General features: G+C 40.8%; 4 protein-coding genes and 2 pseudogenes across 9 annotated transcripts; 2 read left to right on the forward strand and 4 right to left on the reverse strand.

The window, feature by feature from the left end:
- Positions 1-1,923: 1,923 nt before the first annotated feature.
- BBS4 (Bardet-Biedl syndrome 4) lies at positions 1,924-35,169 on the reverse strand. 3 transcript variants are annotated; one of them, XM_045192926.3, is made up of 17 exons: positions 35,130-35,148; positions 33,279-33,460; positions 32,461-32,512; positions 21,249-21,328; positions 18,972-19,035; positions 16,668-16,779; positions 15,662-15,734; positions 14,217-14,270; positions 12,194-12,321; positions 10,078-10,132; positions 9,176-9,244; positions 7,501-7,653; positions 7,232-7,403; positions 5,242-5,311; positions 4,325-4,466; positions 3,574-3,775; positions 1,924-2,281 (listed from the first exon to the last, which is right to left on the reverse strand). In XM_045192926.3, exons 2-17 carry the CDS (start codon positions 33,318-33,320, stop codon positions 2,235-2,237), a joined length of 1,515 nt encoding a protein of 504 aa, XP_045048861.2. In that variant the 5' UTR covers positions 33,321-33,460; positions 35,130-35,148; the 3' UTR covers positions 1,924-2,234. The 3 variants fall into 3 exon arrangements, with proteins under 3 accessions (XP_045048861.2, XP_053783842.1, XP_053783843.1); XM_053927867.1 differs by lacking the exon at positions 33,279-33,460 and having other exon boundaries at positions 35,130-35,169; XM_053927868.2 differs by lacking the exons at positions 18,972-19,035; positions 21,249-21,328; positions 32,461-32,512; positions 33,279-33,460; positions 35,130-35,148 and adding an exon at positions 17,253-18,572.
- Positions 35,170-51,844: 16,675 nt separating this feature from the next.
- ARIH1 (ariadne RBR E3 ubiquitin protein ligase 1) lies at positions 51,845-182,230 on the reverse strand. The gene is made up of 14 exons (XM_053927869.1): positions 181,533-182,230; positions 120,771-120,838; positions 89,768-89,912; positions 82,077-82,169; positions 81,521-81,576; positions 73,366-73,432; positions 71,123-71,229; positions 69,174-69,216; positions 68,586-68,657; positions 65,466-65,596; positions 61,465-61,522; positions 58,054-58,314; positions 56,885-56,997; positions 51,845-55,178 (listed from the first exon to the last, which is right to left on the reverse strand). Exons 1-14 carry the CDS (start codon positions 181,896-181,898, stop codon positions 55,094-55,096), a joined length of 1,665 nt encoding a protein of 554 aa, XP_053783844.1. The 5' UTR covers positions 181,899-182,230; the 3' UTR covers positions 51,845-55,093.
- On the reverse strand, positions 167,803-181,306 carry LOC112301664 (uncharacterized; annotated as a pseudogene).
- A 32,597-nt stretch (positions 182,231-214,827) lies between the features above and the next one.
- On the reverse strand, positions 214,828-250,901 carry TMEM202 (transmembrane protein 202). 4 transcript variants are annotated; one of them, XM_024557489.3, is made up of 5 exons: positions 229,753-229,833; positions 229,260-229,515; positions 216,300-216,449; positions 215,832-215,963; positions 214,828-215,371 (listed from the first exon to the last, which is right to left on the reverse strand). In XM_024557489.3, exons 1-5 carry the CDS (start codon positions 229,831-229,833, stop codon positions 215,160-215,162), a joined length of 831 nt encoding a protein of 276 aa, XP_024413257.2. In that variant the 3' UTR covers positions 214,828-215,159. The 4 variants fall into 4 exon arrangements, 1 of the variants encoding a protein (XP_024413257.2); XR_006655041.2 differs by lacking the exons at positions 229,260-229,515; positions 229,753-229,833 and adding exons at positions 241,550-241,759; positions 250,706-250,901 and having other exon boundaries at positions 215,332-215,371; positions 215,832-215,922; XR_011651422.1 differs by lacking the exons at positions 215,832-215,963; positions 229,260-229,515; positions 229,753-229,833 and adding exons at positions 241,550-241,759; positions 250,706-250,901 and having other exon boundaries at positions 215,236-215,371.
- LOC128781337 (large ribosomal subunit protein eL31-like) lies at positions 216,552-217,738 on the forward strand (annotated as a pseudogene).
- Positions 250,902-250,937: 36 nt separating the features above from the next.
- HEXA (hexosaminidase subunit alpha) lies at positions 250,938-286,663 on the forward strand. Its single transcript, XM_024557272.4, has 14 exons — positions 250,938-251,243; positions 273,725-273,817; positions 274,715-274,780; positions 276,349-276,395; positions 276,927-277,037; positions 277,884-277,985; positions 278,438-278,570; positions 279,796-279,976; positions 280,908-280,994; positions 281,242-281,314; positions 282,019-282,202; positions 282,371-282,461; positions 283,041-283,145; positions 284,120-286,663. The coding sequence occupies exons 1-14, from the start codon at positions 250,991-250,993 to the stop codon at positions 284,181-284,183; spliced, it is 1,590 nt and encodes a 529-aa protein (XP_024413040.2). The 5' UTR covers positions 250,938-250,990; the 3' UTR covers positions 284,184-286,663.
- Positions 286,664-288,358: the final 1,695 nt, after the last annotated feature.

A 288,358-nucleotide genomic window follows, 5' to 3' on the forward strand; every position in this document is an offset into this window, starting at 1 on the left:
TTCTAAAAAAGTAACCAACCCAAGATAGCATTTTATATTTATTCGCTTGTTTGTATTTGTTAATTATGGGAGGATTGGCCCAACATGAGCTCTTCTGCTATTATCAGTGATTCTTCCTTAAGAACACGATCATTTCAATCATACGCTTCAAAGTTTCACTGTGTTTGAAATGCATAGTTTTGTACTAACATTATTCAGTAAGAAGGGCATTCTTTCCTTTACTAGTCCATCGTTCCCGTTTCCTGCCTGTAGTTTAAGCTATCTAAAATCACATTTTTATCTGCAGGTACGTACTTGGCCTCCCTTTACTTTCCACTACAAATTGTGATGACTTGAGCACCTCCCATACTAGAAATTAAAATAGCTCCTTTCTCACCAAAGTGAAAGAAATGGCAAATCCCCATGCCCAAATGACAGGACAGGTACAACCTAGTTTTATTTTTTAGAAAATCTAAGCCCAAATTAATGTAGACAGTGCATGTTTCTTGATTGCTGTCCCTGAAATGCAAGGTACCATTGTGTTCTTGCCCCAAGGGGGCTAGAAAAACTGAAGAGTCCCGCGCTCTGCATTCTCTGTCTCCACCATGCTTCACTTAAAGGAAGGCCTTTTTGCCCTTGTCTCCCCAAACACTAAACTTCTTTCAGATTAAGGTAATGCATTCAGTTCTGCTCTCTAAAAACCTCTCTTCACTATACTTGGACAGAACAGCAGTTCAGCCTCCACTTCTTCAGTCTTCAAGCCCTTGGGTCTCTGTTGCGGCCCCTAGTTCACCAGAAGTGCATCACTGCGTGGTGGTTAATGGTGAAGAACAGGTGCTGTGCATCTGGGCCTGGGTTTAACTTCCGATCCTGTCACGTACCTTGGAACATTCATTCTGCCTCTCCCAGCTTCAGCTTCACCCTTTGTAAAATGAGGGTAACAGCCCCTCCCTGTTGGAAGGGTTCAGTGAAATTGGTTGTTCCCTTCCTGAACTTCTCTCCCTTCCCCTTCCTGACACCACTCTCCTGGCCATCCGCTTCTCCCGTCTCTTTTGTGGGCTCTTCTTCTCCCTTTCAGTACTGGGGTTTCCATATTTGGTCTCCCATTCTTATTCCTAGCTTTCCTTGGGTGACTCCTTTCAAATCTATGGTTTCAGCTATCACCCAAATTCAAATTACTCCTGAACCTTTACCTTCACGCCAGATTTCACACCTGGAATCTAGCTGTACCAGTGTCTCATGGCTGTGAGCATCTGGGTGCCTCGAAGATAAACATGTAGAACTAGACTCCACAACACTCGACCCCAGTCCCCCCGTGTCCCTTTTCTCTGGTTTGTGTAACTCTCCCCAGCGATGGGTGTCCATCCTAGTCTGGTCTTATCTGCCACTCTCAGTCGGGCCCCAGTTTGTGCTGATTTTACCTCCTAAATCTCTCTCACACCTCCTTCCTCCTCTCCATCTGTCTTATTTTACACCCTAAATGTTTATCACCAAGACCTTTTCAGTCACAAGCACACCAGACTCCACAGTGATACAGAAATGAGTTTTCTCAGTTGCTCAGGGTACAAATCCCAGTTCTGCCATGTACCAGCTCCATGGACAAGGGTATTGCTTCTGTTACTTTACTGTTTATTTCTGATATGAGAACTACCGAGTTTTCTGCTCAGGCAGCTGCTACTTCAATGTTAAAACAGACCCAGTCATAATATTAAGAACTCCAAACACAGTTTGATGTAGCAACAGGTCAGTCCACCCTCAAATTATGGTGATTAAAGGGCACTTTACGTACAAGATGGGGACTGGCCCTGAAGCACAGTGCTGGCGTACCATCCATCAGGGTTGCAGCAGGGACTGTGCTGGCACCAAGCAGGAACTTGGCATGGGGTTCCTTCTCTAGTTTCAAACTCTGTTTCAAAATAGGTAAGGGAAAACTATGATCACAGCTTCTTTTAAAAAGCTTTTATTGTGATCTCTTATTTTTATACCTGAATAACAACTTTCCCAAAGGGACGATGATACATAATCTTTATTCTAAATAAGACATACGGATAGTATATTGATAGCATTTCATCAGTGGTATCATTGATTGTCTTAGAATTCCTTGGTTAAGCCCTGACTGGTGTGGCTCTGTTGGCTGGGCTTCATCCCACAAAGCAGATGGTTGCCAGTTCGATTCCTGGTCAGGACACATGCTTGGGTTGTGGGTTCGGTCCTTGGTCACGGCGTATGCAGGAGGCAACCGATCAATGTTTCTCTCACACATCGATGTTTCTCTCCTCTTTCTCCCTCCCTTCCCCTCTCTCTAAAAAAAAAAGAAAAAAATTATTGGTTAAGAAGTTCTTCCTTTTACTTTTTAATCCTTGGTGCTGATACGGGAGCAGTCCTTCCCTTCCACTTCTTGTCATCCTGAAATCTGGCGCTATACTCCGATCTCTCTCAAGAATGAGATACAGGGACTTGTTCTGGATTCCCTTGGACAAGTGCAACCAGGATACTCAACAAGCTAGGCTTCCATTTACAGAGCTTTTTTCATCACCATTTTTTAAGTTAAGACTAGTAGAGCTAAATTGTAAGTGCGAGACTTGTGTTTGTCTTGGGGACGGACATGCCCCACAGCCTGAGGATCGCCTCGGCTAAGCCACGGCTTCATTGTGGCGAGGCTGCTGAGCAAAGATCTGCCTCCAACTGTCCCCCCACAAAGGCAGGGCTCAGTCAGCCAGAGGGAAAAAGTCCTTTCAAAAGCAAAGAGCATCAGGCGCCCTGCTGGCTCCTGAAGCCACACACACAGAGCCCAGAATCTTGCTCTCAATCCTCAAAGGACCTGTCTGGGGCGGTTTCTCTCCATTTCCTGGGTGACAGGGCCAGTGGGGGCTGTCAGGCTTCAGGCTCCTCACGATAATCACCACACACCCCGCGCTCTGCGGTGCCCAGGAACTGTGCCAGCCTCCACTCTATTTGTGCCTTGGGACCTTTCTTAACCTGGGATACCCTCGCCAGAGAGGCCCTTACTCTGGGGTTCTCCTCCTTTTCCTCTTATTTGTGCTGGTGCTCCAGTCGGATGTGCTCCTCCAGTGGGCTCTGGCTCCAGAGGAGGTGGTGGCTAGAGTTCTCCATTTCACAATTCCAAAAGAAATCATTATTTTCACTGTTAAATTTCAAGAAACCCCATAAATTCTGGGACCAGTGGGACTGCGGTATATCTTTGCAGCTGTGAGTTACGCCATAACTGAAGAAATAAAGCAACAGTTGAGTCTGCTGTCAATGACTCACTAACAAATCTTTAATTCCCTGCCCCATGCCAACTCACAGGAAGTCCGTGAGGGTTACGGCAAGACTGCATAACCGAAAGTACAGTGATACGTCTCTAAACCTGAAAAATGGAGCATCCCAGTGTATGACCCACCAACTGAGCCAGTCCCTATTAGCTAATACACAGCATGCCTTACAGAAGGGCCGACTTGGCCACCCTGTGGCTTCCCCCCTTGCAGGCAACATCACACTGGACGTGCTCCGAGTCTGAGCTCAATTCAGTACCCTCTGCCGGCACACGTGGCTGTGCCCAGGAGGTCGTCGTGCTGCTGTGTGGCCTCCTACCTGAGGGGAGCTTTCTGTACGCAGCCGCTGAAGACATGGCCTGTCCTAGAGCTTGATTAGAGCCCAGGGGCTGCTGGGAACAGGCAGCTTTGCTGGCTGAAGTGGTCCGGTGCTGTGATTTGGGATCTTTAGCTGGTTTAGTCCAAACCAGCGCCTCCCCAACATGGAGAGCAGCTCCCAACTTCTGAGCCACCTCCACCATCTTGCACCCACATGGGAAGAGAGAAAGAATCAAGGTGTGACCAGCAGAGACAAGCCCACCCACCTCTTCCTAGACCTTCCTCCCAGGGGGGTTTTGACTAAAATACTGACTACTGGTACTAGCATTTGAGGGAAGAAGTACTTATTGCAAGGAAATCTTTTTCAAACAGCAGAAAACACAGGCTGCCCTTAGGAGATGGCAAAGAGGTCCATCTAGGATCTCAAACAACAATTCAAGTTTGGTGTGTTACTGGGCTCAACTCCACCTTTCCTATAGGACAAGTGGGAGGAAGCTGCAATAAGACATAGGCTTCAACTCAGAGGAGTTGTATTATCAATAACAGATTCAGTAAGCCTGAATTTTCCCTTACTGTTTTCCTCCAGGGGCGGTTTTCTCTGGCTGTTACTAGCTGAATAACTCACGCTGCCAGGAACACCAAAGCCAAAACAAGCATGAGCTTATAATAGGTTATATGTGGATTATTTGGGCTTGATTCAAAAGTTTCCTGGCAGCTTGCTTATAACTCCTGGGAGCTAATAAAAGACACACCTCAGAGTCAAATTCCAGAGAGCTGCTGTCCTTGAGCAGGTTGACCTTCTTCTCCATCTCCTGGTACTGGGCCAGGGCGTCCCTCTTCTTGCCCTGGTTGTACAGCAGCACAGCGTAGTTGAGGTTCACTAACGGGTTATACCTGAGGCAACCGGACGGGAATTCTATGGAGCTTAGGGTTTGCAACCAATGGTCATCTGGAGATCCTCATGACCCAGAACAAAACAAAACTGGTTATAAGTAGAGATTTGTCCAGTGTGCAGCAAGGTAGAAACACCCATGCTGTGTGGACTTGTGGGGACAAATCAAGGAATAATTGCCCAACAAGCAAAGCAGGTATTTAATTACCATGCCAACTCACGATAAGGCAGTCAAGGAGAATTAAAGCAAGACTACATAACAGAAAGTACTGTTAGTATACTTCTAAACGTGGTTATTGTAAAGTCCCAGTGTACTAACCATCCAATCAAACCAGTAACTCTTACCTAATATACCACTTGCCCTAAAGAAACAAGAGCCAACTGGGCCACCCTTAGCAGAGACCACCCACATGGGTTGAAGAAGGGATCCCTACCCTGCTGCCTGGCCAATGCCAGTGGAATAAATCCCAAGAGTCTCAAAGAGTTAACTAAGCCCAGAGTCGCATCTCGTATTCTAGCTAGCCCACGGGTATGCATCAGCAGTCCAAGTCCACTGCCAGCTCTGACTTTCTCTGGCCTCCTGACTACTGGACTTGAGGCTGGAAGCACTTTCTCAGAAAGCGCCAGTGTCAGTTCCTGCTGAGCCACTGCACACTTAGCATCACATCCACACTTAGGCCTTGCGCACAGAGGCCATGGAGAGCAAGCATCTGGCGCCACCTCGTGGCCTTGGAGACTCTAGCCCTCCCCAATACCATCTCCTACGGAGCAGCTTACTCATCCAGGCGCACTGCTTCTGCGTAGGCTCTCTTGGCATTCTCAGTATCTTCGAGATTGGTCAGAGCCACTGCAACAAAAAAACAGAACTGCAGCTGGAAAGCCCAGCTTAGAAAGCAAAAGGAACGTTTGAAGACCACGGTTCATTCAGGCCCCAGACTTAACCGCTCCTTTGCCCTCTCAGCTCAACACCACCTTCTACTCAATCACTCAGTTGCCAAGTTCTCTGAATCCCATTTGTTTTTTGCAGTTTCTTTTTCTGACATTGCACAAATTGTTTCAGGCTGTGGCAGCGTCCCCCTCTGCCTCCATCCACCTGCCACGATACTGCCAGCTTTCTCACTGACTTACGAACAAACCCGAACATGTTACTATCCCACTTGAGAGCCCTCACCAATCCTCGATCATCTACAACCATGACATTTAAACTTGGATTAGCACCAGGACACTCCCACCTTTTTAACAAGCATTTGCTGGAAGCCTCGCCTATGAAACAGTAGGAGCCCCTGTGCACACCGCCTCCCCACCGATGTGCCTGCGCTTCTGGAGACTCCGAAGAGGAGATCTAGGAACACAGCTGGAAAAGCACAGCCTCGAGGACAAAGTCTAAAGTCCTTGCACTATACTGTGGCCTCCAAACTTTCCTGACTCACCCCCCACTCCCTCCTGTCACACTGCCGCCTGCTAATAGCAGGGAACTCACGAGACTAAATTCCAGCTTATCCTCCAGAACAGTGTGAAAGCCCTCTCTCTGCTCTGGGACGCTGCTAGTGCTCACGGAGCGGCGATTTGTGTACACTCCTATCCCTATTTCAACTACGCTAGTTTCGTATTCAGACGACCCCCAAATAAACACCACTCAACGTGCTTTGGCAATCAATCTTTCTCTATAAATAAGAACCCCACAATAATGACCCAAGAAAGCACCTGAAGACCAACGTCAATGAAAACATGCAAACTGCTTTGGGCTTACATTTAGTAAGTTCGGCATATGGAAAACTATCCCCTAGAAAGGATATTCAGTCAATACTTTTGTATTATAGTAGCTAACAATAAAACCAATAGTTAATATTCACTGGTTATTTAATCCCCTCATTAACCCTGTAACATATATGGCTTACATTTGATGAAATCTGGAACTTATATATATAAAATGAATTGGCAAGCCAAGGGAAAACATTTGGTAAGAGATAAACTAAGGGTGATCTTGATTTAACCTGGTGGTCTCTGAGTGAAATTCCCCCAAATTAGAAGCAACCAAGCACTTTGTCATCATTCTCTTCACTGTTTTTCAAGCTCTAGCACTGTAATCCAGATTCCTATTGATGGGGGACTCAAGAGTTGGACAAGTTGAGTTGAAGGTAAGAGTTACTAAGCCTAGTAGTTAGTGCATGTGGAAAGCTATTGTTTCAGGAACTGCAGGTTCAGCCCACCCTGACTCCAGGAGACCACAAGCGATTGGCCTTTGTGCTCCAGGAGGGACCATAAGCAGCCGAGGTGGTATCCCAGCCACTGTGTTCCCAGGAGAGACAGTCTGCAGCCCAGGACACAGATAAAGAAAATTGCCCAGGACACAGATACAGAAAATGATGGGTCAGCAGGTGAAAGGATGTTTGGGAAATTGCCAGACTGCAGCTTTTATCTGATTAACTTCTTTCCTGAGTCCCAAATCCCTTACCTACACTTTTTCCCCCTTAGAAAAAAGGCTGGCTTGAAAGGGAAGGTGAGATGGTCTGTTAGGGGACAAACCCACCGTGTTCTCAGATCACCGGCCATCTGAATAAAGCGCCCATGAAGATTCAATCCCTGTCTCTGCTTACTGGGTCTGGTAGGTGACAGGCAGCACGAACCCCGGCTTTTTTGGTTTCACTATGGCATCTGCAAGGGAATGGCTTCTACGGGACATTTAGCCACTGGCCTCCAGTGACTCTAATTCATTTTCCCCTAATTACAGATTGTGGAGAGAGTTCCCCACCTAACTGTCTCTTACCAGCCAGGAGCATGTAGAGCTCCCCCAGCTTTGGCTGGAAGTTGATGGCGGCACTGAGAAAATGGAAAGCTGACGCGTACTGCTGCATGGTCAAATGGACAAGGCCCAGGTTATAGAGAATCTTCCAATCAAAGGGTGCCAAGTAGTTGGCTCGCTTCAGGCAGCTGATAGCCTGCAGGAGAGAGAGGATTCAGAGAGGGGAGGGCAAGCCGGGCAGACCCAGTAATGGCATACAGGGACACAAAAAAGGAAGGCAAGAGGACACTCACTGCCACGTATTTCTTCTTGCCAAAGAAACACATTCCAATGTTATTCCAGAGTGGAGGACTTTCCGGAACGGCACAAGCTACAACCCTGTACTTGGTGAGGGCGACGTCGAAGTCTCCATGGGTCTGCATCATGCTGCCTGCTGCCAAGATGGCCTGAAACACAGGATGCGGAAAGCTGGTAACTCAGTCATCCCCAAAAGGCTGCAGCAGTGAAGGAGTCCTCCTGGGTGCTGATGCTCTGCATAGCGCGACTTGAAAAGCTCCAGGGACGTAATACTGTATTTTGCTGTGTATAATGTGCACTTTTTTGCCCAAATTTTTAAGGAAAAACAAGGATGCACATTATACATGGATATAATGATTACATGCCATGAGTATAATAATCCTGTGTCTAATGTGCACAAAGACATGGGTGTGCATTGTACATGGCAAAACACGGCTTAACATTGTTCAAGCCGCTGAGATAAACGATCGTGAGAAATGTCCCTGCCCCGACGCTGCGGCTCTTTCTGGCACGGTGCAGAAAGAGAAAGATACAATGTCGCCAACTTTACCCGGCTCAGTTGTTTCCTACTTCGCACCAGAGGAGTCAGCATTTCTGAGCCTCGGAGCCCTTTCAGTAAATACTGCCTTCATCTGTTCCCTGCAGCCCCTAAACACCCCCTGCTGCCCTGACAACTCAAATACTCCTTCCTCTGCCACTGAAGGTATAGCTCCTTCTGCCACAGGACACAGGGTGACTCAGCTGTAGGCTCCATCAGTCCAGGTGTCGGTTGGGGAGCTGACGGGAGTCAGGCTAGTGTGAATCTGAGACAGGACCGAGGGCTGTATCCTTCACAGCCCTTTTGCTGCATCTCCCCCAGTGATATTCATCCAGCCGATGGTCTTCTCCTCCCTAAAGACACATCTGGACAAGAGTTCTAATTGCGAGTTCATTAAGAATCTGGAAGTCGTTTCACTGGAAGTTGTCTTTGACAGCAGTTGTGGAAGCTGTGCTAATTTTCTAAATACAGTACATAAAACTTTACCAGCTCTACAATGTCACTTTCACAGGCCTATCATAACAAATGCGCTCTTTTTTAAAAAAGACTTGATCGATCGATTGATTGATTGATTGGGAAAAGGAGGGAGAAAGAGAAGGAGACAAATATAAATTGGTTGCCCCTTTGCACACCCCCTACTGGGGTCCTGGCCCACAACCCAGGCACGTACCCTGGCTAGGAATCAAACTGGCAACCCTTTGGTTTGGCAGGCTGGCACTCAATCCACTGAACCACACTACCCAGGGCACAAATGTATTTATTGATTTGAGAGAGAGAGAGACAAGGGAGAGAGAGGGAGAAACATCCATCTGTTGTGCCACTCAATTATGCCTTCATTGGTTGCTTCCTGTATGTGCCCTGACCAGGGATCGAACCCTCAACCTCGGCGTATTTGGGATGTCACTCCAACCTACTGAGGTGCTGGCCAGGGCACAAATGTGCTCTTTTGAAAAATAAGAAACAGTGCACCAGCGCTTTACAATATTTTCTCATAAGAAGAGCTGCGTTTATGATTTTCCTGAGGAAAAGGTGATTTCTGAGGCAGTCCAACGCTCTCCGGGCCAGACCTTCTCTAGGAGCAGTGGGACCGCCGCATGCATGCGAGGGCGCTGGGGTTTGACAGCCTGCAGTACCTTGTAGTTGGTAGGGTCGTAAGTCAGTGCGTTTCCAAGGTGTTCGAATGCCTTCTGGTAAATGCCAAGCTTGAAGAAAAAGCAAAGCAGAGAATTTTGTCACTGGGGAGATGAGAGTTAAAAAGAGAGCTACAGATACCAGAGAGGAAAAGAAAACTAAAAATCCCCACATTTGTCCCCTGATAGTATCAAACTATCTGCCAGGAACCACCTCGGCCACACCAGTGCTGCTGCTCACTGTCTCTAAGCAGGAAACGGGCTGGTTGGCTTCATCTCCCCTGAGGCCAGCCTCCCAAGACACAGCCAGGAAGGTCCAGGGTTAAACTCCAATTCCTTTTAAAGAAAGCTGAAACAGTCAGAAAGGCTACCGAAGGGGCAGAGCTGGAGGCAAGATCAGCTGGGCAGGGAACCAGGAGAGTACAAGGGGGAATGGGATGGACAGAAGCCCCTCCGGGGCACCTAGGCCCCAATGCTCATGCTGATTCAGAGAACTGATGGAGCTAAAAGAACTTCATTCACACTCAGGAACGTGGAGGGGAGAGGAGACTGACTTCTTATTCTAGACAATGTTCTGCCTTCTCCTTCCCATAGGGCCTGGCTGGGAAGAAGGAACATCAGAAATGGCCTTGGCCCCAAAGCCCTGAGGGTGCTAACTCTCATCACAAAATGACAGTTCCCACGACCAGGCAGTTATTTCTCACATATGCTCTTCCCTTTAAAAATCGTAACTGCAGTTTTGATTTGAATGCGGAAAACTAAGTTAATTCCTTTAACATATAAGGTTCCTGTGCTTCATATGAGCTTCAGTGAAATGTGTTAATCAAAATGCAAGGAAACCACAACACACAGAAATCCAAAAGCATTTCTAGCATCAGCGCGTGAAAGAGCAGAGTTCTCCTTACCTGAAGGTAGAGCAACCCTAAAGTTGTAAGAAGTTCTGTATTTTCTGGTGAGAATCTGCAACACAAAGACCAACACAGAGATGCTCAGAGGGAGACACGCAGACCAGACACCGCGGCACACGCACAGCAACGTGCCCGTGTGTGGCACCTGAGACTCCACTGCATGTCCCACTCCCCACAGAAGCCCCCCAGGCACCCGGGGGGGCTGCCTTCAATAGTAGGTACCCCAGCCCTGGCTACAGGAAGGATTGCTCAAAGAGAAGAAGATGGGACTTAGAATCCAGACTCCTTTTCAGGACCTTTTCTTAGGGTCCAAGTCCTAAGAAAGCACCTTTGGAATATTTTGTGTGACTGTCTTCGTTACACTGATAGAATTAAAGAGCAATGCTTTATAAGCCAGGTCAGTCCGGAACACACAGTTTTAGCCAGTGCTTTTCAGGTGGGCCTTTTTTCCTGTTCTCACGCTACTCACAATGGTAGATCGCATAATTTTCTTTGTAATTTAGGATCCCAAAGGTCCCAATGCTCTGCCCTCCACATTAAACAAAAGGCCATGCTGAATGGCCATATTGAACAAAAGAAAGAAGACATACCAGCTCTAAGAAAGAATCAGCCACTGGCTTTGGGGAGTAAACACTGGTATTTATCCCTTCCCGATATTTATCTTTGTTACAAAACCAAAGCAACACTGAGCTGAGTTGATCTGGCTACAGGATCATCAGACCGTTTCAACAGGAAAAATGCCAAAAGCAAGGAACAACATCTCCTGCTTCTAAGGAATGACGTAAGGCTCTGGTTACCTACGGGAAGACCAACCAGAAGGGCCGAAGCCCCTGCCAGGGCGGCCTGGGCTGGCTAAACAGAGCTTACTCAGCTCGAGTACTTGCCCTTCACTCCGTGCTATAGTAAATATCCATTTCGACCCCCTCCTTCCCCCAAACTAAGTATCTTCCATGATTCTGGCAGCGCTCATCCCCCCACCAAAACATCACTGCCATCTCCCAGCTGTGGGTCTCCAACTTCTTAGTGAGACTCCAAATGCTCAGCTGCCCCCTTTTCTGCCTTGGAAATTTTTGTGACTTAAGTCCTCTACCAGCCTCTGGATGAGTATCACCCTGCAGATTTATGTGAGCTAGTCTTTTAGAAGGCAGGGGTCACAGGTCAGGGCTCCTTCCTACTTATCCACATAAACTTATCCTCTTCAAATCAAAGGATTTTCATATCTTTTTAGACACAAAATATGAAGGAAATTCAGAAAGCTGTACTGTGACTGACAGAACCAGCAAAGCTACTACATTACAACTATGGTGGAAGACTAAGGTGACTACAAATTAATTTAACAAAGGCAGTTCAGTGCATGGCCTAATTATCAGGAACAACAGACTCTATGACCAGGCACTGTGTTAAGTGACCAAACACACCAGACACTACAGCACTTTGCTACAACTCTCCCGCGTAGGACCAGACCAGACCCCACACAGAAAAGGCAAGACAGCATGTGCTTCTGGAGAGGGAAGATGGAACGCCATCCTGCGGGAGCAGTTCCACCATTAACGGGGCTCTGGCCTCCTCTAATGCTGTTTAAGAAAAAACCAAGTTATTGGTCTCATGCTAATAACACCTCCTCTCAAGCACGGGCGCCCACTTCCCTTGTAGCTGGTTGTGGCCACCTCACTAATTTTGAACCAAGGAATGAGAGCAGGAACGCTGTGTGTGACTTCTGGGCCATTTGAAACACTATCAGCTGTTTATTCAGGACTTAGTTTCCTATACCCCCTACCCCCACCACAACCTGGAACCTGGATGCTACAGCAAGTCAGTTTCAACCACGCAGGGGAAGACAACCACATAAGGAATGGCAGGTCAATCAGGAGGGGACCTGGATCCCTGACCGGCCTTGCAGAGCAGAGCTGCCCAGCTAGGCTGAACCAGCCACATTAATAAGTGAGAAAGAAACACCAGTCTTCCTTATTTAAGCCTTATTGGGAGCTCCTAACATTTACTGTAATGCATACAACTGGTGGTCAGTTACATATTGTCTTAGTCTTGGGAGTTCATATACCTGCTCCCATTTTTTTAGGTTTTTATTTGCTCTACAGAAATCAGACGCACTTACTCCACAGCTTTCTTGTAGATTTCGACGGCTTTGTCCAAGTTTCCCTCCAGCAAGTGAATCTTCCCCAGCATTATGTAAGTCAGATCGTGCCTGTTAAGATGCAGGGCTCGGTGCAACTGGTCTTGTGCCTAACCCGGGGGACGAGACAAAGAGAGCCAAATCACTGCCGTGAAAAGGGAGTGGCCAAGGTGAAAACGGGGCTCCTGCTGCACTAACGTAGGAACAGCACATTTCAAAACATAGCCCTCGCTGCCCAAAACACCACCGCACACCAAAACCGTACGTGCTCACGGACAGCTGGACACACGGAGGATCTGCCTCTGGAGCCGCTTGGGAGAGTTTAGACGAGGTGATTAACCTTTCTGCGTTTTCTGCTTCTTGACAATCATGCCCATGACTCATACTTCGAGAGTCAGAGGGACATCACAGTACAGTACACAGTGCTGCCCAGCCAGCTGCACCGGTGACCAACCTTTCCCAGAGTGGGCCTCATCTTCCTCACTCATATTGTGATGAACGACTGGGTTGTCCTCATTTACTCACTCAACGTGCATTCACTGAGTGCCTGTTGCTCTGGCTGCTCGCTCTGCTGGAGCTAACAAACTCCTTGTTCTGAAGGAGATCATATCCTCCTAGGAGACAGTCAAGGGCTTTTTTCAGTCGTTCACTGATTCGGTGGGTATTTGCATAAATGTCAAGTGTTGTATTTGCTCCGCTAGCTTTACGGTAAAATCTAAAGATAATCTCCTCCTTCTTTACAGGTCTGACCAAAGACCAATTCTGCCTCTTCCTTAGCTCAGAATGATCGTGCTAACAGAAATGTACTTGCTTAGGATATCCTCTGAAGAGAACAATCTCCTAACCAAGCATGTAACACTGTGAGATCTGCCCAAAAACCTGAGAGACACACTAAATACATATTTTTACATTCGCATATATTAGTTACTTATTATATGTTTCAGAAGAGTAAAAGTTACTCTCACATCTCAACTGCTGGTATACAGATATTTTTCAACTCTTGAGGGACAGATTAAGCACTGTCAAATGCTTATTAACCAACTCAGATTCTCAGCCCTGTCGGCACTGGAAAAAAGAGAATAAACTTCTCAATCACTCCAGAATCACAGTGGAAGCTTCATGAAGGAAGTTCGGGACAGCCCCACTGCCAGTAACGTTCAGAGCTCTCAGGAGTCTAGTCTCCCCCTCGGTTAAGATACATACATCTCTTTCTCATACCTGAGTACCAAGGCAGGCCCCAGTGGTTTACCTTATCTACAGCCTTAGAGCCCACAGCTTAGTCCCAATGAAGCACAGATTCTCACATGGAAAATAACCTTAAAAACCGAAACTCTTAGAAACCATACCCACTTACAACTTAAAACCCATCTCTAATGGCCTTACAAACTAAAGCCAGCTGCTGTCAGAGCGAGAGAGCCCACATGGTCACGGTGACACTCTCTGATGCTAAGTTTTACTGAACATTTGTTTCTATGCTGGAAAATTAAACTGGGGTTAGAGGAAAAAGAGGGCAAAGCAATTAGAATACCATTCCCTCATATTTCTAGAACGTTTCCTTTTCTTGTTGAAAGCAGCGGGGGGAAAAGGTGGATAAAAGCCCTGGCTGATGTGGCTCAGTGGACCGTGTTGGCCTGCGAACCAAAGGGTCACCGGTTTGATTCCCAGTCAGGGCACCTGCCTGGGTTGTGGGCCGGGTCCCTGGCTGGCAGAGTGCGAGAGGCAACCGGTTGATGTAGCTCTCACATATTGATGTATCTCTCCCTCCCTTTCTCCCTCCCTTCCCATTTCTCTAAAAATAAGTAAATAAAATCTTTTTTTTTTTAAGGTGAATAATGACAAATGAGAAAATGGGGATAAATGCATGTGGCACTTTCAATTTTTACTTCCCAAAGCCTCTGCAAGCACTAGGAATAATACACAGTAGCAATGAACCTTTGTAACAAATGTACCCTCAGTGAAATCACCAGGCAACTGCTGAAATGCCCCCAACTTTTCTATAAATTACCTTGTTGAACTGTTTCAGATAAATGTAGCAAACTCCTAGGTTATGACAGATCTCCTACACACAAAAGAAAAGAAAACAGCTTAGGTTCCACAGTACATATTACAGTGAAAAAACAAACACCTAGAGACTGTTATTGTTCAGCAAAGTTTAAACTTTAAATTATGCACTACAGTTAGTTTCTGACGATATCTCATACTCAAAATATATTTAATACTGAAACATGGGTTCCTTAATATTAAAAAAAAACAAAGATTAAAAGAGATAAAAGCAGAACAAACAGAAGGTTTGGAATCTGTGTGGTACCTTGGGGTACGTACCCAGCCCATCCCCATACTTTTCCTAACTGACGCCCACTGCCTACCCCCTTTGGGCTCTCATCGCAATAGAGGCGACCCACAGCCCTGCCTCACCATAAAGAGATATGTACACACGTATGTGGCTGTTGGGTTCCCTTTCCTAGGAATCTAAGAATTCACTAGACGATGTGGACTTGGGGACTGAGAGCAACATCTGCAGGGCACCGTGATGGAATATCCATATTTGGATAAGTCTGCAGATGCACACAGCAGAGGCCAGCAAATTGACAATCACAGACCAAATCTGTCTCTGCCTTTCTTTGTAAATAAAGTTTTGTGGGCATTGTCTATGACTCTTTCACACTAGGACCTCAGAGTTCAGTAGTTGCAACAGAGACTGTATGAAGCCACAAAGCTTAAAATATTGATTAGCTGGCCCTTTACAAAAAGTGTTTGCCAACTGCTGATCTACAAAAAGAAAAAATGAAACAAATGCAGAGTAGCTACCCTGGTTGCTGACAGCTTTCCATTCGAGTTCACTCCAAGACCAACTTGTATTTCCTGACCTTGAGCTCCACAAAATCTCCTGAATTCCCTTTATTAAACCTCCCTGCATTTAACCCTGACCAGTGTGGCTCAGTTGGTTGGGCATCATCCCAGAAAGCGAAAGGTCACCGGTCTGATTCCTGGTCAGAGCACAGGCCTGGGTTGCAGGTTTGTCCCCGACTGGGGCATGAATGAGAGGCAACCGATCAATGTTTCTCTCCCTCTCTTTCTCCCTCCTTTTCCCTCTCTCTAAAAATTTAAACAAAAAATTAAAAATCTTAAAAAAAAAATACCTCCCTTAGTTTAAGATACTGTAGAGAAAGGAGAATGCCCCTAGAATGAAAGTGGGGTTATCGACAGGAATCAGAATAATAACAAACTGCTCAGTAGCAACATTCACTGCCAGAAAACCACGCAGCAATGTCTGCTAAGTTAAACAGACACATGACTTTTGGTCTTCTACCTCGTAAATCACCAATCTAGTGTGAATACAAAGACATTTTGGGGCATGTAAGAATTCGGTAATAACAACAAAAGACAGCCATATGATAAATGGAACCATTAGCATGTTACTAATAACAAAGAACTTAGTTTCCTACTCACCCAATCTTTCTGGTTAAGTTTAGCTGCTTCGTTATATACTTCGGTGGCAGCTTTATGTTTTCCCAAAAGAAATCTGTGGAAGAAATACATTTTCCGTAATAATTTTTTTTTAAACCCTCACCTGAGGCTATGTTTTTCTTGATTTTAGAAAGAGAGAAACATCGATGTGAGAAAGAAACATTGATTGGCTGCCTCCTATATGCGCCCCTACCAGGGATCAAACCCACAACTTAGGTATGTGCCCTGACCAGGAATCGAACCTGGGAACTTTTGGTGTGTGCTATACACTGTACAGGATGACATTGTGACCAGCTGAACCACTTGGTCAGGGCTACATTTTCCATAATTATTAACTCAAGCTTTTCTAACCCTGACCCTGCCATCATTTATCACCATCGTCGATGAGGGACATGACCTCCCCAGCCTAAGTCTCTATCCCCAATGCTGGATAACAGTTCTGGAGAAACAGGAAAAATGGGCTCTAAGCAAAGATAGAGCAGGTACAAATAAGATAAGTAATGACGGGAACCCCACAGAATACTACTTTACTGGTGTAGGAAAGCTGTTAGTGTACCTAACAGCTTAGGAAGACTTTGGAGGCCGCCTGCATTCAGAAAACTTCAGGGCCTCCACTAACAAACACTAAAAACCTACGGAGTTTCAATAGAGGATTACGCTAGCGTTGGATGAGAAAGTCACCGTGGGCTGGCACTAAAATTAGGGGCCTGAGGGCACAAAATGTCACTATTTATATGATAACCAACGTCAGTGTTCCCCTGTCAAACTAGACTAGTACAGTGTTTGAAATATTCAGTTTCTTTATATGAGTTTTTTTTGTCAAATTTTAAAGTTAAACCTACACTCTTCAAGTGAATCCCCCTGTATCTTTAGAGCTCTCTTTCTCTGTGCATCAGGCTGACCAGGCAGCCCGAAGCAGCCTCTGCCTGAGAATGCTCATCACTGTTTTCTATGGGTGCCCCGTGGTCTCCAGGCTGCGCTCACTCACAGAGATCTGGCCACCTGCTTGAGGTTGTCAGCACACTGAGGGCTGAGGACGGCACACGTCTGAAAGAGCTCTAGGGAGTCTTGGATATTTCCTTCCAGGCGAAATAGCAATGCTGCCAAGAAACAAAACAAAGAAAAGAAAATCATGTTCTGGGAAGGATGCAGCCTGGTATCAGAAAAATTAAAGACGTGGAGATGGGGAATCATAAACAAACTCTTTGGATAGTTGTATCTTTAATACAACCAGGTATGACTTCAGATGGGTTGAAACAAGTAGCAAAGTTACTGACATTCTAAAACCTCTCTCTCTCTCTTTTTTGGAGACCTGCGTGCTTTCTTGTAAGAAATATCTTTATTTTGACTCAGTTAACCAAGCTTTCAGTACGATGAGTTCTTCACTTTTCGTTTTCATTAAGGGAATAAATATGGTCATGCTTAAAAGGGCAGGGAGAAGACATTTAAATATTTGGCAATGAGATTATCTTTCAGAGACTGAAGGGGAAGGAGAAATATATCCTCTCCAAGTTTGTTACTCAGCAACACGGCAAATCTTTCTCTGGAGGCTAAGAGACGTGCGGCGGCTTACCCTTCCTAGCACTGACAGGGCTTAGGAGCTGACCGACTTCACGGGCACTGTTAGGCTTGGCAGACGACAGTTCTTCATAGTGCTCTGGTGGCCCAATGCTCGTGTCACCGCCCTCCTCAGGGGCAAGGCAGACGGGAGGGACCTCCTCAGAGGTCCTATCAGGCTCTTCGAGGCCTTCATTCACCTCTTGAATCTCAGTTTTCCTTCCGTCCTTTCCCATGCTGAATGATGCCTACTGTCCTTAATATAAGGAAGCTGGTTACCATTTCCACCTGCGACTCAACAATGCTTGAGTCTAGTAGGAGAACTTTATTGAGATCGTTTAAACTTTTCTGATAATTCTTGACCTTTATGAGCAAGAGCATGTCTACGGCATGCTTTCACATTCCTGTTACCTGGAGCACCTGGTCACAGTCCTGCTTTGCCTCTTCAAAGTGGCACAGCTCCCAGTAACAGAGAGCTCTGTGTAAATGCATATTCTGTATTGTGACTCTGTAAGCATTTATGTTATTGACCAAGGACATCTTTATAGTTTTGGTCCTTTACACACTGATTTCCTGTTTAAATAAACGTCTGAAATGTGTGTTCATTTGCGATGCCCAGCTGACGATGGGCTCCAGGAATCTCCCATTGGTCTGGGGGCATCTTCGCCACAGGCTGCCAAGCACATAGTTGCATGGAAGTGGGCACAGAAGGAATGGGGAACAGCTTCTCCCGCCAGCTCAGTCCATCCAGACCCATTAAAATTCTTATTCTCCTATTAATACTGTCATTTGCTTTCTGGATTCAGTCTATTGCAAAACACTGTTTTATAATCCACATAAGCTTTCTGATACCGCTCTAAAGTTTCATAGGCCATTGCACCTTGAAGAAGAGGTCTGATTGAAAATGATGTTTCAGAGCCCTGGTACAATCTCAAATACAGTCACTTTAGTTTCCTCCCTTTGGGTAACATGCAGTTCTATTGGAATAGAAGATACTTAGATCGTCACTTCCACTTACTGCAGGCTGCAGCTGCGCCTTTGCAAACTGCCTGGTTTTGAACAGCCAGGAGGCAGCGGGAGTGGGAGCAGTGGCAAAAGGACGAGGCATGGCCCTGTACAGCTGCTTGCCACCGTTGCTTTTGCCCATCAGCTTCAGATGCTGCTCCTGTTGGCTGGAAGACCTCAGTGGGAAGTGGATGCGGGAAGTGGGAATCATGAGTTTGCATCACCGGGAGAAATTACCTTGGCGGCTATGGGGTGCCTGCCCAGACTGGAGGCGCAGCCAAGCTAAAACCTTTTTAAAAATAAGGTGTCTCTGCTTCATCCTGTATATCTCTAGGCTTCTTCCTTTCATCCTGACTTACCTTACTAAAAATCCTCAAGCCTTTCCTCATCGCTTTTAGCCTGACTACAAGGAACCCTTTCAAAAGCCTCTTATGGGCCTGAAACTGCTGCATGACGAAGGGACCTTAACATCCATTCTGAAAAACACCAACCAGAAACTAGAAAATGGGTGAAGTATGGTAACAATTTTATTTAAACAAATCAGTCATTTCTGAGGTCAAATCTAGCAAAGGAATTGTGTTCTGATTTCAAAAACAATACTGAAAAAGACATTCGTATCACACTTACTTGAATTTAAGCATTTCATAAGTTGTTTGATCTTTTTCCAGAAGCGAGGCAAAGCGTGCATTCCTCTAGCAAGAAGAAAAGAAGTATCTATAATATGTCTTACCTTGGACATAGAGAGCATATTCACATAACCCCTGGGTCTCCCGAAGCTGTTCTTTGATAACAGCCTGAAAAAGGAAGAAAAATACTTCTGAGGAATGGTTAAGTGTCTTCAAGTGTTTTTAAGAAAAGGCAGATATGGGCAAGGAAAAGATGTAAGAATCCAGATACTAATAATTACTAATAAAGTAGTTCATTCCTATTTTTTTTAAAGTCTCGATTCTCGTTATGATCATGTATTCTAGATACAGGGGTTGGCAAACGATAACCCATGGGCCAAATCTAGCCCGCAGAACATACTTTTGTATAGCTCTCCAGCTAGAAGCAGTTTTCATAGTTTTAAAGGGTTATAAAAAAATCAGCCCTGGCCGGGTGGCTCAGTTAATTGGAGCACCGTCCTGTGCACCAAAAGGCTAAGGGTTCGATCCCCGGTCAGGACACACACCTAGGTTCTGGGTTTGATGTCCAGTCAGGGCATGTGCGGGAGGCAACCAGTAACCGATGTTTCTCTCTCACATCAATGTTTCTCCCTCTCTCTCCTTCCCCCTCTCTTTAAAATCAGTAAAGCACATCCTCGGGTAAGGATGTAAAAATAAAATAAGGGAAAATAAGCTTACGAAACAGAGATTGCACGTGGCCTGTACAGCCTGAAATATTTACCGTCTGGCCCACTGCAGGAAAAGTTTGCCAACCTCTATCTAGAATCTCTCTAGTCAAGCGAAGAAAAAGACGAAAAGATCTGCAAGTACCACTGTAGATGCTGGGGGCTCTCTGATGAGCAACACAGGCTCTACCTTTCTACCACGATGGGCTACACGTCAGGTGCCACGGGAGCTCAGGGGGCAAGCGCCTGAGTCTAACTCGGAGAATCAGGTAAAGCTTTCCAGAGTTGCCAGTTTTAAATCCTGTGTTGGCAGGGGGTGGAGAAGCTGGGGTAGCCAGGAGACTCAGAGAGAGAAAGGCTTCAAATGCTATGCTAAAAGGCTGAGAGCAATGGGATATATTGGTAAGTTTTAAGCAGTAAGTAACCTGATTCTATTTGCTTTATTAAATAAAAAACATTTTTAGACAGGGGGCAAAATTAGAGGCAAGGGTGATATAAGAACTCGTGGTAATTTAAATTAAAATAAAGGGGATTAACTAAGACATGGAGAGTGGGGGAAAGTGGACAATTTCAGGAGACAGTAAGAGAAGGATCTCCAGAACTTGATGATTAGCTACATTGTATCAGGGAAAGTGGGTCAGGGACTCTGACACAGACGGCTGGGCGAGTGAATGATGGTACCCATCTTTGAGACAGAGAACAGGAGAAGGAACACGTTTGGAAGGAAGGAAATAAATTCAGCCACAGAAAGATGAATTTGAGATGCCTGTGAAGTATTCAGTAGGAGTTAGATTGGTCTGGAGATCAGGAGGAAGTGTGTGGAATGAGCAGATAAAGGGGTCAAGGATAGGACATAGGAATAGCCCCAATTCTTAAGAAATAGGCAGAGAAAGAGAAGCCAAAACAAGGAAACAGAGAGAGTGGTCAAATAAGAAAAAGGAAAACAAATAAGAAAAAGGAAAACACCATAAAAAGAAAGAAAGAATCCTTTCAAGATTCACACTGGTGCTAACCATTGCTAGTTCTGTGCATTGCTATAGGTATAAATGCCACAGGTATAAATTAAAAACCACAACCTCAGAGACATTACAAATCTAAGAACACCAAGGATGTATCTTGCATGTTAATATTACTGTTTGCCAGCAAATATGTAACATATAGTATGTTATATAAAGATAGTTTAGAGAAAAGGAAATACAGATGGTTTTTAAATACATAAATAATGATAAAGCTTACCAGAACAAGAGAACTGTAAAACAAAACTAAATAAAATACCATTTTTCACTTACCCAAGGATCAAAAAGTGAAACACTACACTGTGTCAAACACCTGCCCTCCGCGGTGAGATTAACCAGTCCCAGAGAGTGACCGCCCCTTCAGCCTGGTCTTAAATAAGAGGACACGTGGAACGTACCTGATCCTGACCCACAGCTTGTACTCAAACCCAGCCACCCCGCAGTCAACATGAAGGCCCACGAGCAGTAAATAAATGCCTGTTGTTGGAGGCCACTGCCTTTTTGAGGCTGTTAAGCATCATGCTCGTAGAAAAGCTAGCAAATACCAAGTGTGGGGAAACAGGAACTCACACATTGTTAATGGGATAGACACTGCGACAAAGTGTGTGACAGACACTGCTAGCTGCCTAGCCAAAGTCTCGCTGTCACTGCAGCCTCTCACCTTGCATGCGTCATAATCCTTCTGGATATAGTGGAGATGGATCAACCAGTTCTGCTTCTCCAGAATAGGAAACTCTAGAGCTGGGCAGCGTATTTTGACAAAACAAAGAACACAGTCATTGTTAGGTTTTCTCCTTTATCACCATTCCTCCTGTCTAAGCTAACCACAAGCATTTTGCAATATCAAATTAAGTTATCACGGTGCTGACCACAAGAATACAGTGCATCAAAAGTATACAGACTATTAAGCGATACATGTCTACTAGTACACACTAAACAGATGCTTCTGCCCTGACCGGTGTGGCTCAGGGGGGTGGGTGCTGCTCTGCGACCGAAAGGTCACCCGTTAGATTCCTAGTCAGGGCACATGCCTGGGTCATTGGCCAGGTCCCTGATTGGAGACATGCGAGAGGCAACCTATCGATGTTTCTCTCCCCTCCCCTCTCTCAAAAAATAAATATTTAAATAAATGCTTCCTTCACTTTTCATAGATTATAATGTTAGTTTTTCAAGTGAAACTTGGCCTGAAAAAAACTAACATCATTTTTAATCTCTTCTCCTCACTCTCCCCTAGATATAGAAGGTAAATATGAAGATTGTCTAAAAATATTTCAGGAATGTTACTAACAAAATATATATACTCTCGTGTGTAACACAGTTAATGTCACATGTGATCAGAGGACCAAAAATATTTTATATATTTAAACACAGTCTTAGCAATAGCTCAAATGTGAATACTATATTGCATGGGAGTGGAAATGAACTCTATTTGAGTCACTGAAAATGATTCATGATGGAGAAACAGTAAAATTAGTTACTTGTGTCCCAGCTGGTTAGCTCAGTTGGTTAGAGAGTCATCTCAATATGCCAGTATTGCAGGTTCAGGGACTTCCGGCCAAGATGGAGGCGTAGGTAGACACACTGTGCCTCCTTGCACAACCAAAAGGACAACAACAAATTTAAAACAAAAACAACCAGAACTGACAGAAAATCAAAATGTATGGAAATCCGACAGCCAAGGAGTTTAAGAAGAAGCATTCATCCAGTCCAGTAGGAGGGGCGGAGACAGGCAGCGGGTGGAGAGGACTCTCAGCAAGGCAGTGGCTCACAGACCAGGTGAGATGACAGCTGGTGGACTGGGCGGACCCACATTTGTGTGCAGATAAACCAGGAGGAACAACTAGGGAGTAAGACAGACCAAGCAACCCACAGTTCCAGCACAGGAAAATAAAGCCTCAAACCTCTGACTGTAAAAACCTGTGGGGGTTGAGGCAGCAGCAAGAGAAACTCCCAGCCTCACAGGAGAGTTCACTGGAGAGACCCACAGGGTCCTAGAACATACACAAGCCCACCCACCGGGAATCAGCACCAGAAGGGCCCACTTTGCTTGTGGGTAGCGGGGGAACGGCTGAAAGCCAGCTGAGACCCTAGCAAGCAACATTGTTCCCTTTTGTGCCCATCCCCTACGTACAGCACCAGAACATAGGTTGACCTGAATGTCAAACAACTAAGGCTCCGCCCCTTACTACATAACAGACACGCCAAGACAAAAAAGTGGCCTAAATGAAAGAACAGAACAAAACTCCAGAAAAAATACAACTAAACAATGAAGAGAAAGCCAATCTATAAGATGCACAGTTCAAAACACTGGTAATCAGGATGCTCACAGAATTGGTTGAGTATGGTCATAAAATAAAGGAAAAAGTGAAGGCTATGAAAAGTGAATTAAAAGAAAATGCACAGGGATCCAACAGTGATGGGAAAGAAACTGGGACTCAAATCAATGGTTTGGACCAGAAGGAAGAAGTAAACATTCAACCAGAACAGAATGAAGAAACAAGAATTCAAAAATATGAAGAGAGGCCTCATATTTTTAAATTATTAGGAACTTCTCGGACAACTTCAAACATTCCAACATCTGAAGCATAGGGGTGCCAGAAGGAGAAGAGGAAGAAATCGAAAACTTATTTGAAAACATAATGAAGGAGAACTTTCCCAATCTGCTGAAGGAAATAGACTTCCAGTAAGTCCGGAAGCTCAGAGACTACTAAAGAAGTCAGACCCAAGGAGGAACACACCAAGGCACATCATAATTAATTAGCCAAGATTAAAGATAAGGAAAGAATCTTAAAAGCCACAAGAGAAAAGGGGACAGTTACCTACAAAGAAGTCCCCATAGGACTGTCAGCTGCTTTCTTAAAAGAAACTTTGCAGGCAAGGGGCTGGAAAGAAGTATTCCAAGTCATGAGAGGCAAGGACCTACATCCAAGATTGCTCTATCCAGCAAAGCTATCATTTAGAATGAAAGGGCAGATAAAGTGCTTCTCCAGATAAGGTCAAGTTCAAGGAGTTCATCATCACCAAGCCCTTATTATATGAAATGTTGAAGGGATTTATCTAAGAAAAAGAAGATAAAAAATATGAACAGTAAAAATGACAGCAAACTCACAGTTATTAACAACCACACCTAAAACAAAAACAAAAGCAAACTAAGCAAACAACTAGAACAAGAAAGAATCACAGAAATGGAGATTACATGGAAGGTTATCAGCAGGGGAGTAGGAGGGGGAGAGAGGGGAGAAAGGTACAGAGAATAAGTAGAATAAATGGTCGGTAGAAAATAGACAGGGGGAGGGTAAGAATAGTATAGGAAATATAAAAGCCAAAGAACTTATATGTACGACCCATGGACATGAACTAAAGGGCGGGGAATGTGGGTAGGAGGGGGTGTGCAGGGAGGAGGGGAATAGAGGGGGGGAAATGGGACAACTAATAGCATAATCAATAAAATATATTATTTAAAAAATCAAAAAAAAAAGGAGACATCAACTCTTTAATGCTGTATTTCTCAAAAAAGTAAAGAGCTCAAAAGTATACATGGCTAAATGTTTTCATTCTTTAAATCTGGCCAGTGAGTAATACATAAGTGCTCGTATCTTTTTAATGCACTTCAGTACATGTTTGAGATTTTCCTTGATGTTTAAAAATGTAAAAGAAAGTATACAGCAGGGGAAGAGAAGGAAATGGTTTGTAATCAGTTGTAATCATTCTCTTCCAGAACCTTAGAAGATACATCAACAGAAAACCTAAGACTTATATACCCAAGATATGACAGGAAGGGAAAAAAGCTTACTGTGACCCAGAGTTAATGTTGCTGGAACATAAAAATTAAGAAATAAAGCTGCTTACTCCTTCCCAATAACAGAGAATATTAATGGACTTTGTAAGATGAAATCATGGATATGATTTTATATACAAAAGAAAAGAAGATAAAATTTCAAGCAATTGCCTCTTCACCCGCCAATTACACACATTCTCTGAGTGGGACCACCCTCCTTGTAGTTCTCAAGGACCGACTGATATTCTTTGATGACTTCTGTGTCCTCCTTTCTCTGCCTCCTCGCCCCATCAGTCAGCAGATCTTAGCCATGCATGTTCTGCCTAACCACTTCCAGAATTAAAATTTCCTACTAAAAACATAAAAATCACCAGCTTTAAAGTCTTGTGTGTGCATGCATATAAAGCGGGTAAAGATACACTGTAATGAATATTCTGGGAACAGTGACTTACTGAGTACCTGGACCAAGACTCAATTGTATGTAAGGCCTACGACTCTGTCACCAATCCTCTAAAGGAAAAAAGTAAAAGAGAAGGAGACACTGAACCTTTTAGTTTACAATACCACTAAGTAACACTGTTTCTACAGCCTAAAGAACAAAATTTAAAAAACGCAAATCAGAGTGTTGCCTACTATTAGAATCTTACAATTAAAAAAATGAGCAATTTTAACCCCAGGACCAGCACACCCAGTCGACAGCTGCAGACCACGTCAGTGCACCACCACCCTGCCCCTGCACAGCTGGTCCTCCACAGAGGGTAGAGGCTGGTGGACAGTGGTCACAGCCAGTACTTGTAGCTGACTGGCCTGCGTAAATCTCTCTCATTTATCTGCCAATAGCAACCAAGACTCAACTACAAGAGCAGGGTATACTCAGTCCACACGAAGAGCACACCTCAAGTACCCAGCCTGGGTGATAGGGGAGGCTGTGCCACTGGACCCTATAGGATGCCTACTATATTAGGCCACACTACCAAGACATGAAGTCAAAGCAGCTCTACCTAATACATAGAAACAAGCACAGGGTGGCAGCCAAAACAAGGAGACAAAGAAATGTGGCCCAAATGAAAGAACAGATCAAAACTCCAGAAAAAGAACTAAACAAAATACAGACAAGCAATCTATTAGATGCAGAGTTCAAAACACTGGTAACCATACTAAACCACAGAAATGGTTGAGTGTGGTCACAAAATAGAGGAAAAAGTGAAGGCTATGAAAAAATGAAACAAAGGAAAATGTACAGGGAACCAACAGTAAAGGGAAGGAAACCGGGACTCAAATCAATGGTTTGGACCAGACGGAAGAAATAAACATTCAACCAGAACAGAATGAAGAAACAAGAATTCAAAAATATGAGGAGAGGCTTAGGAACTTCTGGGACAACTTTAAATGTTCCAGCATCCAAATCATAAGGGTGCCAAAAGGAGAACAGGAAGAGTGAGAAATTGAAAACCTATTTGAAAAAATAATGAAGAACTTCCTTAATCTGGCAAAGGAAATAGACTTCCAAGGTGGACCCAAGGAAGCACATACCAAGGCACATCATAATTACATTAGCCAAGGTTAAAGACAAGGAGAGAATCTTAAAAGCAGCAAGAGAAAAGGAGACAGTTACCTGCAAAGGAGTTCCCATAAGACTATGAGCTGATTTCTCAAAAACCTTGCAAGCAAGAAGGGGCTGGAAAGAAGTATTCCAGGTCATGAAAGGCAAGGACCTACATTCAAGATTGCTCTATCCAGCAAAGCTTTCATTTAAATTGGAAGGGCAGATAAAGTGCTTCCCAGATAAGGTCAAGTTCAAGGAGTTCATCATCACCAAGCCCTTATTATGTAAAATGTTAAAGCGACTTATCTAAGAAAAAGAAGATCAAAAATACGAACATTAAAATGACACCACACTCACAACTATCAACAACTCAACCTAAAAAAACAAAAACAAACTAAGCAAACAACTACAACAGGAACAGATTCCCTGAAATAAAGATCATGGAGGGTTATCAGTGGGGAGGGGGAGGAGGAAGAGTGGGGAAAAAGGTACAGGGAACAAGAAGCATAGATGGTAAGTACAAAATAGACAGGGGGAGGGTATGATTCATGGGCATGAACTAAGGTGGAGGAATGATGGTGGGCAGCAGGGTACAGGGCAGAGGGGAATAAGGGGGGAAAAATGGGACAACTGTAATAACATAATCAATAAAATATATTTTTAAATATATATATAAAAATAATAAAAGAGTGAACACATTTTTTAAGGAGCATATTATTTATACACTTCAACAAAGAAAATACAGGGATTGTGGATAAGCACATGAAGAGATGTTCAATATCAACAGTCATTAGGAAGATGCAAATTGAAACAACGAGGTACCACTGCACACTTAATAGAAAGGCTTTAAAAAAAACGGAAAATACCAAGTGCTGTCATGGATGTGGAATAACTACAGCTTTCACACTTTGCAGAAGGAAGTATAACTGCTTTGGAAAACATTTCGGCAATTTCTAATAAAGTTAAAAATATACTGACAACACTATCCAGCAATCTCACTCCAAGGTACTTACACAAATGAAGTGAAAATTTCACACAAATGTTTACAGCTCTATTTGTAAGATTAAAAAGAAAACTACCCAAATGTCCTTCAACTGGTGAATGGATGGAGAAAGTGTGGCAAAAATATAGAATATACTACTACCCATCAATTAAAAAAAAAAACCTCAGACATATAACAACATAGGTAACTCAAAAACATTATGCTGACTGAAAAAAAGGCCACTCAAGACTTTAGATAATGTATGACTCCATTTCTATGACATTCTGGGAGAGGTAACAGTGTAAGAAGAAAAAAAGGATTAATGGTTGCAAGCAACAGGAAGTGGAAGAAGTGGTTTCTACAAAGTCAAAATGAATTTTGGAAAGTGAGTAAGCTGTTCTAATTCTCAACTGTGGTGGTAGTTACATGATCATTTTCATTTGTCAAAACTCCCAGAACTCTATACTAAAAAAAAAGTTGAATTTTAATGTATATAAACTATACATCAATTACTGTTCAAATGCTAGCCAAAACAAAACTGGAACTACATCATTATCAAGCAAGGAACTGTATCAGGGATAGACGAGGAATAGTACATAATGATAAAAGGGTCAATTCACCAAGAAGTCAAATAATCCTAAATGTATATGCAATCCATCAACAGATCTTCAAGGATACAAAGTAAAATTTGATAGAACTGAAATTAGAAGACACATCCATAATTACATTTGCATACTTCCACACTCTTCTCTCAGTAGAGAAATCAGGGTCTAATATCAGTAAGGATATAAATAACTGTATCCGCGAGTACACGGAAGAACAACACTCTCAAACAACTGCACTTAACTGACATTTACACACGACACCATTCAACGGGCAGAGGACACACTCGCAGCACACTGAACATTCTCCAACACAGACCACACTCAGGGCCATAAAACAAACCATCGAAAGTGTGTTCCACCCTGGCTGGTGTGGCTCAGTGGACTGAGTGCGGGCCTGCGAACCAAAAAGTCACTGGTTTGATTCCCAGTCAGGGCACATGCCTGGGCTGTGGGCCAGGTCCCCAGTGTGGGGTGCACTGATGTTTCTCTCCCTCCCTTTCCCTCTCTCTAAAAATAAATAAATAAAATCTTAAAAAAGAAAAAAAAGGAAGGTATGCTCCTTGGAGACGGCTGGGGCGGGTGGGAGTGGTGGAAAAACAAAACCAAAATGAGGTAATGGATGTTGAACTAGACCTACTCTGTGATGACCACTTTGTAATACACACAAATATCGAATCATTATGTTGTATACCTGAAACTAATATGTTAACTATACCTCAATAAAAAGAATTTAAAATATATACATACACATATTTGTTTGTTTGTTTATTTGTTAATTAATTTATTTAACTGACAAAAGGAAAAGGAAGTATGTTCTAAGCCCTTGCCAGTGTGGCTCAGTTGAGCATCATCCCACAAACCAGAAAGCTGCTGGTTTGATTCTGGTCAGGGCACGTGCCTGGGTTGCAGTTTCAGTCCCTGGTCAGGGTGTGTACTGAAGGCAACCAGTCAATGTTTCTCTCCCTTTCTCCCTCTCTCCCTCCTTTCCCGTGTTTCTATCAAAATAAAAATATCTTTAAAAAAAAGAAAGTATGTTCTGTAACCACAATAGAATTAAACTAGAAACCAATAACAAAAGATATCTGGAAACATCTCCAAATATATGGAAATTAATCAATACTTTTCTTAACAGTGCATGGTCAAAGGGGAACACAAAGGAAAATTTTAAATATTAGGAACTGTATATTTAATTTATGAGACAATAAAGAAAACGTGAACAATCACAATTTGGTGATATTAAAAAATTATTATTAATTAAAAAATAAAAGAGTGGTGCACTGGCCAGTGTGGCTCGGTTGGCTGGAGCGTTGTCTGCTAACGAAAAGGTTGCGTCCAGTTCCGGTCAGGGCACACGGCTGGGTTGTGGATTTGGTCCCTGGTCTGGGGCATGTTTGATCCCCGGTCCAGGTACATGTAAGGCAACTAATTCTCTCTCTCCTTTTCTCTCTCTCTAAAAATCAATTTTAAAAAAAGTCCTCGGGTAAGCATAAAAATAAAAAAAGAGTTGTATAAAAGCTAAAACATAACAATTGAAATGTGTATAAACCACGTGAGTAGTGTTTAGAGGGACATATGACGGCCTAAATGCTTATAACAGAAAAAAAGGTCTGAAATCAATGATCTAAGTTTCTACCCTAAGAAACTGAATAAAGGCCCTGGCTAGTGTGTCTCAGTGGACTGAGCACCGAACTGCAAAGCAAAGGGTCGCCAGTTCAATTCCCAGTCTAGGGCACATGCCTGGGTTGCAGGCCAGGTCCCCATTAAGGGGCGCACGAGAAGTTAACCACACACTGATGTTTCTCTCCATCTCTTTCTCCCTCCCTTCCCCTCTCTCTAAAAATAAACAAATAAAATCTTAAAAAAAAAAGAAACTGAATAAAGGAGAGCAAATTAAACACAAGAAACAATTTACATAAGAGCAGAAACCAATGAAACTGAAATAGAAAAGCAAAAGAGGGAAAAAATAAAATCAAAAGCTGGTTCTTTGAAAAGATCAATGAAATCTAGAAACTGGTAGTCAGACTAATTGAGAAAAAGAGAAGACAAATTACCAAAAGCAACAACAGAGGGACATCATTACACACCCTACAGACACTAAATGGAAAATACAGGAGCGCTGCACATACAATGCCAATACATTTGATAACTGAGATGAAACTGACCGACTGCTTTGAAAGAAAAACATTATCAGAGCTCTCTCTAAAGAAATATATAACCTTAACATTCCCACATCTATTAAAGAAATTGAGTTTGTACTTAAAAACGTTCCAATCAAGAAAAATCCAGGCCTAGATTGCTTCACGGTCACATTCTAGAAAACACTGAAAAGAAAGAACCTGAGCCCTGACTGGTGTAGCTCATTTGGTTGGGTGCCATCCGCAGGGTGAAAGGCGGCAGCTGAGCTTGCAGCCCCACCCCCAGTCAGGGTGTGTGAGACAGACAACTGATCGATGTTTCTTCCCACACTGGTGTGTCTTTCCCTTCCCTTCTCCCTCCCTTCCCCTCTCTTCAAAAATAAAGAAATAAAATCTTTAAAACAAAAAAATAAATAACACCTATTCTATATAAAATCTTCCAGGATTTCCAATAGAAGAGGGAATAGTTCCCAACTTGTTTGAGGCCAGCATAACCTTGACATCAGAGACAAAAGTATCACAAAAGAATAAAACTATAGACCAACATCTTTCACGAACACAAATGCAAAAATCCTTAACAAAATATTAGCAAAGCCCTGGCTGGTGTGGCTCAATGGATTGAACGCTGGCCTGCGAACCAAAAGGTCCCTGGTTTGAGTCCCAGTCAGGACACATGCCTGGGTTGCAGACCAGGTCCCCAGTTGGGGACGTGTGAGAGCCAACTGATCGATGTTTCTCTCCCTCCCTTCTCTTCTCTCTAAAAATAAATAAAACCTAAAACAATATATCAGCAAATTGGACCAAGCCATATATAAAAAAGGTTAATACATGATTACCATGTGAGATGTATCCAGGAATGCAAGGTTGATACAGCATTCCAAAATTCAATGTAATCCACCATATTGATAAGATAAAATTATGGGTTATGGAAGCCAGAAATTAAGTACAGATTAAGAGCATGTTATATCCTCAATATTGTAGGGGACTGTGTCACCACCTTGCACAACTCCTAAGGCAAATCATTTTTATTGTAATCATTGCGTTCTACGTGAATGATACTCCTGCCACCGTGCAATACACTTGTATCGCAAATGTATGAAACAAGTGCCCAAAAGGCAACGCAACCTGGAGCTGGACTAACAGAAATAAAAGATCCAGATGAAGAGGTTCTATCTTCCAGGCGTTCCACGTGGCCTTGTTCTCACCATACCAGGAACACTGTTTAGTCCTGATTTCTACACTTCCAAGAGGGCCAACACACTCACCACGGGACCAAAGCAGTAACAGCAACAAGTTCTAAACATCTCATTTGAAGATCACTGAACAAACTGAAAGTGTTTAGCCTTCAAAAGAAAGGACCTAGGGAGCACACACCGCCCTTGAATTACCTGCTTGTACTCTACACACCCTGAAGACTGTCGGTTCCCTGAGGGCAGAGTCTGGGCCCTGTTCATTTTTGTATCCCAAACACCTGTCGCTGGCTCTGGGACTTGGCGAATACTCATATTGATGAGGGGTTCAAGAACAGGAAAACTTAGTAACAGAAATCAAAAAGCCATTGCTCTGCAGTGGGGGAGGGAGAAAGAACTGATTCCCAGGGGCAAGACAGCACTGTTAAACTTTGTAACGTAACATGTAAATGTGTCCCTTTTCCCCATAGCTATAAACGTTGTGTCTCACTAGCCTGGATCAGGCACGGGCCAATTCTTGACTGGTGTATACTAATTACAGTTCTCCTGGTCGGAAATCAACGGAACCCCTGGCTCCACTCTGATGGAAATGTGGAAAGAGCACTGGAGACACCTCCACAATACCCACCAGCCCCAGCTAACCAGGCAAATCACCACGGTGGTTAAACGAAGTGACAGATATCATAGGAAGATGACTCTCATGCCCAGAAACGGTGTAAAAAATATTAGCAATTATGTTAAATATTGGCAAATTACATCTAAATTTCACCAATAATCTAAATTACAGATGTACTGATCTTTTCGGTGAAAGAGGTTTTCTTGAAAAACTCTTGAAAATAAATTTCTGAGAGGCAATCATATTTTTCTACAACTTGCATTATAATTTCAAATAGTAACAGAAATGCCCCAAGTAAACCAAACAATTTATTAACAGAATCAACTTTAAACTCTTAGCAGACAACAGGAAAGCACGGGCTGCAAAGGAAGTACGGCCTGATGACTAAAACTCGGATGTGCAGACAAGAGTAACACGTAAGACTGTGACCAAGACACACTCTTCCACTCAGCCTTGGTTTATCCAGAAAATGATGAATAAATAACAAAACAGATGGTCTCTGCTGCTAAATAAAAAGTTCAGGTGTGGGAGGAGACCCAATATATGCAGTCACCTGCACCAGAGGCAAACCCTCCCAGGACTAGGTTATCAAATGAAGGAATCCCGTTCCTCCAAATAAAGTACACATCAGACCCCTATCAGGGTGTAAAATGTAGTTCTTTACAGCATAGGTCCTTATCAAGTTAGGCTTCCCAGATTCAATACTTATAAAACTTCACACTTACTTAACATATACATGAAGTTATTTGAGGACTGATATGTACTTATGAAATTTTAGAGTGGTTTTCCATAAGTACAAAATTAATGCACATTTACATAATAATGAAACTCCACTTAAATACACTTATAGGTAAAATCAATACCCTCATATCTAACAACTCCATAAAAATTAAACATGGCAAAACATTTACACTAATAGTGCTTTTGTCAACAATCACATTTTTAAAAGCTCTAGAATAGAACAGAAATAATAATAAAAGAAATCTGCAAACATACACACACAATGAAATTGCACACGGACCTTTCTTTAGCTGCGGGTTTTGAGATTCGGCAGATGCAGGAAGCTGAGTTCTCTGAAACGAAAGAAGTCTGTGTTAAAGCACCACCGTTCCAGTAACAATCATCAGTAAGTAGCTCTCCAATCATGCAATCGATCCATTAACTGCAGATAGGTACAAATAATTATTTTGAATATAGTTTAAAAAACAAACGTCAAATAATGTAAAATGCATATTTCAATATATAAATACTTATATGTATTTCAATGTATAATTATGATCCATGATAAAATGTGTGCAAATAAATGTACTAAGTCCTTAAGACACTACATATTCTTAAATAAAATAAAATACAAATATCAGCCCCCATTTTCCCTCCCTAAGGAACTAGTAATAACCTAAATAATTTGGGTAGTAAATTAGAATTTCTGTGTGTCCCACACTGGGCTAGTTTCACTCCACTTTGCTGGGATGTCACCTGTCCTCAAGGCCGTTACTACAGCATTTGTAGACTTTTATTTATGCGTTTGTTCAAAGTTCTCTCTGTGAGTTTTAAGTCTTTGTCTTCTCCCCATCTACATCCCCACATCTACAGATCGATGTGTTTTTCTCCTCTGTGTCACAAAATTAAGACTACACAATGTACTCCACTTCACATCTAGCTTTTATTTAAATATATACCATGGAATCCTTCCAGGTCAACATGTATAGTTCTAACATTTTGTGTGGGGGTTTTAAAGAATTTATGCCCTGGCTAGTGTGGCTCAGTGAACTAAGTGCCGGCCTGCACCGCCCTGCAAACCAAAGAGTTACCGGTTCGATTCCCAGTCAGGGCACATACCTGGGTTGCAGGCCAGGTCTCCAGGATGGGGCATGCAAGCATTCACAGATGGGCACTCAACCCACTGAGCCACACCAGCCAGGGCCTAACATTCTTTTAAATGGCTGCATAATCTTCTTACACATGGAAATATCAGAAGTCATGCATTACTTCACCAATGGGCGTTTACTGTTTCCAGCTTTCTGCAACCGAAAGCAGTGCTGTAATAAATATGCTTGTACTGTATGCATATGCTTTGCTTCTATTTTGATAGGATACCAGTCTAGCAGGACTGTTGGGTCATTTTATTAAAAGATATCAAACAATTTCCCAAAAAACCCAGAAACTCAAATTTCCATGCAATGGTAACTTGAAAAAATATTAACTACTGTAAATATAACACTGCTAGCAATAAATTTGACAATAATGAAAATAATTAAATTTCAGGTTCCAGTGCTAAAGTCATATCAAAATTAAAAAGCCACTCCATTTAAAACACAATTAGAGCCCTGGCTGGTGTGGCTCAGTGGATTGAGCGCCGGCCAGTGTTGGATTCCCAATCAGGGCAGGTGCCTGGCTTGTGGACCAGGTGCCCAGTTGGGGGCGTGTGAGAGGCAACCAATCAATGTCTCACACACATCCGTGTTTCTCTCCCTCTTTCTCCCTCCTTTCCCCTCTCTCTAAATAAATAAATAAATAAAGTGATTTTTTTTAAAAATCACTTTCTCTTAAACAAAAAATAAAACACTATTAGAGACTGAAAAGCACAGGACGATTCTGCCATCACAGAAATCTAGTTCACTTAGAATAGTACGTGAACACATGTCTATATCTGCAATGAGCACTAAAGTATAAGCTATATTTGTAGCAAATGCCATGTTACCATGATATCTTACATTTTAAGATTATGTAGGTGAAGTATTTTTTGGTATGTTTCCAATATTAAAACCTAGTAACACTAATCGTACTTTTTTTTAATGAGTAGCTTTTAAAAAATCTTTGCGTTGGGCGTCCCGCTCTGTACTCCCAGTTTACTGATTACAGTAAAATAATTTGATTTCTCTGCTAACATAAAGAGAGTAGAAAATAAATGGCCCCTCTGAGAGATAACAATGGCCTTGCTCTTTAACAGCCAAAATTTATCTATGTTTTCCAGGGCGCTTTTCAAGTGGCAACAAATTCCGAATGAATAACTAAAGTCATTGTAACAAAGGCGCAGAACAAGCTCTGAAACCCAATACTAAAATAAGGTAAACAAAGTTTCACGCTTGGAACTTCATAGAGTATACCCAATCATGAATGTACACCTCAAAAATGGGTACTACTGGCTCACCCCGAATTCACCTGGGCTACTTTGTGATGGCAACCCTGCAGAGTTTAATCCCTGAAGAGTCCTTCCCTAAACTTAATCACACGGGGTAAACACGGCCCCACCCCACCGGCAGAAGGCAGTTAGGCTAAACGCTTGCAGGTTTTTGTCACATTCAATCCCTAACCCAGAGGATTAACAGAAACTGCCTGCCTTGCAGAAGAGGGGTTAGTGCCTTTCCAAACCAATAAAACAGAAAAGATGGGGCTAGGAAAAAGCCATTTCTGATGAACAGCTGCCGTTTCCGTCCCGTGGACCCCAAGGGGAGCCACGGATCCAGCACAGCAAAGCATTCAGCCCTGCTCCCCGGCGGACCACTTCTCGGGAGCTGGCCCGTGGCTCCCCGCCCGCCGCAAGCCGCTCGCCCGGGTCACTAGTCTGCACTAGAACAGGGGCAGCTGGTTAGACAGAGGCCCCCTGACAGCCTGCCTGGCGCACCGCTCCTCTCCACCCCAACCGTAGCGCTCCCGCCGCGCGAGGCACTCCACATGATCTGCGCTCACCATGGCAGTTCTCTCCTCAGCCATCTTGGCCCCGCCCACGGCTGCGCAGCCGGAAGTAAGCCGTTTCCCAGACGACTGTGCGGAAGTTGTAGGCCTGGGGAAGTGGGAGGGGCCTGAGCAGAGAAGGCAGTAGTTGGAAGCCGGAGGGTTTCGACCGCCCCCACCTGATGGTTTTCTGGAAGCTGGGGAAGGGTTGGGTGCTGCTCCACAGATAGTTTTGGCTGATGAGGGAATGTGCAGCCAGTCACCCCTGGGCAACCCCTACCACTGCCCACCCTTTTAAGGATGGTGCTGGAGATACCCCGGCCGTGATGACGAGTGTGACCAGCCACACCTGGGAGAGCCCCTGCAACCCTCCTGCCACATGACTTTGCCTGGCTTTACAGTCACAGCATAGCAACATTTTGGCCAATGAGGAACCCTAAGGCTGTAATGGAGCTAAAAAATTCCTATCACCTAGTGACATCAGAGCTGTCCTAACATAATGCAAGGCATTACATGTTTGTGGTGACAAACCTACTTCACTGCCAGTCATAAAAGTAGAGCACATACTGCCCTGGCTGGTGTGGCTCAGTGGATTGACTGCTGGCCTGAGAAACAAAGGGTCGCTGGTTCAATTCCCAGTCGGGGGCATGCCTGGGCTGCAGGCCAAGTCCCCAGCAGGGGGCACACAACAGGCAGCCACACATTGATGTTTCTCTCCCTCTCTCCTTACCTTCCCCTCTCTAAAAAAAAATAAACACAAAGAATAGCACATACAATTATATACAGTACATAACACTTGATAATGAACAAATATGTTGCTGGCTATGTACTTACTATATTTTTATTGTTATACTCTACTCTTTCTACGTATTAAAAAATTACGCTGTTACACCGGCAGCAGCCTCCTGCATCTTGTGTTTACTGCAACTCTTAATTGCATAATTTTCTCTTGTGCTTGATTTAATCTTGTGTTTTGTAAATCTGTTGTAGCCTCAGTGTACAGTGTTTATAAAGTCTATAGTAATGTACAATAATGTCTTAGGCCTTCAGTCACTCACTGATCTCTCACTGACTCTCCAAGCAATTTCCAGTCCTGCAACATCCATTCATGGTAAGTGCCCCATATAGTATACCCTTTTTTATTTTTTATTATTTTTAAATGATTTTATTTATTTATTTTTAGAGAGAGGGGAAGGGAGGGAGAAAGAGAGGGAAACATCAGTGTGTGAGATACAGCCATCGGTTGCCTCTCACAAGCCCTCAACCAGGGACCTGGCTTGCAACCCAGGCAGGTGCCCTGACTGGGAATCAAACTGGTGACCTTTCCGTTCACAGTGTAAGGAATGTGCTTACCCCGTCCACATACAAAGGACTCAGGCTTGGAGTACAGCAAAAGTGAGTCATCTATTTATGATCTTGCAACAACTCGAGTCCCGACAGTTAGCAGGCACTCTTGGATGGTGCAAAGCAGATAGTACTATCCCTAACGCGATTGGCCCCTCCCCATTTCTCTATTGGCTGAATACTCTGGGGTAACATTGTGGTGCGATTTCGTCTAATTCTAATTGGTTCTCTCTGCGGGTTTTTTAATTTTTATTTTTATTGTTTTAATATATTTTATTGATTATGCTATTACAGTTGTCCCATTTCCCCCCCTTCACTCCACTCCATCCTGCACACCCCCTCCCTCCCACATTCCCCCCCATAGTTCATGTCCATGGGTCATACTTATAAGTTCTTGGCTTCTACATTTCCTATACTATTCTTACCCTCCCTGCTGTCTTCAACCTACCATTTATGCTACTTATTCTCTGTACCTTTTCCCCCTCTCTCCCCATCCCACTCTCCTGTTGATAACCCTCCATGTGATCTCCATTTCTGTGATTTCCTGTTCTAGTTGTTTGCTTAGTTTGCTTTTGTTTTTGTTTTAGGTGTGGTTGTTAATAACTGTGAGTTTGCTGTCATTTTTACTGTTCATATTTTTTATCTTCTTTTTCTTAGATAAATCCCTTCAACATTTTACATAATAAGGGCTTGGTGATGATGAACTCCTTGAACTTGACCTTATCTGGAGAAGCACTTTATCTGCCCTTTCATTCTAAACGATAGCTTTGCAGGATAGAGCAATCTTGGATGTAGGTCCTTGCCTCTCATGACTTGGAATACTTCTTTCCAGCCCCTTGCCTGCAAAGTTTCTTTTAAGAAAGCAGCTGACAGTCCTATGGGAACTCCTTTGTAGGTAACTGTCCCCTTTTCTCTAGTGACTTTTAAGATTCTTTCCTTATCTTTAATCTTGGCTAATGTAATTATGATGTGCCTTGGTGTGTTCCTCCTTGGGTCTGACTTCTTTGGTAGCCTCTGAGCTTCCTGGACTTCCTGGAAGTCTATTTCCTTTGCCAGATTGGGAAAGTTCTCCTTCATTATTTGTTCAAAGAAGTTTTCAATTTGTTGCTCTTCCTCTTCTTCTGGTACCTCTATAATTTGGATGTTGGAACGTTTAAAGATGTCCTGGAGGTTCCTAAGCCTCTTCTCATTTTTTTGAATTCTTTTTTCTTCATTCTTTTCTGGTTGGATGTTTCTTTCTTCCTTCTGGTCCACACTGTTGATTTGAGTCCCAGTTTCCTTCCCATCACTATTGGTTCCCTTTACATTTTCCTTTGTTTCTCTTAGCATAGCCTTCATTTTTCCATATAATTTGTGACCAAATTCAACCAATTCTGTGAGCTTCCTGATTACCAGTGTTTGGAACTGTGCATCTGATAGGTTGGCTACCTCTTCATTGCTTATTTGCATTTTTTCCCACGCTTTGATCTGTTCTTTCATTTGGGCCATTTATTTTGTCTTGGCACGCCTGTTACATAAAGGGGCAGAGCCTTAGGTGTTCACCAGGGTGGGATAATGCTGGCCACTGGGCTGTGATGCTGTACGTGGGGGAGGGGCTGAGAGGGAGCAATGGTGCTTGCTCTGCTCTCTGCCGGTTTTCAGTAACTTCCCCCCGCTACCCACATTCAAATTGGGCCCCTCTGGTGCTGCTTCCCGGGTGGTGGTTTGTGCACGCTCTAGGACCCTGTGGGTCTCCAACGAACTCTCCTGTGAGGCTGGGAGTTTCTCCCGCTGCCACCTCAACCCCCACAGGTGTTTTCAGTCAGAGGTTTGAGGCTTTATTTCCCTGCGCTGGAGCCTTGGGTTGGGGGTCTGTCTCCCCATCCACCAGATGCAGCTTTGCCCACCCCGCTCCACAATCCGCCACCTTGCTGGGTCCGCCAGCCGCCGCCTTGCTGCGAGTCCTCTCCACCCGGCTGCCCGTCTCCGCCCCTCCCACCATCTGGGTGAGTGTTTCTTCTTTATCTCCTTGGTTGTTAGACTTCCATACAGTTTGATTTTCTGTCGGTTCTGGTTTTTTGTTTTTAAATTGTTGTTGTCCTTCTTTTGGTTGTGCGAGGAGGCACAGTGTGTCTACCTACGCCTCCATCTGGGCCAGAAGTCCCACTGTGTCCTCTTTGCAGTTTTGAACTTATGTATCTTCTGGGAAGATTCCACTAGACCTCAGGGATTGAGAGTCACCTTAACTTTGAGTTTCTCACAACAGGCCGGCACTCAATCCACTGAGCCACACCAGCCAGGGCCCCTTTTTTTATTTTACATATATTTTTACTGTACCTTTCCTATATTTAGATATGCTTAGATACACAAATACTTAGCATTGTGTTATAATTGCCTGCAGTATTCAGTAGAGTAACATGCTGTAGAGGCTGGTAGCCTAGGAGCAATAAGCTGTATCAGTGATTTTCAACCAATGTGCCACCAGAATTTTTAACACACGTGATACCAGACTATGTAGTCAGGGGGCACGGACCTCTTTTCCCTTAGATTGACTGACAAATTAAAAAGTGACAACAGCCAACACCATGGCCGTCCTGTGTGCCGAATCAAAATCATAGCTGTATTCTTGTCAGGTCGGCAAAAAAAAAAAATTTTTTTTGGTGTGCCACAGAATTTTAGTCATTAGTCTATGTGTGCCGTCAGATGAAAAAGGTTGCAGATCGCTGGGCCGTACCACATAGCACAGGTGTGCAGTAGGCTGTACCATTCAGGTCTGTGTAAGCACATGCTTTCATAGTCACACAATGACAAATTTGTGTAATGATGCATTTCTCAGAACGATCTCCCTCATTAAGGGCTGCGTCACTGTATTTCAGTTCTCCCTCCTGGGAGTCCCCAGCCCCCAAACCCAGAGCATTCTCACCGCAGGTAAAAACCCTCCTTGTTTCTGGCTGTCATATCCACCTGAGGTACTCACCCCATCAGCCAGCCTTCCATTCTTGTGTATGCCAGAGTCTGCAAACCCACTGCTGGGAGGCTGCGTTTCAGCACAGTCTTGCTTTGATTGGGAATATTTTTGATGTGGATGAAAAGGGGGTTCTAGGGAAAGTAACCTCATGGGGTGATGTGATCATAAATTGCTAACTGGGCAGGTCATGGCGGGTAGTCGCACGTCAGGCACAGAACACCTTTAGTGAAAGGTGTGTATTTGCCTTAAATAAGCAAGCGCTGTCCATTGTTTCTGTGCATGTGCGTGAACACACCTTTGAAATGCCACGTTTCAGAAGAGAGCACGTAATCTTGTTAACTGTACTGCAATTCAATCCCCGCCTTGCTTTCTCCCTTTATGTCAGCTTCCTTACTGCCCTCAATTCCAAACGCGTAAAAGAAGCTGCCAACTCTCTCATTCTGAGAATTTTCTCAGTCTGTCGAGATGTTGCTTCTAGCTGTATTCTCTGTTTAGCTCAAATAATTTTTATAAAAATTTTCTACAACTTTGGACATTCTTACAATGGACAAAAGTCACATTTCACAAGAAAGCCAGAAACCCGGCCTCAGGATAAATAAAGATCCAATAATAGGCCTGCATTCCTCCAAGTCAGTATAATAGATCTGAAAGTATACATAGGCATTTGTTCACCTTTTTGCTTCTGGGAAGTGAGGACTTCCACACATTACATGTTACTTATCTGGTGTGGTGAGTTACTTGCTTGGTCTTCCCACTGGATGATCGTGAATAGGTGTGAGCTTTGGAGTGAAATGTGAGTTGTGGATTTGACGACTGCATGACGTAAGCCAGTTATTTCACGAGCATCATTCATTTCAGCAACTATGCGACGGACGACACATAACAGGGTCCCTGTACCCGAAGGACCAACCTTAGAGTAGCGAGTGTGTCAGACATGAAGTAGTGATGTAAGCAAAGTTTATGAAGAAACAGTTCACTAAGTAAGAAATACAAATGGTTGTTAAACATATGAAAATATAACTTTGCAAAGAAGAAAACATGCAAATTAAAGTTTCCAAGGGATACTTGCCACCTCGTACACTGACAAAGAACACAAATTTTCACTGGCATAGTTGTGAGGAGACATCCATTCTTCATCTGTGGCTAGTGACACTGTGAGTTGGTACAACCTCCACTGAGTGCAGTTTGGCAGTAACTACTGAAATTAAAAACACACATAAACTTGAACTCAATTAGTGCAATTCTAGGAATTTATTCTACAGGTATAAATGTGGGACATGACTTTACAAAGTTATTCAGTGCAGCATTGTTTGTAATAACCAACACTTAAAAACAACCTAAATGCCCAATAATTGAGGTTAAATAATGATCATAAGCCCACAGTATATGGTACATGAAAAAGAAAAAGGCAACTATTTACATATTGATACAGAAGAATTGTCAAGATACATTATTAACAGATAAAAATAAAGAGCAGAAAAATGTATGCAGTATCTGTGTTAACCAAAGAGAAGGAAAAATAAAGAGGAATATTATGTACATAATTGCTTGTATACTTAGAAAATATCTCTGGAAGGATACTCAAAGCCAAATGCAGTCACTTGTAAGGAGAACTGAGCAGGAGAGGGACAGGGAAGGGAAGAGACTTTATACTTTGTGTGCAATTTGAATTTTGTACTATATGGATGTGCGATGTGGAACAGCATAAATATATAATCACAATTGTGGTGAGTGCTAAGGAGAAGTACTAGAGTAGTGGGAGCATATAATAGGGAGACCCAATCTAGACTTGTTTGGACAGGAAAATTTCCCTGGGTAAGAGATGCTTAAAACAAGACTTAAAGAATAAAGCATGAGGTTGGGGAACAGCGATGAGGAAGTGAGCGGCATGGGTAAGAATTCTAAGGCAAAGGAAGAGCTTGTGAAAGGTACTGAGGATAGAGAATCTGACCAAGTGTAGCACAGAAACACCAGTGTAGCTGGAAAGACGTATCGAGGGAAGTGCTGCTTGCAGTAGGCAGAGAGGTGGGGAGACTAGTCGGGCACATCCACAGAGGCCATGGGAGCAAGTTTCTTCTAAGGACTTGGGAAGGGACTGGGGAGTTTCAAGCAAGGAATGGCATGGTCAGAATGAACATTTAAGGAGCTAGTGTTCCATAAGCAGAGAATGAGTTGGGGTGGGGACAAGAATTGATCATCTAGGGGAAACTTAAAGATACTGCAAATGAGATGAGGGAGCAGTTCACTTGGACTAAAGTGATGGGAAAAGAAAAAGTGAATGGATTCTCGAGAAATTTAGGAAGCAAAATAAACCTCCTATGGTGAAGATCTGGATATGGGAGAATGAGGTTAAGGGAGATAGATACCACACATAAATTACTAGGTTCCTAACTTTAAACACAATCGGATGAATAGCACAGTCAGTGTCTGAAATGGGGAGCCCTAGGGAAGAAGGTGTTGGTGGGAAAGCTTGTGAGCATGCTTCCCAATATATAAAATCTCCCTGAAAGAGGTCCTGTGAGGAGTAAATGACATTATTTACACCTATGTTATTAAAGAAAAGCTATTGCTATTATTAATCATGTTTTAAAATCTCTCCTTTGACCCCAGATTTCAAGGGCCTTTTTCATAAGAAAGTATGCTGGTTTCTCAAACTACAATAGGTAATTAGAAAAATCCCCTCAAAAAATCATAACATCTTCACAGAAAAATCCCAGAATCACATAGACAATGTTTCTTGTGTGACGCATGAGTCTTCATTTCCCTTTGAAATCCTTGCTTATCGGGATCATTCAAGTCATACAGCTGGGTAAGGCATTCCAAATAATACGGTATTTATCTCCCCCGCCATGGGAGGAGCTGAGAAAACATGAGAATTAGGCACTAGTAACTTCTTAACACCCTCAATATATATCAAGAAATTTTAATTAATTGAGATTCTGTAATCTTAACTATTTTAATATGTCATTCCTATGCTGCTCATGTCTCCAGCCAGCTCTGTTCTAATAAACCGGCCAGGCCACTCTCCAGCACCTTCTGCCTCTGTGTGGTGACCAGCCCCATCCCCACCCCCAAAACCCAAACCACCAACTCCTGAGAGCCCAGCCAACACCTTGGGGAACACTGTAAAAATAATATGAAGCTCTAGGGGCCTTCATGAAGCACTTAAAATATGCCCACTTCCGATACTATAGTTATATTCAGAGTGGATGTGGGCAAAGACCTATCTAGTGCATTGTTCGTGAGAAAAAAATACTGGAAACAACCCAAATGTCCACCACCAGGGATTGTTTAAATAAACTAAAGGACTTCCATCCTAAGTCATATTTTGTAGTCTTTAAAAAAACTCTTTTTAAATTTTTAATTGTTTTTTTGAGAGGGGGAGGGGGGGAAGGGGAGGAGGGGAGGAGAGAAAGAAAGAGAAAGGAACATCAACTACCATTCCACCCATCCATGCCTTCACTGTATGTGCCCTGACCGGGGATTGAACCCACAACCTTATGTTGGGACAATGCTCCAGCTAAGCAACCCAGCCAGGGCTAAAAAAAAAGCTTTTCAAGGTGGTGAAATAGTTATATGAGAAAAGTAAAGTGTAGAAAATACAATATCATATTTGTGTTAAAAAAGTAGGAGGAAGACACAAATATGGTAAGTAAAATCTTTAAAATTTTTTTTAAAAAACCCAAAATTAGGAGGAACATAGTCACATTTTACCAATAAAATTTTGAGAAGAAACTGTAAGAAACTGGTAATGATGTTTCTCACCATAAAGGAGAAAGAATGAGGTGACTTGCTTTTCACTGTTTAATATACTATCAGATTTAACTTTGAATTTTGAAAACTGATAACATACGTAAATGAAACCATTTTTAAACTCTTAATCTGAGAATTCACTTCTGATTTGGATATAGAAAAGAATATAGCTCCCACTCTAACAAACAAAGAAAAGGCCAGATTAGCTAGAAAATAAAAAATATTTTTAACTCATTGGAAAGCTGAGGACATAAAGAAATCTAAATGGAACCATCTCCAGAAGTGCTAAGTAGTCCTTCATAGGATAAAAGAGACTGACGGCTGCTCCAAGTTCTAGCTGAGAGAGCAATCCAATATAGGGGAATAAAGGGAAATCAGTTGAAATTTAACAAAATGTTAACAGTCTTATCAAGCCTGGCATGACATTATAATCTAGGGACGCAAATCCACAGAAAAGCCTGCACCTACCCATCAATCTTACCTTTTGGATTGTAACCAAACGCAGTGAGGTAATAGATCAAAGGTGGGAGGGGGAGGGGGAACAGGAGAAGAGTTGAGACAGCTCACCCCTGCCTGTGAGGTGAGTAGAACCTCTCCGAAGGGCAAGACACCCTTTGGAGACCAGGGGGCACAGCAGGAATGCTGAGTAGTCCATCAAAAGCACTCTTGAAGGCTAAGAAAGGAACAGGAGAGCGAGAGACCTACCCCCAGGCATCGTGGGCATTCATTCTCAAAAGACTAAGGGTAGGGCACACACGAGAACTGAGAGAGACCTCCGCACTCCTCTATCCCACTCACAAAAAGACAACCGTCCCCCCGCCCCCCCCCCCCCCGCCCCAACAACAAAAAAGAAAAAACAGTTGGGAGCTAGGCTGTAACGCAGAAAGAGATCTCCCACATTTCCAAAAGCTGACAGCTTGGCTAAGAAGCAAAGTCATAACTCTGACATCTTGCCAATGCCCCAAGCCCAGGCCCTACTGAAGGGAAAGTTCTGATTCTGCCTTCAAAATATCTGAAGCTGGTGGTTAACTGAACCACACTAAAGCTACAATAGGGCCCACATGGAGGGCAGATACAGAGCATGTTGACTGAGCCACTATTCAAGTGTCTGAAAGAAAAACGTAGTATTTACATCAGTCTCTCCTGTTTTTTAAAAACATAAAATGTCCAGCATACAATCAGACATACATGTGCAAAAGCAGGAAAATGAGATCCATGGTCACGCAGGAGGGGCTTGACAGAAGCAGAACCAGAGACTCCCCAGATATTCATTGAATTTCCAGTTGGGATTGTTAAAATAACTTTGCTCAAAAATCTTGTGGAGGATGTGGACAACATGCATAAAGAAGTGGGAAATCTTAGCAGAAACATAGTAACTATACAAACATAATGAAATGTCAGAAAGGAAAAATACAGTATCAGAAATAAGTAACTCATTAGATGGGTTTAACAGAAAAGCGTCAGGGAACGTGAGCATAGCTAAATGGCAAGTATCCAAACTGAAAATAGAGGAAAGAATGGGAGAAAATTATCTGAGATCTGTAGGATAACATGAAATAATCTAATACATGTGCAATTGGAGTCCCCAAAGGAGAGGAGAGCTGACAGAGTATGGAACAAAGAAATACTTGAAGAGATAATGGCCAGGAAATACCCAATATTAATGAAAGGCATCAACACAGATCCCAAAGGTTCAGTAAACTCCACACGAATTAAAATATACCCATACCTATCATAGTCAATCAGCTGGAAACCAAAAATAAAGAGCAGATGTAACCTGGGGGAGGAAGGATACCAACCACATTACAGACAAGGAAACAAATAAAAATAATGGATTCCTTTTCACCAGAAACAAACAAGACCTGAGGACAAATAAATAGTTTCTTTAAGGTACTAGAAGAAGAAATAAAAGGTCAACATAGAATTCTATATCCAACTAAAATATTAAAAATAAAATTAAAATATATTCTCTGACAGGATAGAGCTAAGTAAGAAAATTTATCTCTGAAAAAAATGCAATGGAAGAAATGCTAAAAGAATTTCTTTAAAGTTGAATTTATACTGGATGGAACCTTAGATTTGCTGAGAAATAGGAAGAGCAATAACAATGAAGTACTGTGGGGAACGGAATAGTCTAGAAATAACCATACACACCTATGATCCACCAATTTTCAAACAAGCCGCTGATCAGTCTAATGGACGAAGGCAACTCTTTTTAAACAAATGTTGCTGAAACTACTGGATATTCACGTTCAAATAAAATAAACCTCATTGTGTACACAAAAATTAATTTGAGATGTATCACATACCTAAAAGTAAAACTCTAAACCATAGATGTCAAACCTAAATGCACTGAGATAAATCATAGGCCATCTATGATCCATGAAGTTTCAACCCACAAAATTTCTAGAAGAAAATATGTCTTTTGTGACCTTGGGGTCATAAAGCCATAAAGAAAAAAAATTGATAAGGTGGATTTTATCAAAATAAAAATTCCTGCTTGTCAAAAGATCCTCATGAAAAAGTGAACAGGAAAAAAAAGTGAGAAGAGGTCCTGGCCAGGTAGCTCGTTGGTGGGCGTGGTGTCCCAGCGTGGCTGGGTTGAATACGGGAGCCAGCCAGTGGAAGCGTGAATGAGTGTAATAAATCGATGTTTCTAAAAATCTATTAAAAATAATTTTTAAAAGTAAACTACAGTCTAACAAAAGAAATCACAGTACGTATATTTGTCAAAGGACTTATATCCAGAAGTCACAGAATAACCACACAAAAAAAGACAATCCAATTTTTAAATGGGAAAAGATGTGAAAGACACTTTGGGAAAGGAATGCAAACATAAAATAAGCATATGAAAAGTACTCAACATCATTCATCATCAGGGCAATGTAATTAAAATCACAGTGTTATTTAACTTACCAAAATGACTAATATAAAAGGCACGAACAACGGCAAATACTGACAAGAACACGGGAAAACTGGAACTCTCATACCTCATTGGTGAGAGTACAAAATGGTCAAACCACTTTGGAGAACGGAAAGGCAGTTGCTAAAAAAGTTAAATGTACACTTACCATATGACTCAGTAATATTCTACTCTTAGTAACCAAGAGAAATGAAAACATGTAACCACAAAACAAGAACAAAATAAAACCTTGTAAGAATTTTATAGCGGTCTTATTCACAACTGCCCCAAGTTGGAAACAATCTAAAAGTCCATCCATAGGGGAATGTATAGGCAAATTGTTGTATATTTATAATATGACCTGCTACTCAGTGATAAAGAATTTACCAATACATAGAGTGTGGATGCCTTTAAAGCATTATATGAAAGACACCAGATGCAAAATACTTATTATGATTCCATTTATGTGAAGTCCAAAAGCAGACAACATATATCTTTAGCAATAAAAATCAGCAAATGATCATGGGAGTAGGGAAGGAAGCAGGAATGATTTGAAAGATGCACAAGAGAACCTGGCATGTAATAATGTTTTATATCTTCTTTTGGGTGGTTATCAACAAGGTGTATACAATTATCAAAACATCTTGATTCCTACAATCAACTTAAAAATGCGTGGAGCACTTCTATTTCAGGAGCATCTTTCCCCAACCTTTTACTGATCTGTTCTCATTGTGACCTTTGGGCTCTAATCTGTTCAAGGCTAGGACCTCGATTATGGAATTTATCTTAAGCAGCACACAATCCAGTGTCCCATTGAAACAGCATTTAGAAATCTGTGAGGCAATTTTATTTCCATTGGTTAGTGAGCAACATGTTTGACCATGTGTAAGGCACTGACTTGTACTAATGTTGGAGTTAACATGAATAAACAAAACTTACTCCATTGCAAGCTGGTCAAAATAATGGAGTATATATTAATTCTTCAAAGGTACATAGAACACCGTAACTTTTCACATTCTCTGGTATTTACTGCTATGACCTTTACAATGCTCCAAACCAGTCAGAGGATTTTGGGATACAAAAATCATTTCTTACGCACGCAGGCATCTTTTCCAAAGCGGAAGCGGGTGGGGTGGGGTGAGGACATTCAGGTCTTACCTCCTCCTCTGTTAGCAAACACTTCAGTATTTGCCCTAGTTATGCAGAAACGGACCACAACTCAGGATCACACGGTAGGAATTTATTAAGCTGACAACTTTGTTCATACCAGGAAGACCAGCAATTAGGTTATAAATGAGAGCAGGTGCAAGAACTTACAATTTTAGAGTATTCCTTTCGAATGTCTACTGCCCAAGGAGGCCCACAAGCGGTGCTCCGTAATGCTGGTTATCATCTTATGCTGCACTCCCTCTGAGAAAACGATGTGACCTGCAGAGGTGGGAGTGCATACAGGGGGCCTCCTTGCAAGGGGAAGCTGGGAAACTCAATCCTGCTGTGTGTGTGTGCACGTGTGTGTTCACCCCTCAGGAATCCCAGCCTGGCCAGTTGATTCCAGAAAGCCAGACCTCACTGCACAAGCCTGATTCCCAATACGAAGGAACAGCCACTGAATGTGCACAGAAGGGGCTTCAGGGACACTGCTTTGTTATTATGCATATGGAAACCAATGTTGGCCCTCAGAAGGAAATCTAAAATCTATGCAAGTTTTCAGAACTTCCTGGAGAACTGATATAGAGAATTAATTTTATATTTCTATAATCACCTTCCAAATTCCCACCACGAGTACTGCACGGCAAAAGGCAGGCAACTTGAAAAGTAAAGACCAAACTTTTACACAGATGTAGTCAGTAAGGAAGGACGTACAGGTGCCAACTAAAAGAGCAAGTCAGGAACTGTTACTTTGTACATAACATGCAGCCAAGTCATTAGCTCAAAATAGGCCAGAGTGGCCTTCTGAAGAGCCTTGGAAATGTGGGACTTGCTTAACTCTCATTAAAATGCTAGGGTAGCTCTCAAATGTGAAGGAGAAAAGGCATAGGTTGGGTCCTTCTTGGTACAGTATAAGGTCACCAAGAGAGACGTGTTTTGAGCAGCTAAGAGCCAAGAATAAAAATTGGTCATTGAGTTCCAAGGCAATCTAAGGCTCAGGTCCCCCTAGGAATCTATGTAACTACCAGGTACTGTTGGAAAGGCTGTTTGAAAATCAGCACAGTGCCATGAAAAGAATATAGTGTAGTGGCCAGAATGTGTCTCCAGCTCTGCCTGCCATTAACTGGCTAGGTGACCTTGGTCAATCCATGGGTCCTGATGTAGAACCAGGGTTGTTAAGGGCTTCCAGACAAACCAACAGGTCCTTTTCACTGCTGTACCTCCAGTGTCTAGAACAGTGCCTGACACTTTTGAGTGTTGACTGAAGGAACCTATGTTTGAATCTTCATTCTATCACTTACAAAAGGATGACCTCGGGAACTTCTATGAAATGAAGATGGTAACTGTCTCATAGGATTGTTTTAAAAAGATGGACATGAAGCATTAAGACTAAGTTAGCTCGTAATTATCTATTATATAGTATTCCTTACATGTATGTCATTTCAGGACATTTCAGTTTTGTTGCAGACACCTTTTGTGGTGTGCAGCCAGCAAACCATGGTCTCCAAGATCTGACCCCCAATCCACAGAGGTAAGCCCCCAAGAGCCACATTTCTACCAACGGGCTGGTCCCATGGCTCTGTTTGGTTCTGTCTACACGTGTCTGGAACAGTTAACATGTAACACCTGGAATCATGGGGTAGCTACAGGAGAAGCAAAGCTGTTAGAATGATGTGGATGTACTGATGGCAAACAATGCCACATCAGGAGTTCAAATTGCCTTCTAGTTCCTGGATCCAATCTCATTCTGCCTTTGGGAGTCTGGGAGACCATTCTGTACCATTTTCTGCCCGTTAGTATTGTATGCTTATTACTTATAAGGCTTTGTTTTCCTATTTTCTTTGATCCTCACAATATTCCTATAAAACAGACAATATAGCATGATAAGAATGAACACAAGAAATCATACAAGCATGACCCTGCCACATTTTTTCCAGTAACTTTTGAATTAATAAACCTGTATTCTCATAAATTAGGAGCAATGCCTTTGTTTTAAGACTGCTTAGAAGACACAGATAATGTAAGTAGGGCATCTAACAAAAAGCACTCGAATTAGAGCTCCTCTTACTATCCCCATTTTGCAAAGGAAAACTATGGCTGAGAAATATTGCTGTCCTTTCCACTACATCACGCTGGGAATAGAAACAGGAACATTCGCTGTCTTAACATAGATGAACATCGAAAGAACGAAACAGTGGGAAACCTGTGGCTTGTCAGTGCCCTGAACTTTAAGTGATTAAGTGGAATTGTACACTGACTTGACGCAAATCCTTACTGACAGCTCTGCTTATAACCGTTCAAGTACCTGGGCTCGGACTAAACTAATTTACTTCCCCAGATGTAGTTCTCTCCCGTGGGCAGAAAATATATTACCACTTCATGCGAACATTCTATTCTGCTTGTCAGTCTTACATTTCTTTTGGTTTTGTGAATTTAATTTTCTCCAAGGTGGACCACGTTGGGCATTTCACACTAGCCCCTTAGGAGGCACCGTTCCACAGACCCCACTCAGTGCGGGCCTCCCATGTGACCTTTCCTGAGTGTGTGAATCTGTCACGAAGTCCTACTGTCCCTTACGTCCTGGACTGTGCACCTGTAACTCTTTGGAACTACAGAAGTATCTAGGTCAGTGGCCTCGACTGTGTCTGCAGGTCTCACACTGTACAATCATCGGGGATGCAGGTAGGGGTAGGGCTTTAAAAAATTAGTGCCCAGGACACAACCCAAAGCAAGTCAGTCATAACCCCTATGGAGTGGGACTCGGGCCTTATTGTTTTCTCTGAAGCCTCTCGGTGACTCGAGTGTGTGTCAGATGGACAGGGGCATGAAGTTGCAAGCCAAGACTGATCACGAATATTTCCAACCTGAAAAAATTTACAAGAAAGTGTTATTTCACAGGCTCCTCTCGGAGCCCACTTGGCCGAGGATAGTCTATTAAAATATTTACCTGGCCCTTGTAGACATCTGCATTTGAGACTCCTGAATTCCTGTGGTAATGAAGTTGTGCTCTCGATAGTTATAGCTGCTACGTATCACTGCTTGGTTGCTTTCTTTACTAATTGGCCCCTCCTCTAAAAATGGCCCTAAAATGTGTATCTATGGTTTAATCATAGTCTGAAAACTGCTTTAAAAAAAATCTATTGTTTCCCCAACCTAAATGCTATTGACTAGAGAGATCAACAGCTGCCTTGAAAACTGGATTTAATTACACAAAAGAGTAAAACGCAGTGGCCTCACTGTTTATTCCTACAGTAGGCACAACTGCATTATTTCCAGTCGAGCACCTCCAAATTAGCTATTTCATCTGGGGTGGTCAGGTGGAAACGTAAACTCCCTAAAATAAACCAGAAACACACCATACTTCTTCCTGTGGCTGAAGGAGCCAAGATTTCCCCAAAATGCTCACTACTTCTGTTCTTAAAGCCGCATAGGAGAGATGCTGAAAACAAATGGATTTCAGCTGTTCTGTGTTTTACTGGTTACAAAATAATCCTGTAACAAGGTGCAGACCACTATTCAAAATTCTTTACATTGGAAATTTATTTGAACAAATAACTAGACCAACAATTGCAAACTGCTTGGCCACCATTTATCAAATCAAAGGAGGCTGAACAATTTACTCTCAACTATCACATGTGACCGTTTTCTCACGAGCACTGTCCCAGTCCGCAAAGTGGGAAGGGCTATATTCATTTTGCATGCCTAATTTCTTTTGATTCGGAAGCACAGAGCCACATCAGTTGCAAGCTCTGAGCCAAGTTAAAGATCAGAGATAGTATATAGCATTCCTCTACCATTAGCAGCAACAGGCATATGCATACATACACACAGTCTTTGATGTAGTTGAATAAATAGCACACCACCATAGCGCAGAACCGCCTTTCCTGGTACTGAGTGCTAGGTCGTTCTGAGACCAGATTGAGAAAATACGATACAAAGAGGTAGTACAATGTTGACTGAATCCCAGATAGAAGAAATTGTGAAACCTTGGGCAAGTTACTTAACCTCATTGAGCCTTATTTTCTTCTTTTGTAAAAAAGAGCAATTCCTACCCCACTTGCTTAAGCTGGTAATGTAAGTTAAAGTGCTTTGAAGATAAAAGTGATAAATGAACTCTCATAATTATAGATCCAAGTAAGACCAAATTAAATTGTCGTAAAATCTGGACTTGGCTAGAATATCAATGACAAAAATCTCCAACTTGGGACCTTGTTTAAGAAAATTCTCTCCATCCCTCTAGGAGATTATCAGTTTACAAGAGTGAATAAATGTAAGTAATCAGAATGTTGAGGTTGAGAATGACTCTTAAAATATTTTATCTTTAAAAAATTGACAAAGATCTACTAAGCATCTAATATGTATCATTGTCACAACACAAATGGCGAACTAAGTTCAATGGGTAAGTCAGAGAAATTGGAAACTTTCCGAAAATGCTCTGAAAGCTACACTGACCAAGTTAACGACTAACTGTTGGGGATGGTCTCATTCACGGTTCCCCGCAAAGAAACTGAACCAAATCTTAACATTTTATATTAAGTAGGAACAGTGAATAAGGCACATAATACAGGTGATTGTTAGGTCACCAGTATGTCTTCTTTTTTTTTTTTAACTATAAAAATAAACATAAGTAACTAATGGAATAACAAAATAAAAGTTTATTTTATTAGAATTAGGAATGTTCTTTCCCTCTGGGCAACCTGAACAGTCCAGTTACAATGAAAATCTAAGAACAGTTATTTCCACAGCACAGGGCGCTCTATGCACAAAATTACAGGGTTAGGAGCATTTAATAAATTTACCGATCTGATTGTCTCACCAACCCACCCCCTCCCCTCCCCCAAGTGCTCTATACCCAGGATTTGCAACTAAAAGAATTTGTTGCATCACGTCCTTCTCTCTCTTGTACTAAATTTCAGTTCCTAATTACGGCTGAATCACACTGGACACTGCAGACTCAACCATTTCAAATCAAGTCAGTCAGTCTTGGATCTGTTATATATGTGTTTATGTATACACATGTGTATTTAATGTATTTATTTAAACACACATAAAACACAATCTGGGTCGCAGCAAATTACACAGAATTTAGTCTGATAATATTATATGCTACTCAGTTTTACTGCTGTGGTTTGTGTCCTGAGCTTTGGATCAAAATTTTACCATAAATCATTTAAAGTCCATCTACTGCTCAATGAATTGTTCAAATGAAGCATGCACTTTTCAAACGACAATGTAACTGCCCTCAAGAAGACAGGGAGACCCTGGCGCTTACCATGAATAGAGCCCTCTGATAGACTTAGGTAAGTGAAATGGGGAAGCGGTCATTCGATATGGCTTGCCTATATCCCAGCTGGGGTCACTGAAGCTACTAACAATGAAAGCAATGAGCTCAGGGAATACTGTCAAATACGGAGATAGTTGGTAAAAGATTGGAATTAAAAAAGGTCAATTCACCTTGATCCATACAAGTTAGGGAACGCACCCACAACTGCAATACCCTCAGATAATATGCCAAGACAAACTAGAAAGCATCTCTAATAAGCACTGTTCCTCCACGGGTAGGGCCGACACTGTGAAGTGCACGCACTGTGTTTGGATACTTGTTACGAGGGGAGTGCAAAATGACACAAACCTAGATACTGCAGTTAACTGGTTAAAATTTTTTAAAAACACCACACATACACAAAACATTTTGATTAAGGGAGCCACATATATCTAGATAGCAACTCTGGCTGCTTTTCAAAGGTACCAGGGAAAGGAACTTATTCAAGCTTTCTTTAAAAAAAAAAAAAAAAATCCTTAGTTTGATAAATGCCTTTTAAGATTGATACAGTCATTTAAAATAAAATTAAATGGATGTCAGGGGAGAAGAGGACATGGAAGAAGCAGACATCAAGTTCTGATCTGCACCTGAGGTGGCAAGGGAGAAAAGGATTAAAGGTATAGGTAAAGTTGATCCTAAAGCAACAAGTTTAAGGAAGCAGCATAATATACTCAGCAAACATTCACTAATTTTTGATGGGAAAAGAACAGTTGCAAGTACATCTCATGTAACAACCTTTTCTAAAAGGAAAAGTGGGTTGATTCAGCAAAGCCTAACTTAGGCAAAAGGCCAGAGGAAAGTGAACCTACTTCCCAATGGAGTAATACGATGTACACTGCAGGAGCAGACAAAGCTGCCTCACAAAAGGTAAGCCCTCCCTAGGCGCAAGACATTTAAAGGAAGACAAAGAGGTCTTCAACCCTAACTGGTATTAAATATTAAGACCTCTTAATCTAGTTGCCAATTCACCCTGCACTCCTGTATAAAACTGACAGATTTAGGGATGTTGACCTGTTGAAAAATACCACAGCCAGAACGGCCTAAACTGGTATGTAGTTAATAAAACCACCACCATCCTTTACTTTTAACATAGCTCTTAGTAGAAATTTCATAAAAATGGACATCACAGCTAAAACGCATCATTAATTTTCCTATCTGTTGACAATGAAAAGAAGTAAAGTCAGTGATTTCTGTTTAAATGCACTAGATGGGAATATCATGTTTTAGGGATGTCTGCCTTCAAACTGAATCCACAGCTACACACAAGCAATTTTAGTATCTGCCATATTAAATTCACAACCTGAAACTAAGTGAATGGTTATTTATCTATATTTATATTTAAAGCAAAAACATTCTATTTGATACCCTAATGTAAAGAAAGGGTGAGAGAAGAGCCATAACCAAAATCTTAAAAGGCTCAAAGCAGCAATTAAAGGGGAAAAAAATGAAATGTTTCCTCTGGATGGATAGGGAGCATAGGAAAGCCTTCACCTGTGCGTGACATGTGCATACGAAGGCTTGAGTAAGATGCATGAGGCCATGAAGGGGAATGAAGCTGGGGACTAGGTTATTCTTGAACTGTAGCAACTAAGCTCCCTGTTGCAGTCCTTAACCAGGCCATAGTGTTGTTGCGGCTTGACCTCCCTGGCCCTGACCAAGCATTGGGCATAAGGCCCATGGCCAGCAACAGACATATAAAAACCAGAAAGGGCAAAGTAATCTCAGGAAAGGAAAATCAAAGAGTTCTTATGTCTTCCAGAGGTACTAAACCAACAGGTTTTTTTTTAATCCCAACCTTCAACCATGGAAAGTTAAAGAAAACGGAAAGAAAATGCACAGCAAATAGACATAATGTTGAAGATTTTTAAAGAATAAATATTTTTTGTAATTAAACATTATGCAAACACGTGCCACGCTTGCTCTGTCCATGCATATGCGCTATATACAATTTTGAAAAATACTGTGTTGTCCTCTTGTTTTAAAAGTCATATACAAAGTTTTTTTTGTTTGTTTTTTTTTTTTGTTTAATTCTTCTTGCTGCCTACCCACTTCCCGCCCCAAGAATTTTCTTTACAAGGAACTAAACATCATTCACTCATTACCTTGGGGAATGAGAGAAAGAGAGTCAGTCTGTATGTGGGTGTATTTGCATGAGTAGAGGAGGAAGGGGAAGAGGTCCTTTACCAAAGTACAACAAAATGGCTGGTTTGGGCAGGAAAAGCAGTGTCAAAGACCTGTTTTAAATTTTAACTGTACTACACTCAGGAAAAAGAAAAGAAAAGAAGTCAGCTTTGAGAATGAAGCTACGTTACGAGTTAAAGTTGGAGGGCTTTGAGTGTGTCTGTCACACTTTGGCGGCCTAGAATACTGTTGTACAATGGTTTATCTACCTTTTTTTTTTTATTACAATATAATTTACTTAAACTTTCTGTTAACAAAACAGAACTCTGGTACTACAGACCAGCAGTATCAGAATGGGCTTAGTGCCTCCTTGTTTGTGTTTAATTGCATGAGCACTCTAGATGGTAAAGTTTTCAGAGTTCATTTTATGCAGGCCATTCTCAGTCCTCAATGTACTCCCACAGATCTTTTTCATAGCCTTCATGAACATGCTGTAACAAAACCCTTCGTCGACTCTCACAGTATCTGTAATCAAAGAGAAAAAGAAAATGTCAGCCTCCACTTAAAAAAAAAAAAGCATTTTCTTATTTTTTAGGGCACCCCTACATTTTATCAAGACTTGGAACTAGGCACCTGTTTTTAATAACACATTTGCAGGTCTCCTGTTTCTAATTTTAAAAAGGTGTTTTTTAAAAGCCATGATTCCCAGTTTTGGCAATTTTAGAGCAATAAAATGTTATAAATGCCTAAAGGCCTTAGAAATTACCTGATTCAATCCTGTCATCATTCTACCACAAGTAAACCGTAAGTTTAAGTAAACCATAAGTTTCAGGAAAAAGTGATTTCAAGGGTTATTTATTCACATTCATAAAAATCTTTGTTAACTGTGAAATTACCATAAACACAATGTAGCTGGATAAGGGATGTAAAAATATTACTTAGGACTAAATCTCCAAGACTTCCAAATTCCCAAAGGTTTCTATCTACCACTGTTAAAAAAGATAGTATTTGCCAGGAAACAACTTTGGGGGAAAGATCTCCATGCTGAGAAAGCAGACATTTTGCATTCTGAGCTTAAGTAGTAGCATATCTTGCTGGTGTATCATCTCTCCACACCATGCCCCTGTCCTTTCTTGGAGAATGAATAAAAACTTTATTGCCTACACTTCTCTTTGTGAATTCTTTCACATCCCACGTCACCGACCACCCTAACATTCTGGTGACCCGCATAGGGACTTTCTCTATTTCTCCCTCTCCTCCAGCCTCCTAAGACTAGGGGAGCAGTGGGCAGCGGAAGCTCAACCTGGGCTGGCCCCCAACCCTGTCTCTGTGAGGTTCGGAGAGAGGATTCTAATGCTTCTCCATCTCTCCAGACTCTGCAGACAGCCTCCTCCTCCTCCATCTTCACAGCCAGTGACAGTGATCGCCGTAAGAAAACTTGTTTTTTCCAGAGGACAATTTGTAAATTATACCCTCATACACAATACTGAAACATTTATATTTTTCTCCCTACCTGATCCCTCCAGAATTACTGGAAAACACGAACAGAACCACTCCCTAGAGCCAAAGGCAGAATGTAACATTGGAACAAACTGCAGCCTCGTGTTACAGCAACGCCAACAGGAGCCCGCGACCCTTTTTTAATCCAATTATAATCCAATAAAAGCTCACAGTCCACACCCTTCAATGCTGGTGACATCTTTCCACAACAAGCCCCTCACCTTTCTTGGACAGTGAATAAAAACTTTATTCTCTACAAAAAAAAGAAGTAGCTTATCTTGAAATACCATCTACTTTCAGGGTAACCTAAACCTCTCCCCAGGGGGACAAACCTAGTAAGAACTCTGCAATAAGCCTGAGCAGTTCACTGGTCAACAGCCAGGATGGCAGGACCCCGGGCTACGTCCAGCACGCTAATCTACCCCCTCATCCTAAAGGCCTTTTGCCCTTTTTAGGCTCTTACTTACAGGGCAGCAAGTAGATAAAGTTGAAAGGGAGAACCTGGAGGGATACAGGGCAGATTTCCTCCGCTTTGTTTAAATAGCCCTATACTATTTGCAAATTGTAGCCTGAAGGACAGAAGTAATCTATGAGAAACACAGCAGCAGCTCAGTTACTGGAATGCTAAATCCAAGTTTCACTATTACCTAGTGAACCACCAGTCATCACTAAGGCATACCAGACTACAATGGAAGAATCTTTTGCTCAAAAACTATTTTAAAAAATCTCACCTGTACTTATCTTGTACTTTCTGCTTTATATCCTGTAGAGAATCTTGGGAAATATCTCGTTCGAGGTAGCCCGAAAGCACCTCTGTGGCATTCTCTAGATCTGCTTGGTTATTCTGCAAGAGGAGGAAGATACATAGTAAATTTTGGTTTCAAAAGAAAAGTTGAAAGATAAACCACTTTAGCTGCTTCTTTGCCTCGACTGCTTTCAACACAGATTCCATAATTTTCACAGGTGGTTTTCACTGTATCTGTAAAGCTCTTTACTGCTTTTGCCTCTAACTATTTGTTCTCTCTTTTCAAGGACAATTTGTTAAATGTTAAAAAAACGAAAGATTCACCAATTACCTCTGAAAGAATATCAAGGACAATTTGAAAGGACTGAAAAGTCTTTAGGAATCTTTTAGTCCTGAGAACTGTTATTTGCTAAAACTAAAAGGGAAACTTGAGGAATAAATAGAAATCCATCTTTGCTTACATTGGGTTGCACCTACTTCTTGAAAGAGAACACTGCATGGAAGATTAAAATTTTGTTATCTTTTACTACTTGGGGCTAGTTCTGTACACTTACCCATCTAAATTCCCACCTGCTGGTCAGTGTTCCTGTCATCTGTTGATGTCAATGTTTTCATGCCTCAATTTTAAATGAAGATACCTACTTGAAAAACCTTTACTGCTTAATGCCTACTTTAGTCATTACATAACCACCATATTAACTTCTAATACCATATATTAGTTTTGCCTGAAAAAAAAAGGCTTTTATTAAGAACTGTAATGTGCCAGGTCCTATATATATGAGCAATATACACGGACTGTCTCTCTCAAACCTCGTAACATCCTAGAAAAGTTATTACCTCCATTTTAAAACAGATATAGAAGAGGTTAAGTAATTTCCTACAAGTCAACAGAGCTAACAAGTGATGAAATCAAGATTCAAATTCAGGGCTGCCTCCAGAGAACCTGCACACTTAATCGCTAGCTGTCTAACCAGTATCAATTTGAATGTAGTTTAGGACAAGAAGTCTAAATTTATTTTCCCAATAAATACTACATTTCTAATTCACATTTTCTGAGCAGACAGGAACCTTTAAAATGATATATCTTCTTTATGAAAGACCAAGCAGTCCTATGATACAAGGTGGGCCCTTTTCCCACTCAGTAAGTATTCCTACCTCAAAGATAATGGACTGGTTATTCTTTTTGAGGTAGAAAGCGAAGACGTAAGTGTACATGAGTGTGGCACGACACTGGCAGAGGACATCGACTGCTTTCTTCAGGAACTGCACCTCAATCCAGGACATGTTGTGCTGCTGCATCTCCTCCATTTTCTGCTTCACCTGAGCGTACAGTTTGTGCTCAAAGCGCAGACTTTGCATGTGGTTCATGTAACGATTACAGTAGAACAGGTACCTCTGCAGGGCTGCCCTAGATCGCTGTCCATCGAGAAAAATTAAGTTGTATGATTATGACAAATGCATTATGTATGAACAAAGCTGATCTATTTATTGATGAAACAGCACAGGAATTTGGCTAAAATCATGAATAAATAGACATCTACTGCTAGCGTTATTATTTAACATTGCTTTGAATGTCCCATAGCCATACTTTCCAAAATGACAGCCACTAAAATCATGTGGCTACTTAAAATTAAAAATTCAGTTACTCAAGTCAATAACTATACGTGGTCAGCAATTACCAAATTGGACAGTGGTAATAAAGCACATTTCCATCATCACAGAAAAGTTCTACTGGAGATCACTGTTCTCCAGGATGCAATAAAGTACCAAATAGGCAAGAAGCACCAGTATTTTGAAGTAGAAAATAAAATGGCAACCTAGATATCATATAACTCCCAATATACTGCAGTACCATTTTACCAGCTAAGAGTTTTGTGCCCTTTCCATATTCTACCCCACCCCCCACCAACTGAGTCTCAACTGAGGTATCTAGAATTAACCATCAGTTTCAGGAAATACTGGTATAGAACTCTTATTAAATGACACCAGAAGCTGCAATTAGCAAAATGTAGAATGTGGAAAATTCTATATGACAAAAATCACTTAGTTTCCTCAATAAATAAATGGCAAGGAGAAAAAAAGAAAGGAAGAAATGGAAGGACTTAAAGATTAGAGGAGACTCAAGAGATATCAATCAAACCCATTTTGTGGACTTGGGTGAATCTTGATTTAAAGCAACCATTAAAAAAATTTTGAGGTAAGTGGGAACATTTGAACACTGGAGAATTGATGACATTAACAAAGTACTGACTTCAAAAAATATATATAACTATAAAATGTGTTATATAATAAATACATATACAAACACAATGTTGGTACTGCAGTTATATTTAAGAAAATTAAGGATGCATGAAGTATTACCAAAGAAATATCATATTATGATATCTGGTCTAGATTTGTTTTATATTATTTATCACAATGCAAAAGTAATTTACATAGATCTTTCCTATTATACTGTAAATCTCCAGGGGAGACAGACTTTTAAAAAGTAAACTTGTTATGTTTACTTAATATGTAGAAGACGACTAATAAATGCTTGTTAAATGCCACCACAACAATAGGGTTTCCTACCCTATACGTGTTTTCCTTTACTATCACCTCCTCTTCCTCTCAGGTCTTAAAGCCAACCAACAGCACAGACACCACTAGGCCCTGCGGTTAAGTCTCTTGGTTAGAAATACTAACTCTGAACCACAGAATTAGCTAATCAATGATCCAGTATCATACAACATTGGAACATCTTTAAAAACCTATGCAAGCCATGTTACTCCAAGAGTCAGGTATATATCAAAACCAATGCTTATACACTGGAAAATTATGCCAGTTATGTCCTGTCATTATTAAACATATTAATACTATATATAAATCTAAAAATGGCTGCAATTATATGTAAAAATATATATGTGGAAAATAATCTGCTTGGAATTTTAGTCTCCCCCAAAAGCACTAATATTTTCAAGTCTATCATATACCCAAGATGAAACAGAAAACCTAAATTACCATATTAAAATGTATGATATTAGAGGACTTTATTTAATATGGCCAACAATTTGAAACAGCTTCTTATTAAAAAGCTCTAAAAGTCAATATGAAAGAAAACCCATTCCATCATTGCAAAGAAGACTAACTTAAATTAAATACCAGATTCTGGATCGAGAAATGCAATCAGTGACCAAAAAACACTTTGGAAAACAAACCACCTGTCTGCTTAGAACAGGGGTAGGCAAACTCTAGCCTGCAAGCTAAATCCAGCTGCTGCCTGTTTTTGTAAAGTTACGTCTGCGTTCCCAAGATAATTTAAGTTTTTTTCACAAAAAATCCTATATTGTCTAAATTCTTTCTGTACTATTCTATTTTGGAACTTGAGAATAATAATTGGCTTAAATAACAAGCTCTGTGTCCTTAACTTTTGCTTTACTGAATCACAATACACTTACTGAAATGTAATAAACTATTCATAAACTTGCAAAAGGAAACAAAAAGCCAGCCACACACAGCAGTCTACCAACGGCAATTTTATTTTAGGAAACAACATCTGTCAAATTAATTTGAACTTGAGTTTCACTGGTTTTGTAGTTCTCTTGGTTTGGTTGTATAGCTGTATAAAAGCATAAGGGTTTACAGCTGGTTTATGTTTAAACATATTTAAGTAAATTTAATGAATAATCTAAATCAACACTGGAATTTGTGGGGCTTTTTTCCCTTTAAAAGGACCACAAATATTATGAAAGTCTTGAAAAACCCCTCATAATTTATAAATACAAAATATAATTTTCCAGTCTTTAAAAAAAGACATAGAACTTTCACTTCTAACAATATGACATTGTAGGTTATGTATATTCTTCTATATTTATGGTATTTTTAATTTATAAATTTCAAGGGGATGTTTAAAAACTGAAACAAGAAGAAACAGATCATGATTTGGATTACATCTAGCAAAGAAAACCATTTGGAAATATTTGGGGACAACTGGCAGATTTCAGTATGGGATGGATGGCATGTAAGGAATTTCAAGAGTCTACAAACACTACAGAATCACTGGCTAAAAGGAACTCAAAGTGCTGTTGAATCTAAATCTACACCGTGTTTGAGTCTCCTCTGTGAGAGTTGGTTGTGCTCCCCATCCAGTGATAGGAAATTTCCCACCACCTGGAGCAGCCTATAATCAAGCATAAGAGGTTCTTGATGAACAATGAGGTTAAAAATAATAATACGGAATTAAAAATAAGTGAGACTGAATATAAATAGCAGTAGAGTTATGTAACAATTACTGTTGTCTAGTCTCCTTGCTGAGAAGGGAAAATCTTGACACAACTTCTGAAACCTGGAATTGTACTACGTGTCTACATTAATTAAAAGAAAACAAATCAACCTATAAATAGAAATGTTCCTAATATGCACTTCAGATGAGATTCTCTTACTAAATAAATGTACACAGATACCCAGTATTTACTGGAGGATATTCCCACAAATCTTTCAAAATTGAAAATTCCTGCTAACTTATTCCCTAATAAAACACACAATGTACATCCTGTTCAACTGTGACCCCAAAATAAATGCACTCACCTCCTGTGCGTCTCGTGCTGCCTTTGCATCATCCTCATTATAGCGGTTACAGTTGTACCTTAAAGGAAAGTAAGAGGATTCCATAAAGCCATAAATCAATGAAAAGAGAACCAATCACAGAATTTTAGACTGGACTTAGAGATTATCTAGAGCCAACGTTCTGCTTTATACAGATAAATGAGGTTAAAATAAGCGGGTTCTATCAGTGTAACGATAGTTACTATACTGAAAGGCACTCAGTGTTGTTGAACCTGATCCACACCTAGTGCTTGAATCCTCCCTGTAACAGAGTATCAGTCCTCTCTCTATCTAGTAATAGGGAATTTCCCACTTCCTGACTTAGCCCATTCCAAATCAGTTCACCTATACTCATTTGAAAACACCATCATTCTAGGACTTCCATTTACTGACTATAGTTTGAACTTCTAATTCAACTTTTGAAGAAAGAGATCATCTGATGTCCTAGGCTGACTGTTATTTAGGTCAAATATTCCCAATTTTTCCAGAGTTACTCACCTTCTTATCTTCTCTTTTATAAACCACTACTATATAGTATTGGGTTTGCCAAAAAGTCTGTTTAGTGTTTTCCATCAATGAAAAACGTATTTTTCATTTTCACCAATAACGACATTGATTTGGATATTCTAAGAATGTTGGCTATCTCCTGTGTGGTATAATGTTAATTGTTCCCAACTAATGTCTTGATTTGATCACTATTAACTTCAACTGATCTACCCTACTGTGGAGCACTGTCCAGCAAGAAATCTCCAGGATGAAACTTCGCAAACCACTTTTGACACGTTCAATCAGTCACAGCACTTTCTCCACACACTGAACAAGTCTTTTTTGTGTGTTTCAGTTGTGTTTTCACCTTTTTTGAAATAATAAAGCATAATAAGCCAAAAAATGTTGCTTATTTTCTCCCATCTTCGATATTAAAATGGCTGCACAAAAATTCACCAATTTTGTAAGTTTTAAAAAATGCACACTGATCTGACAGCTGTCATAATATAATCTAACAAAATTGTTTCAAATGAAGTTAAAGACTAAAACTCAGTGCTACTAGAGCCATCGTACAGAAAGAAACCCAACAAACTTTTTGGCCAACCCAATAGGTGCTGTGCCCTACATGCTAGCACAGCTTCCGAAAGCCACTCAGAACTGAGTGACACACCAAGTGAGGAGCTGGGGGCAACCTGCGCAGGGAAGTCAGCTCAGAACAGAGATGAGTGAGACCGGCACTTCCCCTGTCCTCCTTGCTCTCCACTTCTTTTATGGTAGCCTAATTATGGAAGCAGCCGATATTTATTGAGTACTTACTATATACTCACTGAGTTCTTTAAATGCACTATCACATTTATTCCCCTCAACCATCTTATGAAATGTGTATTATTATTACCCTCATTGAGCAGATAAAGAACTAGGTTTCAAGGTCAAAAAACTAGGGTTTCAGAGCTGGGGATTAAACTCATGCACATCTGCCAAATGAGGTCCATGCTCTTAACCAGTGAGTATATTGTTCACAAGCTGTGGTCTCCAGAATCTCTTAGCAGAGATCTTTGTAAAACTAAAGAAAGAATTTTGAATTTAAATCTTGTTAATAAACTGGATCATTGTTTCAGCTTGTCAAGTTCTTTAAGGATTTTAATGATCTACATATTCAGTATTTCTCTTTGATGTTACCCAAAATGTATGTAAGATTCTCATACTAGTTCAAGAACGTCATCAATAAAACTGACCAGAAAAGCAGTATACAGTGTATGTGGGGGTGGGGGGAGTGGAATAAAAAGAGGAGGACAAAGCCTTTAAGCAATCCAATAAGGCATTCTATTAGTGTTAGAAAGGCACAAATCCATTATCTGTACTCCAATAAATCATTCAATTAATCGCAAATATACCTCCCTCTCTGTATTCACAGCCTAGGCCACAAATGTCTTAGTCCACATTGAAGTATCTTGCTGAGATCTATAAAACATTCCCTAATCCATCTTCCTAACAAAATCACTGGATTCTAGGATTTCACATAAGAGAAAAATTAAGTTATGTGGATATATATTGTTTGTGGAACCACAAAATCTGAAAATACATTTTGTCTGTTTCCAGTCATTGATGCCTCTTTACTTTCACAAATTACTCAGAAATACTAAACAATGACTCACTGATCTCATCTGCAAGCTTTTAAAATAGCCCAGACTGCAATTCATCCAGGTCAGGAGATCAATTAATTTCCCCACAGCTTGCGTTATAACCCTCTTTTACCAACAGTTACTCTCCTCAATTTAATCCAAAAATGACCCCTCCTTGCCCTGTATTGGTCAAATATTAACACCTCTTATCTGATAATTCTTAAAAATTTTCCTTCTGATTTTTTTTTAGATATTTATAAGCCTCAAATCATTTTGGCCTTCACTCTGTTAACATTTAAATTAAGACTTTTAAGGCAGGAAAGCAAATAGGACTCATCTATTCTTCTAACTCAGGTGACTGATAGTGTTACTTGGAATGCTATTTTGAAGATTCTGAGGCATTTTCACATTTAAAAAAGAACGCAGATTCAAGTCACAGGCAACATTTCTGACATCCCTGACCTAGGCCATTGTTTATTCTTTTGTATCTACCATTTGTTTTGTATCCTTTTCAGTTTTCAATACAGCTCCTTTAAGATTCAAGTTGTGATCAGAGATTACCTTACACACAAAAATCTAACTCTTCTTCTGCATTCCCTCCCCCTCACTAGGCTTGTTTAAATATATTAGAGTGAATTTAGTTTCTGGGAACACTCTAATTCTGCAGTTTGCCTTCATATAATCTGGAGGACCTGTCCAGCTAAAACCCAAAACACCCTTTCTTGGCTCTGACAGTGGCGAAATCACTTTCTTTACTTCCAACTAGTTTTTACCTGTCTCAGAACTAATTTTAGACAGGTAATCACTCATATTATTCCTCTAGCTAATGAAACTAATGAAAGTTCCAACAAAAAAGGGAAGTTTTGAACCTGCAATTTATTAACCTCCTACCCACTCTCTACAAAGCAGCCACAATTATGAGACAATGTATATGAAGTATAAACAAAAACAGCCCTCTTCCCATCTAAGTAACAAATCTGATCACGTCACTCACTTAAAATACTTCGGATAATGTCCAAACGACTGTAGGTCTCAGTCTACGTTCTCTTTTTCTATTCCCCATAACTTAGGAGGGCCCACAAACTCAAGGCGAGTAACTCAAATCAGTGCAACCGGCCATTTGCATATAGTAACACTCAGAAGTATTTTCACTTTTACTAAGAGATGTGCTAGTTCCCATTTTTCTCAGAATTCAAGGCGTTCTCAGTGTAACTTGCATTTTCCCAAATGGATAAGAAATATGCATTGAGCAAAAGATGAGTGCCATCAAGACACATGCAAATGCCATTAAGCTTCAGTCTTTGTGGAAACATGACTGGGAAGGAAAGATGAGTAATCAATTCCAGGCAACTGCTGCCAAGCAGAAATGCAGATCTGTTCCTGTGATTCAAAGGGAAACTAAAAATCTGGACTGCACTGGGCAATTTTCCAATTTTCAAAGTTTGGGACAATTTTTTTTTGTCAAATGATGGACAGGGTAAGTAAAACACAACTGCCTGCTGGGTTTTGTCAACAGTCTCTTATTCTTCAACTACTGCCTAGAGAGACATATTAGACAATGCAACTCTTCTCTGAATAAGTCATATACATTCACATCATTCTACCTTTGTTCATGCTGCTGCTTTTGCCCTGTGTTTTTCCCAACACTTTTTCAACCAATGAACTCCCAGTCCTCCTCTGTGAAATATTCCTAAGTGAGCCCTCTCTCTGGGTATCTTGCATATACCTCTAACACTAGTCACACAGTACTTACTTAGCAAGCTCCCAAGTTAGATGGTTATTTCCATGAGGCAGAAACCTTACTCAAAATATGCGGCATACATCACATACTTTTGTGAACATATTCTTCCCTTCATTTCCATTTCCCCAACCTACCAGGCAGATCCATGTGGTTCCCAAGGGCCAAGACACACCCAGCAAAACTCTGCTTTACAGTTCTGGTTACGACAGACCATGTGATTACAACCGCCATCCTTCTCAATTGTGACATGGCATTTGGGACATTCCTATGAAGAGAAACTATAAAGTTGGTGTCAATGCTACACTAGGTTGTATTACTACCACTGAGGAGAAGCCAATTCTCGATTTGGTTTATTTTAAAACACCACATTCACTGTGATTAATACATGTAAAGCACTTAGAACAGTGTCAAACTCTTAATAAGTACTACTGAAAATGAGCTATTGTCATTACCACTGGCTTTCAAAATGTACAACAGTTTAAGGATTTGTTTTTAGTACGTTTGGGGGACAAAGATATTTTAAGTACTTTTAGCCATACATGTAGTAATAATAATTTGTTCATGAAGGTAAAATATTTTGTTCATGTAAATATAATAATCTAAGTCATCTAAAAATAATTAACAATTACTTCCTGTACCTCACATTGTTCTAGGTGTTTTATATGCATTAATTTATAATCTTTATAGTACACCTATTCCTATTTCCATTTTTCATATAAATAAACTAAGGGAGAGAAAATTTTTAAAAACTAGTTCAAGGTTATACAGGTAGCAAAGGGTAGATGGAGTCAGGATTCAAGCCAAAGCAATTTGGCCTCGAGATTCAGGAAAGTAAGATTGGTAAATTCTTTTTGTGGATTCCGAGTTTCCCAACTTCCTTCTGCCAAATATCCTGTTTTATTTATATATTTTTATTTGTTGAATTTAGAGGGAGAGAGAAAGGGAGATGGGGTGGGAAGAGAGAGAAACATCAATTTGTTGTTCCACTTATTTATGCTATTCATTGGTTGATTCTTGTATGTGGCATGACTGAGGATGGGCAATCTTGGTGTATCCGATACAAGTGTACCATCCAGATACAATGTATCAGGACGATGCTCTAACCAACAAAGTTACTTGGCCAGGGCCAAATACTCTTGTTTTAAATTCTTCTCATTGTGGTTCATTTACATCTGTGCTACGGAGAGCATGATTCTCCCCTCCCCCATCTGTATTATTTTCTTGGTTACTAGTAAGGCAAAGTTACTACCCTAGAGGGCTATTGTTTTTCTCTTTTGAAAAACCTCAAAAAAATCAAACTTACTCATTTTTAATAAAATGATAAATGAGATAGAGAGCTTGTATTTGTGTTTGATGTCTGTAATTACCATAAGGGAGAAGTAGTACCCATTATATTACTTGCACAAATAAGCCTAGACTACAATGTCCATAAACCGCAGTAATTTTAAATAGGTTAATATGGTGATTTTTGATTATATATTTTAAATCAAATTTTTGAAATGAGATGCATAAGAAATTTTACATTTTCTCAAAGAAGCCAGTTCCAGGCCTAAAATATCTGTTTTACTCTACATTTCTTGATAATTAACTGAATAGTATTAAGCTCTCAATATGTTAGGATACCATCAACAATCTGCAAATCTGTTTAAGGAACTAATAACAATAATAAACGAAAAGTTACTGAAACCTCAAGAGAAAAACTCTTCAGTCTCACCTTAAAACTGCCAAGTAGATAACTTTGTTATTACAAATTGCCATTTTTCCTCAATAATCTACTTTCTAAACAAAGTCAAACATATTCAAGACTGTATTCCCTATTTTAAACATCTCTGAGGTTTAGAGTATTTATGAGTTCTCTAGATGCAGAAAGAAGATGAGAGTTTAATCAAATTATTTAGTGAAAATACAGCTGCCCTAGTCTAAATACTAGTTTTACAGAGTATTATTTAAGATTCTGGTGAACAAATCTTCAATTTTCTAAAAAGGTTAGGCTAGGAATTTTTTTAAAACAAAAGTAAACATGCTTCCTGACATTACAGCAAGGTTTTTGAGTGACATGACTTATGTACATCATATAATGATGGTTTTAGAGAGCACAAAAATATTTCAACCATACACTCCTCAAAGATGTGGGCATTGTACTATGTGATAAGACTCACTGTTTCCTTGCTAATACTTTCTGAGAAACAGAAATAAATACGTATTTTTTTAATTCGGGGTGTAGAGCAGGGTACTAATAGTATAAAATTGTGTGTTAGCCTTCATCATTTAAGAACTCCATATTCTTTCTGTCTTGTGATTGAGTGATGGAACAGCACAAAGCTATAACTAACACTGGTCAAACAATTCTATTATTTAAAAAATAAATAAAGCATCATCTTCACACATGGAAAACTAAAAATGAATGACCCATTAATAACCCTATCATTCATCACCCAAGTCACTTCTTATTTGGATGGGATATAAGATTGAATGAATAAAAAACTGGATATTTATACAATTTTCTATTAAGAGACTGAGTGGTACCTACTGGGATTCAAATGCTTGCTTATTACTTAGTGACAGACAACAAGGGTGTTCAAGATGCTTTCATCTGTACGATGCTGTCTAGTGTTAAAGAAGTAGTTCGGGACTGCAAAGAGACTGAATTCTGAGACTAGTATTCTGAGCAATGCAATTCAAAAACACAACAAAAAAACAAAGGATACCCACATTATCCCCAAACTTCTATTTCTCAAGAGTCAAGTCTCTTGATAAATCATATTATAGAAGTTTAACATGTTAAAGACATTACATAATAAAGTTACTCATTTACTCTGATTGGTGCCCTAAAATCCCTTAGAAGTTAAAGGCAGAAATGCAAATTAGCCCAATAAAACCAAGCTAGGTGGAGTAAACCCTACATTTGTATGCTAAAAGGCAGCCAAGGGCAATACAGGCATATAGCAAACATCAGGGTAGAAAAATTATCAGCCTTGTCTTCTAGAGAAAAGTAATGCTTTCCAATCAAAGAACATTTCTAGGGCACAGCAATGTGCACACTACAGTACAGTACTCTGTAGAACACACTCAAATGCTAAAATAAAGAAAAATTATTAATAGGCAATCATTCTAGATAAAGTGAAAGCAAACCTTAAAATAGATAAAAAGGTAAAACAAGGCCTTAACCAGGTAAATTTACTACTTTTGCTAATGCTGATGTACCTGTCCTTATCAGTTCTCATTACCACAGTTTATTGAAGAAAAATACCAACCTTTGTGTTGGCTGCAATCCAGTTAGAGGTTTCACTGTCATCATCACACTTTTTAATCCATTTCTTCAACCACTGTTTGGAAAAAAACACACAACTGTTAGGGTACAACAAAAGACTTAAGAAATAAGAATAGCAAATTATTTCAATACCCAAATTTACTCAAGCTTAAATATAAAAGCCAAAAGACAAGATTATCACTAGATTTACTTCCTTCTAAATCAAGGAAGCCCTGTAGTTCTCCTATCCAGGACATACAAAAATCAACCAAAGAAAGACTTCTCTGGCTGAAGAGAGTGGAGAATCTGCAGCAGGACTAGAACCCCAGCTCCCAGCTGTGCCTTTGTCCCTAGACAATGGCAAAGCCTACTGAGGAAGCTGCCTTAACCATGATGATTTCTAGTGTATCAGCAGCTGACTTATTCCCGAGGAAAGTTCTCTAAATACTGGCAATGATCAGATGAAATAAAAAAGGCAAAACAAAATCTTTTACCTACTAAAGGATAAATGACAAAATTGTGGGCTGTAATTTTCAGTCACCAAGTCTTAGAAGTGCTCTACATTATTTAAAAAGGAAAATGCCAAACTTACCTTACATTTAACTGGATCATGCCAATTTTCTCCACAGTTAAAGCTGTTAAGTGACACAAGAGTTAAAAGAATTAAGTCCCACCTTCTATTAAGTATGCAAACAAACATTTACAGTTCCTCAGTATTATCACCAGTTTCTAGTGACTGGCAAACACAAACAGGAGCCATGTCTATTTTATTCTACAGTGAATTATTTAGTATTATGATCAGTGTGTAATGGGTGGGTGTGTGAATGAAAAGTGACTATAAGCATGAAGACATGCTTAGATGACAATTTCATGACAAATGACTATCTAAACAGTTGTAAAACTAGTTAGATCTGTATTTTTCTGATAGTTTTAAGATGGTTCCTTGTTATAACCACTCTCTAATTGCAGCATAGCTGAAACCATTTTCACTAATTTCAACTAAGTTCAATCACACTTCATTAGGATGTATTAAATATTTTACCTAACACTCTAAATAAAGAGTAGAAGCCTGACTTTGTAGGGCACTACACGATTTAGTGCTAATGTGCAGGCAGCGATGCACAGGAAACAAAACAGGCCCCACCTTGGCACGGTCCAAACAAACCTCAGCCCAGTAGAGACAGACTGTACCCAACAAGGCATAAAACCAAAGTGTGACTACGTATTCTCTAAGGATATAGTAATTGCTAGTGCCTTTCTGTTTTCTAGGTAAATGGTATATACATTTGTGAAAAAAATGTATAAATTAAAGATAAACACAAATATCATGAAAAAGTAACAATGGAATGGCTAATAAATGAGCTAATCAAGTCATCTAGGAATGCCAAAATCCTTTACAAATGAGAGTAACAAAGTGCTATGAACTTAAATTTAAGTCAGGATAATGGTTACTTCTGAAAAAGATGATAAGGAATGGGATGGAGAAGGAAACCAAGGGGTTTCAAATGTATGTGTCTGTCATGTTTTATTTCTTAATAAAAACTAACAAAATGCTGATTTTTATTAAGCTGGATTGCAGCTAGGTAAGTACTCATTGCTGTTATTCCTATACTTTAGTTTGTATTCAGAATACTTCATAGTAAAAATATATTTGAAAATAGGTATGGAATCAGAATCCACTCCCTAACTACCTGGGTAAACTCTGAAACAATAATGTATATTTAATAATTACCAAAACAGTATATATTTTACACATATTTAATGTCTGCAGGTTTACCTGCTCTTTTTGAAAATCTTTGGTACTAGTGACACATAAGTCTAATCGGTATGTAAGTCTAATGTTAGTGATGTGTAAGGCTTGACTGGCTTCTTGTTCGTAACAGATCCACAAAGGAATGGAAGATTGTTTAGCTCCTTCATATGTGGTATTACTAGAAATTCCCTGGTAAGTTGAATCTAGAATTCAAAGGCTAAAGAATATGCAACAGAACTCCAAGCACCCATGTTATCAAGAAAGCTAGGGCCAGCAGAGCCAAATCTAAATCAACCATATACTGTCATTCCAAATTTACCTGTACAATTTTTTCCTAGGAGTAAGATTAAGCTTGTCAGAGCAAAGGAAATTTTAAAAAATTCCTAACCGTGCATTTTATTCCCAAGAGATAACTTGAAAACAGCAAGAGCCATAAAGGAACCAAACATAATTTGACAAAATAACAATCAGAAATGAGAGGAATTAAGTTCTTGTCCCAGATCTGTAAGTTTGCTCCCAATTAAGCTCTACTGTGGCACACAAGAAAATGTGATTATAACTGCACTTTTTCCCATAAAAAATACGTTACCCAAAGGTTAGAAAAAAAGGAAAGAGGAAAGTTATTTAAGATGTGACTTTTAAATCTACTTCTTACTTAAAAGAAATAGTTTTAATCATTATTACACACCTCCCTCCCTGAGGTAAAAAGATTTCTTTTTCTATTTTACTACGAAGAATAAATAAAGAAGCTATGTGCATGATTCCAACTTAAGGAATTACTCACTTACCAAAACTGGCGCCCACACTTGCAGCGAACAGGTTTAGCGTCGGGATACTGCACTTTAACAACGTGGTGGCAGTCTGGGGCAGGGCACCACTTTAACAGTCGATTGCACTGAAGCACAAGTTAGAAAATAAAAATGGTGGTACACTAAATCACAATGCGAGACTGCCTGGCACACCAAGTAATTACTTGTATTACTTCCCCAGCATAAGGGGCAAAAGGGAACTAGTGACATAAGCACAGAAAACCTGCCACTGACCCTTACTGTTCTACAGCAATGCTTATGGGAGCATTGCTTTGCTAAGATTATAGATCCCTAGAAAAGCTGGTTTTATAAAACACAAGGTCTGTCCAGAAAGTGTCCAGCCATGCACTGGGAAAATAGAGATGTTTATTGAAGATACGAGAAACACTGTACACAAGACAATGACACCTCAGTCCCCTTCCAAGTAGGCAGTGTGGGACCTCACACAGTTCTCCCAATCGCCATCAGCTGCCCTGTTGTATTTTCCTGATCTTATCAATGGTCTGAAATCTCTTCCCTTTCAAAGGTGATTTTAGTTTGGGGAAAAGCCAAAAGTCTCAGGGCACCAAATCTGGGCTGTAGAGGGGCTGAGTCACCTGGGTGAATTGATGCTTCGCCAAAAACTCTACATGAGACTCGATGCATGCATGAGCGGGTGTGTTTTTTTGTGACGAAGCTGCCAGTCACCAGTTGCTCATTGCTGTGGCCTCCTGGACCACCCTAAGCATAACACACAATTTGTAGAGTAGATTCCTTACTCTACTCTCTCCTTTTGCATCTGAAGGCCACACTGTACACGTGCTCACTCAGTGGCCTCTGCCACCCCACTGACTAGTACAGTGAAGTCATCATTGTTCACACATGTGCATTCCAATCTACTCTCCTTGACTGCATCGATGGTTACATCGATGTTGTGCAGACCATTCTTGTTTTATTAACAATGGCTGGGCCTTTTCCGGACAGACCTCATACATGAAGTATAGCTTGTTCTAGCTTCAAAATACCACTGAGAAATTTTAAAATATTTACTCATTATGGCACTTAAATGACACAGGATAGTTTGAAACAAGCTAAGGGATATACATGTAATTTCTCCTTTGACCATAAAAAGCTTTTCTAAGAACAAAAAACAGTTTCTAAAACGATGGCACAGATCACATCTTAGGTTCTTCAAAAGGAAATAGGACTTTCGTAGCATTGTTATAGAACAACGCATGGCAAAACACTCTGCACCGGAAATGAAGTTTATTGACCATTAAAAAAAAGGAGTATTCCTAAAATGCTGTTCTCTACAAGACCTGACCTTTAATTTAGTCACTAGTAGAAATAAAAATTACTAGAGTTATTTTCTAGGAGAGTTAAAATACCTAGTTACACTGATGCTCCTATACAGGGGCTGGCAAACTTCTTCCATAAAGAGCCAGGAAGTAAAGACTTTTGGCTTTGTGAGCCATAATGGCTTCTCTAGCACCTACTCAACTCTGCTACCGTAGCACAGAAGTGACAAAGAACAAATGAGTACTGTACATAGATCGTTATTTTAGAAAAACAGGCATACTACATACTTTGCAGACCTCTGTTCTAACAAAAGAAAGACATTTGACAACAAACATATAACCAAAGCGTTCTTTACTAACAAAGCTTACTGGTAATGGAAGCTAAAACAAGAAGAGATATCTAGCAGAGTAAGAGTACCAAACATGATTAAACATGACATCAATAATAACCACCTAAAATTTTCTTCTAGGGATCAAGAGGTATAAAGGAAGAATACTATCAAAATAACTTTACTATCCAAGCTCAAGATCTAGCCCTGGCCACTGTGGCTCGGTTGGAGCGTCATTCCATACAGCAAAAGGCTGTGGGTTCAATTCCCAGTCAGGGCAGCACAGCACATGGGAGGATCGACATCTCTTTCTGTGTCTCTGGCTCCTCACCCCCCACCTGCTTCCCTCTCTGAAAGCAATGAAAAGGTGTCCTCAGCTGAGGATAAAACAAAAACACACACACACCCTCAAGATCTATAAAGAGACACCTAACTTACTGGTTTGTCCCATTCCTTTGAGAAAAAAGGTGTTTTGGTGTGCTTTATAAATAAAGTCCATAATCCATGTGATGGCAAAGGTTTCTCTTATTGTCCAGAGTATTTATATAAAAAGTAACATTTCTATTAATAACAGAATTCCTTTTATTAAAAGAGGAAAATGAGAGAAATCACTTACCTCTACAAAGCTATTTGTTATTAAATGCTGATATTTTAATTTAACTTTTGAATCTGTGATCAGGCGCCTGAAAGGAAGAATAAAAATAGTTTATTAGGAAGTTTCAGTCAAAAGTATTTTCCACATTTTAAAAATAAAACTTCAATGCAATGGCTATAAAACTGCCTTAAATTGAAAATACTAAAATAACGGTAGTAATCAAAACAGTAATTTCAAAGTTGTTGTAGTTTCACTTTGGGAGACGTTTCCACATTTCTTAAATTCTAAATATTCTAATTTTACCCAGATTGTATTATCATCTTGTGACTTACCAAGTACTGCCAAATTTAGGCCTCTTGCAGAATCTTTTGACTCTGACATCCTGTCTTAAAACTGTACTTCTCTGCCATCTTCCCTCAGATTCCCTCCCAAAACTCAGTGTATGAAATAAGAGATGTTGATAAGAATGGTAAAAAATGGACCCAGGCTTTACTATAAATAGTTTTACGGGCCTTCTTCTTCTGATATCTTTTGTTAATTTACCATAAATACTTACTGGCTGCAACCTGGCCTCTCTTGTCCACCTAGAAAACTCTATAATTCACAACAACTTCTAGAAAACACAGGAACCCATGAAAGTGAACACCCCTGAAGCTTAAGTTTCATTAGTTTTAATGGTAAAAACTTTTGCGTATCTTATAAGGATGTGTTAAGCAGAAAAAGATGAAGCACTAACAAAGCCATTAAGAACTGTAATCAAACAGGAATATAGCCCAACCTCATTAAAACCTTTTAAATGGACAAATTTTTGTACAACCTGGCCGCATCTAATTTTTGAACTTCTTATTCCACTGCTCTCCCACCCTGTCCTGTGTCACTCTCAGTGTACACCTGTCACATCTTTGTTCTTTCAAAACAGTGAGCACCATCCTTCCTCAGAGGCTTTTGCTAGGAGAGGATAGGGAAGAATATCGTGATGGTAGGACCACCTAGATCGGAATACTGGCTTCAAAATTTACTAGCTATGAACTGAGGGTAAGTTCTTTGACCTCTACATTTTTCGGTTCACTGATCTGTAATATGGATAGCAAAAACAGACTTCTGAGACTAGAACAGTACCTGGCAAACAGTAAGCACTCAATAAATATTAAATGCTGCTATTTTTTTTCTTCAAGGAGGCCTTTTCTGGCAATTCCTTACCCCACTCTAGATGTAGAACCACCCTCAGTTCTCATGGCACCTTATAAAACTCTCCTTTATAGAGTTTGTCATAATTTTCATTAGGTTGTTATCTGTACAATGTGTTTAATATCGCCCTTCCTGCTCCCCTGTCCCAAACGAAACAGTAAGTTCCACGAAAGGATCCCTTGTGTCCAGGCACAGTGCTGGACCTGTGGAAAGTGTTCAATAAATACTTTTTGAATGAGTAAACCTTCGTATTTCACAGATGTTGAAACTGAGGTCCAAATATATTTTGTGATCCTCAAAAAGTTAAACACAGAATTATCGTATGATCTAGCAAGTACACTTCTAGTATGTATATCCAGGAGCATTAAAAAAGGGTGGTCAATAAAAAATTTGCACAAAATGTTCATGTAATATTACAAATGTTTCCACAAAAAGTGAAAAAACCCAAATATCCAAGAACTGATGAATGGAAAAAATATGAAATATCCCTATAATGGAATATTATTTAGCCATAAAAAGGAATAAAGCATCGATACAGGTTACAACATGAACCCTGAAAACATTCTGATAGGTGACAGAAGCCAGAAACAAAAGATCACACACTATATGATTCATTTAAGTAAAATGCCAAGAATAAGCAAATCTAAATGGACAGAAAATGGACGAGTGGTAGTAAGGGCCTAAGCAGAGGAGGGACTGGGGAATGACTAATGGATATGAATTTCTTTCCTTCCTTCCTTCTTTCTTTCTTTTTAAAGATTTTATTTATGGAATTTCTTTTGGGGATGGTGAAAATATTCTGGAATTACATAGTGGCAGTGGTTGCACGTTATGAATGTGCTAAAAGCTGTTGAATTATATACTTTAAACAGTTAAATGTGAAATATACATTAATTTTATACATTAATTTTAAAAAAGGAAAGAACCAGACCCATAGTCAAATGTTATGATTCCCAAACACATTTTATACTTCTATTACTCATGAATACTCCTCTGATGTGACAAACCCTAATGATTTCTTACAGCTGCCTGCCTCTAGCCTAAGCAGCTAAGCCTTGCTTCGCCCATCAGGACTGGTGAGAACAGGTCAGCCATAGTTCTGTGGCCAAGATTATTCTGTGGCCATAGTTTATCCAGTGATAGGGAAGGGGGGAAAAAGTGAACTCCCACCCTTGAGAATAAGCATTCAAAAAAAGGCAAATGTCATCCTGGCCATATTAGTAAGCTAATTCTCTTGAGAAAGATCTGCTGCCATCATTTATGTTGAAAATAGTAGTTGTGCCAACTCTCATAGGGAAGGCAGCTCTTTATAAAGGTGGACAAAATAACTTCTACTGAATGTCCACTATATATTCTGAGTACAGTGTCAGATGCATTTAACCAACCTTGTAATTTGGGTTAATTCTCCATGTTTACAACTGAGATAACTGGAGAGCTATAATTTGAAACCACATGACTTTAAATACAAGGATTTTTAAATGTTTATTGAATTTATTGGGGTGACATTGGTTAATAAAATTATATAGGTTTCAGGTGTGCAATTCTATAACACACCATCTGTATGTTGTATTCTGTATTTACTACCCCAAGTCAAGTGTCAAGGATTTATTTTTTAGAATGCCAGGTACTAAACCATGTTTTCTGCTCATACAGCACCTTGAATAAATCAATGTAATGCTTCAATTTAGGAATAATGATAAAATACCTTTCTTTAAGAAGTTTTCCTCTGACATACCAATTATAAGTAAGCATAAAGGAGGAAATAAAAATCACCTGTAACTCTTATCACCCAGGAGGAATAACACTACTCAACATTTTTATGAATCTGGACCTTTTCTCTCTTTTTTTGTAAATGTATGGTATTTAAACCTTTTCTCAAATTTCTGATCATTAAAAATGAATATAGCCTTTTGCCTCATTGCAGCAGAGAGAGCAAGATGGGTCACCAGCAGCTCTACTGGAGTCACCTGAGAAAATTCAGCCAGGGTTCTTGGTCTTGCCACATCTGCTCAAACCGGTAAGGTGCAATCTGGAAATACAGCCTCGATGTGCACTGCCAGTTACTTCCATCAGTACACCAAGGATATAAGCTTAAGTCGGACTAAGTAAACTTCCTTGAATGAGTCATTCAAGACATCTACCTTGCCACAGAAATAATGCTAGCTCTTTGTACATTAAAAAAAAACAAACTTCAATTAAAATAAATTCACTGTCATCTGAATTCACCTAATCACAATCAAAGGTCAAAATGATCTCACAGTCACTTCTTTCTCTGATACCCCATTACCTAACTCTGACTATACCTACCACCATCATCTCTAACCCTGACTCATAACAGTCTCAGTCTCCCTGCTTCTACTTATTATCAATAGTTTCCTTTTGCACCAACAGCCAGTGCAACCCTCTCTGACCATGTTACTCCTCTGCTCAAAATTCTCTCATGGCTCTGTCTTGGAGTAAAAGCCAAAAACCAAAACATGGCCTCTAAGGCCCTACACAACTTCACATACCCTCCCACACCCTTATCTGCCTCCCTCCAACCTGTTAAGTTTACATTTACAGTTTGAAAGCATTTTTAAAGTTTAAACTAGTAATTATCAGTAATTTACTATCTACTATACACTTTATCTTATGAACTACTAAAACTTGATAAATCATGTCATTTTTCATTTCAGTAACACTAGGAAATTATTTCAGTATATACCTGAGCTCTGATGCCTTAAGCATGTATTTTAAGACAGTATTCTACAGCTTCTGAGCTAAATTTCCTACCTAGAATACTAAAGCAGTGTTTTTTTCTTTCAACGCAGAGAAAGGACTGGGCATTCAATTTACTCCACTATGAGACACAGAACTCTGAAGTCATGTTGTTGAAGCATTCTCCACAAAATCTCAGTGGACTGACTTAAAAATACAACCTTGAGGTAAGCAAAAATTTCTTAAGTAGCAATAATAATAAATGGGGAAAAATGATAAATTAGATGCCATTTATTTTTTTTAAAGATTTTATTTATTTTTAGACACAGGGGAAGGGAGGGAGAAAGAAAGGGAGAAAAAGATCAATGTGTGGTTGCCTCTCACGCACGCCAAACCAGGGACCTGGCCTGCAACCCAGGCAGGTCCCCTGACAGGGAATTGAACCAGTGACCCTTTGGTTCGCAGGCTGGTGCTCAATCCACTGAGCCATACCAGCCAGGCAATTAGATGCCATTTAAATGAAAACTTTTATTTATCAAAAATCTTCAAGAAAAGGGAAGCCACACATTGGAGAAAACAGTTGTGATACACATACCTAACAAAAGATTCATTATCAGAACATTTAAGGAATTCTTACAAAGTTAACAAAATTTTAAGAATGGGCAAGCGTCTTGATTGAGCACTTCATAGAAAGGAATACCCAAATTGCTAATGGAAAGGTGTTTGACATGATTATCCAGGAAGGAACTGCAAATTAAAACCACAATGAGACATTCCTATGCATTCACCAGAATGGCTAAAATTTAAAAAAAAAAAAAAAAAAAAAAGTGGTACAGGTGTGAACAGGACTAGAGAAAGCAGTCAAACATAACTGGAAGTGAAGGTACCATTACTTTGGAAAGCTATTTGGCTGTATCTAATAAATCTAAAAATCTTACTTATGAGTATACAGCCAAAAGAAATCAGTGCATACCTATCTAAAGACTCATATAGGAATATTCTTTGTAGCTTTTTCACAGTAGCCAAAACAAATCAAAAAACCTCAAATGTCTATTATCAGGAGAAAGAGACAGCTGTATTAACAACAACAAAAACTAACCCATAAACATGCAGAGATACCTGGCAACATGCACATATCTCAATACATTAGTTAACCAACTGAAGCAGATACTCATAAAAAAAAAAAAAAAAAAGAGTACATGCTACATGATTCCATTTAAGTGAGATTCAAGAACCAGCAAAACTAAGTGACAGTGACAGAGGACAGGACAGGTGGCAGAGGGGAGATGGATACTGCCTGGGAAGGAACACAGAATGAACATTCTGGGTACTGAAAGTTTTATACCTTAATCTGGGCGGTTAGTAAAACGAACATACATGCAAAGGAAAAATCAATAAATAGGAAATTAAGCCTGTTATAATTAAATAAAAATGTTGTTTTTCTATTATAAAAGATGAGATGCTCTACTATGCTGTGATTCACATACATGTGGAAGTTTAGTTTGTCTCTTGCTTCAGATGGTTGGTACAGACCACTAGACTTCACATAAGGGTCTAGTCTAAGCCGGGGGTGCCCAACTCATTCTCACCGGGGGACACACCAGGCTCTCGTCTGCCTTCAAAGGGCCAAAATAATTTTAGGGCTGTATAAATGTAACTACTCCTTCATTGTTAAGGAGCTGACATTACATTCGGCCCTTTGAAGACACCGTGAGGCTAATGAGCCCCCTGGTGAAAATGAGTCTGACACCCCTGGTCTAGGCAGCTTCACAATCCTATTCATGATTTTTAAGATACCAACAGAATGTTAAAAATAAATATCTGACTTGGATGTTTGGAATATCCTTCTTGGAGCAGTACAGACTTAACCTCTTTGTAGATCAATTCAACTACTTGATTTTATGAAATATTTACAAAGTTATACTATGGAAGTATTAGCTTACAATTCTGTGAATAGACCTGACAAAACATGAAAGAAACTATTCCAGAATAAAAAATAATATATCGAGTTAGCTGAAAAGTCCATTTTATTATCTGTCACCAAGGAATAAAAAGGCAAATCCACTGACTCACTAATCTTAAGGATTTAAGTCTGAGAAGCACTGAGAGTGAACAAAGACTTCCAGTGGTGTTTCCAAGGTTAGAGCCACACATCCTAAATGAAAATAAACAAAGGATTCAGTCAACATGAATAGTGTACCTGGGGTCACGCAGCTTATAGCCTAAGAAGGAATAAAGACAAGAATATGGGAAATCATGGAAATACATGGTAAGGAAAATATGGGGGAGCTAAGGAGCACACAGTATTTCTGCCCAAATCAAAATGAAAATCTAAATTTAGGCCTGAAGAATGACTAAGAAGATGAGTAGGTTAAGATAACTTAAAAATAAAACAGAGTATTGCATGTAAGAAAGTCAGGAAACAGTAGAGACAAAAGTAAACAAATTCCAACCATACCAAATACAAATGAAATGCAAAGTACTTTCAATCAACCACGTTCTACATGGCTAGAACAGAGAACATGAGAAAAGGTGAGGCAAAAGATGAAGCGGCACAGGCAAGCAATATAAAACAGCGGAAGTCATTTCTGGAAGGCGATACAAGTGGGTATAAGGAAATCACTCAGGGGCCACCTGAAGATCCGCACCTAAAACATAGTATGACCTGAATCAGGTTAATGGCAGAAGGAACAAAGAAATGGATGGGTTTAAGGGTAATTAGGATGTGGAATTAACAGAATTTGGTGTAAGAACGTCTCTGGGAAGTGCAAGAAACAATGAAATTGGGGATATCATCAAGGTTTCCAATTTAGGCAAGCCTTTTATAACACCCAGTGTTCCCGGGACAGCAGTAGCTCAGTGGTTTGTGTGTCGTCCCACAAAGCAAAGGGCACCGGTTCAATTCCTGGTCAGGGCCCGTGCCTGGGTTGCAGGCCAGGTCCCCAGATGGGGGTATGTGAAAGGCAACCGATCGAAGTTTCTCTCCTTCTCTTCCCCTCTCCCTACAAATAAACAAAATCTTAAACAAAAAACTACTTATTTAAAAAAAAAAAAAAAACAGTGGTGTCATTCTTTGAGATCGAAAAGCAAGAAAAATGATTTTGGTGGTGGTGGAAGTAATAAGACGGCTAGCCAAATAAAAGCCTGAGGAATATACAAACAAAGATGCCTGAATGGCAGAGAGATATTTGGATCCCCAGCTCAAAAGAGAGGTGATCTAAAGATTTAAATCTGCGAATTTCCAATGTATGCCTAGGAATAGTGTATACGGTGAGAAGAAATAGGGGGTTGAACAGAACCCTGAGGAACAGTATTTTAGGAAAAGGTAGAAAAAGATGATTTTGCAAAGATCTTCTCCAATAGAGTAGACCTGGAGTTGGCCTAGGGTGGTGGGCTTAGGGGTGGGTGGCTGGGAGGATGAAGACGATTTTACTGGAAACGAGTAGATTATAGAAATTAAAGGCTATGACAGTGATTCTCCAACTTAAGTATGCATCAGAAACACACTAGGAGAGATTACTGGGCCGCATCCCAGATTTTCTGATTCAGTTAAGTTTGGAGTTAGGCCTGAAAAGTGTAGATTCTTTCTTTCTTTCTTTCTTTTTCTTTTTTTTTTTGTGTGAGGTCAGTGGGTGGGTGGGGACGGGGTAGAGAGAGAGAAGTGTGGCCAATGGAGAGTAACGCACAAGAGAGATACAGATGCAATCTGGAAATAACTTGTGCCTCCCATTCCCTGCTTGCAGGGAACAGGTGGCTACCAAGGAGGGAGGGCAGGGTTATCTTAAAAGGAGAGAGAGGATGAGGACCTGGGAAAACTTTAGATGAACAAGGCCTAGAATTGTGAAAAGGACCTGTGATTTGGGTACCAGCCTGCTCACCAAGCACTCCTGTCAGTTTGCAGGATTCTTGGTCTTTTGGGCGTGACGCAAATTAAGTGAGGGAAGGAGAAAAATTCCCTAGATCACTGGCAGGTCAGTGTGAGGGTGCAACTGCCTCAGGTCCCTTGGGGTGGAGGTGGGAGTGTGGATGACACCGAAGTGCATCTTAGGGTCCCACAGCAGCCTCGCCCCAGAGAATGTGCATTCTTAACACGTTCCTAGGTGATGCTGTCGCTGGTGGTCATAGGACTCCACTGTGAGAACTAGCAGGCCTTTGTACCACAAAGGAATGTAGACTAGAAAATCTCTTCTGACTTTAGAAATCCCACCTCCTTTGAGGTGCTGAACAAAAATTAATTTGGTTGAATCAACTAATCAATATTTAACATGCAGAATCTATCATAAATACTTACATAACTGTGTTGTCATCCACTAAGATATCACAACCATGAGCAGGACACGAAATAGTCTGAAAAAGATTGAAATTTAAACTGTCTTCATTCAACAAATATTTACTGAATGCTTACCATTGCCAGGCACTTCGCTAGGTTCTAAGATACCTCAACATTTATAGGATCTCAAATGTCCCCTTGCTATTAAAGGAACTGTATGTGCATGAATGTGTTTTATCACCATAAAGTAACTACAACTATTGACTTAAACTGATTTTTCAATATAAAACTTGAAAAGCAAAAGCAAGAGATATGACAAAATTGCTCAACAAGTTTAGCCTGATATACACAAATGTTAAGGCCCACTGAGAAAACAGTACCTGAACTGGACTCTTTAACTGGAATGTCACGTTATAAATAGGGAAAAAGCCTCGATTTTCTTTTAGTTGTTTTGATCTAGAAAAAAGTTCTCACTCAATTCATAATGCAGAACGCTTCACCTGTTTACGAATGTACAAGAGTCTAAATGCTGCAGGAAATGCAACAAAAACTAAAATTTGAAAAATGGCATCTTTACCTGTCCCATGCCTTCTTCCATTATCTTGGTAGTTAAATATTCACTCCAACACTGCATACAAAACTTATGTCCACATTCAAGGCCAGTGAAATACTGCAACAAAAATAATACATTGACTTGTAAAAGATATTATCAGAAAAATCACTATATTACATAGTTTCTTAAAATAAGGCTCTATTAGATCACATTTCTCATAGTGGCTGAAATGTCTAGTTTGACGGGATAGATAGGCTCCTAAAAGAACTTCTAGGTGGTAAGTCTAGACAAGCAAATACACTGAACACAGAACAATGAGAAATGTATCTACAGTACATATTTATAAATTAAAAATTTTTTGAAAGACAGTTAAGTTTGCATTCAATATAAGAATATGCCATGTACCAATAAGCATGTGAAAAGATGCTCAATATCCTTAGCCACCAGCGAAATGTAAAGCAAAACCACAATGAGGCACCTCTTCATACCTACTAGGACAGGTATAATAAGACAGACAGACAGTAACAAGTGTTAACAAGCATGTGGAGAAACTGGAACCCTCATACACTGTGGGAGGAGTGTAGAATGGTGCAGGAACTTTGGCAAACACTCAAACAGTTTCTCACATTGAACACAGAGTTACCATACGACCAGGCAACTCCACTCCTAAATCACAACCAAGAGAAACATGTCCCCACAAAAACCTACATACACACAAATGCCCACAGCAACGTTATCCACAACAGCTCCAAAGCGGAACCAGTCCAAACGTCCACCAACCGACAGACAAAATATGGAATATCTATATAATGGAATGCTATTCAGTCATAAAAAGAAATCAAGTATTGATGCATACCATATAACACAAATAAACCTTGAAAACATCATGGTAAGTGAGAGAAGCCAGGCACAAAGACCACATATTGTTTGATTTCATTTATATTAAAGGTACAGAATGGGCAAATTCATACAGAAAAAAAAAAGATTAGTGGTTGCCTAGGACTGGGAGGTAGGGAGAAAATGGGAAGTGACTCTAAAAGAATACATGGTTTCTTTTGGGGGTTATGAAAATGTTCTAAAATTGACTGTGGGAATGGCTACACAACTGTGACTATACTTTAAAATAGGTAAATTGTATGATGTGTGAATTATCTCAATAAGCTGTTATTAAAATATGCCACCCTGGCCAGTGTGGCTCGGTTACAGTGTTGTCCCCTACACTGCAAGGCTGTGGGTTCAATCCCAGGCCGCAAGCCTATGGGAGCAACCAATCATTGTTTCTTCCCCCTCCCACCTTCCTTTCCCTCTAAAACTAATGAAAAAAATGTCCTCAGATGAGGACAAAAATAAATAAAATGCCAAACAAATATACAACTTAATGAAGCTGCGTGAAATACAGCTTGGAAAATAATTATTACAGAAACCAAAGGGTTTATTCAGATAAGCTAAGAAAAATAGTAACATCTTGGTCTAATATTATATGATTTTAAATATTATTATTTTAAGAATGGCTAAATAAAGCACACTATATTTTGTAATGGGATATGAAAAAAGTACTTTAATATTAGAGTCTAGAGGACAATATTTTTAAAAGATAATAGTTACCATATTTTAAGAATACTTTAAGATTTTTATACTAAATCATTTTTAAATGAATAATATAGGCTCACTGTTAAAAAAAATATTTAATAGTATGAAGTTTATTTTGAAAAATAAGTCTCCCTTTTCCCCATCCTTGTCCTCTCCTTCTCTACCCAGAAGTAATCACTATTTCTAATATCTTACATCATCTCCCAGAGATGTTCTAATGCCTACAGGTACACACAGTAAAGCACCTCACACTTGATTCTGCACCTTAGTTTTTTTTTTTAATTATTATTTAATAGATTTAATGGAGAGTTAGACTATTTTTTGCCTACTATACTGCTACATTGGTAAATATATTCATCTTTGTGACCATACCACTCTATGTTAGCACAAATTTGTACAAATAAAATAAAAGGTATACATCTACAATTTGATAGATTACTACCAGGCTTCATTCAAAGAGGTTGTAGCAATTTTTAAGACAACTTGTAGCAATGTTTAAGACAACCTGGTTTCTCACACATGTCAACAAAGTATACTACTACCTCCTTAATCTTTGCTAATGGAACAGATAAAAATGAATTAACTTAATTAAATTTTAATTCAATATGATTAAGTTTAAACATTTGAGAAGAGATTTAAGGTTGTTTTTTTTCTGTGCACTCTCTTTACCTATTTTGCCCATTTTTCTATGAGGCTTTTCTTAATGATTTGGTAGGGATTTTTGCTGACTTAGAAAATTGGCCATTTATAAGCATGAAAAAGTTTTTTTCCTTCCAGTTTCAATTTTGAATATTCATATTTTGTTGCCATGCAGAAGCTCTTTATTTTGTAGCAAAATGTATTTGTTTTAAAATGTATGGCTTCTAAATTAATTAACTGATATTAAGAGTTAAGTAGAAATCTAAGTTTCCACCCCAGATGTCTACTGAATTATTCCAACACGCCACTTACTGAGTAATCCACATGATCTGAAAAGTCTTCTCTATAATACACTAAATTCTCTCCATTAATTAATGCATATTTAACTCTATCCTGTTCCACTGCACTATCTATCCTTGCATTTGGTAAGGCTAATTCTCCCCATGCCCATCAATCCTTCTTCCTTTCCAATATTTTACTATTACTCCATCTTTCCAAATTCTCAAGTCATCCTTTTATCTCCTTTAGTATTTATTTTTCTTCGTATGGAGTTTTCACATTTCTTGCCATGTTTATTTCTAGCTTTTATTCTTTCTGTGGCTCTTATAAGTGGTATATTTTATTCCATTCCATTTTCTTTTTTTTAACCCTTTGTCCAATTTACTTGTTGACAATCTCCAATACATTTTCTAATTAGCTGTTATTTGGAATACGATTATGAAATTTTCTAATGTTACTGATATTAGATGCAAACAGAATATGAAATTCTGTATTATAACACATCAACTACATAAAAAATGCCTAGAAGCAACTGTGGAAGAAAATGTATACAAGTCCTGAGACTGGTTTTACAGACTGAATGAAATGTAAAGTATTTATCATGTTTAAAATACGGTGCTACTCAGACTGACAATGATCCAAACCATTCACAAACCAAGTGAAAGTAGTTCTTTCGGTCATTTGTTTTGTGCTGCCACCATGTCCTGGCTGATGCTTCCAAAAGCATCAACAATGCTAAAGAAAAAAAGAGAGAGAGGCAAACACCAGGTTTGATCACAGAGCTGGGAAAATTGTTGTGAACCTCATGGGCAGGCTAAACAAGTGTCCAGTGATCAGCTCCTGATTTGATGTGTAACTCGAAGATCTAGAAAAATAGACCAACTGCTCCCATCTAGTCAGTGTGGTTTCACTGTACGGAGAACCTCAGCAGACATCATGGATCATGAAGAAGCAAGAGGAAAACACACAGGAGAGAAAATTCTGGGATTCTTTTTCTAGAATTGTAATGCATACATGCAAATAAAACACTTCAATGAATAAAAAAACAAGTGAAGGTATATATTTGGGAAATCAATGTTCTCATCTATACAAAAAAGATCTGGGAAACAAGAGAGTCTATTCCCATTATTCCCTATCAGTGAAGGAGATCTAGCACTAACTTGTTAGCAGATCATATGAAAAGTATTGGATTTTCAAGACTATAATGAGAAAGGGTATTCTGTAAAGGACAAAATACAGTAAGGTAATATAAACAACAATTTTTAAATGTTTTATTCTTAATTTTAAAACATACACATTCTCATGTGCTTTGTTTTTTTCAAATAAGAATTCTTAAGACTGAGAGATTAAAGGTCACAGTGTTTACTAAGTGATAACTACAAGGCTGTATCTCTCTCTACCTTTGGGACTTCATACCAGGGCCCATATAAGATCAAAAGATAAAAAGAAAGCTTTTTATTCTTTAAAGACACTGTTTCCATAACTTTTCTAATTACACAGGCAAGACTAAGATAAACATGAAAAATAAATCACATACACACATCTATAGATAAGATAAAGCAAAAGTCGCCCTGTGGTATAAAGACGTATTCACTGTGCTCAACAGCTGTGTCACTACCACGGGCATATCCGAGTATCCTCCTGTCTGTCTCATTTCTGCTTCCCTCCTCACCCTCTGACACACTTGTCCCTTGCTAACTTATGCTTACTTACTTGGTTCCCTGGGCCTTTCTCAGACTCTGCAGACCAATTATTTTTTCATCAAACTTATCCCTATTTATTTCATAAATAAGTATTTCCAAGAATACAGTAAAAATATATGAATATATGAAATATTGCCTACAACAAAAATTAATGGTTCTGAAGAAAAAGAACTAAAGAATACACACTCTTAAAGGTTTCATTTATCCCCATCATTTCATACACGGCAACTAATATCAAACAGCCTTAAGAACATTAAGAATTATCTTTCCTTCATCAGAAGTTGCCTCTAAAGTTGAAGGTGTGTTCTTGCTAAAAACAGAGCAGACAATCAGAATATCAGTGCCCTTGGCTGTGAAATGGAATGAGTGAGAAGGAGGATAGGGCTGGACTTAGACCCCCCATTTTCCGTGTACTCGGGAGAAAAAGAATCAGAAGTACTCGGGCGGGGGTGGAGGGTAGGTTACCCTCACAAGCTTCAACTTTGCCTTTATCCAGCAAATCTTATTCTTAGAAATACAAATTCTTTACTTTATAAAAATGAGATATTGTAGCCCAAGCTATCTATTGAATATATTTTCTAGTAGAATGAGAGGTTAGTACAGCTAGATTTTACTGAACTGATTATAAAGTTGCCATGTGGGGTGGGGGAGCTGGGGGTGGGAAGAGAGAGTCCATCAATTTCTCAGGTGCTCCACAGTCTCGGGCAGTTGTTTTGACTACCCAGGAGAGTTAACTCCAAAGTGTCATATAAATCAAGCTATCAGAAGCATTTAGTAAAACATCTGTCTTCATGTGACAAAGACATATGAAGTTGCTTTCTTAGATGGCCAAAGGTGTTGAAGACATACATTAATAAAATTCAAGTATCAGTGTTTGAACACAGTAGTGGAAACAGAAACATGAAGAGCTATACAAGTAAAGAAATCACCCATCCAATTAATAACGCTTGAAAGAAGAATCTCAGGTGTCATTTCGTTCTAAACTGAAGAGGTTAAAACTATCCTCTATGGTAGTCTAAAAACTATGAGAAAAGAAGCCCTAGTTTTATCATGATTACATTTTATAATGCTGGCAGTTTCTGTAACTCTTTAAAACTTACTTTCCAACCATGTTGCTATTTGGCTTTCTTGTCCTGCCACTTAAATAGCCAAACTTTCTTTAAAAGAGTAACTTGTTTATATTTACTGCCTCCACTTTCTTTCCCACCTTCGAGTCAATGACCCTTCAGCCAATGCAGTATGCTTTTACATCTTACCATGTTAAAAAATAACTTCCCAAAATCACCAGTAAGCTTCATGTTAATTCCAAATTCACTTTTCAGTTATTTTCACTGGAGCTTTTAGCACTGTTTACTGTTCTTGGAAGTATGTTCTCTTCTTGGCTTCTATATTGCTTGCTGCCTTTTCCTAACTACCAGAGGCACTGGTGGTATAGTGATGAGCCTAACTGCCTTCCTAACCACCACCACGTCAGAGCTTAGTTCAAACGTCAATCCCTTTGTGAAGTCTTCTCTGATCCAAAATGAGGTTAGGGCTCTCCCCAACTTGTTCCCACAGTATCATGTCTTATTAAAGTGTTTACCATTCTTTCTAATATGGTGTTTTACTTATCTGCCCAACTAACCCATATGTCATCTGAGACAGGCATACCTGTATTCTCCATTGTGTTTATACACTAGAATAGATCTGTTGTATTGAATGTATGAAGAAATGAATGGTGAATTCTCAGTCATCAGTTACAAGTGCAAGCAAAATTTACATTGCAAATCTCCAGCCATGATTTTCAGTTCTAATTGTCTGAGAGTGTTAAACAATACCAAAGGCACTGAGAAAGTTAAAAGGGATATTTGTAAGCACATACCTTCAATACTCAAATTCCATTTAAAACTTAAACTAAGGAGAAAAAAAAAACAACAACAAAAAAATTAAACTAAGGAGAAAATGGCTATAACAGAGTAAAAGGAAAAATGCCAAAGAGTAAGGAAACTTTGTATAACCTGGGATAAATTATGTGAGTCTACCTGTTACTTCACAGACGTTTTTAAACTTTAAACAGTATATAAATGTCAACTGGGAAAGAGAATCTGTTAAAGAAGGATAATAAAATGGTCAAAACATGAATTTAATGTATTTTTAATGGTAGTGCTAAGTGTGTTTTTTAATACTCAAGGTAGGGTTGTGATTTAAAGAAAGGGAATACATACAATTCTCAGGCTAAAAGATTTGAAAGAATGTCTTATTCAACCCATTTGAAAGATAAAACTGAAACTCAATGAGATTAAATGACTTCTTACCCGAAGTCAAATACCTACTGTTAGAGCTATGCTCAAAACTTGAATTTGGAGATTCAATTCAGCACTTTATCAACTAAATTATATTAACACATGAGTTCTCAATTAATTTTCTTTTAAAATCTCTTTTCTAAACATTTGTACATGTAGAAAAATTGGTTCCCTGCAAAATGAGCCTCCTCAGAGATAAACATATAAAACTCTATATTAGAGATGCTTATCTATGAAAGCAGAGAACATAAACAAAATAGTTGTAATTACTGTAGAATTAAGTGATTTTTTAGATATCTTCAAACATCTTAACAGGTAAATTCCAAGTAACTAAACATATCTTTGCCACAAATACTATTTTCCCAAGGTTATTAATAAAGTACAACTTTCATAGGAAGATTATGTTTATTTAAGCTTAAAACTACTATACACTCTAACGTAAATCATCTAAATTCAACAGATTTTAAAAAGGATATTTTTACTTAAGAGAAATATCAATTAATTAGTCCTAGTATCTGCTCCAACTCTGGCATCCCTTGCTTTATTTAAGAACCTCCATTAGAACGGATATGTATAAGTGAAAATCTTTTGTTATAAAAGCTCCCTAGTGAAATAGCATTAGAGACATTTTATATGTGTTCTGGATATATATTTTATTTTATTTACTTTGTTTATTTTTTTATTGATTGATTTGAGAGAGAGAAAGGCAGTTAAGGAGGGAGAGAGGGAGGGAGAAGGAGAGAGAAACATCTATTAATTGCTCCACTTATTTATACACTCATTGGTTGATTCTTGTACGTGCTCTGCCTGGGGATCAAACCTACAACCTTGGCATATCTGGAAGATGCTCTAACCAACTGAGCTACTCGGCTAAGGCTGGATATATATTTTAAAAACTTTGTTATAAATCTGTTTTAATTTGGATGAAAAATAATTCTACTCACTGCCTATTACACAATTCTTCCATGGTGGTAAATAAGTTCAGAAAAGATTTAGATGTGCAATGACAACTTGGATAAATTGCAGCTTTAAAAAACAAAGGGGGAGAAGGGGGCCAGAACAGGGTCTTATTCTTTCTCTTTTCTTTCTTCATCCCTAATGTGTTAATAGGTTACTGCTTTATACAATCCCAGACTCCCAGATCTTTCTTTGTTTTAGTTATAAAAGCTGATTTACCCTCTGAAATACAGTCAGTGCTAGCCTTAAACTACCAGATACTCACCGAGTTAGGGTAGTTCAAGTAGCAGATCTGACAAGGCATATCCTGTGCTGATGACCTTGTATTCATCTGGCGTGTTCGAGACTTTTTACTTGGATTAATTACATGACACTCAGCAAAGAGCTTCTCCAGGTTTCCATCAAAGTACCTGCATTATTTAAACAGAAAGGATGAGAGCCCAGCAATAGCACACTGTTAGAGCTCTCCAAAAACCGGATTTTCTACAGGGAAAACCAATGAACTAAATTAAAATAAACCAAGATTATAACCTTTTTTGCTCAGAGGAAATGAGCTTATGGCTATAAACTGTAGCAAACGGAGGTATGTAAGTATGAAAGCAGACTGAGTTTTTGTTGCTATTTGGTATTTCTTACTTTGCGTTTATTCTGGGAAGTTAAGCTATTAGTATTTTAACAGTACTACAACTAAAACTTAAGCATGAATGTTGTACTATCTTTTAGTGGTACTTTATGAGTAGTAATGCTATTTTATTTTAAAAAGCTAGGCTATATTTTTTACAAGTCATTTTATTAATAATCTTAATTATACCAGTTTAAATATATTAGCAAGTAAACCACCAAGCACAGCCACCCCCCCACAAATTTAAAAAATGAAATTATTTATAGGACTCTCATTTTACAAAACAAACTTGCTTTTTAAATTTTTAAATACTTTTTAATTTACTAGAAAAAGGGAGAAAAGAGAAAATAAGAAGTATATCTTAAAATGTTACTCTATCAAGTAGTCTATGTATCTGTCTATGTATCTATCAGCTTTCCATAAAACACGTATCTAAACATACAGAGGCAGTTCACTACTTAAGATATCAGGAAGCATGACATGCCAAGTACCACCTACAGGGTTTCAAGTAAACTGCAACTGGCTGGACAGAAGACAGTGGTAAATACTTAGCACAATATGTCCCATTAAATCAGCCAAGACATGGTCTCTGTTCTCCTTAATATCTTAATATTCTAAAGGGAATGCAATAGGTTAAAAAACTACCACCACCACTTTCAATCTGTAAATCAATATAACCATCAAAACTATTAACATAGAATCTGGTCATATTTTTTAACTTGTAAAAATTAGGTTTCAATAACTACAATGTTTTTTACAAACAGAAGGTTCTATGGTTTAAAAAAAATCAATACTCAAGAGATTTCCAATATTTTTAATAAAGACCTTGTTCAGGCTTTGTGTCAAAGCACTTACTAGGTCTCCAGAAAAGAAATCATTCAAACGGGAACACTCTCCCAAGACTAATGCATATCTTTTTATAAATACATACTTGGACTACAGTTTCAATAAAATGGTCAAGCTATCAATCAAGATGTCAACACTATAAAAGGGAACTCTATTAGAAAGTTAAAGTTGTCCCTGATGACTCAACTAATCAAAGTATATGGAGCAGCACTGACTGGTGTGGCGTCGTCCTGCAAAGTGGAAAGATCACCGATTCAATTCCCAATCAGGGCACATCTGGGTTGCAGGTTCAATCCCTGGTTAGGGAAAGGCAACCGAAACTGATGCTGCTCACATCCATGTTTCTCTTCCTCTCTTTCTCCCTCCCTTTCCCTCTCTCTAGAGACAAATAATCTTAAGAAAATATATATGGAGCAGCATGTCAAATGCTTTCCTGCAAGTTCTATCTCTGAGAAAGCCTAAAATGCTACATTTTATCTAAATAGAAAGCATATGAAGCTAACGCTAAATATAAATAGGTAAACAAATTAAACACCTTAAAGAAAAATACTCATGCTCACAAGTCAAGACCAACTTCTGTCATCCAAAACTTGACTATACAAAATCAGTGGCTCCTAATACTTTGGTAAAAATTCTACACAGCAATCTATGTATACACAGCAAAATAGACACATGCCCATAATTTTGTAAAAATAATGCTGTACTGCAGATTTATAACTTACTTTCTTTACTAAACAATATTACGAGGCATCTTTGTCAATAAACACTGGTCCACATTGGGTTGTTTTGTTGCGTAATATTCCATAGCAATATACCATGTACTTTAATTCCAAGTACTGTAATTTACTTAAACAACATTATACTGAGGGACATTAAGCTGTTCCACATAGAAACAACCCTAGATTAGAATCTTGGCTCATCTGATGGGGGAAAACATACATAGACTGAACTTGCATTCCTTTATCAGTGAGGCTGAACATATTCTTTTGTGAAGATCTTATTATTATTTTATGAGTTCAGTATGTAAATAGGAAGAGTAACCCTTTGTCTCATGGTTTGCTTTCATCCCCCAGTTTCTAACTTGTCTATCTTTTTTAAAGGTGTTTAATTGCCACTTATGATTTTTATGTAGGTAAATTATCTTCTGACCCATTATGATTTCTGGATTTTATATCAAGCTTTAAAAGATTTCTATAACCAAAGATTATAAAAACTCATCCATGGTTTAGGCCTTTCCTTTAAACTGTTTCTATTAAAACTGTTGATTCACATGGAAATTTTTTTGTGTGTAATAAGGAATAAAGCAAGGATTAGATTTCATTTTAATCTAAATGGCTAACCATTTTACTCAAAGGTATTTCTTCTACCTTTAGTTCTCAGCTTAACCTCACTTCCTCAAATAAGTTTTCTTTGACAGTTCCTCCTAACCCCCCAACCTCCCAATTAGGTAAGTTTCCCTAGTGTTACATTTTCTTGGTACTTTGTACTTCTGCCAATACTACATTACTAACTCTGTAATCACTATTTATTCTAGGTTTTCTCTGCTAGAATGGAAACTTCATAGGAGCTATTTTATTATTATAGTCTTAGGTCTAGAGGAGTATTATATAAGCACTCATGTTTTTTAGAAAGCAATGAGAGTAACTTCTTAAAAGATAAATGACAGCAATAAATCTGAATTCCTCTGCTTTAGATATATTTCTTAAAGATAGTATATATTGGAGTTTACAGCTTCTTGATCCATTCTAGAAGCTATAAAAGAATTTTCAAATACTGCCCTGATAAACAGAATGGGGAGTTTAAAATCCACTCATATTACTAGGCATAGTAGGCCTACAAATCTTTTTTCTTTATTAGGTTAAGTACCATTTTACAAGAAATATAACACTTAAAATTTTGTTTTTGTTTTGCTTTTATTTTTACTACATGATCTGTCCATCAAAGACTCTGTAATGGTTATATGGAAGATAATGAAATCTAATGTATTTTTATTAAACATAACACAATCAATACTTAAACCTATTTCTTGGTTTGTCAACTTTAAATAATACATTGATTGTCCTTGTATTAAATGACCATACCCTTAACCCTAGAGTTTTAAATGAAACTACCTGGACCTTTTCCCAGTTGATTATAATTTTTTCACTAATTACATTATTGATTATTCTAATTACTCAGACATAATTCAAACATTTAAATGTACTCAAATGCTCGCTTTGCCCAACCCCTCTCCCCCCACCACCATGTTCTCCCATCAATATTCTCTGTGTTGGCAGCATTCATTTTCTTGTGGTACCTACTGTTATTGAAGTCTATGGTCAAAATAATTTTCATTTTTTAATTCAAATCCTTTTTCCACTGGCACATGTATAGGTTTCTTTCTTCATTCTTGAAGTTTTTAGTAGTTCCATAGGGTTTATCTTAGCATTTAACTTTCTCTTCTGAAATGCCATTCAGATCTTAATTACTTCAAGATCCTTTAGTTATTAAGACTCTATCCTGCTTGATTTGTACCCAACGCAGTCTTTGTTAATTTGTCCTCTGTGTCTACCATCTGCTAATTCTCTATCCTTTTCCTGCCTTACATGTCTCTGCTTTTCATAGTATCTGCTCTATTTCTTGATGTTGCCAATGTGGTTTTAGGTTCTGTGAGATTATTACTTGTTTCTTCAATTTTTTTTTTTTAGTTCTATGAATTTTATTTTTCATGGTACTACTCGGTTTTATCAGTTCATCCTTAATCCCTCATCTCTTACTGTCTTTGTTTAATTTCCTTAAAAGAACAAGCACCCCTCTCCTCAATTATGATAGTGTAATTAAGGACTACAGCTGTGCTCAAGAACATGAGTGGATTCTTAACTTCCCATACATTGTTTACCTCGTCACTATCTGAAAGTTCCTTCAGTTTTCTGGCTTTTATATGTAACCTTGCTTCTGAAAAACGAGCCAAAATGAAAAGAGACTGGACTGATTCAGTGTGAAACACTACAGTTCAAGCACCTTGTTTAAAGAGCTAACACACTTTTTCTCTGCTTCACTGACTTTGGTACACAGCAGCAAAGCATATCCTGGGACACTGCTTCCCTCATTTCCTGCAACCCTTGCCCATCCTTCTGAGAAAACCATACTGATGAAAACAAAAAAATAGCACTGTGGTTTCCCCTTCAATCCAGCCGTTAATCAGTGGTGGAGAAGCACCATTAGAATTTCCTCACCCTGGCTCTCAGATGGCCTACACATTACAGCAGAGATTATAAATCCTCTTTTCTCTCTAAGATTCTTTCTGTTCAGTTAGTATGTTTACAGAAATATAGTTAAACAAACTAGCACTTAATCAGCCAACTCTAAAGACTATCTAGAACTTAACTTTTCATTTTTTGACTGCTAGACAGATATATGCCAAGTAATATAAATTAAATTTCAAGGCAGGAACAGTTACAGCCTAGAAACTATGTTTGTTTGTGGGGAGAGAAAAGTGGTTGAAATGGTACATCACTAGCTAGTATTTCTTTTTTTTGAATTCTGAATGATTGTAGAATCACTGTATGCATGGAAATCAATAGTTACTTTTGCCATTAGAAATTTTTATTTTATTTTTTTTCGGGGGGGGGGGGAGTGATGGGAGGGAGAAAAGGAGAAAGAGAAACATCAATTGGTTGCCTCTCGCACAAGCCCCAACTGGGTACCGGGCCACAATCCAGGCATGTGCCCTGATTGGCAATTGAATCAGTGACCTTTTGCTTTGTGGTAGGATGCCCAACCAACTGAGCCACACTGCTCAGGGCAGGAATTTATGTTAAAAGCTACTAGGGCTTCATCCTTCATAGAAAGACCACTGATGAAGTACTTATTTTCACAACAGAATCAGAAAAGCAAAAATGTTAAGCTAATTTTAAGTTACATAGTGGGCTTTTCTACTGGGTATTCTTCAGTATCAGAGTTTAATGCTCCTTATAGGTCTTTAATGCTCCCATTATATATTTATAACAAGTCAATAGTCTATTGCTCTAAGCCTGACAGGGAGCAAAAACACACACATATACACAAAATTTTAAGAATACCTTATATTATATATACTATAGATAGACAGACATTGCCATGTGTAAACATGTAGATATATATACTTCTACTTCTAAATGACCAAATAATTTTTATTTCAATATCCTCATGTGACATTTCATGGGTACCAGACTGCAATTTCGTAAGACAACAAAACAGTAACAATTATTCTATACCTTAATTATCATTCTGACAAAGTACTAAAAAAGGTCTGTGATACCAGCATCTGTTCCAGGAACTGCCATTTCAACTATCCTTTGGCCCCATTAACCTGCTTCTAATGATGTATTTTTTTTCCACTTTTAGAAAAGGTATACTTAAGGGAAAATGTCAGAGGAGCAAAGGAAAAGATTAAGTGATTTAAGCCATATGAATGAATAAAAACTGCCATCATACTGGTAAGAACAAAATAACAGATAAGGTATGAAAATGACCATCTTAAAATAGCATAAAATAGAATGATGGGAAGACACACGAGAGGCTTTCCCCAGTCTTTACATGTGGACACAGTTTCAAAGTTTAATCCTCATTTTACAGAAAGAAATCAGTAGATATAGTATAGATGGCACTATAAGCAAGTTATTAAGAAATAGTAAAAAGTTTTTTCTGTTGTGGAGAAAGACTGAAACTCAGGGTTTAAAGCACTATTTTTCACTTATAATCCTTGTAAAACTGTTAGACTCAAAAAAAAAAACCACCCTATAAATTCATTACTTTTGATAAAAATGTTAAGAGGGCTCCTGCAGTAGAATGTAAATATTCATACAAATTACAAGATTCACTAAATCCTTAGTGGTTTTAAAGCAATTCCTTCAAAAGAATGACTAAAATTATTATTTAAGATGATCAGCACACACATAAACTCTACTGAATTCCACAGAACTAAAAATAAGGACTTAGGGATAGAAAATACTTTTTTTTTTTTAAGAAAGATTTTTAGCCTTCATTAAAAAAATACTAATGAGGCCTTATACAAGGCTATTAGAACTTGCTTTTAAAAGTTTTGGGTTTTTCTGAAAATGGATCAAAGACTTAAAACTCCTAGAAGAAAACATAGGTAGTAAAACTTCTGACATTTCTCTTAATGTTTTTTCTGGTATCTCCTTCAGCAATGAAAGCAAAAGAATAAACTAACGGCACTACATTAAACTAAAAGGTGTTGTACAGCAAAGAAAACCAACAACAAAACAAAAAGATAACCTACCGAATGGTAGATGGTATTTGCCAATGTTATATTTGGTAAGGGTTAATATCCAAAATTTATAAAAAAACTCCCACACACAACACTCCCCCCAAACAATCCAATTAAAAAATGGGCAGAGAACACTTCTCCAAAGACATACAAATGGCCAATGAACAGATGAAAAGTTGCTCAAAGTAACGAAATCACCAGAGAAATGCATATTAAAACCACAATGACATGCCACCTCACACCTGGCAGCATGGCTATCATCAGTAAATCCACAAACAAGTGTCAGAGAGCAGGTGGAGAAAACCTCATGTACTGTTGGTGAGAATGCAGACTGGTGCAGCCACTATGAAGAACCGTATGGAGGGTCCTCAAAAAATTAAAATTGGAACTGCCTTTTGACTCAGTGATTCTACTTCTGGGTATACAATAAATCTGAAGAAACTTAAAACACGAATTAAAAAATATATATATGCCCCTATGTTCAGTGTAAGTTTACTTACGATAGTCAAGATATGGAAGCAACCCAAGTGCCATCAACGGACAAGCAAATAAAAAGGCTGTGGGGTGGCTATAGAATGGGTATTATTTGGTCATAAAAAAGAATAAATCTTACTATCTGCACCAGCATGGATGGACCTAGATGGTATTAAGCTAAGTGAAATAAGTCAGTCAGAGAAAGACAAACACCATATGATTTCACTTATATGCAGAATCTAAAGAACAATACAAACAAACAAAAAAGAAACAGACTCACAGATACAGAAAACAAGACTGACTGTTGCCAGAGAGGAGCAGGTTGGTGGACTGGGTGAAAAAGGTAAAGGGACTGATAAGTACAGATTGCTAATTACAAAACAGACATGGGAATGTTTGTTTTAGTACAGGGAATATAATCAATAATATTGTAGTAACTATGTATGGTTCGAGGCAGGTACTTGAAAATACTGAGGTAGTAACTTTTGTAAGTATTTGACTAACTACTATGCTGTACACCTGAAACTAATAGTAAATGTAAACTTTAATTGAAAAATAAAAAATGTAAACTGACTTTTACAGAGATGAAAATAGTAGAACATCAATAATTTACTGTGGCTTAGTATGGTTCAACCAAAAATAAATTAAGTCATCTTTTTATCATCACTAAAAATTGTTTTAGGTTTTTTTAATGCTAATCTAAAACATAAATTTATTTCATATTTTAGAATTAATGTATACATGTGATTTATAGCTAAGGAAACATACTGACCCTGTGTTTTTAAGAAAATGCAGAATACTTGTTCAGATGGACAAAAAAATTTTCCCTCATTGGGGAAAACTTAACCCAGTTTAAAAAAAGAAACAAAACATCATGATAATAAAATCTCCTGCCCTGGCTGGTGTAGCTCAGTGGATTGAGTGCGGGCCTGCAAACCAAAGAGTCGCCGGTTCAATTCCCAGTCAGGGCACATGCCTGGGTCGAGGGCCAGGTGCCCAGGAAGGGGCACGTGAGAAGCAACCACACATCGATGTTTCTCTCCCTCTCTTTCTCCTTCACTTCCCCTCTCTCTAAAAAGAAATAAAATATATTTTTTTAAAAATCTCCTGAGCTTCTAAAGCAAGAGACTTGGACAAAGCAGCTACTAAATAATATTATTTTCAAGTTGCAGTACAAAAATCTTACTGCACAATTTGAGAAACCTTCTGCCATTTGTTTGTTCCTCCATACTTTATCCTTTTCGGTTCTGAGCCATGATGAAAGCAAATGTATAAAGAAACTAACCACAGAGAAACTGAAGTATGATAACTCCTTCTCAGGTTGAATTAGTAAAATTACACCATCTTCCATAAAAGCCCCCATACCCATTTAGTACAGAAAAATTTAAACACAGTCATTCCTCACTATCTGTGTGTTTGGGGGGATTGATTCCAGGACCTTCCATGGATACCAAAATCCCCAGATGCTCAAGTCCCTCATATAAAATGGTGTATTTGCACATAGCCTACACACATCCTCTTGTATACTTTAAATCCTTTATAAAACCTAATACAATGTAAATGCAATGGAAAGAGTTGTTACACTGTATTCTTTAGTAAATAATGACAACAAAAATAGTCACTACATACGCAGCCATCGTAGGCCTAACTAAACAGCACACATGAGCAATATAACATGTTTTTTCTAAATATTTTCAACCCACATGTGGCTGAAACCGTGGACACAAAGCTCATGAATACGCAGGGCCCACGGTACACATGCTGTTCTTTTGACCCTCTCAAGAACAGTATACTGAACTCCTATACACTTACCTACAATCCAGCTTCAACTGTAATCAACGTTTTGCTAATCAAAAGGTTATTTTGAAGAGTAAGATTTTATTTTATATGAACTTTCAATGTAAACCTGAAACTATGCTAGACATTTTCAGAAGAAGCAAATGACTATTTCCTTCATAACAGAGAAGAAACTCCATACTAGAGTCTTCAGAAGACACAAACCCTGGTTTCACAGGTGTTTCAGCCACACTTAAAGACACACGTGTCACGTTCACTGGTAGTTGCCCACGTTCTATGGCTTGATTATGATTACCTCATTTTACTGAATTCTTCTAACCTGACGTCCCTGGAACTTCAACAAGTGTACAGTGTCCAAAACTGTTAATTTATTTACAAATGTTCATCCCCCCGCTCCCTGGAGAAGTTCCAAAGCTTTCATTTCCTCCAGACACTACAGCCCCCCAAATAACAAGAACCAACATTGTTTTTTACTTCAAAGAAAATTAAGAGAGTGGCTTCTATATCCTCTGTCCAAATGTGTGCATGCAAAGAAGTCTACACCTTCTGCTCTGCTCAGTGGTATTTTCTTTTTCCCACAGATGAGTAGCACAACTTAGTAAATAAAATGATACAAACTACTTGTTTATTGGATTCACCTAATAGTGGATCTGATTCCAATTAAAGAGAAAAATGATTTTTTCAAGTTCATGAACGGAAGCATCCTTTTATTCTTTTAATAATGACATTTTAATATATTTAATGGATGTCCTCAGGCTGTAAAGGTTCAGAGACTTAAAATGTTTAATCTAGCCATGCTAAAACTAAGAATAAGCAATCAAAATACAAGGCAGTTTACAATTAAGATCCATTTTTACATAGTTCCCTCACAGAGTAATGGAATATGTGGAAATCATGCTAATTAGTGGCAATATTAATTGCTTTCAAGGAAAGAGAGGGATAGCTACTTGTAGTATGATATGCTAAGCATGCAACACATGGGAGGAAAATGCTAGGGAAATAACAGAAAATGCAATTAACTTCAATAAGTCAAAATGACAACAGTAAATGTGGTAAGAATCCAGAGAATAAAGAGATCCAGAGGGCATCACACAAGCTGAATATGATGTACAGAACTGTACACAGTGTCTGTGAGCACAACCCCAACAGCCAAGGGCGTCCCAAAAGAGTGTAAAGGAATATGTATAGACATCCAAAATGGAGTAAAAGTATGTAAGGATTTTAAAAGTCAGACAGTATACCTTTGATATGGTAGGAATAACCACAAAGGCAGTACATGTTGATAAAATGAACTGACATGATCGAAGTTAAGTTTAGGACAGATGTGATACTAGAGCCTAGCAAACAGCAAAGAAACTGTCTGGGCAAAATGTTATGATCTATTTGCAAGATACCAAAGCCACTATTAATCCTACCTGCCAAAACATAAGCTGAACCTTACATTTTAAGGTTGTTCTATTTCCTGTGTCTGTGTAGTTTAAAATTATTTTCATTGTGAAATAACATAATCCTAGAAAAGTTCATAAACATAAAAGAGCAGCTTACATATTATTATTAAGCAAACACGTGTGTGTAACGACAATCCAGGGCAAGAACACTGCTAGTGTATCCCTTCTCAGTAAGAAGTTATTCTTTCCCAAGAGATAATCACCATCGTATTTTTATTTATACTTCTGCCACCTAAATATGCATCCTTAAGCAATAAAGCTTAGTTTTGCTTTTTTATGAATTTCATATTAACAGAACCATATATTAGGTTTATTAATCTTTCAATGTGATGGTTTTTAAGACTCACCTATGTAACCAATTATAGCTCTAGCCAGCGTGTTTTATTTTTTTTGGGGGGGGTGCTTAATAGTTATTATGTAAATATACCATAATTATCTATCTGAAGATATTTTGGTTATTAGTAGGTTGGAGATGTTATGAATAATGCTGCTGTGAACATGCTTATGGTATACGACTCTGTCAAGTTAGACAAGCCTATTTCTTTCTGTTGGGTATGTAGGCATGTAAATGCTGAGAGAGAAAAAATTTCTTATATTTCTTTCTAACGTCATTTATTTGAAAACTTATCTGTGGACTCCTTTGGATTTTCTATGTATACAATTCATATTATCAAAGAATATTTACTGATTAGCATCTCCCTTGTTAACAGTTGTACTTTATTTTTCCTTTTCCGTATGCTCCTGGCTAGGATCATCTTCACTATAATGTTGAACAGAAGTGAGTATGTTCACATCTTGAACTCCTTATAAAATGGAAATCTTCAACATTTCAGCATAAATTGTAGTATCTCCTACAGATGTTTTTTAGATTAGATTAAAAAATTATCTTTTATGCCTTCTTTGTTAATGGTTTCTTCTTAAAATCATGAATGGCCACTGATTTTTACTAACTTACTCTCCTCTGAATCTACTGAAATGTTTTTTCAATAATTTAAGTCACCAATAATACTGAACTGTTTCAGGCTAAATCAATCCGGCATTCCGGGGATAAGTCTGAGTTGGCCATGACAGGTTAATATCCTTTTTATGTATCGCTGAATTAAACCTGCCAATATTTTAGGTTTTTCTTCATTTGTATCTATGCAATTTTTCTTTGGGTTTTAGTATCAAGGTTGTAGTAAGCTTCATACAGGTGGGGGATCATCTTTTACTATTTTCTAAAAGAACATTAATATTAGAGACTATAAGGCTGGAGTTACTATCTACTTAAATGTTGGTAGAATTTTCCAGTAAACCAATCTGGACTCTTAACACTTTTTAAAAGTATATTTTATTGATTATCCTATTACAGTGGTCCCATTTTTTCTCCCCTTTATTCCCCTTTGTTCTCCACACCCCCTCCCACCAGCATTCCCCCACCTTAGTTCATGTCTATGGACTCTGCACATAAGTTCTCTGGTTTCTCCATTTCCCATATTATTCTTAACCTCCCCCTGTCTATTCTGTACCTACCACTTATGCTTATTATTCCCTGTACCTTTTCCCCCATCCTCCCCTGCCCCACCCACTGATAACCCTCCATGTGATCTCCATTTCTGTGATTCTGTTCCTGTTCCAGTTGTTAGCTTAGCTTTTAGGGGTTATTTTAGGTTTAGTTGCTCATAGTTGTGAGTTTGTCATTTTCCTGTTCATAGTTCTGATCATCTTCTTCCTAGATAAGCCCCTGTAACATTTCATGTAATAAGGGCTTGGTGATAATGAACTCCTTTAACTTGACCTTATCTGGGAAGCACTTTATCTGCCCTTCCATTCCAAATAATAGCTTTGCTGGACAGAGTAATGTAGGTTGTAGGTCCTTGCCTTTCATGACTTGGAATACTTCTTTCCAGACCCTTCTTGCCTGTAAGGTCTCTTTTGAGAAATCAGCTGACAGTCTTACGGAACTCCTTTGTAGGTAACTGTCTCCTTTTCTCTTGCTGCTTGTAAGATTCTCTCCTTATTTTTAATCTTGGCTAATGTAATTATGATGTGCCTCAGTGTGTTCCTCCTCGGGTCCAACTTCTTTGGGATTCTGAGCTTCCTAGACTTCCTGGAAGTCTATTTCCTTTGCCAGATTAGGGAAGTTCTCTTTCATTATCTTTTTAAAATAAGTTTTCAATTTCTTGGTCTTATTCTCCTTCTGGTACCCCTATGACTCGGATGTTGGAACATTTAAAGATGTCCTGGGGGTTCCTATGCCTCTCATTTTTTTTGAATTCTTGTTTCTTCATTCTGTTCTGGTTGAATGCTTATTTCTTCCTTCTGGTGCACAGTGTTGATATGAGTCCCAATTTCCTTCCCATCACTGTTGGTTTCCTGAATATTTTCCTTTATTTCACTTAGCATAGCCTTCATTTTTAAAATCTAATTTGTGATTAAATCAATTCTGTGACTATCCTGATTACCAGTGTTTTGAACTGTGCATCTGATAGGTTAGCTATCTCTCTGTCGCTCAGTTGTATTTTTTCTGGAGCTTTGATCTGTTCTTTCATTTGGGCTATTTTTTTTTTTTTTTTGTTACATAGTAAGGGACGGAGCCTTAGGTGTTTGTTCACTAGGGCGGGGCAACCCATGTAGCTGCGTTGTGGCCCTGTATGTGGGGGAGGGGTCAAAGAGGGAACAATGCCACTTGCTCAGCTCTCAGCAGATTTTCAGTCACTTCCCCTGCCACCCACAATCAAATTGGGCCCTTCTGGTGCTGATTCCCTGGACGTTCTAGGGCCCTGTTGGTATCTCTAATGAACTTTCCTGTGAGGCTGGGAGTTTCTCCTGCTGCCACCTCAACCCCCACAGGTGTTTTCAATCAGGGTCTTTGAGGCTTTATTTCCCCTGGATTGTGAGGTCTGTCTCGCTCCCCAGTTATTCCTCCTGGTTTATCTGCACACTGACGTGGGGCCACCCAGCCTGCCAGTCACCGCCTTGCTGCAATTCCTCTCTACCCAGCTGCCTGTCTCTGCCCCTCCTACTAGTCTGGATGAATGTTTCTTCTTTAACTCCTTGGTTGTTGGACTTCCATACAGTTCAATTTTCTGTCAGTTCTGGTTTTCTTGCTTTTAAATTTATTGTTGTCCTTCTTTTGGTTGTGTGTAAAGGCACAGTGTGTCTACCTACGCCTCCAACTTGGCCAGAAGTCAACTTTAAATATTTTTTACCAATCCCTTTTAGCTTGCAAAGTTTCTTTTGAGAAATCAGCTGACAGTCTTATAGGAACTCCCCTGTAGGTAACTAACTGCTTTTCTCTTGCCACTTTAAAGATTCTTGCTTTATCTTTAACCTTTGGCATTTTAATCATGATGAATCTTGGAGTGGGCCTAGTTCCATCCATATTATGTGGGACTCTCTGTGCTTCCTATATTTGCATGTCTGTTTCTTCACCAAATTAGGGAAGTTTTATTACTTTTTCAAGATTTCCAATTTCTTGCTCTTTCTTTTCTCTTTCTGGTACCCCTATGATGCAAATGCTGAATTGCTTAAAGTTGTTCCAGAAGCTCCTTACAATATCCTCATTTTTTTGGATTCATTTCTCTTCTTCTTGTTCTGATTGGATTTTTGTTTCCTTATATTACAAATCATCAATTTCATTCTCAGCTTTATCCACCATACTATTATTTCTCTGTAAATTGTTATTTCAATTAGTGTGTCCTCCGTTTCTGACTGGATCTTTTTTATGCTGCTGAGATCCTCACTAAGTTCCTTGAGCATCCTTATAACCAGTGTTTCAAACTCTGCATCGGATAGAATGCTTATCTCCATTTTGTTTAGCTCTTTTTCAGTTTTGCTCTGTTCTTTTATTAAGGCCGTTTTTGTCTCATTTTTGAATCCTCTCTGTGTTTGTTTCTGTGTATGAGGTAGACCTACTATGACTCCCTGTCATGGTAGCGTAGCCTAATATAGTAGGTGTCCTGTAGGGTCCCGTGGCACAGCCTCCCCATACCACCTATGCTGAGTACTTGAGGTGTACACCCTCCACCCCTTGTAGTTGAGCCTTGATCGCTGTTGGCAGGTCAATAGGAGGAATTTCCCCAGGCCAGTCAGCTGGAAGGACTGGCTGTGACCACTGACTACAAACCTCCACCTGCCATGGAGGATCAGCTGTGCAGGGACAGTGTGTTGGTGCTTTGACACCATCTGTAGCTGCCCACTGGGTGCACAGGGTCTGTGGTTTCCTTGGTGGTGCAGGCCAAGGACAGGCGTCACCTGTGTTCTTCACAGGGCCACCCTGCTTGAGCTATAAAACAATCTGAGATGGCTGCTACTTGTGCTGGGCTTTAGACTGCCAAGCAAAACCAAGCTGTGAATACAGGCTGGCTGCTGCTAGTGGTGGGCCCAAGTCCACTTAGCAAGTCCATGTGTGGGTTCTTGAAAAAAGCTGCTTGGGATTCCAGAAGTTTCTTCCATTGATTCAATCCCTGCTAGTTCTTGCTGCGAGAAGTTATGGAGGCTTATCCTCCTGTCACTAGAACCCTTGGCTGAGAGGCCTGGTGTGAGGCTGGGACTCTTCACTTCTGAGATACCCCTCCTGAATTTTTATCTACCACAAGTGGATGTGGGACTAGCCTTTTCTACGTCTCCGCACATCCTACCAGTCTGGATGGATGTGGTTTCTTTAATTCAGTGGTTGCCACACTTCCATTCAACTCGATGGTCTGATGGTTCTAAGTGATGGTTGTTTTGTATTTTAATTGTAATTTTTATGTGGTTGTGTGAGGAGAAAAGCAATGTTTACCTGTGCCACCATCTTTATTGGAAATCCCCCCCAAACAAAATTGTTTCGAATTAAGTTAAAGTCAATTAAGGAGTTCTGGCCAAGATGGAGGCGTAGGTAGAAACCAACCTGAAATCAATAAATAACCACAAGTGCCAGAAAATCAAACTGCATGGAACTCTGACAACCAAGAAAATAAAGAAAAAGTCAAGCAGAACCAGAGCAGTAAAAACCCATGGCGAGGTGGTGGACTGCACAGGAGGGGTCAGCTGAAGGTGAAACTGAGACTGACAGTTGACTGTGGACTACAGCGGTTGCCAAGGTGGGAGAAACTCCCAGTGTTAATTCTCATCAAAAAGGGGGCTAGAGCAGAGCAGGTGAGCTGCATTGTTCCCTCTCTGGCCCCTCCCCCACAGGCAGCACGGAAGCACAGCAAGGAGGGTTGCACTGTCCTGGTGAATATCTAAGGCTCCAGCCCCTTACAACTTAACAGGTGCGCTGAGACAAAGAAACATGTCCCAAATGAAAGAACAGAGCAAAACTTCAGAAAGAGAGCTAAGTGCTGAGGATATAGCCAACCGATCTGATGAAGAATTTAAAGCCCTGGTAATCAAAATGCTCACAGAACTCAATGAGCTTGGTCGAAAAATGAAAACACAAATGAAAGATACCCAAAATGAAATAAAGCAAAATATTCAGGGAACCAATAGTGACAGGAAGGAAACCAGAAGTCACATCAACCATTTGGAACAAAAGGGAAAAATAAACATCCAACCATGACAGATTGAAGAAACAAGAATTCAAAAAAGTGAAGAGAAACATACAAACATCTGGGACAGCCTAAAATGTCCCAATATCCAAATTATAGGGGTGCCAGGAGAACAGCAGCAGCAAGAAATTGAAAACTTATGTGAACAACTAATGAAAGAAAACTTCCCCAATCTGGTGAAGGAAATAGACTTCCAGGAAGTCCAGGAAGCCCAGAGAGTCCTAAAGAAGTTGGACCCCAAAGAGGAACACACCAAGACACATCATCATTAAGTTACGCAAGATTAAAGATAAGGAGAGAATGCTAAAAGCAGCAAGAGGAAAGGAAAAGAGTTACCTACAAAGGAGTTCCCATTAGACTATCAGCTGATTTCTCAAAAGAAACCTTGCAGGCAAGGAGGGGCTGGAAAAAAGTATTTGAAGTCATGAAAGGCAAGGACCCACATCCAAGATGACTCTATCCAGCAAAGCTATTATTTAGAATGGAAGGGCAGATAAAGTGCATCCCAGATAAGGTCAAGTTAAAGGAGTTCATCATCACCAAGCCCTTATTATATGAAATGTTAAAGGGACTTATCTAAGAAAAAGAAGATAAAAAATATGAACAGTAAAAATGACAGCAAACTCACAGTTATTAACAACCACACCTAAAACAAAAACAAAAGCAAACTAAGCAAACAACTAGAACAGGAACAGAATCAGAGAAATGGATACCACATGGAGGGATTTCAATGGGGAGGGGGGAGGGAGGAATAGAGGTGGGGAAGGTATAGGGAAGCAGCAGTATAATTAGTAGGTATAAATTAAATGGGGAAAGATAAAAAATGGTATAGGAAATAAGAGAACTCAAAGAACGTATATGTATAACCCATGAATATGAACTAATATGGGGGAGGGAATGCTGGAGGGTTGGGGTGCAGGTCAGAGGGGGGATAAAAGGGGAAGAAATTGGCAAAACGGTAATAGCATTTTTTGTCATCAATAAAAAATATTTTAAAATAAGTTAAAAGTCAATTAAGCATTACTAGAGACATTGTACATTAAAACCTAAGTGGACTTTTTGGCCAACCCAACTATTATTTTATTTATGAATTCAACAGCCACATTCATAATAACAGTAGTTTTCTTACGCTTTCATCTTTGTCAGATTTTGTAACCAAAGCTATTTGGATTTGACTGACATAAATATAGTTATTTCTATGTTCTGAAATGACTTTCAATACAACTGGCAGTCCCTTGAAGGTTTATTAGACAGAACCTGCCAGTAAAATCACCTAGTACTTTTTGGGGAAAAGAGGTATGTACGTTTTAGTATATTTACTACACTTTTCCATGGTTATTTTTCTACTATTTCTGGGGGGGGGGGGGAACACTTAAGGTAAATTACATCTTTTAAAAGATTTTATGTATCTATTTATATGTTTTTATTATTTTTTTTAAAGATTTTATTTATTTTTAGACAGATGGGAAGGAAAGGAGAAAGAGGGAAAGAAACATCAATGTGCAGTTGCCTTCTGCACCCGCCACACTGGGGGCCTGGCTTGCAACCCAGGCACGTGCCCTGACTGGGAACTGAACCAGTGACCCTTTGGTTCACGGGCTGGGGCTCAATCCACTGAGCCACACCAGCCAGGGCTATTTATTTATTTTTAGAGAGAGGGGCAAAGAGGGAGAAAGGGAGGGAGAGAAACATCAGTGTATGAGAGACACATCCATTGATTCCCTCTCGCATACCCCCAAACTGGGGACCTGGCCCATAAGAAAGGCAGGTGCCCCAACTGTGAACTGAACCAACTGACATTTCCATTTGCAGACAGGCACTCAATCCACTGAACCACACCAGCCAGGGTGGTAATTTACATCTTTAAGTTTTCAAGTATATTGGTAAAGTGATACACAGTGTTTATTTACAACTTTGAAATATTTTTCCCATCCATAGTGATGCATTATCCCCAATATTGTTTATTTGTGCTTTTTTCTCCATCTCATTTGCCAACAGTTTATTTCCTGTTTTTCAAAATAAAATTAACTTCTTTTTAAGAACAGTTTTAAGTTCACAGCAAAACAGCAGAAAGTAGAGGGTTCCCATATACCCCTCGCTCCCATATGCACACAACCTCCTCCATAGCCATATCTTCCAACAGAGTGGTTCATTTGATTCAATCAATGAATCTATGCTGACACCTCAGTACCACCTAAAGGCCATCATTTACATTAGGGCTCACTTTTGGTACTGTACATTGTATGGGATTGGACAAATGCATAGTGACATTTTTCCACCATAACAATTTTATACAGGATATTTTCACTGACCAAAAAGTCTTTTTGGCTCCACATATTCATCTCCACCACCACGATCAACCCCTGGTCACCACTGCTACATTTTTTCTGTCTCCATAGTTTTTGCATTTTCCAGAACGTCAAACAGTTAGAATTACACACTATGCAGCCTTTTCAGATTGGCTACTTCCCACTTAGTAATAAGCATTTAAGGCTCTTCCATGTCTTCTTTTCATGGCTTGATAGCTGTTTTCTTCTTAGTGCTGAATAATAAATTCCGTTGTCTAAATGTACCAAATAGTTTCATCCATTCACCTACTGAAGGATATCCTGATTGCTTCGAAGTTTTGGCAATTATAAATAAAGCTGTTATGAATATCTGTGTGGATGTAAGTTTTTATTCATTTGGGTAAAAACCAAGAAGGCTGACTGCTGGATTATGTGGTGAAAGTTAAGCTATGTTTAATATTTTATATGTATAAAATGGCTGTATAATTTTGCATTTCCTACCAGCAATGAATGAGAGCTCGAGATGCTCCACATCCTCATCAGTATTTGATGGTGTCATTAGATACTGGTCATTCTTATAGATATGCAGTGGTATATCATTTTAACTAGCAATGCCCAAATGACATATGATGTTGAGTAACTGCATATGCTTAACTGACACCTGCTTATTTTTTTCTAAAAAAAGATTGGTTATTTATTTATTTATTTATTTGAGACAGGGAAAGGGAGGGAGAAAGAAAGGGAGAGAAACATCAATATGTGGTTGCCTCTCACACACCCCCTACCGGGGACCTGGGCCCACAACCCAGGCATGTGCCATAACTGAGAATTGAACTGGCAACCCTTTGGTTCGCAGGCAAAATCTATTCAGATTTTTGACCATTTAAAAGTTTGGACTATTTTCCTATTATCGAGTTTTATGAGTTCTGTATATATTTATCACATGTCTTGTTCAAGTATTTTATCCCAGTCTCTGTAACTTGTCTTCTAATTTCCTTGTTAATTCCTTTTTAATATCTATTTTAAAGAGCTATCTTTTGGTTTTATTTAATTATGTTCTCAATTACATTAATATTGCTTTATCACAAGTACCTCCTACACTACTCTACTTGGGTTTGTTTCACATTTTTCCAACTTCCTGTTTCAAAGGTTAGTTTGTTTCCTACCTTTTTTATAAGGACACTAAGACTATAAATTTCCCCACACGACTTAGCGACATTCTTATTGTAGGCACTTTTATTATTTAGCTCTTAATTATTTTAGTAATTTAATTTTGGGTGTATAACAGTAATTTGGAATGTGAAAATAGACCACACATAAACTTGACTTGAAATTTATTTTAGCCTAGAATGTGACCAATTTGAAAATACCAGTACATAATTTCAATTTTCTGTGTTTGTTTATTGATAAACAGTCTAAAAGAAGACAGTGTAAGGACAGTGTAAGAACAGTTATATGCCAAGAGGGATAAGAGAGGGCTAGCACCCAGAAAACAAGGATAAAGTTATTAAAATGAATAAAGTTGGATACTGTTGAAACTAAAAATTTAGGAAGGATAAATAGCCAAATGGATGCAGAAAGAAAAGCAAATTAGTAATAAAAATAATTCAGCCAAAGTTTTAAAATTTCCTCTGTAAAATGGTATATTTGTATCAGAATAAAATTTTGGGTAAGTTAAAAAAAAGTTAGTAAATTAAAGGTAAACCAGATAGAAAAACAAAGGTGACAAGTAAAAAGAAGTAACCTGAAAAAAAGTAAGAACAGGTGATGTCAGAGAAATGGCAGCATGAAAGATAACCCTGGTCTCTGCCACTGATCTTTCACCAATTTGGATAATTCAACAAAGGATTCCCTGCTCAATGCACAAACACATTTGAGAGATCTGTATACATCTGAACATCCACAGGTGACCATGTTTTAGTGAACCAGGGAGGTGAGTAGTGAGAGGAGCTCAAAGCAGCCAGCTCACAGCCCTGCAGCCTGGAGCAAAGAGTAAATCCATTGTAGATGATGGCACTCCCTTCAGCTAGAAGGAGCAAAGAGATTTATAGAGCATTCTTGCAGGGGTGGGCAGTAAGAACTGTGCCTGAGCCCAGTGACCTATGCTGGGATGAATCACAGAGTTATGGACATGGTTGTCTGCCAATCAAGCACTCCAGACAGAGAAACAAAGCCATGGATCCTGGCCACCTTCTCTTAACCTCCCAGACCTCTCCTCCCCTCACCCTTCCTGTCAGGTCACAGAACACATTACTTGCAAACCTGAGAACTCATACTACAGAAACACTTTCCCTGAGCGACATCAGGGAGGTCCAAGGTTGCCACTGCTGGGAGTGCAGAGCAACAAAAAAGACAGCTGGGTTCCCACTGCTCACCCCACCTCCACATAACAGCATCGGGCTGCAGATCACAGCACCAGGATGTCATGAATTTGGAGCACCATTGCTCTCCTCGTTCCTCTGCAGGGTTGGTCCCCTGAAATAGGAACAACCAGTTCACAAGGGAAGTGCCCACCTCCCCAGGGAACACAGCCCCTTTTCCACCACCCCATGGAGAGCTAAAAAGCCAGAAAAGTGTAAGAGAACTAAAAACACTTGTGATTCAGCACCACCTCCTGGAAAAAAACAGGAATCAATCTTCTTATCAATCTACTAGAGAAGTGCCACTCATACATAAATGCTTAGACAAAGTAGCAATGCATCAAATACCATGAATTTAACTACAGTAATATGGCAGTTCAGAAAGAAATGAAAAACCTCCAGAGAAATAAACTTAAAGAGATGGAAATATATAATGGAATTGAAAGAATTCAAGATTGTAGTTCTGAAAAAACAAGATGCATGAAAACACACACAGGCAGTTTAATGAACCCAGAAACCAAAATCAACAAACCGAGGGCTTTACCAAAGAGATTAAAACTTTTAAAAAGAAGCAAATAAAAATTTGGGGGATGAAGAACTCAATAAAAGAGATCAAGAATGAACTAGTAAGTATCGGAAGTAGAACTGACCAGATGGAGGAAAGAATTAGTGGTATCAAATACAAATACAAATACAAATCTAGAAATGACAGAGGGAACAGAGACTTGAGCATTAAAAAAGAGAAAGAATTCTATGAGAACGGACTCCATCAGAAAGAGAAATAAGAATCACAGGCATGCCAGAAGAAGAAAATGACCAAGAGGGAATGGAGAGCCTGTTCAAATAAATAGATGACTAGAATTCCCCAACCCTACGGAGAGAGCTAAATCCTTGAATCCAATAAGCAAAAAGAACACCTAATCACGTCACTCTGAAAAGGCCTTCTCCATGGCACATTGCAGTACAACTGTTAAAAAATAAATGAAAAAGAAAGAATTCTCAAGGCAGCAAGAGAAAAGAAGAAAGTAACCTATAAAGGAAAGAACATTATGTTATTATAAGACTTCTCAGCAGAAACTCTACAAGCTAAGAGACAGCGGAACCAAATATTCAAACTACTGAAGAGGGAAATTACCAGCCAAGAACAATATAGCCAGCAAAGTTATCCTTCTGATATGAAGGAGAAATAAAGGCTTTTCCAGGCATACATAAAACTGAGAAAACTAGAAGACCTTCATTTCAGTAACTACTCAAGGGAGAATAGTAACTACTATTCTACCTAAAACAAAGAACAAATGGTCACAAAGCTATGAGTAAGATCACCAACAAACTTACAGCATAAACAGGGATAATCTGTGACAATAAAAACATGAAAGAACGAGTAAAAGTTTGAATTTGCAAGGGAGGATGGAGATCAGATGCAGTCAAAAGAACTACTGTTTATATATGAAACTTTCCTTTTCATAAACCTAATGGTAACCAAACACACAAAAAAGCCCAAGACTGAGACACGTAAGTTAAAAAAAAAGAAGGAGAAAGTATGGAATACCACCAAACAAAAATAACAGAAAGAACACTAAAGGAAACGAACCAATAAGAGGCACAGAGCTACCAGAAAACGAAAGTTAAAAATGGCTAGAGGAAATCCACATACCATATTTTGCTTTGTGTAACAAATACTTTTTTGCCCAAATTTTTAAGGGAAAATTTAGGATGCGCATTATACACGGGTAGTGCAAAAATTTAGGTGTGCAACATACACAACAAAATACAGTGCATCAATAATCACCCTAAATGTAAATGGACTGAGTAGCAGATTGAGTCAAAAACAAAAAACAAAACAAAACAAAAAAAAAACGCACCCATAGGCTGCCTTCAGAAGGCATGTCTAGCTGCAAAGACAAAATCAATTTACAAAACTCCACTGCACTCATATGTACTAACAATGAAATTTCAGAAAACACAACAACAAAAAAAACACAATTCCTTTTGCAATTGTAACCAAAAGAATAAAATACCAGGGAGAATCAAGATAGCGGCGTAGGTAGACACACTGCGCCTCCTCGCACAACCAGAACTGACAGAAAATCTAACGGCAAGGAAGTTGGACACCAAGTAGATAAAAAAGAAACATATATCCAGACCGGTAGGAGGGGCAGAGATGGGCATCAGGGCGGAGAGGACTCACGTGGCTGTGGCGGGACCGAGACTGGCGGAGTGTGGGACAAACGGGGCAGGCAGTCTGACCACTAGCAGACCCTGAAGCCCCACATTCGCGCACAGATAAACCAAGAGGGCCAGACTCAGAGTGGCAGAGAATGGGGCAGGCAGAGCAGCAGGGAGTACCCCGTGGCCCCACACTCAGGCACAGAAGAAGACCGCGCAACCCAGGGCTCCAGCGCAGGGAAATAAAGCCTCAGACCTCTAATTGAAAGCGCCCGTGGGGGTTGGGGAGGCAGCAGGAGAGACTCCCAGCCTCACAGGAGAGGTCGTTGGAGAGACCCACAGGGGTCTAGAGCGTGCACAAGCCCACCCACTCGGGAACCAGCACCAGAGGGTCCCAATTTGATTGTGGGTAGCGGAGTGAAAGATTAGAGTCCGGTGGAGAGTGGAGCGGGCGCCATTGCTCCCTCTCAGCCCCTCCCCCACGTACAGCGTCACAGCGCAGTGACCAGTGTTCCCCCCCCAACACCTAAGGCTCCGCCCCTTTAAGTAACAGATGCATCAAGACAAAAAAAAAAGGCCCAAATGACAGAACACTTCAAAGCTCCAGGAAAAATACAACTAAGTGAGGAAGAGATAGCCAACCTATCGGATGCACAGTTCAAAACACTGGTTATTAAGACGCTCACAGAATTGGTTGAATTTGTTTGAAAACTAGATGAAAAAATGAAGCCTATGCTAAGAGAAACAAAGGACAATGTACAGGGAACCAACAGTGATGCGAAGGAAACTGGGACTCAAATCAATGGTGTGAACCAGAAGGAAGAAAGAAACATCCAACCAGAAAAAAAAAAAAAGAAGAAACAAGAAATCGGAAAAATAAGGAGAGGCTTAGGAACCTCCAAGACATCTTTAAACGTTCCAACATCCGAATTATAGGGGTGCCAGAAGAAGAGGAAGAAAAAAAAAATTGAAAACTTATTTGAACAAATAATGAAGGAGAACTTCCCAGATCTGGCAAAGGAAACAGACTTCCTGGAAGTCCAGGAAGCTCAGAGAGTCCCAAAGAAGCTGGGCCCAAGGAGGAACACACCAAGGCACATCATAATTACATTAGCCAAGATTAAAAGAGGAGAGAATCTTAGAAGCAGCAAGAGAAAAGGGCACAGTTAGCTACAAAGGGGTTCCCATAAGACTGTCAGCTGATTTCTCAAAAGAGACCTTACAGGCAAGAAGGGACTGGCAAGAAGTATTCCAAGTCATGAAAGGCAAGGGCCTACATCCAAGATGACTGTATCCAGCAAAGCTATCATTTAGAATGAAAGGGCAGATAAAGTGCTTCTCAGATAAGGTCAAGTTAAAGGAGTTCATCATCACCAAGCCATTATTATATGAAGTGTTAAAGGGACTTATCTAAGAAAAAGAAGATAAAAAATATAAACAGTAAAAATGACAGCAAACTCACAGTTATTAACCACCACACCTAAAACAAAAACAAAAGCAAACTAAGCAAACAACTAGAACAGGAACAGAACCACAGAAATGAAGATCACATGGAGGGTTATAAATAGGGGATGGGGGGGAGAGAGGGGGGAAACGTGCAGAGAATAAATAGCATAAATGATAGGTGGAAAATAGACAGGGGGAGGGTAAAAATAGTGTAGGAAATGTAGAAGCCAAAGAACTTATAAGTATGACCCATGGACATGAACTATAGGGGGGAATGTGGGAGGCAGGGGGTGGGCCAGATGGAGTGGAGTGAGTGTGTGTGTGTGTGGGGGGGGAATGGGACAACTGTAATAGCATAATTAATAAATATACTACAAAAAAAATTAAAAATAAAATCTGTTAAAAAAAAAAAAGATTACCTAGGAATAAACTTAACAACGGATGTGAAGCACCTATAGACTGAAAACTACAAAGCATTATTAAAAGAGATTGAAAAAGATACAATAAAATAGGAAGATATTCCATGTTTATGGGTTGGAAGAATCAATGTAGTTAAAATTTCCATATTACCAAAAGCAATATGCAGATTTAATGCAATCCCCATCAAAATCCCAGTGATATTTTTGTAAAGAAATAGAGCAATAAATGATCAGATTTGTGTGGAATCGCAAAATACCCCAAAGAGCCGAAGCAATCCTCAGGGAAAAAAAAGAACAAAGCTGGAGGTTTCAAACTAACAGACTTCAAATTATACTACAGAATAATGATAATCAAAACAACATGGTACTGGCAGAAAAACAGACACATAGTCCAAAAGAACAGAACTGAGAGCCCAGAAATATAATCACATGTATATAGGCAAATAATTTTTGACAAAGGAGCCAAAAACACACTGGAGAAAAGAAAGCCTCTTCAATAAATGGTAATGGAAGAACTGAAATCCACATGCAACAGAATGAAACAAAAATTACATTCCAAATGCATCAAAGACCTAAATATTAAGAGCAAATCAATAAATAACATAGAAGAAAACAAAGGTACTGAACTTATGGACCTTGGTCTTTGAGAAGATTTTATGAATCTGACCCCAAGGGCAAAGGAAGTAAAGCAAAAATAAATGAATGGATGGTAACATATCAAAGTAAAAACCTTCAGCATAGCAAAGAAACCACCAACAAAACAAAAAGTCAACCAACTGAATGGGAGAAGATATTAGCAAACAACAGCTATGACAAGGCATTAATATCCAAACTATACAGAACTCAACACACCAAACAAACAAACAAAAAACCTAATTAAAAAATTGGCAGAGGCTAAAAGCTCTACATCCAAATACCATTACAGTGAAGATTGACTTCAAAACAAATTTTGGGGCTAAAAAGTAGAAGCTACACTAACCTGCTCCTAGGACCAATCTGGAATTATAACTAAATTGAAGAGAAATCACACCAACTGAACACTAGCTGGAGAGAGGAAGCCTCACAAACAAGGACAGACAGTGGAAACCCATCACCACAACGAGACTAGTAGGTGGTACACAGGAGGTGTGAGAGGGCTGGCTGGGCTCCCACAGGCAGGAACAGAAGCAGCAGCCCGCTGGTAACCCCTGAGAAGTACGGGGTCTAAAATCCAAGAGGGCCTCCCCGCTTACAGCACCAGAGCTGGAAAGGAAGCCAGTTAACATCCAACTGTGAACAGCAGCAGGGTTTCTGTCTGTGAGGGAGACAGGGCTGGAGACATAGAGAGTCCCTTAAAGGGCCAATGCACAAAATTGAGTTTGCAGACACTTTCCCTGGGCACCGTCAGAGGGAGGGCAGAGTGGACTAGAGATGCTTGAGGAGAGTCTGGGCCTGGTGGCTCTAGGGAGAGAACTGAAGGGAACACTGCCAGAATCCCTGTGCTGAGTCATTCCCCATAACACAGAAGCCGTCTTTTTCAAGCAAGGCACTCCTCTCCATGTGGCATCAGCCTGAGGGGAACTAATAACCTCACCCGCAATAATTACTCTGCAGTGCTTAAGCCAGGCTGCTGATTACTGCTTGAGGAGACATCAGTGATTAATCTTACAACTAAGGAGGAAAATACAAAGATGCAGCCAAAATGGGAAACAAGGACAGACACCAAAGGAAAGAACAAGAGAATTCTCCTTACGAATTAGATGAGATGGAGACAAGCAATTTATCAGATAGAGTTTAGAGTAATGATTATAAGGATATTCAATAGTATGAACAAAAAGAGAAACAATAAAAAAGACCAGTCAGAAATAAAGAATCCAATATTTCAAATAAATAGGTTATTCTATTCAAGGTTACTCTACCTAGTAGGGCTATCATTTAAAATTGAAGGAGAAATGAGCTTCCCAGACAGAAGGAAGCAAGAAGGAAGGAGGAAGAGAAAAGGAAGAAGGACAAGAAAAAGAAAATGGAGGAAGAGGAGAAAAAGGAAGAGGAAGAAGGGAGGGAGGGAGGAAGGAAAGAAGGGAGGAAGGGAGGGAGGGAGAAAAAAAAAACCCAAATGAAAACAGTCTAACAATAAAATTGCACTACATTAGCACCTATCAAAAATCACCTTAAATGTAAATGGCTTAAATGCTCCAACCAAAACAAAGAGGGTAGCTGAATGGCTAAGAAAACAAGACCCATACATATGCTGCCTCCATGAGACTCATCTCTCATCTAAAGATACACACAGACTAAAAGTAAATGGATGGAAAGTTATTTCATGCAAACAAAACGGAAAAAAGCTGGGGTACCAGTACTTATATCAAACAAAATAGACTTTAAAACCAAGGCTATAGTAGAGAATAAGTAGGGTACTATGTTATGATTAAGGGAACAATCCAACAAGAGGATATAACCCTAGTAAACATTTACTCATCCAACAAAGGAGCACCTAAAAATATGAAACAAATCTTGATGGACATAAAGGTAGAGATGGACAGAAAAACAGTCATAGTAGGGGACTTTAACATCCAACTGACTTCAATGGATAGGTCTTCCAGACAGAAAATCAACAAGGAAACAGTGGCCTTAAACACACTACATCAAGAGAATTTATTGATATCTTCAGAGCATTTCATCCTAAAGCAGCAGAATATACATACTGTTCAAGTGCACGTGGAATGTTTTCTAGGATAAACCACATGGCAGGACACAAAACAAGTCTCAATAAATTTAAGAAGAGTGAAATCCTATCAAGCATCTCCTCTGACTACAATGCTATGAAACTAGAACTTAATCACAAGAATACTCAAAAACACGCAAAGACATGGATACTAAACAATGTGATATTAAACAAAGAATGAGTCAACAATGAGAATCCAAAATCTGTGGGACACTGGGAAACCATTCAAGATAGGGAAATTCATAGCATTAAAGACCTATCAACAATCTAACTTCACACTTACAGGAACTTGAAAAAGAACAACAAAGCCCAAAGTGAGTATAAGGAAGGAAATAATAAAGATCACAGCAGAAATAAACAAAATAGAGTCTAAAAAATTATACAAAAGATCAGGGAATCCAAGAGCTGGTTCTTGGAAAAGATAAACAAGATGCACAAAACGTTAACCATACACAACATGTTAAAAGGGGAAAGGACCCAAATACCTAAAATCAAAAAAGCAAGAGGAGAAATAACAACAAACACCAAAGAAGTATAAGAGTTGTAAGAAAATATTATCAACAACTATATGCCAACAAACTGGATAACCTGGATAGAATGGATAAATTCCTAGAAACATACAATTTTCCAGAACTAAAATCAGGAAGAATCAGAGAATCTGAATAGACAGATTACACCTAGTGAAAGTGAAACAGTAATGAAAAAAACTCCCAACGAACAAAAGGACCAGACAGCTCCACAGGTGAATTCTACCAAACATTCCGAGAAGAACTACCCCCTTTCCTCAAACTATTTCATAAAATTCAAGACAAGGTAAGATTCCCAAACACATTTTAGGAGGACAGCATTATCCTAATTCGAAAACCAGTTAAAGACACTACAAAGCCAGAAAATTACAGGCCAACGTCCTTGATGAACATAGATGCTAAAATCCTCCACAAAATATTAGCATACTGATTACAGCAATGTATCAAAAAGATCATACACCATGATCAAGTGGGATTTATTCTGGGAATGCAAGGTTGGTACAACATTCGCAAATCAATAAATGGGATTCACCATATAAACAAAATGAAGGTTAAAAAACACAATCATATCAACAAGAGATGCAGAAAAAGCTTTTGATAAAATCCAGCAGTGACTTATGACAAATACTTTCAAGTAGGAATAGAGGGGAACATACCTAAACACAATATAGGCCACATATGACAAACCCAGTGCCAGTATCATACTTAACGGGTAAAACTACAAGTGTTCCCTATATAATCAGGAAAAACACAGGGATGTCTGCTTTCACCTCTCCTGTTCAACATAGTACTGGAAATTCTAGCCACAGCAATCAGACAAACAGAAGAAATAAAAGGCATCTAAAATGGAAAGGAAGAAGTAAAACTGTCATTATTTACCTATGACATGACATTGTATATAAAGAATCCCAAAGATTCCACTGATATTAAAAATGTTTAATATCAAATGAAAAATTCAAGCACCTATTTATCAAGCTGAGAGGAGAAAAAAGGACAGAGAAGTATTCCACACTGTTTTTCTTGTGCCAGGCACAGATATAAATACTGTAATTATACATTATTACAAAATTATAATTTTAAGTATGCACATACAAATTTTAAGGGTGGACACTAAAAACACTAAAATAAAATATATAACTTTAAAATTATTGGGTGGAAGAGAGAGGAAGAAAACTTGATGAAGGCAATAAAATAACCAAAGAAATGATATGGTAAATATAAAGCACAACTAACAATGTCAGTTGTTCAACCTAAGCATATTAGTAATCATAAAATAAAATAAAATAAAATGTGGCAGTGATAATATTAGACAACATAGGACATAATGTGAAACTCATTACATGAGACAAAAACAGTGCATATTGATCTTTAGAACACTACTTAAAAGATTTATAGATATCCAATAACATATTTTTAGAATATATACAACAAAAATTCAAATTAACGAGGAGAAACTGAAAAGTTCAAACACTCAGAAGTTTCCCACAAGCCACCTACTTTTTAATTCATACTTACCACACTTAATCACAAAATTTATTTGAAATGTCTTTAAAGAAATATTGGGTTGGTCAAAAAGTCCATTTAGTGTTTTCTGTAAAATAAAAGACATTTTTCATTTTCACCAATAACTTTATTGATTTGGATATTCTGAGTATGTTGGCTACCTCCCACATGGTATAACGTTGATTGTTCTCAAATAATGTCTTGATTTGATCACTATCAACTTCAACTGGTCTATCTGACCTGGAGCATTGTCCAGAGAGAAATCTCCCCCAAGAAGCTACTACGCAAACCACTTTTGACACATTCAGTCACAGCACCTGCTTCATATACTGCACAAATCTATTTTTTACCTTTCTTGAAATAATAAAGCATAATATGCTAAAAGTTATGTATTGCCTTCCATCTTTGACATTAAAATGGCTACACAAAAATTCACCAATTTTGAGAAGTTTTCTTTTAATGCAGGCTGATATGAGAGCTGTCACAATAAAATCTAACGAAATTCTTTTGAATTAAGTTAAAGACAACTAAGTGCTACTAGAACCATCTTATGGAAAAAACCAAATGAACTTTTTGGCCAACCCAATGCATTAATAAGAAACAAACTGTAAATACGCCTAGGTCACTAGAAAGGTATGAGATATAAACAATGAAAACTCCTTTTCCCAACAGAGGTGCCATAAAATAAATGTTACCAATTTAAGAAATATTACTTGCTTTAAAAAGGTGAGATCCATGAAGGAAAGGAACAAACAAATCACACTCGTCAAGGAGCATTTTGTGCTTCATGAATCATGGGAAAAGATATATATAGTATGTGATTAAGGACATAAGCTTTGGAGTCCAACAAACCTGAATGAGTGCTAACTCGTTTTGTTACAAAACCGAGGTAATACATTATTAAGCTCTAAGTTTTAGTTTCCACATCAATTAAGTGGGTATAGTAGTTTCTAGCACCATAAATCTATCAAGATGATAAAATGAAATAATAACTGGCACAGAGGGCTCAAAATTGATAGTTAATATTGTCACTATTAAATTATAATTGGGGTAAAAGGTGTGAGAAATGGGGTAATATTCTTGGTATTATCTAATTAATATGTTTTACAAGTGCTTTTAAAATCAAATGGGAAATATTTTTCATTTATTTTCCACAATTTGGGTTCTCAGGTCTCAAAAACAAGTTTACTTTTTTTATTAAAATAAGGATTGCTTATTTTATACTGAGAGAATAAGGCTGAGAGAACAGAGGTTGTTACCCTACATCACCTTAACAAGTGCTCCAAATTTCCAATCTATTGAAGAGAAAAAGATTAAGAATGGCATCATTATTGTCATTCTCCAGTCCCAGTAATTTCTTCCCTTTTTGAAATAGAAACATTTTCTGAAAAAAAAGAGTTTTAAAATCTCCAATGGAATATAATCTTGCAGTGAAACCATAGAAGCAGTTCATGTAGCTGTATCCTGGTGCCCAGGATACCCAAACAACTCCTTTATTTTATAGCTTTTACTGAATAAATGTCTTTAACATGACTAAAAAGGTTTACAGACAAGAAATTTTAAGGAATTAAAAGATCTTATTCATATGGTCCAAAGCTATAAAGCATTTTTGAAACCCTACTTTTAGTTCCCAGTACTCAAAAGGATATATATGTAGAAGGTACTGAAGCAGAGCCCCCAATCTCACCTCCGAAATGAAATAACATTGAGCCTGAGTTCCCTTAATACTAAATTTATTGCAATATTTACAGGCGAGGAATATAAGAGATTAAAGCAAAACTATTTGCACATTGGTTTGTTCAGATACTAGTATAAAAATCAACTCCTTACTTGCTTCTTGTAAATTCTGTTCAACAGGCTTTCTGTGTTACTTTTAAATACAAGCTGACATGGTATTTTCTTACCTTTCCATTAGCTTCTCTTTATCCCAATTGAAGTGGCTAAGGAGTATTCTTGTGATAGTTGCTGGATTCTAAAAAAGGGGGGAAAAAGTCATTTTAAGGTAACAGCACTTCACTGACATTTAGTGAACTTTTAGGTTGAATTTGTAATATCCCACCCAAATCTCCTTTCCTAAGACATTTTTCTCCCTCTAAAAATATTTAAATTTTTAATTATAAGATCAAGACTATTTAAAAATAGTAAGCCGCACAAATAAGGCAGGTCTTTATAGGATTCTTAAGCAAAATTTAAAATAAGTCAAAAAGGAATTAAATGAAAAATTACTGTGCTAAATGAAGCACTAATTAAAATGAACTTTTTTGCAATTTTAACATCTGCCTATCAGCACACTATTAATCAATAAAATTTCTAACACCTTATGTATTGACTAATTCAAATAATCCCAAACCATTTTCAAGTCAGAAGGTCCTTCAAAGACATTTAATGAAAAATGACAAAAAAAATCTGTTCCATGTAATAATTTATGGAATATAATGTGGAAGATACTAGAGCTACTTACAATATCAGAGTCTGCTTATTTGTATTTCATGTATAATTTTATTACATCAAATAGCATTTCAAAACAGGTCTTTGTACATAAAACTACTTTTATTTCACCATAGTTAAACTATAGTATTACAGTTAACTACTGATTTAGTTAAAAAGTAATCCTGTATAAAAATGATGTCATGAAAGACCTCTACCTGTTCTTCTCAACAATACCATCTGTCACAGGAAAATACACACATATTCATAGCTCACAAAAAAACCAAAGATGCAGACATGGTAACTCCCATCCACCCACTTCAGGCACATTTTTCATTATAATCCATCTAAGTACTCCTTACTTCTAGGACCCAGACTTCCCAAAGAATCCTCCTTTAGCCCTGGCTGGCTGGTTCAGTTGATTGGATCACAGTCCTGTACACCAAAAGGTTGTGGGTTTGATTCCTGGTCAGGGAACATGCCTAGTTTGGGCATCTGGTTCCCGATCAGGGCATGCGTGTATGGGAAGCAACCAATTGATGTCTGCCTGTCAGTCTCTCTCTCCCTTTACCCCACCCTCTCAAAATCAATAAGCATAACCTCAGGTGAGGATTTGAAAAAAAAGAATCCTCCTTTAACAGAGCACTCCAGATAGACACCACCAATCTGTAAGAGTTATTTAATATGTGAAAAGAAATGTATCAACTGATCCTCAATTATGTGTTTATTTGTATAGAATACATAGACATTGTCATGCACCCAACTTTTTCTTAGAAATGTGATTCGACAGTTTATTTTTAAAAAGAAAACCTCTCAAGAGTTTGGTAACAGGTTTTCACAATAGGATTTGCCTATTATTTAAATAAAGTTATTTATTTTGATTTAGTCATATGTAAAATAAGGGCAATAATCCTATCAATTGGCAGAATTAAGTCCAGTAGTATTCACTGGAATTGTGTGACTAATTCTGTGGCACCCAATACATTATATTCTGTGCTACCAGACAAGAGTTCCTGGTGGAAAAAATGTTTCAGGAATTAAGTCTCAACTTACAAAGAGAAATATGGGAAGAGGAAGGTAAATGCTTTCTCCAACTTTATGTTGCTGGTGCTTTTTTGTTTGAGTTCCAGTATCAAATACTGATCCCATCCAGGTGGAAATTACTATGGAAAATTCTGTTAAAACACAGATTCCTAAGTTCCACCCCCATATATTTATTAGGTTTGGCGCAGGGCCTCCCCAGCACCAAAGGAATTTATAAAATCAGATCAGTGGTCATCTTTCCTATTTTTAGCTTATCCTTAAAAAAATGTGTTTGCTTAATAATGTACACACTATATTGCAGGTACATGCTCAAAAGTTTTCCCAACAGAATGTTACTGAAAAAAATTTTTCTAAACCACAGTGGCACGAAAATGACAAAATATATTCTGTCAGGGCTCTGAGCTATGGAGCAGGGAATACCTCACAATACTAATTAAATATATTTGGGTCACTATTTCAGTGCAGCTGGTCATTTATGTGCATTATGTATATGGAAAGATTATGGGAGAATAATGTATATTGAGCATCTACTATATGCTAAGCCCTATACAAGATACTTTATACAACTCATTTAATTCTCAAAACACTCAGTAAGGTATACTTACCTCCCATTTTTAAATATGAAGAAATTATGACTAGGCTTCAAAAGATTACAAAAATTTCCCAGTACCATTCAACTAATTAAGTGAAATAGTTGTGACATCTAACCTAGGGCACTCTGGATCTAATATTCCCTTCAATTATTCCACGTAGTAGAACCTAAAGGAATATTAAATATCTTATTTAACGACTAGTCATATGTCTAAATATCCTTTACATTCTCCATCAAAGGGTGATTCCGGGCAGGGTGAGAAGGAAATGGCAAAATGCTAAGAGGTACAGGAAGCTTCTGAGGGACTGAAAATGTTCTACTTTCTGAATGTGATGATTAATTAGATTAGGGAAAACATTTATCAAAATTCATTTATACACTTAAAATGCATACATTTAATCATATAAAAATTAAACATCAATAATGTTGACTTATTTAAAAAACAAAACAACCTGACTTCTGATCCTGGCCAACTGTCTCTCTCCTCCACTGACAGTAACTAAAACTCTAGACAAAATACAACTAACAAAGTACTCTGAAAATTGAATAACAGCAAGCAGATTAGGGAGAGAACTGAATAACAACCAATAAAGTACTAATGGTTATCCTGGGTTTTTTTCCTTCTCCTGTATTTCCTGGCTTTGACCCAAGGGTGGGCTAAACAGGGAAATTGTAGCAGGCATGATTAGCAAAAACTAAGAGCAATGTATCTTTCTGGCCAGAGGACTGAGGCAAAAAGTTCCTAGAGGATAGTTTGTTTTGTTTTGTTTTTTTCTTACTCTCGTTTCTCCCTGCCAGCCCCAGCCATGAACCTACCCTGCTGCAGAGTGACCACTGAAAACCACAAGAGAAAAAACAATGTTCACAATAATCAGGAAGAGCCTCCCTGTTGTGAAAAGAAGAATGTGAAGAAGTCCCCTATTCTTTTCTTTTTTTTTTTCTTGCCTCTTCACCTAAAGATATGACCATAGGCAGGAAACTAAAACTGAGAGAACTCCATGCTTCTAGCTCTAAGAATGAAGAAAAGGGCCTCTTGGAGCCAGAGTACAGGGAAATCACTGAGAAAGAGCTGGTGAAGTAGAGCCCTAATTCTGTATGTGAACCAAGTTCTGGGCTCACTTGTAAACTGTGCATGAGTCAATCACAGCCAAAGAAGTACAAGAGAGGCTTTCAGAACAGAACTATAATATAATTCACTGCCCAGGTCCTAGACAACCTAAATGGGAATGGAAGGGGCAAAGTCAACATAGCAAAGGCTTTGAAAACTGAACAGATAAAGGAACCACTGCTTCTATAAAGTGAGAAATAACATGAACTTATAACCTCATAGGGTTGGCTTGTTTACTAAAACAATAAAAAATCATCACCATTCTCAAACGGATTTTAACAGGATGGAGAATCTTAAAACATAATATTCAAAATGTCCAAGACAGAATCCAAAATTATCAGACACAGCAAGAACTAAAACTTCCATCAATTCTCAAGGGAGAGGACGATAGTTGTTGACCCCTAGATGACCCAGACATTAGAATTATCAAAGATTTTTAAAGCAGTTATTAAAAACATGATGTATTATGTAAGAGTGAAAACCTTAAAATGAATTTTAAAATTTCTTAGGGAAGGAAAAAATTTTTTTAAAAATTTAGAACTAAAAAACACACAAGTTCACTGGATGGGTTCAATAGCAAAAAGGAGTCAACAGAAATTATCCAATCCTAACAACAGAAAAAATTTATTTCAAGAAAAGTTTCTTAGGGTTTTGCCAGCATAGAATTCTATATTCAGTGTAAGCACAGTTCAGGAATGAAGACAAAGATATCCCCAGACAAAAGAGAACTAGGAGAGCTCACTGCCAGCAGACCTGCTCTAAGGAAATGCTAAAAGAAGTTCTTTAGGTAGAACAGAAATGATACCAGAGGGAAACTTAGATCTTCAGGAAAGGAGAAGCAACAGCAAAAGAGTTAAATAGGTAAATATTATATACTATTCCTCTCAAGTTCTTGAAAACATACATAAAACTGCTGAAACCAAAAATTGTAACATGTCATGGTGAGGAGAGGGTTAAATGTGTATACCTGTAACACATGTGACACATACAAAGGGACTGGGAGAAAAATCATCTATATAGTTGTAAGTATAGGAGTGGCAAATACTAACCTGGAATGGTAAAATACTAACTTTAAGTAGAATGTGAAGTCAAATATTTTATTATAACCCCGAGAGCAATCACTAAAAAGACCAAAAGATAGGGTTTAAAAAGCCAATAGATATAAGAAGTGGAATATTTAAAATATTTCACCCCAAAAGAAGATAGGAAAGGAGAAACAGAGAGAAATAATAGAAGGTCTAAATCCAGCTACATCAATAATTAAACTAAAACGTAAATAGTAAAAAAATTTAAAAGACATTGATATATAAATGTTGAATCATTATGTTGTACACCTGAAATTTGTCGATTATAACTCATTAAAAAAATGAAACGAACTGCTTCTGAATAAAGACAAAGATAGCTTAGTGTTTTTCCAAATGGCAAAACTATGTTGTCCACAAGAACCCATTATACAATGTAATAATATATAGAGATTAAAAAGGTCAATTCACCAAGAAAATATAATCTTAAATGTATGCACCTAACAACAAAGCCTAATAAATGAATCAAAAACTGATAGAAATGAAAGAACAATAGAGAAACCCATAATTATGCTTGGAGATTCCAACACTACTCTCTTAGTAATCCAATGAACAAGAAGACAGACTATTTGGAAATTAAATCATCTTCCGATAACCCAAGGGGATCAAGGAGGAAGTATTGAAGGGAATTACAAAACATCTTGAACTGCAGAAAATAATCCAACACATCAAAATTTGGAGGGTGTAGCTATCATTGTTAGGGGGAAATTTATTGCATTAAGTGGTTATGTTTTTTAAAAAGTTACAAATGCATTTTCAAAGGGGCAAATGAAAACTAGAGCAAGCAGAAGAAAAATAATAAAGAGAAGTCAAAGAAACTGAAAACAGAAAGACAAGAGAAAATCAATACAACCAAAGCCAGTACTGAAATCAATAGAACTCTAGCAAAGAGTAATCAAGGTAAAAAAGAAAAATACAAATGACCAATATCATAAATGAAAGGAGGAAGTTATCAGTACGGATCCTGTAGATGTTGAAAAGGATGATAAGCCCTGACTGGTATGGCTCAGTGGACTGAGTGCGGGCCTGCGGGCCTGCAAATGGAAAGGCAGCTTGCCAGTCTTCTGTACGTGCAGACACTGCACAAGCCTGAGGTGCAGACTGGGTCCCCAAGTGGGGGCCTGCAAGAAGTGACTGATGGACGTATCTCTGGTACACCGCACAGGGATGTCTCTCTCCCTCTCTTTGTCCCTCCCTTCCCCTCACTCCAAAAAAAAAAATAATAATAATGAAATAGGATCTGGATACTAGCGGAAGTTTATAAAAATGTATGCTGTAGCACCACCTCAAAAGATTGATTTAACTGCACTAGGTTGGTGCCTCGTGAAAGGAGAGAAATCCACCTGTGTTTGCCACCAAAATTTATAATTAGTTTAGTGGAAAGCCCAATCATACCCATAACCTTGGTTGAAAAATAAACCTCTTCATCCTGTTTTATTGGTATTCCTCTTTTTTTTAAGCTATAAACAATCCAAGCAAAAACAGTTAATGAGCAAAATTAACTATAATTGGAAAACTAATACTAGCAGCACTGCATTTTAACTTTTAGGACAACAAAAAATCTGTAATTTCAAACCTTCTCTAGTTACAAGCTCTAAAACAATGGTTCCTCATTCTGGCTACATCTTAGAATCTCCTGAGGAACTCTAAAAATACCAGTACTCCGCCACCAGCAATTTTGATTGAAATGTTTAGGTTAGAACATGGGTGTCTGTCTTTTCCAACCAAAGTTTTTAACCTATAGTCCTCATACTTATGGGGGCTCTGAAAGTAAAATATATATATATGTGAAACCCCATATGAATATAGAAGTATAATTTTTTAATTTTTAGGAATATGATATTTTAATAATATGAAGAATATAACATTCTACTATTATAGAAGCAGTGTTTGCTTTGAAAGTTCTGGTTCTGAAAATTTTTAAAAAGTTTTATTTATTTAATTTTAGAGAGGGGGAAGGGAGAGAGAAAGAGAGGGAGAGAAAAATAGATGTGCAAGAGGTAGGTACATCAATCCTCTCACAAGCCCCCAAATGGGGACCCAGACCACAACCCAGGCATGAGCCTTGACTGGGAATCAAACCAGAGACCTTTTGGTTTGCAGGATGGCACTCAATCCACTGAGCCACACCAGCCAGGGCTGCTTCTGAATTTTTTAAAAAGTGGGTCTGATACTACATCAAATGGACTTTATGGATATCTTCAGAGCATTTCACCCAAATGCTGCAGAATATACATAGTTTTCAAGTGCACATGGAACGTTTTCTAGGATAGACCACATGCTAGGACACAAAACAAGTCTCAATAAATTTAATAAGACTGAAATCCTATCAAGCATCTCCTCTGACCAATGCTAGGAAATTAGAAATCAATCTCAGGAACAACACTGAAAAACACAAAAAGACATGGAAGCTAAATAACATATTATTACAATGAATGGGTCAACAAGTAAGATTAAGAAATCAAAAGATACCTTGAAACAAATGAGGATGAAACAAATGAAAATGAGGACACAACAATCCAAAATCTGTGGAACACCGAGAAAACAATCCAAAATCTGTGGAACACCAAGAAAGCAATCCTCAGGAGGAAATTCATAGCATTAAAGGCTTATCTCAAAAAGCAAGGAAAAGCTCAAATAAACAATCTAACTTTACACCGAAATGAACTTGAAAAGGAACAAACCACAAAGCCCCATGAGTATAACGAAGGAAATAATAAAGATCAAAGCAGAAATAAATGAAATAGAGTCTAAAAAACACAATACAAAAGATCAATGAATCCAAGAGTTGGTTCGTTCAAAAGACAAACAAGATTAACAAACCTTTAAACCAGACTCATCAAGAAAAAAAGGGAAAGGACCCAAATAAATAAAATCAGAAATGAAAGAGGAGAAATAACAACCAACAACAAATAAATACAAAGGATTGTAAGAAAATATTATGAACACTTATATGCCAACAAGCAGGAAAACCTGGACAAAATGGATAAATTCCTAGATATATACAATCTTTCAAGACTAAATCAGGAAGAATCAGAGAAACTGAATAGACAGATCAAAGAAATTGAAGAAGTAATGAAAAAACTCCCAACAAACAAAAGTCCTGGACCAGATGACTTCACAAGTGAATTTTACCAAATATTCCAAAAAGAATTAATACCTCTCCTCAAACTATTTCATAAAATTCAAGAGGAGGGAAGGCTCCCAAACTCATTTTACAAGCATTATCCTAATTCCAAAACCCGATAAAAGGCCCTACGAGGAAAGAAAATTATAAATCAATATCCTTGATGAACATACATACTAAAATCCTCAACGAAATATAATAAACTGATTACAGCAATGTATCAAACTGATTAGTAAACCAATTACAGCAATGTATAACCGTCCAGTGAGATTTAGTCCAGGAATGCAAGGATGGCACAATATTCGCAAATCAGTAAATGGGATTCAGCACATAAACAAAATGAAGGCTAAAGGGCACATGATTATATCAATAGATGCAAGAAAACCTTTTGATAAAATCCAGCACTGACTTATGATAAAAACTCTCAGCAAAGCTGGAATAGAGGGAACATACCTGAACATAGTAAAGGCCACATATGACGAACCCAGTGCCCACATATACTCAACAGGTAAAAACTACAAGCATTCCCCTTAACATACAGAACAAGACAGGGATGTCCACTTGCACCTCTCCTGTTCGACATAGTATACGGGAAGTCCTAGCCACAGCAATCAGACAAGAAGAAATAAAAGGCATCCAAAATGGAAAGGAAGAAGTAAAACTGTCTTTATTTGCAGATGACATGACACTACATAAAGAACCTTAAAGATTCCACCAAGAAACTACTAGAACTGATAAATGAATTCAGTAAAGAAGCAGGACACAAAATTAATATTCAGAAATCAGCTGCATTTTTTTATGCCAATAATGAACTAACAGAAAGGAAGATCAAGAAAACAATCTCATTCATAATAGCTTCAAAGAGAATAAAATACCTAGGAACAAACCTAACCAATGATGTAAAAGACCAGTACTCAGATAATGATAAGACACTGAAGAAAGAAACTGAAGAAGACACAAATAAGTGGAAGCACATACTATGTTCAAGGTTATGGCGAATTAACATCATTAAAATGTCCATACTACTCAAAGCAATCTACAGATTCAACTCAATTCCTATCAAGATTCCAATGATGTATTTCACAGAACTAGAACAAATATTTCAAAAATTTATATGGAGCCACAAAAGGCCCCGCAAGCAACAGCAATCCTGAAAAAGAAGACCAAAGTTGGAGGAATCATGCTACCTAACATCAAACTATACTATAATGTCGTAGTAATCAAAACAGCATACTACTGGCATACAAACAGAAACACAAATCAATGGAACAGAATAGAGAGCCCAGAAAGAAACCAACACCTTTATACTCAATTAATATTGGACAGAGGAAATAGGCACATACACTGGGCTAAAGATAGTTTATTCAATAAACAGTGGTAGGAAAATTGGACAGATACATGCATAAAAATGAAACACCACCTTCTTACACCACACACAAGAATAGATTCAAAATGGATCAGAGACTTCGTAGCAGAAGATATAGATAGCAAAATATCAGACAGTGCTTGTAGAAGTTTTTTATAGGATGTATCTCCTCAGGCAAAAGAAACAAAAGAAAAAATAAACAAATGACACTTCATCAAACTAAAAAGCTTTTGCACAACAAAGGATATCATCAACAAAATTAAAAAACAACCCACAGAAAGGCAGAACATTTGTGCTCATACATCTGATAAGAGGTTAATATCCAAAGTTTATAAAGTACTTACAAAACTCAACATCAATAACACAAACAACCCAATTAAAAAACGGGCAAAGGATATGAATAGGCACTTCTCTGAAGAGGACATACGGAAGACCAATAGACTTATGAAAAGATGCTCAACATCACTAATCATCAGAGAAATGCAAATTAAAACCACAATGAGATACCACCTTACAATGGTCAGAATAGCTATCATCAATAAATCCACAAACAGCCAAGTGCTGGCGAAGATATGGAGAAAGGGGAACCCTTTTGCACTGTTGGTGGGAAAGCATATTGGTACAGCCACTGTGGAAAGCAGTATGGAGATACTTCAAAAAATTAAGAATGGACCTGCCTTTTGTCCCAGCAATCCCACTTCTGGGAATATATCTGAAGGAACCCAAAACACTAATTCAAAAGAACACAAGCACCCCTATGTTCACTGCAGTGTTATTTACAATCACCAAGATATGGAAGCAGACCACGTATCCATCAGTAGATGAGTGGATAAAACAACTATGGGACATTTACACAATGGAATTCTACTCCGCCGTAAAAAAAGAAAATTTTACCCTTGCAACAGTATGGAAGGACCTGGAAAACATTATGCTAAATGAAATAAACTAGCCAGAAAAAAGACAAATACCGTATGATTTCACTCATATGTGGAATCCAATGAACAAACTGAACTAACAAGCAAAACAGAGACAGACTCACAGAGAACAGATGACAGCTAGTAGGGGTCATGGGAGGTTAGGGGATGGAGGGAATGAGCAAAAAAGACCTGGTTGGTGTGGCTCAGTGGACTGAGTGCTGGGGTGCGAATGAAAGGGTCACTGGTTTGATTTCCAGTCTAGGGCACATGCCTGGATTGCAGGCCAGGTTCCAGGCAGGGGGCATGTAAGAGGCAATCGCACACTGATGTTTCTCTCCCTCTGTTTCTCCCTTCCTTCTCCTCTCTAAAAATAAATAAATAATATCTTTAAAACAAAAAAGAAAAAAGACTCATGGACATAGACAACGGGGTGGTGATTGCCAGAGGGGTGTATAAGGTGACTAAATGGTAATGGAAAAAATATAGTAAAAGATTATACATTTTTTTAAAAAGTGTGTCTGAATATGCCAACTGTCCCAGCTGAGACAGATGGCATATTAATACTCTACCCTTTGATCAAGTAGTTCTTAACTTTGGTAGCACATTAAAATCATTTGTAGAAGCTTTTAAAAAACTGGTGTGCAGGACATACTCCAAGCCTATCAGACTACAGGAGAGGAGGATTTTTTAAAACCCCAATTAACATAAAGAGAAAAGCCTCCAAAGCCTAGCTTTTTATTCATATCAGAATTTGACCTGAAATAGAATTAAATAAGCTACAGACTCCATCTAAAAACTGACAATTTTCCTACATAAGAATGGACTCACATTACTACATTATGTCTCTACCCAGTTTAATCCCTGAGCTCTGTAAGAGAAGTGCTTATGGCCCAAAATTAATTATTTTTGTAATATACATTCTTAAAAAATACTATAAACTCAAAAGCCATAAAGTACAAAAACTTTTCTATAGAAATATTTACAACACCTACAATAAAAGGCTAACACACGTATCTATAAAAGACAATCCAACAAAAATGAACAGTTTATAAATTCATACAAATGCCTAAAACCAAGGAAGTATTCATCCTCCTTAAAAACTGAAAATATCCATGGACAAAGGTGTAGGGAAGTGGCCCATAACATGTGAGATAGTTGGCATCTTTGATAAAAACTTTTGTGAGAAATTTGGCAGAATTAATCAAAATTTAAAATGCACGACTTAAAACCCAGAGATTCCACTTCTGAGAATCTACCCAACAAAAATATGCAAGTGTAGGATGATAAGAATAAGAAATTGCACACACAAATTACCTGGAAACAGAATAAAGCAAAAACATACATTATCCCAGGACGAGACTACCTGTAAATTATGTTACACTCCTAGCCTAGTATAACACAGGCACATCGCTTCACTGTGCTTTGCAGACACAACATTTTTTACAAACTGAAGGTGTGTGGCAAGTCTGTCGAGCCAGTCGATTGGTGCCATTTTCCCAATAGTATTTGTTCACTTTGTGTCTCTATGTCACATTTTGGTAATTCTCAACAGTATTTCAAACTTTTAAATTATTACTATTGTTTAGGTGAACTGTGACCAGTGATCTTTGATACAACTACTGTAATTGAGATGACACGAACTGTTCCCAAATAAGATGGTGAACTTAATAAATGCATGTGTTCTGACTGACTGCTCCAGCAGTAGGCCTTTCCCCCTCTGCCCCTCCTGCCCAGGCTTTCTCCCTCAACAGTATTACAATTGGGCCAGCCCCGGTCAGGTGGCTCAGCTGGTTGCAGTGTCACCCTGTGTACAAAATGTTGCAGGTTTGATGCCCAGTTGGGGCGCATATGGGAGGCGACCAATCCATGTTTCTCTCTCACATTATTTTTTTCTCTCTCTCCCTACCTCTTTCCAAAAAGCAATTAAAAAAACAAAACATATCCTCGAGAGAAGATTAAAGAAAACAAAAACCGATCTCCTTTATGACTGCATCAAAATTTTGTTTTAAATAAAAATTAAGCCAATTAATAACTCTGCAGCAAGTATTCAACCCCAAGTGAAGTATTCAAGTGAAAGAGTCACTGGTCTTTCACTTTAAATCAACGCTAGAAATAATAAAGTTTAGTGAGGAAGACATGTCAAAAGCTGAGAAAGGCCGAAAGCTAGGACTTTTGTACTAAACAGCCAAGTTGCAAATGTAAAGGAAAAGTTCTTAAAGAAAATTAGAAAGTGCTACTAAAGTTTCAGTGATCTAGACAGAAGCTACAACATTCCCTTAAGCCAAAGCTGTATCCAGAAAAGGCCCTAACTCTCATCAATTCTATGAAGGCTGAGAGAGGTGAGGACTCTGCAGAAGAAAAGCTGGAAGCAGCAGACACTGTTCGTGAAGTTTAAGAAAAACAAAACCACCTCTGTAACATAAAAGTGCAACGTGAAGCAGAAAGTGATGTACAATATGCAGCAAGTTATCCAGAAGACCTAGCTCAGAAAATTAATGATGGTGGCTAACAGATTTTCAATGTAAACAGAACAGCCTTATATGAGAAGATTCCATCCAGACAAATTTTCCTACTTAGAAAGGACAATTCTACCTAAGTTTCCCAGTTAGAAAGGAGAGGTCAATGCCTGGCTTTAAGGCTTCAGAGGATAGGCTTACTCTCCTGTTAGGGGCTAATGCAGCTCATGAAGTCAGTGTTCATTTACCATTAAAAAAAAAAAAAAAAATCCTAAGGCCCTCAATTATAGTAAATCTACTCTGCCTGTGCTCTATAAATGGAATAACAAAGCTGGATGACAGCATAACGTGGTTTGCTGAATATTTTAAGCCCACTGTTGAGACCTATTACTCAGAAAAGAAAGATTCCTTTCAAAACATTACTGCTTGATGACAGCGCCCTGGTCACCCAAGAGCTCTGATGGAGATGTGCAATGAGATTAATGTATTGTTTTCATGCTTGCTAACACAACATCTACTCTGTAGCCCATGGATAAAGGAGTAATTTTGACTTTCAAGTCTTATTATTTGTAGGTAATATGTTTTGTAAGGCTATAGCTGTCACAGACAGTGCTAAATTAAAAGCTTTCTGGGGAGGGCCCTGGCTGGTGTGGCTCAGTGGACTGAGTGCCGAACTGCAAAGCAAATGGTTGCCAGTTCAATTCCCAGCCAGGGCACATACCTGGGTTGCAGGCCAGGTCCCTGTGGGGGGTGGGACGTTCGAGAGGCAACCACATAATAGCGTTTGTTTCTCTTCCTCTCCTTTTCTCTCCCTTCCCCTCTCTCTAAAAATAAGTAAAATCTTAAAACAAATATCGTTCTGGAAAGGATTCACCATGCTAGATGCTGTTAAGAACATTCATGTTTCACAGAAAGAGGTCAAAATATCAACATCAGCAGGAGTTTGAGGAGTTCAAGACTTCAGTGGAGGAAGTAACTACAGATGTGGCAGAAACAGCAAGAGAACGAGAACTACAAGTGGGGCCTGAAGATGTGACTGAACTGCTGCAGTCTCATGGTCAAACTTGAACAGATGAGCAGTTGCTTCTTACTGATGAGCAAACAAAGTGGTTTCATGAAAGGGAATCTACTTCTGGTGAAAATGCTGTGAAGACAACAAAGGATTTAGAATATTACATAAACTTAGTTGATAAAGGTTTGAGAGAATTGACTCCAATTTTGAAAGTAGTTCTACTCTGGGTAAAATGCCACCAAACAGCACTGCATGCTATAGAGAAATCATTTGTGAAAGGAAGCTGATTGATGTAGCAAACTTCACTGTCTTGTCTTATTTCAAGCAACTGCCTCAGCCACTCAACTTCAAGAACTACCACCTTGACCAGATAGCAGCCATCAACACTGAGGCAAGAACCACCACCAGCGAAGATTATAACTGGATCACAGGGCTTAGATAATGATTAGCATTTTTTAGCAACAAAGTATTTTTTTAATTTATTATTTTTCCATTACCATTTATCACCCTTACGCCCTCCTCTGCAATCACCACACTGTTGTCCACAACTAAGTCCTTTTTTCTTTTTGCTAGATCCCTCCACCCACTAGCTGCCCCCCATAATAGCTGTCAAACTGCTCTCTATGAGTCTGTCTCTGTTTTGCTTGTTAAATTCAGCTTGTTCATTAGATTCCACATATGAGTGAAAACATGTGGTATTTGTCTTTCTCTGACTGGCTTATTTCACTTAGCACAATGTTTTTCCAGGTCCATCTCTACTGCCGTAAAGGGTAAAATTTTCTTCTTTTTTATGCACAAGTAGCATTCCATCGTATAAATAAATGTCCGATAGTTGTTTTATCCACTCATCTACTAATCGACACTTTGGCTGCTTTCAAACAATCCAACTAAAATGGGCAAAGGACACGAATAGACACTTCTCTGAAGAGGACATACAGACCGCTGACATATGAAAAGATGCTCAATGTCACTAATCATCACTAATCATTGTGATTTTATGGACCATTAAAATGAACATTAAAACCACAGTGAGATAACTACCTCACACTGGCTGTCATCAATAAATTAAAAAAAAAAAAGAAAGAAACACAAACAAACCCAAACAAAAAACAAAAAAACAAGTGCTGGCAAGGATGTGGAGAAAGGGGAACCTTTTGCACTATTGGTGGGAATGCAGACTGGTACAGCCACTGTGGAAAGCAGTAGGGCAGTACCTCAAAAAATTAAAAATGGATCTGCCTTCTGACCCAGTGATCCACTTCTGGGAATATACAAGAAACTCAAAACACTGATTTGAAATAATGTAAGCACCCCTATGTTCACTGCAGTGTTATTTACAAAGTATTTTTATTTTTGCTACAAAGTATTTTTTTAAATTTTTTATTTTTTTTATTCAGTTACAATTGTCTGCATTTTCTCTCCCCATCCCTCCACCCCACCCCAGCCATCCCACCTCCCTCCCCCACCCCTACCCTCCCCCTTGATTTTGCCCTTGTGTCTTTCATAGTAGCTCCTATCTATTGTTGACATAATCAACAACAGAAAAAAGCAAACAAAATATAACCAGAGACATTGAAATTAAGAACAATGTAACAATAGCCAGAGGGGAGTGGAGAGGGGATAGTGGGGAGAGGGGTCTATAGTAGCTACAAAGTATTTTTTAATTAAGGTATGTACTTTGTGTTTTTTAGACACATGCTATTGCATACTTAATGGATTATAGCATGGTACAAAAGGCGACTAAAAAATAGCAGAATTCATTTATTAAAAATTGTATATTCTTACATGTTTAAACTTCAGTCACATTCAAAATACTCTCCATTTGATGCAATGTACCTATCAAGATGTTTTTTTTTCCACTGCTCAAAACAGTTTTCAAACTCATTGATTTTGATGCCTTTTAGTGTTTCTGCTGTTTTTTATTTCATCTCGTCCACATTGGCAAAATGCTTCCCTTTGAGGTCTTTCCTCATCCAGGGAAACAAACAAAAAGAAAGTTGCTTAGGGAGAGATCTGGTGATTAGGGAGGGTGGGGCATAGAGGTCATGCCATTTTTGGTCAAAAACTGCTGAATACTCAGCTCACAATGTGGACAGGTACACTCATAAATCACCAATCATAAAATGAGAAAATGTGTTGGAAGAGTCTTCAAAAAAATTTCACTGAAGCCAAATGCAGCCTCTCACAACAATGCCAGCTGGTACACTGATACAGATGGGTTCCAAGAAAACTCACCTAGCAAGGGAAGCCTGAAGCCTGTACTACAAGGGATCCAGAAGATAATTCTGGATTTTTGGGGGAAGGGGCGGGTTCCACCTCATATAACTTTTATATGCTCCAGGAAAACAAAAATTCATTTGACTTCCTTTACTGCAATATTCATTGTGGTGGTCTGCTTAACAGAAGAGTATCTCTGAGGTGCCCTGTATTATGCAGTAATTAAAAAACCAAGAAGAAAATTGATCTGTAGGCACTATCATGGAAAGATATGTATGAGATATGACTTAGTTAAGAAAAAAAAGCAAGCTACCAAGCAGTGTACAGTATTCCACTTATGTGTAAAACATTTTTAGAAGTAAGTATCTATGATATATAGAATGTGCAAAAAAACCAAAGTTTAGAAGGATGTAGAACTTGTTGAGAATTATCCCTAGGGACTGGATTGGGTGTGGAATAAAAAGACGTGTTTCTCTTTTTCTACATAATAAATATATGAATAGAAATTTAAAACATTACTTCTATAATAATTTACTATAAACAGTATACTAATCAAATTAGCAAGGTCCATAAAATCACAAGTGAGTCTGTTACACTTCAAAATCCTAGGTCCCTGCACAAATCCACTGAATCTTCACTTCTGCCATCAAGGTCCTGAGGTGATTTGAATCCATGTTCACGTTTGAGTGAGAAGCATAGGCTACATGAAATGGCATTCTGAATTGGTTACAATCCCTGTAAAATGTTTCATTTCCAAACTCTAAGATTTTTTAAAAATTATATTTTGATTATGCTATTACAGTTGTCCCCCTTTGCCCCCCTCCACCCAGCCACCCTACTCCCTCAGGCGAGCCCCACACCACTGTCCATGGCTCATGTATGTACGTGTTCCTTAGCTACTCTATTTCCTATGCTGTCCTTATTCCCCCATGACTATTCTATAACTATGTATTCGCACTTCTTCTCTTTTTTAAATTTTATTTACTTATTTTTAGAGAAAGAGGAAGGGAGAGAGAAAGAGAGGGAGGAAAACATCAATGTGTGGTTGCCTCTTGCACACCACCCTGCCCTGCCGGGACCTGGCCTGCAACCCAGGCACGTGCCCTGACTGGGAATCAAACCAAGAACCCTTTGGTTCACAGGCCGGCGCTCAACACACTGAGCCACACCAGCCAGGACCCTATTTGTACTTCTTAATCCCTTCACCTTCTTCCTCCATCCAGACCACCCCCCTCCCATCTGGTAGCCATCAATGTTCTCTATAATTCTGTTTCTGTTCTGCTTATTTGTTTTGTTTTTTAGATTCAATTGCTGATAGATGTATACTTGTTACCATTTTATTGTTATTATTTTTTTTCTTGTCTTAAGACCCTTTAATATTTGTGGGCGAATGTGGTGCCGCGGGGTGCTACCCACTGCTCTGCCTGCCCCATTCTCCGCCACTCTGAGTCCGGCCCTCTCGGTTTATCTGTGCAAATGTGGGGCCACAGGGTCTGCTAGTGCTCGGACTGCCTGTGCCATTTGTCCCACACTCCACCAGTCTCGGTCCCGCCACAGCCACGCGAGTCCTCTCCACCCCGGTGCCCGTCTCCGCCCCTCCTACCAGTCTGGATATTTTCTATTTCCTTGGTGTTGGTCCCCCTTGCTGTTCGATTCTCTGTCAGTTCTGGTTGTGCGAGGAGGCGCAGTGTGTCTACCTACGCTGCCATCTTGGTTCTCCAAGACCCTTTAATATTTCATATAATGCTGGTTTGGTGGTCATGAACTCCTTTAGCTTTTTCTTGTTAGGGAAGCTCTTTACCTTTCCTTCGATTCTAAATGATAGCTTTGCTGGGTACAGTAATGTTAGTTGTATGGCTTGCTCTTCATCACTTTGAATATTTCTTGCCAATCCCTTCTAGCCTGCAAAGTTTCTTTTGAGAAGTCAGCAGACAGTCTTAAGGGGGCACCCTTGTAGGCAACTAACTGCTTTGCTCTTGCTGCTTTTAAGAGTCTCTCTTTGTCTTCAACCTTCGGCATTTTAATTATGTTGTGTCTTGGTGTGGACCTCTTTGAAATCTTGTTTGGGACTCTGTGCTTCCTCCTGGACTTGTATGTCTTTTTCCTTCACCAAATTAGTTAAGTTTTCTTTCAATATTTTATCAAATAACTTTTCAATTCCTTGCTCTTCTCTTCTCCTTCTGGCACCCCTATGATTCGAATGTTGATATGTTTGAAGTTGTCCCAGATTATCCATACACCATTCTCATTGTTTTTTATTCTTTTTTCTTCTTGCTGTTCTGACCAAATGCCTTTTCCTAACTTATGTTCCAGATAATTGATTTGATTCTTGCCTTCATCCCCTACACTGTTGATTCCATTTACATTTTTCTTTATTTCACTTAGTGTAACCTTCGTTTCTGCCTGGGTCTTTTTTATGTTGAAGTACCCAATGAGTTCCTTGAAGATTCTAATAACCTGTGTTTTCAACTCCATATCTGGTAAGATTGTTTATCTCCACTTTATGTAGTTCTTTTTCTGGAGTTTTGTTCTGTTCTTTCATTTGGGCCATGTTTCTTTGTCTCCTCATTTTGACAGCCTCTCAGTGGTTGTTTCTGTGAATTAGGTAGAGCTACTCTGTCTGTGTCTTAGTAGCATGCCCCAATGTTAAAAGTGCACCTGTAAGTTGGATGGAGAGGAGCCTTAAGTAATCACCAGGGTGGAACAACCATGGAACCAGGGTGATGGAGTCTCAGATATGGTGCTACCACTCTGGGCTTTGTGTGGGGGTGGGCTCAGAAAAGGAACAATAATCACTGTATGGCCTCTAGAGTTTTGTCCAGGAAGCTGTCCCTACCACTTGCCCTGATGCCAGACACTTCACTTTCTTTCTATATGCTACTGGAGCCCTTCCAGCGGCTGCCCCAGTGCTGGGGAGGAGTCTGAGTAAGTTTTAAGTCCACTGAGGGCCCTTTAAGAGGAGATGCCTGAGAAGCCTGCAGTTCCTCTGACCACCCCAACCCTACGGGTTTTTACAGACAGAAGTTATGGGGGCTTATCTTCTTGGCACTGAAACCCTGGGCTGGATGGTCTGGTGTAGTTCTAGAATCCCTCACTCCTGAGATATCCCACCCACTTTTTACCCACCAAACATGGGTGTGGGACTGGCCCATCTGCATCTCCATGTCTCCATCCCTCCTACCCATCGGAATGAATGTGACTTCTTTAATTCCTTGGTTGCTGGCCTTCCATACAGCTCAATTTTCTGACAGTTCTGGGTGATAGTTGTCTTGTAGTGTAGTTGTAATATTTGCTGTGGTTTTTCTAGGAGGTGAGTTGTGTTTACCTACTCCTCCATCACCTGATCTTTAATCCTGTATTGTTCCTGCAAGAAGAACTGAGCCTCCCACACCATTTCTGCGCCGTGACTCAGATTGTACCCTTTGTCTCCAGCCATTTGGAACACAGTGAGTACAGCCTCACCAGCAACTTTGCCTTTCTCACCTTCAGGATAAAAGAGATGAAGGAGGGGTATTCAAACATACTAGGCCTGTGTTTGGAGGCTGAAAAGAAAAATAAAATGTAAAATGAGTGCTCAGGTTTCACCCAAGATTCAAAGACCTAAGAGGCATTTCCGCTCTCTGGTCCAAGTTCTCGGGTGTCCCTATATGACTGGGGGCCTCACATGGATGTCTGGGGTCAATCCCTAAGACATGCGGGGACTTCATAGGGGTGCAATATAAATCTGGCTTGCCTGGGGACGTGTAAAATAAGGGGTTGTCATCCAGCACTCTGATCCTCCCTGGCTGTCTAAATCAGCCAGACACCGAGAACACGTAGAGTGTTGGGAATAACCAAAGGGGTAACAGTCTTTGGGAGCCTCACTCACAAGCAGTACATTTGAACCCACTACACGAATTCTTCATAGTCTTTTCTGCCTCTAAACATGCCCAAGGGAGAAATAAGTTTAAATCAGGTTTAGTTCTTAAGAAGAGAAGGCAAGCATTTAACCTTCATCAGAGATTCTCAGCCTTTTCAGGCCTCTTTCTTTTAACTGTGCCTTTTTGTTCAAATTTACACACTCATAACACTTTGACCTTCCTTTTCTGGCTACTCTGTTTATATCTCTACCACCCCTGTGTCTATCCTGCTACAGAGTAATTACTGTGTTTGTTTTCAAGCTGGGTGCTCTTTTTGATCACTATTGCCTAGCAGGGGATAATGCTAATACCATCAGACCAGGAGGTGGAGGAACAAAGGGAGTGCATGAGCCCATCAACCCTCTATAATTTCCTAGCCCTGGCCAAGCCTTTTTCTGCACCCCAAACAGCACTGAAACTACCAAGACTTTTTCAACCCCCAGAAATCCAGAAAAGGAATGGGACAGGCTTGCCACTGTCTTGTGGGGGTTCAGGGAGTCTTGCCACTACCAAGCCTCCCAGGGCAACTCCCCTCACCCCAGTGCTCAGTGTTTCTGGGATGCCAGAACTAGCAGATTAGACCCCAGAGCACTGGACTCCCTAATCTTATGATGTTTTTCCCTATTCTAGATGGGGAATCAAGAGCCCATTCCTACCGGTACCCCCTTGAGATATATCCTTTGTAATTGGTCACAGTTTGATCCTCAAAATTTAAACAAAAGCCAACTAATCTTCTTTTTTAACACAGCTTGGCCCCAATACCAACTGGGGGACGGGGAGGTTTGGTCCCTTAATGAGACCCTAAACTATAACACAATTCTACAACTCAGCCTCTTTTGTAAACATCTTGGAAAATGGTCAGAGACTCCTTAGGCACAAGCATTTATCTATTTGAGGGACCATAGAGATTTATGTGAAAAGTGTAAAGTTAGCCCTACTAATGGAATGCTTACTGATCCCCAAATGTTCACTGAACCCATCCCAGCCCCAGAGGCTCCAGAGAAGGCCCTTTCCCTGCCTTCTTCACTATCCCCATACCTGCGATCAGCAGCACAACCTATGGCCCCTGCTTCTCCTGATCCTAAAACTGCTCTGACAACTAAGCTCTTGCCCCTGATAGAAACAGCACGAGAATTCAGCCCCCAACTAATACAACAAACCCTTCTTCCTTGTTGAGCTCAGGCAAATCAAAACTGACCTTAGGAACTATTTGGACAACCCAGACAAATACACAGATACTTTCCAGCACCTTACTTTAGCATATGAACTGCTCTTGAAAGATGTGATGGTAGTTCTGGGACAAATTTTGTCAGACATTGAGAGGGAAAAAGGAATTAAAGAGGCCAGAAAATCTGCTGACAATTTACATCTGTCTGACAACAAATACCTTACAGGAGAAACAGCAGTCCCACCCATGGACCCTGAATAGGATTACTAGAAGTAGCAATTCCCAAAAGTGGGAAAAGAACCAGTTCTTACCCTGTATTAAGGCAGGACTCAAGGCAGGCCACCAAAAGGCCATTAATTATTCTAAGGTGTCTGCCATTAGCCAAGGTCTGGATGAAAATCCTATTACCTCCTTGAAAAGGATGAGGGAAGCTCTCATTAAACATATTCATCTAGACCTAGAGTCTTAAAAGGGACAATAATATCAAAGTACAAATTTTTAACCCAATTTCTGCTTCTGATATTAGGAGAAAGTTACAAGAGCTTCTCAAAGGACCTGGGATTTCCTTGGATGAAATGCTGACCACAATGCAGTCTTTTACAACTGCGACCAGGAAAGGAAGACCTGGGTTCAGGAGGAGGAGAAACAGAAGGAGACTAGCATGACCAAGTTTTAGTGGCACTTGTAGGACATTAACAGTCACATCCTGCAGGCCCTGCAGTTTGCTCCAAAAGACACTATTTGTCACGTGTGCTGAAAGGGAGGGCCCTGGGCGAAGGAGTGTCCTAATAAGCCTCCTCAAACACCCCTGCTACAAAATGCAGGACTGCAGGCCATTGGGCAGCCCTCTGTTCCTTCAGCCAAAGGGCACCTGGGCCTGAGGCTGCAAATGCCTTGCAGATGGTAACTCAGGACTGAAGCTGCCCTCCCCAGTCAGCCCCACCCCAAGAAGTCACCATTACTGGACTGGAGCCTAGGGGACGCATGGATGTGGCAGGTAGGACAATAACTTTTTTACTGGATAATGGGACCACCTACTGTCGTTATTGCCTTCTCCAGACCCCTTTCCTCCCAGACTTGCACTGTCCTGGGTTTGGCAGGAAAGCCAACACTAAGAATTTCACTCCTCCTTGGGCTGTCTCTGGGATGGATATTATTTCATTCATTCCTTTCTTGCTCAACTCCTCTCCTCGGTAAAGATCTTCTCCAATTGTTAGGAACCAAAATAGTTCCTGTCCTAAGGAAATTTTTTGGGACAGGGGAAAATCCTGTCCTAAGACCACCCCTGCAAATGTTAGTTACACAAACTAAAGATCATCTGAAATACTCTCACCCCTACATGGGAGAGTCAAAATAACCCAATGGTCTGGGACACTAGGGTTTCTGGCTGGGCTCAAAACGCTACACCCCAGTTCTCATTAGTCTTAAAGATCCCTCAAAAGATTTCCCTACTAGAAGAAGTACCCCCTTAGGCCTGAGGCAAGGGCTGGGCTTCAGCCTATAATTTCTAAGTTCCTTTCTCATGGGCTTCTTAAACCCACTAGTTCCCCCTGTAACACCCCTGTATTAGCAGTCAGGAAAAAGGACAACTCCTGTAGACTAGTCCAAGATTTGAGCTTATTAATGAAGCAGTAGTTCTGCTGCATCCTGTTGTCCCCAATCCATACACCCTTTTGGGGACAATTCCTGTGGGTTCTGCGCGATTTACTGTGTTAGATCTAAAGGATGCATTCTTTTGCATCCCACTGGACATAAAGTCCCAATTTCTTTTTGTCTTTGAATGGACATTCTCTGAAGGGTGGTCCCAACAACTAACTTGGACTGTCCTACTGCAGGGATTCAGAGACAGCCCCCATTTATTAGGTCAGGCACTGGCTGAGGACTTTACTTACAGCGAAAAGATGGGACACTGCTTCAATATGTAGATGATTTACTTGCTTGTTCCCCAAATCAGAAACTATCTGTCTCGCATACTATTCAGATATTAAATTTCTTGGCTACATGGGGACATAAGGTTTCCTAGTCTAAGCCTCAGCTAGTCAAACAAGAAGTAAGTACATTATTGGGCTTGGTCCTTACTGCTGGGAAACGGGGTGTTTCCCCAGACAGATTCCAGGCCATCACTCAGCTCCCTGAACCTAGCACCTGAAAACAACGGAAGGTCTTTCTTGGCCTAAATGGGTATAGCAGAATCGGGATACCTAATTACGGCCTCATTGCACAACCCTTTCAAGATAGCCTCAAAGGCTGGGAAGACGCCGGCAAAATCAACAAAAAGCTTTCCATTAACTTAAGACTCTACTTGCTCAGGCCCCAGCCCTAGGACTCCTCAACATGGCCTACATATGTAAGAGGCTAGGCATCACAGCCTGCAGGTGGCCATCCTGTTTTTGAGCTAAAAGGCTTCTTTTAAAAGAAGCCTTTAAACTGACTCTTGGGGCTCCAATGGAGCCATATACTAGACATCGGATCCCAGGACTCCTACAAACTAAGGGTCCCTACTGACTTTCTGATAATCAACTTTTGATCTACCAGACCCTACTTTTAGAAAACCCTGATGTTACTATTTTTGACTGTGGGACCTTAAATCCTGCTACCCTTCTTCCCAGTTTAGTGGAGGACTTGTCATTCATTCCATTCCTGCTCTGAATTTCTATGCATCTCCTTTAACCCTCGCCCCGACCTCTCTGACGGGCCTAGAGACAATCCAGATGTTATCTGGTTCACAGATGGCAGTTCTGTCCTAGAGGGAAAGGGAAGGCAGGGTATGCAGTAGTTTCGATACACCAGATGGAAGAGGCATGAGCACTACCTACCAATTCCTTGGCTCCATTACTAGAATCAATAGCTCTCATCCGAGCACTTACATTAGCAGAGGGGAAAAAAAGGCAAATATTTTTACATAATTCTAAATATGCTTTCCTAGTCCTACATGCTCACAGAGCAATCTGGAAGAAAAGGGGCTTCTTCACCACTAAAAACAGCCTTATCAAATACAGGCCCCAAATCTTAAGACCTCCTCAAGGCTCTTCAGAGGCCTCAGCAAATATCAGTCATTCATTGTAAGGGACATCAAAAGGGGATTCTAAGGTTGCCAAGGTTAACCACCCAGAAAACAACCCTGCCAGACAAGCAGCCCTTTAGGGACACAAAAACCCCCAGTAGCCCAATTACTATAGGAGCTCTCATTCCTGAGGCATCCCTACTCACTCCATCCTTTACTTCTTTCAGGATGTCTTAGCAGAGGAACTATTTTAACCCCCCCCCGAAAATATGCAACAGAAAATCATTAATCCTTCCACAAACTGACTCACTTGGGAGGGGAATCTCTAACCACACTTATTAAACAGGGTATTTCAGGGAAAGGGTCTATCCAAGACCATCAATCAAGTAGTGTCCTCCTGTCCCACCTGCCTTCTTAATAACCCCAGGAAGCTAATTAATCTATCGCTGGCCCAGCCTCCCCAATGTAAAGGATCTCACCCAGGGGGTGCTTACAAATGGATTTCACCCAAATGCCCCCTTGACAAAGACACAAGTACCTATTAGTCTCTGTAGACACCTTTACCAGCTGGAGTGGATAGACACTTTTTCCAACCTGAACTCAGAGGGCCCAGGAAGTAGCTGAAAAGCTTCTACACAAAATTATTCCTACAGTTGGGATTACCCTCTTCACCTCAAAGCGGTCAAAGGGTAGTCTTTACTTCCACCATAGGCCAAACAATTTCCAAGGCCCTGGAAATAGACTACAAACTTTCCTGTCTTAACTGGAAAGAAGCCTTGCCAATTGCTTTGCTCCAGACCAGGGTGGTCCCCAAAGCCTGCTTGACATTCAGTCCCTTTCAGACACTAGATGGCTGACCTTTTCTATATTCAGAACTCTTGTTAGACACTTCCTCTTGCTAGGTACTTCCTCCGTAGAAGCCTATGCAAAGACAGAGGCTGTTTCAGGTCACCCCTAGGGAATTTGGCCTACATCAAAAACCTAGTCAGGATGCAATTGCCCCTTTCTATCCCCCAGAAGCCCATGTTTTAATAAAAGTTGGAAGAACGGTTCCCCTAGTTCTCATCTACGACCCTTGTGGAAAGGACCCCTCTCTGTTCTTATGTCTTCTCCAACAGCCATCAAGGTCCCTGGCATCTCCAGCTGGATACATCACTCTAGAGACATTCATGGAAGAAATTAACTAAACTTTTAGGACTTTCAAAACAGCAGGAGAATGCAACCTACTCCTTCCTGTGAACTGGTGGAGGACCTCACGTTCCTTTTCATCCAGGGTCACAGAGAGAGACAGTAGTTTTTGGAGAACTACTTGAGTCTGGTAAGTAGCCTACGACTTACACCTTTTAGAATACACTAGGTCTCTGCCTGAAACTGACTATGAATTAACCAATCACATTGCCCAATCTTTAAATTTTTGTTGGCTTTGACTTTCCACCCGTAGTTGGCACCATGTTCAGCCATTAGTGCCGGAACAGTGGGGAAATGTCTCTGTGACCCTGGATGAAAAGACTCTACATTCTAGCCCATGGGGCAACATACCTACTCAAAACCTTGCCAAACTGTTACCCAAGACTTCTTCCACTAGCATTCAACACTCCCTTAGAGGGGGCTCTATTCTCACAGAATAAACCATCTTCAGGTCAACTAACCTGCCTCTGCATTGTTAGTAACACTCCAAAGGGCACATGTGTAGGAAGGCCTGCTAATAGCCACTGCCAACAGAATTTTCTAACCCCAAATAATTACTTGCAGAATTTTCCTCACTGCAATACCCTGTATCTCTGGAGGAATTCCTAACCCAGAGGACAAAACAAATTTCATACATACCTGTTTTCAAAAGCTGACTATTCCTAGCCGGCCTCTAAACAAAAGCTTACCAAAAACAGCTTCCTGCCATGGTACTATCAAGTTAATGAATTCCTCCCACGAGAAAGGGATTACGGTATCACTCTTTACTGCAGCTCTTAAGCTGCCATACATTTTGGACTAAAGAGGCACTTTATCTTAACTGAATTGAAAAACAGCACAAGGTCCCACAATCCTACAACAGACCCCCTGCTTACAGCCTCACTGGCAGTACAAGGTACTAAATACCCAAAAACTAAACAACCAGTCTATGGGCAGATATATCTCAGCACAAAGTCAGCCAGTTAAACATGCAGATACTGCTTTGGTGGCAGAAATACCCCCCTGAACAGGAATGTATTTTTGTGGATCCCAGGTATAGTGGACCCTCCCTCTGCAATGGAAAGAAATCGGTATATTCTTCCTGACATCTCCATAGCAGGGAAAAACGCCACCCTCCCGTTCCCAACAAGGACATCTTTTCAAAAGGACCAGTTCTCTTGTTCCTCTAATATCACTCATTGCTATTCTCTCTGCCATGGCAACAGCAGTAGTGGGTGCTTCTTTAGGAATCCACCAATGCCTATCACACAAAACATTAACTAGAACAGGGAAAATACTTGCAACGGTCCAAGAAAAATTGGACTCATTAGCTAGTGTTACCCTCCAAAACTGAAGGACAGTAGACCTCCTTACATGCCTACCCCTTAAGAAACAGCGTTGCTTTTATGTTAACAAATCAGTACAAGTCCAGCAAAACATGTGAAACATCCTTGAATCCATGTCTAGCATCAAAACTTCAACATCCACCCTGGCTGGTGTGGCTCAGTGGATTGGGGGCCAGCCTGCGAAGCAAGGGGTTGCTGGTTTGATTCCCAGTCAGGGCACATGTCTGGGTTGCAGGCCAAGTCCCCAGTAGGAGGTGTGTGAGAGGCAACCACACATTGATGTTTCTTTTTCTCTCCCTTCCCCTCTAAAACTAAATAAATAAAATCTTTAAAAAACCACAAAACTTCAACATCTTTCTGGGATTCAAATTCATGGTTCATGTCTTTACTTCTTCCATTTGGAGCCCCATTACTAGTCCTGTTAGTATTATTACTATTGGACCAATGATAATCAACTAACTAAATTTATCTCTTCTAGAATAGAGGCTATAAAGCCACAAATGACCATCATGAACAACTATGTCTCCAGGAACCGCAGGCTCCAGACACCTATCATGGACCGATGGATGGACACTGTCCTCCGCCTCCTCCTCCAACAGATGGAACCCAAAGAAGTCTCAACATCCCTTTACAGGAGGAAGTAGCCAGAGCAGTAGTTGCTCCACAGTCCCCAAAGATTTGGGTTCCTAATGCTTGAGGGGGGAAAATGTTAGGTAGATGCTAGAAAATGTAGGAGGAGGAGGAGGGATGTGAGAGGGTCCATAGTGCTTAGAGGAAAAGCTCACAGATAACTGATTAAGTGCCTCCTGCCACATATCTGTTTTTAAAACAGATGACAAGAGGTAGTCTGGAGCAAGATAAGGATCTGAGTTAACAGACTTCTACCCATACCTATGCTTAGGAGTATGGACCACATTTTCCCACCAAACTGATATCTAACTCCCTCACTCTACCTTGCAAATTATATATGTAAGTCCTCAGGACAAAGGGACCAAGCACCTAAGCTGCCACTCTCACCGACCTCCGCTGGGCCTGTTCTCTTCCCTGAGAACATATTACTAATAAACTCTGCCTGTGCACTAATCAGTTTGCTGATCTTTAATTCTGTACTGCATCAGCGAGAAGAACCAAGCTTCCCACAACATATCATTTCTGACTGATTCTTTTTTATGCTTTCCATGCCCTTTTTTAATGCTGTTAAAGTTCTCACTTAGGTTCACTGAGCATCTTTATAACCATAATTTGAACTCTACATCTGGTAGCTTGCTTGTTTCCATTTGTTTAGTTCTTTTTCTGGAGTTTTGTTCTGTTCTTTCATTTGGCCCATGTTTCTTTTGTCTCCTCATGTTGGCAGCCTCCCTGTGTTTGTTTCTATGTATTAGGTAGAGCTGGTTTGACTCCATGTCTTGGTAGTGTGGCCTAATGTAATAGGTGTCCCGCAGGGTCCAATGGCACAGCCTCCCCTATCACCCAAGCTGGGTACTCGAGGTGTGCCAACTGTGTGGGCTGTGTACACCTTCCTGTTGTAGTTGAGCCTTGAATGCTGTTCAGACATCCAAGGTCAGCCACCACCTGTGTTCTGTCTGGGGTCACATGGCATAAACTATAAAGCTATCTGCAGGTGGCTGCTACTTGTGCTGGGCTTGGAGATGCCTTGGCAAGGCCAAGCTGTGAACCAAGACCAGCTGCTGCTAGTGCCAGGCCTGGGGCCACTTAACAATAGGCAAGTGGCACACTGAGGCCAGATGCTGCTTGTTGGAGAGAATTTAGGAAAATCTAGCATGAGCCAAGAAAAGCCATTTGTATGGAAAAGTCACTGGAAACAGCTTGTATGGGCCTGAGTGCTGGGTGGGGTAGGGCCCCAGGGGATCACCAAAGTAGGGCAAACAATGTGAGCCTGGTTGATGGAGTCTCAGATATGACGCCAATCTGCTGGCTCTGTAGGGAAAGGGCTTAGGAAAGGAACCGCAGCCTCTACCAGCACTTTGTCTGGGAGAAAGCTGCCTTCCAGCTCTCACCCTGATGCTGGACAATTAAGTTCTTTCCCATTTGTTTCTGATGCCTTTCAATCTGCTGCCCCCATGCTGGAGCTCAGAGAAAGTGAGTCTCAGTAAGTCTGTGCATGGGGCCTTTAAGAGGAACTGCAAGGGAATCCAGCACTTTCTATCTTCCATAGACTCAATTACTGCTGGTTTTTACAGCCGTACGTTATGGTGACTTCTCTTCCTGGCACTGGATCCCTGGGCTGGGAAGATCTGGTATGAGGCTGGGATCCTTGGCTCCTTAGATATTTCCCCCAATTTTTATCTACCACACATGGGTGTGAGACCAGCCTGTTCCATGTCTCTGTCCCTCCTACCACATCGCGTTTCGATGTGGTTTCTTCTTTAATTCCATATTGTAGGACTTCCGTCAGCTCTATTTCTGTTGGTTCTAAATGATGGTTGTTCTATAGCTTAGTTGTAATTTTGATGTGGTTATGCGAAGACATGAGCCATGTTTATGCTGCCATCTTGATTGTAACTCTCCTCAGATTTAATATTTCATGTCCGTTTAAGAAATTATATGTAACTCAGGTATAACTTTTATTCCCTCTAAAAGTATATAAATGTGTCGAGAGCTTTATACTAAGAGTTACTAAAAGGGTGCAATATAATTAATGCTTGGTCAATGACATACAATAGAATATATTCTTAATGTAGCTGAAGTTCATATAGTACCATGTGCAAAATGGAAGAGTAGTATCCTGTCAGTAAAAGATGCTCTTGACTTTGATCAAGATTTGGTACAGGTGATAGAAACCACTAGCTAGATAAAAAGTGCTAATTAATAAAAGGAATGAGGTGCTTAACTGTTAGAATGGCTGAGGAGTGGGACTGTAAAGCTATGCCTACAAGAAATGACACCACAATATTACAAGACCAAATTACAAGGAGCTCTCCCCACTTAAGTCACCAATGGAACCACTAAATTCAAGAACAAACAGAAGGTAACTGTGATCTAAGGGTAAGAAAGCTGGAATCAGGAAGTCACTACGGCCACTGCCAAGAAGCTAGGCGATACACACAACAGAAGACTCTAGCTGCTGCCTCTGCCGCCAACGCCCCTTGCTAACAGAAAGGTGAAGAATGGACAGTACAGTGCTCCGGGTCTGCTGCTGCAAGAAACTCCTACATCTTCACAACCCAGCAAAGAGGTGGGAGGGCAGAAAAGGGAAGAAAGATCTCCTTTCAAATCGCACAAACACACATATTTAAATGCCAGCTACTATTTAACATCCAAAACTCTTCAATGTAAATAGTTTGAGGAATTACATTTTTTACTTTCTAGCCCATCAGTACAGACAGGTGCTCCAACGGGCTGAGGAAGACGGTCACAGAAATTCCAGAGGGTTTAAAAGCTATATGCCGTCCAGTTTTGAGTATTTACTTCTAAGCTACCCTCAGGAGAAGGAAGGTTAAAGAGAAAGGAACAGCGTTGAGGGTAATGTTCTTGAGAGACTTCCCCACTGAGGACGCTTCCTGGAGATATTCAGCAAAAGTTTCACACTTAAACTCACTACACTTGCAGATTATTTAAAACATGTGTTAACTATGATGTACCAAAACTTGTTAAAGAATACACCTCAAACGTGGCTTCGCTGTTCTTCACTTGCCCTTGTACATGCATTTTATGAAGGAAATTACTTCTACGTCATCTCAGACTTGGAGAGTCAAAGACTTCACCTCTAGCGATTGTCAAGTGTTTAATAAGAATTTAATAAAATAAATTAAATGTTTCCATAAATGGAAAGGATGCTATCACTGTGCACAATCATTTGATTTATCCAAGTGCAAACCAATGGGGGCAGGGATATATTTATATAAATAGTAGAAACAATAAATAAGGTAAAAACCTCTATATTACATCAGAAAAACAAAGTCAAGACTTTAAACAGCACTATATGCTTTAGCATCTACTAGATCAAAAGCCAAGCTACCTCCAACAACTATAACCCTCGTTTTAAATCATTACCATTACACAAGGCCCTGTTCACGCAAAATTTTCTTGGGTTTTAGTCTCCTAACTGGCTATATACCTTGAAGGAGCAGAACCTATAAATAAAAAGGTAAGAACTAAAAGGGTAAGGGCAAGGACCAACTTCAGTTCCTAAGTACCTTGGCATAATGGAGCTAGTCTAAACCACAAAGGAAGAGTCTATAATATACAGGATCACCTCATGCCACAATTATGACAGATAATTAAGGTTACTTAGTAACCATCTCAGATATCTATTCACTTTCTCATTTCTTGAGTTCCAATTGTCAAGCCCGAAGTATGAGCATTATACACAGATACAGCAGCACGTGCTAAACAAATTCCACCAATCACACAAGCAAAACATTTGGGTGGCTGCAATGCATTGCTACTTCACTTAACCACCAGCCACCTACAACCACCTAGAGATGGCACGCAAAAATCAGCTCTGTGAAGTGAACTGCATACCGTCAAGCCGTCTTATACGTAGTGAGCTACCTCTTCCTCTGGAGGCACGTAGAAAAAACAGATACATATACATTCTCAACTACTTCTTAATAATGAATTTTAGCAACAATTAAACTAAGGAATACTATTTCAAACTGTATCTTTTTAACTAATATTTGTACCTTCCCATCATAGCAAATCAAAATACCTATCAGTAAGTGGTAGGATTCCGATTAGCCATTCACTATTATCTCTATGGATGTTTATACAGTATACAAAATTCTGAATCTCAGATAGTGAGATTATTTGAAAAGCACAGCGCTTATTTAAAAAGAATGTCGAGGTTTTAAGTAAATTTGCATCTCACTATTTTCTAAGCAAAACCCTATAAGAAAGCTATTCTAAATTATTTAAAGCTTAATAAGTATTCATAAATCCAAATTATCTTGAAATAGACACAAATATACTACTGTATCAATTCGGTTATAAAAGAAAGTTTTATAATCAAGCTGTAACAGGCTGTGTACATCTCCAGTACATTCCCTTATCAATTATTCTTAAAATACACAGCTCAACAATTAAGAGCCACGAGAAAGGAACTTGTGGCATATATAACTGGAATCTACCTTCAGGAAGGCTTTAATGAGTCCTGGGCTAAGAACACTTCCAACATATATTTGCTGAGGGAACTGAACCACTCACTGTTTTAATTTTTTTAATTTAATGTGTGCACATAGTTTTACAAATGAATAGTAACCCTCCAGGTTTGACAATCTTCTTTGCCACATCTTAGTCAGTCACTTCTAATTTCAAATTCTTTGAGGCAAACATTTTAAATTCTTTTAACTGCATTTCTTTGGTATTTATTTTTACCATAAATATTTATGCTCAGATAATGATTATCTTTCCATTTGGGATATTATCTATCACCTTCCTAATGTGAAAGTGAAAATTTAGTACTACTATATGCCCCTCCCCCCAATCTTCCTTTTATAATTTTATTACCATTTTTATTTAAGCCACTATCCACTGTTTTTCACACTCAACTAACAGGAATTTCAGAAAGATAGAAGACAAAAGAAAACTACCAACACAGTATTAAAAGTTAATTTCTCAAAGTTTTAAAAGGACACAAATTTTTCAGTTTAAAGGATCCATTAAGGGCCCAAGCACAGTATCTCTCCAGAATACCAAGGATAAACAGAAAAGGCTAAAACTTAAAAGAGAACCAGAGGGGTATTAGACTTAGTAACAATGTGTACAAAAGTCAAAATCTTTCACACACATTTCATTCTTGAGTTTCTCAGCTAGCCAATTTAGCAATCAAATGTACAGGCAATGGGTAATATCCTAAGAAAAGTTATATGGGAGAGCATTGTGTGCTTTTGAATTCCAACCAAGATGGAGGCATAGGTAGATACCCTTTGCCTCCTCATACAACCAAAAGAAGGACAACAAATTTAAAAACAAAAAATAACCAGAAATGCCAGAAAATCAAACTGTATGGAAGTCCGACAATGAGGAGTTAAAGAAGAAACATTCATTCATACTGGTAGGAGGGGTGGAGATGGGCATCTGGGGTGGGTTGGAGAGGACTGCACCACAGAGGATGGCTGGAGGACAACTAGTCCCACATCTGCGTGTGGACAAAGTGGGAGGAGCAACTGGGGAGTGAGACAGACCGAGCAACCCAGGGCTCCAGCGTGGGGAAATAAAGCCTCAAAACCTTAGGCTGTAAAAACTGTGTGGGTTGCAGTGGCAGGAGAAACTCCCAGCCTCATAGGAGAGTTCACTGGAGAAACCCACTGGGTCCTAGAACGTACACAAACCCACCCACCCAGGAATTAGCACCAGAAAGGCCCAATTTGCTTGTGGGTAGTGGGGGGGGGGAGGAGAGGTGACTGAAAGCCGGCCGCGGGCTGAGCAAGAGGCACTGTTTCCTCTCCTACCCCTCCCCCACATATAGAGCCACAACACAGAGAAGTGGATTGCCCTACCCTGGCGAAAACCTAAGGCTCTGCCCCTTAATACATAACAGGAGCGTCAATGCAAAAAAATATGGCCCAAATAAACAGATCAAAAAAACAGATCAAAGCTCCAAAAACTAAGCCATGAAGATATAGCCAGCCTATCAGATGCACAGTTCAAAACACTGGTAATCAGGATGCTCACAGAACTGGTTGAGTATAGTCAAAAATTAGAGGAAAAAATGAAGGCTATGAAAAGTGAAATAAAGGAAAATGTACAGGGAACCAAAAGTAAAGGGAAGGAAACTGGGACTCAAAATCAGCAATTTGGGCCAGGAGGAAGAAATAAACATTCAACCAGACCAGAATGCAGAAACAAGAATGCAAAAAATGAGGAGAGGCTTAGGAACCTCTAAGACAACTTTATAAATGTTCCAATATCTGAATCACTGGGGTACCAGAAGGAGAAGAATAAGACCAAGAAATTGAAAACTTATTTGAACAAATAATGAAGGAGAACTTCCCCAATCTGGCAAAGGAAATAGACTTCCGGGAACTCCAGGAAGCTCAGAGAGTCCCAAAGAAGTGGGACCCAAGAAAGCACACACCAAAGCACATAATTACATTACCCAAGATTAAAGATAAAGAGGGAATCTTCAAAGCATCAAGAGAAAAAGAGACAGTTACCTACAAAGGAGTTCCCATAAGACTATCAGCTGATTTCTCAAAATCAGGTAAGAAGAGGCTGGAAAGAAGTATCTGAAGACATGAAAGGCAAGGACCTACATCCAAGATTACTCTATCTAGCAAAGCTCTCATTTAGAATGGAAGGGGAGATAAAGTGTTTCCCAGATATAATCAAATTAAAGGAGTTCATCATCACCAAGCCCTTATTATATGAAATGTTAAAGGGAGTTATATGAGAAAAAGAAGATGATCAAAACTATGAATAGTAAAATGACAACAAACTCACAACTATCAACAACAGAACCTAAAAAACAAAAACTAAGTGAACAACTACAATAGGAACAGAATCACAGAAAGTGAGATCACATGGAAGGTTATTAGCAGGGAAGGGGTGGGGGGAAATGAGGAAAAGGTACAGGGAATAAAAAGCATAAATGGTAGATAGAAATTAGACAGGGGGAGGTTAAAACAGTATGGGAAATGGAGAAGCCAAAGAATTTATATGTATGACCCATGGACATGAACTAAGGGGGGTGGGGTATGCTGGTGGAAGGGAAGGTGCAGGATAGAAGGGAATAAAGGTGAGGAAAAAAACAGGACAACTGTAATATAGCATAATCAATAAAATATATTTTTTAAATGTTATATGGGAGTTAAGGATGTAGTCCAGCAAAATTAGATTAAATTAAAACAAAAAAAGAGAGACATATCTAAGAAACAGGTTCTGACCCAGTAGTAATGGTTGGTAGCTGGCTATACAAGAAGCTTTGTGGGAAGAAATCAGGATTTCATTCTCTAACCAGGATGAGAGAAGAGCAGGAAAGAGGGCTCCACGAGTGCAAACACACTGTTCTTAGGAAGGCCCAGAGCTTTTCACACTAGGCCCACTAGAAAAGGTACTAATAATCCTAATGTAGAACTTAAGACTGTCAATGAATGACATTATAACTCTTAACACAAACTTCTGTGTTACTTCAATAATGTTACTTTTAAAAATTACCATATTCTACTGTGTATAATGCACACCTACATTTCTGGTCCAAACTTTCAGGAAAAATCTTTGGTTTTACGTTATATAGATACAGAATCAGCACTACCCACGTATAATGCGCACCCTTACTTTTCCCTTAAAAAATGTGGGCAAAATACAGTAAACTACGGTCAAATTAAGACTTGGCTATGGTTACAAGACAAAAAGGACTTTGCTAACAAAAACATAGCTGGCATAAAGTTGGAATCTCAAAGGTGATTTTAAAAAAGTATATTAAAGTAATATATGTAATCATTTGAAGACATAATAGCTCTTTTCATTTGTTACCAACCACATGCAAGTATTACTCTTAAAAAAAAGTAACAGATTGGAGAAAAGAGCTACAATAACCATCATACATTAAATACTCATTAAGAAAAGGTGCAAAGGGTCCTGGCTGGTGTGTGGCTCAGTGGATCTGAGTACCCACCCGCCTGCAAACCAAAATGTTGCAGGTTCAATTGGGCACAGGCTTGAGTTGCCAGCCAGGTCCCCAGTTGGGGGCATTTGACAGGTAACGACACATTGATGTTTCTCTCCCTCTCTTTCTCCCTCCCTTCCCCTCTCTCTAAAAATAAATAAAATCTTTAAAGAAAAAAAAAAGGTACAAAGGATTTGAAAAGGCAATTCAGAGAAATGTTAACCAAATAATCTTTTCTTTTTCAGACTAATGAAATACTTAAGTTTCATAATAGTATCAGCAAGGGTATAGAGAAAAATGATAATTCAAACACTGAAAGTGTAAAGATAAACTCAAAAATCTTTTTTGAAAACATCAAGTCTTATTTATAAAAAACTGTAAGTGTCTATACACAAAACCCAGCACAAGCCCACTTCCAGGATTAGGTTAGGTCCTAGTAAAGAAAAGGAAGGGAAAGGACACACAATACAGAATGAATAAAATACCTAACAATAGGGAAAATGATGAACCTTGTGGCTGCATAAGAAAATACTATACAATTGTTCAATCAGCAATATACTGTTTAAGGAAAAAATAGCAACTTGCAGAATAAAGTGGAATTGGAGGAGGAAATGAGAAAGAGCACAAATATAACCTGTTTCTCTTCTAAAATAATTAATTTCAGTTGTACATTATTTACTGACATGAGAAAGCATTCTTGAAAAAAAAATCAAATCTTAGCAATGATCTAGGATCTACTTAAATAGTTCCCATATTAACCAATTTTGTAAAGATCACCAACATGCAGTTTAAAAAGGAAAAACTGAAAAGTACAAGTTACTTTTGAAATGTCAGTAGTGGCAAGGTCAGGATTAGAACAAATGCAGGTCTAAAATTCAGAACTATTTTGCTTTACACTGAGTTGGAGCGCTAGATCTGACAATTTTGAATAAATTACAGATTCGTGACATTTATTCACTTTGACATTGTCACACTATGAAGGTTAAAAATGATTTATGATCTATTTAGACTATGAAATACCTAAAATACATTTAGAAGAAGGTGCTAAATATAAAATAGGAAAGTAAAAAATGTTAACCAAAGACTTTCCAGACAAAAGGGAAGGTGGGTAGGGGGCTGTTTAATCTTAAAACAGACCAAAATATCTTGTTTTAACACTGCTGAATCACAATACCTCTACTACAGTACACCGTGAAACTTCACTACAAAATGTTTCCACATTCAAGAGATAGTAGACTAGATTACCCCAATACAGCATGTAGTGATTTTAAAGTGTTAACTACTAACATCAGCCTTTTCAGCCAGAATTTAGACTGTGGATACTTAAAATCTAAAGTTTTACACTCATTTTGAAAACCCAACCATCTTCATTGAAAACTGAATACAAACTTCCTGTCTTTTCAACTGGAAAGTCTTGAGAAACACAGTATTAATTTATTTAGACAAATGTACCTCCTTCCTTTTGAAAGCCTAACAGCACAGAAAATGATACAAATATCTGTATTATTCAGCTATCCCTATAATGCCTCACTTTACAACCAATACTAGAGTAATATAAATAAGCAACCTAGCACTTCATACTTTATATATAGGCATTCGATTTCAATTTCTTCAAAAATTTGCATTGTAGTGCCTAAACTCTTACAACCTGCCTTAGGATTCTGCATAAAATGCTGTTGCTCTCATTCGAACGTGGTATAGAAAGAAAGAACAGAAAGGAAAGAAAGAAGCCAGGAATTGCTATTATAATTGCTATCACCGAGCAAGTAAATGGATACAAATATCCACCTAAATGGTACCAATATTTAAATAGAAATCCTTAAGCTTCCTTACAGAAGGTAAAGAACAACCTTAAAATTTTAGATTATATCCATCAAAATATTTCAGAATTGGATATATAAAAATATTAATATATAAATATACATACATGGGCAAACCAATCTATCTTTCCTGCTTTTCGTCCTCCCAGTTTTACAAATGGGATCCTTTATCACTGAAGTTTCCAAAATCAACCAAGTCCATGAATTGAGCAAATACCATTAATATTCTACATTTAAGCATTTCTATTATTCAGCATTTTAAAAAAATAGTGGCGTTGTCTAAGTGCCAAGTAACCTTCTGGTTTAAAAAATAGTAAAACTACCCTGGCTGGTGTGGCTCAGTGGATTGCGCGCAGGCCTGGGAAACAAAGGGTTGCTGGTTTGATTCCCAGCCAGGGCACAGGCCTGGGTTGCAGGCCTGGTCTCCAGGACAGGGCGTGCAAGAGGCAAACAGGCACTGATGTTTCTCTCCCTCTCTTTCTCCTTCCCTTCCCCTCTGTCTAAATATAAGTAAGTAAAATATTTTTTTAAAAATTTAATATAGTATAAATACATATATACATACACAAAATAATAAAACTGTGCCCTTTATAAATACATATCAGAACAGACTTTCCATAAAGACTTACAGGATACACAGTGTGATCTTAAATAATTAGGTACTTGCTGCCAATATATGCACGTGCATATGTGTTTAATGGATTTTTAGTGACTTGTCTTTGGAATGATTCTGTCCTACCTTTGCTGCTGCAGCCCGCCTGTCCTTTGCATCACTGAATTCATACTTCTGGAAGTACCCAATATGCACTGTAACAGACAGATGGACAGATCAATGGGCCACAGCGGCAAAGGCCAGATAGACAGATTTGATAAAAACTAAAATTAAGGTATATATAGGGGAGGGGGAAATCAGAAGTAAACATATCTACCTATATTCTATAGTAAATTACCTGAACTTCACACCTGCAAATTCCCATATATATACCCAAATAAACTATTCTTGATTTCCATAATATTCCCTTCTTTCAAATAGAAATAGTACCACTGCAACAGGCAAAATAATCAGTATTTTTAATATCATCAACAGTTACAGATATAGCAGGCACTTCCGGTAACCATGCCACAGAATTTCTTCAAGTAGATGTTGCTCTCTTCATATACAAGAAACTATCATATCCAAAGAATGTCTTTGCCAAAATTAAAATGGCAATTATTACATGCAGAAATTTTCTACTGTATTGTCAAGATCTATGTGATTGGAGTACACCTGAAATCACTGAATTAAAATCATATTTCAGCATTTTACCATTCTATACTTTTCTATGTAAAAATGGTTACTAGCACCACATCTAGATAACTTTGGAGTCTTAAAAGAATATATAATAATGCCATTTAGGCCAATTTGCCAAGATATAGTAAAATCCTGTTACCTCAAATCCATTCCAATGAATATTCAAGTAGCTTCTGAAAGTTATTTTTAAAAAAGCACCCGAATATCTCAAAATGCTGGCTTGGCTTAAGCTCCATCAAAGGCTTACACCCATGGGAAAGCCATTTTAATTTAATCAAATACTTTAGTTCGCATGTGTCTAAACACAGACCCATGCCTTCATACTGAGATTGAGGGAAAATGTTTCCCCTGTGGTTTCCAGAAGGTCTAACCATTTATACACTTCTTACTGTGACCCCTCAAAAACACAAGCAGGTAATGAGACATGACAATCAAATGTCATGCATGATCCTTGACTGAATTCTAGACTGAAAGAAGAAAAGCTCTAAAACATACAGGGTCTGGCCCAAATAATGTCCCTTTTTTATTACAAAATCTTTTATTACAAAACCATAAGCATGTAATTCTTTAACATAACAATATCACATGCAAGCACACCATATGACATTTTAGGTGAAATGGTCAAATTAAAACTATAAATTATTACATTCATATTATTATCCTACCAACCACACTGAATGAGCCTTACTTCTGGTAGACCTTGTATAGGGGCAAAACTGGGGAATAAATTTTAATGTGGTAAGTATATTTTTTCCCTACAATAATTTTGTTCAGACATAATTTATATATTGAATTGTGATACACAGTTGTGTCAACCATTAATTTTAGAACATTTTATCACCCCCCAAAAAATCCCATACCTATTAGCAGCCACTCTTCATAACCCCTTACCCAATCAACCCAGCCTCTGACAACCACTGATCCACTTGTCTCTAGTGATTTGCCTATTCTGGACCTTTCACATAAATGGCATCATACAGTATGAGACCTACTGTGATAGCTAATTTCATCATTTAGTTTTACTTATCAAGGAAGGTCAACAAGCTGAGAGCCTACCATGGGCATCATATAGGTCTGTTTTACTGAGGGAATGAAGAAGAGGAACTTTTAATCTAGGAACTTAGTTAAATGAAGGCCGCTTAAAACTTCAACTACACGATTATAATATTTATTTTGAAGATGGAGAAAAAGAATTTATTGAAATTAAAAAACTGAGCCCTGGCTGGTGTAACTCAGTGAATTGAGCACGAGCCTGGGAAGCAAAGGGTTGCTGGTTTGATTCCCAGTCAGGGCACATGCCTGGGTTGCAGGCCTGGTCCCCGGTTTGGAGCGTGCAAAAGGCAACCACACTTTGATGTTTCTCTCCCTTACCCTCTCTCCAAAAGTAAATAAATAAGGTTTAAAAAAAAAATTTAAAAACTGACACAAAGACATAGAGCTGATAAAAGGCAAAGCTAAACTGAACTTAGGTCTGCATGATGCCAAAGACTTAACCACTAAGCTATTGTTGTCTCCTAATAAAATAAAATTCACCAGTTCTCACTGATTCTACAACCTAAAATCCAGAACACCACTCCCTCCTTTCCATTCCAGACTTGCTAACCTTACCATATATTGGGTTGGCAAAAAAATCTGTTCAGTTTTTCTCATAAAGTAAGACACATTTTTCATTTTTACCAGTAACTTTACTGATTTGGATATTTTGAGTGTGTTGGCTTTCTCCTGCCATTGGCTTCTAGTGGGTAGAGGCCAGAGGTCCTGCTAAACATCTTCCAATGCATAAGACAGCCCCACAGCAAAGAATTATTTGGCCAGAATGTCAATGGTACCAAGAAACTTTGCAAACCACTTATGACACATCCAATCAGTCACAGCACCTCCACACACTGCACAACTTTTTTTCCATTTCAGTTGTGTTTTTACCTTTCTTAAAATAATAATACACAAAAAATGGGTATTTTCTTCCCTCTTCAATATTAAAATGGCTGCACAAAAATTCACCAATTTTGATGATTTTTTAAAAAACTCATGCTGATATGCCAGCTGCCACAATATAATCTAACAAAATTGTTTCGACTGAGATTAAAGACGACTAAGCACTACTAGAGCCATCATACCGAAAAAACTAAAACTTTTTAGCCAACTCAATATTAATAAAACAGTAATATCAAGATAAGTTACTGCCCTGACTAGTGTGGTTCACTGGGTTGGACATCAGCCCACAAACCAAAAGGTTGCCAGTTTGATTCCCGGTCAGGGCACATGTCTGGGTTGCGGGCCAGGTCCTCAGTTGAGGGTCATGCAAGATGTAACCGATCGATGTGTCTCTCCCTCTTTCTCCCTGCCTTCCTCTCTTTGTAAACATAAATAAATAAAATCTTTTAAAAAATAAAAATAAATAAAACCTGCCCATGTTTGCAATGAGGGTATGAACAAACATACTTCGGCTTGTCTGGCATTTATTTAACTCGACAGGGTGAACTTGTGCCACTGCAGTGTTAGCCTTTATGTAATTTTGCTTAAACAGGCTTGCACAGGTCTAGATCCAAAATACCAGCCCATAACAATCTCCTTAGTTGACAATCCATAAGAAGTAAAGCAGAAACTTTATTCTGGATTCCACACTGAAAAAGTGTTAGCCTGGAAATAGTTTAATGCACTGGTAGTCTCCAAAATGTTAAATAAGCCTAAAAACATAGAAAGGCTATCATGAAGAAGGGTTAATACCAGCAGGTTCAAGTAAAAAGCTACATAGCGTAACATATGGAAGAATTCAAAATCGGTATGAGAGCTGTTCAATATGAAACACACTTCTATAAGCAGCTGTGGGGGTTTAAATCACTGCAGAAGTTTTAAGAATAGGCTTACGGACCACTTAACAGGGAGGTAGTAGTTGGTAAGTGGTTGGCCAGGATTACCTTTAAGATCCCTTTCATTCACGTTACTCTGACTTTATGTGAATTGAAAATTGTGATGACTTTGGAATGAAACAAAGATTAGACAAGTTTACTGTCATGCTTACTTCTTTTAGCTAATGTTTTACTTTCATTCCTAAAGGTGACTAGAGGATTTTGTGAATTCTGAAGTCCTATCTTCACCCCGTTGGCTTTATAGCTGGATAGAATACAAAAATATAAACCAAGCTTCACACACTCATATATTCCAAGAATCCAGCTATAACTATATTAATGTGATATGAACTGAGTTGATTATAGAAAACAGATCCAGTGTTTAAGGTCAAGAAAACCAAATTACTACATTTAAAAAGGTAGACTGGTGAGTAAAATTATATACACAGTATTTTCAAAGGAATATTATTGCCATGTTAAACAACAATCTCAGGCCCACTCTAAGTTTTTGCTTCACAAAAACTAAAGTAATGAACGGCAGGTTGAAAGGTAAAGACATTTCCTTACATTTGAGTTTGAATGGTGAGTATCAACAGTAAGCTCCTCTGAGAATTTCACTAAAGAATGGTTTTCTCATTACTTAGCAAAATAAGTGAGCTATTCTCCCTTTAAACACATGAAGCATGTGTTACCTAGCACATCCACAACAGTCTCACAAGGCTGTTCTTCCAGAGTCTCTGACGCTTCCATCAGAAGAGCTCTGGGGTCTGTGGACACCGGTGTCAGTCTGTCATTTCATACATCGGTCATGAAAAATTTTACATAACACACATACAAATTATAACACAGGTCAAGTGGCAGAATTATTTTATGTTAAAACGTTGTGCTTTTTAAAGATTTTGCCTCTCACGTGTGCCCCAACTTGAACCAGGCCAGAACCCAGCCATGTGCCTGACCAACAGGAATTGCACTAGGGACCTTGCACTTGGAGGGATGATGCCCAACCAACTGAGCCATGCTGGCCAAGGCAAAACTTTGTTTTTAAATGCTTACATTGGACTAGAAGATAGTAAATACTGTAACAGAAACTTGGGCTTAAAATTTTGAGGATGGTATATATATAGGTTCAAAAGAATAAGTGTGGCCTGTATTAGACTTCTGACTCTATTCCACTCTTGTTATTTATTTGAATTCATAGGTCATACCAATGAAGTCACAAGTCAAAGCATATTGACTCAACCTGTAGAAGTCAATCTCCTAGGGCACAGAGCTGGAAGGAAAAAGGTAGAGTGGATCTGAAGAGACAAACAAAAAATATCCAGCACAAAAGACAGTTAACATTCACATATGGTTTATTTATATTTAATGATATAAAATACTGAATTATAATCCAGCTACGAAAACCTGAGCAAGTTATTTAATCCTCTTAGCCTCAATTTCCTTATCTATAAAATAGTAAAAATGCCATCTACTTCAGAGAATAGTTGTGATGACTAACATTTGTTTAAATAATTGATTAAGAGCCCTGGCTGGTGTTGCTCAGTGGATTGAGTGCTGGCCTGCAGGCCTGCAAATGGAAAGGCAGCTGGTTTGATTATCGGTCAGGGCACATGCCTGGGTTGCAGACCAGGCCCCCAGTTGGGGGCGTGTGAGAGGCAACAGATTGATGTTTCTCTTGCACATCAATGTTTCTGTCCTCTTTCTCCCTTCCATTCCCTCTCTCTAAAAGTAAATAAAATCTTTAAAAAATAATACCTGATTAAGAACAAAACACAAAGTATGTATTAGAGAATGAAAGAAGTTAATTCGGTGTGGTCAGCAGAAGGGGGGAATGTGAACAATTCACAAATGATAAAAATAGGGATAGTCCCAAGATTTATTTTCATCAATAATAACATCAATAAGAAAACTCACTCATATTTAATTTTGACTATTCAAAGTCTGTTTATCAACTATGTTCCAGGAACTGTCCTGGTCAATGGGAATACTAAAATTAATACACTGATCCTACCCTTAAGGATTTCAGAGCTTATTTAGTGGAAGAATAAATAGCAGAGATAAGAACTTTTTAAAATAAAAGTATGTATAAAATTTTGAGACTCACTCCTAGGAAAGGACCCAAAGAAGAAATGATGTTTAAGGTGGATTTGTAGTAAGAGTGAGTTTATGAGGAGAAAAGCGTCGAAGCAAAGGAAAACAGCCTACAGAAGCACAGAGAAAAATCCCGCAGGTAAAAATACCATTACTTTGCTACGCCAGGATGAGTGTGCAGAAACGGTAGACAAGGCAGGTAGGAGTTATCATGGTAAGGAGTCTTTCCAAATCTGCATCCTCTAATAGCCTAGTTACTGCTATGAGGAGCCTAGCCAAAGCTCCTCATAAGTACCACTTCCTATCCCATTCCCACCCCAATGCTTATCAAGAATGGTAAACTTTCTCAGGCCATAAATTCAAATCAAACATAAATATTTCTTACACTGTCACAAAGTGAATAGGATGATCATTCTGTAAGAAAAAAAAGATACTCAGCAGTCCCTGAAAAATCTGTGGTGACTGTACTACACTACTCACAAGGTCCCACTTTCCATCAATATCACCCTTTTCGAGTTCTTCTGATTTTTCAGATTTCGCCAATGAGAGCCTTCTAATAATTTCTAATAGCTTCTAACAAGACTACTTATCCATGCAAAGGTCACATTTTCCTTCTTTCCTAAATACCAACTAGGCACTACATAACAGGCAGGGCTTTCCTTAAACAAGCACCAACATATAACAAAAGTGAAACACACCAGGGTTGACACTGTGTAAAAACAACACTTCAAAAGTCAGACTAGTAGGTATAGGACTTCTGAGTAATGGCAATACATACATTACCACTTTGAAAAGCAGGCCAGGACAAATCCAGAAACAGGAATACCTGAGATCCGGCTATACATGAATAAAACTGGACATAACGAGTCCTGAGTTAATGGCTTTTATAATCAAGTATTTATTCACATGTCTGCCCTTCCTAGACTAGGAGCCCTGGGAAGGAATGTTTTCTACTCATCTCTATACTCCTACCGCCAAGCACATGGGGTACCGAGGGTGGCATATAGCTATAAAGATTGAGTACAGATTTGGCACAACATGGTGATAGGAAGATGTACAGTCATTAGGAATAGCAAAATTCAAGAGGACCAAGTTTAAGATGGACAGTGACATTAGATCAGATGGAAATGAGGCTTTGGTCTTTTAGCTTCTTATCTTGAAAGTATTCACACTATTTTTTGTCATGGCATGAATTTTAATATTGGAAAAGAATTTTGAAAATCACCAAGTCAAAACATTTTCTTCTGCAAGGGCAGATTCAAACTAGATATTGATTTACTAAGGTCACACACTTAGTATTATAGATGAGACTAGACTCTAGTCCTAAACTGTAACATATAAGAGTTTTGTGAAATTTATCAAATGTGGATTAAATAGACAAAGTGAGTGTTACATACCTCAGAGCTTTATAAATACTGCTATGCTACATAGGGAAGAAAACTTTTAAAATTTTATTTATTTTTAAAGAGAAGGGAAGGGAGGGAAAAAGAGAGGGAAAGAAACATCAATTGGTTGCCTCTCACACGCTCCTACTGGATACCTAAGCAGCAATCGAGGCATGTGTCCTGACCAAGAATCATATGAGCTACCTTTCAATTTGCAGGCCAGCACTCAATCTGCTGAGCCACACCAGCCAGGGCCATATGGAAGAAATTTTTAAATACTGATTTTGATAAACCTACTGTAGTATGAAAAAGGAAGCTGACCTACACTCTGGAGGACTTAATGAGTAATAAGTCCTCCATTATGCTCATTAAGTATAGGAACATTTTTAAAATCTCATACTCCTGCAACTAAAATCTAGACTTAGAGCTATATCCCGGTATCCTACCCTTCCTTTCATATGGTGTCTGTAGTGGCAGGCCCCCACATGGTCCCAAATAATCCCTGGCTTCTGGTATTTGTGTAGGCCCCTCTCACAGTGAATAGGGCTGACCTGTGTAACCAACAGGACACTGCAGGAATCACAAAGTATGACTTCCTAACTCTAGGTCATTAAAAAATTATCATATCTGTCTGTCTTGATTTTTTTTTAAATTTTTTATTGTAATGTTTCCGTTTCTATTTAACTGGCCAGGCAAAAAGTCACCGGTTCAATTCCCGGTCAAGGCACATCCCTGGGCTGCAGGTTCAGCCCCTGGTCAGAGCATGTATGAGAGGCAACTGATTGATGTTTCTCTCTCACATCATGTTTCTCTCCATCACTCTAGAAATAATCAATAAATAAATTTTTTTTTAAAAATCCTCAATACTGAATATAAACTGTAATTGAAAGATCAAATTTAAATTTTAAAAAATCCTTTCTAGAAGAAATATATCACTATCCAGGGTCTCTAAAATATTTTATACACAATGTACGGCATGCAAAACAAAGTATGCCAAATGACAGGAACACATGACTGAAAAGAGAAAAAATATGAAGACACTAAGATAATTTGAATATTGAAGTTAGCTGACAAAACTTTTAAGAATAAATGATTAATGTGCTGGAGAAAATAGAGCAAAAGATGGAAAACATAAAAAGAAATCAAAGTATTAGCATGGACACTCTAGAATGAAATATAGTATATCTGAAATTAAAAACTAAGAGGTATTCAACAGCAGATCAGACACAGAAGACAGATTTGGAGACCCACAGGATAAATCGATAGAAATGACACATATTGAAGCACATAGAAGAGGATGTAAGATACACAAAAGAGCATTAGACAAATATGGAACATAAAAAACCCTAATAGATGTATAACTGGAGTTTCAGAAGAAATGGGGATAAAGAAGGCAGAACGGAGAACTTCCAAAACTGATAAAAGACATCACCCCCACATATGCAAAAGGATCTGAAAACTCAAAACAAGACAAACACAAAGAACACCATGACTAGGCACAATAGTTTTCTATCAATCTTTCAAAGACAAAGTAAAAAATCTCACAAGCACCATTAAGGACTCACTAGTTTCTTCCCACCACAGCAACAGAAGCCAGTAAACAACGTAATCTTTAATGTGCTGGAAAAAACTACTACCAACTAAAATCAAAATATTCTTCAAAAATGGAAGGGAAAAAGTACTTATACAAAAAATGTCTATTAAGTGCCTACTACGTGCCAGGTGTTCTGGGAGTACAGCAATGAATAAAACAAGGCCTCTGCTCTCATGGAGCTTTCATCTCTATGCAAGAGGTCTGAATATAAACAAAATAATAAAGGGAGTATGTCAGGCGGTATCTCTGTTGCTCCTCCTTGAAAAAAATTAAGCATCCATGTTATTTCCAATCATCTTTCCCCGACTAGTCATATCTTATGATTCGTATTTCTGAGATTTTATTTTTTAAGTGTATTTCTGTCAAGACTTTCCATAGCATTTAACATTGCTTATATATGTGTTTCTGATTAATCAGTAATACCTCTTAATTTGTAGTTTATAACCCATTGCTCATATAGTGTGATTGGTTTAGAACATCAGAGCAGCAATCTCAACATATTTGGTCTCAGAACCCCAGCCCCTTCTTTAAAAAAATTTTATTTGTTTATTTTTAGAGAGAAGGGAAGGCAGGGAGAAAGAGTAAGAGAAACACAGATGTGTGAGAGAAACAATCAGTTGCCTCTCGCATGCCCCCAACCAGGGGCCTGGCTGGCAACCCAGGTATGTTCCCTGACCTGGCATTGAACTGGCACCTTTTTGGTTTGCAGGATGATGACCAAGCCACTGAGCCACGACAGTAAGGGCCCGGAACCCCTTTTTATATCTTAAAAATTATTGAGTATGCCAAAAAGTTTTGCTCATGTGAGTTTTAACTATTAAAATTTATCATTAGATATTAAAACTGAGAATTTTAAAAATATTTACCCAGTCATTAAAATTTACAGTAATAAACCCCATTATATGCTAAAACCAAAATACTTTCATGAAAATAAATATGTTCCAAAGCAAAAATTTGTGAGAAGAGTGTTCTATTTCACATAATTGAAAGTCTTTGATATCTGGCTAACTAGAAAATAGCAGTATTCTCACATCTGCTTCCGCATGCAATCTCTTGGATATGTTATTGTTTGAAGGATAAAGAGAATGTGGCCTCACAAAAATAATGTATTTGGAAAAAGGAGGAGCACTTTCATAGCCTTTTCAGTTAATTATTGACCAAAATGCAAAAAGTGGTAGTTTCTTAAAAGCTTGTTGCAAGGTAGTCTCTGAGACCGTACCATAAACCTCTTATTCTCCCCACCCTCACTTTCCCAAATTTATTAAAGAAAAAGCATTCATGGTAAATCTCTAGAACAGTCAATTTTCTGGGATTCTTTCCTTGGAAATGTGACATTTCATTTCCAAACACATGCCAGAGCGTACATACACGGTTCCCAATTGTACTAAGATGAGAGGCTGAAACCCTAAAATGTTTTTCTTCCAACATTCCCCAGTCTGTGGTTTCTGTCTTTGGATCAGCAACAACTGCCTGAACAGTTACTGCGGCTTCATTAATTTTTGTCTGTAGCTCTCTGAGCTCTTCTATACAAAGCAATTGCAGTATTTGAGCAGTTCCATTAAGAACTGAATCTTCTACATCCGGCCAAGATGGAGGAGTGGCAGACATACTTCGCATCCTTGCACAACCATAAGAAGGTTCACAAGTAACCTCAAAACAGAATGCAATGAGAACTGCTAGAAAATCGAAATGCATGGAAGTCAGACAACCAAGGATTTAAAGACATATTCATCCAGACGAGTCTGAGCAGCAGAGCTGGAGAGCTGGGTGGAGAAGACGCAGTGTGGTGTTGGGCCACCAAAACAGGTAGTCCCACATTCATGTGCGGTGGATAAAAACTGGGAGGAACACCTGGGGAGCCAGCCATCCCAGCCTCGAGTGAGACTGCAAAATCCAGGGTTCCATAAACAGAAAAATAAACCCTCATAACTTCTGGCTGTAAAAACTACTGGGGGTTAGGGCAACAGAAGGAACTGCCCATCTCTCAGGACAGTCTGTTAAAAGGACCCATACCACTCTAGAACATACACAAGCCCACCCACTCTGGGATTCAGCACCAGGGAAGCAACTAGAAAAGTGCAAGTCGCATACAGGAAGTGGGGGAAATGACTGGAAACCAGGGAGAGCCAAGCAAGCAACATTGTTCCCTCTCCAACCCCTCCCCCCCATATAGTGCCACAAAGCAGCAAAGTGCCCCCACCCCCAATACCTAAGGCTCTGCCCCTTACAACTTACAAGTGTGCCAAGACAGAGTAAAAGCAGCTCTACCTAATATACAGAAACAAACACAGGGAGCCTGACAAATTGAGGAGACAAAGAAACATGGCCCAAATGAAAGGACAGATCAAAACTCCAGAAAAAGAACTAAGCAAAATAGAGTTAACTCACCTATCACATGCAGAGTTCAAAACACTGGTGATAAGGATGCTTAGAGATCTATTTGAGTATAGCAAACACTTAAGGGAAGAAATGAAGGCTATACTAAGTGAAATAAAGAAAAATCCACAGGGAACCAACAGTGAAGGGAAGGAAGCTAGGGTTCAAATGAGCGATTTGGAACATAAGGAAGAAATAAACAGTCAACCAGTACGGAATGAAGAAACAAGAATTCAAAAAACTGAGGAGAGAATAAGACAACTCTGGGACATCTCCAAATATAACAACATCTGAATCATAGTAATGCCAGAAGGAGAAAAGGAAATGCAAGAAACTGAAAACTTATTTGAAAAACTAATTAAAGGAAACTTCCCTCATTTGGTGAAAGAAACAGACATACAAGTCCAGGAAGCAAAGAGGCCCAAACAAGCTGGACCCAGAGGACAACACCAAGGCACATCGTAATTAAAATGCCAAAGGTTAAAGAAAAAGAGAAAATCTTAGAAGCAGCAAGAAAAAAGAAGAGTTACCTACAAAGAAGTTCCCATAAGACTGTCGGCTGATTTCTCAAAAGAAATTTTGCAGGCTAGAAGGGACTGGCAAGAAGTATGCAAAGTCATGAAAAGCAAGGACCTACAACCAAGATTCTCTATCCAGCAAAGCAATCATTTAGAATGGAAGGGCAGATAAAGTGCTTTCCAGATAAGGTAAAGTTAAAGGAATTTATTATCACCGAGCCCTTACTATATGAAATGTTAAAGGGACTTATCTAAGAAAAAGATCAAAACTATGAACAGTAAAATAACAACAAACTCACACTTATTAACAACCGAACCTAAAACAAAAACAAAAACACACTAAGCAAACAAGTAGAACAGGAACAGAATCAAAGAAATGGAGATCGCATGGAGGGTTATCAGCAGGGAGGGGCAAGGGGGAAAATGGGGGGAAAGGTACAGGGATTAAGCATAAATGGTAGGTACAAGATAGGGGAGGTTAAGAATAGTACAGGAAATGGAGAAGCCAAAGTTATATGCACAACCCATGGATGGACATGAACTAAAGGGGGGATTGCCAGAGGGAAGGCGGGTACCAGGCGGAGGAGGGCAAAGGGCAGGAAAAAATTAGGACAACTGTAACAGCCTAATCAATAAAAACACTTAAAAAAAAAAAAAAAAAGAATGGAATCTCCTGTGTCAAAAACCAAGAATATGTTTGTCTAAAGCAACAGTCTTTAGTTTTGTTTGATTTGTTCTTGCTTGATTTGCTTTAGCAAATCCATCTTATGCCAGGCACTCCTGGACCAAAATTCAAATTGCTTTAAACATTACCGGGTAATAATGATGACACTGAATCTGAAGGTTAACCAAAACTCTCACACCAGCCTTAAAAATCAAGATTATTCACATCCAAATTGATCAATGTCTCTGCACTTTTAGCTGCAGCAATAGTGTTTTTCGTGTAATGAGGTATCAAGTCCTTAGACTTACAGCTAAACCAAGAAGCCAGTCAATTGCTTCATATGGATCTTGAATCTTGAAAGCACATACATTTCAAAGAACTTGGGCCAGTCACTGTTATGGGTGTTTTTCTTAAATCACATCTTCTAGCTTGTAGTGTCTAATTTTCTGGTCTTCAAGCCAAGCAACAAAGTTTCTAAATTGAACTTTGCAGTTGAAACCAGCAGGTTCCAGGGCTGTCAGCCTGGAACATGGTCCAGGCTTCCCACTATGGTCCCTCCAGGTTTGGCCAGGAGAGGTGAGGCAAGGAGGTACAAGGGGCAAAAGCACTCATAACAACTCATATTCTTGTTATATTAAAATACAATGGCTCATTTAGAATTTTGAATGGATCATTTATCAATGCACTGACTGTGAAATATCACAACTGGTCATTGGAAAGTTGGGCATTTGGAAAATAATGGTTCATTTTGTCATGCAGATCTTCTACATGTTGATACAGTTTATCACATAATATTTCATTAGAAGTTTTTAAATACTAAAAAGCTGTCAGGCTCACACTGGCAGATACAAGATTTCTAAAATTCTAAGTTTCACTTGAAAACTTCAGCTACTGACAGGAGTTTTGCTTGAAATGACAGGCATATTTCATTCATTTGAAGAAACATTTACCATGTGTTTATTTGCTATTTGTCTAAATAGTCTGTCAATCATTTTTTCAAGTAAAAGTGATATTCCAACACACAAACAGCTTGCTCAGGTCACAAGTCAAACAAACATCTTTGAGACCACCACTGTGCTTCAACACAGCAGTGCTCCACACATACCTCCAATTTTGCTACATAAGCTATTAAGATGTACACTCAACGGACAGATGTGAAACTCAGAATTTCTAGCATCATCCAGGACAGTAAGCACAACTAGTCCTTATTACTGGGCAGCAGTGAAGAATACAATTACTACTGGGATGGTGTGGGGTCACTGATTTGATCTGTGCTAACATTCCTGTCGTTTATCACCCATTGCTTCTCTCCCATCAGTACAAATGTCAGCACATTTAAAAAGGCAAATAATTTCTTAGTATTATCATAAAAGTTTTTCTTTCATGGACCATATTTTGCAAACTACTGTATTAAAGTGACTCAATTATTTTTAACATCACTGTCAGTTTATGTATCAGGCAACTATACTCAAATTAATAAAGTTTATAAAAGGGTCACCATTTGTTCCGGGGCCTTAAAAAAACTTGTCCTCTTGGAATTTAAACACCTTTTTCTTGCCATCTTCTTACACTATTACTGCAACATTATCTAGAAATCATAAAATAACTTAGTGCCAGAAGAACATCTTGTCTACCTCCTTTTTGTTTACAGGTAAGGAAACCAAGGCAGCAAGCATTAACTGGACAACGACTAACTCCAACAAGCATTTACTGAATTGCTAATGTCAGGAGACTGTGTCAGTGTGCGGCATGCTATGGATGACGGAGGCTCACTTCTCACCCCTCACAACTCTCCTATCTAGCTAGCCAGACACACTTAGGTATTAGAATAAACTACATTACAACCTCATGTAGGCTATACCAAACTTCATATGAAGGGCTATGCAAACATAAATAAGGAAGCATTGGAAAGGTAGAGGATAGGGACCCAGAAAATCTGAGAAGGGTCTGAATAGGAGTACATAAGGCAGTTAGGAAGAGAAAGAATATCACAAAGAAGAACCAGCTTGAGCAAAAATAGGAAAACACAAAGTTGTAGTGTATTGTAGTATTACACAGTTAGAAGTAGTGCAATGGAGGTGGTAGGAGAATCAGGAACAAGAGCAGATGAGATTGAAAAAATTAGCTGGGGAAGCCATGAATGCCCTACAGAGAAACCTAGACTAGACTTATAACAGGATCCGGGGATTGGGGGGAGCAATGAAGTCTTTTTAGCAGGAAAATGACTACTGTATTTGTATTTGGTAGTATGACTGGAAGCAGAGGCAAGGAGGCAAAATAAAAAGAGGCCAGAGATTAGGATTACTTCGTAGAAAGGTTAGGGATAACAAAAAATGTATTTCAGAGGTAACTTAATCAGAGCTAACTGAATGTGGGAAATTCAGGGAGAAAAAGAAAAAGATGATTTTTAAATCCCAAGAATGGCTAACTAGTAAGTTAATCAGAGGTAGAAAGCCTTGAGGAGAGAAGGCAGTAAATTTGGATTTCAAATGGAATTCACAGAAGTGCCTGTCCAAATGTCTCAAATTTCAATGTGTCCACATTAGAGGTTTTTACTTATAAGTACTTGCTAAGAATCAGAAAATACTTCAGAGTCTCTGGGTTACTTAACCCTTAAAAAATTATTATTTTTACAATAATGATTAAGAGAAAGTATATTATCAAAAAATTGGAGTCAGTTAATACTTGAATTATAAAGGTTTCAAAGGAGACAGCAAAGCAAGCTTGAGGAGAAGTGACTGGAATTATAGCTATTCTTAGCATTGCCTAAACAAATGTCTTAGTACTACAGAAATGTTACCTAATACTTCATTATCTGCTCTACTTTCTGCCAAAATGTATTAAGTGTCAGGTCAATTGTGACACTTCTTTCAAATGGAACACAGCAAAAAGAAAAAAAATGCTATTGAACATAGTTTACATTTTTATTAAAAAATTACGTGAGAAAATTCCTGGCACAGTATTTGGCATTACTCATTTATATCCTTACAACCTCAAGGCCTTAATACCAGCACTCACATTTTTTAAAATGAAAAAAAGGTAGAGCTCTAAAAAGTTAATCTGCAGAGCTGCTGCTAGCTCAAAAAGAATTTTGTAAACTGCCGGCTGAGATACCAAACTACCAATGAGGCATCTACTGTGCACCAAGATACATCAAGAAATGAGACATTATATCCAAGATCAAGCCAGATTACCACTGGGTGGCTGAAAATTTAGGAAGAAAGCAAAATTTTAGGAAGAAATTTAAGTTGTATACGACTATAGAAATATACTGACTGAAAAAGTGCTGTTCTTTTGGAATTGAAAATTCAACATTGGCCCACATTTTAATTAGCTAGGGCAGTTTTGTTTTGCTTTGTTTCAAATACTATTCAGTTTTTGAAAACACTAAAAATAAGGCAAGGACTTGACTACTATTTCTATGGGCCCCAAAGGATCCTGTCATCCTGGGTTAAAAGTCTGATCATTCTCTCACCTAACAGTAAGTGATCATCAAACGTCAGCCTAAATAAATTCTCATCCTTCTATTTATATCATTTAAAGGGAATGATTAAGCTATTTATAAACTTACATAGTAACAGTGTCAACATCAAAGGTTGACCTGTATTCAAGGTCTGTCCAGAAGGCATCCAGCTATGTAATATGAAAAATAGACACAATGATTGAAGAAGATACAAGATACAAGAAAAACACTGAACACAGGACAATGACACCTCAGTCCCCTTTAAAGTAGGCACTTTGGGACCTCACACAGTTCTCCCAATCACCATCAGGTGCCCCATCATACATTCCTGAATCTCATGGTTGGTCTGAAATCTCTTCCCTTTCAAAGGTGATTTTAGTTTTAGGAAAAGCCGGAAGTCACAGGGTGCCAAATCTGGGCTGTTGGGGGCTGAGTCACCTGGGTGATTTGCTGTTTTACCAAAACACTCTGACCGACCTTGAGCATGATGCATGAGCAGTCGCACTGTCGTGATGAAGCTGCTAATCACTAGTTGCCCAAAGCTGCGTCCTGAATCATCTGAATAGTTTCTACACGGGAAATGTTCAAGCTTAATACAAAATCTGATGCAGATTCATTGCTCTACTCGTTCAGGCATTTTGAGTGTGTGGCCACAAAGTACACATGCTCACTCAGTGGCATCTAGCCCCCACTGACTAGTACAGTGAAGACATCATTGTTCACGCTTGTACATTCCAGTCCACTCTCCTTGGCTGCCAGGTGACACTGGTGTCCGGCAAACCCAAACCCTTCTTGTTGTATTAACAATGGCTGCACTCTTTCCGGACAGACTTCTTATATACTGTCATGGTCTCAGCAAAGTTATGGACTATGATCTGTTGCCCAGCAGAAGAAAAATAGTACGTATCTAATGTTAAATAAGGTAGGCAATATGCATAATTACAGGTCAAATGTCATAAAAGAAATGAAGAAAGGCAGACTGATTAACTGCAGGAAGAAAAGTTTTTCCTTCAAGCTTCTAAAACAATACTTATGTTTTAAAAAAACAGGTGGTGTGTTTTTTTTTTAATCCAAAGGGCCACCCTAGGAACAATGCATATGAGTAAACATGAAAGCAGATTTTAATTCCAGTTTTTTAAAAAAAATCAGGAGTTAAATATTGGAATGAGCCATATCATGAAACAGCTCAGTCATTTATTTGTACTTAAGCAGAGACTAGAATGTTACACAGAGAATTCTTTATAGAGACACTAGGCAGTAACAGAGGCTCCCAACCTTGGATGCGCATTCATATAATCCAGGGCAGGGAACTGTTTAATGACAATCCCTACACCAAAGTCCCAAGACCCATTTTTAGTCTGGGATGGGGCCTGAGTGCCTATCTTTTAAAAATCATCAGGTAAAGATATCTTAATAAGATAAGCAGACTGCATCAATGTCAACAAATTAGTTGTGATATTATACTATAATTTTGCAAGATATTACTACTGCGGTAAAAGGTATGTGGGATCCCTCTGCATTACTTTTTGTCAGCGCATGTGAATCTGTAATTATTTCAAAATAAAAAGTGTAATAAAAAAAATCCAGGTGATTCTATGTAGCTACACTTAAAAAAAAAAAAAGTCAGTGGACTGGAGAATCTCAAATTCCTCCCAAATCTAAGAGACTGCAAATGATTCTTTTAATCTTAGCCACTGAAAGGTAATTTGGAATGCTTATCATTTTAAGGTATAATAATGCTCTGCAAAGCCAAATACAAATATTTAAGGTTAATCAAAACTAAAAAAAATCCAAAAACTACGATGCCCTCCCAATGGTATATAAAGTGAATGGATAAACATTATACATAGTTGTCATTCCCTTCTGACTGAGCCAAATATAAATAAATAAATAGGTAGATAGATAGTAGGAGCCTCTAAGGCAGCCCCAAGGATCCCTGCCTCCTGGTCTTCACTTTCATGTATAATCCACTCCTCTTGATTATGGCCTGGATTTAGTTACTCACTTACAACAAGTAGAATATGGCAAAGTTATGGGATGTCACTTCTAATTGAAGTTATAAAAAGACTGTAGCTTCTTCCATCTTGGGGTTCTGTCCCAGACACCTTGCTCAGAAGGGAAGAAGCTACTGTGTTGCAAGCTAAACTTTATGGAGAGCCCACATGGCAAGGAACTGATGTCTCTGGCCACCACCACCAGCCCATGAAAATCTGAGGCCTAGCAAAGGCCATATAAATGACCTTGGAAGGGGATCCTCTCCCAATCAAGCCTTGAGACCTGCAATCCTGATCGAACTTTGGTTGCAACCTTGTAAGAAAGAGACCCTGAGGGGGTAGAAGGAAAGATACAAGAGGGTATATGGGGGATAAATGGTAATGGGAAAAAACACAGTAAAAAGAAAAAAGAAACTATTAAAAAAAAAAAAAGGAAGATGCACCCAGCCAAGCTGAATCTACAGTGATGATCCACAGAAAACTCTAAGATAATAAATGTTTGTTGTTTTTAAGCCACTAAGTTTTGGGGTAATATAGGGCTAAAGAGCAGTAGTGGTAAAACCCCAAAAAAGAAATCTACTGTGATGACTTGTGCCTACCTTTCTTCATTGTATCAAACCTCCAAGCTTCTACAACACTATCATCATCAATTTATACACTCTTCTGCTTTAGCTGACTTCACCTTCCAAATTCTCATTTCATTCAATTTCTCAGTATGGCTTCCTATTCCTCTAATCTATCCATCCAAATCCTAGCAATCTTCCAGATCTGATTACCTATTACTATTCACTTAGCACTTGACTAAACTACTTAACTGACCTAACAACTTTGAGAGTTTAAATTCAAAGAGATCATGAACTCCTTCAAAAGAAGTCTTCTCAGTTTCTTCAACATTTAGTACAGTATTGAGCAGCCTTTACAGTATCCAAGACCTTATATCCCTTCCAATGTATTAAATAAAGAAACTCAACTATTTCAGTTTAAAAAAAACAAAAAGCAAAAACAAACAAAAAAGCCCAAGTAATGGCGAAGGGTGGAAGGAAAACCAAGTGCTCCGACCTAAAATGTGAATTGTCACTAGCTTGGTTTGCATATTTAAAAGAACTGAGTAAAGACCACTATTTGAAGGATGGCCTGGTAGTGTTGTCCAGGCTCTTGAAATTTTCCTTTCATTGGTTGCTTAAACAACTTGCCTCCCACCATTAACCCATCTCTGTAGTAATTTGTAACAAGTTATAACAACAAGGAGAAACACTGCTGTTAAATTTCCACTACATTTTGCGGAAAAAAGCCATACAGACTTTTTGGCCAACTCAATACATCAGTGTATTGAGAGACCTTAGGCAGTACTTTAACTTGCATTAGCATCACTGCTTGATAAAACAGACTGCTGGACCCCACTGCTAAAGAGCTTCTTATTCAACAATAATTAATGTAACTTAAAGCTTCTAGTTCAAAGAGATCAGTTGGGAAAAGATTAGCACGTTCAAGAGCAGTAAACCATACCCAACACCTTATGACCTTCAAAACACACAGCCACACTCTTAGACACCTTCTCCCCTTCCTCTCCCTCTCTTACGCCCCCATCCAAACAAGTTAACTAAGTTCGTCTGACGTGTACACTAGAGTTCAACTTCTTGGAAACAATGGGCATCTCCAATTAAGGATGTTAAACAAAACATTAATGTAAAAAAGATCAATCTAGTAGTTCAACTCTCTTGTTTTAACTTCCCAGATTAAAAAAAAAAAAAAAAAAGCTAAAAAAACCCCCTAAGGTTAAAATATAAATTAACTTGCTATTTAGAAAAAAGCCAGGGCTAGAACAGACTCCCAGTCAGTGCAAAATATGCTAAAGTATCTCTCAATTTATGCTTGAAACTTCACCTTAGAAGTTCTTTAAATTAAACCTTTTAGTTAAATAAAAGGGGTGAAATATCAACAGCCAACAGCAAATTCCCCCACCAAGGGTTAGGTTATTACTGTTGTCTTTTTAAAACAAGCTATTTAGTGTAATAAATCTTATAATATAGCAAGATGCCCTCTCTATACCTCCTCTCCGACCACTCCCACTTGAACAGCCCATGCCCCTCTCCCTCAGTATACTCTTTAAAAGTGGCATTCCCAAGGGTTACTGCTGCCCTTCTCCCTCCACTCATTCTGAGTCAAAATCATGACAGGGAACAAACAGTGACCATTCCAGTGGTTCACAGCTGCCACTGAAGTGAATAAAAACGTATGTATGTTCAGGCCCCAAGTCAGACATAACTAATGAATAACCACCTCTGGCAATAGGGCGCAAGGACCTCTGCGTGCTACAAAGGCAAAATCTGTAGCATGGCAATTGGAACACAGGCACAACCAACATTTGCTGAACACTGCTGTGGAAACACAACGTGCCAGAATTGGGTAGTCTTTAATAAACTACCTAGCTAATTAGGAAATTACATTTAAAATCCTTACTTTTTAATATCAGCAATACTAGTTAGTTAATATAGTTGGGTAAGTTAAGGGCTTTAAGCATTTCTCTATCATTGGTTCAGGTTAAAGATAAAGAAAATCCCTGATCTTTTCTGAAAAGTTCAAAAGGAAAGCTACCATATTTTGCTGTGTATAAAGAGCTCCCGTGTGTAATGACTGCCCACATTTTTGGCCCAAACTTTCATGAAAAATAGCTTTTAATTTTTTAATTCAACTTTTAATTTATTTATATTTAGATACATTTTATATTATAAAGAAATTTTAGCATTTATTTTTGAACATATTATGGTATGAGAAATTTTATGTAACAAATAATTACAAAGCACAGGAACAGGTATAACACGCATCCTCATTTTTCCCTCAAAAACTTGGGCCGAAAAAGTGTGCATCATACACAGCAAAATACGGTAGGTAGCCACAAAGAATTTAAATAAAACAAAACAAAATTAAACTATAACAAGAGTTACAGAAAGCCAAAAAACCAAGTTTGCTAAAAGAAAAAGTGTTGACTTATTTGACTGAAGACTAGAACTAAACAGCAGATACAGACAAAAGTATTTGTCTGTTGTTGCCCAGAACTACTCCCCCAGAAAGAGTAATCAAATTCCCAAGGGAAGATCAACTTGGTGATTTTTTTACATTTCACTCATTTTCTCCCAAAAATGTATTTTTAAATTCACTAATAAGATACCTAATTTCATATGAAAACGTACAAAGCACAGGGGTGAGGGGAGGGGCAGGGCATTTTAATTTTTTAGAATTAACAGCAAGCTAAGCTGAACTAAGGAAACACAATGGTTTTTAACTTGATAAACTTAAAACTTATTCTCACATTAAACCAACATTGGTTTTTTAAATTGAAAAACTTAAGACTCATATTTAAGGCCTCTATGAATATAAAGTCTTATAAATCAGTAAAAGATAAATATCCCAAAAGGGTTTGTGAGCAAATGCAAAGGGCAATTTACAAAAGACACACCAATGCCCAATACACATGTTAAAAATTCAACCTTACCAGTTTTAAAAAGAAAGTAAATTTTGTAAATGATGATCATTTTACCCCAAACAAGCACCAACTGATGGGGGGGGTAGGGGGGACGACTAGCATAACCTTTTCTGAAAGCAATAAGATAATGTTTCAAATGCCTTGAAAATAAGCAAATCCTTTGACTCAGCAATTTAATTTAACCTAAGAAAATAAAGCATTCAAAGATTTATCTGTGAGGATATTCCCAATGAAGTTTATAAAAGCCAGAAAGTAAACAAAAGGGAAAGTCAAAAACGGACACATTAAATAAATTAATTTAGATCTGTGATCATGTAGGCACTTGAAAAATATTTACTGACAGGAAAGAATTAAGATGCCTTCTGCTTTTTCCATAGTGAAAACATAAACAGGACAGTATCATTCTGTTATTATTAGAAAATATGTATAGCTTACACAGAGTTTCTGGAAAGGACCACAGTTACAAATTTTGGTGTATCTCTCTGGGTGGCAGCTTATTTTGTCTTTTTTCCTTGCTCAGTTTTTTCTTACAATGTGTATATATTACATGTGTAACTTTTAAAGTTTAAATCCATTAACATAAATAACCTATAACATAACCACAGCACAGTTTACATCCAGTAAGTACGCCAGTTGGAGAAAAGATGGTCTGGGATAAAAATCCTATAGTTTAATTTACTGATATTTCTACATATGAACTTTCAGCAAGGGATAAACATTTTAAATTTGGGAGCTCTATTTAAAAGCATCCTTAACATAAAGTAGACTAGAAAAATGAAGTTTTCGAAAACTCAAGCATGGAAACATGGTAAAAGTAGGACACCTAAAAAATCGAGTATTTTGTAGGTCGTTTTAGTTCGGTTGTTTACTCTCTCTCCCCTAAAATAACCAAGAATGAATGATGTGGAGTGCATTACCTGTATGTCTGTTCCAGAAGTGGCATAAAGAACCTGTAAGGTTTGACCTCAGTGATTAAGACACATCTAAGAGCTGAGAAAGTTGGATGAGATTTAACTATGCAAAAAGAGATCATCAGTTACAAAGTTTAATAATAAAAGTCATGACTTCTTTTAAGCTAACTGAAATGCCAATAAGCTAGGTAATAAGTTTGAAAACATCAGATTCTATGTAGTTGTAAAAAATTAAGAGTATTTAAAGTTTCACTGTGAATTCTTTTGATAAAGTTTCCTCAAAAAAAGAAGAAGAAATTCTTAATTTAGTGGCCTATTAAGTCAACTGTCATATTTTGGGGATTAGAAAGAGTAAAACTTATCCTTCTTCTACAACCCTTCAATTTCCTCCTTACAGCACATTATCTGTATGAAAGTTTGAGATTTCCACTCTTTAGTAATGGCACCAGATATCACAGACTTTTTTTTACCACTATTCAAAACACTGCCTTCAAATGGGCCTAAATAGATGGTTTGATTTTCAAAAAAAAGTATTGCTTACAGGACAATACTGTAAAAATCTGTTAATCACGCAAACTCAACAAATAGGCAGTGACACACTGCTCATTTGCCAATGAATATTAGCCAATTGATTCTAAGGGAAGAAAATGTAATGACTGACAATAACTTGCTGCTCACGTATACAGTTTCCTTCCTTAGAAACTTGTGTTGTCTAAAAGTTGCACTAAATCAAGACTTCCTTTTTATTCTTCAATCGTATACCTGACCCCTCATAACTATTTTCCCCCAAACAAGTGGAAATTTTTTATTTCCTAAATTTCAAAAATGCAAAATCTGACCAACAAGGTTAAATAAAATGTGGTTATCAATTTAAACAAAGCCTAACATACTGACCACGAAATAAAAATTACCAGAAACGGGAGTCCAGAAGCAAAAAGTCTCTACTTTCTAAATCACAATAGAGTCTTGTCCAATGTCAAACAATAACACTGCGTTTTGCTGTTGTTTTAGCTGCAAGCGTGGGTATGCAATTTGCAATTACTCTTCCAACAGCTTCAAGTCAGTCATATGCTACTACAGGGAAAAGCAGCAGTTAGGCCCCAAACAACAAAGACGTAAGAAAACGGCAAGAAGGCTCACCGTCGGAAAAGAAGGGCCATCAGCACCTCTTCCGAGAAATAGTTCCCCTTCCCCCACCTTTAAGTAGGCACTCAGACTGCCAAGCAGATCCATTTCTTTATTAACTGGTGCCCACTTGGGGCAACCGTACACCAAGCCGCTCTCAGGCCTCCTCCAACCCCTTCCGAAAGTGCTCCAGGGAGACTGAAGGCCGGGGTACTCCTCTCCCGGGCCCAGGTTTTCCTACTCTTCCCCACCATCCTCCTCCGCCCCGCCCCGCCCCTGTGGTCGCTTCTCCTGCCAGAGGAAGGACACCGGCCCCAGACGCGGCCAGGAATTGCCCGCAAGAGAAGTCTCTGGCGGCCGGAGGCCTCCGCCATAGCAGGACCTGGGAAGCACCGCCCCCAGCGCACCTCCCCACACCCGGCTAACCGGCGAACGTCTGCTTTCGACACTCTCGGTCCTCGGCAGAGGCAGCGGAGGAGACTAGGGCGGAGCGGGCCGGGCTGCGCACCAGGCCCAGGCCTGCCCCTCGGGGCCGCGCGGGCCCCCCGACTCCGCTCCCTGGCCAAGCCCGGTAAGGGCAAACGCGGCGGCCACCCTCACCTGGATGACCTCGTTGACCTCCCGGATACATTCCACCATGTGTTGCAGTATCTGCTCGGCCGTGAGCACTTCGTAGCGGTAATCCTCCTCTTGCTCGTGACCCGGCCCGCCGCCGCCACCGCCGCCGCCGCTGCCGCCGCCGGGTCCCAAGGCGCTGCCGCCGCCGCCGCCCGTCACCCCGCACAGCAGTCCGTCCCGCTCCCCGCCGACGCCCAGCCCGGGCTCCACCAGCTCCACCTCGCCCAGATCCAGGTTATCATCGTCCGGCTCGTCCTCGTCCTCTTCCTCCTCCTCGGCGCCGCTGTCTTCCTCGCTGCACTCTTCGTCCTCGTCGAACTCGTAGTTGTAGCCCTCGTCCGAGTCCATGGCGCGACGCGCGGGGGCCCGGCGGACGCTGGCCCTGAGGCGGGGAGAGGGCGGGGACGCCCAGGCTCCGGGTCTCGCTCCGGCTCCGGCTGCTGTCCGGACGCAGGCCTGGCTCCGACCCCGCGGGCCGCGGCTCCTCCCCTGGCGCGGCCGTTGGCAGTTGCCGGCTGGAGGCGGCGGCCGCGGCGGCGGCGAGGGGGGGCGCGAAGGAGGGAGGGAGCCAGCAAGGGGGCCGCTCGCCTCCCGCCTCAGTCAGACGCGGTTCCGCTCCGGCCTCCGAGAGAAAAGAGTCCCCAGCGCCACCTCCACGGCCGCTGCTACCGCTACTGAGCCAACAAAGGGGCGAGCGTCAGAGCGTCGCGCTGCGTAATCGCGTCACTATTCCTGGCGTCACCGCGCCCCGCCCCGGCGCCCCTGCGTGGTGTGCGGGGAGACCCCACGGCCCGGCCTGACACTGGAAGCGCGCCACAGCGAGAACGGTCTCGGTTCCGGCTGCGGTGGCCACGGAGGCGGAGACCACTGGACCCTGCGCTTGAGGAGGCAGTGGCCTCCCCGTCACCGCGAGAGGGCCTTGTCCCTCGCCGCCCCCCCCCAGGGGGTGTTTTTTGCCACAGGCCTTAGAGATCCATACCCCTCCCACAAGCCGGTGGGGAAGCGGCCTTCTTGTCCGCCCTAAAGTTATTCTGGGACGATCTGGGACGTTGAGCCAAAATTCCTGTCCAGGCTACTAAACGGAAGTCTGTGTTAGGCAGAACCTCTAAACGCGTGACAGATGAACCTCATCTTAAGTAGTTTGCTTCTGTGCACTGGTACAAACGGGCAGTGGTGTTAAAGTCGCCTGTAGTGACGTCATTTTAAAGGCGCTTTTCTTGAGCTGTGCTCAACAAGCACCAATTAATTGGGCACTGTATAAGGGCTTTACCTATTATTTCTCATGTTCGTGGGGCCACAGTATCCAATCCCCTTAGAAGACGAACTTAACCAAAGCGAGAGAACACTTTCCCTATTAGCCTCTGTGTGACCTAAAATATCAATCCTAAAAATGCTTTATAATGCATAATATATATTACACAGTATATAAAATGCATTTCAGTACAACAGTTGAGGCAATGATAGAAATATCTCCAAGGACCAAATATAGCAAAGAGACAGTGCTTGTCTGTTTTCTGGAAATGTGTGAGCTGAGTGTTAACAGGTGCTAGAAAGTAGGGAAGATGGTCTAGCCTCAGGGAATAACCGAAGGAAAAGCACAGCAGGTGTAAAGTAGTTCAGTTTGGGGATTTAAAGCTGTGTGTAAAGTAGTTCAGTTTGGGGATTTAAAGTTGAAGGAGGGGTAATATTAGGCAAGTTCGGGGCCAGGACAGTAAGGTATTTTATGCCAGTCTTTTTTGTGTGTGTGTTATTTTGTATTGTTGACACTATTGCAGATGTCCCCACTTTTCCTGCCTCCACCCAGCCTCTGTCCTTCCTTCCCAGGCCATCACCACACTGTTGTCTGTGTCCGTGGGTTAGGAATATATGTTCTTTAGCTAATCCCTTCATCTTTCGTCTAGTTTAAGAGGGGACTTAAGTCTTTGTAAGTAGGACAGGGGAGCCAAATAAGTGTTCTGAAGAAGGATTGGTCAAATTGAAAATCTTATTTTTTTTTTGGAAAATTTTTTCAAATCTGAATTCCTAAGTTATTGATAAATCTTACTGTTCAACAAACAGGTTCTCTTTGGAAACTGATTTTGAAAAGTTAGAAATTATGTAGTGTAAATAAGCCTCTACTAATTTGTCCCCCCCCTTTTTTTTTGAGTTTTTAAATAATCAGATTTCCTAAACAGGATTTGCACATTAAAGCTTTTAACATCAGTGCTGGTACTGTAGGTTTGGTCCTCTGATTCTGTTTCCATTTACTAACTCTATGTTGTTGCCACAACTGGGGCAAGCTAAGGACGCTAGCAACTCTTCTCTCCACCCCATCCCATTGCTAGATATCTACAGGAAAAAAATCAGTAGCACCTAGCAGTACCCTAAACTCCTTTGCCCTATCTTTTTTTTTTTCATCATACCCCTACTTTGAATGAACCCTACCATTCATGTCCTCCCCTTTGGTACTGGAAAAGCTGACCACTACTGCAGAAATCTGTATAACAATATGCATTCCATTACTTAGTTCAACTGACCAAGCAGAAGCAAATCCTCAACACCAGCCAGCAATCCTGTTAAACTTTTCTGAATTGTTCTACTTTAGGCAACTCTTTCAAACCTCCATCAGTTTTCTCAAAACCCCAACCTTGCTTTTCCAAATCCTCTCAAAGTAGACATTCTCAGAGAAATTTTAAGTCATAAAGACCCATGTGACCCAAGCATGCCAAGACGAGATTGTTAAGGGTTATAGTGAGAAAAGGCCGGTCAAGGCAGGGGGTCAACAGGGCCTTGTAGACCATCTTAAGTTTTACATCACTGCAGTGTGAAGCATTGACGTGTATTAAGCAGAATAATGAAACAATATGATCTGTGTTTTTTTAGTATAACTATGGCTGCTTATGGAGTGTGGACTATGAAAGCAGAGACCAATAACAAGGCTATCTCAGTAGTGCAGGTGAATAATGATAATAGCTTGGGCTAGGGTTGTGATAATAGCAATGATGATAAGTGGTCAGATTCAGGTAAAGTTTGAGAGTAGAGCCAGTAGATTTGCTGATGGCTCGACTGTGGGGTTCTTAGAAGATCAAGAGTGCCTACTAGATTTGGGGCTCAAACAAGTGAGTGAATGGGGGTTCCATTTACTGAAACATGTTATACTTGAGATGGTGTTTAGACACCGAGGTAGAGGTGTTGAATACGCAGTTCTATATACTAGTGTGCAAGAGAAGTTAGAGTTGAAGATAGAATTTCACCAGAGTTTATGTCAACAATGTTGAGAAGTAGCATAGGCTAAAGGTTAAAAGCTTAGGCTTTGAAGAAAACAGTTGAATTTGCCTCTACTCTTCAGTTGCTACCTATAACTCTGAGCAAATTATTGAACCTCTCTGAGCTTCACTTTGGAGGATTATAATTCCTATTCTCATATGATTCTTTGTGAGAAATAAGTGAACTAATGTATCTAAAGCACTTGCCACAGTGCTTGGCACATAATTAACTGCTAAAAAGCCTTAGAACTTTTAAAAAAGTGTCATATATCACCTTGCATATTGTGGGGAACACTATAGCCAATTGGATTTATAACCTTTTAATTGATTTTATTTTAATTATGCATGTATGCACAAGGCCTGTGTTATCCCCATTATCTAGGGGAGAAAATGGGTCTGCTTTTTTCTCAGAAAAATTTTCCATCATCTCATGACTTTTTTTTTTTTTTTGGTCAATGACATGGGAGATATAGTGCTTCTGAATTTTCGGGGTCTCCTATTAATGCATAAGTCTTCATAACCAGATTTTTTCAGCAACACTCATTCCATTGATATTTTAGAAATTATCTTAGAATCAGGTTAGGTTATAGTGTTATTTAAGGAAACCTGTATAACAACTTCTCTCTGGCCCCAACTTCTCTCTATTGGCCTAGGACTGACCCACATACAATGTTTTTCTAAATGACTTGATTGTAAAGATCCTGACTGTGTTATTGTTTTCTCAGCTATGGTGATTACTGGGTAGAAGTACAGTAGTCTGTAAACAACAACAGGCCAAGGTCCTTGAAAAACAGAATAAACAAGTTAATATTTCCTTGGTGCCAAAAGAATCACTGTTGGTAATTAGTTACTCCCATTGTCCCCCATATCCTAATAAGGTCAAAAATATTAGTATATGTTTATTAAATATCTACTCATGGAACAAAACTCCATAAATATTTATATGTTCACCAAATGGTTATGAACAAAATTCCAACAGGAAGAATATGAAAGTGCTTTTCAGATAAATAGAAATTAAAATAGCACTGGAATCTTTCTAAGGCCGGATAATAGAGTTGTAAGCTATGGAAAGGCCTCCAGCAATGATGGGGTACAGAGTGACCAACCATCTCAGGTGGCACAGAACAGGGGTTCCCGGGATGTGGAATTCAGTGCTGAAAATGGGAAATCATAGGCACACGGGAATGGCTGGTCACCTTACAGGGCACCCCACCAACGGTTCTTCTATGAGGTAATTAACACACTGTTTCCAAAACTAAGTGGAAAGAGATTGCTTTTTGTCACTTTGTGTATAAATTTGTTTTAATGCAGCCTTTTTTGTTTGGTTTTTTTTAATGTTTCCATTGTCTTACCAGGCATAAAATAAGAAAACTTAATTTTAGTTTTAATATAATTTTAATGTAAAGTTAAATTTTAGCAAAAGTACAGAGAGATACTAATAAGCTAATTGAGTATTTTGCATGTCTTTAAAAATACCTGTGTGTGTACTTCAAATGTTGTTACAAATAACAATTAAGTGTTACACCATTGTTGAAAAGCAGATCTTATCACACCGGATCTATGCAGTAAATAATAAAGCTTAGAGAAACTGAGGTTTTATATCTCATCAGAAGTCTGACAGGAGAAAAAAGAAGTCTGGTAGAGAGAGAGTGATAACTAAAAATAGAACCCGAGATTCCCGACTGCAGCTCTTTCTCTAAATCTTTCTTGTAGAACACAGGACCTATAGACTTTGCTACTGAACCTGAGTTTCCAAGTAATTATCTATATTATGTGGTAAATTAATGTTGGGACTAGAAGTAGAGTACATGCCCTCAAACAATTAGTCAAATGTACAAAACTTAGTATGTCTGTTCTCCATAAATTGCAAGCCTAAAAGTGTGCTTTTGCCCCAAGTGAAAACTAGCATATGACCGCCTCCCCCAAAGTGACCATGTGTTTGTTCTAACAACTCAGCCACTCGAAGAAAAAAAGTATTTTTTAAAACAGACATCTGGAAAACAAATACTTCTTTGCATTTCACAGTATTGCTAGTTTATCTTGTTGCCTTAGGGATGTATTTGAATGAGTGGGCAAAAGGTGAGCAAATGTATTACTGAGTCTCTCCTCTATGCCAGAAGAGGTGCATGTACATTTAATTTACTTCTTAGGATCTTGTGAAGTTGGAATTCTTAACCTCATTTTATAGATGAGGAAAAAAACTCAAAGGTGAATAGTAATTTGCCAAAATCCACAACAGGTGGCAGAGCTTTCTCTGATTGAAATCCAAGCTTTTAGAGTTCAAATCTGCTGTTTTTAGCATACAACTTTAGGAATTATAATAAAATCTTATTCCTATTCTAATATGCGCCTTTGTTATTTGTTATAATGGAGTAATTGCTACCCAGCCTACTATTGTCCAGATTGGCAGCATAAACTGCAATATTTTTTTTCTTCCTGGAAATAGGTAATAAAATAGAATAGTGAATAGATGTCTTATCCCTTATTCACACCATCCTGCTTTATTCTTGTGGATACATTCTTAGCATTTTAATGAACACCTAAAATACCTAAGTCACAATTTTTGTCGGTCAACCAATCAATAGTTATTTATTAGTCTCTACTCAGTGCAAAGCACCTTTCTGGGCATTTTGAAAAGGTAGAAAAGAATTCTGGCATCTAAGCAATCATTATTTATTTAAGAAGAGAAATAAAAAGGAAAGGTTAGCTATAAAAATGGCACGTCACGAGTCAAGGAGAGTTGCACGAATGGTAAGGGCTGAGAGAATTTAAAGGAGACGCTAGACTGGGGTGTGCTAAGAAACCATATGCTGGACTTTCTTTTACCTCCAAGCCTTTGCATCAGCTGTTTCCTCTGACATCCTTCTCAACCTCTTTTCCTGTCAAATAATCCGTATGCTTCAAGACTATTTTTTTTCAAGCCATTCCAAACCTGACACTTGATACCTAGAAAATGAGTCATTTCTGTATGTTCCATTCCTAACAAACTTCCAAGATTTGGTGATGTTGGAATGAATTAATATAAACCTAAAGATGTAAACCAATAGCCATTTATTGTCTTCTTACCTCAAAGTGTGTTGAATCTTAGCCAATATTAGATCAACGTTGGTGATTTTACCCATTAATCCTTCTAGGTCTCCATGAAAACTTGAAGGCTGTGGGGAGAAGGATGGAGAGTCCTGATGTGCATGTCCTCCACACACACCCCTTACCTGTAGGTTTTCTGTAGGACAAATGCCCACCTCACCTCTCACACCCCCAGTGGTACCTCAGCTTTGAATACTTCATGGCAAGAGTGGATTGATGTTGGAATTCAATGGATTGGACACAACTTTTATGGTCCAGCCCGGTTCTAAATGAGAAAAGGCCTGCAGTACACAGCAAAAGAGAAATGCCTTGAGGACCTGAAGGTAAAAGTAAACCACGGGAGCCCAGAAACAGCAGCACCTGACAGGTCTGCCTAGCCCCAGAGTTTTCAGAAAAGAAACGGCTTTTCATTTCTTTTAATTTTTCTTTTTTCTTTTGTTTCTCTCTTGGGTATTTTATTCCACTTGTTTTGTTTGAAACAGTACCATGATTTAAAAGGCATAATCACCTCTTCCAGCTCCAGGAAGCAGATGCCACTCCTTGTGGTTATTTTGCAATATAGCAAGAACCGGTTTTTCAATTGTGTCTTTCCTACTGTACCCTCAAAGACATCACCAGTAAAGTAATAATGAAGGAGTAGTGATACATGACTTCTGGCCCAGAACTGTCTGTGAGCTGCTTCACATTTTGCTTTCATGGAAAGATAATTTAACGTGTTGGATGTGTGGTTTGACCCTCCAATGCGAAAGCACTGAACAGAGTTCTCATTTTAAAGAGATTTAAAGGTCAGTAAAGTAATTAAAATCATGACATTGTGGCTAAACATTATTAAAATGGAATAGTTCCAAGGGGTTATACCATATTGATTAGGTTTGTTTTTTTTTTTTAAATAAAGCATAGCCAGGTTTATGCCGCCATATTTTTATGTGTGTGTGAATCATAACAAACTGTATTATGAGCTATGAGCCTTTGTTTTCTTCTCGGTGGGTGCATGTGGGAGGTTGCAGTTCAGACAGGGATGTGCAAAAGTGAGTATTCTTACTCAGCTAACTTTGAGAGGTAGTATGGCGTATTAGCACCATAGGGTCCAGAGCTAGAAGCCCCACTTATTAAATATAATATTATATGAACTTAAGCAAGTTCCATAACCTTGTAAGAGCATATTTGCCATCTAAAAAATAGGAATAATAACAGGACTTTCCTTATTGGATTGTAACAACTGACTTCATGTAAAGGACTCATTACATTATTATTATTATTAGACACAGAAAATGTACAATATTTAGTCTTAGACCTGAGAACGTACAAAGATGATTATTCAGTCGCCTTTAAAGCAGTGTGGCCTTTGAAGAATGCAGACCATTATTGATCTGTCAAATTGCTGATAATATTGCTGAGCTCTTCTTGTATGCCTGATTTTTTACCGGTTAATTCAATAAGTCAATTATTCACCAAAAGTATGTCAGGCATTGTGCTAGATGTTGAGAATGAGAAGAAATGAAAACATTTCATCTCTCAAGAGGTTCACAGACTGATGAGGGAAACAGGCATGTAAACCACTAATTATATTATAATATGATAAGTACTATAATAAGTAGGACATGAATGTTAGGGGAGAAGAAAGACAGGCATCTCCATGTAGGAGGCAGATAAGGGTGTCATGGGAGGCGTCCTGGGGGAGGGGTGGCCTGAGCTGAGTATTACAGGAAAAACAAATGATGTTCTGGAAAGAGGAAGTATGTATACGCACAGAAGTATGAAAGGGTATGGTGTATTTGAACCATGACCTGTTTGGAGGATTGCCAGCAAGTCAACGTGCATGAAATTTAGGGTGTGTGTAAGACTATTATAAATGCCCTTGTCCCTTCTCTGTGCCCTCTCCATTTTCCTTTCCCTCTCCTGGTTCTTTTTTAGAGTCTCTTCCCCTCCCCCTTAGGTAACTTGGCTAAAGTTTCCATAGCTTACAAATGGTCGAACTAGAAGTCCAAGCCATGATTCATCTCTCTGTCTCCAGAGTCCATGCTTCTGCTATGCTACTTTGAAGATTTTTCACTTTTTAATTAAAGTTTGTCATTATTTTCCTAGAATTTTTGTGAGAGAGACTATGTCATGTTGCTTGCTTTACCGAACTAATTTTGATTATTGCGTTTGGTTTATATGGGACAATAGGATAGGTGCAAGGAGGGGAAGATGTGTTCTACCTTAATTCAATTGAATATACATTTACTGAATGCAAATGGAATTGGACATAAACCATTGTACTGGGTATAATTGAAAATATAAAACAAGTTACATTTCCTATCCTTAAGAAGCTTACAGTCTGATACAGGAAATAATACTTACAGGAAAAAAGTTAATGCAAAGCAGCTCATCTAACAGCTGTCTGTTGGGCTTCACACTAGGGTAGTGGTTCTCGACTTTTTTTTTCATTATTGGCCTCTAAGGAACATTTTTAGAACTTTTGTTCCTAATCATTCCCCGCCCCCGATGAAAATTTAATACCATAGATACACTGTATATGTATTTATGTATTTTATGTAGATCTGTGCTTTATACATAAAAAGAGTACTTTTTCTCACACACACCCCCAAGAAAGAATTGTTGTCCCTCCGGGAGCAGTAGTACCCATGTTGAAAATGTCTACACTAAGCTAGGCTATCACTTTCAAAGTCTAAGATTGGCAATCAAATTCTAGTTTCAGAATTTTGGTAAGTATGTACCAAAGATTATGATTTAAGAACTAAATTTCCTGAGTTAAAAAAATGATATTAGGTCAAAAAGTAAAATAATTGTGTATATTCATAACTGTGTGGCTGAGCTTAGGGTTGCCACACTGTGTAACTCTGGGGGAGTATACTCACAATATAGCCTGTAGTGGAAAGGGGAGAATGGAAAATAATTTGAAACTATAATCATGTTGTGGGTGAAAGAGAAACTCAAGTTCATAAATTATTTCACCTTCAGCCCACTGTAATCATCTTAAACTTTTCCCAACATTCTTATCCTGTATAGAATTATGTGCTTGTCCTCTGCAATATGTAATTAATTATCTGTGAATGAAGGCCTTATTCACCCACATATTACTTTATATAAAGGCCAGAAGTATATACCAACCAGAAAATTCACGGGGTATGTACATTCATTTTAGTCCTCAATCTAGAACTAAGATTACAAGTACTATGCTAATTTTTACTCCATGTAAACATTCCTTACAAATCAGTTTCTCAGAGCTAAAGAACCTTCCCCAGGACAAAAATTCTCCCGACCTATCCACCGAGGAAAGGAGGGAAGTCTCCAGCCAACACCCTGTGAGGAGCTAAGTCCCTAGCAAGGAACTGAAAGCCTTGGTTCAAAAGCCTGTGAGGAGCTAAATCTTGCCAACAACCATGTGAGCAAGCATGAATTAACTCTTCCAGCAGCCAACTGCTCAGATGAGATTGCAGCCCCCGCTGACACCTTGTTTGCATCCTTGTGAAAGAACTTGAGACACAGAGGGTGCAGCTAAACCACACCCAGATTCTGACCTACAGGTTCTCTGAGGTAATGTTTGTTGTTATTTTTTATTTTTTTTAAAGATTTTATTTATTTATTTTTGGAGAGAAGGGAAGGGAGGGAGAAAGGAGAGAAACAACAATGTGTGGTTGTCTCTCTCTAGCGCCCCCTACTGGACATCTGGTCCAAAAACTGGGCATGTGCCCTGACTGAGAATCAAACTGGTGACCCGTTGGTTCACAGGCCAGTGCTCAATCCACTGAGCCACACTAGCCAGGGCTATTTTTTTAAATTGAACTCTTTAACTTTAATGAAAATATCTCCCTTTAAGTGAACATAAACATAGACAGGTACAAAAAAAGGTCAACTGGGATACAAATGTTCAAAAATGACCAAAAAAGGTCAACTCTATTTCCGTAACTGAAATGGAAATAAATAAGATTCAATTTTTACCTGTCCAAATGGTAGGGATTTTATAAAATGCTAATACTAATTTTGATGGGGAAGAAGCAGGGACAGAGGGCCAACTTATAGGAGTACAAATTGGTACAGCTTTTCAGGAGGGCAGTTTGTAAGTAAGAAAAATCTTAAAATGAGCATACCCATTGATCCAGAATTAATTCTTCACTAGCAACTTAACCTAAGGAAATCTGCACCAAAATCTAGCTGCAAAATGTTCAAGGAATGAGTTGGTTAAACAAATAATAATATAAAAATTAAAAAATGTGCAACCATTTAAAGTCATATTATAGAAAAATATGAATGAGTCTGGAAAGATGGTCATGATATGTGGTATAATGGGAAAAAAGAGGCAATTACAAAGTAGTGTTAGAGGGTGGTCCTGTGGTGTATACGTTCATCTGTAAGAATGAGTTCAGGGGATTTTAAAAACCTTACTAAGTTTTAATTTACATACCATAAGATACACACATTTAAAGCATACAATTCAATTTTAAATAAGCTTACAGAGTTGTGCAATTGTCATATTTCAGTTACAGAGATTTTTTCTCATTTACCTATATTTTCTTATACTTCTGCAATAGGTATGTATAACTGGTAATTTTTTAAGTTAAATTCCTTCTTTATTAATGACTTATTTTTTTTTAAAGAGGCAAAATCTGAAGTGACAAAATAATTATAATGGCAGTTGAAACGTTTTTCCAAAGAACAAAAGAGTTAGCAAGCTAAGTCATGTTAATTCTCACGGAGGGATTGAAGACTCACAGAGACGGACAGACCTGCTTTCAGTCTGTATGTGTGCCTATTTGCAAAAGGGGTTTCCTCTTCTGTCTCCACCTGCCCTCTTTTTCTCTGACCGTGTTAATCCTCTCAACATATTTCAGCTTAAAGGAGTAAGGAATTTTAGTTTGGGAGTCATTTAAATGTCTAATTCAATTTTAATCCTTAAAAGTAAGTGGAATTAGCCTTGATAAACATAAGGGCAATGAATTCAAGAAATAAATATAAACATCGAATCAGAAAAAATAATGGAATGGATTGCTTTTTGAAAAATCAACATATAATTAACAGTTGTTAGAGCTATGGAAACTATAGGGTCTGTACGAAGTAAATACTGAACTGTTAGGCAAAACCACAATAATTTTCCACCTTTAAATATTTTATGCCATCATTGAGAAATCAGACCTAAAAATGCCCTAAAAATAGGGATGAGATTTGAAATTTTCTAAAGTTTTATCCTACCCAAACACATTTTGCTTTACAGAAATAGAAATAGAACATATATCTCTGTTCCACTGCTAACATGTAAGCTAGTGCTGAAATAAATATGAACATATTTGAGAGGAAGGTGAGATGCCAAAGCCCTTCCATGTCAGGAAAAAATAAAATCCAAACATATGTTTTTCACATAGTAGGATCACAGAACATTGCGAAATGAGATACTGTTTTTTTCTCCTTCAATCTTTTTATTTTAGGAATGTAAACGTTAGAAAGATTATGTTTTGCCCATGGTAGTTTTATTAACTAGGTAGAGTCAAAATACTTAAATCAAATCCTTCATTCTCTTCTTCATCTATGCCTTTTTCCTTTTAATCCTTGCTCATAGTGGAGGCAATAAAATAGCCTTCTGGAACCAAAGTGTTTGATTCCTAATCCTGAGTCACCACCTAACTAGTTATGTAATCTTGAATAAGTCAGTTATTAATCTTTCTGGTTCTCAGTGGACAAACTAACAGAATTTACTTCTTTGGAGTTTGTAATGGTTGAGATATTAATATGCAAACTGCTTAATACAATGCCTGGCACATAGTAAGCATTCGATAAACAGTATAAATAAAGTTTTTAAGTGGTAACATGATAGACAGGAGTGTGACTAAAAAAATATGGAACAAGGGGTCAAAGAAGTTGAATTTGCATGCGGAAGCTGGAAAGAGAGAAAGGGAACATGGGGTGACTATGGTGGAATTGGTAGCCTTCAGGTCTTAGTAGTAATAGGCTTCAAAACTCCATATTCCCAGCCATCTTTCTATACTTGTCTGTCCAGGACAACAAAGAAAAGAGCTGAAACCTGAAGTGTAGCTAGAAATAGCAGGTGATTAAGAAGATGTGAAATAAGCCAGGCAGTGAAAGACAAATACCATATGATCTCACCTTTCAGTGGAACCTAATCAACAAAACAAACAAGCAAGCAGTAGATATTGAAATTAAGAACAATCTGACAGTAACCAGAGGGGAGATGGCGGGGGATAGTGGGTAATATGATAGTGGGGGGAAAAGGGGGAGAGGGTTTTCAGGAACAAGTATAAAGGACACATGGACAAAACCAAGGGGAGTGGAATCGGGAGGGAGGTGGGGATGGCTCAGGTCGGGGGGGGGGGAGTAGTGGGGGTAAAATTCAGACAACTGTACTTGAACAACAATAAAATAAAAATAATTAATTACAGAAAAACAGGGTACATACAGCCATGTTGCTGCATTTGAACGCTGCCTGTGGGGGAGGGGTCTGAGAGGGAACAATGCCATTTGCTGGGCTCTCAGCTGGCTTTCAGTCAGTTCCTCCGCTACCCAAAAGCAAATTGGGAATTTCTGGTGCTGATTACCTGGTGAGTGGGTTTGTGTACATTCTAGGACCCTGTGGGTCTCTCCAACGAACTCTCTTGTGAGGCTGGGAGTTTCTTCCACCACTGCAACCCCCATAGGTTTTTACAGCCAGAGGATTTGAGGCTTTCTTTTCCCTTGCTGGAACCCTGGGTTGCTCAGTCTGTCTTGATCCCTAGTTGTTTCTCCCAGTTTATCTGCATGCAAATGTAGGACCACCAGCCACCACCTTGCTGGGTCCTCTCCTCCCCTACTGCCCAACTCCACCCCTCTTGTCAGTCTGGACGAATGTTTCTTTAGCTCCTTGGTTGTCAGACTTTCATACAGTTCAATTTTCTGGCAGTTCTGGTGGTCTTCTGTTTTTAAATTTGTTGTTGTCCTTCTTTTGGTTGTACGAGGAGGAAAAGTGTATCTACCTGTGCCTCCATCTTGGCCGAAAGTCCTGATGAGTTCTTTATATATTTTGGAGATCAAACCCTTGTCTAAGGTATCATTGGCAAATATTTTTTTCCAATACACTTGGTGCCCTTTTCATTTTGCTGATGTTTTCTTTAGCTGTGCAGAGCTTTTGTTTTGATGAAGTACCATTTGTTTATTCTTTCCTTTATGTCCCTTGCTCTAGGGGATATATCAGTGAAAATATTGCTGTGTGGAATATCTGAGATTTTCCTGCCTTTGTTCTCCTCTAGGACTTTCATGGTGTCATGACAAATATTTAAATCTTTTATCCACCTTGAATTTATTTTTGTGTATGGTGTAAGTTGGTTATCGAGTTTCATTTCTTTGCATGTAGCTGTCCAGATGTCCCAATACCATTTGTTGAAGACAGTATTTTTACTCCATTTTATGCTTCTGCCCCCTTTGTCAAATATTAATTGACCATAGAGGGTTTATTTCCGGGCTTTCTCTTCTGTTTCATTGGTCTATGTGTCTGTTCTTATGCCAGTACCAGACTGTTTTGATTACTGTGGCCTTGTTATAGTTTGATGTCAGGTATGGTGATCCCTCCTACTTTATTCTTCTTTCTCAAAATTGCTGCAGATATTCAGAGTTGTTTATGGTTCCATATAAATTTCTGAAGTGTTTGTTCTACATCTGCGAAATGTGTAATTGGTATTTTAATAGGGATTGTGTTGAATCTATAAATTGTTTTGGGTAATATGGCCATTTTGATGATGTTAATTGTTTCAATCCATGAACATGGTATATGCTTCCATTTATTTGTGTCTTCCTTAATTTCTTTCTTCAGCGTTGTGTGGTTTTCTGAGTATAGGTCTTGTACCTCCTTGGTAAGGTTTATTCCTAGGTACTTTATTTTTCTTGTTGCTATAGCAAATGGGATTTTTTCCCTGATTTCTGATTTTGATATTTCATTGTTGGTGTATAAAAATGCCTATAATTTCTGAATATTGACTTTGAATCCTGCTGTTTTGCCAAATTCACTTACTAGGTCGAGTTGTTCTTTCAAATTCAGAGATATAAAAAGCATGCTATTTAACAATGAATGGATTAATAATGAGATGAAAGAAGAAATCAAAAGTCTCTGGAAACAAATGAAAATGAATACACAAAAGTCCAAAACCTATGGGACACAGCAAAGGCAGTCCTGAGAGGGAAGTTCATAGCAATACAGGCCTACCTAAAAAAAAGATAGAAACATTTCAAATAAACAACCTAACCCTACATCTACAAGAACTGGAGGAATAACAACAAACAAAGCCCAGAGAGAGTTGAAGAAAGGAAATAACCAAGATCAGAGCAGAATTAAATGACATAGAGACTAAAAGAACAGTTCAAAAGATCAATAAATCCAGGAGTTTCTTCTTTGAAAAGATAAACAAAGTTGACAAGCCTTTGACCAGACTCATCATGATAAAAAGAGGATCCAAATAAATAAAATCAGAAATGAAAGAGGAGAATTTACAGTTGATACCACAGAAGTACAAAGGATTGGAAGAAATTACTACAAACAACGATATGTCAAGAAGTTTGAAAACCTGGGTGAAAAGGACAAATTTCTAGAAAATTATAATCTCTCAAAACTGAATGAAGAATAAGCAGAAAGCCTGAGCATACCAATAACAGCTAGTGTAATTGAAGAAGTAATAAAAATAACCTCCCAGCACACAAAAGCCCTGGACCAGATGATTTCACAGGAGAATTTTACAAAACATTTAAGGAAGAGTTAACCCCTATCCTTCTCATACTATTACAAAAAAATCCAAGAAAAGGGAAGACTCCCAAACTCTTTTTATGAGGCCAGCATCATCCTAATCCCAAAGCCAGATAAAGACACAGCACACAAAGAAAACTTCAGGCCAATATTGCTGATGAACATACACACTAAAATTCTCAACAAAATATTGGCAAACCACATCCAGCAATACGTTAAAAAGATCATACACCATGACCAAGTGGGTTTCATTCCAGGGATGCAAGGATTGTACAGTATTTGCAAATCAATAAATGTAATACATCACATAAACAAAAGGAAAGACAAAAACCACATGATCATATCAATAGATGAGGAAAAAGCATTTGATAAGGCACAGCACCCATATATGATAAAAACACTCAGCAAAGCGGGAGTAGAGGGAGCATTCCTCAACATAATGAAGGCCACATACAAGAAGCCTACAGCCAGCATACTCAATGGGCAAAAACTAAAAGCTTTCCCACTAAGATCAGAAGCAAGACAAGGGTGTCTGCTTTCACCACATCTATTCAGCATAGTATTGGAAGTCCTAGCCACAGCAATCAGACAAGAAAAAGAAGTAAAAGGCATCCAAATTGTAAAAGAAGAAGTAAAACTGTCATCGTTTGCAGATGACATGATAGTGTACATAGAAAACCCTATAGACTCCACCAAAAAACTACTCAACCTAATAAGTTAATTTGATTTCTATGTCCTTTTAAATTCTTACTATGTCTTTGTTTAACTTCTCCTGAGCCCTGGCTGGTGTGGCTCAGTTGGTTGGAGCATCATCCTGTAAACTGGAAGTTGTGGGTTTGATTTCTGGTCAGGGCATGCACCTACATTTCAGGTTCTATCCCCTGTTGGGGCACGTACTGGAGGCAACTGATTGATGTTTCTCTGTCACATAGATCTCTCTCTCTCTCTCTCTCTCCCTCTTTCTCTAAAATCAATAAGCATGTCCTTAGATGAGGATTTAAAAAAAGTTGTCACTGAGATCACCTATTCTTCCCCCTAAGCCCTGTGAGCATTCTTATAACCCTTTTTTAAAACTTCATACCTGGTGTTTTGGTTGCTTCCATTTCATTTAATTATTTTTCTAGTGATTTCTCTTGTTCTTTCATTTGAGGCACATTTCTTTGTCTCTTTGTTTTGTCTCAGTGTATTACGTAGATTTGTTATGACTCCCAAACTTGTTATGACGGCTTTATGATGTAGGTGTCTTGTTGGGCTCAGTGGCGCAATATTCCAGATCACATGAGCTCAGTGCTTCAGGAATGTTTCTTGTGGGTTATGTGCACATTCCTGTTGTTGTTGAGTCTTGGGTTCAGTTGGCCCTTTCATGGGTGGAGTTAACCCTTCAGGCTGGCTGACTGTAAGGATAAACCTTCATCACTGTGTATGAGCTGCTATGCAGGGGCTGCTCCCAGATGGGGAATTGTTCACAGCAGGGTGTTGTGCCTGCCGGACTCCCCCTTTGGGTGTGCCACTTGTGTCTAGTTGGGTTGAGTTCTAGTTTGGTCTGAAGACCACAACTCATTGTGTTGTTTCTGGGTCCACTTGGGCGGGATTAAGGTACAGGTCAATATCTGATGTGTGTAACTGGCCTTGGGCTAGCTGTCTGAAGCTACCACACATTCACTGTTTGTGGGTGCACCTACTGGGCCTAGGTATATGTGGCAGGGGCCAGTCTGTGCACAGGGGTCAGCTTCCTCCCTCTTGAAGCTGAGGTAGATTTGTTGAAGACCGAGGTTCCCTGAGGTCTATCTCTATCTGTCAGCTACTCTGCCTCCCCCTGAGGTTGCTGGTCTTCCTCCGGAGCCTTCTGAAGAAAGACTGTAGAGTGGGCCCAGGCTGACCACACACACAGACCCTTCCACAGTTCACAAGCTCAGTAGGGCTGGTGACCAGGGTGTGGAGGACAGGGCTAGTGGGTGCCCTACTTGGGGCCCATGATGTCAGGTCCTCAGTGAGAAGAAAATGGCCTCTACTCCAGAGACATACCACTCAGGCTCTGCCAGAGTCTCCAACTCTAGCTCCCCCAGGAGGAGCATGCTGCAGGTTTAGGTTGGGTATAGCCAACTGTCCCCTCTGAAGGAGCTAGCTCAGCAGGGCAGAGCCACTGGGACTCAGGAGGACAGATCTAAAGAGTCTCCCATTGGGGCGGTGCCAGCCACGCCCACAGGAGGCCAACCACTTCATCCCAGTCCCAGATGTTAACCTCCAAGGGAGACGCTCCAAATGTCCCAGCTCTGAGCAGCACCCCCTTCCTCCACGGAACTGAGCTCAGCAGGTCTGGGCCACTAGGGCTTGGGAGGGCAGATCCATTATTACAGTCTCTTACTGGCAGGGGTACCAGAAAGCTTGTAGGAGGGGGACACTTCTTCCCCTTCCTGGGCAAAAGCCTCCAACATCAACTGAAGGTTGCATAGCTGAACAGCTCTCGGAACCCCCACCCCATGGGACAGAGCTCAGCAGGGTGGAGCCCCCAGGTGTCAGAAAGGCAGGCCGAATGATTCTCCTGTTGGGGGCATAGCACAGACTGAGTTTGCAAGGGGGGTAGGAGTAGGCCCTGACCCTGTAGTATAGCTACACAACCCAGCTCTCACCTGTCCAATTCCTGGACAAAAGCCTTCCCAGGAAACATGCTCCAAAAGTCCCAGCTCTGTATGGCACTCGATCCCCCTATGGGACTGAACTCAGCAGGGTGGGACCACAGAAAGTTGAAGGTCAGGTGGGGGGGGGGTGCCAGCTGTGTGTGTGAGGTAGGGAAGAATGGTCCCCTTTTCAAAGCTACATAGTTCAATCCCCACCTGAGTCTCTGCCAAGAGTTTCTCCAGAAAAAGAGTTCCCCAAAGGTCCCCATTGGATGCAGCCAGCAAACCCCTCTGCAGGACCTGGGCACAGCAGAGCAGTGTCACCAGTAGTTGGAAGACTGGCTGTGCACTCCCCAAGCTGGTGCTGTAACAACAGGACTGCTCGACCCTTGGAAGGTGCCATCTGGGTCTTTAGCAGACTTCCTTCTCTCCTGGATGTTCTGAGCCCACACTGATTTTCACCACCAGAAGCTATATGGCCTCTTCTTCCCATCTCTGTTGCTCTGGGTTGAGGATTCCTGCCTGGGGTTGAGAGCCCGTGCTCCTGGAGGGGGAAAGTTTTGCAGCAACTTTCAAATATACAATACAGTGTTAACTATAGTCACCATGCTTTACATTATCTCCTCTGGACTTACTTATTTTTATGACTGGAAGTTTGTACCTTTTGACTACCTTTACCCATTTCTCCCACACCCTATCCTCCTCCTCTGGCAACCATCAATCTGTAAGCTGGGTTTTTAAAACATTCTACATATATGTGAGATCATTCAGGATTTGTCTCTCTGTGTCTGACTTACTTTACTTAACATAATGCTTTCAAGGTGCATTCAAGTTGTCAAAAATGGCATAATTTTCTTTTTTAGAGTGGAATAATATTTTACCCTACCTTTTTTAATACAGTCATTCATCAATGGCCAATTGTGTTGGTTCCATGTCTTAGATATTGTAAATAGTGCTGCAATGAACGTGGGGGTGTGATGATATTTTTAAAGTGTTAAAAGATAAAACTACCAGAATTCTATGTCCAGCAAAATAATCCTTCAACAGTTAAAGTGAAATAAAGATATTCCCAGATAGATAAAAACTGAGAGAATACATTACCAGTAGGCCACCAAATACACAAAAATATTTTTTAAAATTCTTCAGGCTGTGGAGACATGCCACCAAGTGGTAACTCAGATCTATAGGGTGAATGAATATAACTAGAAATTGACATGGTTAATATCATTCGAAACTTCTAGTCATTGAATGACACTATTAGGAAAATGAGCAGGCAGACCACAAATTGGAAGAAAAGATTTGCAAAACATAGATGACAAACAACTTGTATCCAAAATACATAAAGATGCCAGAGAGGGGGTTTGGGGACCGGGTGAAAAATGTGTAGTGATTAAGATGTACAAATTGGCAGCTACAAACAGTCAAGGGGCTATAAAATACAGCATAGGGAATATAGTCAATAGTATTGTTATAACCATGTATGGTGGCAGGTGACTACTGGAAATAGCAGGGGTGGGAACACTTTGTAAAGTACATAAATGACAAATAAAAAAATTTTAGAAACCTAAAATACATAAACAACTCCTACAACTAATAATAAAGATAAAAGAACTCATTTTAAAAACTATCAGAAGAATTAATGACACTTCACTTAGTAAGATATACAGATGGCTGTGGAAAAGGTGCTTTTAGATCAGTTAACATGAGGGAAATGCAAATTAGAACAACATTGCAACACTATGTTATGCCTACTAGAATGGCTAAATTTTAAAGTATTGAAAACTAATGTTGGCAAAGATGTGGAGCAACTAAAACTCTAAAATGTTGCTGGTGGGAGTGTAAAATGGTACAACTTTTGAGATTAATTTGGCAATTTCTTTTAGAACTAAACATACATATATACCCTATGACTTGTAATTCTTCTGTTAGGTATTTACCCAAGAGAATTGTAAACTTATGTACAGAAAAGGACTTTTTCAAAAATGTTCATTGCAGCTTCATTCACAATATCCAAATCTGGAAATAACCCAAGTGTTCATCAGTAGGAAAATGGTTAAAGAACCTGTGGTATATTCACATAAGTGAATAACTACTCAGCAATAAATAAAGAAACAAACTACTATACATACAACATCAATGGCTCTCATAGATATTATGTTTAGTGAAAGATACTGGACACAAGGCAGTATATATTTCCATTTACATAAGTTTCTAGAACAGGAAGAATTTGATCTTGATCTTCCTCTGCCCCAACCTTCAAAGTCTTCTCCTTCTCTGCATGAATGGCTCTTCCTGCCAGTATGGTCTCATCATCCACTACACTGCTCTGTGCATACTACCCTCCATATGTACTTACTGACTTTCTTTTAGTGTCAGCAGTGTCCTAAATGCTGTTTTTCAGATGCTTTTTCTTCTCATGGTCAAACGCCACCTTTCAAGTCTTAGATTAAATAGTATTTCCTCAGTGAGGATTTTCTTACTACGCTACTTCAGCCTAGATTAAGTAATCTCTCAGTTATATACTCACAATATTCTATACTTTTCTTTATTAGCATTTAAAAATTATAATTAAGTAATTATTTGTTGCATAATATACCTCTTCTACTAAATTATAAGTTTCAGAGAACAAGATATGTATTTGTCTAGTTTATCTGCCATGTTGTGGGCACTCTAAAATATTTCTTAAATGAATGAATGAAAGAGAAATGAGGTCAAAGGGAAACAGACTGGGACCAAGTTCTCAGTGGCGAACCCAATGTGGACATCATATACAGATGGGTAGAGCTCTCTCCTTGGTCCGAGGATGAGGCAGGCTCCCTTCTTGCAGGAAATAGCAAAGCTTCCCTGGATTTTCCTGGTAGAATTTTCTCAGGGGTTATTGAAGTAGTAGGCAGGTTTACATTCTTTTGGCTCTTTTTCTTCCCACTACCATTGATGGAAGCTGAATCTAGGCCCCAAATGGCATCAATGCCTTCATTCTACACTCTTTTCATCTTAGGATGTTAGGACTGATCACCAGATGGGAAAAAAAGGAAGCTTTGGGGCCAGATCATGTACAGTGTGGTAGAAAATAAGTTAATCTTTATGTATAGAGTGGTTGCAGATGGAATGTCAAGCCCTAAGTAGCAGTATTCTAGTTTTAACCTAGGTAGACGGTGTCTGTTTGTCAAGAGGAAAAATTATTTCCAGATTTTAAAGGAGGAAATGGTTTGTTCTAGTATATCCAATCAAAAAGAAAAGCAGACGGTGTCTGTTTGTCAATAGGCATCTTGGTGTCTATTCATCAAGAGGAGAACTATGTAGCATCTTTAATTTGGATTGCCCTTCTGGGTGAGTGATAGTCAGTTCCTTGGCTTACTAGTAGGTGTTCTACAGACTTTCTTAGGTCCAGTAACAGATGATGTTAGAACCCTGCCTATATCCCTTGGGCTTAACAATTTAGTGTTTTCTGGCAGACTTCCAGTAATCAACATCTGCATCTCTGCCTAAAAACTTCTCTCCTAAGCTGTCTTAGCTATTCTTTGATATTACCATCCAGTTGTGAATAGCCTTCAACTAGCTCACTACCCCTGTGTATGGGAAGTATAACACTAAAGCATGGGTTTTATATTGTTTTCTCTGCAGGATTAAGCTTCCATTGACCATAATGGTAGCTTGCTTTAAAATACAGCCTTTATTGACTGCCTTCTTTCTCTTTTCTCCCTTCCTTCCTCTCTCCTCATTCCCACCTTATATGTAGCCTAACATCCTGAGATAGATACCAAAGTATGAAATGGAAGAAGTGTTGATGCCAGTTAGAATATCAGCTCCTCCTGACACACCATTCACATCTTCCAGGTGACCTACTTATGCTTGAATCTTTGTCTGAGATTGACTTCTGGGGGAATTCAAACTAACACAGGTGACAGACTAGGCAGAATCTACTGCTTGCTCAAAACTGTAATGGTTCACAATCTCAACACACCTGAGGAAGATGACAAACTTCCAAGAAAAATGTTATGATGGATCCTCAAGACACCTCATTAATGGCTATATATACATACATACATACATATGTAAAACATATGAACCGCAGATGCAGAAGGTCATTCCAGTGGGAGGCAGCAAGCATGGCATGCAAGCCATTCTGACGACGTGTTCCACTGTCCAATATAAAAAATGAGATAATGGCTCCCTAAGTCATTCAAGACCACAATAGTTGTCATATTCAGGATTATTCATATTTTCTTTTTGATTGGATATACTAGAACAAACCATTTCCTCCTTTAAAATCTGGAAATAATTTTATACTCAGACAAGTTGTAAGAACAGCAAAAAAACAAAAACACCCTATATCCTTACTTAAATTCACTTATTAACATTTTGCCCCATTCACTTTAATATTTGTTCATTATCTACCCGTATACACAGGGCTCTTTCATAAAGTCTCTCTGACTTTTATTTTTGCCACTGGCCAGCTAATAAATGACAACAACCCATTTCACTTTTTCTGTGGGACACCGGACTGATTCCCTTCCTGTTCCTAAAAACATCATCCAATTCAGAGGTGATGTTAATATTTCAGTAGGTAGGTGTTCTATTGAAGTTCTTCCAGAACCTTTCCATTCTGATTATTTCATCAGCCATCCCTTAGTTAATTATGGATCTATGGCCAGTTTAGGAAGCTGCTTATTTGATTGCAGGTGGCATTCACTATACCTTGGAGTCAGCTTCTAACTGACTGCATTTATAACAGAGACAATTACTATTTATTGGCACACTTGAATCTTTGCCTTGCCCTTTGGGATCATCAATAGTTTTATAGTTTTACTATAAATGCATTAGTTAATTTAATCAATAAATATTTATTAAGCATCTATTCAAGCTAGGCACTTTTCTAGTCACTGAATATATCATGGTTAGCAAAATTGACGAAATCCATGCAGTGCTGAAATTTATGTTCTGGGGGGGTATACCAGTCAGCTATTACTGCAATAGTGCCACACTCCCAATGCTCACAGTGCCTTGCAACAGCAGGTTCTCACCCACAGGTCTGCAGATCAGGTCAAATTTGGCTGTTCTTGACTGGGTTTGCCTATGTTTGGCTGGGCTAGACTGGAATCCAAGCTTCAGGATGAGTTCAGATCTGTTTTACATGTCTTCACCATTCTGGGACAAATTACATGCCTGACACACATTCTTCCCATGGTGGATGACGGCAGCACAAGTGAGTGAGTAGAAATACATAATACCTTTAAAGTACTCAACTCAGCCCAGCACTGGCAGCAGCTGGCCTTGGTTTCAGCTTGGCATCACCTGAGCACCTCCCTGCCCAGCACAAGTATTAGCTATCTGCAGGTCACTTTGTAGGTCATGCCAGGTAGTTCCAGTCAGAATACAGGTAGTGCCTGATCTTGGCCTACATCTCCCAGGAGGCTCCAGAACAACCATACCCAATGGACAGCTTCGGACCACTTCAGAGCATCACTGTACTGCTTCTACAAGGGACATACTGAAGGGGCAGACTCAGCGAGCACCAGAGGCCCACTGAAATAAGTCCTGTCCCAAGGGGTGGGCCCTTGCACAACTGATCCTCCATGATGGTTGGTAGTTGTAGCCAGTCCTTGCAGCTGATAAGTCTGGGGGTAAATCCCTTCCATTGATGTGCCAACATCATTCAAGACTCAGCTAAAACAGGAAGGTGCACACAGTCCATATGGGGGGGGGGGTTGCGCCTGGAGTGCCCAGCTTGGTTGATCAGGGAGGCTGTGCCATTGGACCCCACAGAACATGTACTATATTAGGACACTCTACCAAGCCAAGGAGAATCATCACCTCTATGTAATACATAGAGACAAACACAGGGAGGCTGCCAAAATGAGGAGACAAAGAAACATGTCCCAAATAAAAGAAAAGAACAAAACTCCAGAAAAAGAACTAAACAAAATGGAGACAAGCAATCTACTTGATGAAGAATTCAAAACACTGGTTATAAGGATGGTCGATGAACTTAAGTGAGAACTTTAACACCATAAAAAGAAATGGGAACCACAAAAAAGAACCAGTCAGACATGAAAAATACAATAACTGAAATAAAGAATAATTTACAGGGAATCAACAGCACAGTACATTAAACTGAGAATCAAACCAGAGATTTGGAATGTAAGGAAACAAAAAACACCAAATCAGAACACCAAAACATATCCTAAAAATGAAGATTGTTTAAGGAACCTCTGGGAAAACTTCAAGCATACCAACATTTGTATCATGGCTGTCCTGGAAGGAGAAAAGAGAGAACGAGACATTGAAAATTATTTGCAAAAATAGTGACAGAAACTTCTCTAACTGGTGAAGGAAATAGACATACAAGTCCAGGAAGGACAGAGTCCCAAACAAGATGAAGCCAAAGAAACCCTCACCAAGTCACATCATAATACAAGTGCAAAAGGTTAAAAACACAGGGAGAATCTTAAAAGCTGCAAGAGAAAAGCAGTTAGTTACCTAAAAAGGAGCTCCCATAAGACCGTCAGTTGATTTCTCAAAAGAAACTTTGCAGGCCAGAACGGAGTGGCAAAAAATATTCAAAGTGATGAAAAGCAAGGACCTATGAGATTATTCTACCCACAAAGCTATTTAGAATCGAAGGACATATATAGAGCTTCCTAGACAAGAAAAAGCTAAAGGAGTTCATCACCACCAAACCAATATTATATGAAATGTTAAAGGGTCTTCTTTAAGAAGAAAACAAAAGATTGAAAATATGAACAACAAAATGGCAATAAATACATATCTATCAACAATTGAATCTAAAAAATAAAATAAATGAACGAGCAGATCAGGAACACTCATAGATACAAAGAACATTTTAATGGTTGCTCGGGGAGGGTTTTGAAGGGATGGGTGAAAAGGGCAAAGGAATTTAGAAGCACAAATTGGTTGTTACAGAATAGTCATGGGAATATAATTTACAGCATAGGGAATATGGGTCAATAATAATCTTTTTTAAAAGATTTTATTTATTTATTTTTAGAGAGAGAAAGGGAGGGAGAGAAACATCAATGTGTGCTTGCCTCGCAAGCACCCCCTACAAGGACCTGGTGGGCAACCCAGGCATGTGTCCTGACTGGGAATCGAACCTGCGACCCTTTGGTTCACAGGCCAGCACTTAATCCATTGACTCACACCAGCCAGGGCTAATATTCTAATAACTATGTATGGTGTCAGATGGGCACACAATGTATTGAGAGGATCACTTAGTAAGTTCTATAATGTCTAATCCCCGGGATTTACACCTGAAACTAATATAATATTGTATTTCAAATGTTATTGAGAAATAAAAAATGATTAAAAAATAGAAATAAAGTCCTCAACGCAAGATTGTCACAGTCACCTCTGCTTACACCCTGTTAGCCAAAGCATGCCGCATGCGGTGCTCAAGGAGCAGAGTTGTGTGAGGCTTTTCAGAATCGCACAGTGAGAGCATGGATGCGTAATTCTAATAATGGGGGGGGGGAACAGTGGTTGAAAATGGTGACCCAATACACCATAAGGAAGGCTGGGAGAGAGAAGGTAAATGTATATCAAATATATAAAGCCAGTTAAGGACATGGAGAATGAAGAGAAGAAATAATTACTTATTTATTTATCATTTCTAACAGTTGACATTCAGTATTATTTTATATGAGTTTCAGGTGTGAAGCATAGTGGACTGTAAAGAACAAAATAAAGGAACACATACAACAGAACAGACTCACAGATACAGAGAGTAAAGCCATAGTTGCCAGATGATAGGCGATCTGCGGGGCTGGGTGACAAAGATGAAGGGATGATGGTGTATAAAATTTGTAGTTACAAAATAGTGATGGGGATGTAAAGTACAGCATGGAAACCACAGTCAGTAACATTGTAATAACTATGTGTGGTGCCAGGTGAATTGTAGTCTTGTCAGGGGGATCACTTAAGAAAGTATGTAAACTTTTAACCACTATGCTGTACACAAGGAGAAGGAATAATCTTTTAGATAGTATGTATGGTCAAGGAAGGCTTTTATGCAAAAGTGACATTTGAGCAGAATATTTTTTGAAGTAAAGGAGAAAAGTAGTAGATTTCTGAAGTGAGAACATTCCGGAAAGAGAGAGCAGAGAATGAAAAGTCCCCAAGGTGGGCACTTGCTTGAAGTCACCAGGGAACCGCTAGTGTGCCCAGAGTAGAATGAGCAAGAGGGAATGCAGTATAAAATGAAACCTATTCTTCTGCTGACGGGTACTTAAGTTGTTTCTAATTTTTCACTGTAACAAAAGTGCTATTCAGACTATCCTTACACATGCCTCTTCTGCATATGATAAAATATTTCTTTAGAGTTTAGATCTAGAGATACAGTTACTGAGTCATAGGGTGAACATACCTTCCAATTCACTAAGAATTAATAAATTGCTCTTTAAAGCATGTTTAACCTTGTGCACGCCCATCGGCAGTATGTAAATTCCAATTAGCAGTTGATAACATCAGACTTTTTAATATGAACATTTTAGCGTTGCTGTCTTTCTTTATATTTCCCTAGTTACTGATGAGGTTGAACATTTTTTTAATGTTATTGCCACTTGGGTTTCCTTTTGTAAACTGTTTATGCAGATTCTTTGACAATTTCTCTGTTGTTATTAGGCCTCATCTTTTTTTTTCCTTTATGTAGAATGTACTTACATATTATGGATATTGACCCTTTGTCAGTTATATACATAGTAAATATCTTCCTACAGTGAAATTAACTCTTTGACTGCCTTCTATTATATTGTACAATACTTAAGTTTAATTACCAAACAATCTAATTTAGCAGGATTTTTGTGGTTCATAAATTTATTTTTATCTTAAGAATTCCCAAAGTCATAAAACTCTTTTATATTTTTCTTTAAGTTTTTGCTTTAAAAAATATTAATCTTTTTTCTTCCAGTAAAAATGGAGGTGTTTGTTTTTTCTTATTTGTCTATTTGTTTCTTCCAGTTTTATATCCCATATATGAGTGAAATCATATGGTTCTTAACTTATTCTGACTCATTTCACTTAGCTCGATATTTTCGAGCTCCACCCATGATATTGCAAATGGTAGTATTTCATCTTTTCTTACGGCTGAGTAGTATTCCACTGTATATTTGTAGTTTGTCTTTTATTTCATTTTTTCAAAAAAAAACAGATTGTAGGTTATTGTTTGAATCTAAAGACATTTTCAGATTTACTAATGTTTAATTAAAAATGTTTCTTTCTTTTTCAGGTTCATAAGTTAAATGCATAATCATTTATTTTAAACTATTTTTGTTATTTTGTTTTAAATAAATTCACTTATGGTTTTTCTTTTTAAAATATTTTTATTGATTATGATATTATAGTTTTCCCAATTTTTCCCTCCTATCCCTCCTCCGCACTGCCCCCCTCAACCCTCCAGCATTCCCCCCTCCTTAATTCATATCCGTGGGTTGTACATATAAGTTCTTTGAGTTCTCTGTTTCCTATACCATTTTTTATCTCTCCCCATCTATTTTATGCCTACCAATTATGCTTCTTCCCTGTACCTTTTCCTCCGTATTCCTCCCTTCCCCCTCCCCACCAAAATCCCTCCCTGTGATGTCCATTTCTCTGATTCTGTTCCTGTTCTGGTTGTTTGCTTAGTTTTTGTGTTCATTGTTTTTCTTTTCTTTTAGGTTCATTTGTTGATAGTTGAGAGTTTGTTGTTATTTTACTGTTCATAGTTTTGATCTTCTTCTTTTTCTTAGATAAGGCCCTTTAACATTTCATACAGTAAGGGTTTGGTGATGAGGAAGTCCTTTAACTTGATCTTATCTGGGAAGCACTTTATCTGCCCTTCCATTCCAAATGATAGCTTTACTGGATACAGTAATCTTGGATGTAAGTCCCTGCCTCTCATGACTTCAAATACTTCTTTCCAGTCCCTCCTTGCCTGGAAGGTTTCTTTTGAGAAATCAGCTGATAGTCTTATGGGATCTTCTTTGTATGTAAATGTCTCCTTATCTCTTCTGTTAGGATTCTCTCTTTATATTTAATCTTGGGTAACGTAATGATAATGTGCCTTGGTGTGTTCCTGTTTGGGTCCAACTTCTTGGGACTCTCTGGGCTTCCTGGAAATCTATTTCCTTCGTCAGATGGGGAAGTTTTCCCTCATTATTTGTTCAAATAAGTTTTCAATTTCTTTGTTCTTCCTCTTCTTCTGGCACCCCTATAATTTGGATATTGGAACATCTCAGGTTGGCCCAGAGATTTGTAAGAGTCTCTACACTTTTTCGAATTTTTGTTTCTTCATTTTGTTGTGGATGGATGTTTTTTTTTTTTCCTCTTGTTCCAAATCATTGCTTTGAGTCCTAGTTTCCTTCCTGTCACTGTTGGTTCCCTGAATGTTTTGCTTTATTTCACTTTGGGTATTCTTCATTTGTTTTTTTCATTTTTCGACCAAGCTCAATCCGTTCTGTGAGCATCTTGATTCCCAGTGTTTTGAATTCCGCATCAGATAGGTTGGCTATCTCCTCATCACTTAGCTCTTTCTCTGGAGTTTTGCTCTGTTCTTTCATTTGAGCCATGTTTCTTTGTCTCAGTGCACCTGTTAAGTTGTAAGGGGACAGGGCCTCAAGTATTCACCTGGGCAGGGCAACCCTCCTAGCTGCGCTGGGGCGCTGCCTGCGGGGGAGGGGCCAGAGAGGGAACAGTGCAGCTCGCCTGCTCAGCTCCAGTACACGTTTCAATGAATTCTCGTGTGAGAATGGGAGTTTCTCCCACTGCCGCAACTGCCGTAGCCCACAGCCACCTCTGAGTCCCCTTAAGTCAGCCCCTTCCTTGCAGCCCATGGAGCTGGGCAGCCAGCCCTGTCCCCAAGGTTTGTCGGGTCTTGCAGTTTTTCTGAGTCAGCCTGTGTGATCCCCCGCTTTACTGGTCTGGTGGTTCTGGTTGATTTTTTTCTTTAATTCCTTTGTTGTTGGAGTTCCATGCAGTTGGATTTTCTGGCACTTTTGGTTGTTATATCCTCCTCCTGGTTGTGTGAGAAAGCGAAGGGTCTACTTATGCCTCCCTCTTGGCCGGAACTCCTGTATCTCACCTATGGGTTTGATTGTAGCAATTCTGTCATTGTTGTTCAGTTCTAGACATTTGTTTATTTCCATTGTGATTTCCTTTGTTCAAACTTAAAAAAGTACATTTATTGATTTTACAGTGAGAGAAAGGAGGAGAGCAAGGGAAATATCGATTGGTTTCCTTCCTAATGCGCCTCGATCCAAGATAAACCCGCAACCTAGGTAAGTGTCTGGATCAGGAGTCAAACAGCCTAACTCTTGGTGTACAGGACAATTCTCCACCCAACCGAGCCACAGCAGCCAGGGCTTTATTGAGATTTTCTGTTTACCCATGAATTTTAGGGAGCATTTTTAACTTCGCAAAAGTAAAAAACATTTTAAAGATTCTTTTCTTTTTATTGAATTCTACTTTAATTTCATCGTGCCAGGAAACATGGGCTGATTGCTAGCCTGCAATTTATTGGAATTTTCTTTACACATAGTATTTGGTCACTTTTTACAAATACTGTAGATGTATCTGAATACAAAACATTTTCTCATTTTGTTGTGTGTACCATCCATTGAATTGTTTTTATCTCAATGACCATATGAGGTCTGTCCAGACGGTATCCAGCCATGCACTGTGAAAAAGAGAGACATGTATTGAAGAAGATACAAGAATCATTGTACATAGGTTAATGACACCTCAGTCCCCTTCCAAGTAGGCACCTTGGGACCTCACACAGTTCTCTCAGTCGCCATCAGTTGCCCTGTTGTATTTTCCTGAATCTCATCCAGTCTGAAATCTCTTCCCTTTCAAAGGCGATTTTAGTTTTGGGAAAATACAGAAGTTCTAGGACACCAAACCTGGGCTGTAGTGGGCCTGAGTCACCTGGGTGATTTCATGTTTTGACAAAAAACTCTGCACCAAACCTGACGCATGAGTGGGTGCGTTGTTGTGATGAAGCTGCCAATCACCAGTTGCCCATAGCTGTGGACTTCTGAATCATCTGAATAGTTTCCGTGGAGGAATGTTCAAGCTTAACACAAAATTCGATGCAGATTCGTTGCTCTACTCTCTCAGTCATTTTGAATGTGATAGCCACACAGTACACACGCTCACTGAATGGCATCTACCACCCCCACTGACTAGTACAATGAAGTCATCATTGTTCATGTGTGCACATTCCAGTCTACTCTTCTTGGTTGCCAGGTTACATCGATGTCACACAAACCATTCTTGTTATATTAACAATTGCTGGGCTTTTTCCAGAGACCTCATTATATAAAAATATATATGTATATATGTGTGTGTGTGTATATATATTATATATATTGTGTATATATATATATATAAAACTGTTGTTCAAATACAGTTATCTCCATTTTCACCCCATCATGCCACCCCGTGCCACCCATTCCCACCCCCCCACCCTCAAACCTACCCCTTTGGCTTTGTCCATGGGTCCTTTATACATGTTCCTTGATAGACCTCCCCCTATTTTCTCCCTCCCCCCTCCTCTCTTGTTACTGTCAATTTGTTCTTTATTTCAATGTCTCTGGTTATATTTTGCTCAATTGTTGGTTTTGTTGATTAGGTCCCACTAGGTGAGATCATATGGTATTTGTCTTTCACTGCCTGGCTTATTTCACCAAACATAATGCTCTCCAGTTCCATCCATGCTGTCATGAAGGGTAGGAGCTCCTTTCTTTGTGCTGTGTAGTATCCCATCATGTAAATGTACCACAGTGTTTTGATCCATTCATTTACTGATGGGCACTTAGGTTGCTTCCAGCACTTGGCTATTGTAAATTGAGCTGCTATGAACATTGGGGTGCATAGGTTCTTTTGGATTGGTCTTTCCAGATTCTTAGGATATAATCCCAGCAGTGGAATTGCTGGAGACCTCATACATTTTAAAATATTTTTTTATTTTTCAATTACAGTTGACATATGATATTCTATTAGTTTCAAGAGTACAACATAGTGATCAGACATTTATAGAATTTATGATCACCCCAATAAGTCTAGTACCTGTCTGATACCATACATACTTATTACAATATTACTGACTGTTATTTCCTAGGACAATGGCTATATATTTCTATTTCCATGATTTCTAATTGGTCTTTTTTATTTAACTCTCACCTTGTTGTATTTCTATATTCGTATCATAGTTTTTGGTCTTTTTTTTGTAATCCATGGTTCCATCATAGCTCCTTGTGCATCCTAAGAATACTTGAAGTCTTTATCATATTATATCCTAAATAACCTGAAACAAATTTATATTCTGACTGTTGAATTTGAGGGTTTTTCTGAAAATTTTTTTACATGTTTGGTACTCCTATTTGCAGGCACATTTTTTTGGTTGCTCTTTTTGTTTCTTCCTCTCCCTCTATGCTTATTCCATCAGTAGTTCGAGGTTTTCTTACTTAGGCCAAAGGCCCTAGTTTAGGGGCAGGTCTCATAATACGGTATTTTAGATCTCCTGTTGTGTTATGCTATCAGGGAAGATCAGAGTCCAGTTAATGAATCAGTGGGCTGCTTGGTCAAACAAGGTTGTATTTGTCTCCTTTGGGTCTGCGGTTCCAAATAAGTTACAGCCCCAGTCAGTGTTGGGCAGTAGTTTGTGTTCATTTTTTTCCCATAGGTCCCTAGTTTGAGCTAGAGCTGAGCTAGAGCTGTGAGCCTGGCTCTAGTCCGTGCCAGTGACCAGATGCACTGATAGTCCTTTTTACTCCACAGTTGTCCTCCCTTTTACCTCTGCTTACCTTTGAACTTAGAGCCCATTAGGTCTATGGCTTAACCTGAATTATAGCCTTGTGTTTTCTTATGTTTCTGGTCAGTGAAACCGCTTGTCTTGTTTTGACCTGAATTAATAGAATCTCTCTCCCCCATCCCTTCCTCTATCATGCAATGTGTTTGGAGCAGAGGGGATGTATTAAAGAGTCATTTACTGAGCTACCTTATTGAAAATACACTTAGGGTTTTAAAGTAATTCTCTACAAGCAAAGAAAGAAAGAAGAAAATAGAGCATTCAGTTTATAAAGGAGCAATGAAAGGTTGTCTCTGCTTATAAATCAGATCATTCTCTGCTAGCAAAGCAGAAACGTAGCTATAATCCCTGCTTATTCTCCCCTAATAGCCAGGAGTAGTAGCCTTTATCACTACTTTCTTATTATCTAGCATCTTCCACTTTCAGACCTGCTTCCTTCTCTTCACTCCACTTAAAATTTCCATTCCCTGGAGAATCATCTCCTGGGAGTTTGTCAATTTAGTCATATAATGAAGTATTCAAACAGAATTATGAATAAAGTTTGTGTACTCATTGAGTCCTTAATTCGTCAACGTGTGGGGTATACTTTGTGTGTGAGCGGTGATGGGAGGAAGAGGAGTTAGACTTGACTGCATGTCTATTCTCACAACCAGACAATGGCCCAGAAACAGACTCAAGAGCCTCTGAAATGAGGCCAGTTGGAACGAGGCGGCAGCAGTCATTCTGCCCTAAGATCACCTGCTACAAGGAGGAGCCAACATGGGGAAAAGGGTTTTCTCAAGCAGAGTCAAAACGAGGTGCACGCATATACACGTATGTATGTGTGTGTCTCTGTGTGTGGGCACACATACGCATGTGCCGCTAAACTCCCTCCCTTCAAAATGAACACAGAAGTACTCATCAGCTGGGCTTCCCGTCACCGCCTGGAAGTGTTTGGGAATTCCTGATCAAGGACCGGGATTATAAGAACTACATAATTGCTCCATTTCTGTTTTGTTTTCTACAAAGGTTACTGGTGCCTCTCTATTTAAACAAAAAAGCCCCAAGGGCTTGTCTTTAGAACAGCAAGGGGAGAAGCTGGGCACTGTAATCCATTCCATTGCCAGGCCTGGGGAGGAGAAGAATGGACCTCAATCAACAGAATAGAAGCGCCAGTTACTGAAGAAATAAAGAACAAAATGAATGTCAGGAATCTTCTGCATGGAATCTGGTCAGGGTTTGAAAGGGATATTTAACCACCAAAAGTTCTATGTGATTGTCAGAACCCTCCCCCTGCCCCTACTTACAGAGTATATAAAACATGGTAAAATCCTTCAATTTTTTCCACATATGTACTTAAGCTGAAGAAAGACCATCTTCATTGGACCCAGTGAAACCTTTGGTGCCTAAGGAATTACAAGAGCCACAGGCTTGTCCAGGACCTGAAGGAGGCTGTGGCTGTCTTCACAGAAAAGTATAAACACGAGTTTTATATGGAATTTCTAACAGTAGTTCGGGGAGTTTGTGGATGTCTGGTTATGGTATCTCCCAGTCTAAGCAGCGAGCAGATGGATTTACAAAATAGTCTGTCAGGGTTTCAAATTACCAATTCGCATAGGAAGTGGGGCCTCATGCATTCCCCAGAATCCCCCCAGCACCTTTGGGTGATAGGTGTTGTATTTCTATCAGTGTTCACTCCATTGCTGGTAATGATCTCCGATTCAGATTCGACAGTATTGTCCAAGTACCTCCATCCAGAGTGTATCCATAGACACACATAATGAAAATTTCAAACAGAACTAGATGACATTTTCCTCCACGGACCTCTTTGGTCCATGAGATCCCTGATGCCCGAAGAGATCTCTGACCCACACACTGCATCTATTGCTAATCTCTTTCGTTTGTGACCCTAAACACTGGTGTTTTCTTATAGAATTTTTTCATAAGTGAGATTTCATTACTTTTTATGATTATCATACATATTTTGGATCCAACACACACAGAGGACACTTCATCAGCTTTAATGCTGTCTCCTTCAGTAATATGGACATGATATTAGGAGAGTTTTTTTTTTTAAATCTGCACAATCATTTCCAACTCAGTTAGCTTCTCCCCATCTTTAAGACATACAGTAGTTGAATTTGCTCATCACCATCACATTGCTGTGTTGGGTAGTTCTGCATTTGGTAGTTTTTCCTCCCCATCACTTGAAGATTCCATCTCAGACCTTGTCCCTTCATTGTCAGCAGATGATACAGTAGTCACTGGACCAATTCCCAGCCTTGATTTCTCTATGGGAATCACAGTGACATTTTGATCAAGGGGAGGAGATTTGAAAGTTAAGTAATTGAGGAAGGAGATGATCCCTAGGGGAAGAGAAGAATTTGAGGTGAGTTTCAATAGACATACGGTCTTCTGGCTTTTAAAATTCTTACTTATCCTTTAAATACTTTAAATCAGTTCAAAAGGTCTCTTTTCAGTGAAGTCAACCCACCTCTCCCACAGCAGAGTTACTTTACCCTTGTTGTGTGCTCCCATTTCATTACAGTGTTTCTCACATGGTTAGGACAAAGCTTGAACCTCTTGGGTTCAAATCATAGATCCACTACTTTCTGTGTGGTATTAAGCAAGTCACTCAACTTGTCTGTGGCTCAATTAGTGGCACAACAGATTACTAATTCTAAGTTTTCGGTTTCATACCATACCGCCTCTCAATGTATGAATGTTCTAAACAGGAACAGTCGGTGCTTCTATTTCTCCTAGATTCTACCTCTATTTCAAGAAGTGCTTTCCCCTTCCATCCTTCTAGTATAAGGCAGGACTCACCAGAAAACATGTATAAGAAGCCACTACACCAACTAAGATAATAGGCCCAGAGGAGATCTGACTCCATGGCATCCCTGGTGTGCCAGTGAACCTGTGCCAGAAATAGGATGAGGCAGAAGAGCAAGCAGATGGCTAGGACCAGAAGAAAAGATGTCACAACCCATCAGTGTCTTCAGTCTGTCTTGACTACCACCCCCACCTCCTCTTTGGCTTCCAGATGCCATATGTATGGCAGGATCAAATGTGGAGATTGACCAAGATGGGGAAGAAACGGGGGCTTATACCTCTCCCCTAGCAAAAGTCACCTCAAATGTGTTTTATACAACAAGACAGGGTAGGTACCTGGCAACTTGATGTCATATTGAAGAAGAGAAAAGGGGCACGAAAAAGAAGGTGAAAGCCCCACAGAGAAACTTTGTTCCCTTGACAATTTTACCCCGGCATCACCCTGCCAGTCTGCATTTGTACCTGAGATGAAGCTGAGCATGGATACCTTCAGATCCAAGTTGGTGGTCATGCTTCCTCTTCTAGGGAGGCAAGAGCTTAAGAGCCAGCCGAGACCAATTAGTATGGTGAGGAAAGAGATTAAGAAGAAGGCCCTGGAATATTGGAGGTAATCTGCCAAAGGGAAGGAGAAAGGAAAGGCTTGGTTAGTCCAGTGGGGAACCTCTCTCAAGAAAACCAGGTAGAGTCTCTGAGAAGGGAGTGAGGACTAAGGAGATGAAGCTGAGCTTGCTGTGTGGCATCCAGAGAAACAATACACATCTTTTTTCTCAGCTCTTCATTATACTTGGAATTTCTTTACTATGAAGGCAAAGCCGTCCTCACAAAACTGAAGATATACAAATAGTTCTGGGTATATTAACACATTAACTTACATGTAAAATAGCTAATAAGAGGTATGAGTTTAACATCACAACAGAGATTAAAATGTTTTCTTGTTTCTAATTCTAATTCTAAAAGTAGTAAATGTTCAATATAAGCATTGGAAAGACTACAAAACTACCAAAAAGAAGGAAGAAACATCATTTTAATGGCTACAAAACAGCATGTTATATTTTGTTTAATGATTAAACTATTGTTGGAGTTTGTTTCTGTTTTTTTTCTCTTTCGAATATATCGGACATGTGTAAGCCTTGTCATCCTATGACCACAAAATGCAGTTACTTTTACTTTAACTCCTATTTTGTAATAATTTCATGCCCTCAACTTACTGGATTGCAGGGATTTAACACCCCCAAAATATCTCCCATTCTTTTGAAATTTCCTCAAGGTCCTATCTCCTGTTTGTTTAAGGAGAAGTCTGCTAAAGTTCTTTTGCTCCAAAGCCCTTACCCCAGTTCTGTACACTCCTCTCCTCTCCCCTCTCCTCTTGGCTCCAGATCACCGCTCTCTTTGGTTCTGCCATTCACTTCAAATAGGATGTTGGTAAGAGAGAAGGAGGGGCATGCTAAACCTCACCCTTTGTTACCACATCCCTGATATGGAACAGATCCTTCCTGGCTTCTCAAAAAATGTTTTAAGAAACAGAGGCTAACCCTTCCATCCTAGGCCTGGAAGAATAGCTCCCACAAAAAAGGATGGCAAGAAGAAGGGCTGTTCCGCCGTCCATGAGGTTGTGATCAGAGAATACACTGTCAACATTCACATGTGTAACCATGGAGTGGGCTCCAAGAAGCGTGCCCCTTGGGCACTCAAAGAAATCTGGAAATTTGCCATGAAGAAAATTGGGACTCCAGGTGTGTACTTTGACACCAGCCAGGCTCCACAAAGCTATCTGGGCCAAAGGAATAAAGAATGTCCCATCCTGTTTCTGGGTGCGGTTGTCTAGAAAATGTAATGAGAATGAAGATACACCAAACAAGCTCTATATGTTGGTTACCTACATACCGGTCACCACTTTTTAAAAAATCTATAAACAGTTAATGTGATGAGAACTAACTTCTGGTTTTTGAATAAAGTTACAAAACTGCAAAAAGTAGAAGCTAACTTACAATTGCAAGATGATATAGCTTTTCTGAGATATCACAGACCCAGAGATTTCTTCAACATCCTTTGCAGGGTGCCTCCTTGTCTAGCTTCTTTCCTGTCTCAGTGCAGCACGGGCCAGTTCATCTCCACCACAGAAAGTTCTCTAAGCACTCCTATGCCTAAGAATCCCAATCCAGGTTCCAACTAACCCAGAGACATAAAATTATGTATGAAGATTATCCCACTCTAAGACCTGCCTCTAAAATTTCATTTACTTTTCTAGAACTTACCAGTTACTAACACCATCAATAGTAATGTCCGTGAAAAGAAACTATACCCCCAGTCACAGATGTTGAGTTGCTCTTCAAGTTAGCCACATTTAAACATAATAAACCAAGAATAGCACATTTTCTAAAAACTGGGTCACACAGAATTAGCAGTATATGTAGCCAGTCAGAACCACCAGTCCAAACTAATCTGCATGAAGCTCAGTGACAGGCATCTTTTGAAATATTTAGCACACAATCTTCCATGGGGCCTAGCAGCCCTTGTTTATACACTAGGACCCTTACCAATAGCCCCCTGAGTATAGCTAATTGAACTAAGGAAGGGAATCTGACCCATGTTTGACTGATTTGATTCTTCCGGTTAGAAATTTGGATTGGAGACTAATTAATGCTAATTTCCTCTTTTGCTTTCTTAAACCAAGAATATATAAAGTTAGACTAGGATACTACCTTTTGGGCACTTACACGCCCATAAATAGGAAAAATTGAGCTGTAAAGGTAAAACAAAGCATAAACAAAATTGGGTGACATAGCAACTCCAGAGAGACGGAGTGACTGGTGGGCTTGACCCAGTCTCCTCCAGAATCCCCTAATGTCCAGCAAACTTTCTGACTTGGGAGTCTATGAGATTCTTCTGAATGCTTATTAATAAGTTTGTTCTTTAGCTTATGCTAGTTCAAATTAGTTCTGATATTTAAAACACAAAACACACTGTATAAGATATTCAGTTCTTCAACTCCTGTATAAAATGTTACAGTCCAGTTTTATTCAACCTTGAGGGGAAGACTGTGCTTTCATGCTGTCTTACAATCTTCTATGTCATAGCTCCTCATCTCTTGGAAACTAAATAAACAAAGTTACTCACGAATCCAAAGGAACGACTAAAGATTTCTGCATACAACAGCCTAACCCCTCAAAGGAACAAAGTCTACTAGTCATAATCATACACCAAAAATTACCTAATCAAACTGAACATTTGGATTCAGACTCTAAAACAGCTGCATTGGTTTCTTTCATAGTTTTAAAAATTAATTTAACAAAACAAAAACAACGTCCCCAAACCTGAATTTAAACCTCTATTTCCTGTAGAACCAAAACCTACTTCAGCTTTTAAATGTCAGTTTTGGTGACTCTCTGGATGCTTTGAGACATTAGCTGGACCTCTTCCAGGCGCAGCGCTAGTAAAAACCAACCTTGGGGTACTTTTAGAACTCATCCAGGCCCAGCAGAAGGAGCCACAAGCTAGGGATCACTGATAGCTCCAAACAGGTTGCCCAGGGCCACTCACAGGCAGCACCTGACATAGGCTGCACCAGGGTCTTTGAAGGTCTACCTAATACATAGAAACAAGCACAAAGAAGCAGCCAAAATAGGAAGACAGAGAAACAGGCCCAAAATGAAAGAACCAGAGGGTTCTCCAGAAGAAGAGCTAAATGAAATGGAGGCAAGCAATTTATCATGTATAGAGTTCAAAGTAATAATTATAAGGGTGCTCAATGGCATGAAAAAAAAGACATAGAAACCATAAAGAAGAACTGGTACAAATAAAGAATGCAATGTTTGAAATAAATAATACACTGGAAGAAATAAACAGTAGGTTAGATGAACAGAGGATCAAATCAGCAATTTTGAAGATAAAGTAGAAAAAAACATCTGATCAGACCAACAACAACAAAAAAAGAATTTTCATGTTCTCCAGAAACATGAAGATAGTTTAAGGGACCTTTGGGACAACATGAAGTGCAACAACATCCACATCATAAGGATCCCAGGAGAGGGGTATGAGAAGGGATCAAGAACCTATTTGAAGAAATAATGACCAAAAATTCTCTAACCTGGTGAAGGAAAAAGACATACAAGTACAAGCAGTGCAGAGAATCTCAAACAAGATGTACCCAAAGAGGCCCACACCAAGATACGTCACAATTAAAATGGCAATGCTTAAAGACAAGGAGAGAATCTTAAAAGCCACAAGAGAAAAGTAGTTAGTTACCCACAAGGGACCTCTCATAGAATGTCATCCAGTTCTTCAACAGAAACCTTTCAGGCCAGAAGGGATTGGCATGAAATATTCAATGTGATGAAAAGCAAGGACAAACTACCAAGGCTACTTTTTCCCCAGCAAGGCTATCATTTAAAATTTAAGGGGAAATAAAGAGCTTCCAAGACAAATAAAAGCTAAAGGAGTTTGTTACCACAAAACAAGTCTTGCAACAAATGTTAAAGGGCTTGCTTTAAGAAGAAGAAAATGAGGAAAATAGTTAAAAAATAAAATGGCACTAAATATGTATCTATCAATAATCACTTTAATGTAAATGGCTTAAATGTTCCAATCAAAAGTAATAGTGTAGCTGAATGGATAAGAAAACAAGACCCATATGTATATACTGTCTTCAAGAGACTCACCTCAGAACAAAAGGTACACACAAACTAAAGGTAAAGGGACAGGAAAAGATATTTCATGGAAAGAGAAAGGAAAAAAAGCAGGGCTAGCAATACATACATCTGACAAAATCGACTTTAGAACCAAGGCTATAGTAATAAACAAAGAGGACACTACATAATGATAAAGGAAACAATCCAACAAGAGGATACAACCCTAGTAAACATTTATGCTCCCAACTATGGAGCATCTAAATATGTAAAGCAAGTCTTGATGGACATAAAGGGAGAGACTGATGGAAATAGAGACATAGTAGGGGAAAAAAGCCTTTTCAACAAATGGTTTTGGGGGATCTGGACAGCTACATGCAAAAAAATGAAACTCAACCACAAACTCATACCATACACAAAAATAAACTCAAGATAGATAAAAGACTTATATAAAAGTTGCAACACTATAAAAGTCCTAGAGGAGAACATAGGCAGGAAGATCTCGGATATTCCACACAACAATATTTTCACGGCTATGTCACCTAGAGCAAGGACATAAAGGAAAGAATAAAAAAAATGGTACTTCATAAAAATGAAAAGCTTCTGAACAGCTAAAGGAAACATCAGCAAAATGAAAAGGGAACCAACTATATGAGAAAATATATTTGCCAATGATACCTCGGAAAAGGATTTGATCTCCGAAATATATAAAGAACTCACAAGACTGCACTACAGGAAGACAACACAATTAGAAAATGCCCAAAGGGGGACTTCTGGCCAAGACAGAGGTGCAGGTAGATACATTTTGCCTCCTCACACAACCAAAAGAAGGACAACAACAAATTTAAAAACAAAAACCAACCAGGACTCACAGAAAATCAAACTGTATGGAAGTCTGACAACCAAGAAGTTCAAGAAGAAACACTCATCAAGACTGGTAGGAGGGGTGGAGATGGGCAGTGGGGGTGGAGAGGATGCACAGCAAGACAGCGGCTGGTGGGCCAGGCAGTACCACATTTGTGTTCAGATAACTGGGAAGAACACTGCAGAGCAAGACAAACTACACAATCCAGAGTCCAGGGCAGGGAAATAAACCTCAAAATCTCTGGCTGTAAAAACCTGTGTGGGTTGCAGTGGTGGGAGGAACTCCCAGCTTCACAAGAGAGGTCATTGGAGAGATCCACAGGGTCCTAGAATGTCCACAAACCCACTCACCCAGAATCAACACCAGAAAGTCCCAATTTGCTTGTGGGAAGTAAAGGAAGTGACTGAAAGCCAGTCGAGAGCCGAGAAGCAGCACTGTTCCCTCTTGTTCTCCTCCTCCACAAAGAGCACCACAACACTACAATGTGGGTTGCCCTACCCTGATGAATACCTAAGGTTACACCCCTTACTATGTAACAGGTGTGCCAAGACAAAAAAAATGTGGCCCAAATGAAAGAACAGATCAAAGCTCCAAAATAGAACCAAGCGATGAAGAGATAGCCAACCTATCAGATGTAGTGCTCACAACACTGGTGATCAGGGTGCTCATGAAATGGGTGAGTATGGTCACAAAATAGAGGAAAAAGCAAAGGCTTTGCAAAGTGAAATGAAGGAAAATATACAGGGAACCAACAGTGATGAGAAGGAAACCAAGACTTAAATCAATGATTTGGACCAAAAGGAAGAAATAAACATTCAACCAGAAGAGAATGAAAAATGAGAATTCCAAAAACTGAGAGGCTTAGGAACCTAAGGGACAACTTTAAAAGTTCCAACGTCCATATCATAGGGCCGCCAAAAGGAGAAGAGGAAGAACAAGAATTTGAAAACTTATTTTAAAAAGATAATGAAAGAGAACTTCCCTAATCTGGCAAAGGAAATAGACTTCCAGGAAGTCCAGGAAGCTCAGAGTCCCAAACAAGTTGGATCCAAGGAAGCACACACCAAAGGACATCATAATTACATTACCCAAGATTAAAGATAAAGAGGGAATCTTCAAAGCATCAGGAGAAAAGGAGACAGTTACCTACAAAGGAGTTCTCATAAGACTATCAGCTGATTTCTCAAAAGAAACCTTGCAGGCAAGAAGGGGCTGCAAAGAAGTATTTGAAGACATGAAAGGCAAGGACCTACATCCAAGATGACTCTATCCAGCAAAGCTATCATTTAGAATGGAAGGGTAGATAAAGTGCTTCCCAGATAAGGTCAAATTCAAGGACTCCCTTATCACCAAGCCCTTATTATATGAAATGTTAAAGGGACTTATTTAAGAAAAAGAAGATGATCAAAACTATGAACAGTAAAATGACAACAAACTCACAATTGTCAACCACCAAACCTAAAAACAAAACCAAAACCAAAAACAAACCAAGCAAACAAGTAGAACAGAAACAGATTCACAGAAATGGAGATCACATGGAGGGTTATCAGCAGAGAGTGGGAGGAGGAGAATGGGGGAAAACATACAGGGAATAAGAAGCATAAATAGTAGGTACAAAATAGACAGGGGGAGGTTAAGAATAGTATCAGACATGGAGAAGCCAAAGACTTATACGTACAACCCATGGACATGAACTCAGGTGGGGGAATGCTGGTGGGAGGGGGGGTACAGGGTAGAGAGGAATAAAGGGGAGGAAGAAAATGGATCAACAGTAATAGCATAATCAATAAAATATATTTTTAAAAGAAAAAAAATGGGCAGAGGATCTGAACAGACATTTCTCCAAGGAGGACATACAGAGGGCCCAGAGATGTATGAAAGGATGCTCAGAATCACTAGCCATCAGAGATGCAAACAAAAACCACAGCGAGATACCACTTCACACCATTCAGAATGGCCATCATAAAAAAAATCAACAAACAACAAGTGCTGGTAAGGTTGTAGAGAAAAGGGAACCCTAATAAACTGTTGGTGGGAATGCAGACTGGTGCAGCCAAAAATGGAAAACAGTATGGAATTTCCTTGAAAAATTAAAAATGGAACTACCTTTTGACCCAGCAATTCCACTGCTGGGATTATACACTAAGAATCCTGAAAGACCAATTCAAAAGAACCTATGCACCCCAATGTTCAAGCAGCACAATTTACAATAGCCAAGTGCTGGGAGCAACCTAAGTGCCCATCAGTAAATGAGTGGATTAGAAAACTATGGTATATTGTCCTGGCTCAAGTGGCTTAGTGGATTGAGTGCCAGCCAGTGAACCAAAGGATCACTGGTTCAATTCCCAGTCAGGGCACATGCCTGGGTTGCAGGCCAGGTCCCTGGTAGGGGGTACACAAGAGGCAACCACACATTGATGTTTTTCTCCCACTTTTCCTTCCTCCATTCCCCTCTAAAAATAAATAAATAAAATCTTAAAAAAAAAACTATGGTATATTTACACAATGGAATACTACACAGCAGAAAGAAAGAAGGAACTCCTACTCTTCACAACAGCATGGATGGAACTGGAGAGCATTTCACTCATATGTGGAATCAAATGAAGAAACTTAACTAAAAAGCAAAAGAGAGACAGAATCATAGAGAGCAGGCTGACAGTTCTAGGCAGGGGATGCACTGCAGTGTGGCGGGATCAAAAAAACAAAAAAAGAACTCATAGACCTGGAGAACAAGGTAGTGATTGTGGGGGGAGTGAGAGGGGAGGTGGAAGAGGGTAAGGGGAGAAATGGTAATGGAAAAAATACAATGAATGAATGAATGGATGACAGTTTTCACAAAGCTTAGCCATCCAAATTTCAAAATCTTAGAAATTCTTCCTGTCCTGATGGAGGCACAGGTAAACATGGCTCACCTCCTCATGAAACCACATCAAATTACAACTAAACTATAGAACAACTGTCACTCAAAACTGTTGAATAGAAGTTTGACGACTACAAATTAAAGAAACCACATCCATCCAGACTGGTAGGAGGGCCAGAGATGTGGAACGGGATGATCCCACAACCATGTATGGCTGATAAAAATTCAAGAGGGATATCTCAGTAGTGAGGAGTCCCAGTCCCACACCAAGCCCCCCAGGCCTGGGTTCCACGCCAAGAAAATAAGTCCCCATAACTTCAGACTGCAAAAATCAGTGGGGATTGAGTCAGTGGAAGACACTTCTGCAGTCACTGGCAGTTCCTCTTAAAGAACCTGCAAACACACTTTCTCAGACTTACGCCCTCTAGGCTCCAGCACCAGAGTGGCAGCTTGAAAGGCACCAGTGGCGTACAGGGAGGAACTGAAGTGTCTGGCATCAAGGCGAGAGCTGGGGGACAGCTTTATCCCAGACAGAAAGGTAGACAGAGGCCATTGTCTCTTTTTCTGGACCCTTCCATCGTAGAGCCACAGAGATGGCAGGCAGGTGCCATATTTGATACTTCGTCAACTGGGCTAATACTCTTCACCCCACTCTGGAGATCCCTAGAGACTCTGGCCCGCCCAACCTATGGGTCCACCCAAACTGCTTTTCCCTATCAATGTCTGGACTTGACTAAGGCTTCACAACTTCCTGAATCATCTCAAACAAGCAACAAGAAGCCTTAGTGAGCCTCCAGCCCCCATACTTCTTCCTAAGTGGCTCAGGGCCTGGCACTAACAGCAGCCGGCCTGGAAGCACAGCTTGACTTTGTCTGGGAATCTCCAAGCCCAGCACAAGTAGAAGCCATCTCAGATAGATTTATAATTCAGGCAGGGTGACCCTGGGCAGAGCACAGGTGGAGACTGACCTTGGCCTGCACCACCTGGGATACCCCAGGGCCTGTGCATGCAATGGACAGCTACAGACCACATAAGAGCACCACCGCTGTCCCCCTGCACAGTTGACCCTCCATGCAGGGTGGCAGATGGTAGTCAGTAGTCACAGCCAGTCCTTGCAACTGACTGGGCTAGGTAAATCACTTCCATTGACCTTCCAACAGTAATTAAGGCTCAACTACAAGAGAAGGATATACTCAGCCCACACAAAGGGCACACCTTGAGTACCCAGCTTGGGTGATAGGGGAGGCTGTGCCGCTGGACCCTACAGGACACTTACTATGTTAGGTCATGCTACCATGACAGGGAGTCATAGCAGCTCTACCTAATACATAGAAACAATCACAAGGAGGCTGTCGAAATGAGGAGATAAAGAAACATGACCCAAATGAAAGAGCAGACCAAAACTCCAGAAGAACTAAACAAGATGGAGATAAGCAATCTATCTGATGCAGAGTTGAAAACACTGGTTATAAGGATGCTCAAGGAGCTTAGTGAGAACCTCGATATCATAAAACAGATCCAGTCAGAACTGAAGGATACACTAGTTAAAATAAAGAATAATTTACATGGAAACTACAGTAGAGTGGATGAAGCTGAGAATCAAATCAATGATTTGGAACATAAGGAAGCAAAAATCAACCAGTCAGAACAACAAGAAGAAAACAGAATCCAGGAAAATGAGGACAGTGTAAGCAGCCTCTGGGACAGCTTCAAACATTCACATCACAGGGGTGCCAGAAGGGGAAGGAAGAGCAAGAAATTGGAAATCTATTTGAAAAATAATGAAAGAAAACTTCCCTAATTTGGTGAAGGAAATAGACATGCAAGTCCAGGAAGCACAGACAGTCCTAAACAAGATGGATGCAAAGAGGTCCACTCCAAGACACATCCCAATTAAAATGTCAACGATTAAAGATAAAGAGAGAATCTTAAAAGCAGCAAGAAAAAAGCAGTTTGGTACCTACAGGGGAGTTCCCATAAGACTGTCAGCTGATTTCTTAAAAGAAACTTTGCAGGCTAGAAGGGACTGGCAAGAAATATTCAAAGTCACGAAAAGCAGGGACCTACAGCCAAGATTGCTCTACCTGGGAAAACTATCATTTAGAATCAAAGGGCAGATAAAGAGCTTCCCAGATAAGAAAAAGCCAAAGGAGTTCATCACCACCAAATCATTATTATATGAAATGTTAAAGAGGCTTATTAAAGAAAAGAAGATCAAAACTATGAGCAATAAAAATGCAATAAATACATGTCTATCAACAATTGAATCTAAAAAGCAAATTAAGTAAATGAGAAGAACAGAGACAGAATCATGGATACAGAGAAAATTTTGACGGTTCCCAGACAGGTGGGCATGTGGGGAAATTGGTGAAGAGGCGAGGGGATTAAGAAGTACAAATAGGTTGTTACAGAAGAGCCATGGGGACATAAAGTACAATATAGGAAGTGGAGTAGCCAAAGAACTTATACGCATGACCCATGGACATTAATAATGATGTGGGATTGCCTGAGGGAGTAGGGGTGCTGGGTGGAGAAGGGCAAAGAGGGAAAAATTGGGACAACTGTAATAGCATAATCAAATAAAATATAATTTTTAAAAAATCTTAGAACCTAAGTTACAAAAGGTCCTATTTGTACATGAGAGTAAGAAACTTGGTCCAGGGAGAGGAGTGCCCTAGATCAACGGAACATCCGTGTGGGCCACCTGTATCCAAACATTTCCGAAGCTTTCCTTGGTGATACGTTGTGATGTGGACTTAGGTTGCAGGAGTAGCAAGGCAAGCCTCCCAGTTTTCTGAAGACAATGGATCTAATACCCTGGGAAGAGAGGTGATGTCGCTTTTAATTTGGAGAGGTAGGAGTCCAAATCACTTGAAAAACTTGGTAGGGTCCTTGCTGGTGCTCTCAGGATCATCCCAGTCAGTGATTCTGCGCTTCACAGCACCCTCTGGTAGGACGTAAAAGCTACCAAGCCTGGAAGAGGCACTAACCAACCAAAAAGCAGTAGTGTTTTTCAGCTGGCAGTTTGTAACTGATGGGCAGGATCTCCTCCTGTTGTGGAAGTAAAGCTTGCCCAGGGGGTTGTGGAAAGTGGGAGAGGCAGGGCTATAAGCCACCAGCTCTTGCGAACAAACAGGCTCGGTTAACAGTGTATGTTCTCCTTTGGAGCTGTCAACCCCCTGAAAGGAAGCAGTGGGAAAGCCAAGACGACATTAGAAGAAAGAATCAGAGGAGAGAAGCCAGCATCTGCTACTCAGCAGTTCCAAAGAGATTTGGTGGCGGGCTCCCTCACCGCACCCTCTGTTCTTCAGCAAAAATCAAAGCCAGGATAGAGAGGGAGGGTTTCAAAACGATCTAGCCCCTCTTTAACTGTGAAGGAGCTAGACTTAGTGGGTGGAGGTGGTGTGTGGATATTGATTATGAGAATGAAGGTGGTACTGTTGGAGACAAAGTGGGGGGAGTAGCCTATTTATTTAGGCAAATCTAAACCTGCACATTGCTGCTACCGTGCCTTCATTCCAGATACACAAGTCCAAGACAAAACTTCCCCAGACTCAGAGGAAGCGCACACAGGAGGTGGTTTGGAAAAGATCCTGGATGGAGACATAGCACCCTGTAGAGGAAGCTGTAAAATCTGCCTAGTGTCTGGGTTTCCTGGTGACCTGGATGCCAGAAGAAAGCTTCTCCCACAACCTAGTGATGTTTAATGTATAGTGGTTCCTGTGGCCCTGGCCTGGAGCGCCCAGTGCCCTTACCAAAACAGCTACCTTATCTTCCCTACCCTCTGCAGAATGGTTAAAGTTACTCTCTGTGGCAACGTAGTTTTTACATTCTGATCTCACATACCTCCATGGGAGTTAACCGAAGGGTCTATTCCACACTTCAGACCTAATAATGGATGTGAAGGATGGTGTCCTCTATTCCCCAGCCCTTCTTCATCCCATCAGCAACAGCTACAGCAGAGAGTCTAACAGCCATCTAGAACCCGGTGAGGTCAGAGCCTGGGGCACAGTGGCCTGGAGCAAGTCCAGGACAGAGGAACATGAGCACACACGTTTTGAGCCCACAGGAGACAGCCTCTGTGGAACTCCCAGAAATGACAGGAATACCATGGGAGCGGGGGCTAAATCCTTGCAATCCAATAGGTAAAAGTTTAAAGTTCTTGAATTTGGATAATAAGGGATTTGGGTAACAATAATGTATTATTGTCACAGACTGATGAGGCCTTGGCATATGAAGTATATTTTGGGGATTCCTTATGAGAGCTGTATTACAGACTGAACCTAGAATTAGGACTAGTTAACATTGGAAATAGGGGGTGAGGATTTATAGTTGTGTACATAGAGGACTTAGCTGACTTTCTCTAAACCACAGGTGGCAAAACACAAGGCCTGCGGCCGAATCCAGGCCTCCACCTTGTTTTATCCCACCCGGCCCCTTGTTTCCACCACCTTGTTTTATCCCACCCGGCCCCTTGTTTCCACCCAGCGGCAGCTCTGAGCTCTCTCCTAACTGTTAAGGAGTAGTTACATTTGCACAGTCCTAAAGTTACATTCAGCCCTTTAAAGGCAACTGCGAGGCTGATGTGGCCCCCGGTGAAAATGAGTTTGACTCCCCTGCTCTACACCATTAACATTTGGCTTCAGGTGAATTCAAGGCTCTGAAAAATAAACTATTTGCTACTTTGAATGATAAAATATCAAGATTCTGACTCATTAAAAATTTAAACAATAATCTCAAGTCCTGAGTTTTAGCCAGGGAACACAGTTACATATTTGAATACTAATCACATTGCTTCACAGTAACAGCTTGTAAATGACAAGAGAGTTCTTCCCAGAGAGTAACGAGAGTATCAGCTCATCGTTTGGGAGCAGAAACATCCTGGGAAAGGAGAGAGAGGGGGCACACTGAGGACACCAAAGATAGGATGGCTATCGTCACAATTTGGCAAGGTCCACCCTGGACTTAGAGATGTGAGGCCCAAAAGGTCGTGGAGGAAGAAAGATGAAGGACAATGTGGCAGAAAGCTCGGAAACTGTGGGGCCTGTGGCATTTCACTTAGTGGCACTCACAGGGTGGCTTGGGTGTGTGGCTCCAGCACAGCTCATGGGTGCATGAGATCCAGAGTCCTGAGTAGAGCTGAAGGCCATTCTTGATCACCAGGAACTGCACCCAGTTCAGTGGGGACACGCAGAGCAGCATTAGGAGGCTAAAACCACAGAGGCTGCCACAGAACGTTCGGATATAGGTGTGTGTCTGATCCACATGCTGCTGCCGCCTCTGGGGTGGCATCGAGGCACTCGGATGTTTGTTGGTGGGGAGGGTGGGCTACAAGGATGAGGAAAATGTTGCCTACCCAGGAAGATAACCCTCGATCCCCAGGGTCACCTACCCTTCTCCGCCCTGAGTGTCCCCGTGTGTGCTCGATCTGTGGATATCTACCCCTATCCCTTCCATAAAAAACAAAAGGGTAATCTTTTCTCTGCGTTTAGGACACTCGACCTGGGTCCACCTTTAAGTAAGTCCTCTTCCTTCCATCTGACCTGTAATTAGGTACCTCCTCACCCTTTGGTATTTCCGGTTTCCCTTAAGTTTGGGAACCTCGGGACTGTAGAAGGTCAAGACTAATGGTTCCCTCCTCTCCATCTTGGCAGCCAGTTCACTTTCTAACTGTCACGGAATTCGTCTTAGTGCCTCCTCACAAATGCTGGCAGAATCAAAAGGGGTCAGAACCCACAGCCCACAGCCCATGTGTGTGTGGTGCTCCCCACCCACCCTTCTCTCACTCCTCCCAACTCCTTTATTAAATAAATCCACACATATTTTGTCAGCAGTTGCTGTGTCTCAGGCTTTGTGTTAGGTCCTGGGACGTAAAGATGAATCGGACAGTTGTCTTTTCTCAATCATTTTTTTAAATTGTTGTTCAAGTACAGATGTCTCCATTTTCCCCCACGACACAGGTTTCTAATAGTAAATAAAAAAGTGTGACTCACACATCTCCAGGACTCAGCTTGTGGTTATAATTAAGATTATACATATGGTTTTCATATGCTGATATACTCATATACTGGTAGCCCAGACTCCATGCTCTTGCCCAGCTCTAAGAGGAAAGTCCCAGGTTTATCACAACAGCTCATGAACTAGTCTTTCAGCCATAATTCTTCATGGAGTTTCCACCCTTTTCTTCCCTTCTTGCTCTGGTTCCCTCTCTTTAATGCCCTCTGCTCATGAAGTCACTTAAGGGTGCTACCCACCCTGCCACTGCTCCTGCTGATAGGGCCTGCTGTGAACACGCCAGTACTCCCATCCCAGGGGCTCCCAGCCCATGTGCTGAAAGCTTCCTTCAAGATGCTGCAGCACGGTGGGGTTCTATGCGGAAGTGAGGAGCACGGCCTTCCCTGGGTCCACAGCCAGCATGACCTGTGCCCAGAGTATCGCAAAACATCTTTTTCAAACAACTCAGAGTTGGCCCTAACTCCTTTCCCTACAAGAGCTCAAACTCAGTCCAAGATGCTGAACAGATGCCATCCTGTTCCGCAGCATTCAAATAAATGCCCACCTGGATCACCAGCTCTTATTTTCCACAAACAGACTGACTTTGATTCCTAAGCCGGGGCTGAGTCAGAATGCGCTTTCACACTTTGCTAGCACACCCTTGCCCCTGCCCTCCCCTGGTGGTGGGAACTACTGGCAGTAGCCGATAGTTTGTCTATGCTTTGGTGCATAGTCCTCCTCCTGCAAAAGTGTTATTTGACTTTCTGTCTCTTCATACTTAGCCTAGTGCCTGGAAGAAATAGTGTTCACTGTTGAATGAATGAGTCAACAATACATTTTTTACATAAAGTACAAAGGTTAATACAGGGCACAGAATGGTTAATGTTGTCAGAAGAAAGTCAGGGAAAGTTTACTGGGTGGGGTGATGTCTTAGCTGGATTTTAAAGGAATTTGCCAGTTAATCAAAGTAGAAGGATTTTTGAAGCAAAGAGAATAGTAGGTCTCCGCAGGAATCCATGTACAGCACGTGGTTCTGAGGGCAAAAGGAGCAGTGTGGTTCTACTAGACACAAAAATCAAAGTTAAGTGTTGAAGGTTGCCGATACAGTCAAGGGCTAGACCACAAAGAGTCTTTTATGCCATGCTATGTGATTACAAGGGTAGACCCCCCTCCAAAAAAAAAACAAACAAAAAAAACCACCACCAGAATGATCTTCTGGAGGGCAGGCCTCTTGTAGTACAGGCTTCCCCCACTAGGTGAGTGTTCTAGGAACCCATCTGTATCAGTGGACCAGCTGGTGGTGTTGCAAGAGGCTGCGTTCAGCTTCAGTGAATTTTTTTGGAAGACTCTTTCAATGTGTTTCCCCATTTCATGATGTGTGATTTGCGAGCACACCTGCCCACTGAGTGTTCCAAAATTTTTGACCAAGAACAGCATGACCCTCTTGCCCATACCCTCTCTATTCATCCGATCTCACCACCTCAAGCGTCTTTTTTTGTTTCCCTGGATGAAAAAAGTCTTCAAAGGGAAACATTTCGTCGATGTGGAAGAGGTGAAACAAAAAAAGGCAGAAGCACTAAAAGGTGTCAAAATCAACGAGTTCAAAAACTGTTTTGAGCAGTGGGAAAAACATCTCAATAGGCACACTGCATCAAATTGACAGTATTTTGAAGGTGATTGAAGCTTAAACATGTAAGAATAAACAATTTTTTATAAATAAATTCTGAGGGTTTTTTTGCCACCCCTCCCCCGCCCCCGTATATTGTGAAATCTCAAGTCTTGGAATACTCTAGCCTTACTGGCGTGATTATAGGAAAGCCTTGTCCACCTACAGCCAACTGGTCTGTACACCATAACTGTTAGATGCACGTGTTGGCTAGAGCGCTAGATATAAACTTTGGATTAAGAGGTCTGCATTTTAATGCTGGTTCTAATACTTACTTAGCTCCAACACTTACTGTCTAGGTTCCTTTGGGAAATTTCCATAATCTCACTGACTTTCAGTTTCTTCATTTGTAAAACAGGGATAATAATCATTTCTATCTCACAGAAGTTTTGTGACGATTAAATGAGATAATACACACAAAGCTCTTTACACAGTGCCTTAGGTACTCAATCAACTCTATTCTTGATAGATATCGATATTATCAATAAATATATTATGTATATCAAGCAATTAATAGTGCTTAGTAGATACTATTCTTACTTTTTAAACTGTCTTTGCAAGTTTGCTCGAGCCTGGCTTTGGCACAGACTCCTCTGAGGCAGATGAAACACTGAAGTTAATGGAAAAGATGTCACCCCTTCCCCCTTCACTAGTACCAATAAACAAGTACATTACCAAAGAGATGATTTTGATATAATGGGGGGGGGGGTAATGGGTATTTTGTGAACAGTATCTGATTTGGTAAAAGATGCTGCTCTCTAGCTATTAAAGGAACAGGTCAGGCACCATTCAACTCTCAGACCTACTTCAGGCCTACCAAGAGGTAGGAAGGATGTTTGGCCAGTGGGAACTTGCTAGGGCCTTTGATGCATAGGACAAAATAAGCATTTCTTTATACCTGGTGGCTGTGTATATTGCCATTTCCCCACTTTCAAAAGCAATTTAGGGTGTCTGGCCTGTGTGGAAGCATTGCCCCTGAGCCTGTGGGCAGGCACAGCAGCCCCTGGAACCCATGGGGTCAGCCGGAGCATGGCCAAGAGCAGACTCATGGCCACCAGCAGACCCAGAGCCATGAGGACTGACCCAACACTACCTGGATCTGCTGCTGAAAGATTGTGGGGACTATTTATGCTCCCTGCTGCTTCTGGAAGAATCCCAGGGCTCTGCTTCTGCCCTGAGGCCGTTCAATGTGGAACTTGGCCGGGGCAGGTTAAGGACTCAGGTCTCTGAGAAAACAACTTGAGACAGGGACTTCTGGCCAAGATGGAGGTGTAGGTAGACACACTGTGCCTCCTCACACAACCAAAATAAGGACAACAACAAATTAAAAAACAAAAAACAACCAGAACTCACAGAAAATCAAACTGTATGGAAGTCCGACAACCAAGAAGTCAAGAAGAAACACTCACCCAGACCAGTAGGAGGGGCAGAGATGGGCAGCTTGGCACAGAGGACTCGGGGCAAGGCAGTGGCTGGTGGACCTGGTGTTCCCATATTTCTGTGCAGATAAACTGGGAGGAACAACTCAGGAGCAAGACAGACCATGCAACCCACGGTTCCAACTCCGGGAAATAAAGCCTCAAACCTCTGACTGAAAACACCTGCGGAGGTTGAGGCAGCAGCGAGAGAAACTCCCAGCCTCACAGGAGAGTTCGTTGGAGAGACCCACAAGGTCCTAGAATGTACACAAACCCACCCACACGGGAATCAGCACCAGAAGGGTCCAATTTGATTGTGAGTAGCAGGGAAAGTGACTGAAAACCAGCAGAGAGCTGAGCAAGTGGCATTGTTCCTTCTCAGACCTGTCCTCCACATACAATGCAGCCACGTGGGTGGCCCCGCCCTGGTGAACACCTAAGGCTCTGCCCCTTACTATGTAACAGGTGTGCCAAGACAAAAAGAAAAAATAGCCCAAATGAAAGAACAGATCAAAGCTCCAGAAAAAGTACAAGTGATGAAGAGATAGCCAACCTATCAGATGCACAGTTCAAAACACTGGTAATCAGGATAGTCACAGAATTGGTTGAATATGGTCGCAAATTAGAGGGAAAAAATGAAGGCTATGCTAAGTGAAATAAAGGAAAACGTACAGGGAACCAATAGTGATGGGAAGGAAATCAAGACTCAAATCAACAGTGTGGACCAGTAGGATGAAAGAACATTCAACCAGAAGAAAATGAAGAAACAAGAATTCAAAAAAATGAGGAGAGGCTTAGGAACCTCCAGGACATCTTTAAATGTTCCAACATCTTAATCACAGGGGTGCCAGAAGGAGAAGAGGAAGAGCAAGAAATGGAAAACTTATTTGAACAAATAATGAAGGAAAACTTCCCCAATCTGGCAAAGGAAATAGACTTCTAGGAAGTCCAGGAAGCTCAGAGAGTCCCAAAGAAGTTGGACCCAAGGAAGCACACACCAAGGCACATCATAATGACATTCCCCAAGATTAAACAGAAGGAGAGAATCTTAGAAGCAGCAAGAGAAAAGAACACAGTTACCTACAAAGGAGTTCCCATAAGACTGTCAGCTGATTTCTCAAAAGAAACCTTACAGACAAGAAGGGGCTGGAAGGAAGTATTCCAAGTCATGAAAGGCAAAGACCTACATCCAAGATTACTCTATCCAGCAAAGCTATCATTTAGCATGGAAGGGCAGATAAGTGCTTCCCAGATAAGGTCAAGTTAAAGGAGTTCATCATCACCAAGCCCTTATTGTAAAGGGACTTATCTAAGAAAAAGGAGAGCAAAACTATGAACAGTAAAATGACAACAAACTCACAGTTATTAACAACTGAACCTAAAACAAAAACAAACTAAGCAAACAACTGGAACAGGAACAGAATCACAGAAATGGAGATCACATGGAGGGTTATCAATGGGGCAGTGGGAGGGGGCGAGGGGGGAAAGGTACAGAGAATAAGTAGCATAATATGGTTGGTAGAAAATAGACAAGGGGAGGTTAAGAATAGTATAGGAAATGTAGAAGCCAAAGAACTTACATGTATGACCCATGGGCGTGAACTAAAGTGGGGGAATGCGGGTGGGAGGTTATGTGCAGAGTGGAGGGGAATAAAGGGAAAATGAGACAACTGTAATAGCATAATCAATAAAATATATATATTTAAAAACTACGGTACATTTACACAATGGAATACTACATACACAGGAGAAAGAAAGAAGGAGCTCCTACCCTTTGCGACAGCATGGATGGAACTGGAGAGCATCATGCTAAGTGAAATAAGCCAGGTGGTGAAAGACAAATACCATATGATCTCACCTATAAGTGGAACCTAATCAACAAAACAAACAAGCAAGCAAAATATAGCCAGAGGCACTGAAATAAACAACAAACTGACACTAACCAGAGGGGAGGGGAGAGAAGGTTAATGGGGGAAAATAGGGGAAGGGCCATTGAGGAACATGTATAAAGGACACATGGACAAAGCCAAAGGCAGGTAGGAACAAGGGTGAGAGGCAGGGATGGGTCGGGTGAGGGGGCATGGTAGGGTGAAAAGGGAGATAACTGTACTTGAACAAAAAAAGAGAAAAAACCCAAATATTGATAAATAATAAACATAAACATAAAAATAAAATAAAATAAAAAATAAAAATAAATAAAATGGTAAGATAAAATACCATCCTTTTGGAAACACAGGAGGCTGCAGCACGATCATCCAGGTGGCTTAGCTGGTTCCTGCTCGCAGTCTGACTTCAGGCATCTCTATCTGCAGTCTGCGTGCACCGGCTGGGCGTTACCCTTTCCTCCTCTCTGCCTGTGCCCCATCCCTCTGGCCATGGGCTGCTGGTGTCCTTGTGCCCCATGGAGCAGAACCACGCAGTGCCAGCCTCCTAAGCCACCACTACTTCCTGTGCCAGGAGGGACCTGGGGCTTGTTGCCTGGCCCTTGGCTTCAGCCTGAGTCTCTGCTCTCCACCCATTTAAAAATCCAGGTTCCCAATTTCCCAGTGCTGCAGAAGCATCCAATTTCCCAGCCAATCCAGGCTATGGGGGCAGGTCTGCACCTCCTCCTCTGAGGAGGGCTTTTCCTTTCATCCATCAGGCTTGTCAGCCTGCCCAGGGTGGACTTCCTGGGTTTTGCTAGCTCAGTTTGCTAGGGCAACGCAATGCTAGGATGCTGGTTCCTTTACCCTGGGGTATGGAAATCTTCCTCCCACGGCCCTGCCGCCTCTGGCATTTTCCCTAGCCCCTTCCTTCTACTAGAACACAGGATCTCTTCTGTCACCTTGGGGTCCTTACCTTCTCTCCAGGGATCTCGTCAGATCCCTCTGTAAAAACCATTTTGCATTATATACAAGGATCAAATCATTTCATTTTACACCTGAGACTAATATAATGATACATGTCAATTATAACTCAATAAAATTTTAAAAAAGTTTTTACTTTTTGGAATTTATGAATATTTGTCTTTTCCGCAGTTTTTCTCAATGTCCTATGGGCATTTAAAAAAATGTACAAGAGCCATGTAGCTCAGTGGTTGGGCACTGGCCTATGAACCAAAAAGTCACTGGCTTAATTCCCAGTCAGGGCACATGCCTGGGTTGCAGACCAGGTCCCCATTTTGGGGCAGGTAAGAGGCAACTGATTGATGTTTCTACTGCACATCGATGTATAAGATATAAAGTTTTAAGTCTATTTGTGTAGGATGTAAGATTCTCAATCTATTATATTTAAATTATTAATGATGTTATGAAAGATGTTCTTGTTCTTATTTTTTCTGCACTTGATAAACTATTCTCAGAAAAACGTTAATCTTTACACTATGATTGTAAGTTTTTATTTTCCCTTATATTTCTTCTGATTTTTGCTTTATATACATGTTTCCTGGTTGTTAGATGGATAATAGTTTGTGGCGTCTACCTTCTTTGTGATTTGTACCTTTTATCATTCGAACTATTCACCTTTGTTCCACTTAATTTTTTTTGCCTTGGGTTTTGCCAGATGTTAGTAAATGCTTCCCTTGCTCTATTTTTGTTTCCATCCTGCTGGTATACCTTTGATACACCATTCATTTATTGCCATTGTTTTGGTATTATTTTAAATGTCTTTGTCTTTTAATGTGGGACTTTAGCCTATTTACATTAGTGTGATACTTAGATAGATTGGGCTTATTCCTGTCCTAATCTTTGTATTTTCTGTTAATTACATGTTCTCGTTGTTGACTCCCCTTTCTATTTTGCTACGATGATCCACTTTTCTCTGGTCCATTTTTTTTTATAATGATGTGAAATTCATGTATTCTATTTCTGTCTTGTGAGAGATTGTCTATCAATTCTATTAGTTGCGTCTTTTTAAAAATTAATTTCAATGCATCCATAGTAGCAATGAAAGCATAATACAAACGTTGGAGGAAAGTAATAAAATGGACATTGTCGTGTTATTGTGAATGTAAATTCTTATCCCTTGTTTTCAAGTGTTGATACTGAGGAATGAGGAAAGTAGCTCTGATCGCATAGCTTAAGTGAGGGCGGGCCTGGGGCTGTGTTCAACCTCATCCAAGCCGCAAAACTAACGGATGAAATTTCCAAGTGAAAAACAAGGTACTAATGGTGAGAAGGGATGAAAACAGACGCTGTCATAACCAATACCCTCTATAATGGTCACTGTAGTTTTGTTTATAGCTGAGAAGATATGGAAGCAACCTAAATGTGAATTATTATGGAATTGGTAAAATAAATGGTGGAATAACTACACTATTGCAAATCTGTGTGTAATCGTGGGCAAGTTATTTAACCTCTCAATTTTGATTTCCTTATCTATAAAATGGAAATAATAAGAGCACCTACACCCATCATAAAGTTATAGTAAGGCTTAAATAAACTAACATATGTTGAGCCCTTATAATAGTGCCTGGCACATGATAAGTGCACAATAAATGTTAGCTGCTGCTATTATTATTATTATTATTATTATTATTATTATTTTAAAACAATATTATGAGGGTAGTGAGAAGGGGAGCAGAAGAAAGCTGGTCAAAGGGCACGAACTTCCAGTTATGAGATGAGTGCTAGAGCTACCACGTACAGCATGGTGACTAGCTAACATTGAAGGGTGATGTACACAAAAGTCATTAAAGGAGTAGATCCTAATAATTAGCATCAGAAAGGAAAATATATTTGCATATATCTTTGTGTCTGTATCAGATGATGGATGTTCCCTAAACATATTATGGTGACCACTGCACGCCCTCTATAAGCCAAATCGGTATGAATCATTTTGCTGTACAACCTAAATGTGTACAGTGCCGTAAGTGAATTATATCTCTACAAAACTGAGGAAAAACAGAATATTAGTTATTTTACATACTATATTGTTAACTGAAAAATTTGCAGAATAGTGGTTATGTAACGGTGCAGCCAAGAGGGAGGCCCCCAAATAGGGATTTGTAATGGGGTCCAGAACTCAAGGGGTCCAGGAAATAATAGAAAAAAATATATATATGATGTCCTCACCCCCATAAGCCTGAGCTGGGGGAAGGGACACATGGAGCAGGGCCATTCAGAGCTGTTTTGTATAGCAACAGCTGTGCAGCTAACCTCTGGCATGGTCATTTAACATATCTATAACCTTTAACTGGTTTCGTGGATATGTTAAATAGCTGTGGCCATGCTTTCAGCCAGGGGGATGGAAGTGACTTCCACCCAAGGTGTAACTGGGAAGCAACTCCCCCTGGTTACAGGGCCTGTGTGAGAGCTTGGAGAAGACTGGATCCATGCCTTGGGGCCACACCTGCCCAGACTTACTGTGGCAGCCCAGTAAAGCTGGAAGAACACGGGAATGCTGGCAGGTGTAACTGATTGTAGGAGGAGTTGGAAATGGGGCTGCAGAGGAAGACTGGCGCTGGGATTTAAACACAGGCGCGGCAGCCAGACTTGAGAGAGGACCATGCTGCTTTGGCAGAGTGGGGACCCCGTGGTGGTGGCACAGCTGATGGTGCCAGGAGCCTGAATCACGGAATTCTACTTCTTTTCCTGAGATACGGTACCCCGGACTGGGCAGAGGGGGAAGGAAGGACTGTGTGTCTGTGGGTATTCTAAAGGACTTTAGTATTTTAACGAAGACATTGTCATTACTCTAAGTCTGTATAACTTTTAAAGAAATAATTCCTTTCCTTTTCACCAATCTCCGGCATTGAGAGACGTCTTTCCTCTGGCGGCGGGCAAGGTGAACCTAGTAGGTGAGGGGGACCCCCAGAGAGAAACGGGGGTCCTTTCGGTAATACTATATTGTGCACCCTCCCGGGTCTGTTCTGTAACAGATATGCTCTAATTTTGTTTTAGAGATTATGGAAATGTTTATATACTGAAAGTGGCCACACACAGAAATGAACACACATACAATGTCATACATATATACACAGAGAAATACGTGCTAACGTGCCAACATTCATATCTTTCTGGTTTCTATGCGTCCCTTGGCACTAGAAAGGACTCAAAGGTGGGAAGTAATGCCAGGGAAGGGCGTAAACACCAGGAAGGATTGTGGCGACATCTCCTTGTAAACCCAGCAGATCAGGTGCTTGGGTCATGAAGGCAGAAAGTAAATTATTCTGGAAAACGTAGTTGTAATTCCCATACAGCCAAACTTATGAACTGAGAGGCATACCTTCTACACACACAATTGTATTGTTTGAATTTTTTAAACCAAACATGTGTTGCTTTTATAATAAAGGAATGGCCGTCATTGCTTCCCCACATGTTCGCTTCTAAGTGAATCTGTAACCAGACAAAAACGGAGGTTCGGCTGCCTGTCACGACAAAAGCCAAGCTCATGAGGCAGGTGCAGGTACAAAAGAAAGAGGTTTTATTCAGGTGTTTGCCCTAGATGTTGTACATGTTCTAAATTTAAAGGGTGTGTCCCTAAAACAGAAACTTGGCAGGGTCTCCCATAAATTATTTCAAAAGGGCTTAGTTTAAGCCCACTTTGGTGTGCTACCCTCATCCGGAGCAAGGCAATAGGGAGTGCCTGGTGCCATTTCAAATGCATTTCCCGGCATATTTTCCCCAGGGTCTTCTTTATTGTGTGGTTCATTTTCTCAGTCTTCACCGTAGATTGGGGTCTCCGAGATGCATGCAGTCTCCACTGAACCTCTAGTGCCTGTCCCATCTTCTGGGAGATTTCTGAATGATGGTCCCTGGTCACTTTGAATGCTGTGAGGCAGTCCAACCCCAGCAGTGCAGCTGCGGCAGTCTGGTTCAGTAGATTCACTGCTTCTAGCAATTGGAAAGTCTCTTTTGCATGTTTGATGTCCTTATTCCCTGAGGTTAAGAGCCCTCCCCTCTTTCTTTCCTTATTGCCCATGGGCATGGACTACTGTGAGGGCATTTTTAGAGTCAGTGTAGATGTTAACATTCTTTCCTCGGGATAATTCTAAGGCTCTGACATTTGTGCTGAGGTTTCTACAGTGAGGGGTTGGTCTTCTACTACCTTGTCTACGGTGACTAGTACATACCCTGCTTGTTGCTGACCATTCTCCATGAAGCTGCTCCCATCTGTATATAATTACCAGTCAGGTTCTGCCAGCGGCTGGTCCAATAGATCCGGTTAATGACTTCCAAGCAGTCATGCTGGAGGTCTGAGCCTCCCTGAGTCCAGGAGCCGGGTGGTCAGGTTTGAGGTAGTGGTGATTTGCAAAGCAACATTTGGGCTGTCTAATGAAATGGCCTGATTTTTTCCCATGCCTCCTTCCATCAGCCAATACCTTCCTTTCTAACACGTCTTGGTGAGGGTTTCTATTCTTTCTATTTTTCCTTTTGAGTTTCGAGCAGTCCTTTTTCCAATGGCCCTCCTCCTTGTAATAGGCACATGGTTGTCACCTAGTGGGTCTTTCCTCAAAGGGAGTTGTCCTGCTCTGGATAAGGATGCTCCCTGGCCAAACTGGGTGCCCTGCCCGGTCTCTGAAGGGAAGAGCACTCCTTCCTCATACAGGGGTGGGCCTGTCACCCCTCTGGGCCCTCTTTCAGGGGTATGTAGCAGCAGGGGTGGTGATGGGGGAATTCTTCCTACTGCTTATCTCGCATCTACTGCATGTCCTGGTTCAGGGCATTACAGGGACTCCTTTCCTCATTTTCCTTTTCTTCCTGTGTTTTACTATCAGGGAGGGGTTTTGAAGCCATTTCCATTCTTGCCATCATTCACTTGTTCCCTTTCTTTGCCAAATCCTTCTGGTGTAAAGACATAAACACCTGGACATAATGAATTTTGTCCCAGTTCCCTGACCACTGGCAAAAACAGTTACAATTATATGCTGGTGTAGTAACTTAGGGAACCATGTAGGGGCCATTTTTCCCCATAGTCTAAAGTATACATAGGCCAAGCAGTGTTACACTAGAAAACCAGATCCTTCTTAGACATTGGATGATAGCTGTACATGGGCCAATCTGCTAAACTTAGGTCCAGTGGGCTCCCTCCAGAGGTTGAAACAGAACAACCCCTGATGGCATAAAAGTACAAACTTAAAACCATAACCATAAGAAGACCCCAAAGTGAGAACATATAAACAAAAGTTGAATCAACAATTGCATTATTCCAAAGGAGCTCTCGCAAGCAAGTCTTGGTGTCTCATCTCCTGCCAGCTGGTACTGCAAATGGTCCTAATTGGACCCCAACGGCACAAAGCCCAAGTGACACACATCCAAAGCGGCAGGAATAGAGGACCCCTGGTGTGCACACTGGTTCAACTTACCCAGTCTTGGAGTCCGTCTTCTCCTTGGACCCATTTTCTTTGATCATCCAGGCGTTTCAGCAGAAGTTTAGAAAAATTCCCTGAGAAAAGCTCTTGGTAGTTGCTGGGAAATCCCCGCAGTCCCACTCTCAGGCTCGGCTTGCCACAGGTAGCTGGGACTTGATCCCAGGGCCTCCAGGACTTACCAAGGTCCCTGCCAGAGTCACCAGACTGTAACCAAACAAAAACAGAGGTTCAGTTGTCTGTTGCCACAAAAGTCCAATTCATGACTCAGATGCTGGTGCAAAAGGGAAGAGGTATTATTCAGACGCTGTGTGATCTGGTAGAACGGTGGGCTTCTGTCTCAAAGCCTGTCTCCTCAGCAAGAACAAGACAAAACCTAGTGTCCGGAGTTGCTGCTCCAATTTAAAGTACAGTCCTTTAGAGGCCACAGGTGCCTGCTAAGTGGTCATAGTCCCTATCCAGGCTGCTTAGCTTGTTCCCAGCTGCTATTACTTTCAGGCTCCCTTGTAGACCCTGCACATGGAGCCCGCATAGCCTTGGGCCATTTGGCTGCTAGGACCATAAGGTCTTGTACTCCCAGGAGAGTGCGTGAACCCACAGGCCAGTGAATCACCAGGTGGGCAAGAGAGCAAGAGAGGTTCCTTCCTGGAGGCCATGGGCAACACGGCCCATGGAGAGAACAGGCGAGTGCCCCTTGCCAGTGCAGGTCACAAGGAAGTGAGTCATGAGCAAGAGCGAGCCTCTTCGTTCCCCTGTGATTGTATTAGCCTGGGTGTGGTACAGGCTGGGTGCTTTCCCAGGGTGACCAATCAACTTCCCAAACTTTTGCGCGCTTCAGGTACATCCACCTCCCAACCAACCCCTCCTTTCTTCAGGATAGACTGACAGGCCTCTTTGGTCCAGAACCTTTCCATGTGCCATTTTTATTTCCATGGTGCCTTAGCCCTTCCTTCCCCTGGTCCTACCCCCAATCTGGCACCGAAAGGGGTAGGGAGGGTTTTTCCTGTCCAGTTACCCATTGATATTTCTAGCTTTCCATGTGTTCAGTGTAAGAACCTCCCCCTGCTGCCATCTTTGCCAAGGGGGAGAATCCCCGGCACGCTGGACAGTCTACTGGTAATAAATCCATTCCCTCACTAGCACCTGGTCGATCTCTTCTTAGCTGGGCACTCCTATTCTCTCTCTGGAGAATCTGAAACTGGAATACTGAGGGAATAAATTAGGAAGAGCAAGAGAATGAAGCAGACACAGGGGTAGGGACGACAGACAGAATGGCCCTGAGGGACCAAGAGGTAACCTTGATTCCTAGTAGATATTCCAGGCCATTTGACCCTCACTATGATTAGCTTCTTATGTCTAGATGCTGGTGAAGATGATAAATTCATCACCGTTGAGCTAGTGGGGGGTGCTCTTCCTAGTAACTAAAAGATCTCTGATTAAAATATCAAGTGTTCAACCTTTTGCACCTAGAACATAAAGAACCTTTTTAATTTCTGAAGTATTCTTACATTACATATCATCACTATAGTACTGGGAAAGACCACTCTGACCCTTGTCTCCAGGGTTAGAGTGCTAATTACCCATAATTACCTATGGGTTCGCTTGTTGGCTCTTAACAATTCTTTATCCTTCTTCTGGCCTCCTGCCACTATCTAGCTCATATGGACTCAGGGAAGGTTAACAGACTTTATTATTTTTTTAAGCAAACTTTCCTTGGGAAGATAAGTCAGCTACTGTCAAGGGAGAAAAGCATTGGCCAAACACAATGACTTTTAGGTTATTTGCATCATTGCTTCTTTTTAGTTTGAAAGTTAATTGAAAGTTGCCCATACACATTTAAATCCAATGATCATTCCTTTCTAGAATAAGACGGTGGACTGAGAACAGGATTCAGGCACAGCGAGCTCCATGATCAAACTGCATCAATTTCGAGGAGACCAGACAACTTCAGGTACTCCGGGAGGCACAATCCAGTGCGGTGGGGAGAGCCCTCGTCAGAAAGGCTGCACTTCAGTGGCCTATTTGCAGCCATACCTCTCTCTGCGTGTGGTCACATTTGGTTGAATAACTTCAATGTAAACATTAATTAGTGTACCTACTGCAGGCAAAGCATTGACCTATGGGCAGCAAGGAAAGAATTTAGTCATTTGACAAGCACTTGCGGAGCACCCGCTGTGTACCTGGCACTTTGTTCAGTGCTGGCAGTATCACTACGAATGATATGCTATTCCTGCTTTTGAGGAACAGTATTTCACTTCGCTGGTTCTCAGTTCTCTTATCTTAAGTGAGAGAAGTGAACTAGATCATTTCTAAGATTGCATCTAGGTCTATACCTTTATAATTCTTAAAAATTTCCCCTAGATCTTTGTAGTCCTTTTTGGTGGGAAGAGGTGTTTTGTTGTTGTTATTGTTTTAGTTCAAAAAAAAAAAGTTTACAGTGGAGGATTAAATAAAGTTTTCAAATATACATTCCAAATAGCATATGTTGGTTTGAGTTCAGTAATACAATGCTTCTTCCTACATCTTTGTTAGAAGTTAATTCTTTCTATATGGAATTTTATGGGTGTATGGTCTTTATTCAAGACAGTATGAGCCCAGAAGTAGAATCATAAAACCATTGAATTCTGACCAACTGCCTAATGTGGTGATAACCCTGCCAGGTCTCTATGGCAGAAAGGTGCTGAGGACACTTCGGTCAAGGAGCACTGTGGCTGTGGCCTTCACCCAGGTCACTACTGAATACTCTATATGGACGAGCCAGGCGTCAGCACCCTGGCAATGCAGGGACTTCTGTCTTGGCTACACCCTGCTCCAGGCCTGGGGGATTTTCTGCAACACCCACACGGGGGACAAATTTGAAGAGGAATAGTGAATCCCAACATGAAGAAAAGGAATTCAAAAAAGATCCAAAAGTTGCTCCCAGCAGAAGTAAGACATTTTATCTGGTTCTCTTAGCACTAAGACGCCCACCTGTAGCATCAGTGAAATGGGACGTCCTGCAAACCTGTATCACAGTAATATGGTCCTAATTTTTTCTGAGGCCAAATGTTAACAGATGGCCAAATGACAGAAAACTTGAAGGGATCCATTCTCTAGAGTGCCCGGAGGCTGCAGCCTGCATTTTAGTCAAGGGAGGAAAATAATTACGGAGGACGCAGGCAGGAGGAGAATGGGAGTAAAGTAAGGAATGAGTGACCTTCCAGGGCAAGCTGGGGAGTTCAGTGGCTAATAATGTAGGGTCTGAATAAGTCCTTTCTGTAAAGGACTTACATACTCAGATTAAGGTATCATTGACATCCCACCTCCCTTAAGAGGTTTCAGGTTATTTCTGTGGATTTGGCCAGGATGAGCATCTAGAACAATTAAGGCAATAGGCATTAAGGCCTAAGTGATCTAGAGCCAAGATAATCTAGTCCAGAGCAGCCATCTGGATGCCTGGAAGCGTGATGTAGTTTAAGCAAAAGAAGCCCCTATTTAAAGGGCCTTAAACACAACGTCACTGTCTTAACTATATAAATTTTCTCTTTTTTGGTCTAAAAATCCTAACATAGTCTAATTCTGGATAGGGTTTCTGATGTTTTTCCATACGTTTATCTGATTTAGTTGTAATCTTAAAGTGGGCAAGAGCCTGAGTTATATGGCTCCTATGGTCAAGGGGATACTAACATTATTTCTGTCAGTATTTCTCTCCAAACACTGTTGTTTCTAGACAAGCAGAAGTGCTCCAGAGTCTTCAGAGATTTCTGGCAAGGTTCATTTGCCATTTCATTCTGTTCATTTCAAAAGATTCGCTAAGAGTCTGAGTGCCAGACACTGTTTTAGGACGGGTGGATTGCAAAGTGACCAGGTTAGAGTTCTGAACTTCTGGTTTGTAGTCCTTCTCCAGGGGCTGCTCTTTTCTCCCACACGCTGATATTCTGGCTGTCCTTCAAACTGTAATACAAGTGCTTCCTCATCCATGCTTTTGTTCACCAAACACGCGCCGAACTCTTACCGCATGCAGGGTCCTGGTTTGGACAAAAGGATGCAACTATGGAAGAAGCTATCCCTCGTTCAGCATGCAGTCTGTGGGAAGCACCGACAAGTAAGAAGGCTAAAATGAGAGTGCGATAAAATAAAGCAGCACCCAAAAGGAGGCGATGTCTCAGTTCTTCTTAGTTTTTCACTTCTCAGCACAGTTAGGAAATTGCTTTTGGCCAGAGGTTACTGGCCAGGATATCCAGCCGCCCCAGGCTGTGCATGGCCACCTGAGGATTAAGGGCAATCACTGTGTCAGCCCACGTGTACTCCATTTACGGCACACTTGTTGGTCTGGTTTAAGCTGATACGTGAAGGACAAGTGGATGCTGCTAACTAGGAAGAGATATTCAGAGCCCTTCAGTCATTCACTTCACAAGTCTTTGTGGAGCATCTTCTATATGCCAGACACGGTGCCAGGGGCTAGGAATACAACAACGAGCACAGAATCTGTCCTTAAGGAGCTTTTACTCTATGGTGAAAACAGACAGATGGACAGGCAATGACAAAACTATGAGATAAGCACTCTGATGGAGATGAGCTCAAAGGGCTGTGGGACTTCACACCAGTTGGAGAAGTCAGAGACTTACAGGGTGGTAAAATACAATCTTAGACCTTCGGGTAGGTGGTGGGAGTGGACGTGGGAAGTGGGAAAGGCATTCCAGGGAGAAGGGAGATAATCGTGACAGATGATCATCTCCTTTTGCTATCCCCCAGCTCCACACTCAGGATGCCATCTTCTTTCGCACCTCTGCGCTTTGCCCATGGTCCCCTTCCCTGAATGGCTAACTCATGCTTTGGGAGTTAGCTGAAAAGTCACCTCCTTTGTGAAAGACTTACCCAGGCAAAATTAACCATTTCCACCCCTCTGCGTCTACAGTGATGACTGTTTTATGAATAAAAAATCTGGACATGTTATCTGATGGTGAATTACTTTTCTGATATGTAAACTAATGTATTAGAAGCTATAGTTATGGGAATTAATTCATGTTTTATTCATTTAATAAGCTGTCTTCAATAAAAGGAAAAATAAATACCCAAATATTATATTACCTGTCATTATTTTTGGTATTTATCTACTCTCAAAATTGATGGTTATGTTGTATATATACTAATTTAAAGAATTCCTATTTTTTACCATTTTATTTAACTTTTCACTTAGTTTATTTTCAGTATCATATTGTTAAATAACTATTTAATTTTAAATTTTGCTATCACTATGCTAGTCTCTGAACATTTATTAGGATTATGATTACTTTTAATGGTTATTCATTATTCTTTCTGATTACCTGATATACTGGTCAGAGACAGAATAATTAGAATAGTATGTTTGGAATATTCTTTCATCAAAAACTTCTAAGAATCTTCATTAGTAATTTTACAATTTCTTTATTTGGGTCCAGCTCATTCATTTGTGACTTATGTAGATGACTTTTTTCCCCTGGTACAAGTTAAGTACCACGTGAAGGGGTGCCTTGGCACATGCTCAGTCCTGAAACCCTACTCGGACCTGCTGCTCTAATCTTTGAACATGCTCTGAACCCTCCCAGAACTACTGGTCTTGTGCAACAGAAGCCTGATTATGAACTTGGCTCTGCTGACAATGATTCTGGGGTCCTCTCCCTTGGTACCCTGGCTAATGTATCTCCTGACTAGTGGAGTAACCAGGAGTTTGTTATTGCTGATGAAAATTTAGGTTTAAGCAATGTAGGAAATATGCAATCTGAGGATCTGAAACTGTGATTAAGATTGAATTCCGGGGAGAACCAAGATGGCGGCGTAGATAGACACACTGCGCCTCCTCGCACAACCAGAACTGACAGAGAATCGAACAGCAAGGGGGACCAACACCAAGAAAATAGAAAATAAACATTCATCCAGACTGGTAGGAGGGGCGGAGACGGGCACCGGGGTGGAGAGGACTCGCGTGGCTGTGGCGGGACTGAGACTGGCGGAGTGTGGGACAAATGGCGCAGGCAGTCCGAGCACTAGCAGACCCTGCGGCCCCACGTTTGCACAGATAAACCCAGAGGGCCGGACTCAGAGTGGCGGAGAGTGGGGCAGGCAGAGCAGCGGGTAGCACCCCGCGGCATCACATTCGCCCACAGATAAACTGGACGAACGGCGGGGAGAGAGGCAGACCGTGTAACCCAGGGCTCCAGCTCAGGGAAATAAAGCCTCAAACCTCTGATTGAAAACGCCCCTGGGGGTTGGGGCAGCAGCAGGAGAGACTCCCAGACTCACAGGAGAGGTCGTTGGAGAGACCCACAGGGGCCTAGAGTGTGCACGGGCCCACTTACTCAGGAACCAGCACCAGAGTGGCCCAGTTTGATTGTGGGTAGCAGAGTGAAAGATTGAAAGCCGGAGGAGAGTGAGGCGGGCGCCATTGCTCCCACTCGGCCCCTCCCCCCACGTACAGCGTCACAGTGCTGTGACCAGCATTACCCCGCCCTGGTGAACACCTAAGGCTCCGCCCCTTAAAGTAACAGACGCGCCAAGACAAATAAACAAACAAAAAAATGGCCCAAATGACAGAACACTTCAAAGCTCCAGAAAAAATACAACTAAGCGACGAAGAGATAGCCAACCTATCAGATGCACAGTTCAAAGCACTGGTTATCAATATGCTCACAGACTTGGTTGAATCTATTCGAAAAACAGATGAAAAAATGAAGCCTATGCTAAGAGAAACAAAGGAAAATGTACAGGGAACCAATAGTGATGAGAAGGAAACTGGGACTCAAATCAATGGTGTGGACCAGAAGGAAGAAACGAACATCCAACCAGAAAAGAATGAAGAAACAAGAACTTGGAAAAATGAGGAGAGGCTTAAGAACCTCCCGGACGCCTTGAAACGTTCCAACATCCGAATTATAGGGGTGCCAAAAGGAGAAGAGGAAGAACAAAAAATTGAAAACTTATTTGAACAAATAATGAAGGAGAACTTCCCTAATCTGGCAAAGGAAATAGACTTCCGGGAAGTTCAGGAAGCTCAGAGAGTCCCAAAGAAGCTGGACCCAAGGAGGAACACAAGAAGGCACCTCATAATTACATTACCCAAGATTAAACGCAAGGACCTACATCCAAGATTACTGTATCCAGCAAAGCTATCACTTAGAATGGAAGGGAAGATAAAGTGCTTCTCAGATAAGGTCAAGTTAAAGAAGTTCATCATCACCAAGCCCTTATTATATGAAATGTTAAAGGGAATTACCTAAGAAAAAGAAGATCAAAAATAGGAACAGTAAAAATGACAGCAAACTCACAGTTATTAACGGCCATACATAAAACAAACACGAGAGCAAACTAGGCAAACAACTAGAACATGAGGGTTGTCATTAAGGGAGTGGGAGGGGTGGGGGGGGAAGGTACAGAGAATAAGTAGTATAGATGATAGGTGGAAAATAGACAGGGGGAGGGTGAAAATAGTGTAGGAAATTTAGAAGCCAAAGAACTTATAAGTATGACCTATGGACATGAACTATAGGGGGGGAATGTGGGAGGGAGGGGGGTGGGCAGGATGGAGTGGAGTGGGGGGGAAATGGGACAACTGTAATAGCATAATCAATAAATATATTTAAAAAAAAACAACAACAACAACAAAAAAAAAGATTGAATTCCAACTTTTATTTTTCTATAAGCTCCATCCTAGCATAATCAACCTTCTAAGAGAAATCTGATGAACACTGGAAAGTTACAGAAGTGAGAGGTGATGCTTCTTTATCACTGTTATGAGTGATTTTATATATATAAATACATATATACATATATATATAATATATATACACACACACACTAAATTAGGTAGCAAAAACCTAAATACAGGGTGGGGCAAAAGTAGTTTTTATGGTTGTATGGAAAACAGAGTTTATCCTTTTATTATTATTCACTAATTATTGTATTATTTTCCATATGAACAACTGTAAACCTCCTTTTGCCCCACCCTGTATAAATTACCATGATTTTAAGAGCCCTTTATTTTAAAAAGTTTATTTTCCTGATCTTCACATTTATTCAAATTCTAAAATGTAATTTTACGCTTTAAAAAAGTCTATACTCGCCAAATAATTTTTATCTCCTTTTGCAGTCAGGCATTCAACTACTCTTTGATAACACAGTGGTGAACAAGGAAGACAGGGTCCCTGACTCGAGTATCTGTGTTCTCACTGATCAGCCCTCGAGCCTCTCCTGTACTGACTGGATGCCCACTATTTCCTGGATCTACAGCTCTCTTCCTTTCCCACTGCTTTAGCTGGAGTTCTCGTTATCTTCCATGTCCGATAAAAAGGTGGTGGTGGAGTTGGGGGGCTTACTGGTTTCTTATCCATTTAACTATTCTAATCATCAGATTTCTAAAATGCAGATATTTGAGGTGATTTTTCAATTGCACACAAATAAAGTCCTGACCTTGGACTTCTATGCAAGCCTCGGCAGGACCAGGCCGCTGTCTTATGTCTGGGCATTCTCCATCTTGCACTCAAAGTTCAACCACTGTCTTACTACTTGCATTAAGTGCATACCCCAGTTTGCAAAATTTTGTCTGGGGGCAGGGATTTGGGGGCCGTAACTAGGAGATCCTCAACCATCAAGAGGAGAGTCCACGCCAGAGGCAGGAATTAGGACAACTGAAGTTTACTCTGAAAGCATACTCCCTTCTTGAAGTCCTGTCCCCTATAAGTAGGTCACATTCTTGAGATCTCCTGATCCCCTCCCAGGGCCATTCATAGTACCTAATCCCAGGTCCACAGCATTTTGTCAGTGGTTTTATTATTTTTAATGTTTTAAAATTTATTGATCTGAGAGAGACCTGTTGTTCCACTTATTTATGCGTTCATTGGGTGATTGTTTTATGTGCTCTCACAACCCACAACCTTGGCCTATGGGAAACTGAGCTAAGGCTGGAGGGTTTTTTTTTTTAAGTTTGAAGTAAAGGAGAGTTTATTAGTGAAGCAATGGGACAGAGAGAAGGCTACTCTACAGACAGAGCAGCGACCTGTGGTTTTAATTCTCTTTTCTGCTTCTGAAGTTCCTGACAAACTCTTATTCCTTCTTCAAGATTCAGCCTAGAAGCCCCCAGTCGGGGGTCTCCCCTTTCCCGCTCCCCACGTGGCCCTTCTAAAGTCTCGGGGCGCTCACAGTTCTGTGATGGCAGGCATGGCCTCTACGCCGTACTCTAGCGGCTGCGCCTCCGGGCTCTCCTGTCAACCGCACTGCCCAGGCCACCGCGGGGCGGCCAGCACCCGGGCGCCACGCCACGGGAGACCCGGGATCACCCCGGGAGAAGCGGCAGGCGGTCCGAGCTCCCGGAAGGCGGGCGCAGAGCCGCGCCGGTCACGTGACACCCCGTCATCACGCGGGCGCCCCTCACCTGACCAGGGGGTCACGTGGCTGGCCCGCTGGGGCAGAGGAGACCGGAGGGCCATGGCGGGCTCCAGGCTCTGGTTTTCGCTGCTGCTGGCGGCAGCGTTCGCTGGGCCGGCCACGACCTTGTGGCCTTGGCCCCAGTACATCCAGACCTCCGACTGTCACTACACCATCTTCCCGCACAGCTTCCAATTCAAGTACGACGTCAGGTCGGCCGCGCAGGCCGGCTGCTCCGTCCTCGACGAGGCCTTCCAGCGCTACCGTGACCTGCTCTTCGGTTCCGAGTCCTGGCACCCGCCTGCCCCCACAGGTGAGCCAGAAGTGCCCCGCCTGGGTCCTGGCTCCTGGCTCCGAGGCCGCCTGCCTGGGACCGCACCCAGCGAGACTTCCTGGGGCTCCCTTCTTTGGGCTCTTGCCCTACCCGCTAATCTCCACCCTCCAGTTTCCACTAGTCGCTCAACTCCATTTACATCCCTGAGCGGACTTCTGGGGCCAGGATTTATCTGGAATCCCGGCCTCGGGCTGTTATTTCACCCCAATTGCCTGCTATGAGACAAGTTTCTGAACATATTGTACCGGTAGACACAAGGTGTTCACGTGTCACGGGGTCCTAGGGAAGCTGTGACCAGGGCTGGGTAGAGGAGGCCGGAGCTGACACCCAAAATTGGTATGACAGAATGTGAGGAGACATGTACCGACCGACGCAAAACTACATGGAAATGTCTGATACGTAACATATTCAGTGAATGTTTAAACCGAGAGAAATCATAGAACACTTCCGTAGGGAGTGCCCAAGTGCACTTTGGGCAGCCACCTTTACTGAGGTGGTGAGTATAATGGGCCAGAACTGAAAGGAGGGTGTTCCAGGAAGGGTAAAAGGCTTGATCAGAGGCACAAAGGATTATGATTGAGCTCAAAAGTGCTGGCCTGGCGTGTGTGTGTAAGGAGGGTGTTGGCTGGGAGTGTTGGCTGTGTGGTGAGGGTGAAGTGTGGATTGGGGGAAAAGTCAGGAGTGCTTGGGATATTGGTTTCATCTAAATCAGCAGTGATTAGCAATTTTCTTTAAGGCAGCCGCTGAAAGTTGTTTGAGGATTATTATTTCAAAGCAAATTGATGAGCACAGTCAGCAATGCAAAGGAGTAAAGATTTGTTGGTCCCACTCATGGATGTAAAATTTAGAGTTTTCTCAAAACCCCCCTGGAATCTAGTTCTCTGGTTATGACATGTAGGTGTTTATGGTTGGGCCATGTGGTATCATCATTTTGAATGGTGTTTCAGCTGTGTGTGTTTTAATTATTTTCAGAAGTGTTCTCACTTGATACATAGTATTAAAAGCATTTAATTAAACAGATGGCAATCAGAGAGTGACAGTCTCAGCATCAAGGTAGTTCTTAACCGGTGAAAGGCGTTAGTAGTCTGGGAGGATAAAAGGCCTGCTATTGTGTGTGTGGAAATCACATATTTCTCCGACTCCTTGTGACAAGTAAGAGATTGCCTTACACAGGATTGGCACTCAGAATATGTTTATTTTGATACAGAACAGTTAAGGCTTGTGCAAAAAAAATAGATCTGTCATGTAATTGGTATGTGCCAATCCCTGGGCTGGGCACTCTGGATGTTGTAAGAAAAGTAGACCTAGGCCCAAGCTTTGCAGTCTGAGTGGGGAAATAATGAAGCACAAGGACACAATGCATTATAAAATATTCAAGAGATAGAAAAAATTAGAATGTGTACTACTATTGGATGGATTAGGATGCTTCTTGTATTTCTAATTTAAGCCTTTACCTTCATTACAATAACACTACAGTTTAATCAGGAAAATAGAAACAGGTAGTTATGCGACAATGGGGTGCTGTCAGTTCCTAATGAAAGAGATTTAGGGACAGATAAGAAACTAAATAAAGTGTTTATTTCCGTTTATTACCTTCCTGTGAATGAATTGGTTGAGAGGTTCTCTTCCACTGAGAGATCATGAAAATTGGTTTGGATAAACATTACCAAAGACATACAAGTAACTTCTTTCTCTGTTGTTCTTCCCATGGAGCCTTCCCTTCGGAACTTTTTTTTTTTTTTGGAGGCTTTCAGATGACTTCAGCTATAATCCTATTTCTGAGAAGAAGAAAAAAAAAAGGTGAATTGATAGAGGGGAAAGCTCATCAACAAGACCCAGACCAGGGTCTGTTTCTCTGTAGGGCTGATTTTAGTAAAGAAAACAATCTATGCAAGTGAAATCTTACCCAGCTGCCTTTGTCCTGTTCCTTCAAATAACTTCCTGGAGGCCTTGGGCCAGTGTTTTTCTTCATACAGCACAACTTCTCGTTTCGATCTGACGCTAGAATTCAGTGGGATTCTTACTTCCTTTTCTGAAAAACAAGTCTAGTACTGAGTTTCCATTCAACTCTGAATTCACCTAGCAACGGCTAACCCTTGAAGGTGAGTTGCTAAATGGTCTGTGGAGATATTTAGTATTTGATACCTGTCTTTGTCAGTAAGAGTTGTTTTGTCACCTGGAGAGTGTGCACTGCATGTTAGTAAACATGTGAAATGGAATTATTTTAGGTTCTAGATATTGAAGGACCTAGGTCTGTGTTTTGATTATTAAGCCATCTGATCATTTGAGATAACACCCCTCTAGTGTTGCCAAATATTGGGTTGGCCAAAAAGTTCAGGGTTTTTGTTTGTTTGTTTGTTTGTTTGTTGTTAGATGGTTGTAGTAGTGCTTAGTTGTCTTTAACTTCATTCAAAACATTCTGTTAGATTGCATTGTCACAGCTGTCATATCACCATGCATTTTTTTAAAAACATCAAAATTGGTGAATTTTTGTGTAGCCATTTTATTATTGAAGATGGAAGAAAATACACATTTTCAGCATATTATGCTGTGTTATTTCAAGAAAGGTAAAAACATGCCGTGACCGGTGTAGCTTAGTTAGCTTGAGCTGTGGCCTGCGAGCCAAAAGGTCGCCAGTTCGATTCCCAGTCAGAGCAGATGCCTGGATTGCAGATGCCTGGTCCCCAGGTCGGGGCATGTGAGAGGCAACTGATCCAAGTATCTCTTCGAGCATCATAATGTTTCTTTCCCTCACATTCTCCCTCCTTTCCCCTCTCTCTAAAAATAAATAATATCTTTTTTAAAAAAAAGAAGAGTAAAAATGCAACTGAAACACAAAGATCTGTGCAGTGTATGGAGAAGGTGCTGTGACCAATCCAACGTGTCAAAAGTACGAAGTTTCGTGCTGGAGATTTCTCGCTGGACGATGCTCTGTGGTTGGGTAGACCAGTTGAAGTCAATAGCGATCAAATCGAGACATTAATTGAAAACAATCAACATTATACCATATGGGAGATAGCTGACATACTCAAAATATCCAAATCAGTAAAGTTATTGAAAAATATGTCTTTTATTTTATGGGGGAAAAAAGTGGACTTTTTGGCCAACCCAGTACTTTTTCGGGTGATTGATGGAGCTGATAAAGCCCTAATTTTTCAGGTTAAATGGCTAACTCTGATGATGTCATTTGACAGCAGTCTTTCTTGCTTTTCCTGAAACTAGTTGATTCAAGCCATCATGCAGTTTCCATACTGTTCTGATGTTCATGTGCATGTGAGTTATTCAGGGTATCATTGTCCTTGAACAGAATAATCCCTATACATTTCCCCAGTTCTTTTATTGTAGACTGGAAGGAAGAGTATTGTATGAGTATTTGGATACATCTGCAGCCATTTTCAGTATTTGATTTGCTTGTTCTCAAGATACCATACACGTGACTAAGTTAATACGTGGCATAGTTTATTATAATGGGAATCTCCTGAAATACCTCCTCTGGTCATTCTTTCTATAACTATGGCTGGAACATAGTAGATACTCAATTATTTATTGGATATATTGACTTAAAAGGGCTACTTTGTATAAAAGTTTGTAAGAAAGCCTCATGGTTTTTATTTCTAAGATCATCAAAAAGGATATGATTTGCAGGTTTTATTTAGAAGTGATTGCCTTTCATTTCAACTTTCAAACTTGGAATAGTAGCCTGTGATTCCAAGGGAAGGGGGGTCACATGGTGCCATGGTCCCAGCTTAAGTTGATTTTACCCCAACATGGAGCTGGAGGCACATGGGAATGCGGCTGGAGAGTGTAGGAAATACACAGGTACGGTCAGGCAGCTGGGCTGGGGAGAAAGAGTAGTAACGCTCATTTGTTCTCTCCACTCTAATTGGACCAGGGGCTGTGTACACTTTACCCTCTCCCGTGACACGGACAAGACATGTTCTTGCAGCAGACTTGATTGCCACTAAGTTTGTTGTTTTAAAAGCAAAGAGGGTTTTGTAGGATTATTTTTCTAGTGAAGGAGAATGGAGGGATACATAAGGAGGAGAAATCATAAGATTTAGAAAGGAAATAGGTAGCAGGAGCTAGTTTTTATTTTATTTTTTATTATATATTATTGACTGTGCTATTACAGTTGTCCCAATTTTTCCCCCTTTTCCAACCTCCACACAGCACCCCCCACTCCCTCAGGCAATCCCCCCACCATTGGTCATGTCCATGGGTCATGTGTATAAGTTCTTTGGCTACTCCACTTCCTATACTGTACTTTACGTCCCCATGGCTATTCTGTAACAATTTGTACTTCTTAATCCCTTCACCTCTGCACCCATTCCCCCACATCCCCTCCCATCTGGCAACCATCAAAACTCTCTCCATATCCATGATTCTGTCTCTGTTCTTCTCATTTACTTAGTTTGTTTTTTAGATTCAATTGTTGATAGACATGTATTTATTGCAATTTTATTGTTCATAGTTTTGATCTTTTCTTAAATAAGTCCCTTTAACATTTCATATAATAATGATTTGGTGGTGATGAACTCCTTTAGCTTTCTTCTTGTCCGGGAAGCTCTTTGTCTGCCCTTAGGTTCTAAGTATCTTTGCCGGGTAGAGAAGTCTCAGCTGTAGGTCCCTGCTTTTCATGGCTTTGAATATTTCTTGCCAGTCCCTTCTAGCCTGCAAAGTTTCTTTTGAGAAATCAGCTGACAGTCTTATCAGGTAACTCCCCTGTAGGTACCAAACTACTTTTCTCTTGCTGCTGTTAAGATTCTCTCTTTATCTTTAATCGTTGGCATTTTAATTGGGATGTGTCTTGGAGGGGGCCTCTTTGCATCCCTCTTGTTTAGGACTGTCTGTGCTTCCCGGACTTGCATGTCTATTTCCCTGACCAAATTAGGGAAGTTTTCTCTCATTATTTTTCAAATAGATTTCCAATTTCTTGCTCTTCCTTCCCCTTCTGGCACTCCTGTGATGTGAATGTTTGAAGCTGTCCCAGAGGCTGCTTACACTGTCCTCATTTTTCTGGATTCTCTTTTCTTCCTGTTGTTCTGACTGGTTGTTTTTTGCTTCCTTATGTTCCAAATCACTAATTTGATTCTCAGTTTCAAGAACTCTACCGTTGTTTCCCTGTAACTTGTTCTGTATTTCAGGTAGTGTATCCTTCAATTCTGACTGGATGTTTTTCGTGCTGGTGCGGTCCTCACTAAGTTCTCTGAGCATCCTTATAACCAGTGTTTTGAACTCTGCATCTGATAGACTGCTTATCTCCATTTTGTTTAGTTTTCTTTCTGGAGTTTTCACCTCTTCTTTCATTTGGGCCATGTTTCTTTGTTTTGCCTTCCTCTCTGTCTGTGTTTCTATCAATTAGGTTCAGCTGCTATGCCTCTCTGTCCTGGTAGCATGGCCTAATGTAGTAGGTGTCCTGTAGGGTCCAGTGGCACACTCTCTGCTATCACCTGGCTGGGTCCAAAGGTGAGCCCTGCATGTGGGCTGAGTGCACTCTCCTCATGTAGTTGAGCCTTGATTGCTGTTGTCAGGTCAATGGGAGGGATTTACCCAGGCCAGTCAGGTGCAAGGACTGGCTGTAACCACTGACCACCAACCTCCAGTCTCTGTGGAGGATCAGCTGTGCATGACAGGGTGGTGTTGCTCCAACACGGTCTGTAGCTGTCCACTGGGTGAGCAGGCTTTACGGTTTCCTGGGTGTTGTAGGCCAAGGTCATTCCCCACCTGTGTTTTCCTTGGGGCCACCCTGCCTGGGCTATAAAGCAGGCTGAGATGATTGATATGTATGTTAGACTTGGAGATTCCTAGGGGAAACCAAGCTGTGATTCTAGGCAAGCTGCTGCTGGTGATGGACCCAGGGCCACTTAGCAAGAGGTATGGGGGCTGAGATCTTACTGAGGCTGGCTGTTGCTTGTTTGATAGGATTTAGGAAGTTGTGAAGCATGAGCCAAGACCAGCCACTCATATGGGGAAAGTCATGGTGTCATGGTTAACAGAGTGGGTGGGACGGAGTCTCTGGGGATCTCCATTGTGGGACAGTGTTAGCCAGGTTGATGGAGTGTCAGATATAGCCCATGTCTCCTGGCTCTGTGGCTCTGTGGGTGAAGGGCTAGAAAAGGGACAATGGCCTCTGCCCACCTTTCTGCCTGAGAGAAAGCTGTCCCCCAGCTCCCACTTTGATGCCAGATACCTCATTTCCTCCTTTTATGCTGCTGGTGCCTTTCAAGCTGCTGCCCTGGTGCTGGAGCTCAGAGGGAGTGAGTCTGAGTAAGTCCGTATGTGGGTTCTCTAAGGGGAGTTGCTTGGGATTCCAGAAATTTCTTCCACCCACTCAATCCCAGCTGATTTTTGCAGCCAGAAGTTATGGGAACTTATCTTCCTGGCACTGGAACCCTGGGCTGGGAAGCCTGGTGTGAGGCTGGGACTCTTTGCTCCCAAGATATCCCTCCTGAATTTTTACTCTTCCACATCTTCACCCCTCCTAATCTGGATGGATGTGGTTGCTTTAATTCTGTAGTTGTCAGATTTCCATTCAACTCGATTTCTGACGGTTCTGAGTGATGGTTGTTCTATATTTTAGTTGTAACTGTGATGTGGTTGTGTGAAGAGGCGAGCCGTGTCTGCCTGCGCCATCAGGAGCACATTTTTAGTGAGGGGCAAAATACTGAATCCCAGGGCCTAGGTTATCTTGTCCTGGACCCCTCAGCCGGCCTCTCCTCTCACAACCCTGTTTTGTTTTGTTTTTTTTCTTTATTACTCAATAGTGACACTTCCATAGCCCTGGATAGTACTGAGCCCTAGAAGCTCTGCTTGATCAAGATGCATGTGGTAGCCTGGGCCTGGTGTATGAAAAATTCAAGTCTTACTTCTTGAGCTATCATTGCTCCCGCTGCCTTGGATGTTCTGCTTGAAGACTGTATGCGGTGGAGGGCTCTCTCTGGAGCATGATTTGTTCAGGAGCCAGCCAGAGAATGTTTACTAGTCACTGGTTTCAACTGTGTGTCCTCAGGCAAGTTGCCTCGTTTCCAACCTGCTGCTGCTTTTTAAAAAAATCCGCCTATGTCAAAGATAACAAGGAGATGGTGATGAATGTCTTTACAGTCTTTGAAGGGGGAAATGTAGAAGGGCAAATCTGGTGATTTTAAAATAAAACAAAGTACAAGTCTGGGTCCCAGTGGTGTCCCTGCTTCACCACCAAACAGAAGAGTAGAGCAGGGCGTTGTAGGGTTTTGACTGTTGTTACTTCTTTTTGGTTTGTTTTTGCTTTTAATAGCAAATGTAGGCTTTTTTTTTCTCTTAAGGCTCCGCAATCTCTTCCTGGGACATGTTGTTAATATATTAGCCCGTTAAAGGCGTAAAACTCAATCCTTTTCCTGTTGATTTTACAGAAGGAAAGTTTTACTGCCTAACCAATATTTCTCTTAGAAGTGAAGGAGGTCACTGTTAACGTGTCTGCATTTTTGGAAATTTCCTCTGCTGGCCCTGGAAATCAGTGAGAAGAGTAGAATCCATGTGCATCATCAAGAATTTTAACCAGTTGGATTAGGTAGGGACTTTCTCCCACGATGTGGGGCCACCTACAGCAAGGGCAGCTGAAGAGGTAGGAGAGTGTCTGGGTGGGTGGTTTTCTGAGAGCTGCCTCAGGGTTTCTGCATCTGTACATAGTTCGTCGTCATAGAGAAATGGGTTTGCTGCTCTTCTCTTCCTGGCTGTCGTGAATAAGGCCCATTATTGGGTCAGGAACTTCTCTCATTTTGTTTTTGCTTCTGTTTTAATCTTCGGTTACTGTTTAAGCTTCCTGGCCACGCTGATCTTCCCGATCTCCAGCCAATAGTAGTGTGCTGTTGTGTCCACATCTGCGGTTGGTTGGATTTGGCTGTGGTGTAGGGCTCTTTCCTCTGGATATTGGACACCTGTGCTCGGATGCAGGAAATGTGGCTGCTTGTCAGCTCAAGCGTCAGTAAGCAAACTCCCTGTCTTTTTTTTTTTTTTTTTAAGATTTTATTTATTTTTAGAGGGAGGAAAAGAAACCTTGATGTGTGAGAAAATCATTGATTGGTTGTCTCTTGCACGCCTCTAACTGGGGGCCTGGCCTGCAACCCTGGCATGTGCCCTGGCAGGGAATCAAACCTGTGACCTTTCAGTTTGGAGGATGACACCCAGCTCACTGAGCCACACCAGTCAGGTCCCCTTCCTTTGTAAAACTTTGGAATGGAAGCAAAGGAAATAGCTTACCAGGAACACCGGATGAAAATTTTAAATTCTGTCTTGTTCTACCTTGTCCTGGTGGTAACTAATTACTAGGATCTCACATTAGTGGCTTTGAGTTTTTGACTGGGGCCACAGTTGTAGTTTGAGGCAGATTCAGAATTCTAAGCTGATGTTCCTTTTATTTGTTGGAGTGTCAGCCTGTTTGCCATACAGGATGTTTTCACACAGTAGTGGAGCCTTCAGGCTTCTGTAAGAAGCTCATGAAAAGCCCTCGGGGAAGCTGCTATTGTGGTATGGTTATCCCATAAAGTACCCAGGCCCTGGGCTCCTCCAGCCAAGTGGAAAACTGACTCATCAGGGAAAGAGAAATAGAAAATGGGGAGAAATGCATTTGTTGAATGTTTATCACTTGCTGTATGTTATGCCCTTTGATCTCCATAACAGCTCTGAGAGGTTGGTGTTACCTTCGTCTTTCAGAACTGAGACTCACAGAGACTAAGTAACATGGTCAGGGTTACACAGCTGGCAGGGGTGGAGCAGGAATTCAAGTCAGTCTTTCTGTCTGCAAAGATTGTGCTCTTTTTACTGTGCAATGTTGGGGTAATCTACACACAAGTATCTTCATCAAGCATTATACTAATTAGTGACTTGGAAAAACTACTGGCCTCTGGTAGAATTAAGCCTTGATCATACTTCAGATAGTAACTTCTAACATCTGATTGCTTAATCAGTAGCACTCAGGCCTATAGTTGTCAGACGCCAGTAGTATTTCTGGCTGGTTTCTTTCCTTAGTACAAGTAGGATTTCAAGCAACTATAGCTGGTCAGTAGCTCTGGTCCAAAGAATATTAATTGAACTGGCCCCATCCCTGAAGAATGTACAGTCTCTGGAAATGGGAATGCAGACACACAGTTAAGTGTGATTTTTGCTGATAATTGACGTACAGGGTGCTTGGGGAGCACCTGGCCCAAGTATATGGGTGTGTAGTTGCATTTTGAGAGGCTTCCATAAGAGCTGGCTAATCAGATCTGAAAGTGGGAGTGGTGGAGGTGGAGGGGTTAGTCCACATAAAAAGAACTGCACATGAGAAGGGTCTTCAGGAAAGAAGCCCTTATGCCACATTCAAGGAACTCACAGTATATGGTTGAAGCACACAGCTCCAGGGTGGACCAGCAATTTCAGAAGCTGGAGAAATGGTAGACCCAAATCGTCTTGAGATGACTCAGATTTCTGATGTAGCAATTTGAATGTATTCTGCTGCTCTTCACAAATAGGGAAGATGGAAGGAAAGGAAGGGAAGGGAGGGAGGATGGAGTGAAAAGAGAAACAGAGAGAGAGATTGGACCTGCTGAGTGTGAGGTGTGTCATGTCTAGTGAACAGCTGTATGGTACTGAAGGTTGAGAGAATGAGTTGGAACACTTCCAGAGGACAAGAGGCTCCAAGAGGTGACCATGGAGGGTGTTGAGGAGGAGGACGATGTTGCTGGATAGCTGCTAAACCAGAATGTGCGTTAGTTCTTCCTCTTGAGTATTGAAATCGTCTGGGATGATAGCCAGCCTTGAGATGGAGAGGAAGACTGGGGACCGGGATCCAAATTCTTGGGTAAACAAAGAAGTGACCAGGAAGTTATAGAGTGTTGTGACAAGGACAGGTTCAAGATTACAGCCGGTGACATGAGCCATGGAAGAGAGATTTTTTCTTTTCACTTGATGCTAGAGGGCCTGACAGCAGCCCCAGATCCCAACCTGAGGACGTGAGAGGGAGCTGCCTCTCAGAAAGGCTTGTAGAAGAGGTAGCATTTCTGGGAGAGCCAGCTTCAGATAAGGAGGAAGTAGAGAGACTGGGGATTTTGGTGATTAAATAACCATGGAACAAGATTGCAGAGGGTTTGGGGGTGGGAGATGTGGATGTAGTACAGGTGGTTTGCGGAGGGGAGCAAACAGCGCTGACAGGAATGGGAGTGTAGGTCTGGAAATGAGCAGAGGCAGTTAATTATATATTGGGCAGAGTGCGAAAAGAGTACAGAAATGTGACATGGTGGACTCCCCTGACTGTAAGATTGCCAAGCAAATAAATTCCAGAGACAGGCAAGAGTCCAGGTATAGGTGAGAATTTAACATGTGGTAAAGGAAGCAGTCCCAGTCAAAAGTGAAAAGATAGATTAGGTAGATTAGTCCGTAAATGGGTAGGGGTGGCTTACTATCCATTTGGAAAACAATTTAAATTAAATCTTTACCTCATATCAATCACAAAGGTAAACTGCAGGTGGATTAAAGATCTAAAGATAAAAGATACACCAGAACAATATTGGAAGGAAATACAGGAGACTATTCATGTCTCCTAGGGATAGAGGAGGCCTTTTTCAGCCAGCAAGTAAAGGAAGGAGCCAGCAGATTGCAATGGCATAAAAGCAAAGCAAAATAACCCCAAAAGGTTAAAAAGTAAAGGTCAAAATCAGGCAAATATTTGCAGCCTTAAAATTAAGACAAGTTTAAAATGTGGAAAGATCTCTACAAATCAATTAAAGAAAATTAACAAAAAGGTACAAAGAATATGGCCATTAAATGCAAAGCAATACTCAAATTCATTATTAAAAAAAGGCAACTTTTAAAATGATATATTTCTTTATCTATTGGGCTGGCACTGATTAAAAAAAGAATTGAGAGTTTGGAAGGATATGAAGAGACAGGCCCATGTATGTTGATAAATCAATACAATAACTTGGTAAGAGTAATTTGGCAGTGTCAAAACCAAAAAATTTCGTACTTTGGCTTAGCATTTTTACCTCTAAGATTTTTTCTACAGAAATCTCACAGCTGCTTAAAAAAAAGGACACACACAATTTACTAGATATTGTTTATAATATCAAAAACTTAGAATTATTCCCAAATGACAACAAAGAGGAAGAAGGTAGGACTTTAACTCTTTAAAGTATATCTCAAATATGGGATTCTATTGAGTACCTACAAACGATGTAGATTTATATATGGACATTAAAAGATTTGCAGATCATTTTGGTAAGTGGGAAAAAAGCTACAAACTAATATGTATTAGGATCTCATTTCTGTTTTAAAAATTAATAATCAATGTTTTTATAAAAAATTGAAAGACTACAAAATGTTAACCAAGGTTATCTCTTGGGATCTATAATTAGAGGGCGATGTTTTCTTTTTAGCGGGGTTACTGAGGGAGAGGAAGAGACTAAATTGAGTTTTAAAAGTAGGGGGAAAAGACTACAACTTCTACAAAGCATGGAAGGAGGAACATCCGGGATTACTCTGTGGGCTGGATCTGATGCACTTCTGAGTGAGGAGGTATCCCACGTCTCTGGGGGATGAAAATCCTGGGGCTCGTGGGAGGAGGCACCATGGTCCGCACTGAATTCAGCAGCACGACGGAGGGGTCCAGCATCAGGGCAGCTCTCGCCCTGATCAGCCTCTTGTTTCACTGCGACAAGCAGTTGACAGAGGTGGCCTTGCCCTTCCCCTGACCACACCAGAGTACTCTGCATTAACTGCTTCCAGGCCTTGGAGTACCTCATCCCCTCTTGAGGTGAGAGCCTGGCAAGCACCAACTCAGGGTTCAAGGTTCCTGCTCAGAGGTCCCCTCCAAGGTTAAGCCTGCTTCCCTTTTGGACATAGCTATAATGTCTACTGTAGCCCTTGCCACGCTGCTTTGTAATTGTTGTTTGTGTTTGTCTCTCCTACTAGACTGTGAGCTCCTCAAGGGCAGGGACCAGGGCTTGTTTTTCTATTTTACTGCCCCAGCACCTAGCACAGCTCCTGATGCACAGTAAGTGCTGAATATATTTTGGTTGGAATGAGGAAAAGAGTGGGAAATGAATGATTTCAGGGGTTTTTATTGGACTGAGTACGGGGAAAGGAAGCCTAGGTGTTACGTACCTAAAGGTGGGGAGGGGAGGGGAACAAAGTGGGTGTGGAGACCCAGCAACATGGGCACTGGCCTAGGAGAGTGCCAGGACGTATGGGGCAGGCTACACCTGGAAGAGGGGGAAGGTGCCAAAGGTTGGGTTGAATTTCCTAGTGTCCATTCCAGAAACCAAACCAAATTCTGCTTTATAACCAATGTGAATGTGTTTCCTGCATGCTGCAGAGAGTAAATACATTGATGTGATAGAAATGTTTTGATTCTGGGCGGAGCAGGGCTGGTGGAAGGAGAGGCTATTGTGCGTTGAGGTGAAGGCAGTTTCCAGGTATCCTAATACGGGAATGAGTTGTCCCTTCCAGAGAAGTGGAAAGTCCTGAGTCTTTAGATTTATGGACCCCAGCGTCTCCAGAGCAGAGTCTAACAAGGTACTTTCTGTGTGCCTGGTATCTTCTTATCAACCCCCACCCCAATCCCAGAAATACTAGGTTTGGGTATGTAAAACATTACTGTTTCTGTTTGCCATTTATGCCTGCCTATCATGGAGCACAATGATTGTGCATACATAGCATTAAATATGCATTTGTAAAATTCCAATATCATTCATTGTTTTCAGCAACTATTTATCAAACGGCTACTGTGTGTCAGGCACTGGGAATACAAAGATACTGGGATCGGTCCCTGCTGTTGAGGAACTCAGAGCCTCAGTGAGGAGATAGACAAACAGTGTACATTAGGATAAATGTTACGAGAAATGTATGTATACGTTGCTTCATAATCACATAGGAAGGTCTCTTAGGAAAGGGTCGGGGCATAACAGCAAAGCTTTATAAAAGGTAAACCAGAGCTGTGTGTCTTAATCAGGTGACATGTGGAAGCAATGAAAAGTTTGTTTCAATTGGAGGAAGCAGTATGTGCGAAGAAAAGTATGAAGAAAATGTGGGATTTTCAGGGTTCTGTAGAGAGTTTATTGTGCTGCTGTGAGAGCTGCTGCGCAGGAGCAGAGAAAGACAAGGCTGAGTTCCTGTGGTCATCCCGTGGGTTCTGGACTGTGTCCTGAACGCTGTGGGGAGCCAGGGGAGGACTCTGAGCCGAGATTGTCACAATCTGATTGTCATATTAAAAGATCACAAAGGATAGCAGATTGAAATGGGGTATGTGAGGGGGGACCCAAAAAATGGAATTTATTTATTAAAAATTATGTTTATTATTACTTGCTTAAACATCAGTCACCTTCAAAGTACTCTCCATTTGATGCAATACACCTGTTGAGATTTTTCCCCCCCTGCTCAAAGCAGTATTTGAACTCATTGGTTTTGATACCTTTTAGTGCTTCTGCCTCGAAACATCACCTCTTCACTTCTGCCACATCAGGAAAATGTTTCCCTTTGAGGACTTTTCCATCTGGGGAAACAAAAATAAAAGTCACTTGGGGTGAGATCAGGTGAATAGGGAGGGTGGGGCGGAGGGCATGCCGTTTTTGGTCAAAAACATTGTAAATCAGCCATCATGAAATGGGCAGACAAGATGGAAGAGTCTTCAAAAAAAAATTCACTGAAGCTGAACACAGCCTCTCACAACAATGCCAGATGGTACACTGATGCAGATGGGTTCCTAGAACACACACCCAGCAGGCAAGCCTGTACTACAAGAGGCCCACCCTCCAGAATACAATTCTGGGGTTTGGGGGGAGCCTCCGAGTATATAGAGGCAGGAAGAGACCAACTGGGAGATATTTTTAAGTCATGTAGGTGACAAGGTATGAGAGGTTGAATTAAGGATTGACCAGTGGAATCGGGAAGATGGTGATGTTAAGAGGGAATACAGATTTGTAGTTATAAGACTTAATTTTTAAAAAGACTTAATTGGATCTTTCTTTTTTTACTGTTGTAATCTCAGTGCTTAGCACAGTGTTTGACACATAGTAGACAGTCAATAAATATTGAATGAATTAATTTGTGATTTATTCGGAAGGGCGGGAGGAAAAGATTCACGGTCTGGGTAAATCAATAGATGGTGCTGTTATCAAACAGAGAAACAGTGAACCAGGAAGAGGAGTGAAGAGTTGGTTCAGTTTTATATTTAAGCTTTGAGTTGCTTTTGAGACATTTGAGCAGAGGCGTGTGTGTTGGCATGCAGAGTTGGGTTGGAGAATCATCAGCCTATGTGGGAGTGGATGGCATTGTCCAGGAAGAGCGTAAATGAGGGAAAAAAAGAGTTAGTTTGAAACTCTGGGGAACACCAGAGGGGTTGGTGAAGGAAAAGAAGAATGAGGAAGCATAATCAAGGAGTCAGAGGAAAAACCAAGAGACAGCAGTACTCCCTCATCCAGGGGAGTTTAGTGTTAGGGTCCGGGACGTCTGATGCTGCCAAGAGTTCTCAGGAGGAGTGAGTGTCCACCAGGATATTAGTTCTCTGACAGCAGAGACTTTTCTCTGTTTTGATCACTGCTGTATCCCCACACTTAGAACAATCTAGCACATAGTAAGTGCTCAGTAAATAACTGAGGAATGAATGAATGAATTGAAAAAGGTCCATTGGATTTAGTCACAGAACCACAGCACCTTAGTTAAGGTGTTTTCAGAGGAGTGGTGGAAGGATGCCCGGTTATAGTAAACTGAGGAGTGGATAAGAAGTCAGGAAGGGGCTACAAAGGTAGGATTTAGGGTAGCCATCTCCATTGATGATGGCCATTTAGGGTAGCTCTCATGGACTAAGCACTTTACGTGCATTAACTCTTAATCTTACCAACAGCCCAGTAAGCTGGTACTGCCATGACCCCCATTTTACAGATGAGGAAACTGTAGCTCAGAGAGGGAAGAGTATATGCCCAGGGTCTCACAGCTAGAACCAAGAGTTAAAACCAAGACTGTAGTCCAGATCTGTCTAACTTTGTCAACACCTAACTGATCAAGCTACATTTCCTCCAGAGGTTCTTTGTAAAAGGCAAGTGAGAGTGACTGATAAAACAGAGTTGAGACTTGCAAATACTTTAAAGCTGAAAGGAAAGAATCACCAGAGAGACTTCTGGTCAAACACAGTTCACCTCCTTGCACAACCACATCAAATTTACAACTAAAATATAGAACAACCATCACTCAGAACCATCAGAAATCGAGTTGAATGGAAGTCTGATAACACTGAATTAACGAAACCATATCCATCTGGACTGGTCAAGGGGACGGAGATGCAGAACGGGCTGGACCCACATCCACATGTGGTGGATAAAAATTTGGGAGGGATATCTCAGGAGTGAGGAGCTCCAGCCCCCTACCAGGCCCCCCAGCCCAGGGTTCCACATTGGGAAGATAAGTCCTTATAACTTCTGGCTGCGAAAACCAGTTGGGATTGAGTTAGTGGAACAAACTTCTGGAGTCCCAAGAAGTTCCTCCAAAAGAACCCACAAACAGACTTATTCACACTCACTGCCTCTGAGCTCCAGCACTGGTTAGCAGCTTGAAAGGCACCAGTGGCATACAGGGAGGATCTAACGGTCTGGCATCAAGGCAAGAGCTGAGGGACAGCTTTCTCTCAGAAAGGTGGGTAGAGGCCACTGTCCCTTTTCTGAACTCTCCACCTACAGAACCACAGAGCCAACAGGCAGGTGTCATATCTGAGACTCCATCAACCTGGCTAACACTGCCACGCCCTGGAGATCCCTTGAGACTTTGTCCCACCCAAACTGTTTAACTGTGACTCTTCCATGTGAATGCTGGTCTTGGCTCAAGCTTCACAACTTGCTAAATCCCATCAAACAAGCAACAGTGGCCTCAGGTCCAGCATTAGCAGCAGCCAGCCTAGATTCACAGCATGGCTTCGCCTGGCAATCTCCAAGTCCAGCACAAGTAGCAGCCATCTCGGATTGCTTTATCACTCATCTAGGGTGGCCCCTGGGTAGAACACAGGTTGGGGCTGGCCTTGGCCTGCACCACCCAGGAGAGCCCAGAGCCTGCGCACCCAGTGGACAGCTACAGACCACACTGGAGCACCACCACCCTGTCCCTGCACAGCTGTTCCTCCATGGAGGGCATAGGTTTGTGGTCTTTGGTCACAGCCAGTCCTTGCAGCTGACTGGCCTGGGTAAACCCTCCCATTGACCTGCCAACAGCGATCAAAGCTCAACTGCAAGAGGAGGGTGTACTCAGCCCACATGCAGGGCGCACCTTGAGCACCCATCCTGAGTGGTAGGGGAGGCTGGGCCACGGGATCCTACAGGACGCCTACTACAGTAGGCCACACTACCAGGACATAGTCATAGCAGCTCTACCTAATATAAACAGACACAGGGAGGCTGCGAAAATGAGGAGACAAAGTAACATAGCCTAACTGAAAGAACAGATCAAAACTCTAGAAAAAGAACTAAATGAAACAGATAAGCAATCTATCAGATGCAGAGTTCAAAACACTGGTTATAAGGATGCTCAGAGAACTTAGTGAGGACCGCACCAGCACGAAAAACATCCAGTCAGAATTGAAGGATACACTACCTGAAATACAGAACAAGTTACAGGGAAACAACGGTAGAGTTCTTGAAACTGAGAATCAAATTAGTGATTTGGAACATAAGGAAGCAAAAAACAACGAGTCAGAACAACAGGAAGAAAAGAGAATCCAGAAAAACGAGGACAGTGTAAGCAGCCTCTGGGACAGCTTCAAACATTCACATCACAGGAGTGCCAGAAGGGGAAGGAAGAGCAAGAAATTGGAAATCTATTTGAAAAATAATGAGAGAAAACTTCCCTAATTTGGTCAGGGAAATAGACATGCAAGTCCGGGAAGCACAGACAATCCTAAACAAGAGGGATGCAAAGAGGTCCACTCCAAGACACATCCCAATTAAAATGCCAACGATTAAAGATAAAGAGAGAATCTTAACAGCAGCAAGAGAAAAGTAGTTTGGTACCTACAGGGGAGTTCCCATAAGACTGTCAGCTGATTTCTCAAAAGAAACTTTGCAGGCTAGAAGGGACTGGCAAGAAATATTCAAAGCCATGAAAAGCAGGGACCTACAGCTGAGACTTCTCTACCCGGCAAAGATACTTAGAACCTAAGGGCAGACAAAGAGCTTCCCGGACAAGAAGAAAGCTAAAGGAGTTCATCACCACCAAATCATTATTATATGAAATGTTAAAGGGACTTATTTAAGAAAAGATCAAAACTATGAACAATAAAATTGCAATAAATACATGTCTATCAACAATTGAATCTAAAAAACAAACTAAGTAAATGAGAAGAACAGAGACAGAATCATGGATATGGAGAGAGTTTTGATGGTTGCCAGATGGGAGGGGATGTGGGGGAATGGGTGCAGAGGTGAAGGGATTAAGAAGTGCAAATAGTTACAGAATAGCCATGGGGACATAAAGTACAGTATAGGAAGTGGAGTAGCCAAAGAACTTACGCACATGACCCATGGACATGACCAATGGTGGGGGGGTTGCCTGAGGGAGTGGGGGGTGCTGTGTGAAAGTTGGAAAAGGGGGGAAAATTGGGACAACTGTAATAGCATAATCAATGAAATGTAGTAATAAAAGAATCACCAGAAAAAAATAAATCGCAGACTTTGGGAGGAGAGGAATGACTTCTACAAGAGGGCGCCTAGGTAGAGATCCAAAGCATAGATGAAAGGAAACCCTTCCCACCGAAGGAGGAGGAGGAGAAGGTGAAGGCCAGGTGCGTGTTGCAGATATTTTTGTCAGGGAAGCGTGGGTGAGGCAGGGATGGGTGAGAGTTCTGACGGTCTGCGGGGAGTGAGGGAGGTGGCAAGCAAGCTACAGACTTGAAGAGAGTGGCATTTTGTTAACAGCCAATGGCAGCACATGTTGGACCTCTGTCCTTGAGTTTCGGGCTACGAGAATTCAGGGGCAAGGCTCAAATGCAAGAAAAAGTTCATTTAGAAAGTCACAGACAGAGGAAGTGAGCCAGCTGGGCTACGTGGTTTCAGGAAACAGGTTACACAGACAAAAGAAGGACTTTTGGAACTTTGGAGAAAGAAAGCCAAGTTATGCAGCTTGATGAAAGAGAGGAGGAGGGAGGGCTCAGGTGTGCTAGAGAGAGACACACACACATGCTGGGTTCTTGCCTGAGGGGTTTTATTGTATTTTAATTTAATTTAATTTTCATTATTTGACGCCCTTACACCCTTGCCCCCTTGCAGTCACCACAGTGTTGTCTATGCCCGCGAGTCCTTTTTCCTTTTTGCTTGATCCTTCCACCCCAACCTCCCCTGTGCACAGCTGTTACCGTGCTTTCTATGAGTCTGCCTCTATTTTGCTTGTTCAGAGAAAGACAAATACCATGTGATTTCACTTACATGTGGAATCTAATGAACAAACTGAAGGATTTTAAAGACGAGAGTTTTGGGGGATATCTCAGGGGAGGATCTCAATAGAATAGTCATCAGTTTTTCCAGGTGTGTCCTGTTAGGGTCGTAGTCTCCACTGATTGGTTGCCACCAGGGCAGGTGGTCATTACTCATCACATACGGGCAGCCATGGTGTTGCCCTGCCTGGCCTTAGTGCTTTTCTGGGCCTGGAGCTGAAACAGAGCTGAGGCCGGGATGTTATTTCCAGCTTGACCAAAGCTCTGTCTCTGTAGACCCGGGGCTTTGTTCCTGAGAGTGTCTGATGTGGGTCAGAACCTCGTTATCCTAAGGTCTTAGTTCTTAAGGGCGTTGTCGAGCAAAGGCTTGTGTGGGAATCTGTGAGGCTGTTCTCTGGACCCTTGTGTTTCCTGTAATGGGGTCTACCACTATGACATGCTGGGGGCAGGGGGGGTCCAAACCGTGTGACCTGCAATACGAAGGGCCAGGGGGTCTAAACCACATGAACAGTGACGTGCTAGGGGAGGAAAGGTCACCCTGAGGGCAGAGTTTCATCCTACAATTGTCTGTTGCTGGGAGCCCTGGTTTTCTGCCCTGGTGACCTTCTGTACCTGGCCTAACATTCCTGCTCTGCTCTTGCCTGTCTAACTGCCCATCATACCAGTGTAAGTGAGAAATAGCTGGTGCAGAGTAGAAAAAATAGCAGTGGCGCAGACCGAAGATTTTCAGGGCGGCATCAAGGGCCCAGCCAAGATGAGAGACCATGATTTTTTCAGTGACCCAGTCTCGCTGATACATGATTTATAGGGTCGAGCATTTTGTCCACTGGTTGCAACAGAAGATAAAAGAGGCAGGTTGTTGAGAGCGCTGGCTAGAAAGTGAGGTGATAGCCCACCAGGTCTAGGGCAGGAGGGAAGGAAGTGACGGCGGGAGAGGATTGACGACAGAGAGGAGACTGAAGGGTCTAGGGCCAGCATCTGGAGACGGTTCACCACGGGGACACTGGGGATAAAAGGGTCTCAGAGTACCACGTCCAGCGACCTGTCTGTGATGAAGAAAGTAAAATTACGTTTAAAAAGGATACACAGGGGAAAAAACGTAACAGTGGTTATCTCTTCAGAGGGGGGACAAAGGAGTGGTACCAAAGATAATTTATTGTTTTGTTGTAAACTCTCTGTACTGTTTGAATGTTTTCAACCTTTTAAATTAAAAAAAACCCAGAAAACTTTTCAGTGAACCCTAAAAGAGCAAGGTCACATGAGAGCAGGAGATGAGGAGGCAGTGGACGTGATCTGGTCCCACCCTTGCATTGTTCCCGTGGGAGGAAATGGGAGCCTGCGACTGGCTCGGCTTGGCACCAGCAGAACCAGAGCTAGAACCAGCCTTTCCTGATTTCCCAGCTCAGTGCTCTGTTTTCCGGGCTGCTTCCTGAGCACTAAAGGCTTCAGAATTTCCTGCTGCCCTCTCTGCCCCTCCCCTCCAATGGATTGTGAATGTGCCTGTGAGATGGCTGGCTGGTGGGCTGCTTCCTGTCCTGTGCCTCCCACACCTGGATGCTTCTCTGTAGCATGTGTGGGTGTGTGCAGAGGTGGCTGGCCTGTCCCCTGCCTATTTCCTGCTCTGTTCAGAGTAGCAAGTTGGAGGTGGAAAACTACAATGATACTCTTTACATTCTTTGAAGTGACCAGTGTCCTTCCATTTTGCTAGCTCTCACATCACCACCTCCCCCCAATTTTTCCCCTCAGCTTGTTTAAGCAACAGCCCAAACCCAGATGAGTCACTGAGATCACTTAGGGCAGGGATTTTTTACCCTGAGACTGGTGGCAGGGATGAAGGATGAGCCCTTAAATTAGGAGCATTGCTCTGGGAGGGGGGGGGGGAAATCTATTCATTTTCGTTGGATCGTCAAAGGAATCCCCCTAAAAGATTACGGATTTAGAGAGCAGAGTGCAGGTGTGTTTTAGGAAAATAAGATATAACAGCAACAACAATAACAACAATTGGTTGTTTTCTTGTCTTCCATTTACTCACTCAGATAAGCCTGGTATTTGTGCAGCCCCTCGCTACCCAGGCAGGGACCAGGGCAATTGCATACCAGGTTAGTTGTGATTTCTCCTCAGTTTGGTAGACTGAGGTTCAGAGGATTAACACTAAGCTCAGGACTTCTGCCCTCGTTTGGATGGCTGCCTGGATAAATACACAGACGAGCTCCCCACACAGTGATTCTGAGGTTCTGTGATACGTGGCGGAGTAGGGACAAGGAGGTAGAGGGGAGGCATAGTGTAACAAGGGATATTCTTTTACAGCTTTCTTCACCCACCTTCCAGTTAAGCCCTCCTTGGTTTTTGTTGTAGAAATGGCTTGGGGAGCTTGGGATGACCCTAGAGGTTCTGCTTTGGAAGAGGTCCCTGAAAGCCGGGTTGTCCTGTGTTTACAGGGATGAGTTTTTAGGGTTTAGAATGCAGTTGTGAGTTGGCCTGGCCCAGAGTAGCCTCAAATTCCCTTTTCCCTGCATGGTTTAGACAGGTGTTAGAGTGAGGACACAGGCTGTTTACGCAGAGAAGAGACAGTGGACCCTAATTGTTCCTTCTTGGCAGACCTGAGGGCTGAGGTGCAGCCAGGCAGTCGTGTTCAGGAGGGGTGAGCAGTCTTCCTTGAGATGGTCCAAGGCTCTTGGGTTCTTTCTGCCTAAGATGGATAACGTTTGGGGTTCCAGTTTGGTTCTGAATTCTCTCTCCCTGCCTTCTGCCGCACCACTCTGTCCCTGACTTTGTAGGAAGTCATGGATGCTGTGCCCACGGGAATGCATGTCAGAAAGAGTAGAGAGAGGGAGTTCACTGAGGTTCAGGCTTGGGACAGTACAACCACAACTACCCTGAAGGTCACAGGGAAGAGCCAGCAGAAGGGTGGGAAGAGACAGCATTGATATTTGATATTTTGGCTTTTTTCCCCCAGCATATATTGGGCTCTATAAAACTATATTAGCTCTGGCCGGTGTGGCTCAGTGGATTGAGCACTGGCCTGTGAACCAAAGGGTTGCTGGTTCAGTTCCCAGTCAGGGCACATGATGGGATAGTGGGCCAGTACCCAGTTGCAGGCATGCGGGACACAAGCAATTGATGTGTCTCTCACATGCTGATGTTTCTCTCCCTCTCTTTCTCCCTTCCCCTCTCTCTCAAAATAAATAAATAAAATGGGTTTTTTTGGAAAAAAACTATATCAGATAGTATGTTGGCTCAGACTGGGTGGCTTCCCACTGTTGGGAGAATTCTACCTCGGATGGAGAACCTGTCTGGGAACAGGATGGAAGGACGCAGGACGGGCTCATGACCGTGTGCCTTTGCTGAGACACCAGCTGGGTCATCTGAGCCTCCTGTGCACAGCAGGTGTTCTGCCATCCTCCTCATAGGCTCGCAGTAGCTCTGGGCTTTTCCGAGGTTGGAAAGCCTCAGACGGAGCCCTCAAGAGCAGCCTGTGTCGGGTGCTAGTCTGCAGTGAGATGAGAAGCCTACACACCAGAATGTAAAACCGTTCCCTTCCCTGAGGCCTCACTATGAAAAAAAAATGTCAGAACTGCACGTTTTATTCTGACGTAATTGATTTACAGCCTTGCATCATGTAAGCTTCCTATCTGGTGACCGACAGTAACTCAGTTTACAGATCAGCAGCGAATTCCCAGGCCACACTTTGAGTAGCAATGCTCTGGAGCTGCCTCTAGTTTCAAAACAGTTGCTGGGGTCTTGGAATTGTGTGCTTGGACTGTATCCAGCCCGAAAGAATGGAGTCCTGGTTACAGAGGGCTGATGCCAGATCATTCGTACACAGCCAAGGTGGCTTACTGGGGAGAGAAGGGAACACAACCGAAATGAAGAAGTTGAACAGATGACTAGGTAGCCAAGGGTACATGCCTGTCCTCCCTTCCTTCTTGCCACAGGCATATGAGCTGAAGGGGCTAGAGCTAGGGACCCTCCTGTAGGGCTTTGGTTTTTCCTGTTGCCTCTGGTGACAGGTCAGCCACACTAAGTTGACACTGTCTTGCAGGAAAACAGCATACTTTGGAGAAGCATTCATTGGTTGTCCTTGTGGTCACTCCTGGATGTGAGCAGCTCCCTTCTTTGGAGTCACTGGAGAACTGTAAGTGCCGCTCTGCTCCCATTCTAGACGAGCAAGCACCTGTCTGGAGCTTTAGCTCTGGGTGGCCTGGCCTAAGTTGCTGGTGCTAGGCCTGGACCCCTCCATGACTGTGGGGACCAAGGGCCACCAAGTGCCAAGAGCCACAGAAGGGGAGTTTTTCCTATGGCCTCTAACCAGTGTCTGCACGCTGACTGTGAACTGTCACCTGGCTGCTCAGTGAGTCCCACAGGACACCTGCCCTCTGGACTGAGCATAATTCTGTCCCCATTTGAGGACTGTGTATACACTTGGCTGATTTTCTCTAAGAGATCCTACACAGGGAAGAGGAGTTTTTGGTCATTTGAACTGAGATGAGGTCCAGTCCTGTGACTGCCTCCTGTCTTCTCTGACAAGCATTTGGGGACTTCTTACTCTCCAAAGTGAAATTCAATTCTTGACTTCCTCCTCACGTTCCTGGGTGGGGCGGCTGTGGCCTGGGGAAAGAGGGAAAGGAAGGTGGTTACAAAGGCTTTGGGAATGTCGGAACCTGGACTCACCCCTCCAGGCATCGCTGTGCCCTTTGCCAATAGGAGACCTCATACTGTCCACTAAAGGCCGGTGGGAGCTCATACTTCTTGCAGGGAAAACTGACCCACAAGGTGAGTAGTGGTTCACAGAGGACTCTGCTCCAGCATGACCCTCATCACGCGCCACCTCCTACGGCCTGCAGGGTCCCTAGGTGACCACCCTCCCACTCTGGCCCCAGGCCTGGCCAACCTGCAGCTGCACTGATGTGCAGAAAGAAAAACAAATGTGGTCTTGCTGTTGTTTTTTAATTCGAGGATTTGTACGGAATATGGGGTCTGCACTTTGAGAGTAGAAACCCTTAACCACGTGGGGTCGTTTCCTTCATTCCAGACACCCTGACGATAAACAGTGAGCAGAGTTTCCTCCTGTCTGAGACTGTCTGGGGAGCTCTCCGAGGTAACGACGTGGGGCTGAGGGCTGGTGCTGGGGGGGAGACAGAGGGATGATGCAGGATGGTTGGCGTTGGTGGGGCGGGAGGACGTGACCGGAGGCTCAGCGAATGCCCCCATTTTAGGGACTTCGTGGAGAGCAAGTAGAATGTTTCCCCATGCCCCTGAAGGGCGTGTTCTCCTCACAGCTTTCCCTAGAGGTTGCTCTGGGGCAGCAGTGGGAGGGGGGGCGCAGCGGGGACAGGGAGCTGGGGAGGGGGCAACCCTGCCACAAACACTGCCTGTTCGGCTCTCACTAAAGACGCACAATTGGCCAGGCTCTTTAAAGAAGGGAACTATATCAAAGAAATAATAAATGCCAACAAAAAAAGAGGTAAATGGTAGTAAAATATGTGGGATTATATTATTTGGGGAGAAAATTCGGGCTGTCTTAGCTAACAGGTGACAGGCCCATGCCCTTCCTCTTAGTTTACTGAAAAGGAATTTGGTCCCTAGTTACAGACTTAGCCACACACCTGTACCACTTTTGGTAAAACATCCACTAGTGAAGGATGAGGGACATTCTCACAGCGTTCCACACCTGGGTTTGGTTTGTCTTCGTCCCCTTGCCCCCCCTTCCCTCCCCCACGTTCTGGAGAAGTAGCGTGCCTGCTCCCCTTTCTGCCCTCTTGCACCTTCTGTGCAAGTGCTAATGCTCCGTTTGGGTGGGTGAGGTGAAATCTGGCACTCGGAATGCTGGGCGTCAGGGTCAGAGTGGAGGACACCCAAAACTCTGCCGGCAGTCTGCCTGGAGTTGGGTGCTGAGTGACCACAGAGTCTTCCATTCTGAGGATCTGAGGCTCTGGGGTCCCTCCGTGGGCTTCTGCCATTTTCTCAGAGGTGAGGCTCCAGAACGCACAACGCTCTGCACCCCCGTGTGTGCTCGGGCCCTGGCGGAGTCTAGGAGTCTGCCCTGTGGACTGGGGCACCCAGTCCTGGGCGGCAGCTGCCTGCTCCACTTCAGGTCCGCATGATCGGGTTTCTTCTCAAAATCTGAAGAGGAAAAGGGGGTGATCCTTTGTCTTCTAGTCCACCTGTGGACCCAGGCGCCCTGGAAACTTGAGCTTATGGTTGCTTTTTCACAATTCGGTCTGGGAGGAGGGAAGAGCAGAACACTGGGGATTCTTTTTCTCAGCTCCCTCAGCTCCGATGAGCATCATCCTTAAGAAGCCCTCACTCCTTGCAGGCTGACTGTCCCGGCAGCTGTCCTTACAAGCACACATCTTCTTAATGTTCTTGTGAGTTCAGGCCTTCGGAAACATGGGTTAGAGGTGTATGGGTTTTGAGGGTCAATGTGCTCCTAGAAGGGACACTAACACCCCTTACACTGATACCTCCCAAAATAAAACAGAGTAAAAATTGATGCCAGCTTCCTAACATCCCCTGTCATAGTGTTGGGACCTATCAAGCCTGCGTTACCACCCCCATCTCACTGGGCGCCCGGGTGTTGTCCTCTGCCACACTGCGCGCCTCCTAGAGGGACACATCTTTTCCCACCTCCCTAAGTCTTTGTTCTGCCTCTCTGCTCTCCTGTAGGTCTGGAGACTTTTAGTCAGCTGGTTTGGAGATCTCCAGAGGGCACGGTGAGTGTGGGACCTCAGTAAACAGCAAGGTCAGTAAGCTCCTTTTAAATCTCGGGTTTGCTTCCGGTGTCCAGAGTTCTGGAAATATCTCATTTTGCTTTCAGACTGAGTCCTAGGGGCTTGAGATGGCCTCAACGATAGTACATAGGCGGACATGGGTGGAGACTGGCCTGGCACACTTGGCCTGTTTGGAATCATTGTAATTAGTTCCCGAGTCATTATTCAGTAATGACCTTGAGACCACACTTCTTTGAAGAAAACAACATCTTATCAGTCGGTGAAAATGCAGACTCTGTAGGCTGAGTGGTGGGTGGGATGGCTGTATTTGGAAGCCTGGGATGATGCTCTCTGGACAGGTTCCTGCTTGTGGTCACTGGAATAGAGGTTTGAAAGGGCATTTGGGGAGATGGTTACCCCGCCGAACAGTCACATACTGGCTTTTCAGGGGTCTTAGGAGACTTTTTCTCCCCATCCCACCCTCACGGTAAGTTCCCTTTGAATCCTAACAAGTTTAATGTTTGGTCCACACAGTTCTTTATCAACAAGACGGAGATTGAGGACTTTCCCCGCTTCCCTCACCGGGGACTGTTGTTGGATACATCTCGGCATTACCTCCCACTGCCTAGCATCCTGGACACTCTGGTACCCAGGCCTGAAAGCCTTCTTTGGGGTAATGGGGCAAGGGACATCTCAGGTGCCATATTCCTAAAGAGTTACAGAGAGAATATAAGTAACTTTACAAGCTCCTAGGAAAAATGGAAAGGATGATCTACTTAGAAAAACATAATGAGAGTTACTTATGATTTAAATCTACTCCACTGGCAGCTGTGGACCAATGTCCAGGCCGTCTCCAAGGATGCAGAATGGTGGTTTTGGGCACTGGCATCTTTGACCAGTGTCGCTAACTTTAGTTTAGTCGGGACAAGGTTGTAGGGAGATGTTCTAAAGCCTTAACTGGGCGCATTCCTGTGTAGCTTGAGTTTGATGGGCAGTCTTGTGTAGTGGTTGCTGATCCAACCTGAATGTCTGCCTTTTCCTTTACTCCTCTGGTAGAACCAAAGGGGTGGGGACATCCATCAGTCGTGGCTTCTGAGATCTACGAGTTATGGGGCTCCTAAATTCACAGTGGACCTCACAATTTGGATAAACACTAGTCAGACTACCGAAAACCAATGGCAGGAGGAAGTGTTAGTTTTCAGGGTGTTTGGGGGCTTTTGGAAGACTCCAGGGTACCATACAGCTGCGACTGTCAGTGTGGCTGCAGCTCATCTCTCAGAGGACACACTGCTTCGGCAGCCCCCTTTGGCATGCCCGGGTGGGGAGAGAAGAAATAAGCTGATGGGAAGGTCTGGTAGAAACTGGGGCACTTACAGGACGCTGGGGCAGCCCGAAGGGGCGCGGGCCACCTGGAAGTGGGCCTGCTCCCCAGGTCTGGGGCCGCACGGGAAGGCTGTGGTGAGCTCAGTATGCACTTGGCTCGACTTGCAGGACACCATGGCCTACACTAAATTCAACGTGCTCCACTGGCACCTGGTTGACGACCCTTCCTTCCCATACGAGAGTTTCACCTTCCCAGAGCTCTCCAGAGAGGTACGTCTTGATTTCACCTGGACCAGGCTTATGGGATGACGTTTGAGCCTAGCCGTGGCTCTGCTGGAGAGCAGGGTGCCAGCTGTCCTTCTGTCCAGACAGTTTTAGGGACAGACTGGCCCATGAAGGGACTTGTATTTGGAGTTAGGAGACCTGAGTTCAAAGATCACAGGAGATCATCTTTCCTGGTCTCGTTTTCTTTTTGTTTGTTTGTTTATTTTCTGTCGGGTGGGTGCAATACCTCCCTCGTCTATCACATTGGGACGCGGAGACGAAAACGTAGACACGAGAGCTTGTAGCAAATTGTGAATAAGTTCCACAAACATAGTCCCTGATACCAAAGGACCGTGGGTAGATTTTTTGATATCCAGGGAGTCTTGGGGGCATTTTAGTATCTTCTAATCTGCTAGCCTTCAGGAAGTGAGATGCTTAAGGCTGTGCGTGCCTTTCAGGGGTCCTACAACCCTGCCACCCACATCTACACAGCGCAGGACGTGAAGACGGTGATTGAATATGCGCGGCTTCGGGGTATCCGTGTGCTGGCAGAATTCGACACTCCCGGCCACACTCTGTCCTGGGGGAGAGGTGAGAACAACGCCAGGGGGTGGAGGAAGTCTGCAGCTCCTCCTCTCCTTGGGGCTTTAGGACATTAGCACTTGGATGTGGCATGCCCTGTCCGTGGTCACTGGAAGAGTGTTTTCCGTCAGCCTCTTCCACCTGGGAATTTAGACAGGCAGAACGTATTTGGGCAAAGGAGGCCACTTCTTACTATTTAAATATGGGCAAATTCTTCTCAGATGTCTTTGTCTTTTTTTTTCTTCTTTTAAAATTGTATTTTATTGATTATGCAGTTGTCCCAATTTTTCCTTCCCCCCTTGGCCCCCTCCATCCAGCACCCCCTGCTCCCCCAGGCAATTCCCACACCATTGTTCATATCCATGGGTTGTGCTTAATGCTGCCCTTGCAGGTTGGCACACCCTTGAGTGAAAGATTTTGCCGGTTTGGATGAACTGGCTCTCTGCTTTTCTGCCTAAAAGTAGTATGGGAGCAGCCTTTGGGAGCGTGGGTGACCCCTGCTGGAAGCAGTGTGTCAAGGCAATAGTGTGTGTGCTGGCAGTTGTCTGGCTACAAACCCACCCTTGACTGTGATTGTGGATATATTTGTGTGTCTTTTTATTGTTGTTGTTGTTTTTTAAAGATTTTATTTATTTATTTATTTATTTATTTGAGGGGAAGTGAGGGAGAAAGAGAGGGAGAGAAATATTTCTGTGCAAGAGAAACAAGGATGGGTTGCCTCCCGCATGCCCCCATTTGGGGGCCTGGCCCACAACCCAGGCATGTGCCCTGATCGGGAACTGAACCAGCCATCTTTCAGTTCGCAGGATGATGCCCAACCCACTGAGCCACACCAGTCAGGGCTATTTGTATTTCTTTGGCTGTGACTAAACGCTCATGATTACCAGTGTCTTTGAATCCCTGAGCGCTTCTACCTGTGTGAGCATAATGTTTATGAATGTGATTGTCTTAGGGCAGGGGTGTCAAACCCATTTTCACCAGGGGCCACATCAGCCTCACGGTTGCCTTGAAAGGGCCGAAATAATTTCAGGACTGTATAAATGTAACTACTCCTTCACTGTTAAGGAGTTGAAATTACATTCGGCCCTTTGAAGGCAACCCCGAGGCTAATGTGGCCCCCGGTGAAAGTGAGTTTGACACCCCTGTCTTAGGGTGACTTAATGTCCTTACGTATATGACTATGCACGGGGGCCTATGTATTTGTGATACTTGTGTGGGTTCTCTGCTGGCTTAGGTGTCTCTGGATTATTGACTCCTTGCTACTCTGGGTCTCAACCCTCTGGCACCTTTGGACCAGTGAATCCCATTCTCAACAGTACCTATGAGTTCATGAACACATTTTTCTTGGAGGTCACTTCTGTCTTCCCGGATTTTTATCTTCACCTTGGAGGAGATGAGGTTGACTTCGCCTGCTGGTACGAGCCCTTTGGTCTTCCCACCCCGGCCTCACGAACTCCTTGCTCAGGATAGACCTTGGCCCCTGACACAGCATTCTGTGTCCATCCAGATGGCTCTGGACTTGGGCCTTTCCTCTCTGCAGCTAGAGAGAGGCCCTGCCTGATTTTGGCAAGGCTGTGAATGTGAAATTCCCCTTCCTCTTAAGGACATTTCCCATAAATATCCTCAAGATATTTATGGGAAAGCCAGCTCTAGGCACAGAACTGTCTTGTTAAAATCCAGGAGAGGAAAAATAATCTATGCTTTTGAAGGTTTAGAACAGCCTGCTGAAGAGTCGAGCCACAGAAGAATTTGAGGCTGACAGACGGCAGCGTCTGGTCAGTGTTAAATTGTAAGTCCCGAGTCCTCAGGTCCGCTCAGCTCAAGATAGGTTGAGGGGCTTCTCTGAGAAGTGGGCACTAGAACTGGGGCTGGGAAAGTAGTTTGGCTTTTTCAAGACATAGAAGAGGGGAAGCACATTCCGGGAGAAAACGTGATCAAAATACAGACATTGTGGAGCAAGAGAGTGGCAGCAACACGTGTATCCTACTGAACAGAGAGTAAATACTAAGGGAAAGACAGAATATGCCGAGGGTGGGGCCAGAATGCTCCAGCGCCCCAGGTCACGACCTTGGAGCCACATGTCATAACCAGAGAGATCAGTATGTGCTCTCTCTGAGAGTTTGAACTTGAAGCTCCCAGGTCTAGGCTCAGACTTCCCCGCCCTTGTCAATGGCCCCTTTATACAGTTTGTTCGTCCACACCTTCCATACGTGCGGCCTCTGAGATCCTCAGCTGATTGCTATTTCAGGTGAAAAGGGAAGTTGTGGGGAGCCAGGTGACTAATCCCCAAACTTTGGGCTTTTAGAATGTTGAAAGAATTAATCTTCATTTTCTCTTGGGATTCAGGCGGTCCAACCCAGACATCCAGGCCTTTATGAAGAAGAAAGGCTTTGGTAATGACTTCAAACAGCTGGAGTCCTTCTACATCCAGACGTGAGGAAGGAGGGAGGGTGGGCAGGGTCCCTCGGGTCACCTCCTTGGGGGGACCATACTGCTTGGCCACTCTCTGAGCCCCTTAAAAAAGTCCCTTGTCCTCTGTTTTCAGGTTTGGAGCGGTCAGTTCCAAACAGGGGAAGACACTGCTTAATCAGGAACGGGCCCCTAGCTAGGCTCACCCCCTAGAGCACTGGCACCGACAGCCCGCAGCCTGAGCTGAGCAGACGCTCTCTTTACTCTCCAGGCTGCTCGACATCGTCTCTGCCTATGGCAAGGGCTACGTGGTGTGGCAGGAGGTGTTTGATAATAAAGTAAAGGTGAGCCAGAGGCAGAGAGAGAAGGGGCCACCTGCAGTGCCTCCCTCTGGGCTCCCAGCCCCTACCTGCCTCTGCACAGACTTCTCCCCCCGATTTGGAGTAGGCTTGAATGTCAGAGCACGTGGAGCTTGCTCTCCTTTCCTCCTTGGAAAGGTTGCAGAGGTCTGGGTGTGGGTTTTGGAGCCTCTATCTATCTTCCCTCACTACAGATGGGTCGAGTTATTTCTGCTGCTAAGTTACTTGGGACTCCTGAAACTGGCATAATGGATTGGCTGTTCTTCTCTGAGTCATAGACTAGGGTCTTGCAGGTCGACAAAAGCAAGGTTTCCTTCCTCGCTGCTGATCAGTAAGATCCCAGCCTCCTGCCACATGCAGGGCTCTGCAGGAACCTTGTCCCATCCTCAGAAACATCGGGAGGCTTTTGACATGGTAGCTTCTGAGGAGTCTCCTGGGCCCCACTGCTTGTCTCCCTTCGCTCACAGCCAGTATTACCATCTCAGTGTGGAGAAAGACAAGGAGGAAACAGCAGGGAACTCTCCTGTGGCCTGTGGAACCCTTGACCTCCACTCTGGGCTAGGAGCTCCATGGTCAGGAGCTGCTGGAGAGCAGAAGGATCGCATCCCCTGGCCTGGTGGCATGCATAACAGTGTGGCCCAGGAATCTCCTCGGCTCTGTGTCATTCTGCCATTTGACCTTTGTGACAGGTTCGACCAGACACAATCATCCAGGTGTGGCGAGTAGAGGTCCCAGTAAGCTACCCGAAGGAGCTGGCACTGATCACCCAGGCCGGCTTCCGGGCCCTGCTCTCTGCCCCTTGGTACCTGAACCGCATAAGTTATGGTCCTGACTGGGAGGACTTTTACATGGTGGATCCCCTATCATTTGAAGGTAAAGCAGGGCACTCTGCTTGCTGACCTGAGAAGTCTGGGCTGGGGCACGGTGGGGAGGCAGGGGGCCTGGGTGGGTGTTTCAGGTTGGGAGAGGAAACAGTCTGTTCGAGGAGACAGCGGCAGCAGGGAAACCCTGGAGTCGTCTGTTGTTGCCTTTCTCCCATAGGCAGCCCTGAGCAGAAGGCTCTGGTGATTGGTGGAGAGGCCTGTATGTGGGGAGAGTACGTGGACAGCACAAACCTGGTCCCCAGGCTCTGGTAAGGGTTTTCGGAGGACATGGAGGGTGGGGTCCGTGGGCATGCGGTCTCCCTACAGACTAGTCCCTTCCTTTCGGGCTCAGAGAGACGGGGCATTGCAGTGCCTTCTGTTTGTATGTAAGGCCCACCGCTTCTCTGACAACCTGTTAGGTTATGTAGGGTAGAGGTAGAGTGATGAGGCCTGAGAGCCAGGTGACTTGCTCAAGACCCAACCCGGATGACCACAATCCTTGCAGCGAGACTTCCCTGGACTCTCTCCTCACCGAGCCCGAGGGGTGCGGAGTTGGCATTTTCACCCCTGCCGCTGCCACCACAGCCAGCGACAGTTCAGGACGCTTTTAAGGCTCACTCTGGCTGCCAGGTGTACGGGAGGGAAGAGTGGCATCACTGCCCACGTTTAATGGAGTCCAAGCTGAGCCTCGAGGTCCCTGGGAGCCCTTCGGCCAGGCTTGTGCTCCGAGTAAGGTGTTGGTCACATCCCCTGGCCCTGAGCCCAAACAAGAGCCAGTAGCCTGTGGGTGTCCCACCCCTTTGCAGGGAACCCAGGATCCAAGCTGGTGCATGCCCTCTTTCCTCCAGGCCCAGAGCAGGCGCTGTTGCCGAGAGGCTTTGGAGCAACAAGGCAGTGACTGACCCAGACTTTGCCTTGAAACGTTTGGCACACTTCCGCTGTGAGCTGCTGAGGTAAGCAGGCTGTGGGCCTCCCCACGGAGGTGGGAAGGTCAGGGGTTGGGACTCCTTACTGACGGGGAAAGAACACTCAGTAATAGCTAACATTTGCAGAGGCCCGCTGTGTGGTAGGCACTGTGCTTAGCACTTTTCAGGCATTATTTTGTTGGACCTTAACCACAACCCCGTGTAGTACTAGATACAGTCTTGTCCCCCTTTTAGAGAGAGGCATCTGAGGCACAGAGAAGCGAAGTAACTTGCCGAAAGTCACTTAGAGGCAGGGTTCGAACCAGGCCGACTTTATACTCAGCCACGCTTTTAGGGGCTCCCGTGGCTGTGTAAGATGGTCATTTTCCTGACTGATGCATCGACTAGGTCTGAGGACCTGAAGGATGCAGCGTAGTGCAGAGCAGAGCCCCGGGCTGTGAGCCAAGCATGGTGGGATTCCCTTGCGCCTCTAAGCACACTGCTTACTTGGGTAATGGAGGAGGCGTGCCGAGAGGTGAGGCTGAGACCTAAGGACAGGTTTTCATGCTCGCGTGGATTGGCTGCACCTCAGCCCCCACCACCACATTCGCGGCATTGTAGAGCTCTTGGGGGGAGCGGGGCTCACTGGGCCAAGAGTACAGGGTACCCCTCAGGCATTTCCTTCTTTTCTAAAGGAACTGAGTATCTGGGACTAGGGTACAGAGACAGGCAGGTTAGAAATAGGGAGCTGCTCCCCAAAGTTCCCGGGTGTTCCTGTGTGAGAATTTTACCTGGAGCCATGTGTTCAGAATGCGAGATTCTTGCCAGCTCTTGGCCCCATGCCAAGTGAGAATCTCTGGAAGTGAGCTCTGGGTAAATTGGGGTACAGGGACAGTTTGCCACCCGCTGGAATGGGGGGAGGAAGGGAAGACTGTCTGTTGTGGGGAAGGTGTTGCGAGGGCTTAAGTCTGGTCCCCACCTGAGTGGCGCGGATCGCCCCGTTTCCACACATCCTCTTGCAGGCGCGGTGTCCAGGCCCAGCCCATCAGTGTGGGCTACTGTGAGCAGGAGTTCGAACGGCCCTGAGTGAGCAGTGCTGGGCGCCGAGGTGGGTGCCGGCCCCAGAAGAGTGCTGGCGAGCCGGGCTCCCACCACGTCCCGGCCCGGGGTTGGAGCCCTTGCCCACGTGCCACTGTGCCTGAGACAAGGGGACTGCTGCTGGTGTCCAATAAAGAGTGATGTGGCATTTTTCTACAATGACCATGGATTACCTGGGTGAAAAAAAAAGTGAGTGGCCCTGGGGCAGGGGAGCTGCCGGGACGGCCTTCTGCTCCTGAGACAGGTGAGGCTGTGTCAGCCCCTGGAGGGTCTTGTAAGTTGAGGGCTGAGAGGCCGTTGTGCCGTCCTGCCCCTTGCACCCTGACACGTCGTCCAGATGCGCCCCCACCCTCTAGTCACTTCCCTCCGAGTGGGGAGGTCACTCAGACCTCCCAGGCTTCCATGTATGGAAGAACATACAGGGGTTCAAAGAAGTCCAGGGCGTGGCAAGAGCTCCAGACCCAGCCTGGTCACAGAATGCCCACTCCCCCATGCATGCCCCACATTTCCTCCCCAAAGAAGAGCTTTCCTTCTGCTTTGGGTTTCTTGTTACTTCAATTTCATGCGACCATTATTTAAATGTTATAGAGCACATTTATTACAATCTTGGCATTGTGATGGGTGTTGAATATGAAGGACTTGGTCCCCAGCGGCCCTGGTCAACTCCCCAAAAAGTCAGCAACTTCCATCCTCCCACCCATGTTCAGCCCAATGACATCATTTCAGAGAATCAGTGGCACAGCTGAGACCATGAGAAGAAAGCCCTGGGTGTCTAGGAGGTGGGCGTGTGGCTCTGGAAGAGGGCCTTTGCCCAAGGGACCGGTTTCCCTAGGAGGAAGCGGCTCATGGTGGACCCAGGCTGCCCCCTGGTGGTTCCATGTTGAGAGGTGACTGTGCAGCCCTTGCTGGTGCAGTCGTGGGCAGCATCTGTTTAGGTGAGGGTTTCTTTCCCCATTATTTAGGTTCTTTCTCCTGGTCCTGGGACGGACAGACAATGGAGAGGTTCTCGGGCATTTCTTTCAGAAAGTTTCCAGGCTTGTGGACTCAGAAACTTGCGGAAGGCAGGCCTGAGGAGGGATCTAAGTAAAATCTGGTCCTTAAACAGCCTCCTTTAGTCCCTCTGGCATTCTCCTTTGAGGACCTGGCTGGAGGTACACCAGCCCTGCCTTCTTGCACTGTTTCTGGAGGGACAGGCTGGGCACCTTCTACCTACAGAGCCCTTTTGGGGATGGGGTTTTCACATGCCCAGAGGAGCCACGCCCAGGGCTCTGGGCTAGAGAGACACCACCTGCACCCACCAGAGGAGCCCCCTTACCTCCATCACCCTGAGAATCTGTGGGATCACCCTAGGCAGGGCCCCTGCATCCTTCTTGATCGTAACTGTCCCATTGCTATTGTTTGGGGCAATGGTAGATAAAAAGATCAGCCATGAAGTCCTGTCAAGTCAGCGAAGGGACCAACCATGAAACCATTTGTGGTAAAGCAGTAGGTTCTATGATTCCTTATTCCTGTTGTAAATACTTTGCTTAATGTTGTTATTTTTATAATTAAAAAACACTCAGTGTGGCCCAATCAGGCACTTCAGGGATGGGATGTGCTGTTTCCAACCTTCGCCTCTGCTCCTGTGAGCCCAGAGATCCCCAGACCTCGAACTGCTGACCACAGCAGCAGCCCGTTCTGTCCCAGTGCTTCCCCACCTCAGCTCCCGTCCCCTGGGCTGTGGATGTAGTGCCCCACCCTGCCCACAAGCACAGGACACCAGGCTGCCTGTGTTCTCTGGGCACCACCAGGGGGCGGAGAAGTGCCCAGCCTGGTTTCCTCCTTGCAGTAACAGGGGCACAAAGAGTCTGCCCCGCTCTCCTGTAAATCTCCCAGGGATGCGAAGCAGACCTAGTAGGAATAAAAGTGGAGTGAGTGGAGGCTGGGAGGACGTTCGGCCCTCCTCCTTGGTAAGAGTCGAGGCCATGTGCCAGGGACCCGTTCCTTCTTGGAATCTGGTGTTCTCAGGTGCATCTCAGTGGATTAGCACAGGCACGGTGGCAGAGGACTTGCAGGCGCTCCGCAACGCTAGCGTGGGTCAGCAAGGGGGTGACGGGAGCCGAATGATCCGATGGGAAAGGGTGAAGAAAAGATTATGTGGCGTAAACTGAATTTATGTAAGGATAGCTGTGCGCGCCTGCTGACAACATTATTAGCACTCTAAAGTTTAGATTTTTATGCCTTTTGTCAATGCCATTTGTAAGACCAGGCTGTAACAATTGTGTGCCATATAACTTTTTTTCCGCTAAGAAAGAAAAGGAGGAATTGGGCGCTTTTTCTATTAAAACCATTCTGTATTTTTTTCCTTTATAAATAAATAAAGGTTTAAAAATGAGTATCTTTTTATATAAACTTTATATGTATAACAAATCCATATTAACTCATTTCAATAAAATGTTTATTTGTTTAGTTTTATCTCTCTATATAAATTTTCAGCCCCCACAATTGTTTTTAAAAATCCTTTCTGAAGCAGACGGGTGTGTATGTGAGTGTGTGGGTTCCTGCATTTTTCAATGAGATTTTTAAAATGAAAATGTCCATAAACCTTCCTTATTTTGACAGTAATTATTGTACTCTAACCACATCTACGTTATGTCTTCCCTACCACAGTATGTTTTTTTAATTTATTTTTTTATTCAGTTACAGTTGTCCTCATTTTTCCCCCATACTGGCCCCCACCCTACCCTTCCCCATCTTCCACATTCAGTCCTCCCCCCACCGTTGGCTTTGTCCATGGGTCCTTTATACATGTTCCTTCACTTGACCCTTCCCCTTCTTTCCCCCATTGTCCCCCTCCCTCTTCCCCTCTGGTCACTGTCACTTTGTTCTTTATTTTCATGTCTCTGTTTCTGTTTTGTTCGAATGTTTGTTTTGTTGATTATGTTCCAGTTAAAGGTGAGATCATATGGTATTTGTCCCTCACTGCCTGGCTTATTGCACTTAGCGTAATGCTCTCCAGTTCCATCCATGCTGTCACAAATGGCAGGAGTCCTTCATTCTGCTGTGTAGTATTCCACTGTGTAAATGTACCACAGTTTTTTTATCCACTCATTTACTGATGGGCATTTAGGCTGTTTTTAGCACTTGGCTGTTGTAAATAACCCTGCTGTGAACATTGGGGTGCATAGGTTCTTCTGAGTATGTTTATTTTTAATAATTTTAAATATTTCAAACATAAAAATGTAGAGAATGTCAAACACAGTATAACCGCCACCAACTTTATCACATCTTAATAGTCATGTTTCCTTCAGATTTTTTTTAGATGAAATATTATTTATATCCCTAGTTCCAGTTCCTTCCCAAAATAACCACTTCTAAGAATTCATTTCCTCTGGATATCTGATACTCAGCTGTGATTTTTCTTCATTGTTAATAAATTCTTTATGGCTTACTTTATAGCAAATTAGAAAGGGATGTCTTGGAAGCCACTCAAAACAGGTGTGCAGGAGCAGACAGAGCAGCTGGCAGGCAGACCCAGGCGGGAGACGGGCGCGTCTGTGCAGTGTTGGTGTGCTGCGGAGCGTGAGAAGGGAGCCTAGTGGGGCTCTCTGTGATCTGTGAAAGCGAATTCAAACACGGTGACTCAGAGGAAACTATGGATATTTATCGAGACTCAGGTAAGTCAGAAATGTGAACAAAGATGCTTGTGCAGATACATCCAGCAGAACAGAAGCACTTTGACGTTTTTATGTGCTCGCTGTTTCCGGCACTGATGTTTACTGCTTTAAACCTCCTCGCAACCAGTGAGGTGTAGGCATCAGCATTTTCCTCATTCGAGAGAGAAGTAAACAGAGACCTTAAATGACTTGCTCCCGGTTACACAGCTAGGCCGAGCCAGGATTTGTACTGGGGGAATGCGGATCCAAGCTCGCCTGGTGAATTCCACCCGCTGCCACACCAGACGTCTTGCTCTTAGACGCAGCATCAGACACACAGTGAAGCCGGGTTCTCAGCTACATTTGGTTTCGAGTCCGTTTCCTACCAAACCACTTCCTGGTGGTGGATGGCTTCTTTCTCTCAGCATCTAAATGGCACGATTACCCTATCTTTGCATAAATTAAAGACTCTCAGTCCTGCTGCTTCTCGGTCAAGGTGCCTGGAACAACTGCAGGTTTGTCTCCACT

Source organism: Desmodus rotundus, chromosome 7 (genome assembly GCF_022682495.2).
Source record: "Desmodus rotundus isolate HL8 chromosome 7, HLdesRot8A.1, whole genome shotgun sequence".
Lineage (NCBI taxonomy): Eukaryota > Metazoa > Chordata > Mammalia > Chiroptera > Phyllostomidae > Desmodus > Desmodus rotundus.

Excerpts from the sequence above, each read along its gene's own strand:
- BBS4 (XM_045192926.3), bottom strand. The coding sequence starts at position 33,320 with ATGCTTGCATGCCCCATCCTGGAGACCTGGCCTGCAACCCAG. Across the intron at positions 21,329-32,460 it reads AAACCCGCAGCTAAAGAAAG|CTCTAGAGTTTCCTATTCTG; the intron begins GTCCGTGTGCAA and ends TACGCTGCCCAG. Across the intron at positions 5,312-7,231 it reads GCTCTACATGCTCCTGGCTG|TGGCTCTGACCAATCTCGAA; the intron begins GTAAGAGACAGT and ends TTTTTGTTGCAG.
- ARIH1 (XM_053927869.1), bottom strand. The coding sequence starts at position 181,898 with ATGGACTCGGACGAGGGCTACAACTACGAGTTCGACGAGGACGAAGAG. Across the intron at positions 82,170-89,767 it reads ACTTGAACTACCCTAACTCG|TATTTCACTGGCCTTGAATG; the intron begins GTGAGTATCTGG and ends TTTTTGTTGCAG. Across the intron at positions 81,577-82,076 it reads TGGAAGAAGGCATGGGACAG|ACTATTTCGTGTCCTGCTCA; the intron begins GTAAAGATGCCA and ends AATCTTTTTCAG.
- TMEM202 (XM_024557489.3), bottom strand. The coding sequence starts at position 229,833 with ATGGAGAGGAGGGAACCATTAGTCTTGACCTTCTACAGTCCCGAGGTT. Across the intron at positions 229,516-229,752 it reads GAAACCGGAAATACCAAAGG|CCCACCCTCCCCACCAACAA; the intron begins GTGAGGAGGTAC and ends TCATCCTTGTAG. Across the intron at positions 216,450-229,259 it reads CCACACACCCAAGCCACCCT|ATTACCTCCAATATTCCAGG; the intron begins GTGAGTGCCACT and ends TCCCTTTGGCAG.
- HEXA (XM_024557272.4), top strand. The coding sequence starts at position 250,991 with ATGGCGGGCTCCAGGCTCTGGTTTTCGCTGCTGCTGGCGGCAGCGTTC. Across the intron at positions 279,977-280,907 it reads GAGGTTGACTTCGCCTGCTG|GCGGTCCAACCCAGACATCC; the intron begins GTACGAGCCCTT and ends CTTGGGATTCAG. Across the intron at positions 281,315-282,018 it reads TGTTTGATAATAAAGTAAAG|GTTCGACCAGACACAATCAT; the intron begins GTGAGCCAGAGG and ends CCTTTGTGACAG.